The sequence below is a fragment of the Amphiprion ocellaris genome, chromosome 13 (assembly GCF_022539595.1).
Source record: "Amphiprion ocellaris isolate individual 3 ecotype Okinawa chromosome 13, ASM2253959v1, whole genome shotgun sequence".
Classification (NCBI taxonomy): domain Eukaryota; kingdom Metazoa; phylum Chordata; class Actinopteri; family Pomacentridae; genus Amphiprion; species Amphiprion ocellaris.
In genome coordinates, this window is record NC_072778.1 from 30,280,206 (window position 1) to 30,539,994 (window position 259,789).

Below are 259,789 nucleotides of genomic sequence, written 5' to 3' on the forward strand. Positions count from 1 at the left end.
GAAACATGAGAACAGAGAGAATCCAACCAGTAGGTCACAGTTTATCATCCCCCAGTCATCTCCTGAAGTCCATATGGTGAGAGACATCAGTATCTGGTTGTTAATTTACCAGAGGATGCTTATAATCATGCTGATGTGGTCTGTACTCTACAGTATTTTAGTGACTCAATAAATGCCTAAGTTGTTTTTTTTAATGCTTTTCAGTTTTTAATAAACATTTAACAGCCTATATGTAATTAATAAATGGCCTTTGCCTATCTTAAGAAAAACTCACTCAGAACTCTGATATGTTAACAGTACTAAATAAATCAATAAATACATGCATACACACAAAAATAAGTTAATACATTAACTGTGTTAAGATAAGATTTAGATTTTTTTTAAAAAGTTGTTTATGTTTTTGCAGAATCCAGTATTGCTCACTGGTTGGTCATTACATTTTGTTAGTTTGATTTCACTGTTTAAAATGATGCCACCTCTTTTCAGACAGAACCTGTGATAATAAAACAATACAAAATTTTTAGTTCCGTGTTAATAAAGCACTTAAAGCTTTAAGTATGGCTAAATGCTTTTTTCAAAATTAAATATATCACTCCTTAGGTGGTAGTGGCCCCAAGTTCAGTAAAGTTGGAAAGATATTCACAGATTCGGGCTTCCAGCATCAATAACTCATTAGATATAGGTTGTCAAAACATAAACGGTGCCTCTTTCCCATTGTTGCAAGGCAGACAATGTGCTACAAGCCCAGTTTTATCAAAAGTAGCTGTCTTTCAAGCTACAGGAATAACATTGGTGTCTATGGAGTGAACAGGGTCCGTCTGCAATTTGCAAAACCACTGCAACAGTAAAGAGAGACAAATATTCAATAACTTCACTCTTATACATTGTAGTGTCACTAAAATCACTGCAGCCTTCAACTGGCTCCTGTTGACAAAGTGTTTTAACAGAAATGTAAATGCTGTAATTTGATTCTTTTAATGAACCATGTAACTTGAATGGATGTGATGCTGGTGTTGACCACAGTGCACACGTCTGATGTTGCTCACAGTGGTCCAAGGGACGCTCAGGGAGTTTGTGTGTTTGCTCACACTCAGGAAAAATTAGAGGGAACATTGTTTGGGACTCAAGCAGTTCCTTCTTTTACTCACTATCTCCCCAGCCTTAGAAAAAAAAAAAACCTGTTCACACGGCACAGATGAGGCTGAGGTACACAGGAAATGTTTGGCTCCATTGTACAAGTTTGGGTAAACGGTTTTGTGGGTTGTCCAGTAAGCCAGTGGGTCTGCCGTTCTTTCTACAATTGCATTCGCTGTGGCGCTTTGCATTTGCCAGGATCTACTTGCGTCTTCGTCGAATAGGCTCCACAGTTGAACTGAAAAATATTGAAGATCATCATCATCATCACCAGAAATGTCAGTCATTCCCTATTCAGAAGAGAAAAAGAATACCTGTGGAAGGTGCTGCTGGTGGTGGAGGACGAGGCTGCGGTGGTGCTTGTGACGTAGATGACTGCTGCTTGGTATTCTTTATGTTAATTGTTGTGTATTCTGTTATTAAACGTTCTTTCACACTGGCTGCCACTCTGATTGGTGAATCCAAAAGTTTTGAACTGCAGAGCCGCAAGTGTAGCAACAGTCAGTGAACTGTTCTTTTCTTTGGTTTGTAGTCTGTCAGCTAAGCACCTGACAAGGTTCTGTGCCAGGTGTTGTGGCATGGGGGTGGTGAGTTGGGAATATATATATATATATATATATATATATATATATATATATATATATATATATATATATATATATATATATATATATATATATATATATATATATATATATATACATATATATATATATATATATATATATATATATATATATATATATATATATATAATCTATCTATCTATCTATCTATCTATCTATTCTCTACGAAATACGAAATCTGACATACTACTAACTCTCAAAGCAAAAACAACAGCAAAAAAAACAATCTATTCTGCGAAAAACAATTCAAATGAACAACACTAAATAGGGATCTCCTATCCCGGAACACTCGATCCCGCTGAGTGATTCACATAACAAACCGAACCAATCAGGTGATTCGAAGCAGTTGAGTGCTTCAAACGTCACTGAAGTGATTCAAACGTCACGAGTCACGTGACCAAACCACGCCTCGGCACAGTGGCTCGATACGTTTGCTTCATGAGCTACAGCGCATGTGTCGAAGCCTCGGGTATCAGAGGACCATCACTATGTATGCCGTCTGCTGTCCGATAGTTTTTCTCATTGTAGTCTTCAGTAAAGTCTTTTTCCTCATGTCAGGATGTGGTGAGACTCTTTCTCAGTCTCTGCAGACGTCCCTCATTGTGCATCTCCAGAGAAGAAACAGAAAAACTGGTCACTGCTTCAGCATCACAAACGCTCTCCAGCATTGAGAGTGTTTTAGGAATTCATTCATTGTGTTGTGAACTTTGAAGGAGCAGAAACTTTACAGCTGTCAAAGATATGAGCTCCAATTCTGGATGTTTTAGGAAATGAAGTTCATCAAATGAACACTTGATTTTTGCTGATAACGCTCATTAAATTACTGAAGAAATCTAACATAAAAACCTGTAAACTCTCAGGCAGCTTTTGTTAAAGTTTGTCTATAATTCTATCATCATGTTCTGGAACCAGGACTCTGCAGAAGTTCCTTCAATCAGATACTTGTGTGTTTCTATTTAAGGCCTCAGGTTTGAACATACAGCAGAGGATTAGAAAGGAGTGATTTTAATATTTAAATCAGTCCAGTAAATGTTTAGAGTAAAAATAATTAAAATTTTGATTTAGATAGATTTGTGTCAAATAATATTGTAGAGTCTCACTTAAATATATCCAAATGAGTTCAGTGTATTTACATTTTATAGAATATTTGATTTCTTAATTTCAATACTGTAGAGTCTGACCCTAAATATTATAATAATGATGTAAATTTAAATAATAAATAATATTGTAGTGCAGAGTCATAAACTTTAATCAGCTAAACTTACATAATAAATATCACTGTACAATCTTAACCTGAACATTCATATTATTGAGGTAAATTTACATAAATCATGATATTCTAGAGTCTTAACTGGAATATGTCTAACATGAATCTTTTTGTATTGTGCTGATAAACAACAATAACCCGACTTTCAGATAATATTTATTCACTGTGTATTGGGTAGTACAGAAGTATTAGTACAGAATATTATTTCTTGTTTTATATGTAATAATTGGCAGTAAACATTCTAAGAAGTGGAAATTGACAGGGTTGTAATAATGCTATTCTTGCACAATATTTGTCACTTAATTGCCCTCAGGATGCTGTCATTGAGCTACCAGTTTTACAGAACAGGCAGATGTTGCAGCTAATGATGCTGTAAGTCACATAAACAAGGAAACAAGTCCATCATAATTTGAATGTTAACAGTCCAAAAATGAAAAGGTCATATACAGCTTTCCTATTGGGTTAAAGAGCAAAAAAAAAAAAAAAAAACATGAAAAATACGGTAGCAGCTTTCATTTTTTTCTTACAGCCCCCCCAAAATATCTGTTGTACCCCCCTGTGCCCCCCCCCAAAATTAATCTAGATCCGCCCCTGTCTGACATGAAAGCTGGGATCGTTCTGCAGTTACTGTCCTCAACGAGCAGCAGGCGGCGCTGTGAGCTCCTCCCCTTCCAAAGCACAGGGGGTCAGTCTAGTGACCTGCAGCATCCCACTGTCTGATTAGAGGAAGGAGACCCACATCACTCCATGTCCAGACGGCAGATAAATCAAAGTCTCTGCAGATCCCGTCCTGCTTACAGAGCGGGATGGAAATGAAAATGTTTCTTCACTGTCACACTAAAATAAATCACTGCATTTAGCCTCTAGTTCAGAAACATATTTTGGGTATTTTAAACTCACTTTTTGTCTCTCCTACAACGTTGATTACAATTACATGCAAACTGGAAATTATGCAAATTAGGCGATGAGGTCATTTAGCGACTTCTAGCGACTTTTAGGACAGCCAATAGCTACTTTCCTTACTGAGGAGTTGGCAACACTGGTCAAAACATAAACGATGCCTCTTTTCCATCGTTGTAAGGTAGACAATGTGCTACAAGCCCAGTTTTATCAACAGTAGCTGTCTTTCAAGCTGCATGAATAACATTGATGTCTATGGAGTGAACAGGGACCTTCTGCAAATTGCAAAACTGCTGCAACAGCAAAGAGAGACACAAATATTCAATAGCTTCTCTCTGATACACTGTAGTGTCACCAGAATCACTGCAGCCTTCAACTGGCTCCTGTTGACACCAATGTTATTTCTGCAGCTTGAAAGACAGCTACTGTTGATAAAAGTAGGCTTGCAGCACACTGTCTACCTTACAACGATGGAAAAGAGGGATCGTTTATAATGAGTTATTGATGCTGGAATTCTGAATCTGTGAATATCTTTCCGATTTTACTGAACTGTGGCCCCAAGGAGCCGTGGTGGGCGTCCTTTATTTTTATTTCTGAAAGGTGGCAACCCTAGCCTCACCTTCCTACCTGTTTCACATCTGCTCTCTCATGTACGTCGCTTTGGATAAAAGCGTCTGCTAAGTCAAACTGTACTTGTAATCATGTTGTCTGAAGTGATTTCTTGCACGAAAAATGGGGGAGTTGTGGACGTTCAAGTATCAGACTATGTCCTTGACTGACATCCAGCTTCCAACAAGCAGTTCTTGTCTTCTATTGTCATATCTTCTATAGTCACTGGTCAGAGGAATGTCTCTCCTGGTCACACTTTCTGAGTATTGTCCTTTAAAGCCACACTTAACATGACCACAGATTAAATCAAAGGACAATTTATTAAATGTAACACTTTTTTAAGCAGTGCCACAGAAATGGAATCTTTGCGTCAGGAAAGAAAATTATATACACTATACTTATACACTACTGTTCAAAAGTTTGGGGTTGCTTAGAATTTTTTTTCAATGGAGATAACATTAAATGAATCAGAAATCCAGTCTAGACATTGTTAATGTGGTAAATGACTATTGTAGCTGGAAACAGCTGATTTTTAATGGAATATGTCCATAGGGGTACAGAGGAACATTTCCAGCAACCATCACTCCTGTGTTCTAATGCTACTTTGTGTTAGCTAATGGTGTTGAAAGGCTCATTGATGATTAAAAAACCCTTGTGCAGTTATGTTAGCAAATGAATAAAAGTGTGAGTTTTTCTTGAAATCATGAAATTTTCTGGGTGACCCCAAACTTTTGAACGGTAGTGTAAATACCATGAATATTAAAATCCACATTAGCAGATCTTTTCTGGCCACCTACAGGTTGTAGGTTGTAAACACAAGACAGTGTAATGTAATGTAATCACATTATCATGATGGCCAACCTGTTAAAAAAACATTTACATTAATTTAGAGCTGCATTTATATTCACCTGATCAAAACAAGATCGTCTGCTTTGGTCTCCACCAACTCCTGAGGAAAATATCCACCTCTGTAGCAACCGAACGTATCTCTTTATTCACCAGCTGGGGTGATGCAGCGGCTTTATCACAGCTTTCTTATTGATAACAGCTACCTGTTTTAAGGAAGCTGCTATGGTCTTGAGTTGCATCCTGTTTAATTTCTTGTGTCCTTGTGCGCCTCTTGTTGTTTTACTTCCTCCCTTTGTCTGTTTCCCTCCCTTTTTGATCATGAGATAATTAGTCTCACCTGTGTCTTTTCTCCTCATTACTTCCCTGTCCTGCAGTTCTTTTGTCCTGTTTCGTCTCCTTTTCCATTTCTTGTTTGTCAACCTCATGTTCAAACGTTTGGTTCTCCTTGTGTTCCTTGTCTCCATCTGGTTTGTTCATTTTGTTTATTGTACCCAGTTTGCTTTCCACACTTCCACCTCCCTGTTACCTGCCTGGTTCTCATGTTCCTCATCAAATTCTGGTTTGTGAGTCTTATTTTTCTTTTAATCCTCCTGCCAGCCACAGTGGTCATGTTTTTTGGATCAGTGTTTTTTTCTGAAATGTTGTTGTTTTGCCCTGGATCATCAGCTGCTCTTTGTCAGTTCACAGCTGTAAATTGTTCCACAAGTTTTCTTGATTAAAGTTTTGTCTATTGGCTCCAACAAGATGCCTGCTGTTTGTGTGTCCCTTTCTGTTAGTCCTTGACAGAAATGATGGTACTAACATTAGAGAGAGTGGTGAGAGTTGACAAAAATCAAAAGGGTGTGAAAGGACACTAAAATGCTCTCTGGCTTTCTCTACTGCAGAATGAGATGATAATTATCTGCAGTTTTATCACAACAAGCACTTACATGTAATCATGACTAGTTGTTTACCTAAAAATACTGATTTGTGCAGTTTTAATGATCTGCAGAGGAGTTAAAAGACACAAATACTGATTGTTGAAAGTCAGTTTGTTATATAAAGGCCCAACGGTTCCGTCAGACACATCTAATCTCTCTGATTTTTTAAACAAGCTGCAGTGAGCCTGGACTGGGTGAGGTTCTCCATCGGTCATTGTTTTCAGTGACATTATAGCTGACCATCTGATCGCCACTGTGACAAGGCATTTCAATTAACACAACAATGACAACCCTGGCTGGTTTACACTGGCAGGGGAAACTGACCTGTCCTCCATCAGTGAACTCTCTGTTTCCTGTGAGATATTTATGGACTCTGCAATCGATGACGACGTTATCATGTTTACAACAAAGACTAGAGAGATTGAAGATACCAGATTCAGTCTCACTCTTTCTTGTTGTTTTTCCATCTCATTCTATGACAGACTGAACTGCAACAGCTTTCCAGTCACTTGTGGCTGCTTTCTGTTCAAACAGCTTTATATTCACTGGCCAGCCAAAAAAAAAAAAGTCACCACCTAGATTTAACTAAGCAAACAGATAAGAGCCTTCCATTGGATAATTACTGCAGTGATGAATACGTTTCAACTGCAACAACTTATTTAACTCTAGCTGATGCAGTGAGGAGCTTCTCATTTCTTAAACAACCATGTTGGACAACCATGTCTTTAGCATGGGCAGGGCAGGTTTGGGTGGGTTTGTGCAAAATTTATTTATTTACATGTTATTTTATCTAATTATTTTCTTACATATATATCTATATCTATAAATATCTATCTATCTATCTATCTATCTATCTATCTATCTATCTATCTATCTATCTATCTATCTATCTATCTATCTATCTATCTATCTATCTATCTATCTATCTATCTATCTATCTCTCTCTCTCTATATATATATATATATATATATATATGTGTGTGTGTGTTTTGCATAGTCTATTTTATATATATTTTATCTTACCTGTTGTTATCGTTTTATCCCACGAAGGAGAGGCATTCAAAATTTCATTGTACATTTGTCCAATAACAATAAAGGCATTTGATTTGATTTGATTTGATTTGATTTGATTTGATTTGATTTGATTTGATTTGATTTGATTTGATTTGATTTGATTTGATTTGATTTGATTTGATTTGATTTGATTTGATTTGGAAGACATATCCTGTGATCATGGAAAAGATATTAATCTGTCTCAGAAGGGTCAAATTATTGGCCTGTACCAATCAAGGAAACAAGTAAGGAGATTTCTGAAACTACTAAGATCAGGTTAAGAACCGTCCAATGTATTATTAAAACCTTATGGATAGTGATGAACCATCATCTTCTAAGAACAAATGTGGTTCTTCATGTGGTCTGATGAGTCTAGATTTACCCTGTTCCAAAGTGATGGGGGCATCAGGGTAAGAAGAGAGGCAGATGAAGTGATGCACTCATCATGTCTAGTGCCTACAAGCCTGTGGGGGTTTGGGTTATGATCTGGGGTTGGTCAGGTTCAGCAACATTATGTTCCTAAAGAATGAGGTCAGCTGATACCTGAATATACTGAATGACCAGGTCTTTCCATCAGTGGAGTTTTTCTTCTCTGATGACATGGACATGTTCCAAGATGGTGATGCCAGGATTCATGGGGCTCACATTGTGAATGAGTGGATCAGGGAGCATGAGATGGATTGTCCTCCACAGAGTCCAGACCTCAGCCCCACTGAGAATCTTTGAGATGTTCTGGAGAAGACTTTGCACAGCGGTCCGACTGTCCCATCATCAATATAAGATACTGGTGAAAAATGAAAACATCTTTGGACAGAAATAAATCCTATGTCATAGCAGAAGCTTATCGAAACACTGACACAGCAAATGAGAGCAACACTCAAAGCTAAAGGCGGTCCAGCACAATATTAGAGTGTGGAACTTCTTTTTGGCTCGGCAGTGTATATATAGAAATGACAAAGTTATTGACATATTAGTCACAGTGACAGAATTTATGAGATCATGGTGTGTCTTTATGTACAGACATTTGCTTTGTATTTTTTTTCTTTTTTTTTTTGGAAACTGAACACTGGAGTGTGAAAGTTAGTGTTGACACTTAAATTGAAGTAAGACTAATCACTCATTGTGACCATTCAAGAGTTTAGTTTCACTTTCATTTCTCAAATATAAAACAGACACAAATGAAAACCAAATCACACATTTATTAATTAAAATAGATAAATAAAATAAGATAGTGCTTTGGAATATCTACAATAAGATACTATTGTAGATGTACTACTGTAGATATTTACAGTAAGATACTTGTTCAGACATGACTGAAATCTTTGCCTGTGCTTTCTCTTTGCTTCACTTTTGTCAGGTTCTTTTTTTTATAATAGATGAGTTAAATGCTTAACACCATGTGGGGAGAGACAACAGTTTCAAAGGGAGGGACTCAGATGCACCCGCATGCATGGTTCAACCAGATGATGAAATTAGAACACATATAGAATAAGTGTGACTTTATTGTCTGCTAAGGACAGCATTACTCCATTATATCTTTACCTAAGAGATGCTAGTTTGCTGATACTTTAACGCCTTGTTTATGTTCAAAATGCTGCATATTCTACCTTTAAGCATATAACATAGTGAACATATTTTGGGGGCTTACAGGTAGACAGTTCCTTGTGTTGTGTTTGTCAATTGTTAACACTGAATAAATTCCAAGATTTTATATTTTAAAAGGCAATCACATAACTTTTGAAATCTTCATATCTTTGAAGTCAAAGCAGTTTAATTTACAAAAATATATCAATTATTGGGTAAAAAACATTTTGCTACCCACAAACTCGTCAACAATGAGATTTGCATTTAAACATTACTAAGAGTTGTCATGCTAGCTGCTAAGTGGGGTTGTAAATAGCAACCATTTAGAGCTAAGTGTAAACATTTTGCATGCTAACATAACAACACTGGCACAGGTTTAATGTTTGACATCTTAGTTTAGTTTGTTGGCATGCAAGCATTTGCTAACTACAGATGGAACATGGTTTTTAAAGATTTTTTGCTGGAAAAATTGAAATTTTAATGATGCTGAGCTGATGATGAATGTGAATAAAAAAGGAGTAAGGTAAGTGGGATTCATCCTTTGAGGCACAATCATTTCATGATAAATTCTTCCAACAGTCTGAAGTGGACAGTCGGTGCACAGGCTTTTTATTTCCATGCACCGTCTTTATGGAACGCTCTTCCGTCTGAAATTAGGCAAGCTTGATCAGTAGAGGTCTTTTTTGTTTTCTGCTGCATATGAATCATAACTTGTGAGGTACTGTGTCTTCTTAGATATTGTTTTTATCAGTTTTATCGTTGTTATTGTGTCTTCTCGGCCACTGTTTTTATCAGTTATTTTATTATAATTTATCTGTTGTTTGTCCTGTAAAGCAGTTTGACTTGAAAGTGCTATATAAATAAAGTTATTGTCATTATTATTATTCTTTCCATGAAGCTATAACACCAGTGGTTGTATGACTGTTGATACAAGGTCACAGTGGTAGAATGTCATGTACTGGTCAGATTGTAGAGGAAGGACTTCTTGTTCTTCAAAATGATACTAATTCATAATAAAAACTTATTTTCAGCAAATTGTCTCAGTTTTGTTTCTCAGAATAGATTTTACCCCCTGAATGGAGATATGATGCTGGTAATATTCACCGTGCAGTATGGTGGTCTCATTAAAGCCTCTATGCCTCTATATTTAGAGGCACTGGATTGGTATAAGTAGGCCCTTAAACCTTTAAGAGTCCTTATGTGATTGCAGTGAGCTAAATTTGCTAATCTGCAGTGTAATTATACTGAAGAGCAGAATAAAGAGCGAGCTGGGAATGAATGGGACTGATTTTTGTTAATTTTCTCCTCAATTTCTGTTTCTGTTTTAGTTGTTGTTTTCTGTCTCTCTAACTTTCTGACTCTGACTGACTGACCTACATTTGCATTGCTTGCATAAACTATCTGACTTCCTGTCTGTCGAGCTTCCCGCCTCTCTCTCTGTCCTCCAGCTGAACATTAACAGTCTGCCCAACCCTCTGCCTCTATAATTGTATAATGTCTTTCAGTGGCTTACATCCACATGTAGCCTTTCACACATTCTCTCTATCAGTATCATGACCTTGTTTTCGTTCCGTGTCAGTTTTGTTCTCTTCAACAGTCTTTACTTGGCTTCTTGCACTTGTTTATTCTGTCTTGTTTATCACAACAAACACACACAAACCACTTCTTCTTTGGCAAACTACTTAAATTTGTGTCCTTCACTGGCCTGCTGATGTTTCTCCGGAGACATTCGGCCTCAGAGAAATGTTTTTCTGACCTAAATTAACATTATGCGTGTGTTACTGTATCAACTATTCAGATTTGATTCAGTTTATCCTCCACTTACAGCTAAACCTGATTATCTAAAAAGGCAATAAACAGTCGTTGTACTTTGTTGTTGTTAGCAAACTGCTATGTAAACAGGAGCCAACATTCACGCAAGTGCTGAATCAAAGGGATTTGTTGATTTTTTTTCTTTTATAATACTTTAAATTACTATGTGAGGTGTCCTGACATGACTTATTTTGTGAATTGGCGTAATTTAAATGAAATTAAATCAAATTGATTGAATTAAGTCAGTCATGTGCTCCCGTTCAGATGCAGCCCTTGCCCTACTTTTTGAAACTACAATTTACTTTACTTAAGGGCAAAATAACAAAAAAGAAACTGAAGTGAGTGGTTCTAATCAGATAGAAAGAAGTACATAGAAGGAAACTCCCATATTAAACTATAACTGGCCAAGTTATGGTACAGTCGCTTCAAAAAGTATTCAGGCTAAATGCTTCAGGTCAATGTTATGCTGAAACCGTTGCCCCAGATTCATGGCTGGATTCTGGAGCAGGTTTTCTTTATATCTCATCTCTTTAGCTGAGTAGCCCCCCCACAGCATGATGCTGCCACCACCATGTTTCACTGTAGGTAACGTAGGTACTGTAGGTATGGTATTAGCAGGTGATGAGCCACTGCCAGGTCATCGTTATGGGTTATTGATGGTAAAATGCCAGCTTTTTCCATTTATTAAATCTACAACTTACTAAACTGTGCGAACAGTAAAGGGATCTCTGAAGCAACCAGAATGTAGCGTATAACAGAATAAACCTTAAACAATCTGGCTAGTCTGCATTCCTGCAGTGTGCTGGTTGGACCTTTGTAAAAACCAGCTGTTAATTTGCGGATGTCAATATGTTATCACAGCTTTAAAGTAACTATCTGATTTTTTTTCCTAAATATATTTATTTGCTACCTTGCTCAGAGTCAGTTAAGGGGATCATGTCTGCAGGTTAGCAGCAATCTTGGGGGCTGAAAAATGAAGTAAAACCCCATGGACCCCAAGTTTTAAATGTCCAACTTTACAGTACAAATAAACATGTTTACTACCTAGTAAAAAAAAAAATATTGGTCTCTATAGCAAATTTCCCTAATCCTGGCAGTTGTACTGGGAATACAGTTTTATATAACTCACTTCTTTAAAGTGTGGACTTAAACTTATTCATGTTGAGGGTTGTATCTATGCATTCTTCTCATAATTGCTGAGCATGCAGACTATTGTCCTTGTATCATAGTGAATGCTTGTGGACTTTGGGAAATGACAAAGTTAGGTTATGTGGAGCCTCATGTACTCGCCAACACAGAAAGTGAAACACCAGCTTCAGGAATCAGGGATTACCGACACTAGATCCATCACACTGAGTTGTAAAACTGCTGTCTATAAAGCCTATGGGTCTTGTCTATCTCTTTATACAGTCAGTGGTTACTTCCTTCCTGTAGTCTGTATGCTTCTAAGCTAAGCTTTTAATGAGCAGTTAGGTAACAATATTAACTAGGCCAACAGCAAGGTAATCAGTTCTGTCTGCCAGTCCATCAAACGTCTATCAAGCATCTCACCTAATTATCAAGAAACCAGATAAGTGCATTTCCTAAAATTCTGATCTGTTTCTTAAAGGTGTTTGTGTCTCTTTCTGTTGTAATAGTTATGAAAAAAAGTCCTGTTGTTTTGAAACATGTATGAAAACCCCTGAATTTCTAAATGCAATTTAAAATGCAGACTCAATGAAAGCTGCTTCTCTCATCACTTGTGTTTTTGTAATCAGTTGAGATAAAGTGTGTGACTCATCTGGTGAATTACTGAACACAAACTGAGTCACGTAACGAGTAATCTGAGCAGCTACTTTCTAAGAAACACAGCCGACTCTGAAGAACACAAAGGAGACGTCATACAGAGTTCCACTGCATTTATTGTCCACAATCCCAAACAGGATCAGCAACTCAAACCTTTTGGTTTATTCACAAGTTGTAGCTTCGGACTGCATTTCTGCAAATCAATGCATTCTAACGTTTTACTATCAAAAACAGACATGAACAGAAAACATCAGAGAGATGTCAAGACACACATTCATCTTGTGCAAATTCACCTGGACACATCTAGAGGCCATGAGGAGAGTTTAACAACCTTTGACAGAAGCAGGCCATGTAGTAGCTGAAGTCAATACAAATATTTGAAATCTCAGAGCACTTGCTGTTTTCAGATTTCTAGAAGTATTTAGTCAGATAATTTTTAGATGGGGTAACAGACCAAGAAAATGACAAAGGTTCCTGTCCTTGAACACCAGCACTGAGCCCCAGCTGTTCCCTAAATCACATAAACAGAAACCTCACAAGGTCATTGAGTTTGTTTCCAAGAACCTGTTCAGTTTATATTTCACACAGAAACCAGATTTCACAGCTTTGCAGTTGAAGTGACACAATCTCTCATGACCTGACAACTGGTGGGTGCATTTTAAAATGGGCACATTACATTACATTTTAGAGCACTGATGGGACTCTGATGATACACAATGTTTGTTCAGACTCTCAAATTACATGTATGTACACAAATGAAACAACAATGACAGGAAAAGAACAGTATTAGGAAGCATAATTTTTTACCAGAGTTGGGTCTGTGTTTGAATTCTGAAAGGTCAAGATGTCAACGTCATGCTATTGTGATTGCATAGCTGGATGAAAAAATATCAAAAAGATCCAATTCTTCTACATTGCCAGTGTTGTTTTCACAAATTGGAAGAGGTGATGAGGCGGGGTGAAAGAAAACGGTGCTAGTTTGTCAGCAATGATCACAGTAATGAAACTGGAGTGCTACAAAATATTAAACGATACCATTAAAACCATCCCGACCTTTGAGGATTCAATACAAATGCCAGTGTATCTCAATAAGGTCATAGCTTATAACCTGTACTGTTTATTAATTAACAAACTTTTCTTCTGATCTCTGTGACAGTCTATGAAATCTCAACGACAAAAAATATATTCCATTTCTGTATTGATAAAAAAGCACAAAAATTAACTTGACATGCTGTAACTATAGTTATTAATCCGTCAGGTTTTATAGGGAGGTGAAGTTGAGCATTTTGTCTGCTAGCATGTAAAAAAATCCCACAATGTTTTTTAAAAAGCTATAAAATGAAGGTTTAGCTAAGTTAGTATAGCTTTTAGCATATGAGAACAGTTAATTGTAAACATCCTTTATGTGTTCTTGTTCCATGAATTTTTATATACGCAGTCAGTCTAATTAAAGCATATTTTAACATTTTTAGAAGTACATGTGTTTGCTTTCCTGCCTAAAGTTAGGTGTTTGAAAGCTAAATATGAGGCTACAGTCACCAGCAGGTTAGCATCAGTTAGCATAAAGACTGAAAGTGGGAAAACGGCTAGCATGTCCTCAAAAATAATCTGCCTATCATCACCTCCAAAGCTCACTAAATAAATGTTATTTATTGTTTAATTTGTATGTAACACAAAGTTTAAACATTGCAAAGTTCTCATTTTAAGGGGGATGCTAGGATTGTTGTTGGGCTAGCTGGCTGTTCGGTGCTAGCTTTGTAGGTAAGCTAACAGACATAGAAAGCAAATAGATGCCCCAACATGTTTAAAATGTACCCAACAGTAGCTTTTTCTGTGGTAGTTTAGATGTTTTATTAGCTTTTTTTGTTTTACTTTTAACTGTACAACATACATTAAACTGTATTAGATGGTCAAAGTTGCTTTTTAATTTTTCACATTGGGTGAAAAAAATCACATATTGTCAGTTAAAGTGGATGGCATGAATTTAAGTTGAGGTGACACTGCTACTTCATTTATTACGGTAACATCTAATTGGAATAAATGGGATGAACAAATATGATGTTATTGAGAGAAAAACTGGCTACTGGAAGCTAAATTACTGTACTTGCCATTGCTGCTTAGGTGAAAATGGAAGGAGTTCAACTTAAGGCACGAGCACTGCTGTCACAAATCAACAAAAATTCACTGATATCTGTTTCAAACCAAACTCCACATTGGAGGGATGCTTTATCTTTGTTTTTGTGCATGTATGGGAACAGTTTTTTTTTTTTTTTTTTTAAAAACTCTGAATTATTGTGTTGTTTTTACTCATGTTCACATTGTGAAAATAATATAAATAGCAGAACATGATTAAATTTTAGGTAGATTTTCCCTTTACATTGATCAGGAAACACATTTGTCCATTAGTCTGAGATATTTAAGTGATATGCTTTTACACTGCATGTGCGATTATACTTGACTAGCGGCTATTCCCTTTCCATTGCAGTTGACTAATTGTAGCTATTTTGCAGTTACCATCTTCAAACGTTATTTAACACAAAGAATACTTGGGTCTTACACAGTAGATTATCATGTCATACTTGCAGTACATGGTAGAGTATTGCTGTCATATTTCAACCATCTGAATGCAGTGAAAAATATCAATACCATATCAGTGCATTTTTATAACTCCATTACATGGCTTTGGCCCTTTATAAAACAACAAATGTGAATGGTTTGACATGACACTCCCTGTACTATTACACACGAAATATGGAAAAACAAACACGCCACTAAGTGAAGAAAATCATAAAATACAAAGAACCTAATCAACGTAGAAACGTGTAAAATCAAACGCATGTATAAAAGAAAAAAGTTTTTAAAGATAAAGCTCAACAATCTCTTGCATTCTTCAGAGCTTAGCTTCTGCCACATGAAAACAGTCACAGACATCAGCAAGGCCTCAATGTTTTTCTACAGATTTTTATCAAAAACTGGGCTTTCTTTGTTTTATTTCAATTCATGCAATTGTGAAAAAAGGAGACAAAGGAACCTAAAAATGAGCCTATAAATTCACAGATCCAGAAGGCACTGGCCTTAATCATACATACATCAGTCACACTTGAATGGATGGAGATGTTGAATGAATGGAGATGTGACAGGTTGCATCACACTTCAGGTTTATATTTCAAACCACCAGAGGATTTAACTTGATTCTGTGATAATCCAAGTGCTTTAGTGTTCTGACTGCAGCATGCTGACGCCTGCCTGCACTGTTTATTTCCCTTACTCAATGTGGAAGTGCAAAGTAAGTCAGAATAAATACTGAATAAATACACTAAACAGATGATTGGCATCAGAAACCCAAATTCTGGTGGGAATTATTTCACTTCTTGTTGCTGAACGTCCCTCTTTTTGCCGGTACGAGCATCTGAAAGGCTGCTGGGAATCCAAATATGTTTAAATCGATGTAGCTTGGATTGTTAATTGCCAATAAAAATACAAAATTTGGGTCAATGGTGATGTGAAAATAGAAGTTCTGGGAGGGAACCAAGGTTTGAGCTGTGCAGTTTACACTGGCAGCCATGTCAGCTCAATACTATGTCGATTAATTTAGTAAATTATGACCTAACAGGATGTTACTGATAGTTTGGGTCAGATTTCAATCAAAAAAACAATAAAAGCCTTTGGAAAGCGAGCAGCTCAGCATCTCTCTCTCTCTGTGAAATGTAAACAATGTCACTGCATGCATAAATAATGACAAAATAAATAGTGGAAAACAATTTCAAAACATTAAAAAAAGGATGAACAAAATACAAGAACAAGAGCCTTAAAGCAATGCAAAGGTTCAGTCCGTTGTTATTCAGCTGGATGAGATAGAAATGGAAGGAAGCGAGGAAACAAAGATGACGAAGTAGTTGCTGATTATTGCTAGATACAGTAAAGGTGGCAAAAAGATGGGATAAATGCGATTACAATCAGTGGAGGAGTAAAGTTAATATTGAATCCTTCTTGTTTATACTATTTTTCACTCAACTTTATTGAGTGCATTTGCTCAAAAAGGCAGATTTATAGTTTGGTCTCTTGCAGAATTTATATTTACAAATAAAGACGTGATTGGTTGAATTAACGGCAGCCTGATTTGCAGCTTAAAGCTACATTCAGAAAGGAAGTTCAGGTGTTTGATATTTTTTTGAGTAGTAAACTGCCAAGTTTTGGCATTTGTTTTTCCAAATTTCTTACTGCTCAGTTCAGATGAAGTGTTGCAAGAAACGCAAGAGAAAAAGTAGAGAACTACAAATATGGAAGAGAGCCGGAAAGGCAACAGTGGGCAGAAGAGAATATAGACAAAGACATACATTGAGAATGTGCGCATTAGCATTGTTATAGTGAAGTATACTTCTGTTTAAACCCACATCTATTACATATCACAAATTACGACAGTCAGGTTAAGAAGTCAGACTCCTCTCCTGTCTGAATGCAGTTTTAGTCTGCAGGTCTGCTCAGGTGCTAGCTGTGATGAGAATCCCATCCATGGAAGACATCTATTTATTCAGATCTACATTTTTCAGGTTTGCTGTTGATGTGTCGATGAAATTCGCGCTACAACCAGGAAGCAACTTCAGTTCTTTGTGCATCAAAAGGAAGAGCAACAGATCAACTGCTGCTGCTGCTGCTGCTGCAGGGGGGATGTGTGCCGAGCGGACGGTTACGTTATTTTCAACATCACCGGTGTCGACTGTGCGCCATGAAGAGCAGAACCTTACGGATGCCGCTCAGACGGTCTTTTAGAGAGGTGAGGGCCAGAAACGGCAGCTGAGCTCGACCCTCTAGAGGAAGAACAGCGAGTAACCACCAACACCAGGAAGGACCGTTAGGACTGGCCTGCCAGGAAACAAAACAGGGGAACCAGTGAGAGGAGTGTCTTTTTTAAACTTGGTCTTATTCTTCTATCTGCTGCCAGTCTGACATTGGGTCAGGCTGACTTTGCTCTCGTCTCCTCTGGTGTAGAAACTCAGAAATTGTGATTGTGGCATCAGAGAAAGCAGCTGTTTTAAATACTGGTTCTGACTGAGCAGATGACCGAATAGCTGGTTTGGACAGCCAGCAAGTAGTTAGAAGAGATGACTAATTTCTGTGTTTGAAATAATTTGTGTGAAAGCCAACAGAATGCTAATAGATGCTGATTCTCAAGGGTCCAGAATCTCACAGCAACAGCAGAGGTGGTGAAGTTAGCATGACTGTTAGCGACACAGAGATTTAAAATATCAAAATAATTTTACTTTCGACTGACTTTTTCCACGTCCTGATGCGTGCACATTTAACAGCTGTAGCTGATACCATATCACATAAAACACAAATGTTATTATGGTGGTGTTAGTGCATAGAATATCAACAATTTTCCTCAGAGTCTTCTTTTAAACATTACTAGAAACCTTCTTTTAACATTACAGTCTTGCTTAAGGGATTTTTATTGTGGTTATTTTACTTTGCTCTTTATATATTTTACTAGATTTGTCACAATGTATTAATTAAACTTGTTAATTTGCTTTGGGGTTATCTTAGTTTTTTTCATTTCTTTTATGTATTTAGTGTTTTGTCCTCTTGTTTTTTTCCCCCTTGTATTGTGTTGTCTTCTATGTGTAGCTCCTTGAAACTTTGTTTTATAAAATTGCTATGAAAAGAAAATTATTAAAATGAGTAAGCATCAGTAGTTAAACAATAAAGTCATCATCAATCATCATCTGAAAAATATCCAACACTTCCATTGCATGAAAATGCAGCCTACAAAGAATTATTGGACATTTCACAAACAAAAATGCAAAAGAACTGTGCATTATTTAGGGCCATAATATTTTTTATAATGATATTGTTATGATAACTGTAGAAAAAAATTGAATAAAAAGATAACACTATCAGTCAAAATCATTTTTTTCAGTTTTTTCCTTTACTGGCAAATTCAATTCAAAATGAGAAGTAACCTGTAACCATAACTGTACTATGAGTTGTTCCTATGTTGGAGTGTCAAGCAGGCAGTCACTAATGCTGGATTATTTAGTCTTCTATTATATCTACACTACCGTTCAAAAGTGTGGAGTCACTTAGAAATGTCCTTAGTTTTCAAAGAAAAGCAGTTTTGTTCAATGAAGATAACATTAAATGAATCAGAAATACAGTCTAGACATTGTTAATGTGGTAAATGACTATTCTAGCTGGGAACGGCAGATTTTTAATGGAATATCTCCATAGAGGTACAGAGGAACATTTCCAGCAACCATCACTCCTGTGTTCTAATGCTACATTGTGTTAGCTAATGGTGTTGAAAGACTCATTGATGATTAGAAAACCCTTGTGCAGTTATGTTAGCACATGAATAAAAGTGTGAGTTTTCCTTGAAAACATGAAATTGTCTGGGTGACCCCAAACTTTTGAACAGTAGTCACACCCGTAGTGCGCATGTACTACCTGGAGTTCACAGTCTTTCTCAGGCATTGGTCCAAAGTGTCCCTCTATACGTTCCTTCTGCTCAGCCTTCAGAGAATTCACCCAAACCAGAGCCTGGTCGTACACAGTGTCATGCAGAGACTGTAGCTCACGTTCTGCTACACCTTCCACCTGCATACAAACACAAACACCTCTGAGTTTTAACATCTTATTTTATTTCTCTTCTCCATTCCTCTCTGACCAGCTGTCCATGTCGTCCAGCTCGTACCTTAACATCTTCCAGGTATTCTATATCCGCTGTGTTGTATCCGTCCCTCTCACTGTGCTGCATGACTTTAAACCTCCGTCTGCCGATTGTATCCACAACCGAGCGGCCATCAGAGAAGAACTTCACATCACGGATCTCCAACAGGCAGCCGTAATCAACAAACCTGGAGGCAGAAGGAGCACAAGGTCACATTCCCTACATTTATATAAATAGAGACTGAAAGCAGCGCTGCACACACAGCTAGAAGCCCAGCACTGACCCTTTGAGGTTGTCTCCCAGACACATGCCGAAGCTGTTGGTTCCCGTCTCCATGCACCGGCGGATCATCAGTCTGTAGCAGGGCTCGAAGATATGGAGAGGACACGGCACAGTGGGGAAGGCCATGGTGCACACAAAAATAGGCACGTTCTTGTTAAGACTGAGGAAAAACAAGAAGAAAGAAGAACGTGTTCATATTAATGAGCAGAACGAGGATATGTAATATCTTCTTCTATCATTAAGAAACTTTAAGTCCTTCATTTTCATGGATGGAGGATTCCTATTTCCTATTATAACTAACCTTTAGTTATGAAACTAAAAACACACAGGCTGCTGTGAGAGTCAACCAGTTGTGCTCCAGTTTTAGTGCACTTATTTACTGGAGTGACAGGTTTGCGTCAGCCTCCAGGAAAGCTACACTTGACACCTGACATAACGTCCGCTACGAGGTCAGTGTGTCAGGCTTGTGTGCCGTCTACTGTAGGTCAGTGGGTCAAACGGCAGAGGAGGGGTTTCAGTGTTAATGTCAGATATAATCTGTCTAATGAGAGAAAACGGACTGAAATAGAGCATGAAGAACACATAAGAGCTGGCAGGGAGACCGAGCACAGTGCAGCGTAACTTACTTAGAGAGCTCAGCCACCTCCTCCTGGTGGATTTTCTGTCTTTCCATTAGCTCAGAGGGAAGATACTTAGATATCAGGTTCTCCATTAATACCGTCTTACAGTACTGCCTCTGGACCAGGTACTGCAGGGACACAGACACAGTAGCAATGAATATTTATGTAGAACCTTATCATACACAGAGCCTATTCAAAGTGCTTTAAGGAAACAGATAAAATGCAAAATACAGCACAGTAGAGGTTGAATAAAGCTGAATAAAGAGCAAATACATAAAATAGAATAAATGTATCTGCACTGTCGCTAGTTTGTCTGTAGTAAACTGCAAATATATTTAATCAAATAATTCAGGTTGATTGACTAAAATAGTGACAGAAGACCTAATACAAGAACAAAACACACAAAATACATGTAAATGCACTAAAGTCTATTATATAGAAAAAATACTATTAAATAGAAAAAGATGAATTAAAATTAAATAAATTGCTGCATCGTCTTTTCTGATATGCTGCTTTTTGTGATGCTTTTATTTGCCAGGGACTGCTTTAGTCTAAACTGGTGATATTATATGAAGGAAACTCATTGTTGTAGAATAAAAATGATAAAGAAGTTTGTCTACTGATGCTGCTCTTTAGATCAATGGACAGATATTCCATAAACAGAGCGCTGGAATTCTCATTAATTGACCTTTTTTGGGCAGTTTTCGATCTTATCTGAATATGTGGGGAAACTATTGCAACAAAGAAAATGCACAAGTGGTCAGAAAGCACAGGATCCTTTGTTTTGCAGTTAAAGCCTGCTGTATATTTAGTCCAAAATATCGTGTTAAATACACCTGAATGATATCAGCCATGATAGTGACCTCATCAAAGGAGCAAGAATCAGTAATGGCATGAACTGAGCAAAATGAGTTTTTTGGATGACTAAGTATTTTTAATAGAACTTACATTCATTTGGTCAATGTTTCTTTACGATACATTTTTCACTTCAGCGCTTTTTTTTACTCAGAGTATATTTTACACTTTATTGTGCATTTTGTACTTTTGTATATTTTCCCTATTTTTTTTCTACCTTACTGTGTACAGACATTTCCGTTTATTTATTACTCCACCAAGGAACGCGATAGAGTTATGTGACAATCGGTGTTGGTTTGTCCGTCTGTCTGTCTGTCCGTCTGTCTGCAACGTTACTCAAAAACGGTAAACGGATTTGGATGAAATTTTCAGGGAAGGTCAGAAATGACACAAGGACCAAGTGATTAGATTTTGGCAGTGATGCGGCTTATAGTCTGGATCCACGGAATTGTTAAAGATTTCTGTATCATTGTGAGATAGCGGCACTGTAGCTATGACAACAAGTGAACACTACGTCAGCTGAAAATAATCCCAGTGAGTTACACACAATGTGGTATGTTAATTTTAAATGTGGTAAAAAGAAACCACTGATATCAGTTTATCATCTGTACAGAGAGAGGAAAAGTCTCCACTGGATTCAGTTCAGATCACACTGTCTGCTTGTTGATGTTACTTCGGCTTTGTGGAGTATTTCTTTATTTCATGACGTACCTCAGACAGCTCCTCTTTACACAGCGGACACTTGGGGTTGTGATCCAAACATCTCTTCAGACACTGAAGACAGAAAGTGTGACCACACGGTGTCGTCACCGGCTCGTAGAAGAGTCTGGATGGGAAACACACAAACACTGTTAAAAACACGGACGCTAGAGTGGAAACTGCACACTCACTAACACTGATAAAACTCTGGGTTTGTACTAGGGGTGGGAGTCACAGAGTAGCTCACGATACGACACTATCATGATGCATTACTCACGATAATGATGGTGTCATGATACAACAATTGCAAGACAATCATCTATGACACATCTGTGTAACTGAGGAAGGAAAAATACCCCCAAAAATACAAAAAGCAGGAATTATGCATAAAGTCATGATTCTCAAAATGGTCGTGGAAAGTTGTGGAAGTGATCCAATTTGTTACCTTACTGACATATTGTCTCACCCCTGCTTTGTACTGAGATATTTTGTGTGTCTGCATACAGACTGCAGGCCATAACTTGACTTTTTGTCAGCTACTGGAAAATGATTTCATTACTGGCTATATTGCTGCCAACAGCAGTTTATGACATGTTACACAACTGCTAATGGATTTATAGCATCGTGAGCTGCTTTTGAAGCTCCACCTAGACTTTTATTCAGGCTGGAGCAGAGAAAAATCAGTTTTTTCCTTTGAGTCTTTTCGGTTTTAGACAGACATTTTGCAGAGCAGGATTATGTTATGTAAATCTCACCTCATGCACAGAGAACACTCCAGATCTGCTGGATCCAACACGTCACCAACCTCAGAACTCAAAGAATCAGGCGTCTCTGTTGGCTCTGAATGGAGAAACAACCAAATAATAAATAAGATAAGACACTGATAATGTGCAGAGTGTATTTTTGTGCACAGTTGTAACCTCACCAGACTTTGATCTCTTGTGATCGACGCTCTTTTCCCATCGATCCTCTTCCGCCTCCTCTTCTGTGCTCCTTCGCTTCCGTTTGAGGAGGAAACACTGACTGAGCTTCCTGAGCTCCTGCTGACCTTTAACATGACTCCCCTCTGACCTCTCAGGTGCAGGAAGACTGGAGCCTGAAGACGGTGAGCAGGAACTGATGGTCTAAAGGACAGAAAGATGGAAGAAGAGATGATGAAGGCAGTGGCAGAGAAAAATAACCCATGCTGATTTAGATTTCTACCAGAGGTGGAGTCTGTCTTACCTGGAAGGGAGCGCTGATGCTGCTTTTGATGTGCGCTCTGGAAGACAGTATGTTGGAGTAATCTGAGATGTGTTCAGGGACCTGATCTGTGACCGGAGCCAGGAGTTCACTGAGCAGCTGAGAGGAAAAAACAAGCGATGAAACAAGCTAGAAAACACACAAAAGATGACAAATAGCAAACAGGAGCGTCATGTTTACCTTGGGAGCCTCCGTCTTGGCCACTCTACAGTCAGGCTCCATGGACAGACACAGCAGATACTCCCTCAGAGCCTCCTCCGTCCTGCCCAGAGACACCAGGGCCTGAGCTTTACGAACATGACCCTGCAGGGAGAAGGGGAGGTTTACATCAGACTCACAACAAAGCTGATGAAATCACAGTTTGTCTGTTTTGGCTGTGTCTCATACCTTGGACCAGTGAGGCATCAGCCTGCAGGACATCTCAGCGTCTCTCAGGGCGTTTTCATAGTGTTTCAGGCTGGAGTGGATCTGGGAGCGGTTACTGAACAGTATGTGGTCCAGAGGTGCTGAGGAGAAGAACAAGACGGACAGTTAGAATACTGATGCTGCACGTAAGATGATAAACTTTATCCTGACGCTTGCTTTTTGTTTCTATCTGCCTTTTTTCCTTCTCTTCTCTTCTGTCTTTCTACCCATTCGGCATCAAACAGAAGGTTGCTCACAGCTTTTTTCCTGTTAAAAAGGAGTTTATTTCAGCTGTAAGAGGTTCAGACACTAAAAGTACAGGAATAAAATTGATTTAAATTAGTTTATTAGTGAGGAGGTTGTAAAACATTAAGACTGAAAGTTTTTTCTTTCACCAGTAGTGTGTCAAACCATGTTTATCAGTATAAAACATTTTTTAAAATTGTTAAAAAAAAAAAATAATAATAATAAATGGTTTCCCAAAGTCCAAAGCAATGTATGAACAACAGCATTCACTTGACACTGATATATAACAGACAATCATAGCAGTGACACAATCAATGGCTAACCTAAAAATCTCTTCATTAATTAATCGTCAATCATTTTTCTTGCAAACACACTAAATATTCTGTGATTTCAGCCTCTCAAGTGTTAAGACTTGCTACTGTCCTGTTATCTTCAAAAAAAGACATTTTAAGACATCATGTTAGACTTTTAACTCTCTATACTTTTCTTTCTGTCATTTAACACACCAAACAATTAATTCATCAAGAAATTTACAGGTAGAATAATTAATAACTGAAATAAGTTTTGGCTGCAGATCTAAAAAAAAAAGAAAAAGAGTACAATGATTTATAATAGAGCGGCACAGCAGCAGTAATTTAATTGACAGACCATTGATTTAATTTCTATCTATTAATAATTTTTCTTCTAAACACACTAAATATTGTGGGATTTCAGTTTCTTAAATCTAAGGGCTTGTTTCGGTCCTGTTTTGTTTTTGTTTTTTAATCTTTTAGCAAATAGAATTCTCCTGAAAAGGACATTTAAATATCATCTTGGATTTTTAAGGGCTGGATATTTTTTGTTTTTTGCTTTTTCAAACACTAAGCAATCAATTCATCCGTAAACTAACGTGTAGATTAATATATCTGTTAGTTTCAGGTCTAAGAAGAATACAAAAAAATAGAGTAAAACTACAGATATTAAATTTACATTGGAGGTACAACAAAGAAAAGATGAGAATCAGCAAATTTCACGCATTTTTTTCTAATAAATGACTTAAACAGAATATAATATTCTTAAATCTATGAAACAACTCTCTGTCTCTGTTTCAGAACTCCTCCCTTCAGCTAAGACCTTCATATACTCTGTAAGATTCCTGACCTCTTTAATGCAACTGTTTCGCAACCAGCTGCAGAATTTAAAAAAATAAATCCATAACCGCTGCCTGTTTTGTTCTGTCTTAACAAGCTGAATTTACCTTCATATAATGACTCAAGTTGTTTGACAGAAGGGATGTTTAAAATGGATCAGTTTCTACATTATAAAATGTGTTATGAAAAGCTGCTGCCTTACAAAACCATGCAGCACTATCAAGGTCACCCACATTCCAGGTTTCGTAACTATACAAACTTATGCAAATGTCGCACTTGGCCCTATGGGAATCAGAAGGAAACGTTTTTCCTGGCTTCTGTTGAGATACGGGGAGTAAATCACAAAAGAAATCAAAGCAGAAACATCAGTTTAGGAAGAAGCTCTGAGCCAAAAGGATCGTTTTACCTGACAAAATGTTTTACATTGTAGATTTAAATGCACAGCGGCACAAGAAATATTGATTATCTCTGGATTTTCTTCAGGCAACTTGAATGTATGTGCGGAGAAACACACTCCGGCTAATTATAGCTCCGAGGTTTTTGTGCTGCATTAATTCCTTGGAGACGTCCCCAAACTGCTACATGCCACAAACACAACCCTGATCGTAACCTAGAAACAGCTCTGAGACTCCACCCCATAATAACAGGTTAACTCTGATCCCGGGACCAGATTTATGTCTGGAGGTGAGAGCGATGACAGATTTTTGGAAGATGCTGAAGGATGATTGTATAATGCAAACACAGAGTGAAACTAGGACAAACTCAAAGCAAGTTAGCGGATTTTATCTAAGACATAAGACATTTTGGACACACCTTCTCATTCAATGCTTTCCATTTATTTGTATTATTTTCTACATTGTAGATTAATACTGAAGATTAACACTCTTTTGTTTACAACATAATTCCGTATGTATTCTTTCATAGTTTTGATGTCTTCAGTATTGATCTACAATGTATAAAATAATTAAATAAAATCCATAGAGTGACAAGGTGTGTCCAAATGTTTGACTGGTTGCGTATTTCAGTCCAATTATTGTATTTATAACCTTGCAGAACACATTTAATGGTAACCTTTATTTTCACTAATGCCAAGACAGATGCAATAAATGCAAACCAAGCAGCAATAAATGAAGAATACAGGAATAGATTCTACATGTCCACACCTTTTTTGGCTTTGCTGAGATGCACAAATTCTTCACTGAAGCCAGTGTTCAGGAATTTTGTCCAAAATTATGCTGAATGATAATGACACAGTTGCTTGAGTTATCAAGACCTTTGCTAAACATGCTTTTTGAACAATACAGTACTGCAACGCTTAAAATTGAGGAAAAAAAGCCCAGAAGATTCCCAGTTTGTCACTGGTGATGCTCCACTGGTGTGGCCCCAGAGGACACAGATGATGGCTCATTTTGCATATTCAGACTTTCAGCTGTCTAATGAAACTATGGCACAGATCTTGAAGGAGTCCACCACTTTAAACTTACACAAGCAGCAAATAGCAGCAGCGCTGTGAAGGCAAATGAGGTCAGGCCAAGCATCTGACAGAGAAGACATGTGGCTGCAGCAGAGGATGGTCATCCCATTTATTATTAGAATAAAATTCAACAACTGCATCCACCACTAAAATAAATCAACACTAGATATATATGAGTATCAGCATAGAAACTCATACATAAGCAGAAATAAAGTTCAAATGAATAGCTAAGTTTGTGCATGTTGGAGCTGCCTGACTGTCTGAAGGTCACAGTTCATCTGCTTCAGCAGCACATTACATCCACCTGTACTGCACCTCTGCTGCTGCTGCTGCTGGCATCACTGAGCCTAGTGGTGACCTGTAATAATACCCTTGACCTACATTTGCCTGCTTCATTGTCTGACGTTACACAATGAGGAGCTGAGGGAGGCGGGTTACGTGCTTACGCAATGTTTGGTCCAGTAGCTCAGCCTACATAACCCTGTTACCCAACACATGGCCGCAGAGAGGAGCCTGTGCTGCTGCCGCTCACTGAGGATGTGACACACTTATGAAACTACTGTTATGTACAATAAACCTGGCCCTTATTGATGGAGTTTATTGCTGTTTCATATCAACATCTGACATGTTGTTACTGTGAACATAAGTTGCACAAGTGCAGCCCCACATATTGTAATGAAATAAAACACATGAATAAGCAGTATGATGTCCTACCTATCAGTATAGCTTGGTGGTATTTCTCCAGCGCTGCTTCCATCTTCTTCTCGGCGTACAGTCCGTTGCCCTCCCGCCGCAGCCGGCCGGCCTGGTGCAGCGCCGGGAACCACTTGGCCAGCAGGCTGCTGAGCACCACGTTCACCCGGTAGCTCTGCACGTCGGCCACCCTGGAGCTGTCCCTGCACTGCTTGCACATCACCGGCCGCTCCTTCTCCTTCCTCTCCCGCTCCAGACACTTCTTGCAGAAGCAGTGTCCGCAGGGCAGAGTGACCGGCTCGAACAGGAAGCTCAGACAGATCCGGCAGCAGAAGTCTTCATAGCCGCTACCTGTGGCACCTGCGGCCGCCGCCTCCTCCTCCCTCCCCGGGCTGCCTCGCCGGCTCCCCTCGCCGTCCTGCCTCCTGATACTTCCAGACAGGTACTCTGTGAGGTTGGTCAGGTGAGCCGGTCTCAGTCTCTCTATCTCCGAGGCTTGCCTGTACACGTCGAAAGCTTCCGTGAATTTGCCCCCAAAGGCGAGCGCGTCAGCCCGCTTGACCATCAGCTCCAGGCGGCTCCCCGGATCTCCGACCCTCGCTAGCTGGCACTCGTAGATCTCCGCGGCCAGGTCGAAGTTTTTAGACTGGAAAGCCTCCGCTGCCAGATGCAGCATACTCTCACTCTCTGTCCCCATACAGAGCAGGTAGCTGGACGTGTATCCTCGGCTGTGTGTGCAGCATCGCCCGGTCAGGGTCTCGGCTGCTCCGTGCGTTAGTTTCCTCTGCCGGGACGCAGCGACTGAAGCGCTCGGTCATGGTGCAGCCCATCAAGTACACATATTATTCTCAATGGAGCAGACGAGCAGAAAAAAAACTGTTATGTAAAAGCGTGTCATGTGACGGCCGGCAGCTGTTCTCATTGGACGAGTTTAGAAAAAGTGTTACAAAACAATCCGCCTTGTAACAGTTTGAGCGTCGGGGCCGCGGCAAGGAGCCGTCTGACCCGCGTCGGGACCGGGTCACCGGGGGACCGCAGGTGGGGCACCGGCAGAGGTCAGATGGCTGAGCTGGCTGCTGAGTCCACCACAGCAGCAGGACATTAGCATCATCAATAAGTCAATCTAAGTATTAAATATGTAATCATGACTCATGTGGCTGTGAGTTTTCACAGACGGACTGTGGACTGTGACCTCCTTAACTTACATCAGTCTGTATGGCACACTTTATGTGCCAAGTTACATATACAGAAACTGGAAAGCTAAGTAATGCTTATATGAGTGTCAGTTGCATAAATGTGACATATATTAGTCTGAGTTCACATAAAGTGCCATAAACACCTTATTTGTTGCCCTTTTGGCACACTTTGTGACTGCTCTATAAATTAATATTATAATATTAACAGAGGTCAGGCTGTCCAAACTGCACCTGAGACCAACTGTACACTGAAAAAAAACAGCCTGACCTACATTGATTAGAACTGACTCTAGGAGTAATTGTGTCACTGTGTCTTGTCAGTCACATTTTTTATTATTTAAACACTGAAATCCTTTTGAAGGATGAAGTGGCACAATAGTTAAGATAATCTAAATGAACTGTATTTATTTGGGGAAAAGCTATGCGATGAGTTACGGCACACACATGCAGTCTGAATATAATGCAGGATAAGAGGACATTTAACATAGGTTGTCCTATAAGGATCGATTGGGAATAAACTGCACTTACTCAAGAGCATTTTGGCAAATTTTGACAGAAACTCCAGATCTAATCACTGTGACTCTTGGCTTTAGCTGCACTATGAAGATAAAATAACTCTCCAAGCATCTCTGTGAAAAGGTTATTCAAACCATAAGTCAGGGGATGGATACAGGTTTACAATTTCCAAGTTCCTGAAGTTTGTAACTCCTTCAGAGGAGTCATAGGTGTCTTGGTGACTTCCCTCACTGGACACTTTCTTGCTCTGTCACTCAGTTTTTGAGGATGAGGCAGATTTACACATGCCCGGCCTTCCTGGGATCTTTCTGCATGGAGTTTGCATGTTCTCCTTGTGCATGAGTGGGTTTTCTCCAGCTTCCTCCCACAGTCCAAAAACATACTGAGGTTAATTGGTGATTCTAAATTGTCCGCAGGTGCGAATGTGAATGTGATTGTTTGCCTGTATATGTGGCCCTATGATAGACTGGTGACCTGTCCAGGTGTTCTCTGCCTTCACTCTGAGTCAGCTGGGATAGACTCCAGCACCCTGCGACCCTAATGAGGATTAAGCGATGAATAGATAATGGATGGATGGACTTTAAATTGGTTCAACACTTTTACATGTTATATTTTCAGTTAATTGGAACTACTTTGTGAAACACCTGTTTTCACTTTGACATTAATTAATCTTTTTAATAAATTCTCATTCAAAGTAAAACTATGATTCAATGTTTAAACACGATAAAAGAGGAAAGTGACCGAGGAGAGTAAATACATTTTTCAGGCGCTGCTGACCTGCTCAACTTTCACACTGATTTTACACCTGAAAACAAAACATTACTCCATCAGTACCAACATGGAAGGATGTTATTGCTTCTGAGCTCGTCTTTGTGGGCAATATAAAGTCTGGTCAAATGTCAACTTATCAAACTGTGTCACTGTCTGAGAGCAGTTTTATAATTTCAACAGCCAGTTACAGTCACTGTTGCATAAAAGTGTTTGCATAATACCAAAAAATCCTGTTGAGAGACACGTTATTTAACACATCAAGGGTTCTGTCAAGCTGAGATGTGATATGTCACCTATAACGTCAGTTCTGCTGATATTAATTAAAAATTCACGGTACTGATTCACTGTTATTTATGCTAAAATGCTGCTGCGTGTTAAAATGTGTGTGTTATATTTACACTGTGTACATCTGCTGAGTGCATCAGGGGTTCTTGATAAATGCAAGTTCACTGTTAAAGCCGGAATATGTAACTTTAGATGGAGAGACGCTGCAGATTGATGAATGAATGACTGAATGTCAGCTTTGCTTTGCTTTGCTCAGTTCAGTAACACATGGTGGTTAATGTTTGTATATGGATGTTTATTCATCACTGAAAATTACTGAGTCACTTTTCAACCTTGTATCTCTACCATTTATCGTTATCCTGGAACTGCGACGTGGATGGATACAAGAACATTTCCAAGTCAATGAATATCCCCTGGATTGCAGTTTAATCCATAATTTAGAAGTGGAAGGAATATAGCACATGTGTGAATCTGCCATCAGTCATTCTCAAACACTGAGTGAACAAGCAAGAAAGAGTCCAGTGAGGGAGGCCACTAAGACACCTATGATTCCTCTGAAGGAGTTACAAGATTCATTGACTTGAATAATAGAAATCTGCATTCATCCCTCGACTTGTGCTTTTCAGTAACCTTGAAATGTGCTTAGATGGTTGTTATGTCTTCATGGTGTGGTTATTGCCAGGAGTACTGAGTCATTAGTGACTGGACACTCCAGTAAACACCAAAGATCCGATGGGCATCCTGAGCCAACCAGCTGCAGTTCTGCACTAGCAGACCCACCTCCTTCACCTGGGTTCAACAAAACACACTCATTCTGATAGAACCACCATCACAGGAAGACTTTGTTAAATCATCGTAGATGCGTTCTAAGAAGATTTAACGAGTTTATCTTTATTAATGAGCAAAACCTGGAAACCATGTGATACGAAAGTGATCCTTAGGATTTAACTCATAATAAAGATCAAGAAACTAGATCATGTCTAGTTATTCACCTTTTTAAGATTTGTCTGACTGCAAACATTCAAAAATGACAGAAACAAAATTGGCATACAACAAACAACAGAACTGAATGATTGGAAAATGATTTAAACAATATATTTAATAGAAAACAGAACTAAGACAACAATCAAATGTTTAAAATGAGAAACTTCTATTCTTTTAAAATATATATACAGTACCGTTCAAAAGTTTGGGGTCACCCAGAAAACTTCATGTTTTCCATGAAAACTCCCACTTTTATTTATGTTCTAACATAACTGCACAAGGGTTTTATAATCATCAATGAGCCTTTCAACAGCATTAGCTAACACAATGTAGCATTAGAACACAGGAGTGATGGTTGCTGGAAATGTTCCTCTGTACCTCTATGGAGATATTCCATTAAAAATCAGCCGTTTCCAGCTAGAATATTTATTTACCACATTAATAATGTCTAGACTGGATTTATGATTCATTTAATGTTATCTTCATTGACAAAAACTGCTTTTCTTTCAAAAATCAGGACATTTGTAAGTGACCCCAAACTTTTGAACAGTAGTGTATATATATATATATATATATATATATGTATTTATAGGACAACACCTGTGAAATGTCTTCATATCCAACTCTATTTGCAGACGGCACCTGTGTACCATAACTCTTTGTATAACTTTCTCACAGATAAATGTAAAACATTTGGATTACCTTAACTTTTTTGCCATTTCATTCTTGAATTGAAGCCTCATATTAGTTCTTAATCCTTGACCAAGTTGAAAGAAAATTACTGAAAAGACATCCACTACTAAAAAAACTGTTTTGCAGTGACACAGTTACACTTAAAGTCAATTTTAATTAATCTAAGTAGGACATTTTTCTTTTTTTTCCTCATGTGCAATTTGGACAGCCTGACGACTGTTAATATAATATAATAATATTAATCTTTATTTATAGAGTAGTCACAAAGTGCTTCAAAAGGGCAGCCAAAAGGGGGTTTATAGCATTTTATTTGCTATCAGTAAATCTGAAATAGACAAATGTAAGTCACATTTATGCAGCGTATACCCAAATAAGCATTATTTAGCTCTTTCTAACTTCACCTTCTGTATGAATGACTTGGCACATAAATTGTGCCATACTGCACCAATGTAACTTAAGAAGGTCACAGTCCACAGTCAGTCTGTGAAAATTTGTGGTCACATGAGTCACAATTACACATTGTATACCTAGAGAACACTTATAGTTCAAGCTTCAGCAGCTGAGATGAGACAGACTGTGCATACAGCAACTGTTCTTAAAGTGTAGGTCTATTACAGGTATAAAATAAAAATAGTACAAGTATGTAAGCATATAAGCTACACTGACATTACCGAGTCATTTTTAAACCTCGTATTACTTTAGTATTTGGTGTTATCCTGTAAATGACTGAGCAAGAAAAAGAGGCCACCAAGACACCTATGACTCTTCTAAAGGAGTTACAAGATTCAGCGACTGAGATGAGAGAGACGGTGCGTACGGCAACTGCTCTTCACCAGTCAAAGCTATTATAAGTATCACTTAAGAATATAAAAAGTGAACTATAAGTACATAGTATATAAATATAGAAGCTACACTGACGTTGCAGAGTTACTTTTTGACCTTATGTCTCTTTAGCATTTGCTGTTATTCTGTAATTGCAACTTCCGGCCAAAGTGGGCTCGATACAAGAAAATCACCAAGTCACTGAATATCATTTGGATTACAGTTAAATCCATAATTTAGAAATGGAAGGAACATGGCACAGGAGGCCGTCCTCAAAAACTGAGTGACAAAGCAAGAAAAAGATGAGTGAGGGAGGCCACCAAGACACCTATGACTCCCCTGAGGGTCCCTGATAGTACTTGAATATATATATTGATTTGATGTTTTCAAGTTCAAAAGTATGTTATGCATTCTGTAGTAACCACACAAGTCATGGGGAAATGCCAATTTGTCACGTGTAGTTTTCTTTATACAAACACACACACCTGTGTGTGTGTGTGTGTTTGCACAAAAACATCAATTTCAACAAAGGAGTTTTCTTCTTATAATCTTGTGTTAGCAAATGTGTCAGACAGAAAACATCGGTATGTATATACACTGTATATAAGGTATACTGACATCACTGAGTCACTTCACAACACTGTACAACCTCTTATCTCTTTAGCATTTGCTGTTATCCTGTAACTGCCACTTCCGGCCAAAGTGGGTGGCTTCCCAAAGTAGGTTCCTCACTTTTAGGCTAGAATTAGAAGTAGGTTAAGGTTAGAGTTTAATGACTGCGGTTAAAGGATTGTCCTCCAATTGGTTGTAATGTGAGCCCGGTATTATCAGTGTCACCTGAAGCCTATCAGTATTTATTGCAGTCTCCATATAAAACCTGTTTACTAGAGGGAGTCTGGAGTGTGTGAGTGGGGATTACTCAGTTAATCAGCGCTCATCTCAGTAGTAGCGGTTGAGGGTAATATAGGTCGACTGGTCTAGCCTGTGAACTCAATCCTGAACACAGACACTGACTGACATCTACACCACGGCGGATGCAGACAGACTGACACACATGTAGAAACAGACAGACTGACATATATGCAAATGAGGACACTTGCAGAGCATTATGCAAGGACACAATGACCACTCACACATAATAGTAAGAGATCCCGTTACTCCTTTGCACCTTGAAATTGTGTTTTGTTGCGTCTCTAAATAGGCCAACAATGCAGCTCAGGCAGCTGTTCCAGTACAGACAGTCTAGACGTTGTATACCAGGTTGGGACAGTCAGTTGACATGAAAGTCACTTCACCAGACTATTATACAAGTGCTCACTTGGCTTGGTTTGAATGCCAAGACTGTACATGGGTGTTTCTAAAGCAGGTAAGTGATTCAGCTGTGAAAATATGTTTCAGGCCTTCATCTGGGAAAGAATGTGTAAACATACAGGCATGAAGGCATGATAGAAGCACTTGTTACACCTAGAAATATATGTTAAATCAGATTTGAGCTTGAAAATGTGAGTCTGTGGTACTGTGTGTGACTTGAACCACCATGAAAATGGCATTTTTGCCGCTTTGTGGAACAGATTCAGTTTGTTTAATGGTTGTCTGACCAAGCAGAATCAGATTTTTGTTGGTCTGGTTTTTAAGACAGAATCAGGTCTGTTACTTATCAAAATGAAGAGAAGATAGTTTGTTTAAAATGTTTTTCTGTATAGAAAATTCCTTAGATGAGGAGGGAGGCAACATGCATTGTAGTGTGTATGCATTGCACTGTATTTTCATTGTAACTGTTGGGTTGTTATTTTTCTCCCATCCTGGAGTTTTGTTTTATATTTTAGTTTAGTTTATATTTGAAGAGGCAGGTTTTGGTAGCACAGGGTTTTCTAAGGATGATTTTACTAGTTTGCAGTCTGTGCATTCATTGTGGTCTCATTTCCTTTTCTAAAAGAAAGACCCACTTACTATTTAACCTAAAACTTGTAGGATTTAACCCCCAGAGACACTCAGCTTAGGAAATGTATCATATCATCATCAATCAGCAATGTTTTGTAAGTGTAAATAATGCTAAACATTCTCTTTGCTTTAGTAATGCAGGCTCCCAAACTATAGAAAACACAATGTCAGTTAGACTGCTAGGAATGTCACTCTTTTTTCAAATATTATGAATATACAGAATATAAGCTAAAGTTACTGACAGACTGACAATTAGAGCTGAGGATGGAACCATAAGAAAAGGTGTTATAATTGTTTCTGACTTGAACATCAGTGTATGCACCGACTTTTGTATGAAGGTATTCAGTAGTTGGAACTTCAAAGTGCTGCTGAAGGAAGTCATAAAGTCATTAGTGTTCATCACATGACAGCTACTGCTTTCTCTATACTCTATATCAGTATCTGTACATAATTTCCCTGCGATCCGAGCATTATTTGTAAAGATGTTTTACTAAAACTCAAAAGTATGAACTGGCCGATGGCACTGAAGGTGAAAGGAAATCATCAGAGTCAGTAGGATTCTTCCTCTGGGCACCATGAATGTCTAAAGCAGGGGTGGCAAACATGCGGCCCGCGGGTCGAAAGTGGCCCACCAGAGGGTCCAATCCGGCCCCTGGGACGACTTTGTAAAGTGTAAAAATTACAGAGAGGACATTAACTGCAAATTTTAAATTTGTGAAACTATAAATTTAAAATCATTTCTGGACCATGACAAGTTGTTTTGATCATAAAGTAAAATAGCTCTTTTGTTGTTTTGTGTCTTGTTTTTTGTCTTTTTTTGTCTGACTTTTGTTGTTTGTCACATGTTTTTGTTGTTTTGTTTCTCGTTTTTGTCGTTTTGTGTTTCCTTTTTGTCTCACTTGTGTTTTTTGTCTTATTTTTTGTCATTTTGTGTTTTGCTTAATCCGTTGTTTTGTGTATTGTTTTTGTTGCTTTCTGCTTTTTGACTCGCTTGTGTTGTCTATTTTTTTGTCGTTTTGTTTCTCATTTTTTGTCTTGTGTCATTTGTGAAATTTCCTGTCTTGTTTTTGTTGTTTGTCCATTTTTTGTCACTTTATGACTTTTTGTCTTTTTTTTGTTTTGTGTTGTCTCATTTTTTGGCGTCGTTTCTTACTTTTGTCGTTTTGTCTCATTTTTGTAATATTTTATCTTGTTTTTGTTGTTTTTTGTCTGACTTTTGTTGTTTTGATCATAAAGTTAAATACTATATTGTTCAGTTCCAGATATCTGTGACTAAACATTTAGTTCCTTTGTAGAAACTCTGTGATCTGGAAGTTGTAATGTGTAAGTGAAAAACTGAGGTATAATGTTGTTGAAATTTAACTTATTTTTCATAAGAAATTTCAGGTTGAGAACATTTTTAAGTGGTCGTTATTTATAGGTTATTGTGCAGTAATTTTACTGGTCTGGGCCGCTTGAGATCAAACTTGGCTGAATGTGGAACCTGAACTATGATGAGTTTGACACTCCTGCTCTAAAGCAACACATCTAATACTGTCGACGTATTTCAGTTTGTGTTAAAGTGGTGAAATTACATGAAAAAGTATAGATTATGAACTGTTGAAAGCTACCAACACTGCCAATGAGAGAGACACAGGTAACTTAGCCTCTGTTCAGACTTCATCAGGGTGTATTTTCCGATAACTTGAACAACCTTGAACACAATGTTAAGACTGTATTATTGGAGATTGAAGTGGATTTTAAATCACCTTAACCTTGGTATCTGGTGATTGCAGAGCAGCTCTCATCTGGTGTTAAAAGTGTTTTTCCCAAGATAATTGGAGAAATCAAGCCAAGGATTAAAGAGTGGCTACTTCAATCATAGATCTGACCTGCCACAGCTGTACAAGAAACATTTAAGAGTGCTAAGGTAAATTTCTGACTAATTTCTCATCTATTTGAGGGTACAACTGCAGTTCTTTATTTTTATAGTATGTTTGTGTTGCCACTGTAGAAATCATCACACCTCTGAAACAAAAATACAGCAATGGACAGATTTTATTACAGAATTGTGGCTCAAGAGGACAAAGTTTTGATGTTAATATGGAAAACACACATAAAAGCAGCATGTTACCTCACAGATTAAGAGGCTATACCACAAAAGACAAGTAAATGTGTTTCATGTTATTATGGTTTGAATTCTATATACAAAAACATTAGTAAAAAGAACCCATTCATTCAGTCTCAAATGACAGCGCATATGACATGGCACCAGTTTAAACGGCTACAGAAGGACCATTTCCACTGCAGGAATTTTCTCAAAGGGCCAGAAACCTTTGAAAGAAATCATGACTAATCAGAGACTTTTAGGGGAGTTCCCTAAAAGTCTCTGCTCAGGAGAGTCGGACTCAACTGGATTTAATTTGATCCACTATAAGGCGGTTTTGCACTGCAGGAACTCGGGACAGGTTCGATATATTTACAGAAACAGGTGTGTAATCAGCCCACGGCTTCTAACGCAACATCCACCCTGAATTTACCAGAACAACTATAAATAGTAGCTACTGGACACCAGTTCCATGAACACACAACACACACAAAAACAGAGGGTTCTTTAGGTTCGGTCATGTGGTGAATTTTACGTTTAAGCTGGCGATGTTTCAGAGAAAACGCAACAAGGACACTGAGAGGGCTGTTCTTTCTGAATATGAAAAGTAACTTTTTTTCTGACCGCAAAACAGCCCTCAGTGAGGTTCTGCTGGTGGGAAAACATGCAAAGAGTCCTGCAGGGAAAACCACCTCTAGTCATGTAAAAAAAATGACTTTTATTGCTGAATCTTTGTAGGTCTTTAGACAGACAGCAAATGGTCTGAGAGAACCTTGTAGTTCAATAATTTCAAGGAGTCAAAGTTGCGAGCACTTTGAATGGAAATAGGGCTTAAGTGACAGGGTCCAATTGGTCAGTTGTACGCAGCTATATTTTGGCACACTAAAGTTTTCTCAGGAGTCTCAGATCCAACAAACACTGCATTAGAAAATGCAGATATGCACAGTTTACAGTTTAAAAGAGTCTGATTTTGTTTTTAAATGCAGGTTGAGATACATGAAGTTATCTTTTTGCACTCCGTCAACAGTCAGGTACGTTGGATGCCAACACCATCAGAGCATAAGATCATAACAGGCAGGTTATTGTCATCTTTTATATTATCGTATGAGAAAACTGCACAAAACTGTGTCTCAGAAGTGAAACGGTTTACTTCAATAACTAGCTGGTGCGTCAGTCTTGGATCTTGAGAATGCTCCTCTTCTCCAGATCGTTCATTTCTTTGAGAATCAAAGCCACGTTGTAACGAAGGTCCTGGAATTTTGACACGGGCACCTGAACGAGAAAAACCACAACGTAGTATGAAAATAACCACATATAAGGTGGAGCTACAACAATAATAATAATACAGTTGCACACCTGTTTGCTGGGTGTGACTGATATTTAAAAACGTAAATACAGTCACAAAAAGAGTGACTGGAAACCTGTAATTACACACCGACTGTCTCCCTACATGGTGAAAATGGACCACAAGCAAAACAACAGGCTTTTATTTATAGCTCCTCTAATTTGTGTCCCTCACGTCACCGTGTCGAAGGTTCAAACTGAGCGTGAGTCATCAGTGTTTGCAGCTGTATTGGAGAAGACATGTACTAATTAAAACAGAGAGCAGAGAGACGGTGACGCCATCTCTTATGGTGCTTTTATTTACATTCTCTTTAGGTTTGCACAGAGATAAACCCTGATAAACACATACCAGGTGGAGATAAGATGCATCCATCAATAGAATGTGCACATCGGATGTTGCCGCCGCTAATCTTCTAATTCAGCTTTAATCTGATTATGTAACGGCTGCACCAGGTACAACGTCACATCGTCCTCCCCCTCCTGCTTCTGTCCACATTAGTGGCCTTCTTTGAAAGCAGAGGCTGAAGTCTCAAATGCAGCTTTTATTCTGAAATTAAGTGTCAGGTGTGGAGTGTGGCGCCCCCTACTGAGGAAGGTCTCTTCATGTTTTAGTAACTTTACAGAGCTTCTCAGCTGCTATTATTCTCCATGACTGTTGCATGATTACACTGCTGTGTTTTGCTCATTTCTAAACTGTAGAATCCGTATTTTCTGCTCTAGTTTGGTCTAAACTGTGTCACACTGTTTCAGAGGCACTCGGTCAGGGGCAGGTTGTGGTTTAGACCGCACTTAATAGACGTAACTTCAGTTATTCCGCTGTGATCCTATTATGTAACTGAAACAGATCTACATTGGTCCACTGGCCACCGACCAACTTCTTCAACCCGCAGGCTGAAGATAAACTGGGAATACAAGCCACAGTACGCAACTAACACCAGTCATGTGGGCAGAATCTATACAGGTTACTGCAAGCCAAACTTAGATACCTAAATAGTACAATCTGGAATTAATTCAGTCTGCCAAAGTCTGTAAAGCAAATTAAAACTAATGAAATAAAGAGCCTCTGAAATATAAATGCACATCTCTAAGAATGAAGAGGATGATGCCTGTTGTTGTGAAAGACATTTTGATCTTCATTATAAACTTGATTTGATGAATTAATTTAGATTTATTATAACTTTTAGGTATTCCTAGCACCTGTACCTGAGTGAGGTGCAAAGAAGACACCTTCAACAACTCCTAAAATTAATATTTCTGTGGACAAGCTACAAGATCAAGATCATAACCACCAAAAACTGCTTCACTACTGACTCCTTTGGTGATTTAAAGGTTATGAACTGAGGCATATTTCAGCATTAGTATCAAAATGGAAGAATGACACTCACGCATAACTTAAGAATAAAAAAAGACTGTGAAGTAAAATGTAAAACAGCATGCACAATCAGGAACAAGCCGGTACCTCAAAGCGGTGAAAACTCCCATCTGATAGTTTCATCTGCATTAGAACAGAAGGCTGCAGGGCTCTGGCTAAAGAGCTGGAAGAAAAGGACAAAATACAGGCATTATTATGGTGCTGAGTTAGAAAGTTACACTTATTAAAAACTCTACTTTAAAAATTAAGTAACAGTTTGATGTTTTTTTTAATATTGTGGCAGCATCTTTGACACTGAAAGTTTCTCTCTGAGGTGTTTGTCTACCAGTTTCCCCAAAGATCAACCATCAATCACATGGTTTTACTGAGATGTTGTTCCAGGAAAGATTTTTTAGACAACAAATAGGAAAAGTTGATTTAACTGGTTTTTGTTGTGTTATATTTATCAGTCATTGTTATTTAACAAATTTGATATAGTTTTATAATTCTACAATTTCATTTAACAGATGGTTTTATCCAAAGCGTCAGGAGAAAACAACCTGGATAAGAGCCATAAAACAAGTTTGAGTGTGATAGTAGGACTGTGGTGTCTACAGGCAGTAATAGTTTTTTTTTTTCGTTTTTGTTTTTTTTGGTTTGTTTTGCAATCTGTCAAGTGCAAAGGTGTTCAGTGAAGAGCTGGTTTATAGTCTCTTCTTAAAGACTGAAAGAGACTCTGCAGATGGAACAGCGTTTGTTAACTTGTTCCACCACCAGACACCACAGAGGAGAAGAGTCTAGCCATGGACCGGCCCTGTTGTAATGGTTGCATCACGAGCCTTTTGTTGACTGAGCGTAGTGAGCAGGAGGGAGTATAGAGCTGAATGAGAGAGTTCAGGTAGGAGAGAGCTGTTTTCATTCTAGTTTTGATTGCAAGTGTCAGAGTTCTGAATTTTATGCAGGCAGCAACTGGAAGCCAGTGAAACAATCTTAACAGTGAGGTGACATGAGCTGTTTTTGGCTGGTTGAAAACCAGACATGCTGCTGCGTTCTGGATCATCTGCAGAGGTTTGACCGTGAAAGCAGGGAGGCCTGCCAGTAAGGAGTTACAGCAGTCGATGCGTGATATTAGAGAGCCTGGACCAGGAGTAGTGCTTCATGTTCAGACTGGAAGGGTTTGGTCTTCCTGTTGATTGATTACTGTTTTCTTGAAAATGTTGCAGCTATGAGAACAGTTTGGGCTGCACAGTGGCTTGGTGATTAGCACTGTCACCTCATAGGTAGAAGATCCCCGGTTCGTGTCCCGGTCTGGACCTGGCATCTTTCTTTGTGGAGTTTGCATGTTCTCCCTGTACATGTGTGGGTTTTCTCCAGATACTCCAGCTTCCTCCCACAGTCAGAAACATGCTGGAGTTAATTAATGATTCTAAATTGTCCGTAGGTGTGAATGTGAGTGTGTTTGCTTGTCTCTAGTCCTGTGATAGACAAGTGACCTGTCCATAGTGTTCCCTGCCTTCACCCTCAGTCATCTGGGATAGACTGCAGCCCTCTGCAATCCTAATGAGGATTAAGTAGTGTATAGATAATGGATGGATGGATGACACAGTTAGAGCCATCAGTATGTTTCTCAACATATTAAATCACTTTCTTTGTATCTTACCTTGTAGAAATGGCTACATCCACTCTCCATTTAAAATCTGCTACTGTGGGAAGTTGCGGATCTTTCTGGGAAGCAGCTGCTTCTAGAACTGCACGGCTATAAAATAAACACAAAGAGCAAAATAAACACTGTACACAAAACTGTACCTGAATGCAGCACTGTGTGGACATACAAAATCTAGACGTAGGAGAGTCTTTGTTACGGGTTGAGCCTGTAAATCCTGGACTGTATCTGGCTACACGGCAAAAAATTTACAAACATGTAAACTGTCAGGCTCTAAAATCAACTTACCGATTTCCAAAAACCACACTGCAGAAATCTGTGATGAAGTCTTCAGGTATCCTGATCACAGAAACAATGATTCCAGGATTTAGAGAGCTGTGTTTATTATAAGAAGGAGCAGTAATGACAATAATAATAATGAGTGCTTGCCTTAGTTCTCGTAGATCTTCCTTAAAAGCCTAAACAGGGACACAGACAAAATATTAACCAGTTTTACTTGTATTTAATGTATTTATATCGCAAAAATGAGTATTTCGACATCTACAAAGAAAGCAACCAGCATTTTCTGTACTAACACACAAAGTGAAAACACCTGCATGAGTAAACCATAAGCAAGTCAGCCATTTCATCAGTTTTATCAAATTGTTGCTTAGAGGAGTAAAAGTAATCAGTGTTAACAATCAGTTATCACTAGTGGTGGTAACTAACTGCATTTACTCAAGTACCGTTTTTAAGAGCAAAATTGAGTTGCTTATACTTTATTCTGCTACTTTATAATTTAACTGCATTGCAGTTCAGAGGAAAATATTGTTCATTTTACTCCACTACATTCATTTACTTAAATTAATTTCAGTTATTTTGCAGATAGAGTCTTATAATACAAAATATTTTCAGCAAATACATTATGATGTTATTAAGATGCAGCTTTATTGATCCTTGAGGGAAAATTCACAAGCTAGCCAGCAGATAGACTTGATAAAATAGTTACTTTTACCAGCATCATGCATCAATAACTATAATCTAATAATATACATAATTCTGAAACACACCATACTGCAGAACAAGGTACTTTTCCTTGTAGTACTTTAAACATATTTCAATGTTTTAAAGAGTTTTGAAAAACTTTCATGTGAGTAAAAATCTAAATTTGTGACGTTTGCTTGTAACAGAGTAAGTAAAGTACAAGATCTGAATACTTGTTCCAGCTGAAGAACCCCAGAGATCCATGACAGTGTGACTGTGACCCAGCATGAAGAACACTAGGACCCCAAAAACTGAAGCAGCTAAATGGACTTCAGTCATTAAAGGCACATTATATCAGTGTGTTTCAGGATAAGACCTGCAGTGTTTTACCACCAGCTCACCTCCTGTTTCAGTAACGGCGTTGGGATGCGGATGGCCTCAGACAGAACTCTGTGCATCCCAGCTATGATGTGACTGAGCCTCTCCTGAGGGATGACGCTGCTCTCTGCTATCGATTTCATCACCTCTCTGCAGTCCTTCCCCTCCAAAGCACTGACCACAGCTGGATAGAAGACAATCCACAGACACATTAACAGCTTCCACTCAATCTGAGTGTCAGTGGCTGGATCTCATCACAGAATGAACAAACAAGGACGTCACCAGCCTAATCCAAATACCATCATTTGTGCCATTTTCACAAGAAATTCTCTTGAATATAACTATCTGAGCAGCTGTAAGTGTTGAAGTGAGTTTATTTCATCTGCAGTATACAACATAAGTCAGTACATTCCTGTGCAAAATCACCTAAATGTCAAACAACTAAAAACTGCATCACCGTGGAGTAATTACATTACTTCTTAGTCAAACAGTAGAGTATTTGCTCTCATGCAAAATTAAAAACTAACAATTGAGATTTACTATATTAGAAATACAGGCCGCAAAGTCGGAGCTCAGAGCAGCAAAAATCAGTCAACCTTTCACTACTGAGATGCAAATTGTTCCTATGTCCACCTTTGTTTCTGAAGACAGACTCAGCCCTCTTCAGCATTGAGGATACGATAGCGTGGAACACATTTCTGCAGAGATATCCTGCAATTATTCACTGACTATATTTTTGCAGATCCTTCCTCCTCTCTCCTGGAGCCGTTGTGGTTTTCTACTTTTCTCTTTACATTACTCCACAGGACTTGTGGTGGATTCAAGTCAGGTGACACACATGGCCAGGCCTTAGTTTTAGTTTTTCCTTCTTTAGAAACTTGTGGGTGATTTTGGGAGTTTGTTTCAGATCATTACCATAGAAGGCACCTTGTAGCCAGTATTTTTGGGATATCCACAGACATCCACGATGCCATCTATAAGGTTCATCTTTCCAGCACCTTTTGCACTCATGGAGCCTGATATCATCACACTCCCACCTCTGTGCTCCACTGTCAGGGCTATGCATTCACTGTGGCAGTCCATCTGATCGAAGAATGTGCTTTTAATATTTAACCATTTTTTTCCCTCCATTTGCAATGTCCTTCTCTGCCACATTGTGCAGGCCCTGTTGTGTAATTTTAGCAGGGCGACCACTGATTAGTGGTACTATGGTTTGTTCTATGCCGCTGCAACTCTATTTTAACGTCACAATTTTTAGTTGGTCACAGAACTTCCTGTAACATTTTCCATTTTTGTGAAGCCTCTCAATCAGGTTTTTCGGTTCCTCTACTAAATATATAACTTGTGGGACCATGATGCAGACAGATACAGCTCAGATGTCCAAAACTGAGAAAATTCTGGTGTTTTCATCCAGTTGGGATAATTGTAAATCAGTGGAATCAGTTTAATTTCAGTGATCACATGCTCTATAACTTGTGTATTCACTTTTGCTGCATTGGGTTTCTACTTTGGGATTCTATTTTCAATATAGTCTTTCTTAAGTACGCGTCCTTTATAGTACGTTGGGGGAAATATTCTACCTGGCGGCTTAGGAAAAAATGCAATTACTGAGAGGTGAAATATTTTTAGATCATTTAGGAAAAATTGCACAGGGGCGTTCCCATTTCTGTCGTATTTAAACAGATAGACATGCTGCATCATGAGAGATATTACACACGATTTTGGTTGTAATTGTTGTTTTAGAGCGACAGTAATAGCTATATCATCTCGTAGCTAATTTTCTTTACCTTTTAGTATTTTTCTGAAAAGCTCCTGGTCCACATCCTTCAGGTTTTTCGACATCGACTCGATTTCTGGTGGTATCCTTCCTCCCAGGAAGGAAGGGTCCTTCGCGTGGCTCGAAGACATGACTAACAGATTACCAACATGTAGCGTGAACAGACAGCAGAGTTAGAAATATAAGATAACAGCCATTTGTGTTGTCTTTGCTGCCAGCTTTCTGTTGATGCCACAACTTCCGCCTTCATGTCACATGACCTTCGTCTTCTCCCGGGAGTCTCGCGGTGACAGCTCTGCTGACATCATCGACAGAAAAGAAAGGATTCGCAAATGGAGGTGGCAGAAATGATCGCTGTTTGAACAGCTAAAGGTTGGTGTCTTAACATCGATAGCTTCTGAATAACAACTTCACCGGGTTCGTGAACCGTCCAGGTTTGTACATCGTGGCGAAAAGATGACTTACTTGTGGGTTTGTGGTTGGTAAACGCTACGTGTAGGTTTGGAGCGTTAGCATTGCAGCTAACGATGCTAGCTAGTGTTGTGTTGTCCCAGGCTGAATATTCACGTTTTATAAACACGGCACGGTTTACGTAACTTATGCACAGGCTGATGTAGCTACCTTCTTTTGATGTTGGACTTTCACATGCTTTGCCTTGGTATTTTTACTAGTATAATTACTATTACTTAACATTTTTCTAGCCATTTGCAACACTTGAATGCGTAAAGTATGTGCAGTGTCAACAATTAGCAGGAACAGTGCCGTTGACGTACTTAGCTGGTTCAGAGTTTCTGCAGGGCATTAAAAAGCATTAATAGTCGTTAAGTTGATTTTGCGAAATTTAAAGACTTAAATGGCATTAAAATCATTAAATTTGATTCACATTGGCATTAAAAATTCTTTCTGCAGTTTTCAAGAAAATATTTGGCAATAATATATAAGTATAGACTGATTCGTCAGATATGTGCATCTGCGTAAACATGCCGAAGCATTGCGATAATTGTTCTCGCTGGTTGGGTACAATTGCCAAAAACTGGATGTTTTTAAAGTGGCCGGCAGGCTGGACCAGGTGGAGGAGAACTGGGAAATATATTGCAAATTCCAGCAAAAATGGCTAGAAGACGTGGAATTCAGAGAATGACTGCAGCCTGTTGGTGGTCAGGGATGGTTTCCTGATTCAGAAGTAGTGAAATGTAGGGACAGTTGTCATATAAAAATCATCTTTTACAAAAAAAAAGAACAAACGCGTGTAATTTGTTGTTGGCATTACAGTTTTTACAGTCTAGCATTAAAATGGCATTAAAAAGCATTAAATTTGACTGGTTGATATCTGCAGAAACCCTGTGGTAAAAGAACACATCATCTGTTTGTTTATTTAGCCAGTAATATCGTAAATGTTTTCTTACTAGTGAAGGTCTTACTAGCTTTATATCCTTCACAGATTGTACTACTCGGTAATACGTGAACAACAAAAAGTTGTTTCCTATCAGTGACGGTGTGCAGCATATTTGTTTAGATAGATAAGATGACCCTTTATTGTTCCCCACGTCAGGGGAAATTCACATTGTTACAGCAGCAAACATGTTTACATCAGCAAATAAGCATAATAATAGTAATATTTACAATATGTATAAGGATGAAAAAATTAATGAATAAATACAGTATTGACACACTGTAGACAACAGCAATATAAAGTGGTTTGAAAATAAATTTAAAAGTGCAAAGATGCAGCAATGCAATCCTTCTTTATGTGCTATGTTTATACAATATCATACATATTGTTTTATTCTTGTCTTACTTTTTGTTTAGTTTTTTCCTTTTGTGAAGCTCTTTGTAACATTAGTATGATACGTGCAAAATAATTTAGCCTGTTGTTATTATTCTAATAATGTTGTTCGCTTGCAAAACATTAAGATCAGCACATTTGTATTTCTGGATACGAAGTTCACCAAAAATGATAAGCAGCTGAGTTTTGTAGGCAATGTTCACTTCTACCCCATAAACCACATTGTAAAATGTAACAAACAATGCATTATTGTGCACATTTTACTACTGAAAATATCTGCATACCCTTTAGGGCTGTGGTGTGGGATAGTTTTAAAAATTTGACACAATAAAATGTTTAATTTTCATTTTTAAAGACATTTTGAATAACTGGGGAAAACAAGGTTTATTGTGAATGTAAGCAACTAATGTTGAATTTAACCTCTTTACTCCATTTATCAAAGTACATAGGTATTCATTGTAATGTTTACACAACAGGGAAAATACAGACATGTACACGCATTAATTAGGATAAATGAATGATCTCATGTTGATGGACATCAAACAAAGAAAGCCGGTTAAACCCTGAAGTGCATGAAGTCACTGCACCTACTGGGGTTCAGATTCCCAGTTGTGGCTTGGACTGGGTGTTACTGGACTAGCAGGTAGCTGGTTATCATTGATTAAGTGGAGGTGGGCACTGGGTCCTGGGTGTTTTTAGCTTGTGAAGGACATATGCAAGGCTGTTTTTAAGCCAGAGATGGAGCACACTTGTGGTTTGTTTGTGAAGCTGAAGTTTGTGTTTTTATTCTGTACTTTAATGGTAGTATGAATCTAATGTGTTTAAGTGGAAGAAATGAACATTTTATCAAAACACTTCTTCTGTTGCTATTGATGAAGCGTCTATCACTGCTATCTATTGCTATCGCTTTGTTGCCCAGGCCTAGTACCCATCCAAAATAAGCATTTGTAAAAAATAGATGAAATTTAAATCCCTAGTTAAATTGCTAACATTGTCTTTATATTGCCTGAATCTTCCAAACATTTCATTTACAGAAAAAATAAGTATGTATCTACTTTATTACTAGTGTGGAGTTGTTGTATTTATGTTGAAGACAGTAGGGTTTTTTTTTTTATTCTTACATTATCTGATTAACTAAAGAAGCCCAACATAACTTGTCTTCTCTTGTAATTAGCTATCTATCTAGTGTTTGCTAACACAAAAAAATCAAAACCTCAGTTGTGTGTCTGTTGTCTAAACATTGCCACCAACACTTCTGTTTGCAAAAATCTTTGAATTACATAATTATATGGACACAGTAACAAATACTACACACTATGTTTATGAAGCTTTCTTTGAAAGTCAGATGTGTTTACCGTATCAGGTGGTAATTATTGCAGCTGTTGCTGTATTGAAAGGCACCCTGTTATTTTGTCTTATTGTCTCTGTTTCTCTTTGTCAGGTACATCTGACCATGTCTGAATCTCTGTATGAGAAGTTTTTGGCGCCAGAGGAGCCTTTCCCTCTCCTCTCCCAAAGAGCCAACCTCAGCGATGTGGGAACCCTGGACGTCAGTGACTTTGGCTGTCAGCTTTCATCTTGCCACAGAACGGATCCTTTGCACCGTTTCCACAGTAACAGGCAAGTAGAGAGTGTGTGTTGGTGTGTGTTCACACACGTGTCACCAGGCTGTGAGATAAACCGACTCTCAGGAGATAAAGGATCAGCCATTACAACAAGAAATGTTAATGTTCTTGTCAAGTGGCACATTTTATGGTCGGCACTGCCAGTAAATACACCAGTGCTATGGAAGTGCTGTAGTATTGATGATTTCTACATTTTGCTTGTATGTTTCCTCAGGATATGAAACACAAGGCTGTTGTAAGGCACATGTTTTGTCGTTGCTGTTTGAAAAAGACAGCGTTTTCCATCATCATCAGTTTTTGAGTAATGTTGCACACAGATAAACAGACAGACAGACAAACATATGCCAATCGTCACATACATATGAAACAACATTAAAATCATTCCACTTTTAGCTCAAAAGAGTAGAACAACAATAACTAAGCTCAAGTTGTGGTAGGAAAACATACTCATTTCTTCTTTAAAGCCAGTGCCTGATGGTTCAAAAGATCTCTGGTAGTAGCTGCTTTTAGCTAGAGATAAACTTTTTTTTGTTTTTTGGGGGGGCAATATTGATTAGACCAATTATTATTATTTAAGGAGACTTTTAACTGAGAATCCACAGCTTGGAACTGAGACACATTTGTAGTGAAAATGAAAATCTTCATGTCAAATGTAGAATAAGACCAACTCCAATACAAAATTTTGTTAAAATGCTTTTGTCAATAGCATTCATGGGTTTAAATAAAAGGGAACTTTCCAGCATTTATTCTTCGATGGTAATAGACTGTTGCTTGTGACGTGCAGTTAATTAAATAGTGCTTGAAGTGGGACTTTGCTTACGGCTGAAGAGTAGTGACTAAAGGTAAAGAGAGACAAAGTGGTCCATTTTAAAAAAAAAAAATTTAATCAGGTGTCAGATTTTTTAAAATTAGGATATCAATCATTGGAAAAATTTGGAATTTGAATACTGGATAAAATAATTAGTCATGCCGATAATCTGTCGATTTCTAGTTTTAGCCTTCTGGAGTTGTTGAAATTGTGTTCTAATGGATGTGAGTGTACTAGAAAAGTCTTTACACCATTATGTGAGGCTGGACATGTGTGTTATTGGGATTGCCCTCAAGAACCACATTTAACATGTCGCTGTGCATCTTGTGGTCTTTTTTTAGTCTGGTTGGCAAAGTGGAAGGAATCTAACATGTTCCATGAGTAACTGTGTGAATGTTTCCAGATCAAAGCCTGTGCGTAGTAATTCTATTGCTAAAAAGCCTCTGGGACTAAGAATTGCAGCTCTTTGGAAAGTGATAGAGCAGCTTTTTACTCTCCTAATTTGAAGGCTTAGAAAACAAGGTCTAAATGTTATTCTCGCTGGACTGACTCCTGTATCTCTGTTTTTTATTTGTCATATCTCCTTGTTTATAATGTGCTTCTCATAGATTCAGTTATTTGAAAGGCTTAAACTTATCTGTAAGATGAGTACTTGGGTTCTATCATGGCACACATGACTGCAACTCTTGCACAATGCACACTGCATTCAAGGTTTACAATCTCCTTACTCCTGGCTTCTATGTTTTAAGGAGCCTTTTTTAGTAATGTCTTATTTTTGCCAGTCTTGTGAAACAGTCCCTTTGCATTCAGCTGCACACGCTGTATGAGCTTGTGACAAATAAAACTCCTGAATCTTGAATCTATCTGGAGAAACAATCAGCGCTATTTCAGGACATTACTCCTATAATTTTGCATGACGTCGAACTCTTTGTTCTCTCCAGGTGGAACCTCACGTCCTGTGGGACCAGCGTTGCGAGCTCAGAGTGCAGCGAGGAACTCTTCTCCTCGGTGTCTGTGGGAGATCAGGACGACTGTTACTCCCTCCTGGATGACCAAGAACTAACGTCACTGGATTTATTTCCTGAGGGCAGCGTTTGCAGCGATGTCTCCTCCTCCATCAGCACATACTGGGACTGGTCTGACAGTGAATTCGAGTGGCAGGTAGGTTATTATTAGCTGTTCTGTGGGCCAGTTTTACCATTAATTTAACTGTATTATAAGTGCTTGATATATATACTCTGTATTTAATATATGCTGTAAGCTGTTAGAACCTGCATGAATGGATTTTATCTCAGATCAGACCGTAGCTGCGAGTCCTTTCTTCCTCTGTTCATGTCTCCACACTTCACTGTTGATCCGTCTTTGTTGCGCTCCCAGTTGCCAGGAAGTGACATCGCCAGCGGCAGTGATGTCCTCTCTGACATAATCCCGAGTGTGCCGAGCTCACCGTGTTTGTTTTCCAAGAGGAAGCCGAAACCTCACCCTCATCGCAACCTGGATGAACTGCCTTGGAGTGCCATGACCAACGATGAACAGGTAAACAAACCGGTGCACCTTTATGTGCTCAGAATTAGCTGCAGTCAAACCACTATTCTGCATTTTTTTTTGTAGGATTTGGCAAGATTTTTACTGCTACTACATCATGACAGTCAGTCTAGAGGAACAAAACCTTGTGTTTCCCCTTTCAGGTGGAGTACATCGAGTACCTGAGTCGGAAGGTGAGCACAGAGATGGGCCTGAGAGAGCAGCTGGACATCATCAAGATCATCGATCCCTGTGCTCAGATCTCTCCCACCGACAGCGAGTTCATCATCGAGCTCAACTGTCTCACTGATGAGAAACTTAAACAGGTGAGGACTAACTCTGAAACACACAGACAGCATGTCACATAGCCTCATACTTAAATTGATCGAGCAATTAATTGATTTGTTTCTGTAATTGTTTGTCATTGGCAAAGATTTTATGATTTTGTTTGACATAAATGACCAAAAACTAAACACAGCCTCATACTTAGATTGATTGTGTGATTAATTGATTCATTTCTGTAACTGTAGTTTTTTTATAACTTCAATGAATGCATTTCAGCGTTTCCTCTAGGATTTTTTTCAGCAGCAGCGGCAGGCTCTCTGGGAGTTGTGGTGGCATAAACAAATGACATTTGATGGCAGATTTTACTTTTACAACCTACTTATTGAATGGCCAGTTCAAAATATCTTTTCAAAGGCTGACTGTAAAAAAAACACACAAAAAACAAATAGAATAAAATAAAAAACAATATTTGAACAAGCTCATCTGAAAATGCAGTCAACAGTTACATCATGGAGTGCAGATATTAGCTTAATGCTATCATTTAGTTTATTCACGTTAGCGACACTGAGTTGGGACCGGGCCCAATGAACTGAAGCTACCGATATGTTACGTAACGTTAGCTGGCCGTCAATATTTTGCGAATGTCTATTTAACTTGTAAAATGTATTATGAGTTATCTTAAGCTAATAACTTTTCTCCAGGAAGTCACTGCCCTATTTTCCAAGACGATGTTCCTCTGACTCTCTGACCTGGTGCCTGGTGACATGACGTCACTCTTAAGGCTGTGCTCTCGCGAGTAATTAACGTCGTATTAACCCCACGTATCAAAGAGTAGCTACTGAGCAAGATAGTCATCTGTAGTTTACCTTGGTAAACTGCTAGATAGTTATCTGTAACGTGTACCCGACCCAGTGCAAGACTGCAGTGAAGGTGGAGACATGCAGCGGTGGTGTGTTTGTGACAAAAAAAAAATAAAATCAAATTGAAGGAGCCGCGGCTCGGATTTAGGAATGGCCGCCCGCCGCTGTTGAATGAATGTAGAGGAAACACTGCATTTTCTCGATGCTACCATCTCTAATGCTTCTAATGCAAAGATTTTATGATTTTGCTTGTCATAAATTTCAGAAAACTAAATATGTAAAATAGGGATATTGGCATACCCATTTTATCAGCCCGATATTGGCATAAAAATTTATTATTGGTCAATATTGTTATCGGGTTTTTTTGCCCCTCATGAAAACCGATAAAATAATGCCAGGATTTCACCGGCATTTTCCGACACGCAAATGATGACATCATCAAATTGCGCCGTGAAGCGTGTATACGAGTATGGCTGCAGTAACAAGCTTGCTGTGCCTGCCTAACAATATGTCTGTGGTTTGGACATATTTCCATATGTCTCCTTCGGATTTCAAACTTGCAATTTGCAATGACTGCAAAGCGTTGGTTATGCGAGGCGGGACCGAGGCTTCTTTTTGCACAGTGTTTACATTTGGAAATCCTTGTTGCATTTGAGAATGCATCCAATGGGGCATCACAATAAAACTGTGCATGATGTGTTAATTCCACGACAGGAGATATGTGATGTTACCTAAAATTAGTTAAATCGGCCACATATATCGGCATCAGTTGATATTGGAATTGGAAATTGAGAGTTGGACAATATCAGCATGCTGGTTCTTGGCCAAAAGTACAATATCGGACATCCCTAATGTAAAATCAAGGAATTAGAAGAAGTCACCTTTTCGTTATGTTTATTGCTGTTTATTTTTATTGCCAACACTGTTACTTACTTACTTAAAGAAAGGATAAGCATGTTAATGAATAAACATTAGTCAAATGAACTACATTAGTTGGAGCCCTACACCAAGCTTCAGTGATATGTCAAAGGCAAAAGGAAAAAACATTCCAAGTGGACTTGCACACAATAAGCCATCATTATGAAAATACATTTTTATTAGCTGTCATTGTTTCATTACCATAAAAGTCAGATTTTTAAAACTTTCTCATCCATTTCTTACCTTATATGCAGGTGAAGCATAAATATAAATGCATTTCTGATATTTAAGGCCACTATCTGCACAATAGAGATGACATAACGTGTCCATTATCAGCTGAAAAACTGAATTTGCATGTAACCTGTTACTTGCCTTTTTGTTTTTTTCACTCTTTTTCTTTATTTTTCTATACTTAAACAAACCAAGAAAAACAAATGAGCAACAAAACAATTGAACAATGCCTAGGTAGTAACAGAGCATCTACATCATCCTTCAGTCCTATTAATCATAATTTTCCCCTTGTTCTCCTCTAACGTTGCCATTTCGAGTCCCGTATTCTGTCCACTTAGTCCATTTTTTTGTCCATTTGTGCTTCCTGTAGTCTCAGTTTGTGAGTTAGTTTTTCCATTGTGTACATTTCCTCAGTTATTTTCAACCATTGTTCTTTTGTTGGTGGTCCTGTTTTCCCCCAGTTTCTCATTATGGCTTTTTTACATGCCACTAGCAGTATTTTGATTAACTATCTGTCATTTCCCATCACACTCTCCTCAGAGAAATTACAAAGATAAAGCACACTGCAGCTCAAAGGGATCTTATAACCCATTATCTGTTGTAGCTCTTCACATACAGTTTCCCAAAACACAGTTATTTTCTGACATTTCCAAAAAACATGCAAATGATCTACATCAAGTTCTCCACACTCTCTCCAACATTTCTGATGCCGGTTTAACTGTTTATTTTTTTCTTTGGTGTAATAAAGAAACGTGCCAGTTTTTTCCAGGAGAACTTCCTCCATATCCGCCAACTAGTGGATGTGTGATGAATCTTCCACATAATAAGCCAATCATCATCTTTGTTTTAGCTGTCGTGCCAGAATTCTCTTGTATTGACCTGTGTGACGCCATCAGGTGCGTAACTACATCAGAGAGCACAGCCCGAGGCAGCGAGCCAGCAGCACCAGAGAGGGCTGGAAGAGGAGCAGCCACAGCAGCGCCAGCACGGGCGGCGTCAGCGGAGCCAGCAGCAGCAACGCCAGCATGGTCAGCTCGGCCAGCTCCTCCACCGGATCCACAGCCTCCAACTCTGTAGCAGGTAATCAGCTGCATCTGTGACCAGCGGTTCAGTGACTCAGCAGGGGAGTCTGTAGGAAGCTGAATATTTCCAGCTCAGAACATTCACAGCAAGGGACTTTATTTGTTGCAATAATGAGAAGTTGGAATAGAAAAGAGCTTCAGCGGGTTTTTTTTTTTTTTTTGTTCATTTTGTTTTGTTTTACATCTTTTTGGTTGTAACACTGTTTATTCATGTTGTCTTTTTGTCCAGGTGGAACAGCCTCAGCCTGTAGCGGAAGCAGTGTTGCCAACATTAGCCGAGCTCACAGCGACGGCAACCTTTCCAGTGCTGCAGAACGTATACGAGACTCTAAAGTAAGAGCTATGAACGTGTACATGTAAAAATGGGAGACGCTTTGTATTTTTCTAATTGTTAATGTGCTACGCTGAGTTCAGTCTGATACTTTTCCTACTAAAATTGTGTCTGACTTCTGAATCTGACACACCTTATTTTTTACAAGCTGCTTGATCAAAATTAGTGCAGGACCGAGTCCAAAACTAGCTGAAACACTCCAATTATTGATATTTTGATGAAATTCTAAGTGAAAGATTGTAAGTCCTAAGTAGGATTTCCTGAATTTTGACTTCCCATAATTAGAATGAGCTTGATCAGGATATTATTGTTTAATGTGTGCTCTAGAGCTGAAGCAATTCCTCGGGTTTTATTAAATTATTTAATTACTAAAATTCCTCGAGGCAAAATTGTCTGAATCGAGGCTTCGTCTCATCCACTATGCACTACTCCAATACAGACTGGAATCTATATAAGTTAAATTTGAGGAGATGCTTCTATTTAAACCGGCGCAGCGTTTCTTGTGTTTTTAGCTTTTATTGAATCAGAGGTTGAACTATGAAGGCAATTTAACAAAGTCAGGCTTTCTTTGTTTAAGTCGGCTCAACAAAAACTAAATGCTCAGTCAGAGTTAACAGGTAGGAAGGTGGTTTTCAGCTTTCTTTAACTCAGACTTTCTGCTTCAAACTAGTCACACAAACAGCAGCGTTTAACGATCATTTGATTCGTTTTCTGCACAAAATGAACCGATCACCAACAGGTTGTTTAAATGGAGAATAATGAGGTACATAAACATTTATGACGGTAAAAAGCTCTAATTGCAGTGTCTATTGATAGGCAGATGTTCAGCAAATGAGATGTTGAACCTTATTTTAATCAGTACTTTGATGCAAAGATGGGGACATTAGCAGCTACATTACACAACATGGAAGTGAAAGCAGGGCTCTGTTTATTTCTATGTGAAAGTGCAAAAAAAAATTATCGTTGCTCAAAAATAATCATGTTTATTATTTTGGCTATAATCATCAGTGTTTCCTCTAGAATTGTTTTCAGCAGCAGCAGCAGGCTCTCTGGGAGCCGTGGTGGCGTAAACAAATGACACTTGGCTGCATATTTTACTTGTACAACCTGTTTATTGACTGGCCTGTTGAAAACAGCTTTTTAAAGGCTGAATGTAAAAATTTAAAAAATAATAATTTGAACAAGTTCATCTGAAAAGCAGTCAGCAGTTATATCATGGAGTAGATATTAGCTTAATGCTGTCAATTAGTGTACTCACATTAGCGACACTGAGTTAGCACTGGGCCCAATTAACTGAAGCTACCAATATGCTACATAACGTTAGCTGGACATCAATATTTTATGAATGTCTATTTAACTTGGAAAATATATTAAGAGTTATCTTAAACTAGTAACTTTTCTCTGGTAAGTCGCTGCCCTTTTTTCCAAGACGACACTCCTCGGACTCTTCTGAGCTCTAGTAATTAACGTCGTATTAACCCGACATTTCAGAGAGTAGATACTGAGCAAGGTAGTTATCTGTAGTTTACCTTAGTACTCGCAAGTACCTGACACAGTGCAGGACTCTGCTGTGAAGGTGGAGACATGTGGCGGTGGAGTATTTGTGACAATTAAAAAAAGAAAAGGAAATTTGAAGGAGGGGTGGCTGGGATTTAGGATTTAGGAATGGTGGCCCGCCGTTCCTAAATGAATGTAGAGGAAACACTGATCATGCAGCCATTTCTGACGTTGACATGGTTTTATCAACTAGAGAGAAGATCCGTCACTCTGTTGGAGTCAGTGCGACCACAGAAAGTTTTTCTGTTTCAGCAGTGTGACAGAGTGATGCTTCGTTTATCTCATGAACACTCTTTGGCTGTTTACAAACATAAACAGCCAAGCTTTATGTTGGCCTGTCATCAATTCAGGCTTTGAGAAGCTGTTCTCAGAATGTTCTTTTTATCGTTATTTCTCCTCACTCCAAATAATTAATGGAAAGAACATTATTAGGCCACCAGATTCACTAAATCACTTATATATGGTAAGATAAGTGAGGAGATGGACCACCCACAGAGGGCAGGAAAGAAAAACTCGGATTTTGATTGGCTGTGTTTTGGGCTTGATCGGCTGTGTTTGGATTGGCTCACACAGGACCAAACTTTGTGCTTGGCCTGTACTATTTCTCACCATATTGTGCCACATGCATGTCAGTTTTATCATAAATAATACATTCTGTGTATTTTTCTTGTGTTATGTTGCTACAAACTTCCCCTGACTCTCTGTGTCCTCACTAACTCTGTCTCTTCCCTTTTTGTCTTTCAGAAACGTTCGAAGCAGCGTAAGCTCCAGCAGAAAGCTCTCCGGAAGCGTCAGCTCAAAGAGCAGCGACAGGCCCGAAAGGAGCGACTCAGCGGACTGTTTCTGAACGAGGAGGTGCTGTCGCTACGGGTGACGGAGGAGGACGACCATGGTGACGACCTGGATATATTGATGTGACACCAGTGAATCAATCAGTGCTCCCTCTAAACCTGCTCTCCCGCCACCTAGCCACTAGCATAGCGCTTGTAGACCGCGCTGACCCGCATCGCTGCATGCATCGGCTCTGAATAGGCTAAACATACTTAGAACGCATTTTGTACGAGTAACATGCCAGGCAGTATTAGCATCTATAACTTAGCTTAACATATTGTTTGCTTATTCTAGTGCATAGAAATGCTAGCTGCTGCTATTCTTACTAAGCTAGTCACAGTAACGATGCAAAAACAATGCTAATGCTTTGATAAGACTCAGTCTAGCCTGCATTTAGCTCACGGCCGCAGATACAAATGAATCTACACTACTAATGACAGATAGTTCAGCTTAATACAGTTAACAAGAGGATTGCTTGTAGATGCTGCTAAAGCGTATGTAATCACTGCTACTAATCCAACCACCACTGACAGAAGGACAGATCAGGGAAGGGAAGCAGAGTTTGGCAGTTTAGCTTCATGCTGCTCTGGGATAACCAAGTTTTTATGCTCTAAACAGCCACAGCACGGATTTTAGGTATGAGCTGGTGGCAGGACTGTATCTGCACTAGCCCAACTCTGTTCATCTGTGGATTGAGGTTAAATAAACATCTGCAGCAGCAAAGAGTAAATTCCTCTAGTTCTAGTCAATGTGGCGTGAATGTAAAATATCAGCAACATCAGATTTAGCATGGTGGTGGATTTACTCTAAATACGAGCGCTCTTATTGTGACGAGTTCAGGGGAAACACCACAAACATCAAAGCCTCACAACACTTGAAAAGTAATTTCAGGGAAAAATGATTGTTAATGTCCAAAGTAATCCTTGAAAACGTACAAATAATTAAATCTGTGGAGGTCTCTAGGTGTGAAAACGGAAGCGAGCTGGTCTGTCTTTCTATCCGCTGAGTGTCGTGGTCCCATTTCACTTCCAAGGCTTAGAGGGAGCACTGAAACACTGCATGTTTAAATCGTCACCCACACCAGACCCTCGTGTGGTCCACTAACTAACAACTTGCACCATTATTTGCATACACCTGTTAAAATAGCTTCTCTGTGTTGTAAATAAATAAGTAACATCATATTTACTGCTTGCTTTCAAGTTTTCCTTGGTGATAAAGATTTGATTTAGTTTATTTTTTCCTTTTGTGTGTATATATTACGACGACATAGTGAACTAATTGGTCATCGCAGCTTGAATGCTTTAAATCGTGGCTGTTCTTTTGCAGTTTTTTGAGTCTTAATTTGATGGATTTGGTTGTTAATTGACATTTTTGGTTTTTCTTTTTCCTGCTAACACTCCTACCTGAGTAATTTGATCATCATGATGGGGTTTCAAGCATTTGAGCATTGGTGGAGTCTTACCAGAGGTTTTTATGGATCACTTTGTACTGTATCGCTGGATTGGTTTATGCGCTAAAACTTGAGCTGGTTTCTTAAACATCCAACATTAAGCCGTTAACTCATCTTTTAAAGATGTGCACAATTTGCTCTGTTGATTTTTTTTCCAAGCAAGAAACACAACAGAACAGCTGTTTGTGGAGTTGTAGCTACCCTGCTGTTTTCATCTTTGCTAGATTTCATTTCTTTGTGTTCTTTTTTTCTCCTGTTAACTTGTAAACACTTCCCCACAGCTCCTCGGCTGTAACGTGATGAACCACTGCAGTTATTGCTGTCGTTTCTAATACTTTACGTGTACTGAGCTTTGGCTCTTGTCTCTGTCTCGTGTATAAAATTATTACAAAACTACAGCAATTATGTTAAAAAACTGCTTTATGTATTCTGTAGCAATGAATTAGTAAAACTCTATTTTGAAAAATAAGATAATTTTGAAAAAAAAATCTAAACAAGTGTGATGCAACAAAGTTATTTGTACAAATAAGGTACCATGTAACTGCTGAAAATAGTATTAAACATGCTTTAAAAATTCTGTGTAAACAGAACTTTTTGATGAAGAAAATCCTTCTACATCCGTTAAAGTCATTATTAATAATAGATTGCACCAGACAGCTACAATAACAGTTGGTACACGTATTGGTTCCTTACAGAACGTTAGGAACAGTGTTTCCTGCCCTTGTTGCTTGTGTTACTGAGTAGCAGAGAAACTTTATTAGAGCTGAGAGGAGACTAAGAAGTCTGATAAATTGTGAACTTGACAAATAAACATACCTTGTTGCATCCTGAGGTGTTTGTGGTTCTGTTATTTTGACTTCATTGAGCTACAAGTTTTCATAACAGTGAACCAAAAGCTTTTGGAGGAGGCTGTCTGCCCAGTCTGTAATCCAGGCTAGACTCAGAACTGAACATGTTAGATTTGTATTGTATCTGAACTATTTTAATTGCACATTATAATTTGAAAATGATCATTTGTGTCCGTTGGATGAACATTAGCGGGCAAATGAATAATCAGTGTACATTTATTGATCCATCCATTATCTATTGTCATAACCCTGCTCAATGGCCATGACAAAAGAACGGGAGGAGTCCACTTTCCAAAATAACCAAATAATTTATTACAACTGAAAGTAAGTCAAACAAAGAATAACTACGGGTATAGTGTGTGTTTTGTCTGTAGTATCAGTAGTGTGTATGTGGGTGTGTGAAACTGATGTTGTGCGAGGTGTTGAAGGGTGCACTAACAAAGAGAACTAAATAAATTGTGCGTGTGGCTCAGGCGACAGGTCACTTGAAACCAGCATATATAGCAGAAGTGGAGCAGCGGGCCCAGGTGCTCCACTTCTCAATGATTTCGCATAGCCAATCCCGGCACCTCGGAGAGAACAGATATCATTAGATCTTCTATTAGATAAACACAGAGGCCGTCACACTATACACTGCTTAATCCTCATTAGGGTCATGGGGGCTGGAGTCTATCCCAGATGACTAAAGGAGAAGGCAGAGGACACGTGGACAGGTCACCAGTCTATCACAGGGCTACATATAGAGACAAACAATCACACTCACACCTACGGACAATTGAGAATCATTCATTAGCCTAATTAATTAATTGACATCAGCATGTTTTTGAACTGTGGGAGGACACCCACGGTACACTGGGAGAACATGCAAACTTCCTGCAGAAAGATCCCAGGAACGCCGGGATGCGAACCAAGGATCTTCTAGCTGCAAGGAGACAGCACTAACCACCAATCCACCATGCAGCCCCCCTTTTACTGATAATTTGCACCTGAATCACACTTAAAGTGGCTCTTTCACAATGACTTTAAAGAGCGACTTTAGGTCAACTCAAATGTATCTACATTTGTTTTGACCTAAAGTCGTATGTAATAAAGTATATTATATTCCTGGATTATAATTATTTATACATTGACATACATAACTTTAACGTAGCAGCTGTCAAAAGTTCAAATAATCCAAACAGTCTATAGTAAGTAGAGACTGAGGCGGCAGCAGTCCGCCATGATGCAGTGGAACGTAACCCACGAAGAAGAAACACAACCCGGATGTGACGTGCTGGTGTTTACAACGCACAGAGGCGTAGCTAGCCGGTGCAAGCTAACGAAGCTAATTGAGTCAGTTTCTCATTTTAAATGCAAATTCATCGACAGAATTTGGTCGTAGTTTCGATGGGTGGTCACGGGGTTTTAGGGAACGAGCCTGAGTCTATAGATTATTCGGTGCACGAAGCCTGGAATGAGGCCACTAATGTTTACCTGCTGGTGATCCTGGTCAGCTTCGGCCTGCTCATGTACGCCAGAAAGTAAGTAGTGTTTATGTTCAGTCAGCTTCAGAGTTAAACTAGTAAAACTGACACCATAATGATAAAACGTGCAATTAAATTGGTTAAAGCCAGATGATGGTGTATTATAACGTGACATGATTTGCTCTGAGTATCTTTAGGACCCAAGCATCCCTCCATATGCTTATTATTACTTCTAATGATACACTGTATTTAGACTTTTTCAACTACTCTTTTTTTACTGTCAAAACCAGCACAGTTTTTATCTATCTATCTATCTATCTATCTATCTATCTATCTATCTATCTATCTATCTATCTATCTATCTATCTATCTATCTATCTATCTATCTATCTATCTATCTATCTGTGTTGTGCCAAATACTGATTACTGTCTGTGGGTGCAATAGTTCCCATGTCTCTACATGATTTTCTCTTCTCTATTCTTTAAATGACAACTAGTCCAGTTCTTTTTAGTGGCTGAAAACCTTTTATAGCACCACATCAAGACATTTGTTTCCCACTTCCTCCACACTGTGACTGAAATCTTATAAATGCTTCAGAATGACTTGATTTCATTCACAAGGATTACATTTTAAAGATTATAGTCCACAGGATAACAGGAAAAGAGGTGAATTCTCAGACCCGTCTGTAAATCACGTTAATAGTCTAAGCGAGGATATTAGAAATACCAAACCCATGAAGCAAACAAACACTATTGCCTTTAGTCATCTCAGTGTAATGCCTGATGAGGCTATAAACTGCACATTGCACACAGTCATTGTGTGGGAAGACTTGTTAAAGTTCTCAAAAGAACACTTTTTCTGTTACCACAGACATAAAGTTACAAAGTTTACATTTTTTTCATGATATGACTGTTTGAATCTGACTAAAGCAGGTTCAGATGGATATAAAATGGGCAATGGCTTCAACAGGAAGTACGTAATTAGTTTTTGGCAGACGATCACTACAGTGTCTACTAAAAGTGATGCAGATAAAACTGCTGGCTTCTTGTTCTTTTCAGAAACAAAAGGAAGATCATGCGTATCTTCGCTCTGCCTCCCACCGCCGGCAGCAGCCCGGAGCCAAACTTCTATGACAGCCTGCAGAAGGTTCGCCTGAGGCAGCAGCTGGAGATGTACTCTCTGGGTGAGGATGGACAAGAAGTGAAGTTTGGATAAATGATGCTGCTGTATAATAGAGGCTGGTTGAAAACTAGAACTTAATTAATCCTGAAGGAGGTTTTCCAGGTTTTGCTCAGAAAACAAAAACATGAGAGTACAACACATTTCTGAAGATACAAGTAGGTCAGTTTAAATAAGGTTGGAATAGGAAAGTGATATGTGATACTTGCAATGTTTCTGAAGTAGCAAATTAATATCACACATAATGTAATATTGCACATAAAATTGAAATGTTACACATAATAAAGAAACTGTCACTATAAGAGTTAAGAAATCGGACATTTTGGTGTCTTAACTTTGGCAGTTAAAGTTATTGATAGTCTGATCTTTCATTTGAAGGAGACAGTTCACACAAAGGCAAAACATCCTGTTTATTTATGACTTAAGCACTTAAATTCTGTCCATGTGTGATGATAATTTATCAAACTACAGCAACTCATGGTACAATAAAGTATGTTTTCATTGTTCCTGGACTACCCTTTCCTTTATTAGGATGTCCATCTTTTGAATCGCAGTTTTGAAGGCCTAAAAATACTCAAAAAAGCGGCAAAAAGTTTATATTTTGGGGGAATTACATCCAGTTCCAACCAGGAACTATGGCCAGTACCTACAGCTATGAAATTTAGTAGAGATATGCAACTCGGCAAGACGAACAAAAATTTACCTGACAACCGTACCTGAAGTACAACAGGAAGTCGGCAATTTTGAATTATATGTCATATTTTGGACCAATTTCTGCACATTTTCAAAACCTACAAACTCAAACAGGGTAACTCCGACAGAGCTTAAATTTGGCCAGGATGCACACCAGACATGGGTGATCAAAAGTTATCAAAATGGTCCGCAAAAGTCTGAGGGCGTGGAAATGGCGGAATTTCGACAACTCGCCACTACACAGGAAGTGATGTATAACTGACATGTGTAACTACATGCTCCAATCTGCCTCAAACTTCACGTGATCAGACTCCAGCCCTGATGTCATCCATAGTCTGATATAAATTTACAGTGATAGCCCCACCTGGTTGATAATTTTAGTAGTTTGCCATCAACAAGGCCATAGGTAGAAATACACTCTCTGTTGCAGCGCCACCTGATGGACATGCTTGGATTCGCTGACCAGCAAGGATGCGAGGACCCGTCCAAAGCTGCTTGCAGCTTTAATTTTATTTCTTGCATTTATGATTATAGAGGTCGGGTTCTGTAACACTTCATATTAATGTCACTGCTGCAAATATCCCACAGATGTTTCTGATAATGTCAATCATGTACTTGGTCATTTTAGAAGCTTTTTCTGAATTAGTGACATAATTGTAGCTTCACACTTCCATATCAGTCAAGATTTCTAAGATCCAATTTATCCCTTCGTCATTTTTTTGCTTTAGAGAAACAATGATGTAATAACTGCCACTGTAAATCATTTTGTACACATTCTTTTTGGTCAGAACATCAGGCAGAGCACACATGTAAACAGATAATAAGGATCTTATCACACTCAGCAGATGCTGTCAGTCTAATGTTTCCCTCCATCTTCTGTTTTTCCTTCTAGCCAGGAAGTTTGAGCAGCAGCAGCAGCAGAGTCAGACAGAGAGTGTCCAGCTCTCCATGGAATAAGAACAACAGATAAATCACCACAAACACTCCCATCATCTCGACATCCTCTGTACGTACACGGATAAGAAAGGACTTGGTTCACCGTCATGATCAGAGGTTGTGTAGAAGGCGCTGCCCTCATCCATCCTATGTGTCTTCATTCATCTTCTCATCTGTTAGTGGTTGAGCAGCTGGATGGATGAAACCCAGCAGTGAAGTGCTGAACGTGGAGCTGCAGCAGAAGTCGTATGGATACATTTTCATTGTGGCACAAGGACAAAAAATGTCCACTGTGAAGTACTTTATATATAAGGAACAAGATTCTTCAGCTTTAACATAAACGCTAGAGGGTTTTGTTCCGTTTATTTTTAATTATTTGTTAAATATGAGTAGATAAAGTTAGTAAATTAAAATGTGAAAATAAAGGCACATAAACTCAAAGTGAATAAGTCGATCAGTGCATCTTCTGGGTTTGTTTTGTTTGTCTTGGAGTGTTACGATAAACTGTTAGTGACGTGACTTTAAAAAAAAAAAAAGATATTAATGTAATTAAGGAAATATCTAGTTGACACTCCAACGTAGGAGCGATGGTGCTGCATCTAAAAGTTGGTTGCCAAATGGACAAAGGAAGAAGGTGCATTAACTTCCAGCCAACTACAACCAGTTAACTTTTGGCCACATTAATCATGTAGTGCAAAACTGTGGTCTGAAAAAGTTTAGGCGCCCCTTTGAGGCTGCATAATAATTTAATCTGACTTCACAGAAAATGATCACAGTGGCAAACCATTCATTTTCTAATAAAAGCTTAGTACTGGGGTGTTTTCTAGACAAAGGTTTTTAGTGTAGCAATATCAAGTTGTATGAAATTAAATAAGATGTGAAAAGTAGGCTGTGCACCCTTGTCATTTTGTTGATTTGAATACCTGTAACTACTTAGCACTGATTAATTGGAACACAGAATTCGTTTGATGAGCTCATTAAGCCTCGTGTCGTCCTGTGGGTCAAAATTGACCTGTTTTAAAGTTTGAAAATGTGGGGGGAAAAAATTTTCACAGTGAAAACTTTCATGTTTTCAACATTTTGGGGAAATTTTTGAACATTTTTTGGTGTGAAAAAGATGCTAAAAAAATGTTTAAGAACATTTGGAAAAAGTTTTTTGTGAATGTTCTTAAATAAAATATTAGAAGTTTTACTGATGTATATGTAATCACTTTGGATATTTTTAGGATTGTTTTGGAAGATTTTTATTCATTTCTTGAAAATATTTACGTTTTTTAATTTTTAAAATTTTTTTTTCTTGCCAAATTTTTTTTTTTTTAAACAGCACTTAAGGATTTTTTGGAATTTTCTTCCTGAAGATTTTGCAAATTTTTATAAATTTGGGGAATTTTTTGCTGAGTTTTTGGATTTTTTTCAGACAAGGGAACGGCTTTTTTGGGTGCCCGTAATTGAAGACAACAGGAGGGTTAAGCCTTGAACTTCAGACAGGTGCCTCCAGTCATGAGAAAAGGTATTTAAGGTGGCCATTTGCAAGTTGTTCTTCTCTTTGAATCTCCTCTGAATGGTGGCAGTGTGGGGGCCTCAAAATGACTCCCAAATGACCTGAAAACAAAGATTGTTCAACATTATGGTTTAGGGGAAGGCTACAAAAAGCTATCTTAGAGATTTGAACAGTCGGTTTCCACTGTAAGGAAACGGAAGACCACAGGCACAGTTCTTGTTAAGGCCAGAGGTGGCAGGCCAAGAAAAATATTGGAGAGGCAAAGGATGATGAGAATGGTCAAAGAGAACCCACAGACCATCTCCAAAGATCTGCATCTGTCTAATTTTGTTTTGATGCATATTGCACATTTTCTGTTAATCCAATAAACCTCATTTCACGACTGAAATGTTACTGTGTCCATCAGTGATTTGATCGACCAAAATGAAGCTGCTGATGCAAACACCTAATCGTCAACATATCACTGTGGGACTTTTTGTAACATAGCTGACATTTTTGCTGTTTTCAGACCTACAATCAACATGGCCGCCTATAACCAAACACCACATGGTATTTTAGAGAAAGATTCTTCTAAATATTATGCTATATACAGTTGAGTAAAATTGAAACGGAAAGTTATTTATATAGATATTATGGTAAACCTGTTGACACTTGACTCACACACTACTTTATATTAAATAACTCAGAAAGCCTTGGAGTCTTGCCAGTCTTTTCTTCAGGAGGAAATGACATCATGTGGAGCAGGTCATGTGATCTGGAATTAACACACTTCCTTGAGAGCTGTTTTTGTAATGGGGAACTTAGTGGAAAATGATTTCTCAGACACAGATACAATTTGTTATTTTCCATATAAAATTTGATATATTGCCAAAAAAAACCATCTGTCATGATTATCTCAACTTAATAAAGAGAACACACTCAAAACCATTTTTGAATAGGCTCATTTTATTATTTTTTAGCTAATTAGAAGGTGGTTGTTATTAAATTTAGTCGGTTATTTAGTTGACGTTTTAGTAATATCCAGTCATTTTTTTTTATTAATAAGTAATAAGTTTCCATAATAAATAATTGTGGAATTTGTAAAGACATGATCATAACGAACATAAAGACATTATTTTTTTAACTTTTAATAAAATGTATGCAAGATATATCCCATGCACTGTACCCTCTAAGCTGCGTGCGTGCGCAATTGCGCACTGCTGACACGGTCTCCGCGCACAGAAAATCTGTGCTGCGCACAAAAAAAAAAATCCAACCTAAATTGTAAATAAAATAAACACGTAACAATTCATTCGTCAGGCGTCCTTATGTGCAGCCACCGTTGCTCTCATAGATATGAATCAGTAGATAGGACACGCCCCTTTGAGCTGCGTGCTACAGCGAGGCTAAGCTAGTGGGGGCAAAGTTTCAGTGCATTCCGTTGATGTAGACGGCGTGAAAACGGAAACAAGTATGCCGGCTCACTGTGCTGCATACAATTACACACTACGTCGTACGATTGAGACAAGGAAACCTGGAATGACTTTTCATAGGTAAGAATAGTTTTTGGCTCTTTTTTCATTATGAAATTTTGTTGAGAGCTTCCAGTCTATGAGAGCTAACTAGTTAGCCACTAGCAAAACGCTAAGGCGAGCTAGCAGCTTGACAAGCTAATACCAGACGATTAATAGTAGCTATAGTATAGTTGTACAAGCAGTAGTAGTAATACTAAAAGTACAAGCAGCAGTAGTAGTATAAACAGCTGTTAGAGTCGTAGAAGTAGTATCAGCATTTGTAATAATATTACAAGTTGTAGTAGCAGTGCCAGTATCAGCAGCAGTGATGTGTACTACCACTACTACTAGTAGTAGTCACATTGCTATTACTACCACCAATACTACCAATAGTAGTTATAAAGCCTAACTCATATATATCCAGATTACCATCTATGTTCTTCCTCCAAACCCATTTTATGATTGGGATTACAGGCAGTTCTTTAGGACTGCTCTCAAATCATTGAAATGTTACTAAACGAGGTTATACTTATCAAATTAAATAGCTCTGGGCTCCAGTATATTGGCGAATTCAGTTCTTTGTACTTAATTTATTAGCATGATTTCTTTTTAATATGTTGTGTACAGACTTAATTACTTGTCTGTCTACTTTTCTTACTCCATGTAGGTTTCCCAGAGACTATGGGTTGAGGAGGAATTGGAAGTTTGTCGGCTTAGACCTGTGTCATTCCATCAGTGTTAAACTTCCCGGCTCATCTTGGAAGAGTATGTGCCAGAAAGACCACGACCAAGCAGCCTTGAGATCTTAGGCAGCGTCTCCCTCAGGTGGGTGTTGACGGTGTTCATGGTCAGGTCTGTGGTAATCCCGTCAAAAAACAAAACAGAAAAAAAATCTAGATTATAAATCAACATGTAACCAAAGCACTCTGTGTATAACGCCATAGTATAGGATGTAGTTCAGAAAATGTCAAAGTATAGTATGCTTTACTCAAGAATAACATAGTATGGCCTGTAGTTCATAGTACAGCATGTTGGCAAGAAAAAAAACCCCATAGATTATTATGTGGTTCAAAAAGTGCAAAATGATAGGATGTTGCCTAAAATTGTCATGTATGATATGTGGTTCAAAAAATGTCATAGTGCAGTATATTGTCTAAATAGTATGTAATTCAAGAAAACATCAGAGTATAATATGTCATCTAAAAAATGCCATAGAATAATAATTTCATTGCACAAGTAAAAGTATACTAACTTTTAAAACTGTTCGAATTCTTATATGTTGCTAAAAAACAAAAAAAAAAACTAAAACAAAAAAAACATCACAGTAATATGTCAATTAAAAAAGCCTATAGTATAGCGTGTCGCCCAACAAACATCATAGTATAGCATGTTGCTCTAAAAACGTCACAGTATAGCCTTTAGTCCACAGCTGTCAGTAGGTGAGGAGCAACACAAAAACAGTCCAAACATTGGTTTTCAGAGGGTTAGACGAGAATTTATTTGAAAGAGTAAGTTTACAACAACACAACATGTGAGGGGGTTAAAAACAAATGGGTGTTAATAAAATAAAAATAAATAAACAGAACTAAAAGTGAACTTCATGTTGACATTGATGGGCATTCCAACCAGGAACAAAGTAAAAGATAATCAATACGAAAAAAAACTCTTCCTGTTGACCTCTTAAAACCCAAAAACACACCACAGTAGCTCCCTAAACTAAAACTACCAATGAGTTCCCTGTTTTCCTTTGTGAACAATTCAAAGGTCCCTCTCTATCTCCCCACACATCCACCAACCACTGGAACACATCTCCAAAGTTCTGCTGGGCCAGCTCAGCTTCCCCTCAGAAGAAGTGCTGCCACCTGCCAGATGAAGGAGCCTTTTGAGAGGCAGCTGGCATCGTGATTGGACTGTACTTTGGTCTGTTCCAATCCAGCTTCAGCTCCAGAGACGGCAGGCGGGACGAGTCAACGGAGGCCGGGTGGACGAAGGCATGCAGCTGAGTACAATCCAGAAAACAACAGAGGAGGAGTGCAGCGGCCCAGGGCCAGAACAACCAGAGTAGCATCGTATGTCTCTTAGAAAACATCATAGTAGAGCCTTTGGTATGAAAAAACGCCATCATATACATCGTATATTGTACAAATAAGAAGTCAAAGGAAAGAGACATACATTGTAGAATTGTAGTAATTGTGGGCTGAGTGATTTACTGAGTATCAGTATTTTATTTTTTACTGATTTATGGTAATAAATCAATTTAAAAATGGTGCTACTTTGGCTCTGAACCTTAATCTACCTGTGGTCGCTCTGTCTTCTGGAGTGATTTGATTGGTTATACGTCACGAATAAAACTCCTTTAACATCTGTAAACAAAACAAAAACATATCAACAAAGTTTTCTGTTAGAGTTTGTGTTCTTCTAAGTTTAACTCCAAGATTTTAAATACTTTCATTTACTGCAAATGAATATCTACTCCAAATGTCTCACTAATACTCACTAATAATCATTATCAGCCTTAAAAACCCACAAAACACCACTCTATACTCGACCACACTTAGTACACTCCGGTTCCCCCTTCTATAAATCTGCTTGGAATCTTCTACTTCCTGTTTGTCAAAGTGGCCTTCTACCTGGACAGGTTTTGTTGGAGCTCATGCAACAAACATTTTGGGTAACTGCACTTTAATATGGATGGATGACACTGAATTAGAGTCTGTTTTAATGAGACTGAGTTAAGATGTGTAGCTCTGTCATTAAATAGCAAATTATTTCTCAGAATTCACAGAGAAAAGTCTGAAAAGTTTGCTAGGTTAGCGTCCCACACGTTCTTTGGCTTTAGCTAAAGCTAACTCTCTCCAGCTCCTGGATCTCTTGAGTTGCTTGTTAAAATATTTTGCTAGAGGTGCTGAAGCTCAGAAAGTCTGAGATGTTTGTTCAAAATAAGCTCATTCTCAAGTCTTATCTGAACTGTCCTCTTTTCTTTGAACTTTCCCTAAACTTAGGAGTTAATGACAGAGCAGCACATCCAGACTCAGTCTCATTTATGTAGAGATTAAACTTCAGTGTCATTTATTGATGTTAAAGTGCAGTTTTTCAAATGTTTGTTGCACATGCTCCCGACCAAACCAGTCCAGGTGGAAGACGATGTGGAGAAAGCTCCAGAGGATGAATATCACACATTTATGTTGGAAATAAATGTCCTTTAATTAGACATTGTCATGCAAAAGTTGGATTTCCCTTTAATGATGTTCAAATCTTTGTTGAATGTTTTGTTGATGTTGGTTTCTAAATGTTTTTTGACCCTCGGCCCCAAAGATTAAAACCTTGTACGGCTCACAAGCTGCAACAATTCACACATTATCAGCTATCTTTCTGACTAAACTAAGATAAAAAGTGAAAAACTGCCTGATTCCTGCATCATGAATGTAAATCTTTTTGGTTTTTATGACAGTAAACTGAATATATTTGGGTTTGACATTTTATAAACCAAAACAAGAAAGGAATTAGTGGAGAAAATAATCAACAGAGTAATGGACAAAGAAAATGTGTTTTACAACATATATGGCTGAATTACTCCAACATTACAAGATACATACAATTTTAATTCAATTTTATTTATATAACGCCAATTACAGGTCAAATTGTCTCAAGATGCTTTATTTTTATATTTTTTTTGTCATATTTAAAATATGACAGAGTAAGAAATTTAAACCTCTTGACTAATCCAATTTATTATTTGTTTTTTAAGAGACTATTGGACAACTAAAGTAACTTTCTCCACAAAACCTAATAAACCTGAGGTCAAATAGAAGGAACAGTTTTAAATACTGCAGTCCCACGATGACAAGAATAAAGTTTGTCAACAAAAACTAAATTTGCTGGTGGATTCCATTAAAGTCCTAATAAATGATAATAAAGTGTGATACTAAAGGTTTGTGGTGCTAAAAATCTCAAAGATATAAAGTTGAACATCTGGATGGAGGTTGATAAAAGTTGACCTTCTTTCATTTCTCTGGAGCGACTCCATGGATTTTATGGATGGTGGTTAAAGACCTGCTCTTCTAGTGGTCTTCCTTCTAGTTGCTGTAAAAAGTCAGTCCATCCTGGCCGACTTCAACACCTCTTCATGACAACTTGTTTGCCTCCGACCTCGTGGAAACTCAAGACACTCGGGAAAACCTGTTGAGACTCGAGGAACTCCTCGAGACTCGAAGAACTCGTCGGGCGGGGGAAGGTGTGGTGGGTGGTGGGGGGAGGTGGGGGAGTAGAGGGGGGAGGCCGCCACCCACCTCCCCGCCTACTCTCCGCCCTGACTCCACCCAGACTCCGCCTTGGCTCCACCCATGTGGTCACTTCAGGAACTACGATGCCAAAGGGACGACGAAATTATGTCTTTTCATCTGATCTGTAGCTCAGTGAGTTAAGGATTTGCCTGTGGAGCTGCAGGTCGCTGGTTCAAGACCAGACCCTTCTTAAGTTTTATCAAAATCCTGACAAAGACAAAGAAAGAAAAAGGCCAGTGGCTGGTCTTGAACCTGCGACCTTCCACTTGGTAGTCTGTCTTCTTATCCCCTGAGCTATTCGCTCAGATACAAATTATTCTTTTTTTTGCGCATTTATCATCTATTTTTTGTCATTTTCGAGTTTTTTTTTTTTTACTCGAGTCTCGTCGACCGTTTTTCTCAGGAGGTTGGACTTCAGCCTTTGTGCTGGAGGGTTGAACCCTCAGTTCCAAGACTTTCCAAGCCTCCACACCTCCCGAGTCCTCAGGACCTGAGCTTTCACACAGTCTGAGGGCTGAAATTTTCTAAGTCCCACAGTAGTTCTGTTAGATTTAACTTTCAGACAGTCCAAGGACTGATATCTTCTAAGTTCCTGAGTAGTTCTCTGTTAGTTTGAACTTTCAGACAGTCTGAGGACTGAAATCTTAAAAGTTTCTCAGTACTTCTCTGTTCGTTTGAACCTTCAGACAGTCTGAGTGCTGAAGTTTTATAAGTTTCTCAGTACTTCTCTGTTAGTTTGAACCTTCAGACAGTCTGAGGACTGAAGTTTATAAAGTTTCTCAGTACTGCTCTGTTAGTTTGAACTTTCTGGTTAACAGAAGCCTTAAAACTTGTGACCATGAGTCTTGATTTAACATTTAGACCATCTGAGTTCTTCTCAGACCTTCACCTGTGGGTTTTTTAGAAATCCTGAACAAACTTTGATTCTCTTCACTGAACAGTAAAGTTTGTGGAGATCAGAAGGTAACATTAGTTTGATCAATGCCTTCAACCTCTAGTAGACTTTATCTGGAAATCAGTTTTCTGAAATGAGTTCTTAGTAAATCTGTCCACAATCAAACCAAGAACATAGAAAGAGGAAATGTTTGAAGAAACAACTTGATGTTTTCATTTCACATTAGAAAACACTTTAACGCCTTTATCTGTTTTTGCTCTTTTGATCATTTTATTGTTTCTTCTGTTTAATTTGATCTTCTAAAGTCTAACTGGTGCCCTTTCAAAGGTTTTATCTTTAGTTTGATTCTTCTTAAATGTTTAGTTTTGCTCTTTTCTCACCTTTTATTCTGTTCTAATGTCTGATCTGATTTCGAAATGTTTTGTCTTTTTAATGTTTAATTGTTGTTTTTTCAAATGTTTTATCGGCTTGTTTGAAAAATTTCCTTTTCTTTCCCAATGTTTAATTTTTCGATTAAATCTTTGTTAAGGGTTTTACCACCTTTTAATGTTTAATTTTCTTTTTTAATGCTTCATTGTATTTTTTGTTTAATTCCTATTTAAAGTTTTATTGTCTTTAAGATTTAATTTTCTAATTAAACATTAAATTTTTTAATTAACTGTTTTGACTTTTAAAGGTTCAATAATCTAATTAAATGTTTTGTATTTTTCTAAATGTGTAATATTCTTGTTTGTTTTTAAATGTTTAATTATCTAAAATATTTCATCTTTAATGTTTAATATTTTTGTTCAAAAATTATTGTTCAGTTTCATAATTACATGCTTTGTATCTTCTGTTTAATTGTCTAATTAAATATTTTGTCCAATATTATTTAATTGTATTTAATGTTTAATTGTCCTTTTGAAAGTTTTATTATATTAAATGTTTTTTCCTTTGATTTAATTGCTTTTTTACTGTAGTTTATTTCTTTAATCTTTTTTTTCTGTCAAGATTTTAACCCCAACCTTAAAGATGAAACAAACCCTTAAATCACAATGAAAATACTTCTGTTGTCACAATCATGAATTAGTCAATTATTCAGTTTATCAATTCAGCTTTATTTGTTTAGCACCTTTCACACAGATGACAAAACTAAACAAGCAAAGAGAAAAAACTATGCTAAAACTATGATTAAAACTCAAAAACAAACAAAAAAAAGATTTAACATGGTAATAAAATCTGTTGTGTCAAGGGGATGGAGGGAGTTTATTGAAGTCTTCTTGGGCTCACATGGGAAGTCATTTAAAACATAAACTTGATATTCAGTCTAAGGAAACTGCAGAGTGACAGAAGAACCAACAATATCTCCTGTTTTCTCCTTTAATGAGTCGACTCTTCTTGTGCTTTCAGACCAAAGAACTACAGACTCTTCACAACCTGCTCAAACTCTTGGTACAGGACTTCACCACACGGGTCAAGAAGGTTTCCTTCTCATTTCTACTCTGAAGCTCACCTTCTCCTGCTCAAACTGCTGACAAATGTTTCTGCTGCTCTAAAGTCTGGTCTCTCGAACTTCCTAAAAACTCTCAAAGTCTCTTCTGCTGCAGGTTGCTTTGTAGAACTGTTGCAGAAAACCTCACTAAACCACATGGAGGGGCCTCAAGATAGTCGTCCAAATGAAACCATACAAAAACCAAACTAGTACAACCCAAACGCTAAAGTCTCCTGCAGCCTACCAGAGAACCTCTAAGAACAGAGAATCAGGACAGGAATTCTTACCTTCTGGACAACCAACGCTGGTTCTCAAACAAGAATACAAAATGTGTCTGAGCAAAAACCTCTGAAGACTCACTACAGCCAAGATAAAGACACAACTCAGCTGTACCAAATCCACTAATCACTGCACACATTAGCACCATGTGCTAACTGTGGCTAAAGAACCTCATTTACCAAGACAACTATCCAGTACAAAGCCCTAAAACACACCAAGAAACACATTAAAGACAATTTTACTGCTGGAAGCTGCAAGCCAACGCCTAAAGAACAAACTAAAGCAATGGAGCCAAACCCAGTTCACTGGTGAAGAGAAACAGAGGAAATGTTTGTCTGCAGCTAAATAAAGCAGGAAGACACTGAGCTGCTCAGGTGTTCCTGATAACACCAAGCAGCCACCTGGACAGCCAATAGGAACACAGCTTCCTGGAAGTCCAGAGGGCTGGCTTAGTGAAGGAAATTTAATTTAAAGTTGAAGCAGAAAGTTAACAAAGAAAGTTGAAAACCAGCTTCTGATCCCTGAAATCTCTGAGTTTTCACACAAAGAACGCCTGAACATGTCAAACTGGTTCCATAGTAGAACCATCATTGTAAAAACGTCATAGTATGGTGTGTTGCCCAAAAAACATTAGGACCCGGCTGTCAGGAGACAAACATGTAAGAAACATGAGAACAGAGAGAACCCAACCAGTAGGTCACAGTTTATCATCCCCCAGTCATCTCCTGAAGTCCATATGGTGAGAGACATCAGTATCTGGTTGTTCATTTACCAGAGGATGCTTATAATCATGCTGATGTGGTCTGTACTCTACAGTATTTTAGTGACTCAATAAATGCCTAAGTTGTTTTTTTTAATGCTTTTCAGTTTTTAATAAACATTTAACAGCCTATATGTAATCAATAAATGGCCTTTGCCTATCTTAAGAAAAATTCACTCAGAACTCTGATATGCTAACAGTACTAAATAAATCAATAAATACATGCATACACACAAAAATAAGTTAATACATTAACTGTGTTAAGATAAGATTGAGATTTTTAAAAAAAAAAAGTTGTTTATGTTTTTGCAGAATCCAGTATTGCTCACTGGTTGGTCATTACATTTTGTTAGTTTGATTTCACTGTTTAAAATGATGCCACCTCTTTTCAGACAGAACCTGTGATAATAAAACAATACAAAATTTTTAGTTCCGTGTTAATAAAGCACTTAAAGCTTTAAGTATGGCTAAATGCTTTTTTCAGAATTAAATATATCACTCCTTAGGTGGTAGTGGCCCCAAGTTCAGCAAAGTTGGAAAGATATTCACAGATTCGGGCTTCCAGCATCAATAACTCATTAGATATAGGTTGTCAAAACATAAACGGTGCCTCTTTCCCATTGTTGCAAGGCAGACAATGTGCTACAAGCCCAGTTTTATCAAAAGTAGCTGTCTTTCAAGCTACAGGAATAACATTGGTGTCTATGGAGTGAACAGGGTCCGTCTGCAATTTGCAAAACCGCTGCAACAGTAAAGAGAGACAAATATTCAATAACTTCACTCTTATACATTGTAGTGTCACTAAAATCACTGCAGCCTTCAACTGGCTCCTGTTGACAAAGTGTTTTAACAGAAATGTAAATGCTGTAATGTGATTCTTTTAATGAACCATGTAACTTGAATGGATGTGATGCTGGTGTGACCACAGTGCACACGTCTGATGTTGCTCACAGTGGTCCAAGGGACGCTCAGGGAGTTTGTGTGTTTGCTCAGACTCAGGAAAAATTAGAGGGAACATCGATCCCATGGACTTCAAAAGTCCCTCAAATATATATTGACCCCAATGATTTATAAATAAAAACAATCGAAATTGTCACAGGTGCCCAAAGGTTTTCATACCACTGTATGACTACTTTTGTCTTTTGAATTCTTTTTTTGGACTTGTATGTCTGAAATTGTGTTTTAGCATACTACCATGCCAACCTAGCACAACAAACATTATTCTAGATAGACGTTAGCATTTTAGCACTGAAGTGATTCAGTGTTGCTGGAAAAGCCTTAAATTCAGTCTGGTTAAAATATACTTTGAAAGTGTATCAAGTGCCACAAACTAAATCTATTTCCCACTGTAATTGTGTAGCAGTTGAAATTTCTTCTGAAACTCTCTACAGATGTTGATTAAAATGTGCAGATCTGTGAAGTTTCCTCCTCCATTCACTGCAGCTCAAGCACACCAGTAACCAGTTGGAATATTGCAGGATTGGTTCTGTACTTCTGTATTTGTTTTTGGGACCACCAGTGGTATGCTGCAGTTTTAAGGTGGAAATGCTCAGTCATGGTGTTCTAGCATGTAAAAAAAACCTTCACATTAACGGGGCAAAAAAAATATGAGTTTCACTGAAGGGAGTCTTTACAACAAAACCAGGTGACAAAATAAAAATTGGTCATTTTGGTAAACCAAACCAAAATCTTAATAACAAAGTAATTCTTTGACCAACAAATGAATAATATGATAAGGAGCTAGTGAAAATGTTGGAACAAACCTGCTAATCCTGCTACACTGTCAGATTAAAGTATGTTAGGAACTGATTTTAGGACAAACATGACGTGTTTTCATGTCACGGAAGTTAAAGTTTTTTAGAAATATAATCCTCAAAATGGTGCAATCTGCCGCTCCACATAAGAAAAAGAAAGGATCAAACCCATGCTGTTCTTTTTCTGTGCTGTGGCAAAAAACCTGAAGGTGAACAATACCAAAACACTCCAAGTGATTCAGCGCCACTGAACATTACAGGATGTCCTTCCTCCCTTCCCTGGTGTAGAATTAATCTTCCTGTTGCTGCTTTTTCATTTTAAAATCAGAGCAAATGTCAGAAGGAAATTTCCCTCCTGGGATTAAGTAAGTTGTCCTGAGTCATGGAAATATAATTGACAAATAACATTAATGACTCAAGAAGCTCTCAAAGGTCACCAATGGGGGAGAAGATTTTATTGACACTTGATTGTCAGTGATCAAATGAAATGTTCCTCCATCCACCCATAACCAGGAGGACCTTTAGCCCAACAGTGCAACAGTCTGAAAAGCCTCAGCATGTCTGCTGATGACACGAGTAGGATCTCAAACATACAACAGAAAACCCTGGCAATGGACTGATTCAGGAAGTGCTACAGTATCGATCAATACAGGAAAACAGATACAAGACGAGGAAACAACAACAGACAAAGTTCTTCTCTTTCTGTAGTGGAAAGCCTTCAAAGTGGATCCCTGTGAGCCAGCTGTCAGTCAGAAAGGGAAAACTGGAGTATTTACAACAATCTTGTCCTGCTACATTAAATGTTACACACAAACGTTACAGGATGACAGACTGCAATATAACACGGCGCTGGTGTCTGCACCTCTTTGGAAATGTTTGATTTCCTGCAGGAGACTGTTAAAGCTTGGCACCAACACTTTAAGGGCAGATATGCAAAATGCTCCAGGCATAAAAGAAATTGTACAAAGCCTTGCAGCTCAGTTTGTGAGAAAAGAGTCAGAACATCAAAGAGTATAAAAATAACAGGTTTCAAAATCAAATTCAAAAATGCAATTATATACAGAAAAAGGCAGACAGCCGGTGAACAGCAATAAAATAAACTGATCAGTCACAGTGAGCTGATCCCATTTAGATAAGAATAAGTTCAAGTAGCAGGAGAAAGCAAGAAGCCCATCAGCGATGCAAAGCACTTTAATGATCCACAAACCGTCAGTGTGGGCTGAGAGGACAGACGTCCACATCGTCCACAGAAAGCCAGCTGGAGTATGAGGACCTCCAGTCTCTGAGGAACAGATCCTCTGCTTGCCTCTGCAGAGTCTGCTGGCCTTTTTCCACCACAGAGTCCGTCTGGTTCACCACCAAACCCACACCAGCAGTGTTGGTGAAGTAGTTCTCTGACCAGTTGGACGTTCCTGCAAACACAAACACCAGTTTCACCAGTTAGACTGCAGGACAATCATGAGAAACGATGATACCTGTTGGTGAGATTTATGGACATGGTCAGTACGAATATCTACTAGATGTGAAAACACCAGACAGCCTGCCATACTGTCATCTAAATGGAACTACTGCTGTCACTGGATTTTACTGCAGTTGGTTGAGGTGGAACTCAGAACTACTTTATAAACCGTTAAAAATCTCTACCATTAAGTTCAATTTAATTTTGTTTATATAGCGCCAATTACAATTCAAATTGTCTCAAGACACTTTACAGAACCCATATACCTGAACCCCCAGAGCAGCCCTAAGGAGACAGTGGCAAGAAAACACTCCCTTTTAACAGGAAGAAACCTTGAGCAGAACCCGGCTCATTATGTGGGGGAACCCATCTGCTGCTGGCTGAGGGTTGAGAAGGACAGAAGAGGTGAGGGTGATGCAGAGTAGACTGGTGGAAATGTGCAGCTGGAAGCAGTGGGCTGGAGGAAAGACAGCAGCAGCATCCCACAGTGGACATGACGGAGACTAAGAGTCCAAGGAATCTTATCTTGCATTACAGCAAGAACATTCAACCCATTTTAAACTTATGGTTTGCAGTTAATCTGCATTGTTCCTGCTACACTGGCAGGATTTTTTACTGTATAAACTGATTATACGTATTGTATGAAAAATAATCCACAAAAAGCTAAAGGACCAGTAAATACTAAAGTCCATGTTGTGAAGCCAAACTTGACTCCTCCTGATGTTACTTTAAACTTTATAAAACCTAGAACAAATCAGCAGCAGTGACTCTCCAGCTTGACCACCAGTGGTTTCACCCATCTTTGACCAGTAACAGCCTAAATGCATCAGGAGGCTGAGCTGTTCTGAGAATCTGCAGAACAGCTCAGCCTCCTGATTTAAATCTCCTGAGAATGATGAAATGAGGAAGAGGTGGTCTGATTTTGGTGGGTTCATGGATAATCTGGGACTGGTAAATGTGGCTGAAATCTTGTCAAAACCTAAATGCACTAATTAATGTTTTCATCACTGTGCCTTTCAATTTTTTTTTTTTTTATAGTTTTCCGAGTTTATTTGTGTGATAACATCTTTTGTTCTCTTACTTTACAACATGCTAAATGATGCATTCATACCTTAATGTAGTTTAAATAAAAGTTGAATGAATGAATGGAATTGGTTTATTATTGTAGGTAACTTGTGTCAAAAGTGCCAAAAATATATAAACAACCAGTATCTTCAGCACGTTTATGATTTTTACATCGAATTTGTTTGGTTGGGCTAAAACAAACTCTCTTGCCTGATTGATATGTTTCATTTGAGCTGTCAATCAGTCACGTAGCACCTTTAGCAGACCCACCCCCAGCATTTCAGAGCAGAGAATACTGTTTACTTTTTCATAATTGTGTATACTTTGACATTATCATTCAAAACTGGCCAGGTTGTTAATAACAGTTTAGTTAATTAGCACTGCTTTACACTGATCGTAACTGGTAAAAGCAAGAAAGTATGGCAGTAACTAGACTTATTTATTTCACCGGTCACTGTGAATATTATTGTTTAAATGATCAAAGCAGTTGGAATGACGTAGAAAGTGTTTGCAGCGTACCTATATAGACCACTCTGTCTGTCACCATGTACTTGGCATGATTGACTCGTGCAAAAGGGATCTTCATCTGCTCTGCTGTTGAAGGCACCGTGAAGATTTTCTGTGGAGAAACAAACATCGTACATCACATCATCAGTCTTCTAAAGATGCTACATTTTAGCCATTAAGGAAATAAAATCATAAACGTACCACTTCAATGTTGCACTTCAGAGGAGGCCTGCTGAGCACCAGCAGGGACTGCAGGAAGGTGAACATGGCAGCAGGTGAGTGTTTCCAGCAGCTCACCATCAGTTTGACCTCAACTCCTCTGGTGCAGGCTGCAGCTCGGAGGTTTGAGTCAATGGTGGGCCAGAACCTGAGAGCAGGAAACCACAACACACTCAGACTGTTTTCCAGGAAACAGATGGACAGCGTTAATATCAAAATGTCAGTTGTGCTCTCAGCCAGGGAAGAAACAGAGTAAGAAACAAAGACTGTATGTGTGCTATAAAACAACAAAACAATACTTTTTCCTCGTTACATGTCTAAGAAGATGACTAAGGAGTCTAAACCCATCATAGCAGACTTCTTCCAGTCAGGTGAGTGTCCAGTATTTTAATTAAAAAGGGGCCAGTCAGCAGCTGTACTTCATCCTAATTAGACAAGCTGCTGTGTCAGTAGTACTGTCAGTCCAATAAAAGCATTTCTAATGAGTCTGTATTTTTTTCAGTGGTGCAGTAACTTGTATCTCACTCTCATCACGTCATTATTTTCACTGTGCTGCTGTAAATATTACTGTTGGCCTGACTGATTATGAAAGCTGACATTTGGCATTTTTCTGAGTTGTAAGTTATCTTTATTAACCAATGATCAATAAATAAATTGGCCATTTAAGCTCTGGTGCAGCCACCTTTCTCTGTCTGTAGTTACTCTGTGGTCTCAGCAATTTCCCAAACACACACAGCACTATCTGATTAGTGACATGTCATTAATAACACCCAATCAACACTAAAAGCTACCGTAGATACGAGGACAGATAAGTGCTTTTGCAGATCAGAGCTGTGTTTTGAGGACGATGTAGCAGATACCACAATCTTCCACAAGCATCTCCAGTTTCACTGTTATACTGAAAATACCACAATAATTCATTTGTTGGGATCAGTGCAGCTCCAACTTATTTTGCTGACAACACCAGGTCAGACTATCACTGTGAGGCTAACTGTCAGGGCTGTGGCTAATGCTACTGGAACACTGTAAAATCTGTCGAAAGTCAGATTTACTTCAGCAATTAGCTCTGACTGAAAGAAACATCTCTCTAACAGAGACACAACCCAAAAAACTAAACAATAACACAATTTGTCACCACAAATCAGGCACATGGCTGCTTTAGAAGGCAGCCACAGAATACCCTGAAACAGTGTCAACAAAACAACAACAAATAATGCTTTAACATATAGGCTTAGTGGATTCATCATAAAATGGGTAAAAGTGAACAAAACAGACAAGCACAGCAACCACAACATCAGGAGACAAACTGATATTGAACTCTCCGTAAACAGGAGAGTTTCCTCTGACACCATCACTTCTACTGCTACATACTCAGTTATAATAATCTGAATAATGAGGAAGCCTAGTTATGAATGACAGGCCCCCTGCTACTGCACGCTTTTAACATCCATCCATCCATTATCTATACACCGCTTAATCCTCACTAGGGTCGCGGGGGGGCTGGAGCCTATCCCAGCTGACTCGGGCGAAGGCAGGGGACACCCTAGACAGGTCGCCAGTCTGTCGCAGGGCTACATACAAAGACAAACAAGCACTCACACATTCACACCTACGGGCAATTTAGAATAATCAATTAACCTCAGCATATTTTTGGACTGTGGGAGGAAGCCGGAGTACCCGGAGAAAACCCATGCATGCACAGGGAGAACATGCAAACTCCATGCAGAAAGATCCCGGGAAAGCCGGGACGCGAACCAGGGATCTTCTCGCTGCAAGGCGAAAGTGCTAACCACTACGCCACTGTGCAGCCCCGCTTTTAACATATAACATTTAATGTATATCTGTTCCAAATATCAGTTACTGGTCTTTCTTAGTTACCAACAATCAGCATCGGCCCTGAAAAACCCGTATCAGTTGATCCCTGGTAAATATGGGCGGATCTCTGTGAGTGGATCGTACCTGATTGGCTGTGTGAACTGAGACAGAGGAAGGTAGTCCATGACAGAGATGTAAATGAACTTCTGGGCATCACTGATGATGGATAAGATCGTGGAAAGATCATCAGAGCGGCCTCGGGCTGAGATTTGTGGAGGGGCACTCTGCAAAACAGAAACACAACAGAGGCTCACTGGACCATGAGCTGTACTCATCTAGTCTACAATGTCATCAGTGCTCTTACAAATGTTTATCACCTGCTATCTAAGGAAAGTGAACTGAAGAGGGATAACTAAACTCTTTCAAAATGTAATTTTTAAAACCATAATTACAGTTATTCCAACATACTTACTGTCAGGAATGAATGTAACACATCCCTGTAAATCAGGTTGATATTGGGCATTTCAGGATGTAAGGCATTATAATCTGTATCAGCCGACACAGACTTAAAAACTTCATATCAGTGTCGGCCCAAAATGAACATTAAGAGGCATGTAACACCTGTCAGTCTGAATGTTTATAGTTTGACAATGCTACATATGGTGTGTTTTATGTATAATTAAAGCAGCAGAGGTTGAGCCTTTGCTGTAGCTGCTCCAAAGCTTTGGAATAACCTTCTCCTCACAATAATAAACTCCTCCTCCACTGACATATTTAGGAAAAATTTCAGGACGTACATGTTTTCAGTTCTTTTGGTATTTCTTAATTATCCTAATTTTTAGTATTTTATATTTATTTTATTTTACACGTCAATCTTATAACTCCAGCTTCCTCCCACAGTCCAAAAACATGCTGAGGTTAATTGATCATTCTAAATTGTCTGTAGGTGTGAATGTGAGTGTGATTGTTTGTCTCTGTAAGTAGCCCTGTGATAGACTGGTGACCTGTCTAGGGTGTCCCCTGCCTTCACCTGAGTCAGCTGGGATAGACTCCAGCCCCCACCATGACCCTAGTGAGGATTAAGCAGTGCATAGATAATGGATGGATGGATGAACTTTGATCTTTTAAGTTCTTGTTCTGTTTTAATACTTTATACGTCTTTATTCTCTTTTACAAACGGATTACTTTTTATTTTTAAACGTGCTGTATAAATAAACTTGATTGATTACTATGTTTAGTGAATGTGTATATCTGAAAAGCATTGTTGTTTATGACTGTGTATAACAATGTTAATTCCATTACAAGAGATATCTGATATTCTTTAGTGTGTACTGGTGAAAATAAGTAAAAATCCAATCCAAAGTCACATCATATGATGGTCTATATGCTGTTTCATGTCAGTGCAATAAAACAATCTCAGTATTAAAGTCCATTTGAAATCATTCCTCCTAAACGCAGGTCGCTGAGTCATGTTGAACTTACAGACAGGTAGACCTGAGCAGGGACTCCATTGAACTTCAGATGTAAAGGATTTTCAGCACTGGACAGAGCAGTGAGTCGAGCAGGCCAGTACGGTGGTAGAGAACCGTTGTTCAAACCGCCCACACTCCAGTAAACACCAAAGATCCGATGGACATCCTGAGCCAAGCAGCTGCAGTTCTGCACTAGCAGACCCACCTCCTTCACCTGGGTTCAACAAAACACACTCATTCTGATAGAACCACCATCACAGGAAGACTTTGTTTAATCATCGTAGATGCGTTCTAAGAAGATTTAACGAGTCTATCTTTATTAATGAAAAAAACCTGGAAACCATGTGATCTGAAAATGATCCTTAGGATTTAACTCATAATAAAGATCAAGAAACTAGATCATGTCTAGTTATTCACCTTTTTAAGATTTGTCTGACTGCAAACATTCAAAAATGACAGAAACAAAATTGGCATACAACAAACAACAGAACTGAATGATTGGAAAATGATTTAAACAATATATTTAATAGAAAACAGAACTAAGACAACAATCAAATGTTTAAAATGAGAAACTTCTATTCTTTTAAAATATATATACACTACCGTTCAAAAGTTTGGGGTCACCCAGACAACTTCATGTTTTCCATGAAAACTCCCACTTTTATTTATGTTCTAACATAACTGCACAAGGGTTTTATAATCATCAATGAGCCTTTCAACACCATTAGCTAACACAATGTAGCATTAGAACACAGGAGTGATGGTTGCTGGAAATGTTCCTCTGTACCTCTATGGAGATATTCCATTAAGAATCAGCCATTTCCAGCTAGAATATTTATTTACCACATTAATAATGTCTAGACTGGATTTATGATTCATTTAATGTTATCTTCATTGACAAAAACTGCTTTTCTTTCAAAAATCAGGACATTTGTAAGTGACCCCAAACTTTTGAACAGTAGTGTATATATATATATATATATATATATATATATATGTATTTATAGGACAACACCTGTGAAATGTCTTCATATACAACTCTATTTGCAGACGGCACCTGTGTACCATAACTCTTTGTATAACTTTCTCACAGATAAATGTAAAACATTTGGATTACCTTAACTTTTTTGCCATTTCATTCTTGAATTGAAGCCTCATATTAGTTCTTAATCCTTGACCAAGTTGAAAGAAAATTACTGAAAAGACATCCACTACTAAAAAAACTGTTTTGCAGTGACACAGTTACACTTAAAGTCAATTTTAATTAATCTAAGTAGGACATTTTTCTTTTTTTTCCTCATGTGCAATTTGGACAGCCTGACGACTGTTAATATAATATAATAATATTAATCTTTATTTATAGAGTAGTCACAAAGTGCTTCAAAAGGGCAGCCAAAAGGGGGTTTATAGCATTTTATTTGCTATCAGTAAATCTGAAATAGACAAATGTAAGTCACATTTATGCAGCGTATACCCAAATAAGCATTATTTAGCTCTTTCTAACTTCACCTTCTGTATGAATGACTTGGCACATAAATTGTGCCATACTGCACCAATGTAACTTAAGAAGGTCACAGTCCACAGTCAGTCTGTGAAAATTTGTGGTCACATGAGTCACAATTACACATTGTATACCTAGAGAACACTTATAGTTCAAGCTTCAGCAGCTGAGATGAGACAGACTGTGCATACAGCAACTGTTCTTAAAGTGTAGGTCTATTACAGGTATAAAATAAAAATAGTACAAGTATGTAAGCATATAAGCTACACTGACATTACCGAGTCATTTTTAAACCTCGTATTACTTTAGTATTTGGTGTTATCCTGTAAATGACTGAGCAAGAAAAAGAGGCCACCAAGACACCTATGACTCTTCTAAAGGAGTTACAAGATTCAGCGACTGAGATGAGAGAGACGGTGCGTACGGCAACTGCTCTTCACCAGTCAAAGCTATTATAAGTATCACTTAAGAATATAAAAAGTGAACTATAAGTACATAGTATATAAATATAGAAGCTACACTGACGTTGCAGAGTTACTTTTTGACCTTATGTCTCTTTAGCATTTGCTGTTATTCTGTAATTGCAACTTCCGGCCAAAGTGGGCTCGATACAAGAAAATCACCAAGTCACTGAATATCATTTGGATTACAGTTAAATCCATAATTTAGAAATGGAAGGAACATGGCACAGGAGGCCGTCCTCAAAAACTGAGTGACAAAGCAAGAAAAAGATGAGTGAGGGAGGCCACCAAGACACCTATGACTCCCCTGAGGGTCCCTGATAGTACTTGAATATATATATTGATTTGATGTTTTCAAGTTCAAAAGTATGTTATGCATTCTGTAGCGTTACAGGATGACAGACTGCAATATAGATAAGATAAGATAGATAAAGTTCTTTATTTATTTCTCCCCACTCCAGGGGAAATTTACATTGTTACAGCAGCTTTATTTACAATATATACAAGGGTGGCAAAATTTTTTAACAGAAAAAAATAAAACATTCTTGCACTGCACATCTCTGCACTTTTAAACTTTATTTTTATTTTTATTTTTTCTGTTAAAAAATTTTGCCACCCTTGTATATATTGTAAATAAAGCTGCTGTAACAATGTAAATTTCCCCTGGAGTGGGGAGAAATAAAGAACTTTATCTATCTTTATCAATATAACACGGCGCTGGTGTCTGCACCTCTTTGGAAATGTTTGATTTCCTGCAGGAGACTGTTAAAGCTTGGCACCAACACTTTAAGGGCAGATATGCAAAATGCTCCAGGCATAAAAGAAATTGTACAAAGCCTTGCAGCTCAGTTTGTGAGAAAAGAGTCAGAACATCAAAGAGTATAAAAATAACAGGTTTCAAAATCAAATTCAAAAATGCAATTATATACAGAAAAAGGCAGACAGCCGGTGAACAGCAATAAAATAAACTGATCAGTCACAGTGAGCTGATCCCATTTAGATAAGAATAAGTTCAAGTAGCAGGAGAAAGCAAGAAGCCCATCAGCGATGCAAAGCACTTTAATGATCCACAAACCGTCAGTGTGGGCTGAGAGGACAGACGTCCACATCGTCCACAGAAAGCCAGCTGGAGTATGAGGACCTCCAGTCTCTGAGGAACAGATCCTCTGCTTGCCTCTGCAGAGTCTGCTGGCCTTTTTCCACCACAGAGTCCGTCTGGTTCACCACCAAACCCACACCAGCAGTGTTGGTGAAGTAGTTCTCTGACCAGTTGGACGTTCCTGCAAACACAAACACCAGTTTCACCAGTTAGACTGCAGGACAATCATGAGAAACGATGATACCTGTTGGTGAGATTTATGGACATGGTCAGTACGAATATCTACTAGATGTGAAAACACCAGACAGCCTGCCATACTGTCATCTAAATGGAACTACTGCTGTCACTGGATTTTACTGCAGTTGGTTGAGGTGGAACTCAGAACTACTTTATAACCGTTAAAAATCTCTACCATTAAGTTCAATTTAATTTTGTTTATATAGCGCCAATTACAATTCAAATTGTCTCAAGACACTTTACAGAACCCATATACCTGAACCCCCAGAGCAGCCCTAAGGAGACAGTGGCAAGAAAACACTCCCTTTTAACAGGAAGAAACCTTGAGCAGAACCCGGCTCATTATGTGGGGGAACCCATCTGCTGCTGGCTGAGGGTTGAGAAGGACAGAAGAGGTGAGGGTGATGCAGAGTAGACTGGTGGAAATGTGCAGCTGGAAGCAGTGGGCTGGAGGAAAGACAGCAGCAGCATCCCACAGTGGACATGATGGAGACTAAGAGTCCAAGGAATCTTATCTTGCATTACAGCAAGAACATTTCAACCCATTTTAAACTTATGGTTTAAAAAATGTGAAATAGAAATTTGAGAACATTCTGAACAGTTAATGTGCATTGTTCCTGCTACACTGGCAGGATTTTTTACTGTATAAACTGATTATACGTATTGTATGAAAAATAATCCACAAAAAGCTAAAGGACCAGTAAATACTAAAGTCCATGTTGTGAAGCCAAACTTGACTCCTCCTGATGTTACTTTAAACTTTATAAAACCTAAAACAAATCAGCAGCAGTGACTCTCCAGCTTGACCACCAGTGGTTTCACCCATCTTTGACCAGTAATAGCCTAAATGCATCAGGAGGCTGAGCTGTTCTGAGAATCTGCAGAACAGCTCAGCCTCCTGATTTAAATCTCCTGAGAATGATGAAATGAGGAAGAGGTGGTCTGATTTTGGTGGGTTCATGGATAATCTGGGACTGGTAAATGTGGCTGAAATCTTGTCAAAACCTAAATGCACTAATTAATGTTTTCATCACTGTGCCTTTCAATTTTTTTTTTATAGTTTTCCGAGTTTATTTGTGTGATAACATCTTTTGTTCTCTTACTTTACAACATGCTAAATGATGCATTCATACCTTAATGTAGTTTAAATAAAAGTTGAATGAATGAATGGAATTGGGACCCTCACAGTACATTTCCACCAGTGAGTGTAAGCTACCTTCTAAGCTTAGTTTATTATTGTAGGTAACTTGTGTCAAAAGTGCCAAAAATATATAAACAACCAGTATCTTCAGCACGTTTATGATTTTTACATCGAATTTGTTTGGTTGGGCTAAAACAAACTCTCTTGCCTGATTGATATGTTTCATTTGAGCTGTCAATCAGTCACGTAGCACCTTTAGCAGACCCACCCCCAGCATTTCAGAGCAGAGAATACTGTTTACTTTTTCATAATTGTGTATACTTTGACATTATCATTCAAAACTGGCCAGGTTGTTAATAACAGTTTAGTTAATTAGCACTGCTTTACACTGATCGTAACTGGTAAAAGCAAGAAAGTATGACAGTAACTAGACTTATTTATTTCACCGGTCACTGTGAATATTATTGTTTAAATGATCAAAGCAGTTGGAATGACGTAGAAAGTGTTTGCAGCGTACCTATATAGACCACTCTGTCTGTCACCATGTACTTGGCATGATTGACTCGTGCAAAAGGGATCTTCATCTGCTCTGCTGTTGAAGGCACCGTGAAGATTTTCTGTGGAGAAACAAACATCGTACATCACATCATCAGTCTTCTAAAGATGCTACATTTTAGCCATTAAGGAAATAAAATCATAAACGTACCACTTCAATGTTGCACTTCAGAGGAGGCCTGCTGAGCACCAGCAGGGACTGCAGGAAGGTGAACATGGCAGCAGGTGAGTGTTTCCAGCAGCTCACCATCAGTTTGACCTCAACTCCTCTGGTGCAGGCTGCAGCTCGGAGGTTTGAGTCAATGGTGGGCCAGAACCTGAGAGCAGGAAACCACAACACACTCAGACTGTTTTCCAGGAAACAGATGGACAGCGTTAATATCAAAATGTCAGTTGAGCTCTCAGCCAGGGAAGAAACAGAGTAAGAAACAAAGACTGTATGTGTGCTATAAAACAACAAAACAATACTTTTTCCTCGTTACATGTCTAAGAAGATGACTAAGGAGTCTAAACCCATCATAGCAGACTTCTTCCAGTCAGGTGAGTGTCCAGTATTTTAATTAAAAAGGGGCCAGTCAGCAGCTGTACTTCATCCTAATTAGACAAGCTGCTGTGTCAGTAGTAATGTCAGTCCAATAAAAGCATTTCTAATGAGTCCGTATTTTTTTCAGTGGTGCAATAACTTGTATCTCACTCTCATCACGTCATTATTTTCACTGTGCTGCTGTAAATATTACTGTTGGCCTGACTGATTATGAAAGCTGACATCTGGCATTTTTCTGAGTTGTAAGTTATCTTTATTAACCAATGATCAATAAATAAATTGGTCATTTAAGCTCTGATGCAGCCACCTTTCTCTGTCTGTAGTTACTCTGTGGTCTCAGCAATTTCCCAAACACACACAGCACTATCTGATTAGTGACGTGTCATTAATAACACCCAATCAACACTAAAAGCTACCGTAGATACGAGGACAGATAAGTGCTTTTGCAGATCAGAGCTGTGTTTTGAGGACGATGTAGCAGATACCACAATCTTCCACAAGCATCTCCAGTTTCACTGTTACACTGAAAATACCACAATTCATTTGTTGGGATCAGTGCAGCTCCAACTTATTTTGCTGACAACACCAGGTCAGACTATCACTGTGAGGCTAACTGTCAGGGCTGTGGCTAATGCTACTGGAACACTGTAAAATCTGTCGAAAGTCAGATTTACTTCAGCAATTAGCTCTGACTGAAAGAAACATCTCTCTAACAGAGACACAACCCAAAAAACTAAACAATAACACAATTTGTCACCACAAATCAGGCACATGGCTGCTTTAGAAGGCAGCCACAGAATACCCTGAAACAGTGTCAACAAAACAACAACAAATAATGCTTTAACATATAGGCTTAGTGGATTCATCATAAAATGGGTAAAAGTGAACAAAACAGACAAGCACAGCAACCACAACATCAGGAGACAAACTGATATTGAACTCTCCGTAAACAGAAGAGTTTCCTCTGACACCATCACTTCTACTGCTACATACTCAGTTATAATAATCTGAATAATGAGGAAGCCTAGTTATGAATGACAGGCCCCCTGCTACTGCACGCTTTTAACATATAACATTTAATGTATATCTGTTCCAAATATCAGTTATTGGTCTTTCTTAGTTACCAACAATCAGCATCGGCCCTGAAAAACCCGTATCAGTTGATCCCTGGTAAATATGGGTGGATCTCTGTGAGTGGATCGTACCTGATTGGCTGTGTGAACTGAGACAGAGGAAGGTAGTCCATGACAGAGATGTAAATGAACTTCTGGGCATCACTGATGATGGATAAGATCGTGGAAAGATCATCAGAGCGGCCTCGGGCTGAGATTTGTGGAGGGGCACTCTGCAAAACAGAAACACAACAGAGGCTCACTGGACCATGAGCTGTACTCATCTAGTCTACAATGTCATCAGTGCTCTTACAAATGTTTATCACCTGCTATCTAAGGAAAGTGAACTGAAGAGGGATAACTAAACTCTTTCAAAATGTAATTTTTAAAACCATAATTACAGTTATTCCAACATACTTACTGTCAGGAATGAATGTAACACATCCCTGTAAATCAGGTTGATATTGGGCATTTCAGGATGTAAGGCATTATAATCTGTATCAGCCGACACAGACTTAAAAACTTCATATCAGTGTCGGCCCAAAATGAACATTAAGAGGCATGTAACACCTGTCAGTCTGAATGTTTATAGTTTGACAATGCTACATATGGTGTGTTTTATGTATAATTAAAGCAGCAGAGGTTGAGCCTTTGCTGTAGCTGCTCCAAAGCTTTGGAATAACCTTCTCCTCACAATAATAAACTCCTCCTCCACTGACATATTTAGGAAAAACTTCAGGACGTACATGTTTTCAGTTCTTTTGGTATTTCTTAATTATCCTAATTTTTAGTATTTTATATTTATTTTATTTTACACGTCAATCTTATAACTCCAGCTTCCTCCCACAGTCCAAAAACATGCTGAGGTTAATTGATCATTCTAAATTGTCTGTAGGTGTGAATGTGAGTGTGATTGTTTGTCTCTGTAAGTAGCCCTGTGATAGACTGGTGACCTGTCTAGGGTGTCCCCTGCCTTCACCTGAGTCAGCTGGGATAGACTCCAGCCCCCCCCATGACCCTAATGAGGATTAAGCAGTGCATAGATAATGGATGGATGGATGAACTTTGATCTTTTAAGTTCTTGTTCTGTTTTAATACTTTATACGTCTTTATTCTCTTTTACAAACGGATTACTTTTTATTTTTAAACGTGCTGTATAAATAAACTTGATTGATTACTATGTTTAGTGAATGTGTATATCTGAAAAGCATTGTTGTTTATGACTGTGTATAACAATGTTAATTCCATTACAAGAGATATCTGATATTCTTTAGTGTGTACTGGTGAAAATAAGTAAAAATCCAATCCAAAGTCACATCATATAATGGTCTATATGCTGTTTCATGTCAGTGCAATAAAACAATCTCAGTATTAAAGTCCATTTGAAATCATTCCTCCTAAACGCAGGTCGCTGAGTCATGTTGAACTTACAGACAGGTAGACCTGAGCAGGGACTCCATTGAACTTCAGATGTAAAGGATTTTCAGCACTGGACAGAGCAGTGAGTCGAGCAGGCCAGTACGGTGGTAGAGAACCGTTGTTCAAACCGCCCACACTCCAGTAAACACCAAAGATCCGATGGACATCCTGAGCCAAGCAGCTGCAGTTCTGCACTAGCAGACCCACCTCCTTCACCTGGGTTCAACAAAACACACTCATTCTGATAGAACCACAATCACAGGAAGACTTTGTTTAATCATCGTAGATGCGTTCTAAGAAGATTTAACGAGTCTATCTTTATTAATGAAAAAAACCTGGAAACCATGTGATCTGAAAATGATCCTTAGGATTTAACTCATAATAAAGATCAAGAAACTAGATCATGTCTAGTTATTCACCTTTTTAAGATTTGTCTGACTGCAAACATTCAAAAATGACAGAAACAAAATTGGCATACAACAAACAACAGAACTGAATGATTGGAAAATGATTTAAACAATATATTTAATAGAAAACAGAACTAAGACAACAATCAAATGTTTAAAATGAGAAACTTCTATTCTTTTAAAATATATATACACTACCGTTCAAAAGTTTGGGGTCACCCAGAACAACTTCATGTTTTCCATAAAAACTCACACTTTTATTCATGTTCTAACATAACTGCACAAGGGTTTTCTAATCATCAATGAGCCTTTCAACACCATTAACTAACACAATGTAGCATTAGAACACAGGAGTGATGGTTGCTGGAAATGTTCCTCTGTACACCTATGGAGATATTCCATTAAAAATCAGCCATTTCCAGCTAGAATAGTCATTTACCACATTAACAATGTCTAGACTGGATTTCTGATTCATTTAATGTTATCTTCATTGACAAAAACTGCTTTTCTTTCAAAAATAAGAACATTTCTAAATGACCCCAAACTTTTGAATGGTATTGTATATATACTTGTTGGGAGTTTGAAGTTTCATAAAGTCCAGACCAGACCTGTCACACATTGAAAGCATTTGCTGCATTATGAAATAAAAATAAAACAAAGCACATGATGAACATTAGAACTTAAAGTCATATATTAAGTATGAAAGGGAAAACATTTCCCTTTCAAAATTGCAGCACCTGTTGCCCTCATTTACTAACACGTTCAGTTAGTAAAAGATAGGAGATGCAACATAGCCGTAAACACGTACCTGTCCCAAGTTTTCAGTTTCTACATTTGATATGTTGTCTTGGTACCATGTTCAGTTAAATATAGATTGAAATGATTTGTGAATCAGTGCATTTGTTGCTGTTTCTTTGTTTTGTTTTTCTTTCCAAGCCTGATCTTGTCATATCTCAAGAAGAGCTATAATGAATCTATAAAAGAGACAAAATGAATGACTGTTTAATGAGATAAAGGTGCATGTGCTTCAATCATTCCATCATAGAAAATTAAGAGCTGTATGAGTCACTGGAAACTCAAGATTGCCATGATATACATAAATTACTGTGGGCACTAAGAAAATGCAAAGTTTAAGAAATAAATAATAGATAAAAGTTTATTAATCCTGAAGGCAACTCTTGAAAAAAAAAAAGAAATTCTTGAATTCCAGTCTATGCAGTCACAGTTAATCAAGTCTATTATACAATCAACTGTACAGCCCTCCTTAAAAAGAAAAACTGCTGCCTCACCGTACCACTGTCAGTTTCATTTATCTTCAAACTCTTTTTGACTGTAGAAAAGACCTTTTACCAAGGAGTAAAGCTAATGCTATTAACTGAATGACATCAGCTCTGACTTTTACTGGACAATGATGTACTTTGACTAAGAGTGATGCATCTCTTCCTTCCAATTACAAATATGGTGTGACGACTGCTAGACAATATGCCAACTTGGCTAAAAACAGAGACTCGAGGGGGATCATTTTTTCTCCATTGCCATACCTCACTTAGAGAGCGCCAGTCCATGTTGGCACTACCCAGGTAGAAGTGCTTCTGGTCGACCACCCACAGCTTGGTGTGGATGATTCCTCCAGTTACAGCCTTCAGGTCCACCTCTCTGACCTCAGCACCTGCAGAACACAACATGGGAGATTAACCTAGACTAACTAACCTGTTCTTGAAATACAAAACTGTGCAACAGAATGATCTCCTCACCTGTTGCAGCCAGTTCTGCAGTGTCTTGCGTAGAGGTCTGGGGGGCGTTGACAGCAATCTGGAGATTTATACCTTTGGATTCAAGTTCCTTAAGTTTTTCAAAGACTTTTCTTCCCTGCAAAACAAGCAGGAACAAAACCAGACAAATCAGAGGCTGCATTAATAACTCAATGTGCTCCATCATGAGACCTGAGCATGCTGCTGAACTGACCTCAGAGTCGGAGGATTCATCCAACTGCAGATCGCTGTCCCGCAGTGTGAAGTAGAAAGCAGCGATGTGGACTGAGCTGTTGGCCTCGTTCAGCAGATGCAGCCAGCTGTTTGCGATGCTCCATCCTGATAAAGGAGAGGACTCATAGAGGCCGGCAGGAATGCTTTCCACCAGCTGCACTCTGAACAACAGAGAGGAAAAGTCAAGTTGCAACTCAGCAAGTCAGGTTCAGGAATATCTTGCACATTAGATTGTACAGATGGAGTTGATTTTTTGCTGTAAATTATGTCTCCAGAATATTTTTGTTATGAGCCCTGATTATCTGAATATCACAAAATCTTTTTTTTTTTTAATTAGTAATTGCCTCAAAGAACAAAATGAGTGAGAAAGATGGACATTTAGTTGATATTACTTACCGACAGTCAGTGCTACATGGCTCTGGAATTAAACCAAAGCCCTCCAGCCAGTTCAGCTCCAGCTGAGCCATGAGCTGAGCCATAGACATGGGAAGCCCATAGTGCCAAACGTGCTGACCAAATCCTCCAAGAAGCAGCAAGGTGGTGGGCAGGAGGCAGAAGAGGGCAAAACTGGAACATTCTGACCTCTGTTAAACAAGACAGGTGGAATTTTAACTTTATAGACACACATGAACTGCATCATGCTCATAACTCAAAACACAGCAGAGGACAGTGATGCATTCCAAAGTTATTACTGCAGGGTGTGGAGAATTCCTTTAACTATCACTGACTTGGCTGAGGCCACCAAAACAACAATGTGACTAATATCGGTGGAAACTACCAGCCACAAAAAGCAACATAACTCACCTTAGTCGACTTGCTTGATGTCGCTTCAGCAGGCTTGTCTGATGCTCCAGGAGAACTGGATTCATCAGTATCTGCTCTTTTCTCTGCAAGACTTGGAACCTCTGAGTGGATTATCAGTGGTTCTTGATGCTTCTTCACATCACCTGAATCATGACTCTCAGGTTTTTCACCTGCCAAATCCTTATCCACAGATTCAGCATCTGAGGAAGATCCACTGTCCTTTAATGCGGCTGCAGTCATCGGTTCTGTCTCCCACGGTGGTTCTTCATCCATAATAGCATCCACTTCACAGACCTCAGCTGTTTTCTCTGCAGACTCGTCAGAGGCAGGGAGGGTAATCTTGCCTTCATCTTCAACATCAAACTTCTCTGTTTTGTCTTCACGCGGCCTCTGGCTGAGGGAGCCCTCGTGTGGAAGGTGACTTACAGGCTCATCTGGTATTATATCAGCTTCAGTTTGTAAGATTTCGTGCTCCTCTTGCTCTGAGCCTTGCTGTGCTCTGAGGGCAGGCCTGGGGCTTGCTGTTATGAGAGGGTAAGGAACTGACTCAGACAAACTCCAGCTCTTGGGTGCTGTAGGTATGGAACTTGGAGCTGTTGAAGCTGCTTTTTCTGCACTGCTCAACACAGGAGGAGCTTCAAGGCCGATTTTGGGGACACGGACTGACGGCAGAGGAAGAGCTGTTTCTCTGGCCTCGGGCGGTTTGGACTGTGAAGCTTCCACACTTCCAGGTTTCTCAGAAGGTTGAGCAACATGGACGGGAGCATCTTTTTTGGGACCAGGAACCTCCGTGTTTGTGCCGAAGGGTCGTTTATGGAAAGTAGGGATTCTGGAGACACGTTTCTCACCTTTACGGTTCATGTCTTCTTTCTCCTCAAGTTCTTTTCCAACAGACTTGTCGTCAGCCTGGAGACGGTCCAACACAACACTACAATACTTCAGCTCCTGGGGAAGACAAAACATGCACATCAGCTGTGTATAATTAGTCTATACAGCACTACTCTCAGCATTTGCACACCTGATTTAACCAGCGACTCTGAATAGCATCGTAGCAACACACTCATTTGCTCACAAGCTAGCAGTTAAAGCTACAAATTCCCCCAAACTTAATATCTTGAAGTGTTTTTGCTCTTTGTCTCGACACTAGTTAACAACAGAACTGTAATACTGTGTATTACCTTGTGGATTCTGTAGCACAGCAGACTAGAAAAGCCACACCTATTCAAATCAGCTTTACTGACTGACACACCTCAGCACAGACTTGTACAGACATCAACAGTCAATATTGTGGACTGTCAATATTTGTTTACAAACTTGACATGAATGTTACCGTGGTTACAGCATCATATAACTTCACATTCTGAATGGAAGTCTGACCTGAACAAAGTTTCCAGATTAAAAGGTAATTTTCATAAATACACTAGGATTCCGTGACATCTGAGGCTCAGTGTTCCAGCAGGGCGTGGTCAATGACCTAAATGTAAATGCTCATGGTGCAGTAAGTTTTGTTGTACTCCAACAAACAATGAATCTTGTCATGTAACTGCCACAAGAACACCAAGAAAGTGTTTAATTTACTATATACTGTTTGTGATTGAAGGAGTGTGTCTGTCTGCAATTTTAACCTGCAATTCTTTTCCCCTTTTCATCTGGAGGTTTTATTTCCTGCTTGTTTTTATGCTTTAAAATATGCTTGGTTTTCTTCTAGCTAAATTTCAACATTTTTAAAAAAAAAATCCAATCATTAGAGAATAGTCAGTATTGTATTTCTAAAAAATGCACATCAGCAAACTTTTTGGTCATGATCCCTCAAAATTTAGTTTTAAAACCCCTTTCACCCATAAGTGGGTCATTCTGTAACTGCAAAAAAATTAAAATTTAAAAAGGAAATGAAAAACATTTCATGAGCTGCATTGTTATGTCTGTAGGATACATATTTCTATGTCTAACAGCTTTTAAAATCAAGATTTATATGTATATGTTGTAAGAATATGTACTTATTCTTTACAAGAAATGGAGTTAATACAAGTCTGTACTGTTATTTTTTCAATTATCATCTAAATATCGATTACATGTTATATATTATTTAATTTAGTTTTTTTTTTAAAATCTGCATGGAAAGCACTTCTATTAACATCTGTGTATGATGAAGTGCTTTATAAATGAACTGGCTTGCTTGTTATGTCTGCTGTTTTGAAACTGACTTTCAGATTCTTCAATGGATTCTTTGCTTTGTCATGATAAAAACAAATAGTATGTCAAGTCACCATGATTTATACTGCACATCTGAAACAAGAGGCTTTGAGTCAAAATGTTTTCCAAAAGAGAAATAAGATTGACATTACAAATGTACTAGACAAGCTTAAATATTATACATAAGAACCAACATTTTGTTATTATATAAGTTGACCTGCATTATTCAAATATTAGCACTGAGACCGAAAAATATTATCAATAAAAATACAAATTTACCTGACTCAATTAATTATTGTGGTTAAGACCCCACAATGTTATGTAAAATACAGATTTACTTTATTTAAATGAATAGATTAAATCCCCCAATATTATAAATAAAATACAAATTTGCCTCACTCATTTAAATGTTAAAATTTGGACCCTACAATCTAATATATAATAAAAAATTAAATAAAAAGGTTAAATACAAAGGTTAAGACCCTACACAATTTTAAACAAAACACAAATTGACCAAATTAAATCAATTATTAAAATTAGGACTCTACAAATATCCATCCATCCATCCATTCATTATCTATACACCATTTAATCCTCTGTTGGGTCACGGAGGAACAGAGATTTAGAATCACCAATTAACCCCAGCATGTTTTTGGACTGTGGAAGGAATATTATATAACCTAAATATAAAAGTTCAGACCCTACAACAGGGCTGCACAGTGATGTAGTGGTTAGCACTTTCGCCTTGCAGCGAGAAGATCGCTGGTTCGCATCCCGGCTTTCCCGGGATCTTTCTGCATGGAGTTTGCATGTTCTCCTGTGCATGCGTGGGTTTTCTCTGGGTACTCCGGCTTCCTCCCACAGTCCAAAAATATGCTGAGGTTAATTGATCATTCTAAATTGCCCGTAGGTGTGAATGTGAGAGTGCTTGTTTGTCTATATATGTAGCCCTGCGACAGACTGGCGACCTGTCCAGGGTGTCCCCTGCCTTCACCTGAGTCAGCTGGGATAGATTCCAGCCCCCCCCCCGCGACCCTAATGAGGATTAAGCGATGTATAGATAATGGATGGATGGATGGACCCTACAACACTATATATAAAATACAATCTACCTGACTAAAATAAATAGCAACATTGAGACCTTATAATGTGATATATAATATAAATTTACCTAATCTAAATGCAAGGCTAAGACCTTACAATATTACATATAAAGCACAAATTTATCTAAATAAGGCAAGGCAAGGCAGCTGTATTTGTATAGCACATTTCATACACAAAGGCAACTCAATGTGCTTTACATTAAAACATTAAAAACATTGGAAAAATTCAGACAAGCAGAAAAAGCACAATTAAAATGCTAAATATAATGAAACATAGAAAAAAATAGGAAAATTAGAAATATACGCAAAAATAAAATTAAACTTTGAATTTAAAACAATTTAAAATAAGCTATAATAGGAAAGCAGTGGCAAACAGAAAAGTCTTGAGCTGTTTTTAAAAGAAGTGAGAGTTGGAGCAAACCTACAACCTTCAGGGAGTTTGCTCCAGATATGTGAAGCATAATAAGCAAACGCTGCTTCACCATGTTTAATTCTAACTCTAGGGACTGAAAGCAGATCAGTACCTGATGACCTCAGAGGTCGAGACGGTTCATAAAGTGACAGCAGATCAGCTATCTATTTTGGGCCTAAACCATTTAGTGCTTTATAAAACATCAGCAGGATTTTAAAATCTATTCTCTGGAAGCCAGTGTAGAGATCTAACAACTGGAGTGATGTGATCTACTTTTTTGGTCCTTGCTAGGACTCGAGCAGCAGCATTCTGTCTGAGCTGCAGTTGTCTGAAGGGCTTTTTAGGGAGTCCTCTAAAGACACCGCTACAGTAGTCTAGTCTGCTAAAGATAAATGCATGGGCCAGTTTTTCTTAATCCTGCTGAGACATTAGTCCTTTAATCCTTGATATATTCTTAAGGTGATATTTGGCCAATTTTGTGATTGTCTTGATGTGGCTGCTGAAATTGAGGTCTGAGTCAATGACTACACCAAGGTTTCTGGCTTGGTTTGTACATTTCATTGTAAGAGACTGGAGCTGAGCAGTAACCTTTATCCTTTCTTTCTTGGCTCCAAAAACAAGTATTTCAGTTTTTTCTTTGTTTAACTGAAGACAATTTTGGCACATCCACTCACTGACTTGTTCGATGCATCTACTCAGTGTTTGTATGGGACTATAATCCCCTGGTGTTATGGCGATGTAAATTTGTGTGTTATCTGCATAGCTATGGTAATTTATTTGGTTATTTTCTATTATCTGACCCAAGGGGAACATGTAGATGTTGAATAGCAGAGGCCCCAGAATGGATCCCTGAGGTACTCCACATACCATTTTCATCCGCTCAGATGTGTAATTACCTATAGACACAAAATAGTCCCAGTTATTTAAAAAGGACTTAAGCCAATTTAGAACTGCACCAGAGAGTCCCACCCAGTTTTCACGTTTGTCCAGTAGTATCCTGTGGTCAACCATGTCAAATGCAGCACTGAGATCAAGTAGCACCAAAACTGAAGTTTTGCCACTGTCTGTGTTTAAATGAATGTCACTGAGGACCTTGACAAGAGTGGTCTCTGTGCTGTGATGTGATCAGAATCCTGACTGGAAGACATCAAAGCAGTCATTTATCTTTAGACAGTTGTTCAATTATTGAAAAACAACTCCTTCAATAATTTTACTTAAAAAAGAGAGGTTTGATATCAGCCTATAGTTGTTCATTTCTGATGTATCGAAATTGTTCTTCTTCAGGAGTGGTTTAATTACTGCTGTTTTCATGGCCTGGAGGAAGACACCTGAGAGAAGAGACATGTTGACAATTTGAAGCAGATCTGAGGTCATGCAGTCTGAAACCTTTTTGAAAAACAAAAAGTTTTGATCTAAATAATTTAAATATTAAGAATAAAAGCTTACAACAATATTCAAAAAACTTAATTGAAATATAAAGTTTATGGCATACAATATTATATTATATATAAATTATAAGTTCACTTGACTAACATGAATATTATGTATAAAATACACATGTACCTGAATTTATTCAATATTAAGAATAAGAGTAAACAACATTATCTATGATTCAAACTTTAACTTTATGTAAATATAAAAGTTAATTCCCTATATGATTATTGTATACAAAATACAAATTTAGTTTATTAATTTTGAAAAAACATGGTTAAGAGAAAATTAGATATTAATACACTGAACCCACAAATATTGATTTTGACTTTGTTCTCAGATAGAATTAGTATTGTTTGGGCTCACAGGTTTAATATTTGAATCACCCTGAGTCTCTGTAAACAAAGTAAAAGACATTAAGACACTTCCGCAGTAGCCTGCCAATATTTCCTGATGATGGTTGCATGCTGCTGCTGCTGCACAGTCGCAGTGCCTTATTTCTCTCAACACAAGGCTGCACCACACCCAAGCCTCCTGGTAGATCTCCTTTTCCTGCCTCTCCAGGACAAACCAGGACACCTACAGGAGTATTTACTGGATAACTGGAAGGTGACTTTACCGTTAGATGTGCCTCATCAGCAGCCTCCTCCTCCATCTCTGCGGTGGGACTTTCAAGTGTCTCCATCACCTCTTCGCTGTGGACAGACTCAGAGTCTGACTCATCTGTCTCCTGTCAGGAAGCACAACATTTACAGCTCAGTTACTAACAACGAAACTGCATATTTGTAAAGCATCAGGTTACTATATGCATCACATAAAGACTGGCCTATACACCTTTGTATGGGTTGTTACTTAGTACTGGCAATGACAGAACCGAAATAAAACAAAAGTGTGTATAAAAAGTTATATATATAAAATATACACACACACACACACACACACACACATATATATATATAAAAGCTGCATCAGAAAGTAATAAAACTCACCATGATGCCCTGCGTTGCTCGGTACGGTTAATTAGCTTTGTGTTGGACTAGGTGTTCACGCTCACCGTGCAGTTTTTTTGGCTAGCTCCTAACAGTTAATATATGTTAAATGGTTAACTTAAGCAAACACTGAGTAAGTTGAAAAGGTTGCGACAGTAAATATGAGGCAGTTGGAGGCAGTATAGTCCCTTTTATGTCCCTCCTGGAGTCTATTTCTCGGGGGTTAGCCTGCTAATGTCGCTACGAGCGAGCTACGTGGCTGCTATGAAGTTGTGAGCAGCGGAGGAAGAGGAGGCGGAAAGACTGAGTAATAAAAATACCCACCTCGTACGTAAGTCTCGGTTGCAGGAGGGTCGACCTTCTTGCCGTGTCCGGCTCCGGTAACTCTATCTCCGGGGCCTGAGTCATGCGGATGGTCCTCCGTGACCGCAGTATCATCGGCATCTTTAATTATGCGGCAATTTCGTGGCACGAGGCTTTAGCGGACGGAGCAGAGCGTAAACAGCAGTTTGTGTGCGGTTCTAACGTGAGCCCGCTGTGTCGGTAATCGCCTAACACTGAGCTATACTGGCTTTAAACAGCTACCGGAGGAATTGAAAGGCCGCTCTCGGTGCCTGTAAACAACCTGCGCGTTTAATCTGATTTGAATGCGCCAAACAACACAAACAACAAATTGAAGAAACCGCGATTTCCCGTCGGTCCTGATTGGCCCGTTGGAGTACGAACGTTGGCTCCGCCCACCAGACGTTACGCACTGACACAACGCGGAAGTGAGGGATTTGTATTATCGTCGGCTGCAGATTCAGGAGGTTCATCGTCTCGTCAAATAAGGTCTGTAATTGTCCTTTAATTACCACTGACAACTTAAATTCTTAATTAATTTTATGAGAAAGTAAAGTACAACTGACAGGCGAGTGCAGAAGTACTGAATATTGTCGTTCGTTTACAACGCTAGCTTAGCTGTAGTTAAACTCAACCGGTTGTTTATATTCCAAAGTAACCTAAAGATCTGCGATGTACTGAGCTTCAAAGGTCACTGAAATATACTCAGGAGCATACGCGCCTTTACAGTATCATAAAGTCAAACATATATCAAATTATCGAAGCTTTAAATATGTATGTTATGTATGTATTTGATCAACTGAAAGAGGATACGTGTGCTTAATGCTTTTATATCCAGTCTTGTGATTAGCATTCAACCTACAATCAGTTCAATCATACATACAGTAGTGAAGTGGAGGATCTTGTCAAAACTCTCTTTTCATCATGGACAATGTCTCCCACCCTCTACAGAGAATTACAATAACAAAAGGCTGCTCTGAACATCACAGAAAGCTGTAGCTGTCTGGCTGATTGACTCATCTTTGTGCTAAATGTTATGTTTAACTAGACTAAGTAGGACAGCCTCCACAATCACTGAAACTGCATCAAGAAAAATCTCTTTGGTGAATACTGAAGCTTCTTCTCACTAAAAACAGTCCTGTTAGAGCTTTAGCATAATAGATTTTCCAGCTAATCCTCATGGGTTATTAAATGTTTTACTTAAGTAGATAAATGATGAAGTTGCCAGTTAAGTTTGTGCTTAAGTACAGTACTGGAAAAAATGTATTTAGGAACATTTTGACACTGCTGGTTACTGGTAATTTAACAATATTTGTGTGAAAATTATGAATAATATGGATAAGTTATGTGAATGAATAGATAAGTCCATAGATTTGACTGGTACTGCACATGATTCACATTAGCACATCTGACAATTTAAGGTATCATATTGATGCAAAATTTGGACAAACAAAAGTATTACGTAGTCTCAGAATATATCATCTGATCATATGAGTGTTATAAAGACAAAATGTCTGTTCTGTTATCATCTGTTCATGACCTGCTGACCTCTTGTGAATCTGTTTCCGCCCTCAGGTCTCCTCTGTAAACGCCCCACGTGGAGAGAATAAGGTTCAGCAGTTCCTCTGTAATGATGACATTTAGTTAAACCTGTCAGTACGCCAATGGAAGCTCCGGTCACGGCTCCCAACTCCTCCACTCTGCCTCCACCGATCCCCCTGCGTCCGGCCGTTGCCCCATCGGTGCAGCTCGGCTTCACTATCCTCTACACCACTCTGTACGCAGGCCTCTTCCTGGTGGTTTACGGCCAGCTGTGGCTTCTCTACCTCTACAGACACAAGCGATGGAGCTACCAGAGTGTCTTTCTCTTTCTCTGCCTGCTGTGGGCTGGCCTTCGCACCACACTCTTCTCTTTTTACTTCCATAACGCTCTGGAAGCCAACCACCTTCCTGTTGCAGTCTTCTGGCTGCTCTACTGCTTCCCTGTGTGTCTGCAGTTTTTTACTCTCAGCCTTATTAACTTGTATTTTACTCAGGTAAGGCTGGGCAAGATGGGAAAGGGGGCACTCTCTAAAAGCTAAGATACACCAGCTGTAATGAATGACTTATTTCTGTCTTGTTCCGCAGGTATTACTCAAAGCAAGAGAAGCGTACAGCTCAGAACTGAATAAACGACAGTAAGTTTCGCACTCCAGTGAAAACCTCTCATATTTCATATACTACTACTACTAATCCATTCATCACTTGCTCTGTGTCCTGTTCAGGTGGATCGCACGGTTTATGTACGGTGCTTTTAGCGCCATCTTCCTCACCGTCAACATTGTGTGTGCAGCTCTCGGGGACCGAGGCAGCAGAGGAGAGGCAGGAGACCGAACCTGGAATCTAGTCCTGGTTCGAGTGCTAGTCAATGACTTGCTCTTCATCCTGGATGCCGTGCTGCTGGCTGTCGTGCTGCTGCTCCTGACACGACACTCACACTCCACCAGTGCCTACCTGGTCAGCAAGGTGTGCAGCAAAGTGTTGTGGCAAAATAATGAAAATCTAGCTGTACCACAAGTTAAAGGAGTTAATTAGTCCTTACAGTACAGCCTGTAAAAACAGGTGTGTCGTGTCTTCTGTGGCTCTGTAGGAGCTTTGTCAGGTCTGTGACACTATCAAGGTTATCTCAGAGTGTAAAGTTTGACAGACTTGAATGGGTCTAATACAAGTTAATTTTGAGTTGCATTATGGGAACTGCAGGATTCAGCAAAGTTGTGATACGTCGGTTTGCTGCTGCTGTATTTCTTTAGGTACTTCTTTTACTACTGCATGTCTTGTGAGTAACCCTGTATAATTGAAGGTCAATACAAATCACTGGAGTATCCCTGTAAGCACTACTGTATTTGTGATTGGACTCTAGGCTTACAGTGTCGTTTTTAACTTACCAGGGGACCACAGTGTGTCGTACAGCAGCGCTGGGAGCAGCAGTGATCTTATTATTTGCCAGTCGAGTCTGCTACAACCTGACAGTCCTCTTTCTGTCCGAGAGCCATCGGGTGGAGTCCTTCAACTTTGACTGGTACAACGTCTCCGACCAGGTAATCATTCAGTGTCGAAGCCAGCCTTAATCCTTGATCATACTCCCATGTGGACACAATGTACACATAGTTGTCTAAACATGCTGTCTAGTCTGCTTGGACAACTATGTCAACTATGTCCAAGCAGACCAGACTCCTACTGCATCTAGCGGCTGAACTACTGCTTTCATGGACTAGAAAATACTATGTAATATAACAACGACTACATGTTCAGAGGTGTCCACAGCTGGTGCTGTACACAAAATAAATATAATAATGAAGAGACATTCTTCAGGAAAACCTAACTTAATCATCATCCAGAATGTTGGGGTACAGACATCAAAAATGGTAAAGAAATGGCTGAATCAGGTTAGAATTAGGGTTTTGGACTGGTCTTCCCAAAGTCTGACTTAAACCCCATCAGGAACCTGTGGACTATGATGAAAAAGACAAGTCTGTGACAGAAAGCAAACAAATTTAGTTGAAACAGTTCTGTCAAAAATACAACCAGAAGCTTGTGGAAGAGCTTCCAAAAGCACTTAACTGAGCAGAAAATAACCAAGGGACTTTTAACCAGATATGAGCACTGCTGTATGTAGATTGTGACCCAGCAGATTTTGTCATACTTTAAGAAGACCCATGATAATCTATGAAGGAACCAAAATGCATTTTTGGTGCCAAAGACGCATTTCATCATAGACTTTGCAAGTGTATACATGCTCACAACTGTAGATGCTGATCTACTGTGGATGTATGGAATGGAGTCCTTTATTTGACTAGAAAGTAGTTTAATAATCATAACTACATATCCGTGATGCCTGCAGCTGGAGTATATCAAGGCTTTAGGAAATGTAGCTCAGTGTTAGCGCTTGGTCAAACTGCCAGGGATGGCTACTTGTAGCTTCAGCTCTCAAAACATGCAGGTCCTGATGCTTGATCACGATAAAGAGAAAAAAGACCTGCATTACAAATATTAACCCTACCTGTGTTTGTTTTGTTTGCTTACTTTTAGGCTGATTTACACAATGAACTAGGCGACAGAGGCTACCTGGTCTTTGGAGCCATCCTCTTCATCTGGGAGCTGCTCCCAACCAGCCTGCTCATCCTCATCTTCAGAGTCCGCCGGCCTGCTCAGGAGGTAATTAGAGCATCTGAGCAGCGAAGGTGTTTTCTAACCAAGCAGCAAACATCATGCTAACTGGTGCCGTGTCTCATTCTCACAGAGCAGCAGCTTGGCCATCAACAACAGGGTCCTACCGCGTCCGTATTTCTTTGATGATCCTCAAGCCAGCGATGAGGACGCACCTGTTCCATGGGCTCGCAACTCAAATCCACACTCAAGGTACCACCTTTACAAATAGCTGCCAGGTAGAGATGAGTTGACCAGTCACTTCAGAAAACCCAAAGAGTTCAGATTCACAGTTCATAGGCTTTTACGTTTACAGCGGCTGCGTTTTGTTCTGTTGTCGTGCAGAGGGTGGTACTATGAAGCCAGATTAGTGGGTTAGCAGCTATGTTGAATCCAAAGTCAGAGTTTTCAGTATCATAAAGGTGGCTCTCTTTTAACCTGCTAGATCACCATGGTAATTGATGCTGTTTAGCTAACCTCATCCGCAGGGGGTTGTGCTCAGAGTTTAGGATTTAAATCGGTTCTAAGAAGATTCTCCCATTAACCAAAACGTTTCTTAATGATTCTGTATGAGTGATACAGATTCTCAGCTGTGATAATGTGTTTTATCAGTAAACCTGTTGAGCTGTATGTTACTAAAACCACTAAATGAAGCCATGCAGTTAAAGTATTTTACACTGTGTGCATTGTGTTGCCATGAGAACCCGACAAGTATTCAGGCGCTGTGATTTTGATTTCACAGCTGTCAGTTAGAGTTCAGCAGCTGCATTGATCGGTACAGTAAATATATTAACATACGATTAACAGTTTACAGCCATCATTCCTGTCCTGCGTCATTTGCAGTAGCAGAACTTTTTACCGTCATAAATTTTTACATTCCTTGTAGGTCTACAATAAAACAACCCGTTGACTCAAGAGTCACATGATGTGGTGAACATCCTCTATCAGTCTGTAGCAGTAAACCTGAGTTAACAGAGGAAGCTGAGTCACTGCTGTGACACCTGTTATCTCAGGTTTTAAGTTGTGTCGAGCTTTGAGGTTCAGCCCTCTGAACTATAGCTCAGCTCAGCAGGCTCATCGATCATCTCTTCTTCTTTCCAGCTGGTATGGATCAGAGACGGCTCCCCTCCTGTTCTCCTAGCAACCCTCCAGACCAGAATCATCAGCATCACTCTTTCTACTCCACCCCTCAGAACTGACCACTGTCCAGCCAGCAGTACCTCCCTCTGTGAGCAGATTTGCACTGAAAACCTCAGGAAATCACCTCCCCACAGCGACTGTGCACCTTGTCGTTTTACAGAGAATATATTTGAAACTTGTTGTTGTTTTTATGTAAAAAGGGATCAAACTTGGTGGGCAAAAACCCTTCCAGACTTTAACGGGCAAACGTTGTTCTCAGCGACTTCCTTATAAGTGTTAAGCTGAGATTTAGACACACAGTTGGCTTGTTTTATGTCAGTAATTATCCCACTGTGGGTTTACAAGTCTTACAGTTCCTAAATATGGCACATTTAGCTTCGTCTGCATTCCTTAATGCGTGTGATGTAATGTAGTTTGTCGGAAATAGACTCAAATACAAATGAACTTTTGGTATTTGTTGCACAGTATATTTTTCCAAGACCAGTAATGTAAGTAATAATTTCATTAACACCAGCAGACTGTATATTTCCTAATGTCAGTCCTCCACATTGATGCAGGTTTACTGTACTTTTTCCTCTAGGGCCTGTGTCTGATATTCCTCCGGTTTGTTTGTCATGTTTGTACAAAGTTCTATTATTTTAAAAAGCTGATTTTGATTCCTTTCCCGTATAATTATATTTTGATGAAAGTTTAACTTATTTTATAATTACAGTTCTACCTTTATTTGTAGCTAAAACCTCATTTTGCTCTACTTATGGCTGTTTTTGGTAAGAAGTTGCTTCATAGTGAGTCACCATATGACTGACGTTAACTATGTGAACTTCAAACCAATAAAAAACATCCAAACAAACATGCTGGGAATGTTGCTAGCCATATATGGTTTTCACAAGTCACAGGTGGATATCAATTGTACTTTTACTTTTGCTTCATGTTTCTGTTGAAGATACTTAGGTACTTTTTGAAAAAAAATGTACTAGTTCCACTTTATTTTCTGTATGATTTCTGTTTAATTGTGTGGCACTAATTATTTAGAAAATTAGTGAATAGTCAGCCGAACACTAAAAATAATTTTGAAAACTGTAGAAAAAGACATCTAATTCAAGTTTAAAGAGCGTTTTCGTCAACAAACGTCAGATTTTCCCATGTAATTAATAGCAAACCCACCTCTCTATCTAGGAATACCGTCTGTGCAATAAAGATTTACTCAACACTATTTTGACATTGACAGAAGCAGACTTTATATTAGCGGGACTGAGCTGGAATTGTTTCATGTCTTTACAAAATGATGTGTGAATCCAAGAGAGTAAACTCGACAAACTCCCAGTTGCTTGAGCCAACTAAATACCGAGATGAATCCATTTGAAAATCTCTGATGTGTTAAATTAATCTGACATAGTGGTGCATTTCAGTATGAAACTGTGGCTCAGCTGTCTTCGTTGTCTCCTATAGACACAGTTTTTCTATGGCCTTACAAGCTGACAACAAGGTCTGTATGATAGCTCATCTGGAGCTTTCACTCAAAACACATGAGCTTCTTTAGGAGATGAAGCTGCCCAGCTGTTACTGAAGACTCCCTCCAGTGAAAATCTAGTTGTTTACCCTGTTAACATGTCCATGTGGGGTTTCTTATTTGTTGGAACACAGACCATAAGCGAAGTAAACAGTCAACACCATGGCTGAGAATTTCCACCTCAAAATTGCAGTGTACCGATGACACTCTCAAAAACGGATTCAAACATCCAGGGCTTCATATGTCACAAACCCAAGGAACCAATCCTGTCATCTTGTAGTGTGGGATTTCCTGTATCCATGTCCACCTACACTACAGTATGATTGAATCACTCCAATTCCATAGCATAGAGTAGTTTTACAGTGTCTGAGTCATAGGTGAGCTGGTGTGCTCGAGCTGCAGTGAATAGGGAGCAGTGGGTGGACAGGAAGACAGACTTGTAGATCTACACATTCTAGAGGAGGCAACAGTGTAGAGTTATATTTAAGCCATTTTAAGGCAGAAAGGGATTATTTTCAGAGTACAAACAACTAAACATTCAAGTCAGATACAACATGAGTTTTTAGGAGTTAAATCAGTGACCAGAAAGAAATAACATCATTTTGAAATGAGTGATGTCCTGAAAGGCTTAATTATATTTTAGATTATCAGTGAGTTTCAATTATATAACCCTAATCTCTAATTTAAAGCGCCGTAACAGAAAACCTGAATGAAAGTTCTCAGTTCATAAGCTTCACCCGAACACACTTCACCTCAGCTTGCAAACATTCAAAACATACTTGCTGTGCCGCTGCCATTTGAGACAGTTTATTCTGCATTATGTACAGATCATCCTATTAAAACTCTTTATACAGTATGTACACATTCAAATAAATCAGTATGTTACAATGTCTGCAGTGGCAACATGTTGAGAATCTGGAAACAACAGAGATGCATGTTAAAGAAAAAAATGCAGAAGTAACTGATTTGTTTTGATTTGAATTCACTGGATCTGGTATCGATCCATCTGCTTTGTAACATTTTTATATGGTGAGTGGGACCACCTTTATACTTAAGACAGCTGAATTAAACAAAAAGTGCAGGCAAAGACGTCACCAACAGTAAAACTAGCAAACACAAATCCCAACACTGCCTCTGTCACATCGATCAACCAGGACTGGGTCTGACATCCTTCTCCTGTCTGATTAAACTTACAAACACCTGCAGTACGACTATTGCAGCAGTCCTCCTTTAGGGGGGAAAAAGGCGGTGAAATCAAAATGAAAAAAAAAGAGGTGCTATTGCTTTCTGACACCAAAACAGTCCAGAAGAGTCTTCCGACAGCCCAACTCGACACAGTCAGAAACCTGAGGCTGTGGAGGGCGAAGAGCCACGAGGAGGAGAGGCAATGAAAGAACCAAAGCAACCGTATGTCAGCTCAGAGTTCCTGTTGGTCCACAGCGATATGTCTGAGTCAGGACATGCGGATCAGTTGTCTGGAGGCGGGGGTGACGACGCCGTCTCCAGCTTACGAAGGCGGCGGCGCCTCAGCTCAGCGGCGTTCGGTTCTCCACCCTCGTCCTCCACCACTCCGTCGTCCATGTTTTCTTTTCTTTCCGTGTCTGAGGAGGTGGAGGTGGAGTCAGCGGGCTGAGAAGAGACTGTAGCTCCATTCACTTGATCGGCTAGAAAAAGAAGTTTGCCAGATTAGAAAAGATCTTCAATTCTCAGAGGTCACTGTTGTTCCACTAGTGACCTACATAAACCACCCCTGACAGCATGCAAAACAGCCAAAACCTGCCTTGTCAGAGGGCTGATGGGACTCAGTTACTTACAGATGGATGAATCCTTCTCCGTGCTCAGACTCTCTGTGGTACTGGAGGCTGTAGCAGTCGCTGGCGTTTGGTTTGTCCCGCTGGCTTCTCCAGCGCTGCCCTCAGTCCGAGGAGGACTGTGGAGACAACAACAAAGTACGCAACTGAAAATCATATTACATGGAGAAACTAGCAGACAGGAGCAGTGTGGGTGCTTTACAGCAGCGGTCCCCAAACACCGGGTCACACAGAGTGAATAGAAATGCTTTACTTTATATTTTATTTCTGGCGGAGTCAGCAGAGTGTTTTATTTTGAGAAATGAGTAGATCGTCTTTCTGTCGCTTTAGTCTGTGCTTGTTGCCCGCACTTGATGTTAAATGAAGCCGTCAATCTGCCAAAATTAATAAAAAACAAACGTCTCTGGACAACTTCTTTTAAAGGAGGGAGAGACTTGATGCTGACAGAAGAAGTAAGTAAATATTTAGCAATAAGAGGTGATTTTGTTTGTTTCGGATCATTACTATTGCGACAAGGAATGCGGCGGAGTTCTGTGACGGCCATCGTTGGTTTGTCTGTTTGTCTGTTCGCAACATTACTCAAAAGCAGACCAACGAATTTGGATGAAATTTTCAGGGAAGGTTAGAAATGACACAAGGACCAAGTGATTAGATTTAGACAGTGATGCGGCTTATAGTCTGATCCACAGATCCACAGTCTGATCAAAACAATTGATTAAACTGTGGGAGTGTTTCCGAGTCCCATCAATTCCTGCCGCCCGTGACATAATTAGGTCACATGATTCAGTATCCGTATATAACATACACATGCATAATACACGTCTATGCTCAATGCAAGATCATTTTTTATTAAAGATTTCATCCATAGGAAATGATATGACTGAGCAGCCTTGGCAGAGTAGTGCTTTTCTTGTTTGTTATGTGCGTGATGACCAGTTCGTAGAAAACTGTCTTGCTTGAATCCGGTCCATGGTGTTAAAAAGGTTGGAGACCGCTGCTTTAGAAGACATTATTAGATTTGACACATTCTCTATTATAAGACCTGAACTGAGAATAATCCTTGACAAATTTAAGCTTAATTTCCCAAAGGTTGACTTACGAGAGAGTGGCGACGGTGCTGAGGTAGTGGTGGATGTTCAGCATGGCAGCATCCAGCAGGGTGTGGATGTTTTGCAGACACTGGAGTCTGGCCTCAAGGCCTCGTCGGCCTTCTGCCTCCAACTCTCTCAGCTCCTCCTCTGACAGCCGGGAGAGAGACGGAGGAGGAGGAGGCATCGATGACACTGGAGGAGATAAGAGTATAAAATAAAACTGACATGTTTACTAAACAAATGGACTAAAAGCTTGCCAAGCCACAGAACACTTGGGTCGACCAAGAAAATGTATAAATACCAGATATGACGTCCAGAATAAGAGTGAAGGTTATACTGTATCTGCAGCAGTCTATCAAGTACAGGGAGTTGAGTGGAGAATCTGGCTTATGTAAACTATCTGAGAGGTAGTTGTTGCTTTGAAGTGGTCGGTGCAGTTTATTAAACTAGATACGTTTTACCCTTTAATTTGAAATCTAAGTGCTCAAAGTAAGTTCAACAAAACCAGGTTAGACTCAGCTTTACTCTTAGTTCATTCTCTGAAACTGATTGGTCTGGCTACACCTCATTCATTTCATTATAGGGGAAAAACACTCTGGATTTTTTTGCATTTCTTTAAACCAAATCACAGTCATTATGGATAAAGCTAAGTGAATGATGCTGCTTCAGCGTTTCCTTAAAATAGTGATGGGAAATTTATTTGGTCAAACATTTGCATGCAGGGAGGTGACAACTGTCATTAAAATAGATCATTTATTAAAGAAAACCTAGCAGGGTTGCCGTACTATACGATCTAAGCCTTTGAAAAAACCCTAAATTTTCCGTGTGTAGTTGCTGCTTGAAGGTTGTTGCCGTTTGTGGCAGTGGAGGGGATTCTGCAAACAGTAACATGCAGATAACGGAGGAAGAGGAGAAAGCTGGCTGGCCTTAGTGGTGGAATTATTTATTCAAGGCAGGGTGTTTGATTCTAGCTAAGAGCACGTTCACGTAAAGGTGCTGTGTTGGCACCAGAGTGTAATAAGGGACAGGTCAAGAGCTGCATATTTCTCACAAGAAGAACAAACTTTATTCCTAAACCAATATGAGGAGTGTAAAAATATAATAGGCTGAGAAAAAAACAGTTGCAGCAGCCAAAGTTGTAAAGGAAGCTGGGAAAAAATGTTGTAAGTGAACAGGATTATCAATACATCGCTACATCATTACAGCACAAGGAGGTCCAACCGTAATTAGAATTGTGTATTAAATTAGGCTGTAGTGCTTTAACAGTCTCTGTTTTAGGATTAAAATGCATTATGTACAACTACAGAATGATGAAATAGCTGTAAAAACTCTTCAGAGACCTCACCGTCTGTGCACTGAGCTCCATGAGATCTTATATGCGAGCTGACTGGTCAGTAGGCGGTGCTTTAATACACTTTCATCTGTTATCCCAAACTAAACTTACTCCAGAACAGCTTAGGCGTAAGTCATGTGGTCCTGCACAGCTGGAAGAAACACACCGCTGTCTTAAAACCTCAAAGTTAAACCTAAAGTTACATTTCAAATTTGAAATGCTGCTACACAGTACAGGCTTTTAAAGCCACTGATATGTTAGTGTGTCCAGTCAATGAGCCACTTTGACTCAATGACCATTAAAAATCATCTTAAGTTACCTCATTTCAAAGGTTTTAAGATTTATTCAGCATTGATTGTCACTTCTAATAACACTGAACAGAAATTAAGCATTTTGACAGAAAAATAATGTGTTGTACATGCAGACTGGCACATAATATGGCCAGTTATCACCTACATGCAGCATTGTCAACTCTTCAGTAAGGAAAGTAGCTATTGGCTGTTCCAAAAGTTGATGAATGACATCATCGCTTAATTTGCATAATTTGTCCATTTGCATGTAATTGTAATGGACATTGTAAGAGACACAAAGTGAGTAAAAAATACCCTAAATATGTCTAGAACTAGAGGCTGTCTGAGTCAAATGCAGTGATTTATTTTAGAGTGACAGTGAAGAAACATTTACGTTTTCATCTTGCTATAAAATCAGGACGAGATCAGCAGCGGCTTTGCGCGATTCATTTGCCGTGTGGACACAGAGGGGTGTGAGTCTCCTCTACTCAGACTGCAGCTGGGACTGCTGCAAGGTTGCTGTGACCGTTGGTGAGAGCTTTGGGACGGGGGCTCACTGCAGCACCTGCAACTCGTTGAGGACAGTAACGATCACACCCATCCTGGCCTCCCTCCACTGGCTCCCTGTTCGTTTTAGAATTGATTTTAAGATTTTACTGATCACTTTTAAAGCTCGCCAAGGTCTCGCCCCAAGCTACATTTATGATCTGTTGACCCCTTATGAGTCTGCTCGCAGCCTTAGATCCTCAGGTGGATCCCTTCTGGTCGTTCCAAAGTCAAAGCTTAAATCTAAAGGTGAGTGAGTCTCCATCAGGACCTCGACTTTGGAACGACCTGCCTGAGGAGAGAAGACCTGCAGAGTCACTAACTTCTTTTAAAACACTTCTGAAAACCCACTTTTACAGATTTGCTTTTATGTGAAGTATACTTCTAGCATTAATTAGTTTTAGTATTTAATCCTGTATTATGTTCTGTTTATTTTAGATGTTCTCTCTTGTTCTATTTTACTTGTAGCTGCCTGGTTCTTATTGTGATGTCATCCTGCTAATTCTCTAATTCTTTAATTCTCTAATTTCTTGATTTTTAACTTAACCCTCCATCTTATTCTAAATTTTTAAACTGCCTAGTCCTTTGTTTGATATGAGTGCTAATCTAGCTAATTATTCATTTAATTTATTAGCATTTTTACTATTTATTTTAATTGACTGATCTGATTTGTCTCCTATATCTTACTTGATCGTCTGTCTTATATGTTTTGACTGTCAAAGCACTTTGTGAACACTGTTCTTAAAGGTGCTAAATAAATGAAGTTATTATTATTACTATTATTACAAGTGCAGAAGTATACATGCTTTCATGTTAGAATCTCCGAAACACCAAAAAAGTCACTTCATTTGTCGCTGGTCACTGTTGACAAAAAAAAAAGTCACCAGGAGAATTTGGAAAGTCGCTAGATTTAACAAGAAAGTTGACAAGTTTTCAACACTGCCTATATGACTTTCCCACTTGTATATATAATTCTGTATTGTGCCAGAAGCTGCTCTGTGTAAAAGGCTGATGTGATCTTTTCAGTCTTCGTACCTGTTGTTGCTAACATCTAAATGCAACAAGTCATCTTTTGTTCATCGACAATGCATAAAAACAGCTTAGTGCAAAACAAGCTGCAATACAGTATTAGAGATCTACTGAAACTTACCAAAGGGAGGAGGTGGTGGCATCGGCAGCCATGGTGCAGCGGGGAAGGGAGGAGGGGGGAAAGAGAAGGGGAAGCCTGGGAGTGTTGATCCAGGGGCAGCTGCTGCTGATGTAGCAGCGTCTGCAGTAGATGATGTGGGCTGGGTGGAGCCTTAAAGAAACCAATGCAACACAAACTGAGTACCTGAGCAAATGAATGAAAAGCCCTCAGAGTAGAGAATGAATCAGCACAAGCAATCCGCTGTTCTACTTTACATTTAGGAAATGTGTATGATGTCAACAGTCATTACTGTGCACACTTAAAGGTATATACGAGGTGTCCTTACCAGCCGTCTGTGTCGCCTCGGTGCTGCTCTGTGGAGCATCAGTAGCACCAGGAGCTGGAGCTGCTGCAGCAGGAGGAGGCACTGCAGGGAAGGGACCCCAGAAGGGGAAGATGCCCGGAGGAAAACCAGGTAACATGCCTGGAGCCACTGGAGAAAAGACAGAAGAAATGAAATCCTCAACAACCCTGGTTCAGGTTACATCCACACTATACATAATGAAAATGACAAGCAGGGAAGGGGGTAGTGCCTACTAAGAGGAAATACCAGCAGAAAATAAAGATAAACAAGTACTGTTGATACAGTAGAGATTGTTCTGTATATGGAAACTGTTTTAGCAGAGTTTCTGAAACAATCTTCCTCCATACGAACACGCCTGAAAACACATTTCACATGACCAGTTGCACACTGGGCATGAAACAGAGGCTGCTCTGTTACAGAAAATAATATGGAGGAAGAACAGCAATGATGAAAAGTAAGAGCAGAAATGTCTTTGCTTGGACTAAAGACGAGGTGGAACTATTACTGAAAGTGACACAGAAGTCCAAGTCAGTGAAAAATATACATGGACTCGTAACAAGGAAATTATGGTGACATTTTGGAGCATAGTGATTGATGAACCCAATCAGGAGGTGAATGTGGTGTCATTTTAATGTGGATGAAAAGGCAAAATGCTATCTTAAGATTTGCTAAAGGTGTAAAACGCATCCTCTGAGTTTCAAAACTGAAACAGGGTCAGTAGAGTTTCATCCGAAAACACCAGAATAATGTGGATACAGGACATAAATGCAGTGGAAAACAAAAGCGTATTAATGTGGACGTAGCATAGTGACCATATAGAACCAAGTCTTCTGGATTAATTACTGAAAACTAAAGCCACCACCTGAAGTCAAACATGCAGCATAATAATCCTGCAGTTTTATGCAGAAAGAAAGCAACTTTTTTCATTTTTCTATGAACAAAGACTGTCTGAATAATTTTAAAAATATTGGAGCCACTAGAAATACTACACACAACTGGTTCAATCACAAGAATGAAATAGTTTTGTCCTGATAACAGTGGGTGGAAAGGCACATTTCAGCAAAACTAAATTCACCCACTTAAAATACAGTTTTATTCTCTGGGATGTCGCATGTTTCCGCTGTAGTTCAGTCTTGTACAAAAGCTGCTTTAAATCTGAGAGCGCCCACATCAACAATGTCCTGCACTGTTAGTAATCTGGTCGGAACATGGAGGTTGTAAATTCCCGTGTTCTGGTTTGACTCTCACCGTTAGGAGGCGGGGCTGCGGGGGCGTTGGCGGGTGCCGCTGGGGCAGGGGGCGGAGCCTGAGCTGGAGCCGGAGTCTGGTTGTTATTTGAAGCCCGGAGGACGTCCATGCGACAGGTAGGACAGGTCTGCTGCCTCTGGAACCAGGAGCGCAGGCAGCTGTGGGGACAAAAACACGGTGACAACAAGAGCAAACGACCTTTTAACACAACGCATTACCAAAGGTTCCCGTTTCAAGTCCTGTTTAATTTGGCACGCTGGCCGCTTTTCTGTTTGACCACGTCTGACATCTAATTATTTGTTTTCCCTTGCAGCCTCCAGACTTTCCTGCTGAGTCACACGGTGTAACCACGGGACTTACCTGGAGTGGAAAATGTGATTACAAGGTAGCTTCTTAGCCCCAGTGACCATTTCCTCTCGACAGATGATGCAGACGTTGTCGGAGGCCTGCAGATCTTCAGGAGTAGCATCAGGGTATCTGGAAAAAAGGACGAGATTAGCGAACAGTACCTATTTATTTCAACTTGTAAAGTCTGTCTACATGCATTGCTTAAAAACATCACTGGCTGTATGTAGCGGAGTAAATGATTCCACTTGTCATTACATATTATGTATTTATTTCCCACGAGGACCGGATATAACATAAGCATCCTCTTCCAGGCCCCTGTAGACTTGAGGTGTGCACCCCCCATTACATTCCCAGTCTACTGTATCCTGTCTCTGTGGTCAGTCAATCAGTATTAACTCTGCTGAAAATGCTCATTAAGTTTGTTTTAGTGGCTAAGTTTTTGGCTTTTTTAGTTGTAAAATATATGCCAAATGCTTTTATGTGAGTATCAGCTTGTTTACACAATAAAGTACACCACGCTGTCAGCAAGTTTACTAACTTGAATGTAACTTTATCAGTAACCTCCGTGGTGTCAGTGCTAACTGTTAGCTGAATAATTTCTGTTGTGTTTTTAGTAATATCTGGAGTTTTACCACAAGTGCGACTGTGCGAGAATAACATCAGTGTGTTTTACCAGTACTCTGCTCCTGCAAATTTGCTGCTAAAGAGTGAATACTCCAAGTTTGATTATTCACACAATGCAAGGGAGAGAGAGAGTTCACAACCGCTATATATATTGTGGTCCCTCGTCTATTGCAGGGGTTACGTTCCAGATACCCCCGAAAATTCGCAAAGTAGCGACCATATTTATTTTATTATTTACATATATTTTAAGGCCTTATAAACCACCCCACACACACTGCAGAGCAACACTATGCGCAGCGATCAGACATCTATGTGAAATGGACAAGTTGAGATGTTGAATGGCGCTATACATGTGAGATGGAGGAGACTGATGCTACAGTTGCTGAGCCAATCAGAGCCCAGTGCTGCAAGCTACACATTTTATTTCAATTAAATATTCTTATATGTTTTAATTATTATTTTTTACATAATTTTTAGGTTAGAAAATGCTGATTTTACCGCAGAAATAATTAAAATAATGTAACGATCGCAGAGCCAGCCGCTATGACTGAACTGCTGTGCTGCAATGCACCATGGGAGTTCGGGGTGTTGGGGGATTTAAATGTCATTATTGTGGTTTATGTTAATGTTTCAGTGTTACTAGTGTTTGTGTTTTATTGTGTTTTGTGGTTTAGTCAGCCTTGGTTAAGTGTTACGTTGTCAGAACCGGGAGTGTGACGTGTGTTTGATGACTTCCTGCCTCATTTTCAATAATGCTGCTTTCTGAGTGTGTCAAAATAAAAGCATCTGCCAGTTGCTGAGTGCATAATAGGCATCTCTCCTTTGTCCAGCGTCATTCTTCAACGCAGCTTGCCACAATAACAAATATATAGAACGATATAGAGCTAAATAGCAAAAAATCCAGGACACCAAATGCAATTTAAAAATCTGCGATACAGTGAGACTGCGAAAAGTGAACCGCGATATGTTGAGGTAAGTTAGATAAAACCCATGTTTACACAAGACTCTCCAGTGAATACAGTATATTGATGTATGCCTGCTCAAGTTACTGTGTAACAGCATGTAGTGTGTTTTCCTAGGACATTTTTGAAACATTAACAGTAATTCCCAACAACACTGACATTAGGTAAATCAAAACTGTAGCCCTTTATGGGTTTTATCACATTTGTCAAAGCAAATCAGGCAGATACTGATAAATAAAAGGGAAAGTCTACTGAGAGAAAACAAAGGGTACAAACACATAAAAAGCAGAAGTTTACTCACAGTGTATTCATGTTGCGAATAGCTCTTCTGGACATAATAGCATCTGTTACAGCTTTCTTGAACTGCCTGGGAGGACGCAGAAGCAAATAAAACGTATTTTAAATTTACATTAAAAAAAACATTTTAAAAAAAATCTGGCTTTGTCCAACATTGTAAAGTACTGGAATATGGCTTATAATATCAAACAAAATATTAATACTTCTTGGTTTCTTCTACTGATTAATTGGTTTAGCTCAAGAACTATAGACATGACAAACACCCAGAATGGGACTGACTTGTCTATAATTATAAGTGTTATACCGACAACAAATAGTATCCTCACAGAAAATACCCTAAAAATACTACATATACTTGAAATCACTTAAATTAGAACACATGATCTGCAGTAATACTTTCCATAGTGGTCAAATAATTAAATAATTAAGAATGAGATATAAAAGTTTCTTTTTGTTAATGTTTTTGGGACTTATAAGTGGCATTTTTTCCCTCAAAATGTGTCATCTTCAAGAAAACACTCAGAAATGTGTGAACAACCCAGACACAAAAGAAGTAACAAAAACATTACGAAGCTTTTGACATTCACACAAACACTGAAGCAATAAACCTGCTCACCTCATGGCCAGATACATGGGCCGGATGGCAAACAGGGGGAAGGTGTGGACTTTTATCATAATGGTCATGAAGGCAATGTACAAGAGCACTTTAATGAAACCTGTTAACACATGGGTTAATATGTCAGTATAGCTGCCACCATTCTGTCTCTAACTATATAGAAAAAAGCAGAAAAATAATGAAGACAGCACCTGTGAAGAGCTCAGTGTAGAGCATGTAGACGGCCTTGTTGTCCCAGGGATTCTCACTCTGCAGGTCAACAGTGTGCAGAACATACTTGATGAAGGTTGTCAACACCATGGTCAGCAGGATGGCATACTGTGAGAGATGAAGAATACATGAAAATATATGCATGTATCAGACATCATTTCTATCATGTGCAGGCACAGGAATAAAGTATGAGCAGGAATCAGGCTGTGGCTCAGCGTGAAGCAATGTGGGGGAATAAAATATTGAAATCAGTAGGTGCAGCTGCTCTCCTGTCTATGACATCAATAGACTTGCAAAGTGACTCACTGCAGTACAGATACAGTACAGGGGTTGACCTGCTATTGCATCGACCTTGAAAATAAATATATTGTCTTAAATGTTTGCTATCAGAATGATTTTTTTCATTTTGTCAGGCTGTTCACTAAAGGATAGTCAGCATTTTAGCAAATATAAGTATATTTAAAAAAAACAAAAAAAACAACGGTACTCTGTGGTATGAACAATGTCCCGCCCACAGCACTATCTGATTGGCTACACGCCTTAAGTCAACACTGACATCACTACGTAGGTTTATCAACAAGGAAGGATAAATGTTGAAAAGTTCTCTTTTAATTGAAAATACATGAACCATAACAAACAAAGAAGCTTTGTTTTGGGCATGTTCTCTAACTCTGAATTTTGACATTTAGATTTAAAATTTGACTGTAAATGTACACTACCAGTCAAAGATTTGGACACACCTCCTCAATTCAGTGGTGTTTATTTAATTATTTTCTACATTGTAGATTAATACTGAAGACATAAAAACTATAAAAGAACACACTGGAATTATGTTGTAAACAAAACAGTGTTAATCTTCAGTATTAATCTACAATGTAGAAAATAATACAAATTAATAAAAAGCATTGAATGAGAAGGTGTGTTCAAACTTTGACTGGTAGTGTATGTTGCCTCCAAATATTAGTTAACGGCCTCCTTGATACCTATAACCAGTATAGTCCCTGAAAAGTTGATCCCTACTTCATTATACCTGTAGTCGACCCAGTAAACACTGTGACCACAAACAAGTGCAAATGATGAGGATTCTCATAAAAAGCTAAGGGAAAGTGAAACTTTGAAAACTTATTTGCAGAACAGAAAAACAAAAGAAAACTTTGGATTTTCTTGGGTTTTCTGTATAATTTTTCACTTCCTATGTGATGAAATATGAAATGCCATATGTTGTGAATTTGTGCTATATAAATAAAACTAAACTGAATTCAGTAACATGTTGAATGGGGCTGTTTGTGCTTTCACTTAACTCTGAATTAAAATGAATGCAGGGGGTTAAAAATTAATCTGCATGCTGAACTAGACCTGATTGCTGAGTCATAATGAACACACACTCAGCTGAGCTGCAGGTAAACTCTGTCTGAAACGACCGACACAGGAGTGTAAGAACAGCTCAACATAAACTGGGAGGACTTCATGTGTCTGACAGATTTCCAGCATTAATTGACGCAATAAATATCATTGTTGTCACTTTATCTGTGGCATTACTGTGATTCACAGATCTGCAGTGTATCCTCACTTTTCATATTTCAATATTGCTTCACAATTAGTCAATATAAGTGAATGATTACACAGCAAGTGATGATTATTATCAACATCCGAGAAATCTGAGGACTAAATGCAACATTGATCACGATTTACTTTCAGCAATGATTCAACTTGCTTTTAGTTTCATTTTCACTAAATGAAAACCTAATTTTGACGGAACAAGAGTACTGTACTCCAATCACATCTTATAATAAACATTTGATATGTAGCATCCTTTCAAACTACTAAAGTATAAACCTTTCGAATATAGAGTATTAGATTATAGTAAAACTACGGTGGGAACTCATTTGACAGCACATTTATGATTAATGGTTTCTGTGACTTGGCAACTGGAAAATTAATAAATACTGAAGAGATCTGAGCTGGTTAAACCTGTCCTTATACTTGACTTATGAACATAAACCTCAGTTACATTAGTGGTTTAAGTGAAACCACAGAAAAACTTCCGCCTATTTGAGCTCAGTGAGTTTCTACAGAACATAGCAGATAAGATGAGAATACGACACAGGTGCAATTTAAACTGTAACACAATAATGGGTTTTAAGTAAATCATGTGATTCTGACCCAGAAAATACAAGTTTAAATCCAAAGTCAGAGTGGGGGAAAAAAAAAAGCAAGAAAAACCTCAATCAGTCTGATTCAAATGACCAAAGATGAGCCATTTGTTTACTATTAAAAACACAGAGCTCAAATACAACTGTATGACAAACCTCAAATCCAAAAACAAGCTGGACTGAAGCTCCTCTGGTAATAATGCTATGGCAGGCATGGTTAACAAACAGGAAGTCCATGGCAGCCAGCAGTCCCATGAGAGCTGCAGAAAATAAAGAATTACATATCAGTCTTTTCCTATTGGATGGATTACACTTCTCCAGTGAGGGTTTGCATGCAGACATTTTGTAAAAAGTAAGAAAAACGACAGCTTATAACTTCTGTAAATCATACTTGGAAATATCCAGACCACCTTGACAGAGCAACCAGCCATCCAGTATTTAATGACAGTAGTTTGCATTGAACTGAACAGGTCTGACAAGGTAAATGAAACAGAACATATTTTGTATGTATTATCCATTCTGACGTTCTGGGGTTACGTTAAGCTGCACCTGGCCTCATGTGAAAACAGAAATATTTGCATACAGTTTCATTTAACTTAAGACTTGCTTAATTCAAGAGAAGTGAAGTGAAAAAGAAAAGTGAGAAATGCAAGCACAGCATCACGGGAAAAATGCTATCTGACAGGTCTGATAATGTGTACTTACATAATACTCTCAAGTGAAAAATCCATGATATGTTCGGACTCCGTTCCATCTGAGCAGAAAAGTAGGAAAAACCAACATTAAACTACGTAAAGCCACATTTTTCTTTTCAATAGCTCAATGCTGGAATTCTGAATGATGACTGTATGAATGACTGCCACGTCTCGGAGCCCAGAAACCTGTGTTATGTTGCATTCTGCTTGATATTTGGATCATAACAGCTGCACAGTAAAAGCAGTTTGGTAAAGCTTTCAGTGCTTACAAGGCCCACTTCAGCCAAGAAATATTTCTCACAAATGGTTTTAGCAGTTTTATGAGTGGGAATCCCAAGGTAACTTACAATGACATCTACAATATATTACTATATCTGTGTATCTATAGAAGGAAAAATGTCCCTAAAAAGACAAAAGGCAGAAATTCCGTATTTATTCCCTGCATTGTGGTGTCAGAACGTGCATGTATTTTCACCATTATTTAACTTTAATCATGAGTTAGTTCAATTAATTAGTTATTTCCCCGTTGTGAGGTTCTATTTTACTGCAAATTAGTAAACTTCCACTAACATTTACCCTGATTAATTTAATAAACGTCACCACAAGTAGTTGTGATGTGGTGACTCTGGTAGGTCAATTTAGAGTCGTTTAGAGCGCCCAAATGTTTTAATAAAAATAACAGTACAAAATCCAAGTTTAGCATAATTTACCATGTGAGGAAATGATAGAATGATAGATATGTTGCCATAAAAATATCTTATCCAATCACTCATTCACAGCACAGTGAAGGCCTTTTACATTCAATTTGTGACTTAATTAAAACTCTACTTAACTTTGATATACACCATTAACCACACACCTTCCTGTCTACCCAAGCAACGTGCTGAATAAGGACCCAGTGCAGTCAGTGTAACGTGTACTGTGTCGGATGAGGAAGCATTTTCTCCCTCATTACTCACAAAGTCCACCCGGTCCTCAGCCAGCCAGTGGAAGCACTTAAGGAAGAGCAAGAGGGTGAAGAGGGCAACAAAACGAGGGGAGAAATCATCCCTGAACACAGTGAAAGCCAGGCACGTCTCGGTCACCGCATACCAGGAGCGTTCGATGAGATGCTGATGGAAATGAGAAAAGGCACATGAATGCACAAGAACGAAAAGGCTGATCTTTTCATGCAAAGTACAACTACGCATTAAATATTAAATCTAATATGTTATGATATATTAAGTGGGTAATGATAGAAAGAACTCTACCTCCATTTCTGCAGCCCTTAGCTGCCCAAAAAAGACCTTCCTCATGAACTTTCCCAGCAGAAACACCAACACAAATGCCTGAATGTACAACACCTGATACCAGAAACAAAACACAAACCAAAAGCTGATTTAATGTCACTATTACTGTTACAGTTAATTGCAAGTGAAATGTTCAAACAATATAAACCAAACAATCAAGGTATGACTTGAATTTTTTCCCTGCTCTTACCGCCATGCTGGGGCTGCTCTTGGTGAGGTAGACCACTGTCGGGTAGAACTGGTGTTTGAGGAAGTAAGCGTGCGCCACCACAGCTCCAGTCAATGCCAGACTGGTGGCAGTCACCAAAGCTGCTCGCACCATTTTGGAATCAGCTACAGATACTGTGACGGGGAAACAGACAACAGAGGAAATGAGAAATACGTGAAAGCAACATGCAAATACAGGAGAGCGTTTTTACTCTACCAAGGAACGCAGCAGAGTTATGTGATGACCGGCATACGTTTGTCTGTCTGTTAGCAACATTACTCAAAATCAGACAAATGAATTTGGATGAAATTTTCAGGAACGGTCAGAAATGACACAAGGACCAAGTGATTAGATTTTGGCAGTGATGCGGCTTATGGTCCGGATCCACGGATGTGTTAAAGATTTCTGCATCATTGTAAGATAGCGACATGGTGTCACTGTAACTATGACAACAGATGAACACTACGTCAGCTGCCTGCTGACGATCACATGATTGCGATCCTACTACATATCCACCGCTGTGGACTTATCAGGACTTATCCATTGGAAATCATACAATGACTGAGCAGCCTTGGTGGAGTACTACGCTCTTGTTCTGGAAAGTGATCACTGTGGTCAGATACTTCAATGCAATGTTTAGTTTAATACATTTTTAAAATTAATTTTAATTCTGTATACTCTGTGGACACTATATGGTCAAAAAGTTTGGTAGTCTGTCAGTGATTCATAATGAAATACCTGCTCAGTAAACTATGTGATCACTGAAAATATTTAAAAAATGGTAAAAGAAACATCTTTCTGTGCGACCTCCAGACTAACCCCAGCAAGCTGAACCCTTTTGGAAGTTAAACCAAAATAATCAAACGTATGTTATTATATGAGAAATTTATGGAGCATTATCATTCAGTCAAACTGATAATTTATGCCAGTGCTTCCGTATATATTTTAACTGTTTGTTGTAGGGTTGATACTGCCATTATCTCCCTCACTCAAGAGCCGCAAACTGCAGAACGGCAAACGTTTAACACACTGAAAAAAACATTTCATGGTTATCAGTTGTTTCTTACTCAGCTGCAGCACAGTGACAAAAAATCTATTTTGCATTACTGATGGATATTCACCATGCATCCTAAATGATGAAACGGATAACTGCAAACAGCAATTATCACTAATAAATTAAAATAAAAAGCAGGTAAATAACAAACTGCTACACTCTCTACATGAGTGTCGCCACATCCTTAGTGCTGTTGTCTCAGAATTTGCCAAAATAAAGCACTGTGTGTATACATACAGTACAGATGCCAATTACTATTATTTAATTTTGTAATCAAGGCAGTCTCCATCTACTTCTTATTGTGATGTGTAACAGAATCTCACATAGTACCAGCTGGATTAAACAGTACCTGTGGAAACTATACACATCACAGTCACAATTGTTGGAAATGTGATTGACCAACCAAAGCCCAAACATACACTGCATAAAGCATAAAATCATATGTCCATTTATCAGACAACATTGATGCTATTTGGACTGAGTAAGTGGAAATTTCACTAAAGCAAAGCAGAATTTTCAAGACTCAAATGATTTGCCCCAGTGGAGGAAATCCAGGTACAGCTGCTAGCGGTCAACTGTGAGAGAGGCAGCATCCTGTTTAGTCTTGCCTTGTGTTTTAAATACATGGCAGTTTAAGGATTTCCTCCAGGTTGTTACAGAAACCACACTAGCTCTCAAGGACATGTGGTTGGTTTCAGTGAGATCTGATGGTAAAACAGACGTGTCAGCGTGCCAGGTGAACGATAGTATTGACTTTGAAATGGAATCCCAAATATCAATCCTGACAAAGGACCCTTTTAAAATTAAAATTCTGATTATCAATTTTTTAAGAACCATTCAGTGGTGGGATGAAGCTACAAGTTTGATATGCAAAATTTGTTACCACATTTGCATCAGTAACTGATGCATTCAGGACTACAACCAGTTCCAATAACTCTCCAACATCTACAATATAGAGTGAAACACGTTAGCATTAAGTACTGAGAAAGAAAACTCAATGCACTGATTTATACAATAATACAGTCTAAGTGTTCAAAAGTAATTTATATCATTTCATCTCCTCTGGCAGAGTTGCTAAGTTGTAAAGTGAAGTAGGTTAGCATTGTGTGCACTAGCCAACTTACCGCTTTACTCCGTCTTTTGCTACGTTTCTCAGATTAAAAGCAGATACACTAGATAATGTCTCATTTCTGTGTATGCTAAGGAACAGATTTCCAAGTAACCGTTTTCCTTCTTGGTGAAGAGGCTACTCTTTCAGCTTTTTGCTCTTGTAGCTAACTTATTAGCTTAACCCCTCTAGAGCTAATATTTTTGAAATTAAGTCTCAAATATCCAACACCCTTGTGAGAGCATTCCGGGAAACTGTAAAGCTTAACATTACAAATATAAGCTAATTACATACGGCTCAAACAGATGACTGTGAATTCGTCAATATCAGTAACGTTAATAAGTCTACAGACTACCTGTCAAACAGATAATTGGGTTAGTTAGCTGGAGTTAGCTAGCGTTAGCTTAGCTAGCAGGTACGGTTCCAGCTGTCACTACTCTGCGGGACTCACCGTCTCGACGTCTGCAAAAGACTTGCTCCTCGGCTCGTTTGACGGATGCCTCCTTGCCTGCTAAAATCTGTACGTTCTCCCCAGCTACTCCATTTCTTTCATTTCACGGCAGCTTCTCTGTAAAATTTATTATCTTCGCCCTGTTCGTCTGTCGACGTGTTTATCTTTGGCTTGCTCCCTGGGAGCCACCTCACATCCGGTTGTTACGGTAGTTCGGCGCAAGAGAACTTTATGCATCGCCGACATGCTGCCGGTTTTATGTCAGACAGTTGGAGTTAAACGCAGCTAAACAGAATCTTAGGATGAAACACTTAGCTATAAGTTAATATCAGAGTCTAGTCCCTGATAAATAAAAGTAGTTCCTTGTGTGTTTTTTTTACAGTCTGTGGTTCCACTGTATTAAGTGACGCGCCTTTTATGAAGTTTACGGTAAATAGTAACGTGGACCAATAGGAAGTTCTGTGGCTGCTTGAGCCATCACTTTCTTCTGTGATTAGCTGTTAGGTTGTATTAGTAACTTTAGTTCCCATATTGTGCCCTATTTTTTTTAGCGCATTGATGAAAGTTGCAAATCATCATGTCATCAAAGTCTGTCTTTCATTTTCTCAGCTTAAAATACTGGAAAGTTGGTTGATTTTACCTCGACCTGTAACTTTAAAGTCAGCTGCTTCAGGAAAAAAACTGTTTCACTTTGCATACTTTGTATTTTTAGTTTAAGCAGCTACTACAGCTGCTGTTACAAATTACAAACTCTTGCAGTGTGCATACAACTGGGACATAATTCATTATAACTGTATGCCTTAAACGTTCACTGTCCAGTCTGCAGTGTGAAATGAGCTGTCATCTGTCTGGGTCAAGTTGGTTCAAGTTTGTTTATTTTTGTCCAAGACACTATTGGTATGTGATCTAACTGTGCAGAGGATTGTGGGTCAAAAGGGCCAGAAAAGCATGCTGGCTTGCATACTGCAAAATCCAACCAGATATAGTAATAAATTCCGTACATTTGACATAATATTTACTGGGACATAGCAAATCTTTTTCAGGCATGTTATAGAGTGTGGTTGTATGGATATTAAAGCACACTCTCAGTGCATCTGTGATTGACAGTGTGGTGCAAAACAGTTAACCACATATTTAAACTGTTGTTTTTAACTCACACATTTGTTTAGTTTGCAGTTAGAAAATAGGATGACGTGCATTAACATGTAGTCTTCAGTTACTATTTCATACTCATTTTGCTGTCTGACAACAGGATCAGAAAAATATGTAAATGACAACAGCTTTACTGGGAACTTAGCTGCATTAAAATGCATAGGGAGTGTTTATATCTGTTAGGAGACAAGCTAAGAGATGTAAAGACTGACTAGGTTAAGGTTGCACAACAAGAAACAGACGACGTGAAAACACATCAAGCCACCCAGTCTTTGTTTACTGCTTTTAGATCAGTCTGAAAGTTTCCACCATGTCTGAATGTCCCTCAGTGTTAAGTTTCCGCAGTCCCACAGAGTTACCACAACTACCTACGAAAGGATTATTTAAGATTAAGTAGGAATTTTACTGTTGTGGTGGTGGCATTACCATCAGTAATAATAGTAATCCTCTTGATGTCTACTTCATCCGATGCTGAAAGTGCACTAAGACTCTTCTGTTCACTCTTGCAGTCAACAGCAGAACATTTGGTTTGTTTTGCTTGTGCTGAAGTCATTTTAGAGTTAACAGAAGTAGATCTAGAAAGTCAATAGAACTAGTGGACTCATTCTACATGATTTGTCTGGAAGCAGCGAGGGGGCAGGATTATAGAAAGTTGGACTACCACTGGTTTGTGGTGGTACGTAGCACTTAGGTCAAACTCTTACTGGCCTAAAGCTGGCAGTTTAATCTGGTTGTGGTGGGGCTTCATCAATGGCAGAAGTATCTTGACAGCTTTTACTTTACACCTCCAAGTTTATAAAAACCATTAAACAATAAAAATTGATTTTCACCATGTGGGGCCATAAAAACTATAATTTATCAAGGAGATAAATTACTCTTATATTAACCCCTAAATGTTTCTTTTAGTCTGCTGTGCTGAGTTAAAAGCCAGATTTCTTCACACGGGACTGTTTATAGCAAGAAACTCAACCTTACACCTGAACAACAGCCACAAAGTTGTTGCCTAACAATGTAGCAACCAATCACAGCAGAGCATTCCTCCCTGGAGGTTTAAAACAATTCATTTAAATGTGCTCAACACACAGAACACTCATGCAATGAAAACACAATATTAAACAGTTTGACATCAACACAGCAATAGGCAATAAGCATTTGTTAAAATAACAATAAAATGCCTGATGCAAGATTAACTGAAGGATAACACACTAGAACTAAAAATGTATTTTACCACATGATTTTGTCACCTGTAGGGCTGTAATGTTTTGCAATCTGGTCTCCCCAAGATTAAAATATCTCAACGACAACTGCTTCAAAACTCAGCTGCAAGTGTGTTGACTTAGGTCAATAGGAAACCACACATCACACCAAATTAAAAGTCTCTGAACTACCTACTTGTCTACTTTAAAACTGATTAACATCCATCATCAGTGGATAAAACTCCAAATGTTCTCGGTCTTAGACATTTATCCTGCAGGTCTTCAGCTTCTTAATTAAACCGAAAGTCAGGATAAAAATCCATTGTGGTGTATCTTTATGTTGATATGAACTCTGGGAAAACCTTCCAGTAGATCTGAGTGAAGCAGTGTTAATTTTAAAAGCAAACTGTAATTTTATTTATTATACTTTATTTCCTGCTTGCCTTTCTTTATAATGTTTTGTCTGTTTTTTACTACTGTATTGTATCATTTATTGGCAGTATTACAGCTACCGTATCTGTACCAGAAAATGCTAAATTATGGTTCCATGCAGTCTTAATCTAATACACTTAACACTCTCTCTTTACTGAATTCTTTTGAGCAGCTGTTTCCTGACCTGAAGCAGTGCTAACAAGCTGTCATCTGACTGTTTTGCCTGTCATGCGTTTCAGTTGCAACCAACAAATGTATTTGATTAAATATTTATTCCAATGCCATTAATGTCCACTACAGTAGATTTGTGGACACACTAAAACCTGCACGGCAAACATAAATAAGCTGCGGGCTTTAAGTACTCAACATTAACTACAATTCACTATTGTTGTCTTAGTTTGCTGTGTGTGGGGGGGGTTTCCATGGAAACACACTTTCTAAATGTAGCATCACATCTGTTACCAGCTATTCAAACAGGTGGAGGTGTTCCATGGAGGAAACTGAGTGTTGATGTGTCCATCATCAGGTTTTCATAAACAGAATATACCACTGTGTTTACATCCGTATAAACTCGTTATTATTGTTACAATACGTCCATCTGTTCACCGTCTTTCTGCTTGTTTTGCCAAAATTTGAAGTCGGCCTGAGGCACAGAAAAATCCGCAATCATTGTTATCAAATAACCTGTTTATTTCATTGAGCTAATGAAGTCAATTACCTATCAACATAATGCCTTGGTACCCACGCCAAAATTTAATATGCCTCCACAAAAATCCATGAGTGCACAATATTGTTAATACAGTGAGTATGGAAAAAACTGTCACTCTTACTTGAACTTGAGAGTACAAACAAGAATCAATAATGATGGTGTCCGTTGTCTGATTATATCATAAATGACTACTTCTATTGCAATAGATGTGACATTTACAATGTTGTTAGCTTATGGCATGTTAACCTTGTTCAGTGATTGATCTCCCATATCAAAAACTATCAGGTTGGCATACATAACTTTCTTAAAAGGCAGTAGCTCAGTGTTCATTTCTAGCAGTAAAGACTATAAAAAGAAAGCATTTGTTATATCTGAGTCTAATGGTAAACATAATTGTGTCTATATCTTAATTGTAAATATCTGACATTGAGACAACAATGTAAGAAAAGTGTTCCGTAAAATTCCAATTGTCTGTCGGACATAAGGCAGTAGTGAAACAAGTTCTGCTTCATTAAAAACTACACATATAGAGAAATAAAATCATTTGTCAAAAACAATAAAACTTGATGCAAAAAAAATTAACATTTGACAGATTCAAGCTTGACAATGGAGCCCTCGACTCTTGCAGGTATAGTAGCATTGTCAAGCAGTAGTGTGTCCATGTTGTTACTGCTACTTGGGCGTTCCTCATCGCTCTCTTACTCCAGGTGTTGACGCTGTTTCAACAGCTGGATTCTGGCTGTGGCTGCTGTTGAATTTCCAGCCAGAGCTCGACATCCCTTCCCAAAAAGTGTAAACAGTTCAGCCGTAAAGACCGCTTTAAATTATAAATCATTGAGGGGGAGAAACGGGAGTGTAAAAAAAAAAAAAAAAAAAAAAAAAAACAAACTTAAAGTAAAAAGGGTCTCCAAGCTCCCGTAAGTCCATTATTAGGACACAGAGGAGATCGGGTTGAGCGGTGAACCCATCTGTGTCAGCACCTTGTCCAGCCATTGCAGGGGCCCGTGCAGGTGCACCTCGATCCAGCAGGGGGTGCTGGTGACATCCTGACGGTGATACTCAGCTCCCCAACCCTGAGAAGAGGTGGAACAAAATGCACAATTACAAATGATGCAATTATTAAAATACATGCTTGAAAGAAACAAAAATCCATGTCACCCTCTGCTGTATCTGTTCAGCTCACCTTGACGAAGCTCATCCTAATGGTACACATCTTAGTAAGCTCATAGACGGCCTCGAAGCCGTGGTTAACTGACTGGGCCAGAAGCTGAGCAAACTCCTGGTTGTTGAAAATCTTGAGGCTACATCCACTGGGGATCTTGCAAACAGTCGTGGGGTGGAAGCCATGGTGGTAATTACAGTTACGACTCTGGACAAAAATGCTGGTGTCACTGAGGCACTCTGCATACACCTCCCCTCCAACGTAGTACAGGTGCACTCCTGGTAAACAGAATATTAAAATCAGTTGCTTGCAAGAACAAACTGCACCGTGTCATTCTCACGCTGTTTGTGACCATCAGTCGTACCTTTGCCAATATGTCGACGTGTGTTCTCAATTGTGGAGTTGCGGTTGACGTTGGACAGCAGCCCGAGGCAGAAGCGGTTTTTGTTGTTTGAAGGGTCAGTGAAGCCGTCCACAAGCACACTGGTTGACGAGGCATGGTAAGCCTCTCCTACACGATTGTTCAGCTCATAGTAGACAATAGAGCACCAGTGGCTTGGCTCCTCGTACTCCACCGGCTGCACATCTGGAAACAGCAGGTAGGATTAAGACAGTTGAGCTTTAACTAATAACATCTTCACACACAAAACTCTTATGACACCAAGACATAGACTGGGGCAGATCTTACACAACAGAATGGATGCAGACAGAATCAATTCAGACAGCGTGACACAGAAAGCAGAACAAATAGAAAACACCGGATTCATTAGGGCATTAACTGGTACCAGTTCTCACTGAACTGTTCAATAAAGTAAATAAAGTATATTTATAAGTAAGTATATCAATTTATGTCATCTACATAAACAAGTTATCAGGGAGCAGGCTACCCTGCTGCCCAGACAGAAGCCCTAATAGTTTACATTACGGAAGTCTATCTTGTCATCTTTTTAGTTTTTAGCACTCAGAAAATCATGTTCCTGTGGATAATTCAATAGATTGAATCTGATTTGAAATATATATATTTTCCCCCCATTCTAATCCTGTTGTTATTCAGTTCGATCATGGGAACTGCACGGTGCACCACAGTTTTTGATATTCTGCAGATACTACGAAAGTACAAAATATTATAAAACTCCATTCAAAGAAAGGAATGATGCTGCCAGGTTGTACTATTTTCAATGCAGAACTCAGCTGTCAAACACATTTAAATGGTTTTGCAACCATGGTTTTAGTGTGTATTTAATTTGAATGTACTATGCACCTGTATATTGCAGTAAAAAAATGCAGACTAAAAATGCAATATATATTGGATTAGATATGTCAAATATTCCACATTAAAGGTCATGGATTAGGAGAATAGATTTCATAAAGGGTTTAAAAAGCTTTTAAACGAGGAAATAACTAAATGTTCACCTCAACATATAGACCAAATTACTGCAAAACATGTTTATCTAATTTATTTTGCTGTTGCAGAGGACTGCAGCACAAGAGTAACAAATAGGGCATTCAAACAACAATTCCGGCCCAGCCAGCAATGTGGTGCTAATGCAGACAATTAATTGTGAAGCATTCAAACTTTTTACAATTTTATTCTATCACCAATGGGTACTTTTTTTTAGTGTAGTGCTGCTGTTGGTCTAACTGTGAGCTCTCCTCACCTCCTCTGGCCACATTCTGTGGCACCAGGCTGCTGCTTGTTTCCATGGACTGGCTCTCCTGGCCCAGCTGCTCATCAGGGGGCATGTAGGCCGGGGGTGGGGTGTCAGCTGAGACATTAAGAGGGCAGTTAGCGAGGATGGGACCAGTTGCTGCTGCTGGCAAATGGTCTAACACACATACATACACATACATACACACACGACTCCCTCGACTCCAACAATCATCACAGGATCTGTACCCCGGAAATGGTGTCAGATTACACATATCCCTCTCTTGCTAAGCCACATGCTAACCCATTCCCGACAGAGATGCAACATGAGCCTTTGGAGCCCTTGTTGAGGCATACAGGAAAAAACAATGCACATAACTTCCTCCTGCAAGGACGAAATTTCAGTGATTGTGATTCTTGAAAGTGCAGACAATGACTAAATGTTGCAGGGCAAATAAGCTCAAATCCCTAAATCCTAAATTGCCATTAAAAACCTTGTCTGCCTGACTGCCAGCAGCCACCGGATGTGTCAGCAGATCTGGACTGGAGCAGAGTAAAGCACTATTCAGCCACACACATACAGAGCAACAGTAATATCCAGACACTGACTAACCAATCATAAGTATTTCTACAATATACAACGACAGCTACAATAGGAAACCCTCAGTTACGTGATAATTCGCCATGTTTAACGTATCTGTTTTTGTGCCCGGTCAGTAACAATGAGGCAGAAAAGCTGCTTGGCTGACTGAGTTAGTGTTTGACAGCAGCCAGCAGCCCCGGCTCTGGTGGACACTGCTTAGCTGACATTTTCTTTGTTCTCATTTAGGGGTGTAGCTTGATGAATATAATAACTTGGCTTGGTTAGAGTACTGTTAAGAAGCTTGAAACTAATTTTCATTGTGTACTGATGACAAAATTTATTGTGCATGGGCTTAAAACTATGATACTTTTGTAAACAATTAACCATGTCTCTCGACTGGGAGTGCTGGTAGTGACACAAACACGAAACTAGACTCACGAGGATGGTGTCTTTTTCCTTACATTACACAACACTAATAGCAGAAATTATCAAAGATCTGTGTTTATTAAAAGCTTTTTTTGTCAGCTACATGACAGCAACACCTCCCAGCTTGGTATCTTGCCCTGGGTGAGGTGCATCTGGATAATTTTACCTGGGAGCTGGAATGGACTGGAGGGACCCGAGCTGGCAGGAGAGTTTGGATAAGTACCACTGCTGGCTGGAGAAGGAGGATATGGAGAGTTGGGAGAAATGGGGAAAGAGCCGCCGCCGCCCCCGCCACCTCCAGTGCTGCTGCTGCCGCCCCCGCTGTGTGGCTGCTGGAAGGACTCAGGAAAGGTGGCGTTCAGGGGCATGTGTGGCTCGTTGTGGGTGAGGTTGCGGAATTGCACCAGCAAGCTGTGCTGAGGGTTGAACTCGCTGTGCCTCGGTACCAGGACTGGAGGGAGCACTGGATGGAGGAACAAAGCAGGGAGGGTGGAAAATTAATTGCAAAATGAATGAAACACACATAAAAAGGAAAGAAACGTATTTTCTGATGCTAAAAACTAACGGATCACTGTATTTAAAGAGCCCATTTCCACCACATCTGACAACAAGTACAACTTTCTTTTGCTTAAATGAGTTTCCTCCTTAATAATGTATCCTTTCCATTAACAAGGAAATGCAGGAAATGTTGGAACAAGAAGCTCTTGATGGGTATGCTCTTGGAAAAGTGGCTGTGTACACATTAGATGTAGAACTACAAGACTGAAACTTCCCACTGAATTCCCTTAATCAATAATGTCACCTATACAACGTATGAATATAATGAACATGCTCAAAACCTATCTGAAAACAGAATGGCAGACATTATTGTTTCAATTCTAAACAACTAGCTGTCAATGACTGAATATTTCAGCTCTAATACACATAAACACTTAACTCATCATAGGGCCATACCATCATATATTTTAGGTTAATTAATTACACATTACTGTAGCCTTTTTATATGATGGTGTTCCTGACATGATTTTTTTAAACCAAAAAATAATGCAACTCTATCAACCAATTGTGAATGAATTAATAGAATGCCAACATATACCTTGAAACAGTGTAATAATAAATAAATACCATTTCACAACACTTAAGTCATGCACTCCTGAAAAGATATTTCAGACCTTGGTAAAGATGCAGCCACAAAAGCTATTCAGATTTATTTTTATATTTGTCAAAAAGATTGTAGTGATTCCCCAGCCTTTTCATCTACTGAGTTCCAAGGCTAGCCCTCAAAACTACGCAGCCAGATTTTCTTTAAATGATGACATGCAGTCCCTCTGACCGACATGTGAGCCGCATCCTTGAAACGGTCAATACAGAGTTGGCAATCCCAAACGAACCCGGTGTCAGAAAGGCTGACCCCCTCAGGGTCATCCATGAGTGTATGTGATGGGATGTGGGAGTGACAGAAAGATTTAGAGAGGGAGTAGTGATGAGAAAGCGCTGGGAGTTTAGTCTGAGTGGTTTATGCATTTAGTAAGCCACTCTCTGATGCCACACCCCATCTGGAGTGCCTGAGGCATATAATCTAATAAGACTTCTAGAGCTAGTGATATTGATTTTCTGTGAAATGGAGGGGCGGGTAGAACAGGCCCATGTGATGAGAGACTCCTGACCTTTGTGGATTTGTTTACCAGCTCTTCAGTTTACTGAGCTCTAAAGGATGTGCACAGTTCCACATTGGTTTGATCTGCATTGTATTTACAATAATTTTAAAAATGAAATTAAAATTAAATTAAATAAAAACACTGATGCTGCTTTCCTAGTTGCATATGCTACATGCATTATAGCTTTGGTCCCAATTGTACCACACAGAACATTTAAAAGGTAGTGTATTTAAAGCTACTGTGAATGGGAAGAGGTACACCATTAAAATGACACATCTACTTAAATTCATACATGGTGTTAATTTGAATAAAATTTGTGTAAAAGAAGAGAGTATGTGTCACACCTTCTAGTGTAAGAATGCAACATACAGTCAAGTCAATATTCACTGACTACCTCACTTGGAGACAGCATTAAGTACCTACCAGGGCTCTCCACTCGCTTGTAGTGATATGGGTTGATGCAGACCTCCTTCTGTTTGGAGCCAAACGGGTACTCGCACACCTCCAGGGGCTTGAGCTCATGGTGGGACTGGAGGTCAGGCCAGCGCCATACCCTGCAGTAGATAACATGAGGAAGACCTTTCCTGTGGGAAACCTGCAGCCGGCCGTCCAGTGATCTTGGAATGGTAACACACTTGCTGGGCTGTCCCGGGCAGCTCAGGGCTTTCTCGAGGTCCTCCATGGCACCTTTCTTTTTCTTCAGCTTTTTTACGAGGGCATCCACTGCCTTTTCTGCCCATTTTTCCTCCTCATCTCCCTGCTTCCAGCCGAGCAGACGTTTGACTGCCGGGCTTGTGAAGGAGAAGAGACTGGACATGGAGGTCATTCTTCAAGCTGTAGTGTCGGAAAAAGGGAGGAAATTTTTTCTGGACGGTCACTTCGGGTCTGTCCAAAGGGTTTACAAGACTCTTGCTGATGATCTCCGAAGAGCAATAGAAGCCTAAAAATGTCGGTGAGCGAGTGTGAATATAAGTGTCTGAGTACAAGGGGTGAGGGGAGAGGAGGCTTTAGCCTTGTCTGACCAAGGACAGGAAGCAGGGGAGGGACGAGAGTCAGCAAGCAGGACGCAGCTGCTGCTGCTCAGGAAGGGCCCTCCAGCAAGCTGTCCGGAGTTGGGTCACCACCACTGATGGAGGGAGGGGGCTGCAGGAGCTGAGATCAGGACCTGTGTTGAACTGAAATGCTGCAGCAGGTCTCACTGGTGAGAGTGTGATACCCGTCTCAGAAAGACTTGATCATTTCGCAGTAACTCCCAGCTCCTCTTCAGAATGACTTCTCCAACCAGTCAGTGTTTCACTCTGCCACAATTCTGCAAAACAGAAAGAAAAAGCAGCCAATTATGTCGAGATCAAGCACTACCGATTTCTAGATCAACAAGCAAGCATTTCATTACATTTGTAAACAAGATCACAACTAGAATATATTTTTAAAAAGAGAATTATTTTAAATATCAGGACAGCATGTGACAAGCACTATTCTCAGTCAGCAGGATGATCAAAAAGCTCTTTGTGCCTTTTTGATCTGACACATCATTTCCATAAAAGAGCCTCAGTCTTGATGAAACTCGGATGACTCAATGATCGGACAGGTGTTGTATGCAGAACTTGCAGGCATTTATGCATATGAATAGCATGTGGGGACACACTCTTACAGCCAACCAAATCGCTTAAACAAAGCGTGAAAGTGACAAGTTTGTCAACCAAAGGTCATCTAAAGTGATAGTAAAGCAAAATAAGAAAACAAATGCCACTTTAAAACTGTCAGTTTAACTGTGACTGGGACAAACTATTTTTCCTCCAGCTACCAGAGATGGTAAAAGATGTATTCATCAATACATCAACAGTTTGATATATTTGGATATTTATGGTACATATTTTAACTATGACCCCAATTGATAAAATGATGGTTAAGCGGGAACTTAGACAGCATACCGACATCCTGTCTGAGCACGTGCACAGGAACAGAAAGCAACAAATGAAAAGCGAGGATGCCAGCAGAGACGTGAGCAGCACATGGTCCATTAAAAATCCAGGTCTGGTTCTATAAATTAGATATATCATGTTTCTGTACAATCACAAGTCACCAGAAAAATCATATTAACACCTTGATTATCCATGTTAATGTAGTATTGCATCAGGATGTCTTTGATGATTGCTCTAACAAACTACTAGAGAGATAGTGAGCATTTGAGAGAGCCTTCCTGATGTACTGAAACTCTCACAAAACAAATTATGCTGCGATATATGACACTTCATTCCATACTATGCAGGCCAGCAGGCAGTGGGTCAACACGTAGCTGTAGCAGCAACAGCAGCTGTTTGGGGGCTTGTGAAACTGGCCTGGACAAAAAGGATGTAACCACAAAGAGCTGTTTCCTCCGTCATCCCATCTCTGGCTGATTCCTCCCTTCCAGCACACAGCTGTCCAACAGCACTGCACCCACTCCCACTGCTCATTGTTCTACATGCACATGAAAGTGAAGGGAAACCTCCAAAAGTAGGACATGAAGGCATACACAAAAATCATCAGTCTGCAAATGTTGATACTTTCTCTGGCTATGTTGCGGGAGTTGCTTCAACAGAGGCTGATCAGACTGACTAGACCAGCAGTGATTCTTCAGCTCATTGTTGAATTAGCAATGACAAGTAACACATTTGCAATGTAAGGAGAAGTCCAATTTGTCAGAAACAAGCTGGAGCATATTGTAGGATGAACACTGTAGCTAGAACCTGCCTGAAAGGACAATAAAAAGGATTTGTATCTCAGTGATGATCTTTCAGATAAAGTTCATCCTTACAAATTGCAAACCGCTCACTCAGACAGCTCATTGTGTTCTCAGCATCAAAGGCAGGAAATCAAATCAGTCTTGACTGCATTTACAATGTCTCATTTTGAAAAGCGGGAGGGAGGAGAACCACAGATTTACCAATCAGTGCTTGCATCTGTAACCATTGTTAAAGGTGTGAATTCCTGAGCATGTGGGTGACATAAATTTATTACAAAAACTATGACCTACATATTTTATATGTTGAAAAATCAGTCCTGGAACTCTTCTTATTAATAGATTGCACCATCAAAACCTTGATGCGTTTATTTGACGATTGTCCAATAGGAGAGGCATTTAATTTCATGTATCATTGACATTTTTTGTCTATATTGACAGGAACTGAGTAGTAAGAAGACAACTTGTCAAGAAACCATGAGTTCTATTTTATAAAAGGAATCAGTACAACTCAGGCGGTCTCTCCAATGCGCCAAACACTCTGCTAGAGATGTTAATCAATAAAAATCATCCTTAAATTATAAACAGATTAGTCCACATTAGTATGTGTTCATCGCAGTTTGGTCTCTTCTAGGTAATTCCGTCACACTAGCTTAAACAAGACAACGCTTAAAACTGAAAAAAAAATAAGAGTACTACTTCACTTACTGTGTATCCTATTCTGAAATGCTTGACAAGTATGAAGAACAAGGAACAGACAATATGGAAGAACGATTCGGTGAGAAGCAGGCACCCCCCACCTACACCACCCAGAGAAAGAGAGAAAAGGGATTCGTAAAGACGCATCTAATGTTACACAAATCCCCAAACAGCAGTAAAAATAGCTTTTAGCGCTGCTCCAACCCAGCGAAAATACAGTCATAAAACAACATTATTTCAGCGGCGTTAGCCAACTCTGGTATGTAGCAGGCTAATGTAAGTAACCATCTCGAGTTTGCTAACTAGCTTAGCAAACTTTAACAGAACTTGTTTAGCGTAAAGTTAGTTAGACGACTCATAACGGGGATAAATATCTACTTTGCGAGTTATGCTTACGTTATCTAAATACATAATTACACGAGGCACAGTTTTGTACCTCTTCACGGCTAGTCTCAGCTACCTTCCTCCTCTTCCTCCATTCCACAAACTTTTTTTGAACTTCTCGCTAACTGAAGCTAAGCTACGCTAGCAGTTAGCCCTCCGAGAAGAAGTGCCGAGCCTCTGTGGCCAGCGTACCCTGCTGATGTAGCCCGCTGGACTTCAATTACACCCTTTCAACTCAACTGTTAGACTGCCGTTTATCCCCATACCTCTCAGGAACGCACAAAAGCCATAGCCGTACTTCTTTTCGCGGTGGTTTACGCCGTAACTCCCGCTTTCTTAAAAACGTCTCCAGTTTTCCAGCGTTTCTTCCCTCCGTCTCTCCGTGCCATGTCCTCCAGATCCTGGAGACAAGTAGACTGGGAAGGCGGAGTGCGTATCCCTCCGCCGTGCTGACAAACTAGTGCTCGCTTTGATTTAACAGCTGCGGATGCTTCTTTTTAAAATAACCCTTAAAAGACTCTTTTTTTAAGATTCGCTGTAGTAGCTGTTTTAAATATTTTCCCAAATCCTGACGTTAAATTATTTCCTAAAAGACATTTTCTTGCGCATTGGTCGGAGTGTTCCGTGTGAACAAACTTTTTTCAGCATTTTTGACAGTTACAGTAGAATATCACGAAGCTGACGACAAATAACACATCACCAGCCGAGCCTGTGGCAGAATTAAATAAAAAATTCAGTCGCTTTGTTTTTAACCACCTCGGTGTTAGAAGTGTGAAGTCTTACGGTGGTCGTGCTGCGGCTCTGGAACGTCTCACAAGTTGCTGGCTCCACTGAGTCTGGAGCGCTGCGGTTTGTTGTGTATTGTTGTCCTTTGTAGTCACTTGTTCGACACTTTAGCGGTCCCCGCGTTGTTAAGCCCTTTAGCTTTAATTAATCTGACCAAATAGTCGCTATTCCTCACCCATTTCTCTAGACGGGCCGCCGCTCTCTGACAGGAAAAATCCTGGATTCTTCATTCAGTCTCTGGATTCCTCATGAAATGCAGTGATCGAGTCGAGCCACCAGCGGGCAACACGCAGCCTGATACCGGCTGTGATTTACAGGCAGAGGCGGAGATTTTAGGACGGTTGCAGGGGATATCAGACCACCTCAGTGTTTAGAACATGCTGCATGAAAACATGAAAAAGCAAAATGACTGTAAGTCTTCTTGCTAGACCATGTATATGATGGCAGGAAATTAGACATTTTCTTCATACAACTTACAAACCTTTCATGACTTGCAGTGGTGGGAAGTATTTCCTCAAGTACTGTTCTTCAGCACAATTTTGAGTTACTTGTTTTTTACTTCAGCATTTCCACTTTCTGCTACTTTATATTTACACTTCGTCACAATGATGTAGAATTTTTATTCCACTACACAAACTTGATGACATGGGTACTTTGCAAATATGGCTTAAGAATATAAAATATAGTCAATAAACAAATCAGGATGAAATATTCTCACTCAAATAAAACTGATCCCCGAGGGAAGATTCACATGCTACCCAGCAGATAAACTATATAATTACCCATACCAGCTTTTTTGATATTTTAACTATATTTTGATACTAATACTTACGTACTCTTATTTAACTTTAAATACAAGAATATCTACCTTGTGGTACTGTGCAAGAGTACTTCTAGGGCACTTGAGTACCATATCTGGTGTCTTGGAACTTTTAAAACTTTCCATGGTTTCTAAACCTGTGTGTGAAATATCCATGGTACAGAATATGATGCATGTTGTTTTTTAAAAGGTAGAGGAGACTTTTCTGTCAATATAATAAGATTAAAGATTCCTTCACAAACTGAGGTAGGTTCACTGCTTACTGCATGTCAGGCTGAGCTTTGACACAAATACACCAGAACACTGAGCATCAGAAATACATGGATGACACAGTCTGAAGTCATCAGACTGTGTGTCACATCCATGATGTGAAGTGTTGCAGGGAAAAACTTACACAACATACTTTAGGTGCCAGTTTATTTTGAAGCTGGATTCACTGCAGTTGAACAAAACCCAAAATGTTGCACGCCACTGTAAATAAAAGTCAAAATACTGCCTCAAGAAAAACAGGAATTCATTGATGTCTATGCTTATTACAATGCTAACTTCCCCAATTAAAGAAACCTCAGACAGTAACGATGCGTTCAAATGCAACCAGTGGAGGTGGGATATTTTTATAGGATAACATAGGAGGTTGTGACAGCTCCAATGCTGGTCGAAGGGTTGCCGCAATGCAGCGAAGACTTTGCATCAGTCTAATTCAATATTCACAGTGAACAGTGAGCTTCAGCTGAGTCAGAAAATTGCCCTCAAGCTTCAAAATGCAAAACACTTGAACCATTTATGTAAAAAAACAACAACGTGTTTTTGTGTTGGATAAATATGCTGTGACAATTGAAACATCCAACTTGCCCAACCAGCAAATGAAGCACACATATAAAGACTATTTGGCTTCTTAATACCTCAGTAGAAAATCCACCTTTAAATTCAGTTACACGTTATTCAGGTGCATAGTTTAGTGTAATTTTGTGACAAACTCTATTCTACAGCTTATCAACAAGAAACAACAAAGAGATCAAACACATATGGAACCTTTTTTACTGTCTTATCATAAAAGAAAGCTTGTGTCACGAGTGCCAAATGTCTTGCTGTAATGTGATAAAGAACATTTACTGCAAATGTAAAAATAAACTACAATTTTGCTGGTCATAGTTGCTCATGAAGGAAATGACTTTCTGTATCCAGTTAGTGCAGTCGATTAACTGCAGTGATCACATTCACCCTTTCCCTGAATTACTACAGTCAGTATAAATACACACTTTATGAGATAATAAGCACTTTGGTAGGTTTGACTGCACTCCACTCAGTATTATTTGCAGCTAAGCCATCATCATCGTGGTATTTACTCAGTGCACATCAGCTGTCAGTCCAACCGGTTTGATCCACACACAGTGTTCAGGTAGGCTGGATTTGTGAAATGTCTGTCAGTGATGAGAGAGATGTTTTAAATAAAAAGTATTCAGTGTTGACATAGTTGAATTGTTATGTGTCACACTGTTTGTTTAGTGTCAGCTATTGTGTCTTAACGGCACAAGTCTTCTTTTACATGCTTCAAAAGAATTAAATATACAAAGCATCACTTCTGGTTCGCAGAAGTTTTTTTTCCAGCGAAGCTACAGCAGACACATAATGTTCAGAACAGCCGGTGAGTAACACTTTCATGAACTGGCAGGAAGTTGAATCACTGCTGTATTTTAAACACAGAGCAGTAAATATGACATTTAGCCTTGAGAAATGTCACCGATTCTTTTATTTTTTTATTATTTCTTTGGCAGCCTATTCCTACACGATGAAGGAAATGGAGAAATCAACCTTTCCAAATGTGAGTCACATGCAGGACGATTGCAGATGACTTACAGCATGCTCCACTTATTAGGACTATTAAAGGATTAATAGGTTTGCGTCAAAGCTCAGCTTGACATGCAGTGAACGGTGAACCTATCTCAGTTTGTGAAGGAATCTTTTTATTATTGACAGAACAGTGTTCATCTACCTTTAAATAATAGCATGCATCATATCTGCGCCAACATTTCACTCACAGGTTGCTCCATGAATTGTATTCTGTACTATATACTGTAAAGTTGCACTTACTTTTCAGGTAGTTATTTGCATTTCGTCTTTGCATTTGGTTTACTTTAAAGCAAGAAATAGCACACTTTCCCACCCAAAGCTAAAAATTTAATTGAGCAGTATGTCTTTAAGGAGACAGATAACAAATTAAAGGAGAAACACAACATGTCCCAGTTAAACAGTCAACACTCGATTGTACTCTGTGGCATGTATGAAATCCTCAGTAGGTCTAGCTGATTCTGATTTTATATAAAAATGGTAAGAAGAAAAGATATGAGACTTTGAAAGAGGGTTCATTTTTGGGGCACAGATGGCAGGAGCTTCAGTCACAAAGATCACTTAACTCCTTAGTGTTTCCATAGGAATGGTGACTAAAATGACATCTGCATTTAGATCTATGACAAGCAATCAATAAAAAGATTACTGTGCATTAATGTGATATGCACGGGAAGCTTTTTATTACATATCGCGCTGGTTGACGAGCAAACTTAACCTACTGTTCCTCAGGATAATGTCACCGCAGGGCGCGATGAAGGTACCTTAACAATCAAGCGATTTCAACCCAAATGAACACATATGGGAGATTTCTGGACCATTGTCACTGACTGTGCTCTCTACCCCCATCATCAAAACACGAACTGAGGGAATATCTTTTGGAAGAATGGTGTCCAGCAGACTTCCAGAGACTTGAAGAATAAATAGTCAATATTTGAGATTTCTAGGTTGTTTGTCCTTAGCTGAGTCATGCAACTTTGTGAAATAGTGGATCAGTTACCAACTTTTATTAGAAAAAAAAAGATTGCTATACAGTTAACAGGCTTTAGTGGAAGAGTTCCAGTTGTAAGTACACTGATCAGGCATAACATTATGACCACCTGCCTAATATTGTTAGGCCCCCTTATGCCATCAAAAATGGTCTGAACCACTGGGCATGGACAAGAGGGCCTCTCAGAATGTCCTATGGGGTCTGGACCAGAGCACCTCCCAGGATGTCCTATAGGGTCTGGACCAGAGGACCTCTCAGGTTGTCCTATGGGGTCTGGACCAGGATGTTGGCAGTGGATCCTTTAGGTACTCTGGGTTGTACTGTGGGACGTCTGGGAAACAAACTTGTTCCATTGTATCCATCTGATGCTTGATCGAATGGGGTCCAGGAAGTTTGGAGGTCAAATCAACATCTTGGGCGACTGTCATGTTCCTTATGATGTTCCTGATTGTTAGATGTTTTTGCGATGTGGTGGAGTGCATTTTCATGCAGGGGTAGCCCAGTGACATTGGGATTGTTATTTGCACGAAGGAGTGCGCTTGTTCTGGGACAGCATGTATTTGGTTGTCTAAGTCTCGTCAACACAGATGCCATAATCCAAGGTTTTCCAGCAGAACACCACATAGTACCAATATTATCAATGTTTTTCATTTCACCCGTCAGTGGTCATAATGTTGTGGCTGATCAGTGTAGAATCTCCTCGTAAAAGCACTCATTAGTGGCGGTCAATAGTCAATAGTGACACAACCCAAGAAAAACACAAAGAGCGATGTAAAAGAGAGAGGTAATGTAATTTCTTCTCTTACAATATCTCCATATGGCACCTGTAGTTGAAGTTAAAGCCAGAACATTGATTTTTTTTTTTTCACAGTTGAAAAGTCAAAAAGAGCTGTAAAATGTAGAGCGATGCAAGTATGAATATAAATGGGCTTCTATTGGTTTCTACTACTTTGGTTTGTCAATGTTGGGTCTTGTACTTTAGGTGCGTTCAATAGATAAATTCCAACACTCAAAATCCCTTTCAAATTAGTTATACTGATGATGGTGCTAGTAAATAATGCCACTTAAAATGTACCAAATCAAGGGATTTTTTTCTGCACAGTGGAATTTTTGTGGTGGTAAGAACTGAGGATTTTAAAAAACTAACTCTTAAGCAAATTTGTTAATACTGGTTTCATTCCCCTACTCAAAGATATTAGACAATATTTGGGAAAAAATGGTTAAAAAAAAAAAAAAAAGATTTATCAATTACAGTGACAGATTCATTGCTTTTACTGCATAGATGTTGATCTTAACATTGTATATAGTTACGCCCCAAGAGCTCATTCTGACTCAGGAAAAACCCTGAAAGCCAAGATGTGTTTATTTCACTACAGTAAAGGTAGGAGATTTTTTTTTCTATTTTTTTATTTTTTTTTCTCATAAGCTCAGTGTGACAAGGAATGTGAAATAGTTTTTACAGAAATTTACAGTGATTAATCAAAGATCATATATTCACAGCAAAACATAATATTGACATGTTAAAAAAAACAAACTGCTATGTATTCAATTATTAAGTAAAATCTCTGCAAATCAACCAGTGCCTCGTCTACACACTTGGACAATAGTGCACATCTTTTTCCTCTTCACACCAGTGAATCATTTCAGTTTTCTAAGAGCTGATAAACAAAAATGAATTGAACATCCACACAGTGCAGTGAACCAGTAAACTACTTTTGATTTAAATTATTTAAATGATCAGTATGAAAAACGATCAGGATATAAAAATGATGTGTACAGTGGATTCCTTGATAGAGCAGCATCGGATAAATCATAGTTTACATTAGAGTCGTGTTTGCTTGTTTGGCTATCCTGATCTTCTCAATCCAGACACTCCAAAAATATTGCTTTCATTATGTGCAGTTTACAGTTGCAGATATATGAATGTTTTCAGCTCAGATCAACTGGTTTGGATTTAATAGCAGATAAAATGCATATTTAATATACTCAGAAATGATTTGTCTCCCGAACAAATGCCGAAAAAACTGGCAATGTCTCATTTTGTAGCTGAGTAACTTCTGTTTAGATGAAGGCTATCTCCTGTTTTGTATTTTCTGCAATGATTTCACTGTATTTTAGAGAAAATATTCACATTAACAACCTAGTATTTTTCTAAAGCTCAGTTTTTCTTGGATCTCTCACATAATATTAGATAAGTCACCGCAAAAGCTTTCATGCTCCAGCTGCTTGCTTTTGATTTTCCAGGCTGTTACTGTACTGACTGGTTGACACATTAAATCAAAGCTGGATTTCTCATACTTGTTGATCAATTAAAATATAAGAAAACACCAGTTTGAGTGATATGTATTTTTCATTTGATGGGCCCTGTGTTGGCAATATTACACTGCACCATATGACGCCTCCACATACAAGAAAACAGATTTATGACTGAGGCCTGAGGTCACTGCAGTGAGCACAGCTTTCTCATCAGAGTACATGCACTGATGACATATTGTAAAACGCATGCCTCTGTTTGCTGCTGGCTGACGTGCAGTTTATCAGCGCTCACTGCCAAACAAGCAGCAAAACTGACATACAAGTATGACAGAGATGGTATTTTGTAACTTGTAACAACAATCCACAACCTCAAACAAGTCAGGAAACGGTCTTGGGTCCTGTCTTTGCACCGAATGTAAAACCAGAGGCTGTAACCTTCATCAACATGTCTGGAAATAGAAATCAGTTCCTCTTTTGTCATCATTCATCAAACTAAAATCAAAGGGCAACAAAAGTGAGAAATGTAGGGCAAAGAATCTGCAGTTTTGTGCTTTTTTGGGTTTTTCTAGAGCCTGAATGATACCTGATTTTAAGGGCCGATGCTGATACCAATTTTAGGAAATAATGTTCTGGTAATGATGTATCGGCTGATATTCTTTAAATATATGTTAGGGTTATAGCAAGGGCTGGGAGGGACTTTAACGTGTTAATTATAATTAACTAATTACAAAAAACATAATGTGCTAAAAAAAATAACACATTTAATCGCACCTTTCTCAGTTTCCTCATTTCTGGCACACAGGTAACGCTGATGAACACTCCAGCCCTGTAGGTGGCGGTAATGAACCTAAAGTCTGTTTGGGGGCAGGACACACTGAGTGAATCGGCGCAGAAACGTCAGACCAACGTGGCAAACTTTCTCTTCACGAAAACCGTTTAGCAAAAAGTATTTCTGAAAGCATTTGAGGCGAGAAATAAGCTGCTGAATCTGTCCTCGTTTTAGTTCAATGACGGCTAGTTTAGATGTTTAACAAAACTTTCATGATGCGTTGGACCTCCACTCCCCGTGCTGCATTTGCATAAATGAAACTACTTTATGCAAATGAGCTCCGGGGGCGACGCACCATACCTTAGCTACGACAGTCCTGGTACCGGCAAACAGTGTAGCTATCCCACAATAGACCAGTTTTCAAGACATTAAAAGTGCTTAGAAAAAGTTTTAAGAGTTGAATATAATCGATATAATTCCACTTTGAATTTGCAGTAATCTGTGAATGTAGTAGACAGATGAAAAATGTAGATAAATATAAATGAAACATAAACATTTTTGTTGTTTAAGTTCACTTATTTCATCGTTTCAGTCGGCAACCAAAATTATTTGAACTGAAAAACTTTACTTAATGTGTCAAATATTGCTATTTGACAAAAATGCGATTAATGCAATGAATCAATTACAAAGCTTCTAATTAATACATTTTTTTATCACGTCCCACCACTAGTTATAACAAATTAATATGATAGTTCATTTTCCAGCAAACAATCTAGCAGTTTCCCATAAAAACACTTCTTCACTCCGCACTACCGTCAGTTCAGCTCTGCTACATGTGCTACACAAAGTGCTGAGAGGATTGTAAACAATGGAGGCGGAGCGCACTCTGCTGGACAAACTGTGAATAACTATTCCACCATTTTCTGCACTTTGTACCGCAAAGAAAAGTTTCAAACAACGCAACACACAGATAGTGATATACCTGTGATAGGCCAGTATCGAGATATCGGTCAAGCTCTAGTTAGTCGTCTAGCCCTGCAAAAAGACATGCAAGGAAAACTCCAACCCTGTCTCAGGGCTGCATTTGGTCCCCAGGTACTGCTTTGTCTGTTGCTGCTAAATAGTTAAAAAACTAACAAACAAAGAAATATTCCTCCTGGGATTTTAAAGCACACCTTGACCAGTTTCACGATAACAGTGACTGTCTAATTCCATCAGTGAGTAAAATAAACATCATCCATCTTTAACTTCAGATCAACTTGGCAACGTATTGGTTCCATCACCTGGACACTGTGCATTGAAAATAAGCACTTACTGAACAATGTGTAAAATGTATGTAATTAATCAGTTACAATGCACAAGATGGTCGGCTAATTTAGCAAATGAAGGCACTGAAAAAAATGAGTGTTTGATAAAAATCTCACTACACTAGTAGTGAAGAGAAACACGACACATTCCCGCAGCATCACAGTCTCATTACAGAAAATGAAGAGCATCTAAGTACATTTCCGTTTCATGAGGCAAAAAGCTGGTGAGCTTTAAACACGACGAGGGTGCCACAAACGTCTGCTTTGGTGCTGGACACTATCTGTCCTGGTTGTCCGATCTGAGTCCACAGTCCGAGGCGTCCTCGGAGGGAGTGTCTAGGACGGGATTGACAAACCCTTCAAACTCAGCGTCTGCATTGTCCTCTGGGTGGGTACTCACAAAATCGTTCTCCCACTCCAGCGCGTTGGAGTCCTCGGAGGCCGAGGTCGGCCCGCTGTTCATCTGCTTGCCGCCGGGCCTCAGGGCTGCACGCAAGATGTCCTCCTCCGTCCGAGACCTCTCCCAGACTGGAAGTGCACGATTGATTCCTGCAACGCAAGGACACGAGTGTTCATTCTGACAGCAGAAGTGATAACAAAGTCAGAGGAGTCAGAAACTGCTGCAGGCACTAATCTGGTGGCTCATGGGGCCACAGCTCTGAAGCCTGCTCTGACACATGACTCTGAACAGGTTTCAATACTCAAAGTACCACATTTTACTGCATGTGTGTGTGTCAGAGCACCAAACTTTAATATTAGATGAACAGGATCATTTATACTCATGAAGATACACAGTATATATATCAGTCTTGGATTATGGTGACATCTTATGCATCCATCAGCAGCTATTCTCAAGCCCTTAGATGCAGTTCATCATTCTGCACTAGGATTTATTACTGGTGATAATTCTAATATTCATTACTGTGAACTGTATAATAAAGTTGGATGACCCTCAGTCCCTGTAAGATGTGACAGACATTGAGTTTTATTTATTTATGAGGCTTTTACTGTTTTTATTGTCACCTCATATTACCTCAATGCTAACTTTTAATGTGGGCTCTTACAATACACACTGAAATGACTGGATTGCATGGCGAGTAGTATTTTTATTGAGTTTAGAAAATCCTATTTTTGTGCACCTGCAACATGGAATAACTTGCAGTACAATGTAAATCTTGACTCATGTTTAAACCTTTGAGCAGTTCAGATTTTTAATTCCATCCTATTTAACTTTCTGTTGTCTGTCTGTTAGCAACATTACTCAAAAACAGACTAACAGATTTGGATGAAATTTTCAGGGAAGGTCAGAAATGACACAAGGACCAACTGATTAGATTTTGACAGTGATGCAGCTTATAGTCTGGATCCATGGATTTGTTAAAGATTTCTGTATCATTGCAAGATAGCGGCACAGCGTCACTGTAACTATGACAAGTCAGTACTACATCAGCTGCCTGTTGATGATCACATGATTGCGATCCTACGACAAATCCACTGCTGCGAATTTAATTCCATTCAATTCAACTCAATTTCATTTATATAGTGCCAATTACAGGTCACATTGTCTCAAGACACTTTACAGAACCCACATACCTGAACCCCCAGAGCAGCCCTAAAGAGACAGTGGCAAGAAAAACACCCTTTTAACAGGGAAGAAACCTTGAGCAGAACCCAGCTCTTTATGTGGGGGAACCCATCTGCCTGCTGGCCGGTGGGTTGAGAAGGACAGAAGAGGTAGAGAGACAGAGAGGTAGAGGGGTGGAGAAGGGGAGGGATGGGAGAAGAGGGAGGTGGGGAACAAGGAACATATAACACACAGTTGGATACATGTATGATAAGCTAGATGATACGTACAAAGTACAAGCTAATGTTGAAAAAAAAATTACAGAACCTAAAAATAACGTCTGTAGGAATTTATCGGGACTTATCTGTCTGAAATCATACAAGGAACAATTGATTAAATTGTGGGGGTGTTTCTGAGTCTCATCAATTCCTGCCACCCACTACATATTTAGGTCACGCGATTTGGTATCCATACACAATGTACACATGCATAACACTTGCATGTAGTCACCGCAAGGTAGTTTTTTGTTAAAGATTTCATCCGTCGGAAATGATACGACTGAACAGTACTGGAGGAGTACTGCGCTCTCTGAATGCTTTTCTTGTTATCTAAGTTTATTTGAGTGCCGACATTTTGTATCCTCTAACTCGGCTACATTGTAAATGAGGCTTTCATACCTTAATACAATCAGAGTATAAATAAAGGTTGAATGAATAAATGGCTGCATATAAATACAATGCAGCTTCTCTTTAAGTAGTACTTTGTATATTCTGTAATCAAATAAATATGCTTATATTTTGAACTAATAAAAAAAATTGCACTCAACTCTGAGCTGAACTCCATCTATTGGGTAATTTTGAGAAATGCTAAAAGGTGGGCTGAGAAGAGGGGTGGATGTGGATATATGAGGTGGAAGTAGTAAAATATAAAGCGTGAAGCCAGAATTCATGGAGCTGAGGCAACGCAGGCGCAAGAGAGGATGGAGACAGTTTCTGAGCTGAAACGTAACATTACTTAGAAAAAGGTTAGAATGAGAGTCTGAAGGTATAAAATGTAGTCTGTTGGTGCTTCTATAGGCGGTCAGAGAAGCACTAGTCCGAACAGCTGCACCAAAACTGAAAAACATGAAGTCGAGGATTAGCAAAAAAAGAGTGTAACCTCCTGAATGATGACTCACAATCAGGACATATTTCAAAAAGATTTTTGATGATTTAAAACAGTGATTGAACATTACGCCATTTTAACCCATGAAATGCAGATTTATTGATATGTTTTTACAAATGTTAACACCAGCACTGATGTGTTTAATCATCAAAAATATGCTTACTTGTGCAGCGCCTCTTTAATTAAAAAAAAAAATTTCATTATCAATTAAATATTTCTTAAGCAACCATGTAAAGATTCCAGCATGAGACTGATGTTTTCTGAACATCTTTGGTTGGGACTGTTGGATATTTTTACTCATGTTTTATATATCAAATGTCAAATGAATAAACTGGATAAATAAAATTGAACTGCAGCTTCTGAACAAATGCAAATATACAGGTTGTGATGTGTACAAGTAGCTTGCATGCTCTGTGTTCTCTCCAGATGCAATGTCACTTGTAATTGAATTAGTCTCCCCTGCAGAATAACCCCACCCCTGGAGCTGAAGCAGAGGAAGCACCGCCTCCATGCGGTCAAGCTTGTAAAGCTCAGACAGTGTTCCATTGATTTTTGATGATCAGTAATTGGTGACTGATCAAACATTATCTCGGCTTTTGTACTGCTTCACAGGAAAATCCGCAGCTTAGTCAGAGCAAGCTCTTCATTCTTAGTTAAGGAGTAAACTCTTACCTTCCTCATCCTCCCACTCCAGATCCAGCGATGTCCCGTCATCATTGGTGGAGCGAGTCTTGGTGGTGAAATCCCAGCTGCACTCCGTGTTGGGAGTCACCACGTTTGTGTCTGAGGGAAGTCCTGGAAACAAAAACACAATCATTACCACAGGAAATCTTTAAAAAGCCATTTGCTTTTACCACCATGAAGAGTAGTTGAACAGTTTTTAAGGTTTCTAAAGAGGCATATAAGTAGAAGATTTGAGGCAAACATGAGTTAAAATATGAGATGTACAGACATGTAGCAGGTAGGAGTTAATAAGTTAAACTTCATCCTACAGACGTTATTTTTAGGTTCTGTATTTTGTTTGTTTATTACTCATTTGTGTGTTTTATTTTCTTGTTTTTTGCCTTTATGATATTATGGCATGTCTGACATTTTTTTTAAAAGCAACTCTTCTTCTTCTCTTGTAAATTCCCACTTTAAAAACGTCAATATTGGCACAAATGTTGAGTAGATAATATGAGTGGTGATATAATTAAGCCCAGAAGATTCACTCACTGTTGCTCCTGAACGCCTCGGACTGCGCTTTAACATTCTGGAGGTAGACGTCAAAATCCTCCCCGGAGGTTTGTCTGAAACAAGGCATGATAAGAATGTTAACACATGGCAACAGATATATTGAAAAACAAACTACAAACTTTGTCTATTTGTGGCCACCATGGACTCTTACAATGTAACATCATTCACAGGGTACAACGGACCAAGGCAAGATTATCTAAAGTGTATGAAGAGGTGGAACCTAACTGTATAAGATGTAACCAGTCTTCTGATGTTTCCCATCACTCGTGGACTATTGGACAAATATTTCCGACACAGTATCAGGAACAGCTGGCACACGGATTGAACCTCGCTCTCTAACTGCACTGTTTGGGATCTCCCCTCCCACATTGCAATTGACTAAAACAAAAAAAGATGTAATTGCCTTTACCACTCTGCTGGCTAGACGTTTAATGTTGCTACGATGGAAGTCCTCTGCACCCCCCTCCAATGCGCTCTGGATACAGGCCATTTTAAGTTGTATAAAATTGGAAAAGGCTCGACATACATTTCTTGTAATGTGGGCTCCATTCTTCTCTTGCATCAAACGACTCCATTTCCCTGCAGTTCCAGAGTGACATTAGGCTTTCACATGTCTGGTTTTCTAAATTTGTGTGTATTCTTTTGTATATATGCACTTATGGTGAGTGATTTGATCTATAGGACCACTGCTATACAGCTGGATGGTGTACTGTAAGGGACAATATTGTTGATCTGGTTGATATGGAAACTACCCTTCTTTCTCTTTCGACTTGTTTTTATATTTTTGTTGCATATGTACAGTCAAACACAAAATTATTCATACCCCTAGCAAATTTTGACTTAGTTACTTGTAAATGTAAATAAAAGCTGAGAAATAATTTTTTCCACAATGATGCCTCTTGTACATCATCTTATTATCTTTTGAGAAACAACTGTGCCATTTCCAATCAAAGAAAAAAGTTGCTGGATGAATAAAAGTAACTTTAAGTCAAAATTTGCTAGGTGTATGAATAATTTCAGGCTTGACTGTATGTAGGTTTAGGAATGCACAGACACTGAACGGATATAGGTGTGAGTCCCTCTGTCTGTATTATTTTCATTAATGTTTCTGCCAAATAACTTGCTCGTGCAATAATTTTGTAACTGCTGGCTTATCTGAAAACCCAATAAACAAAGTGTTAAAAAAAAAGAAAAAAAACTACTAAAATCTTGCTAAATAAAACCTGACTTTTACTTCAGCTTGTTTCAGAGACGTGAAAGCTGATACTGCGCTCGGCTCTGCAGGCTCCTTTTATTATCAGTGCAAATTCGTTAAGCATTGAATTGAGAGACTGGATACCTTGTAGTGCTTTAATATGTGTTCTGCAGCCTACACACTGCAGCAACAAACTGAGTGCTCACATCATTAAATCAATACCTCCGCTGAGAGCTTAAAAAACGACTTTGAGACTCTTTTCCAGCCACATCACACATCTGATTCACACAAATGACTAAACAGCTGATTTGCCCGTTACTGGAATTTCTGATGCATCACTCCTATCTACTTTATTCTACCTACTAAAACCTACGCAGAACCTCATGACCTCGGCTCAACAACCGTCCTGTTGTCCGCTGAACTCGAATAACTCACTTTTTTTGCTGGCTTTCACCGCCGGAGCCATCTGCTCTCCCCCGTGTCCTCTGGGCAGGCAGCTGCTGACAAAAACACCGCAGACCAACGTAAAATACCACCGAAATATCTTCTTGGAAGACACCCCCCCCCCCCCCCCCCCCCCATTTCAACTATTTTTGGGGCTACTGAGGAAACATGTGAGCAGATATTTCTAACACAAAACAGAAGCAGTGGAATGTGGCATGAGAAGTGACGTAGAAATCTCAGTCCCGGCAGTCGGACATGTTTTTCCGCTCGTGTCTCATTTTTATCAAATCAGAGGCCTTTACTCAAAACAGTCAGAAAATATGAAAACTCACTAAAATTGATGACTGTGGGGACTGATGTGACTGTAAAAGTCAGGCTTGAACAGGCTTTTTTCCTCATTTCACTGCTTGTACTTAGGAATAAGGCCCTCCTAACCATAAAGCTACAAAAATATTGCTACTTAGCATTAATAAATAGCAGCAACAATGCTACCAAGCACTCTGTCAGGTCACTAAAGCACTGAGAGATAGTATAATTCCCTGACTGGACAACAAAGACAAGTTAATGAGGACAAAAATAAGGCTGAACATAGAAAAACATCACTCTGTTTACAACACAGAAGGCCGAGGACTGGAACTGCTGGGAAGCCTCTGCACACGGCTGCGAGGTTAGAGGAGAAGCAGTAAAAGGTAAACTGGGAGAAGGGAGCGCTCAGTGCCGCCTCACCTCCTTCAGTTTTCGCTCACGTGCCAGCCTGGCGGCCTCACGCTGGGCGGCATTTCTAGCCTCCTCTTCTAGCCTTAACTTCTCCTCTTGTGCCTCTAACTGAGCAGAAATAACCAAAATGAAACAAACACAAAACACAGAACAGAAAAAATTACAAAAACAGAAAAAACAATGCAAATGCAAATTAAAAAATAAGCCAGAAAACAGAGTCTAAACAACAGAAAATGAAATAATGAGGGGCTGTTAATCTAACAAAGACAGATGCTTTACTGAACTTGTCTTACCTCGGCTTGTAGCTTTTGGTCTATGAGGATCTGTTTGTCTGAGATGGCAGCGTAGCGATGTTCTCTGAGGTGCTTGATCTCATCTTCACTGATGGGCCTAATGGAATAAACATATTTTAAGGCGAGCTGTTCTTTAGAGTATACTCCTGATTATTATTATTATTATTTCCTCAATTGGGCCTCTTACCTCGGGCAGGGCTGTGGGCTCTCAGCCTGCAATGCAACAAACACCAGACAGTATTGAATTCCAGCGTGAAATGCATCTACCCTGCCGCGCTGTTTGACTCAAGCACTACTACTCTGGGACGATGCGGAAAATAATCGAGTTAGTCTCTGGAAAGAAAAATGGAGGACTGCCGCATCACAGTAATAGCTGCTTTGTAGGTTCAGCCCATCCTTTGAGGACGACTATCAGGGGAAAGTCTGATTGCAGTCAGACAGTAAAAACTATCCCAGGAGTACCAGCTTAATCCAGCGTTTAATTAGACTCCAGTAAAAAGAAAACACATCTGACAATAAACACACACGAGTCTCATCTTCTTTAAGTACAACAATACAAATAACACTTACCTCATCACTTTCTACCAGATTTTCAAACTGCAAAAATAAAAGATACAATCAGACATGCAGCATTATACTGAAGAGTCACCATTAAAGACAGGAAATGAATAATGCACGACTCTTACCTCGATGGTGTAATGCTCCCCTGTGGTGCTGCTGCGGAAGTACTTAGACCTGCAAAAATAAATAAGGTAATGTGAATATATAATAATCAGTAATCTATCACGGTGCTTTATATTTCAGACTCACAGCTGAAAACATAAATGAAAAGGACTTAAATATGGATTTTTAAATGCTGTGTTTGACAAGAGGGAGTTGTACAATGTTTACGTTATACATTACTTACAATAAAGAGGAGCTTACGACAAGAGGAGAATATTTAGATGAAGAAGATAATTGGTTGTTTTCTCTATAAAATGTCAAAGAATGGTGAAAAATATCAATCAGTGTTTGTCCACAAACCAAAGATATTTAGTTTACTGTCATACAGGAGGAAAGAAACCAGTAAATACCCAAGTTAAGAAGAGGAAATCAGAGAATTCTTACTATTTTTCTGTGTAAAACTAGTGTCCACAGTAAGAGTGCCTGTAACACCCTTAGCTAACATTATGTTGATTGATTTGTTGATTGATATTTTAAACTTCTACATGAAATCAATGAGGGCAAATCACGGTGCAGTGCTTGATTAAGTTTCTCATGCTAACAGTTAGAATTATACAACCTAAAACATTGGTGTCAAACATGTGGCAAGGGTCCAATCCGGCCCATGGGACGACTTTGTAAAGTGTAAAAATTACATAGAAGACATTAACTGCAAATTTTAAATTTGTAAAACTGTAAATTTAAAATAATTTCTAGACCATGACAAGTTGTTTTGATCATAAAATACTAGATTGTTCAGTGTTGTTTTGTGCCTCGTTTTTGTAATATTTCATCTCGTTTTTGTTGTTTTCTGTCTTATTTTTTGTCTGACTTTTGTCGTTTTGTGTTTCCTTTTTGGCTCGACTGTGTTTTTTGTCTTATTTTGGCCATTTTGTGTTTCTCTTTATTTGCTGTGTTTTGTCTCGTTTTTCTCGTTGTGCCTTTTTTGTCTCACTTGTGTCATTTGTCCATTTTTTTGTCACTTTGTCTCGTTTTTGTAAAATTTAGTCTTGTTTTTGTAGTTTTTTTGTCCTTTTTTTGTTTGACTTTTGTTGTTATATTTTGTTGTTGATCATAAATTAAAATATTATATCATTCAGTTCCAGATACCTGTGAATAAATGTTGTGTTCCTTTGTAGACATTCTGTGATCTGGAAATTTTAATGTGTAAATGATAAACTGAGGCATCATGTTTTTGAAATTGAACATATTTTTCTTAAGAAAATTCAGGTTGTAAAAAGATAATTCCTTAAATGTGAACATTTTCAGAATTGTACTTTTTGCACTAAAACAAAGGAAAAAATTGGAGTTGTTTATAGGTTATCATGCTCTAATTTTACTTGCGCGGCCCAACTGAGATCAAATTGGGCTGAATGTGGCACCAGAATTAAAATGAATTTGACACCCCTGACCTAGAGCAACTTATTTAAAGTTAATAAGTAACGGAGACTTTCTGTCAGTTATGTTCAGATTAGTGTGAAGGTTATTACTCATGAGGAGCGCTTAACAACACTAATTTAAAACTAACAGAAGCAGATATATGATCCTCCCTCGGTTTAAACACAATGGAAACATTGAATAAAATAACACTGTATTTGTTTGTTTAGATAACGATGATGACTGATGGAAAGATGTGAGGATTTCACCACAGAGAAAGTGTAATTCATCAACCCTTACTGCTGACATATAAACTTTATTTTCAGGATAAATACACGCAATAAAGACATAGCAAAAGACTGCCTGAAATGCAGTCTACAAGAAAAGCATTTTATTTACAGGCGACATGTGTTCACACTCAGCAGTCACCAAGGTTAAATGCAATGATGACGAAGGAGAGAAGAGCGAGACAAAGATCAAGAGACGTTTTTGTTGAGCTTCGACGAAAATATTGCTAACAGAGCAGCAGTGAAAATTTTATTTTTTAATCTTTACATTGCTTTATTTAAAACAATGCCTTGTTCAGTTAATTGGGTATTAAAGTGGAGTTTCTTTAAAGCAGTGTACATATTAAACTAGAGAGACACAAGAAGTGAGTGCGCAGTCAAAACTAATTATTGCACAACACAGATTTCTGTAATATCATTCAGGTCTATGGTCTAAACAAAAAAGGTTGGTTTAAGCTGTTCGCCCACAAACGCCCACTCCATCTTCCTAATGCATTATGCTGACCAGAGACACTCCCAAAGTTTACACAACATAAAATACACTAAGTCAGTAATCTGGAAATGTAGTAACACATTGTGCCTGTAATATCATAACTAAACAGTTAATTGAGCAATACACCATAGTTAAGACACACTTCATCTTTAGACTTGTGACTAGAGCTACAAGTTATCAATTAGTCATCAAATACTAAATTAATCACCAACTATTTTCAGAATTTATTAATTAATTTGGGTACTATGTACACGACCGTTCAAAAGTTTGGGGTCACCCAGACAATTTCATGTTTTCCATGAAAACTCACACTTTTATTCATGTTCTAACATAACAGCACAAGGGTTTTCTAATCATCAATGAGCCTTTCAACACCTTTAGCTAACACAATGTAGCATTAGAACACAGGAGTGATGGTTGCTGGAAATGTTCCTCTGTACCCCTACGGAGATATTCCATTAAAAATCAGCTGTTTCCATCTAGAATAGTCATTTACCATATTAACAATGTCTACAATGGATTTCTGATGAATTTAATGTTATCTTCATTGAAAAAAATGTCTTTCTTTCAAAAACAAGGACATTTCTAAGTGACCCTAAAATTTTGAGCAGTAGTGTAAATGAAAAAAAGTCTTTAATTTCTTAAATTTGAATATTTCCTGGTTTCTTTCCTCCTCTGTGACTGTAAACTGAATATCTCTGGGCTGTGGACGTAAGGAAAAGACATTTCAAAACGTCATCTGATGCTTTGGGAAACAAAGATCAACCTGATTTTCATCATTTTTTTTAACAACTAATCAATCAGTCAAGTAAATAATTGAGCAGATTCTTCAACAATGAAAATATACCTTAGTAACAACCCTGCTTGCAAGATGGAAGGAAAGCTCAGGTGTAACTAACAGTAATACTGTAATGGCTCTGTTCCATTTAAGTGGCCCATTAAGTGATGCCAACAGGAGGACCCTGGAACAGGATGCCTTTAATCAAATGAGGCCACAATTAACATTATTGATCGGAGCAGTGATGTTCCTGCTGTGATGTGTCAAATGTCTTATTGGGCTTTTTGCTCGTTAAGTTCTGGATTAACATTGATTCAGGATGTTTGAACCAATGCTCATGCCAACTAACTCAAATCTAATCCACATTTTATTACTCCAGGCAAAGAGGACACTTTAGCAATGAGGTTTCCCTGAGTAATCCATTATAATAAGCACTACCGCAGCAGTATTATAATGAAGTATTGTTGTCAGCTCCAATATGGAGACACATGGCAGTAGGTGAATGAACAGAAGCCTTGTCTTAACAAGGCACAAGATAAAAACATCAATTATTAATACTGAATTTGGTGACAAAAGAAGCTGAAACTAAGGCAAGAAATAGACTATTTATACCCATAAATAGATTTAATTGTCAGAATGTAATGACTGTTTTTAAAGCTGTAGCTCAGAGGGTCTTGTTGCTATAATTTAATAAGCTAAACTCCATGTCCAGGCTGTTGATAATAGGGGTGGGGTCTTGGTTCTTACACTGACTGACTCTAGGTTAGCCCCCCGTACAGGACACACTAACAGGGGCTAACCTGTCCTCCTGTGTCCCCCTGGTATCACAGCACCACCAGTAAAACACAGACGTCCTCACTGCGGTGTCAGATACCGGCTACGCGAACAGTTAGCAGTAATCGGATACGTTGCTTTAGGTGACGCTAGCTACCAGCGGCTAATGCTACATCTCACTTACCCGCCGCCTCTCTGGATCCTGCTGGCTTCTCTCCTGAAGAGACCCACACAGAAAGCCCAGCAGTTACCCATCGCATTGTCAAATACCGCTGTTAGCTGTCTAGCCGGTAAACTCCTGCCAGCTGCTGGTGCTCCAGTGGAGGAAGCTACATCTTCCAGTCAGTCAGTCATGGTCCCGACACTTCCTCATCCTGCTGCTTCTTCCTCTGTGACCACAGCAGAGCAGACAGTAGAGAAAATGGAAACACCGCCACCTGCTGTCCACTTCCTCACCCAACATATACAGTAGTGAACTGAAGTTTGCATACAGTTGTAAAGACCATGTATATCATGGCAGCCTTCAGAGGAAATATAATTAGCTTCACAGCATAATACTGCCACCACCATGCTTGATGATGGTTCCCAATGCAGTCATGACAAAAGTTTACATACACCTGTAAAGACCATGTATACGATGGCAGTCTTGAGAGGAAATGTAATTAGCTCCACAGCATAATACCACCACCACGCTTGATGATGGTTCCCAATGCAGTTAGGACAAAACTTTACATACAGCTGTAAAGACCCTGTATATCATGGAAGCCTTGAGAGGAAATATAATTAGCTCGACAGCGTAATACCGCCACCACGCTTGATGATGGTTCCCAATACAGTCATGACAAAAGTTACATACACTTGTACCAGACCGTGTGTATCGTGGCATTCTTGAATTTCCAGTGGCTTCTATAATGTTTCATTTCAATGGAATATTTGAAACACCAGGGTCTTTGTCACAAAATAACATTTGGATTCTTTCATAGATTTTTTGCAGGTCTTCTGCCACTTTCACCTCAACTATGCGCCTTTGGTTGCCATCCCCAAGCTTCTGGTTGTATCTTTGACCCTCCTCTAGCACAGACGTGTTTCTTCATCACAATCCACAGGTTCTTGATGAGTTTTAAGCTGGGACTTTAGGGTGGTCAGTCTAAAACCTTAATTTTAGCTAGATTTAGCCAATTCATTACCACTTTTGGCAGGTTCTAATTCATTGCAGATCTGCTTTTTGGTGATTCTTAGTTGACTCGACCATTCTGACCAACTGTCTCTTAGGAGTAGGTGACTGCTTGCATTTTCCTCCTGACTGTGGCAGTGATGCAACTGTGCAATACATTTTATATTTTTAAAAACAAGAACCAACATTCAAATAGGCATCTGATGACAATGTTTTTATAAAATGTTCTTTTAATATTATATACAAAATCTGAATTTTTAAGGAATTGTTTTTGGTAATAAAATTCAATAACTTCACTCTTATGCACTGTAGTGTCACCAAATTCACTGGAGCCATCAGTTGGCTCCCGATTGTCATACTACAATGCTTGGTTTGATATTAAATAAAAAATCTGAATTTTAAGGAATTTTTTTCTTATTTTCTTAGTAATAAAATTCAAAAACTTCCCTCTTATGTATTGCAGAATGATTACACTCTTATCAGTTGGCTCCTGCTGATCACACTACAACTCTTGGTTTGATATTTAACTATTTTTCATGATTTCAAGGATTTTCTTTTTTTAGTATTGAAATTATTGTTATATAGATCAAATATTTTTTGTTGTAACAGATAAAAGTGCTCATCCATTTGTTTGGTAGATTGTGGAACATTAATAACCAAAAGTACCAGAATTTTCTTTGGGTTGTTTATTGCCATGTGAACTTGTGCACACAATTTAGTGTGCATGCTTGTGTGTGAAGTTTAAGGATTATGAGTATATATAAATATATATATATATACCAAACTAAACAGTTTCGACTGTCTTCTCAAGTACTGACGATTGGGAAGAAAGACAATAAGATGCCTTCTTACAAGGCTGCAGCATTAACTGATTCATTTAAACCATAATATTAAACAGCGAATAATATTTTCCAAGTTAAGGACTGTACAGACAAAACTTGGAAGAAAAAACCTGAAAGTATGATTAGTAAGACCCTTTTGATGGTTGGATTGAGTTTATTTTTTCTGCAGTGTTTAAGAGTAAAGTGATTGAATTTTTTTTACTACAAAAATTCATTAAAATTCTGATTTCTTATTTAATATCAAACCAAGCATTGTAGTATGACAATCAGGAGCCAACTGATGGCTCCAGTGAATTTGATGACACTACAGTACATAAGAGTGAAGTTATTTAATTGTATTACTAATAAAATAATAAAATTTATTAAAATTATGGAAAAATGTTTTTATATCAAACCAAGAGTTGTAGTATGACCAGTAGGAGTCAATTGATGGCTCCAGTGATTTTGGTGACAGTACAATGTAAAAGAGGGAAGTTATTGAATTTTACTACCAATAAAAATTCCTAAAAATTCAGATTTTGTATTTAATATCAAACCAAGGGTTGTACTGTGACAGCAGGAGACAACTGAAGGCATCAGCGAGTTTTGTGACACTACAGTGTATAAGAATGAAGTTATTGAATTTTATGACTGATAAAATAATAAAATTTCCTGAAAATTCAGATTTTTTATTTAATGTCAAGCTAAGAGTTGTAGTATGACCAGCAGAAGCCAATTGATGGCTCCATTGATTTTGATGACACTACAGTAATCAAGAGTGAAGTTAGTGAATTTTATGACTAATAAAATAATCAACAAAACATCGACCTGGACTCAGAAACTGGCAGATGGAGCGACCTGAAAAAAGAGACTGGGAACAGCAGAGACCGGGACTCAGAGACTGGGAACAGCAGACACCTGGACTCAGACACTGAGAACAGCAGACACCTGGACTCAGAGACTGGGAACAGGAGAGACCTGGACTCAGAGACTGGGAACTGGATCAACCTGGACTCAGAGACTGGTAGGTGGAGCGACCTGGACTCAGAGACGTAGAGATGGAGCGACATGAAAAAAGAGACTGGGAACAGGAACGACCTGGACACAAAGACTGGGAAAAGGAGCGATCTGGACTTAGAGACTGGGAAATGGAGCGATCTGGATTCAGAGGCGTAGAGATGGAGCGACCTGGACTCAGAGACTTGGAACAGCAGAGACCTGGACTCAGAGACTGGGAACTGCAACAACCTGGACTCAGCGACTGGGAACAGCAGACACCTGGACTCAGAGATGTAGAGATGGAGTGACCTGGAATAAAAGACTGGGAAGTTGAGCGACTTGGACGCAAAGACGGGGAACAGGAACGACCGGGACTCAGAGACCTGGACTCAGAGACTGGGAACAGCAGACACCTGGACTCAGAGATTGGGAACTGCAGCAACCTGGACTCAGAGACTGGGAACAGCAGAGACCTGGACTCAGAGACTGGGAGATGGAGCGACTTGGACTCAGAGACGTAGAGATGGAGCGACCTGAAAAAAAGAGACTGGGGAAAGGAGCGACCGGGACACATAGACTGGGAACAGGAACGACCTGGACTCAGAGACTGGGAACTGGAGCGAGCTGGACTCAGGCACTGGGAACTGGAGCGACCGGGACTCCGAGACCTGGACTCAGAGACTGAGAACTGGAGTGACCTGGACTCAGAGACTGGGAGATGGAGCGACTTGGACGCTGAGACGTAGAGATGGAGCGACCTGGACTCAGAGATTGGGAAAAGCAGAGACCTGGACTCAGAGATTGGGAACTGCAGCAACCTGGACTCAGAGACTGGGAACAGCAGAGACCTGGACTCAGAGACTGGGAACTGGATCAACCTGGACTCAGAGACTGGGAGATGGAGCGACCTGGACTCAGAGACGTAGAGATGGAGCGACCTGAAAAAAGAGACGGGGAAAAGGAGCGACCGGGGCAAAGAGACTGGGAACAGGAACGACCCGGACACAGAGACTGGGAAATGGAGCGATCTGGACTTAGAGACTGGGAAATGGAGCGATCTGGACACAGAGACTGGGAAATAGAGCGATCTGGATTCAGAGAGGTAGAGATGGAGCGACCTGGACTCAGAGACTGGGAACAGCAGACACCTGGACTCAGAGACTGGGAACTGGATCGAGCTGGACTCAGAGACTGGGAACAGCAGACACCTGGACTCAGAGACTGGGAACTGCAGACACCTGGACTCAGAGACGTAGAGATGGAGTGACCTGGAACAAAAGACTGGGAAGCTAAGTGACGTGGACGCAAAGACTGGGAACAGGAACGACCGGGACTCAGAGGCTGGGAACTGGAGCGACCTGGACTATGAGACTGGGAACTGGATCGACCTGGACTCAGAGACTGGGAGATGGAGCGACCTGGACTCATGGACGTAGAGATGGAGCGACCTGAAAAAAGAGACTGGGAACAGGAGCGACCGGGGCAAAGAGACTGGGAACAGGAACGACCTGAACACAGAAACTGGGAACAGGAACGACCCGGACACAGAGACTGGGAAATGGAGCGATCTGGACTTAGAGACTGGGAAATGGAGCGATCTGGACACAGAGACTGGGAAATGGAGCGATCTGGATTCAGAGACGTAGAGATGGAGCAACCTGGACTCAGAGACTTGGAACAGCAGAGACCTGGACTCAGAGACTGGGAACTGGATCGAGCTGGACACAGAGACTGGGAAATGGAGCGATCTGGATTCAGAGACGTAGAGATGGAGCGACCTGGACTCAGAGACTGGGAACAGCAGACACCTGGACTCAAAGACTGGGAACTGGATCGACGTGGACTTAGAGACTGGGAGATGGAGCAACCTGGAGTCAGAGAGGTAGAGATGGAGAGACCTGAAAAAAGAGACGGGGAAAAGGAGCGACCGGGGAAAAGAGACTGGGAACAGGAACGACCTGGACACAGAGACTGGGAAATGGCGCGATCTGGACTTAGAGACTGGGAAATGGAGCGATCTGGACACAGAGACTGGGAAATGGAGCGATCTGGATTCAGAGACGTAGAGATGGAGCGACCTGGACTCAGAGACTTGGAACAGTATAGACCTGGACTCAGAGACTGGGAACAGCAGACACCTGGACTTAGAGACTGGGAACTGGATCGAGCTGGACTCAGAGACTGGGAACAGCAGACACCTGGACTCAGAGACTGGGAACTGGATCGACGTGGACTTAGAGACTGGGAGATGGAGCAACCCGGAGTCAGAGACGTAGAGATGGAGCGACCTGAAAAAAGAGACTGGGAACAGGAGCGACCGGGGAACAGAGATGGGGTACAGGAACGACCTGGACTCAGAGACTTAGAGATGGAGCGACCTGAAAAAAGAGACTGGGAACAGGAGCGACCGGGGCACAGAGACTGGGAACAGGAACGACCTGGACTCAGAGACGTAGAGATGGAGCGACCTGGACTCAGAGACTGGGAACTGCAGCAACCTGGACTCAGAGACTGGGAACAGCAGACACCTGGACTCAGAGACGTAGAGATGGAGTGACCTGGAATAAAAGACTGGGAAGTTTAGCGACTTGGACGCAAAGACGGGGAAAAGGAACGACCGGCACTCAGAGACTGGGAACTGCAGCAACCTGGACTGGGAACAGCAGACACCTGGACTCAGAGACGTAGAGATGGAGTGACCTGGAATAAAAGACTGGGAAATCGAGCAACGTGGACGATAAGACTGGGAACAGGAACGACCGGGACTCAGAGACCTGGACTCAGAGATTGGGAATAGCAGAGACCTGGACTCAGAGACTGGGAACAGCAGACACCTGGACTCAGAGACTGGGAACAGCAGACACCTGGACTCAGAGACTAGGAACAGCAGAGACATGGACTCAGAGACTGGGAACTGGATCGAGCTGGACTTAGAGACTGGGAGATGGAGCAACCTGGAGTCAGAGACGTAGAGATGGAGCGACCTTGACTCAGACACTTGAAACAGCAGAGATCTGGACTCAGAGACTGGGAACAGCAGACACCTGGACTCAGAGACTGGGAACAGCAGACACCTGGACTCAGAGACTGGGAACTGGATCGACGTGGACTGAGAGACTGGGAGATGGAGCAACCTGGAGTCAGAGACGTAGAGATGGAGCGACCTGAAAAAAGAGACTGGGAACAGGAGCGACCGGGGCACAGAGATTGGGAACAGGAACGACCTGGATACAGAGACTGGGAACAGCAACGACCTGGACATAGAGACTGGGAAATGGAGCGATCTGGACTCAGAGACTGGGAAATGGAGTGATCTGGATTCAGAGACGTCGAGATAGAGCGACCTTGACTCAGACACTTGAAACAGCAGAGATCTGGACTCAGAGACTGGGAACAGCAGACACCTGGACTCAGAGACTGGGAACTGGATCGAGCTGGACTCAGAGACTGGGAACAGCAGACACCTGGACTCAGAGACTGGGAACTGCAGACACCTGGACTCAGAGACGTAGAGATGGAGTGACCTGGAACAAAAGACTGGGAAGCTAAGCGACGTGGACGCAAAGACTGGGAACAGGAATGACCGGGACTCAGAGGCTGGGAACTGGAGCGACCTGGACTATGAGACTGGGAACTGGATCGACCTGGACTCAGAGATTGGGAACTGCAGCAACCTGGACTCAGAGACTGGGAACAGCAGAGACCTGGACTCAGAGACTGGGAACTGGATCAACCTGGACTCAGAGACTGGGAGATGGAGCGACCTGGACTCAGGGACGTAGAGATGGAGCGACCTGAAAAAAGAGACGGGGTAAAGGAGCGACCGGGGCAAAGAGACTGTGAACAGGAACGACCTGAACACAGAGACTGGGAACAGGAACGACCCGAACACAGAGACTGGGAAATGGAGCGATCTGGACTTAGAGACTGGGAAATGGAGCGATCTGGACACAGAGACTGGGAAATGGAGCGATCTGGATTCAGAGACGTAGAGATGGAGCGACCTGGACTCAGAGACTTGGAACAGCAGAGACCTGGACTCAGAGACTGGGAACTGGATCGAGCTGGACTCAGAGACTGGGAACAGCAGACACCTGGACTCAGAGACTGGGAACAGCAGACACCTGGACTCAGAGACTGGGAACTGGATCGACGTGGACTTAGAGACTGGGAGATGGAGCAACCTGGAGTCAGAGATGTAAAGATGGAGCGACCTGAAAAAAAGAGACTGGGAACAGGAGCGACCGGGGCACAGAGACGGGGAACAGGAACGACCTGGACTCAGAGACGTAGAGATGGAGCGACCTGAAAAAAGAGACTGGGAACAGGAGCGACCGGGGCACAGAGACTGGGAAATGGAACGACCTGGACTCAGAGACGTAGAGATGGAGCAACCTGGACTCAGAGACTTGGAACAGCAGAGACCTGGACTCAGAGACTGGGAACAGCAGACACCTGGACTCAGAGACGTAGAGATGGAGTGACCTGGAATAAAAGACTGGGAAGTTGAGCGACTTGGACGCAAAGACGGGGAACAGGAACGACCGGGACTCAGAGACCTGGACTCAGAGATTGGGAACAGCAGAGACCTGGACTCAGAGACTGGGAACAGCAGAGACCTGGACTGAGAGACTGGGAACAGCAGACACCTGGACTCAGAGATTGGGAACTGCAGCAACCTGGACTCAGAGACTGGGAACAGCAGAGACCTGGACTCAGAGACTGGGAACTGGATCAACCTGGACTCAGAGACTGGGAGATGGAGCGACCTGGACTCAGAGACGTAGAGATGGAGCGACCTGAAAAAAGAGACGGGGAAAAGGAGCGACCGGGGCAAAGAGACTGGGAACAGGAACGACCCGGACACAGAGACTTGGAAATGGAGCGATCTGGACTTAGAGACTGGGAAATGGAGCGATCTGGACACAGAGACTGGGAAATAGAGCGATCTGGATTCAGAGACGTAGAGATGGAGCGACCTGGACTCAGAGACATGGAACAGCAGAGACCTGGACTCAGAGACTGGGAACAGCAGACACCTGGACTCAGAGACTGGGAACTGGATCGAGCTGGACTCAGAGACTGGGAACAGCAGACACCTGGACTCAGAGACTGGGAACTGGATCGACGTGGACTTAGAGACTGGGAGATGGAGCAACCTGGAGTCAGAGACGTAGAGATGGAGCGACCTGAAAAAAAGAGACTGGGAACAGGAGCGACCGGGGCACAGAGATTGGGAACAGGAACGACCTGGATACAGAGACTGGGAACAGGAACGACCTGGACACAGAGACTGGGAAATGGAGGGATCTGGATTCAGAGACGTCGAGATGGAGCGACCTGGACTCAGAGACTTGAAACAGCAAAGATCTGGACTCAGAGACTGGGAACAGCAGACACCTGGACTCAGAGACTGGGAACTGGATCGAGCTGGACTCAGAGACTGGGAACAGCAGACACCTGGGCTCAGAGACTGGGAACTGCAGACACCTGGACTCAGAGACGTAGAGATGGAGTGACCTGGAACAAAAGACTGGGAAGCTAAGCGACGTGGACGCAAAGACTGGGAACAGGAACGACCGGGACTCACAGGCTGGGAACTGGAGCGACCTGGACTATGAGACTGGGAACTGGATCGACCTGGACTCAGAGATTGGGAACTGCAGCAACCTGGACTCAGAGACTGGGAACAGCAGACACCTGGACTCAGAGACTGGGAACTGGATCAACCTGGACTCAGAGACTGGGAGATGGAGCGACCTGGACTCAGAGACGTAGAGATGGAGCGACCTGAAAAAAGAGACGGGGAAAAGGAGCGACCGGGGCAAAGAGACTGTGAACAGGAACGACCTGAACACAGAGACTGGGAACAGGAACGACCCGGACACAGAGACGGGGAAATGGAGCGATCTGGACTTAGAGACTGGGAAATGGAGCGATCTGGATTCAGAGACGTAGAGATGGAGCGACCTGGACTCAGAGACTTGGAACAGCAGAGACCTGGACTCAGAGACTGGGAACTGGATCGAGCTGGACACAGAGACTGGGAAATGGAGCGATCTGGATTCAGAGACGTAGAGATGGAGCGACCTGGACTCAGAGACTGGGAACAGCAGAGACCTGGACTCAGAGACTGGGAACTGGATCGACGTGGACTTAGAGACTGGGAGATGGAGCAACCTGGAGTCAGAGACGTAGAGATGGAGAGACCTGAAAAAAGAGACGGGGAAAAGGAGCGACCGGGGAAAAGAGACTGGGAACAGGAACGACCTGGACACAGAGACTGGGAAATGGCGCGATCTGGACTTAGAGACTGGGAAATGGAGCGATCTGGACACAGAGACTGGGAAATGGAGCGATCTGGATTCAGAGACGTAGAGATGGAGCGACCTGGACTCAGAGACTTGGAACAGCAGAGACCTGGACTCAGAGACTGGGAACAGCAGACACCTGGACTCAGAGACTGGGAACAGCAGACACCTGGACTCAGAGACTGGGAACAGCAGACACCTGGACTCAGAGACTGGGAACTGGATCGAGCTGGACTCAGAGACTGGGAACAGCAGACACCTGGACTCAGAGACTGGGAACTGGATCGACGTGGACTTAGAGACTGGGAGATGGAGCAACCTGGAGTCAGAGACGTAGAGATGGAGCGACCTGAAAAAAGAGACTGGGAACAGGAGCGACCGGGGCACAGAGACTGGGAAATGGAACGACCTGGACTCAGAGACATAGAGATGGAGCGACCTGGACTGAGAGACTTGGAACAGCAGAGACCTGGACTCAGAGACTGGGAACAGCAGACACCTGGACTCAGAGACGTAGAGCTGGAGTGACCTGGAATAAAAGACTGGGAAGTTGAGCGACTTGGACGCAAAGACGGGGAAAAGGAACGACCGGGACTCAGAGACCTGGACTCAGAGATTGGGAACAGCAGAGACCTGGAGTAAGAGATTGGGAACAGAAGAGACCTGGACTATGAGACTGGGAACAGCAGACACCTGGACTCAGAGATTGGGAACTGCAGCAACCTGGACTCAGAGACTGGGAACAGCAGAGACCTGGACTCAGAGACTGGGAACTGGATCAACCTGGACTCAGAGACTGGGAGATGGAGCGACCTGAAAAAAGAGACGGGGAAAAGGAGAGACCGGGGCAAAGAGACTGGGAACAGGAACGACCCGGACACAGAGACTGGGAAATGGAGCGATCTGGACTTAGAGACTGGGAAATGGAGCGATCTGGACACAGAGACTGGGAAATGGAGCGATCTGGATTCAGAGACGTAGAGATGGAGCGACCTGGACTCAGAGACTTGGAACAGCAGAGACCTGGACTCAGAGACTGGGAACAGCAGACACCTGGACTCAGAGACTGGGAACTGGATCGAGCTGGACTCAGAGACTGGGAACAGCAGACACCTGGACTCAGAGACTGGGAACTGGATCGACGTGGACTGAGAGACTGGGAGATGGAGCAACCTGGAGTCAGAGACGTAGAGATGGAGCGACCTGAAAAAAGAGACTGGGAACAGGAGCGACCGGGGCACAGAGACGGGGAAAAGGAACGACCTGGACACAGAGACTGGGAAATGGAGCGATCTGGACTTAGAGACTGGGAAATGGAGCGATCTGGACACAGAGACTGGGAAATGGAGCGATCTCGATTCAGAGACGTAGAGATGGAGCGACCTGGACTCAGAGACTTGGAACAGCAGAGACCTTGACTCAGAGACTGGGAACAGCAGACACCTGGACTCAGAGACTGGGAACTGGATCGAGCTGGACTCAGAGACTGGGAACAGAAGATACCTGGACTCAGAGACTGGGAACTGGATCGAGCTGGACTCAGAGACTGGGAACAGCAGACACCTGGACTCAGAGACTGGGAACTGGATCGACGTGGACTTAGAGACTGGGAGATGGAGCAACCTGGAGTCAGAGACGTAGAGATGGAGCGACCTGAAAAAAGAGACTGGGAACAGGAGCGACCGGGGCACAGAGACGGGGAAAAGGCACGACCTGGATACAGAGACTGGGAACAGGAACGACCTGGACACAGAGACTGGGAAATGGAGCGATCTGGACACAGAGACTGGGAAATGGAGCGATCTGGATTCAGAGACGTAGAGATGGAGCGACCTGGACTCAGAGACTTGGAACAGCAGAGACCTGGACTCAGAGACTGGGAACAGCAGACACCTGGACTCAGAGACTGGGAACTGGATCGAGCTGGACTCAGAGACTGGGAACAGCAGACACCTGGACTCAGAGACTGGGAACTGGATCGACGTGGACTTAGAGACTGGGAGATGGAGCAACCTGGAGTCAGAGACGTAGAGATGGAGCGACCTGAAAAAAGACACTGGGAACAGGAGCGACCGGGGCACAGAGACGGGGAACAGGAACGACCTGGACTCAGAGACTTAGGGATGGAGCGACCTGAAAAAAGAGACTGGGAACAGGAGCGACCGGGGCACAGAGACGGGGAACAGGAACGACCTGGACTCAGAGACGTAGAGATGGAGCGACCTGAAAAAAGAGACTGGGAACAGGAGCGACCGGGGCACAGAGACTTGGAACAGCAGAGACCTGGACTCAGAGACTGGGACCAGCAGACACCTGGATTCAGAGACGTAGAGATGGAGTGACCTGGAATAAAAGACTGGGAAGTTGAGCGACTTGGACGCAAAGACGGGGAAAAGGAACGACCGGGACTCAGAGACCTGGACTCAGAGATTGGGAACAGCAGAGACCTGGAGTCAGAGACTGGGAACAGCAGAGACCTGGACTATGAGACTGGGAACAGCAGCAACCTGGACTCAGAGACTGGGAACAGCAGAGACCTGGACTCAGAGACTGGGAACTGGATCAACCTGGACTCAGAGACTGGGAGATGGAGCGACCTGGACTCAGAGACGTAGAGATGGAGCGACCTGAAAAAAGAGACTGGGAACAGGAACGACCTGAACACAGAGACTGGGAACAGGAACGACCCGGACTGAGAGACTGGGAAATGGAGCGATCTGGACTGAGAGACTGGGAAATGGAGCGATCTGGATTCAGAGACGTAGAGATGGAGCGACCTGGACTCAGAGACCTGGACTCAGAGACTGGGAACAGCAGACACCTGGACTCAGAGACTGGGAACTGGATCGAGCTGGACTCAGAGACTGGGAACAGCAGACACCTGGACTCAGAGACTGGGAACTGGATCGACGTGGACTTAGAGACTGGGAGATGGAGCAACCTGGAGTCAGAGACGTAGAGATGGAGCGACCTGAAAAAGGACACTGGGAACAGGAGCGACCGGGGCACAGAGACGGGGAACAGGAACGACCTGGACTCAGAGACTTAGAGATGGAGCGACCTGAAAAAAGAGACTGGGAACAGGAGCGACCGGGGCACAGAGACAGGGAACAGGAACGACCTGGACTCAGAGACGTAGAGATGGAGCGACCTGAAAAAAGAGACTGGGAACAGGAGCGACCGGGGCACAGAGACTGGGAAATGGAACGACCTGGACTCAGAGACGTAGAGATGGAGCGACCTGGATTCAGAGACTTGGAACAGCAGAGACCTGGACTCAGAGACTGGGAACAGCAGACACCTGGACTCAGAGACGTAGAGATGGAGTGACCTGGAATAAAAGACTGGGAAGTTGAGCGACTTGGACGCAAAGACGGGGAAAAGGAACGACCGGGACTCAGAGACCTGGACTCAGAGATTGGGAACAGCAGAGACCTGGAGTCAGAGACTGGGAACAGCAGAGACCTGGACTATGAGACTGGGAACAGCAGACACCTGGACTCAGAGATTGGGAACTGCAGCAACCTGGACTCAGAGACTGGGAACAGCAGAGACCTGGACTCAGAGACTGGGGACTGGATCAACCTGGACTCAGAGACTGGGAGATGGAGCGACCTGGACTCAGAGACGTAGAGATGGAGCGACCTGAAAAAAGAGACGGGGAAAAGGAGCGACCGGGGCAAAGAGACTGGGAACAGGAACGACCTGAACACAGAGACTGGGAACAGGAACGACCCGGACACAGAGACTGGGAAATGGAGCGATCTGGACTGAGAGACTGGGAAATGGAGCGATCTGGACACAGAGACTGGGAAATGGAGCGATCTGGATTCAGAGACGTAGAGATGGAGCGACCTGGACTCAGAGACTTGGAACAGCAGAGACCTGGACTCAGAGACTGGGAACTGGATCGAGCTGGACTCAGAGACTGGGAACAGCAGACACCTGGACTCAGAGACTGGGAACTGGATCGAGCTGGACTCAGAGACTGGGAACAGCAGATACCTGGACTCAGAGACTGGGAACTGGATCGACGTGGACTTAGAGACTGGGAGATGGAGCAACCTGGAATCAGAGACGTAGAGATGGAGCGACCTGGACTCAGAGACTTGGAACAGCAGAGACCTGGACTCAGAGACTGGGAACTGGATCGAGCTGGACACAGAGACTGGGAGATGGAGCAACCTGGAATCAGAGACGTAGAGATGGAGCGACCTGGACTCAGAGACTGGGAACAGCAGACACCTGGACTCAGAGACTGGGAACTGGATCGACGTGGACTTAGAGACTGGGAGATGGAGCAACCTGGAGTCAGAGACTTAGAGATGGAGTGACCTGGACTCAGAGACTGGGAACAGGAGCGACCGGGGAAAAGAGACTGGGAACAGGAACGACCTGAAAAAAGAGACTGGGAACAGGAGCGACCGGGGCACAGAGACTGGGAACAGGAACGACCTGGACTCAGAGACGTAGAGATGGAGCGACCTGGACTCAGAGACTGGGAACTGCAGCAACCTGGACTCAGAGACTGGGAACAGTAGACACCTGGACTCAGAGACGTAGAGATGGAGTGACCTGGAATAAAAGACTGGGAAGTTGAGCGACTTGGACGCAAAGACGGGGAAAAGGAACGACCGGCACTCAGAGACTGGGAACTGCAGCAACCTGGACTGGGAACAGCAGACACCTGGACTCAGAGACTGGGAACTGGATCGAGCTGGACTCAGAGACTGGGAACAGCAGACACCTGGACTCAGAGACTGGGAACTGGATCGACGTGGACTGAGAGACTGGGAGATGGAGCAACCTGGAGTCAGAGACGTAGAGATGGAGCGACCTGAAAAAAGAGACTGGGAACAGGAGCGACCGGGGCACAGAGACGGGGAAAAGGAACGACCTGGACACAGAGACTGGGAAATGGAGCGATCTGGACTTAGAGACTGGGAAATGGAGCGATCTGGACACAGAGACTGGGAAATGGAGCGATCTGGATTCAGAGACGTAGAGATGGAGCGACCTGGACTCAGAGACTTGGAACAGCAGAGACCTGGACTCAGAGACTGGGAACAGCAGACACCTGGACTCAGAGACTGGGAACTGGATCGAGCTGGAATTAGAGACTGGGAGATGGAGCGATCTGGATTCAGAGACGTAGAGATGGAGCGACCTGGACTCAGAGACTGGGAAAGGCAGACACCTGGACTCAGAGACTGGGAACTGCAGAGACCTGGACTCAGAGACTGGGAACAGCAGACACCTGGACTCAGAGACTGGGAACTGCAGCAACCTGGACTCAGAGACTGGGAACAGCAGACACCTGGACTCAGAGACTGGGAACAGCAGACACCTGGACTCAGAGACTGGGAACTGGATCGAGCTGGACTCAGAGACTGGGAACAGCAGACACCTGGACTCAGAGACTGGGAACTGGATCGAGCTGGACTTAGAGACTGGGAGATGGAGCGATCTGGATTCAGAGACGTAGAGATGGAGCGACCTGGACTCAGAGACTTGGAACAGCAGAGACCTGGACTCAGAGACTGGGAACAGCAGACACCTGGACTCAGAGACTGGGAACTGCAGAGACCTTGATTCAGAGACTGGGAACAGCAGACACCTGGACTCAAGAGACTGGGAAAAGCAGAGACGTGGACTCACAGATTGAGAACTGCAGCAACCTGGACTCAGAGACTGGGAACAGCAGACACCTGGACTCAGAGACTGGGAACAGCAGACACCTGGACTCAGAGACTGGGAACTGGATCGAGCTGGACTCAGAGACTGGGAACAGCAGACACCTGGACTCAGAGACTGGGAACTGGATCGACGTGGACTTAGAGACTGGGAGATGGAGCAACCTGGAGTCAGAGACGTGGAGATGGAGCGACCTGAAAAAAGAGACTGGGAACAGGAGCGACCGGGGCACAGAGACGGGGAACAGGAACGACCTGGACTCAGAGACGTAGAGATGGAGCGACCTGAAAAAAGAGACTGGGAACAGGAGCGACCGGGGCACAGAGACTGGGAAATGGAACGACCTGGACTCAGAGACGTAGAGATGGAGGGACCTGGACTCAGAGACTTGGAACAGCAGAGACCTGGACTCAGAGACTGGGAACAGCAGACACCTGGACTCAGAGACGTAGAGATGGAGTGACCTGGAATAAAAGACTGGGAAGTTGAGCGACTTGGACGCAAAGACGGGGAACAGGAACGACCGGGACTCAGAGACCTGGACTCAGAGATTGGGAACAGCAGAGACCTGGACTCAGAGACTGGGAAAAGCAGAGACCTGGACTATGAGACTGGGAACAGCAGGCACCTGGACTCAGAGATTGGGAACTGCAGCAACCTGGACTCAGAGACTGGGAACAGCAGAGACCTGGACTAAGAGACTGGGAACTGGATCAACATGGACTCAGAGACTGGGAGATGGAGCGACCTGGACTCAGAGACGTAGAGATGGAGCGACCTGAAAAAAGAGACGGGGAAAAGGAGCGACCGGGGCAAAGAGACTGGGAACAGGAACGACCTGAAAACAGAGACTGGGAACAGGAACGACCCGGACACAGAGACTGGGAAATGGAGCGATCTGGACTTAGAGACTGGGAAATGGAGCGATCTGGACGCAGAGACTGGGAAATGGAGCGATCTGGATTCAGAGACGTAGAGATGGAGCGACCTGGACTCAGAGACTTGGAACAGCAGAGACCTGGACTCAGAGACTGGGAACAGCAGACACCTGGACTCAGAGACTGGGAACTGGATCGAGCTGGACTCAGAGACTGGGAACAGCAGACACCTGGACTCAGAGACTGGGAACTGGATCGACGTGGACTTAGAGACTGGGAGATGGAGCGATCTGGACACAGAGACTGGGAAATGGAGCGATCTGGATTCAGAGACGTAGAGATGGAGCGACCTGGACTCAGAGACTTGGAACAGCAGAGACCTGGACTCAGAGACTGGGAACTGGATCGAGCTGGACTCAGAGACTGGGAACAGCAGACACCTGGACTCAGAGACTGGGAACTGGATCGACGTGGACTTAGAGAATGGGAGATGGAGCAACCTGGAGTCAGAGACGTAGAGATGGAGCGACCTGAAAAAAGAGACTGGGAACAGGAGCGACCGGGGCACAGAGACGGGGAAAAGGAACGACCTGGACACAGAGACTGGGAAATGGAGCGATCTTGACTTAGAGACAGGGAAATGGAGCGATCTGGACACAGAGACTGGGAAATGGAGCGATCTGGATTCAGAGACGGAGAGATGGAGCGACCTGGACTCAGAGACTTGGAACAGCAGAGACCTTGACTCAGAGACTGGGAACAGCAGACACCTGGACTCAGAGACTGGGAACTGGATCGAGCTGGACTGAGAGACTGGGAACAGCAGACACCTGGACTCAGAGACTGGGAACTGGATCGACGTGGACTTAGAGACTGGGAGATGGAGCAACCTGGAGTCAGAGACGTAGAGATGGAGCGACCTGAAAAAAGAGACTGGGAACAGGAGCGACCGGGGCACAGAAACTGGGAAATGGAACGACCTGGACTCAGAGACGTAGAGATGGAGCGACCTGGACTCAGAGACTTGGAACAGCAGAGACCTGGACTCAGAGACTGGGAACAGCAGACACCTGGACTCAGAGACGTAGAGATGGAGTGACCTGGAATAAAAGACTGGGAAGTTGAGCGACTTGGACGCAAAGACGGGGAACAGGAACGACCGGGACTCAGAGACCTGGACTCAGAGATTGGGAACAGCAGAGACCTGGACTCAGAGATTGGGAACAGCAGAGACTTGGACTCAGAGACTGGGAACAGCAGAGACCTGGACTCAGAGACTGGGAACAGCAGACACCTGGACTCAGAGATTGGGAACTGCAGCAACCTGGACTCAGAGACTGGGAACAGCAGAGACCTGGACTCAGAGACTTGGATCTGGATCAACCTGGACTCAGAGACTGGGAGATGGAGCGACCTGGACTCAGAGACGTAGAGATGGAGCGACCTGAAAAAAGAGACGGGGAAAAGGAGCGACCGGGGCAAAGAGACTGTGAACAGGAACGACCCGGACACAGAGACTGGGAAATGGAGCGATCTGGACTTAGAGACTGGGAAAAGGGTGCGATCTGGACACAGAGACTGGGAAATGGAGCGATCTGGATTCAGAGACGTAGAGATGGAGCGACCTGGACTCAGAGACTGGGAACAGCAGACACCTGGACTCAGAGACTGGGAACTGGATCGAGCTGGACTCAGAGACTGGGAACAGCAGACACCTGGACTCAGAGACTGGGAACTGGATCGACGTGGACTTAGAGACTGGGAGATGGAGCAACCTGGAGTCAGAGACGTAGAGATGGAGCGACCTGAAAAAAGAGACTGGGAACAGGAGCGACCGGGGCACAGAGACGGGGAACAGGAAAAACCTGGACTCAGAGACGTAGAGATGGAGCGACCTGAAAAAAGAGACTGGGAACAGGAGCGACCGGGGCACAGAGACTGGGAACAGGAACGACCTGGACTCAGACACGTAGAGATGGAGCGACGTGGACTCAGAGACTGGGAACTGCAGCAACCTGGACTCAGAGACTGGGAACTGCAGACACCTGGACTCAGAGACGTAGAGATGGAGTGACCTGGAATAAAAGACTGGGAAATCGAGCAACGTGGACGCAAAGACTGGGAACAGGAACGACCGGGACTCAGAGACCTGGACTCAGAGATTGGGAATAGCAGAGACCTGGACTCAGAGACTGGGAACAGCAGAGACCTTGATTCAGAGACTGGGAACAGCAGACACCTGGACTCAGAGACTGGGAAAAGCAGAGACGTGGACTCACAGATTGGGAACTGCAGTAACCTGGACTCAGAGACTGGGAACAGCAGACACCTGGACTCAGAGACTGGGAACAGAAGACACCTGGACTCAGAGACTGGGAACTGGATCGAGCTGGACTTAGAGACTGGGAGATGGAGCGATCTGGATTCAGAGACGTAGAGATGGAGCGACCTGGACTCAGAGACTTGGAACAGCAGAGACCTGGACTCAGAGACTGGGAACAGCAGACACCTGGACTCAGAGACTGGGAACTGCAGAGACCTTGATTCAGAGACTGGGAACAGCAGACACCTGGACTCAAGAGACTGGGAAAAGCAGAGACGTGGACTCACAGATTGGGAACTGCAGCAACCTGGACTCAGAGACTGGGAACAGCAGACACCTGGACTCAGAGACTGGGAACAGCAGACACCTGGACTCAGAGACTGGGAACTGGATCGAGCTGGACTCAGAGACTGGGAACAGCAGACACCTGGACTCAGAGACTGGGAACTGGATCGACGTGGACTTAGAGACTGGGAGATGGAGCAACCTGGAGTCAGAGACGTGGAGATGGAGCGACCTGAAAAAAGAGACTGGGAACAGGAGCGACCGGGGCACAGAGACGGGGAACAGGAACGACCTGGACTCAGAGACGTAGAGATGGAGCGACCTGAAAAAAGAGACTGGGAACAGGAGCGACCGGGGCACAGAGACTGGGAAATGGAACGACCTGGACTCAGAGACGTAGAGATGGAGCGACCTGGACTCAGAGACTTGGAACAGCAGAGACCTGGACTCAGAGACTGGGAACAGCAGATACCTGGACTCAGAGACGTAGAGATGGAGTGACCTGGAATAAAAGACTGGGAAGTTGAGCGACTTGGACGCAAAGACGGGGAACAGGAACGACCGGGACTCAGAGACCTGGACTCAGAGATTGGGAACAGCAGAGACCTGGACTCAGAGACTGGGAAAAGCAGAGACCTGGACTATGAGACTGGGAACAGCAGGCACCTGGATTCAGAGATTGGGAACTGCAGCAACCTGGACTCAGAGACTGGGAACAGCAGAGACCTGGACTCAGAGACTGGGAACTGGATCAACATGGACTCAGAGACTGGGAGATGGAGCCACCTGGACTCAGAGACGTAGAGATGGAGCGACCTGAAAAAAGAGACGGGGAAAAGGAGCGACCGGGGCAAAGAGACTGGGAACAGGAACGACCTGAACACAGAGACTGGGAACAGGAACGACCCGGACACAGAGACTGGGAAATGGAGCGATCTGGACTTAGAGACTGGGAAATGGAGCGATCTGGACACAGAGACTGGGAAATGGAGCGATCTGGATTCAGAGACGTAGAGATGGAGCGACCTGGACTCAGAGACTTGGAACAGCAGAGATCTGGACTCAGAGACTGGGAACAGCAGACACCTGGACTCAGAGACTGGGAACAGCAGAGACCTGGACTCAGAGACTGGGAACTGGATCAACATGGACTCAGAGACTGGGAGATGGAGCGACCTGGACTCAGAGACGTAGAGATGGAGCGACCTGAAAAAAGAGACGGGGAAAAGGAGCGACCGGGGAAAAGAGACTGGGAACAGGAACGACCTGAACACAGAGACTGGGAACAGGAACGACCCGGACACAGAGACTGGGAAATGGAGCGATCTGGACTTAGAGACTGGGAAATGGAGCGATCTGGACACAGAGACTGGGAAATGGAGCGATCTGGATTCAGAGACGTAGAGATGGAGCGACCTGGACTCAGAGACTTGGAACAGCAGAGACCTGGACTCAGAGACTGGGAACAGCAGACACCTGGACTCAGAGACTGGGAACTGGATCGAGCTGGACTCAGAGACTTGGAACAGCAGAGACCTGGACTCAGAGACTGGGAACTGGATCGAGCTGGACTCAGAGACTGGGAACAGCAGACACCTGGACTCAGAGACTGGGAACTGGATCGACGTGGACTTAGAGACTGGGAGATGGAGCAACCTGGAGTCAGAGACGTAGAGATGGAGCGACCTGAAAAAAGAGACTGGGAACAGGAGCGACCGGGGCACAGAGACGGGGAAAAGGAACGACCTGGACACAGAGACTGGGAAATGGAGCGATCTTGACTTAGAGACAGGGAAATGGAGCGATCTGGACACAGAGACTGGGAAATGGAGCGATCTGGATTCAGAGACGGAGAGATGGAGCGACCTGGACTCAGAGACTTGGAACAGCAGAGACCTTGACTCAGAGACTGGGAACAGCAGACACCTGGACTCAGAGACTGGGAACTGGATCGAGCTGGACTCAGAGACTGGGAACAGCAGACACCTGGACTCAGAGACTGGGAACTGGATCGACGTGGACTTAGAGACTGGGAGATGGAGCAACCTGGAGTCAGAGACGTAGAGATGGAGCGACCTGAAAAAAGAGACTGGGAACAGGAGCGACCGGGGCACAGAGACTGGGAAATGGAACGACCTGGACTCAGAGACGCAGAGATGGAGCGACCTGGACTCAGAGACTTGGAACAGCAGAGACCTGGACTCAGAGACTGGGAACAGCAGACACCTGGACTCAGAGACGTAGAGATGGAGTGACCTGGAATAAAAGACTGGGAAGTTGAGCGACTTGGACGCAAAGACGGGGAACAGGAACGACCGGGACTCAGAGACCTGGACTCAGAGATTGGGAACAGCAGAGACCTGGACTCAGAGATTGGGAACAGCAGAGACCTGGACTCAGAGACTGGGAACAGCAGAGACCTGGACTCAGAGACTGGGAACTGGATCAACCTGGACTCAGAGACTGGGAGATGGAGCGACCTGGACTCAGAGACGTAGAGATGGAGCGACCTGAAAAAAGAGACGGGGAAAAGGAGCGACCGGGGAAAGGAGACTGGGAACAGGAACGACCCGGACACAGAGACATGGAAATGGAGCGATCTGGACTTAGAGACTGGGAAATGGAGCGATCTGGACACAGAGACTGGGAAATAGAGCGATCTGGATTCAGAGACGTAGAGATGGAGCGACCTGGACTCAGAGACTTGGAACAGCAGAGACCTGGACTCAGAGACTGGGAACAGCAGACACCTGGACTCAGAGACTGGGAACTGGATCGAGCTGGACTCAGAGACTGGGAGATGGAGCAACCTGGAGTCAGAGACGTAGAGATGGAGCGACCTGAAAAAAGAGACTGGGAACAGGAGCGACCGGGGCACAGAGACGGGGAAAAGGAACGACCTGGATACAGAGACTGGGAACAGGAACGACCTGGACACAGAGACTGGGAAATGGAGCGATCTGGACACAGAGACTGGGAAATGGAGCGATCTGGATTCAGAGACGTAGAGATGGAGCGACCTGGACTCAGAGACTTGGAACAGCAGAGACCTGGACTCAGAGACTGGGAACAGCAGACACCTGGACTCAGAGACTGGGAACTGGATCGAGCTGGACTCAGAGACTGGGAACAGCAGACACCTGGACTCAGAGACTGGGAACTGGATCGACGTGGACTTAGAGACTGGGAGATGGAGCAACCTGGAGTCAGAGACGTAGAGATGGAGCGACCTGAAAAAAGAGACTGGGAACAGGAGCGACCGGGGCACAGAGACGGGGAACAGGAACGACCTGGACTCAGAGACGTAGAGATGGAGCGACCTGAAAAAAAGAGACTGGGAACAGGAGCGACCGGGGCACAGAGACTGGGAAATGGAACGACCTGGACTCAGAGACGTAGAGATGGAGCGACCTGGACTCAGAGTCTTGGAACAGCAGAGACCTGGACTCAGAGACTGGGAACAGCAGACACCTGGACTCAGAGACGTAGAGATGGAGTGACCTGGAATAAAAGACTGGGAAATTGAGCGACTTGGACGCAAAGACGGGGAACAGGAACGACCGGGACTCAGAGACCTGGACTCAGAGATTGGGAACAGCAGAGACCTGGACTCAGAGACTGGGAACAGCAGAGACCTGGACTCAGAGACTGGAAACAGCAGACACCTGGACTCAGAGATTGGGAACTGCAGCAACCTGGACTCAGAGACTGGGAACAGCAGAGACCTGGACTCAGAGACTGGGAACTGGATCAACCTGGACTCAGAGACTGGGAGATGGAGTGACCTGGACTCAGAGACGTAGAGATGGAGCGACCTGAAAAAAGAGACGGGGAAAAGGAGCGACCGGGGCAAAGAGACTGGGACCAGGGACGACCCGGACACAGAGACTTGGAAATGGAGTGATCTGGACTTAGAGACTGGGAAATGGAGCGATCTGGACACAGAGACTGGGAAATAGAGCGATCTGGATTCAGAGACGTAGAGATGGAGCGACCTGGACTCAGAGACTTGGAACAGCAGAGACCTGGACTCAGAGACTGGGAACAGCAGACACCTGGACTCAGAGACTGGGAACTGGATCGAGCTGGACTCAGAGACTGGGAACAGCAGACACCTGGACTCAGAGACTGGGAACTGGATCGACGTGGACTTAGAGACTGGGAGATGGAGCAACCTGGAGTCAGAGACGTAGAGATGGAGCGACCTGAAAAAAGAGACTGGGAACAGGAGCGACCGGGGCACAGAGATTGGGAACAGGAACGACCTGGATACAGAGACTGGGAACAGGAACGACCTGGACACAGAGACTGGGAAATGGAGCGATCTGGACTTAGAGACTGGGAAATGGAGCGATCTGGATTCAGAGACGTCGAGATGGAGCGACCTGGACTCAGAGACTTGAAACAGCAGAGATCTGGACTCAGAGACTGGGAACAGCAGACACCTGGACTCAGAGACTGGGAACTGGATCGAGCTGGACTCAGAGACTGGGAACAGCAGACACCTGGGCTCAGAGACTGGGAACTGCAGACACCTGGACTCAGAGACGTAGAGATGGAGCGACCTGGACTCAGAGACTTGGAACAGCAGAGACCTGGACTCAGAGACTGGGAACTGGATCGAGCTGGACTTAGAGACTGGGAGATGGAGCAACCTGGAGTCAGAGACGTAGAGATGGAGAGACCTGAAAAAAGAGACGGGGAAAAGGAGCGACCGGGGAAAAGAGACTGGGAACAGGAGCGACCGGGGCACAGAGACGGGGAACAGGAACGACCTGGACTCAGAGACTTAGAGATGGAGCGACCTGAAAAAAGAGACTGGGAACAGGAGCGACTGGGGCACAGAGACGGGGAACAGGAACGACCTGGACTCAGAGACTTAGAGATGGAGCGACCTGAAAAAAGAGACTGGGAACAGGAGCGACCGGGGCACAGAGACTGGGAACAGGAACGACCTGGACTCAGAGACGAAGAGATGGAGCGACCTGGACTCAGAGACTGGGAACTGCAGCAACCTGGACTCAGAGACTGGGAACAGCAGACACCTGGACTCAGAGACGTAGAGATGGAGTGACCTGGAATAAAAGACTGGGAAGTCGAGCAACGTGGACGCAAAGACTGGGAACAGGAACGACCGGGACTCAGAGACCTGGACTCAGAGACTGGGAACAGCAGAGACCTGGACTCAGAGACTGGGAGATGGAGCGACTTGGACTCAGAGACGTAGAGATGGAGCGACCTGAAAAAAAGAGACTGGGGAAAGGAGCGACCGGGACACAGAGACTGGGAACAGGAACGACCTGGACTCAGAAACTGGGAAATGGAGCGACCTGGACTCAGGCACTGGGAACTGGAGCGACCGGGACTCCGAGATGGGAACTGCAGCTACCTGGACTCAGAGACTGGGAACTGCAGCAACCTGGACTCAGACGCTCCCATTCCCCACCCGCCGCGGCCCGCCGCCTTCCCCTCGCCTGCGGACACAGGAAAGCAGCCCGGCTGCGATGGGCGGGGAACGGGAGCGCAGGAGGTAACCGGAGCTCCCGACCCGCCGGTTGTTTTGGCTCCGGGAGGAAACTCGGGGCACGGGGGGTCCTCGGGGCGGCCTGGCCGCCGGACTGCTGACTTCGGAACCGACAGTTACCGCGCGTGCGGCGGACAGTCCCATCTTGGCAACCTCATTGCGCACAGCGGCCACAATATTAGGGACACTTCGAGTAAACAATCTGTCATAACTGATCATATAATTCTCTGTGTGTGTGTGTGCGTGCGTGTGTGTGTGCGCGCAGTGATGCCGATTAGACAGGAGCGCGCGCACAGGCCACAGAGCCACTCTCTCTCCACTCAGCGCAGCTCACGCTTCTTGCATTGCACCTCTCGCGAGGCTTTTCTACGGATAATCGTGGTTGTGAAAAATGTGACGAATCTCTATTTATAATCGTGGTTATTGTAAAACCGGTTAACCTTGACAACCCTACTGGACACAGAGAGTTTTCAGACAATTTCAAGTCAGTTTGTAAAAATTTTATCTCATTAGGAGAAATTGTTGAGTAATATTGCACCAGGTTTCATCTTTTTTGTCATTTTCAGACAGTTTACAGTTTAACAAAATGTCAAAATATTTGTCAAGAACATTCACAATACAATTAACTAAAATCCAGCGAATTTCGCTGACTTTTTTCTGAATGTTCTTAAATAAAATATTAGAAGTTTTACTGATATATATGTAATCACTTTAAATATTTTAAGGATTTTTTGGAAGATCTTTTTTGAAAATATTTACAAGACTTTTCTTGCCCATTTTGGGAAATTTTTAAAAAATAAAAGTTTTAAGGCAAACTTTTAAGGAATTATTGGAATTTTCTTCCTGAAGGTTTTGCAAATTTTCAGAAATTTGAGGAATTTCTTTTGCTGATTTTTTGGATTTTTTTCAGACAAGGTAACAATATTTTTTGGTGCCCATAAATGAGGACAACAGGAGGGCTAAGTTAGCTCAATTTGAATTCAGTTTTCTATCAGCTTCTTCATAAATTCCAGTGTAAATTCCACGTGATGTGAAGTGATGCTACGTTATGATGTTGACCCAGTTTGGTTGACAGAAATAAGCGATAAATTTCCTCTCAGTGTGCATAAATAAAGTGAACTGTTGGTCTGTGGAAACTGTGACCTGTTAAATGTGGCGGCTTCCCGTCCTTATTTTCTGCCTCGCTACATAAATGGCACAGCATCATGTGACTCTGAGCGTTACTAACAGTTTATACCCGTTACCTGTAATCTGCCCATTACCACGGCATTACAGTAGTCTGTTCAGGGTGAAGCTTCCAGGAAGGATTTAGAAGTTCAGTCTGTTCAGAGCTGGATTTCCTCACATCAGTGGGCTGGAGGGTGAGGAGAGGTGGAGGTTTTCAAATGTCAGGTCCAGAGAGATTAACAGACTCCCTCCAACATCCTCCAGTCTCACATTCTGGAGTCGTTCTTTTCTCTCTGCAGATGAAGTTTTAACGCTGGAGAAGAGAGGAAAGTCTGAGTTAGACCTCTGAATGTTACAATACGCTCTGAAAAGTCACCAAAAGTCTGAATTTATGTTAAAATACAAACAGAAAAGCCATCAAAAGTCAGAGTTTTTGTTTAAATACGAACAGAAAAGTAATCAAAAGTCTGAGTTTATGTTAAAATACAAACAGAAAAGTCATCAAAAGTCTGAGTTTATGTTAAAACACGAACAGAAGAGTCACCAAAAGTCTCTCTGTTCATGGATTTAACACTGAATCTAACATTAGATTTGAAGCCGGGTTAAATCAGACACCAATACTTCAAATTAAATTTGTGGGGGTTCTTTGTTTCCCAAGTTATTTACATATAATAGAATTTATACAATGAAATGTGTTTCAGAAAAACCTATGGCTCAACACATTAGTAAATATATAAGAAACAGTACCAGAAATAGTACTAAAAACAGAAACATAAGGCTGTGGCACCTAGCTGGCAAATAAAACCCACAGTTACCACACTGCCCTGTATAAGCCTCTGTTCTAAACACATACTGCAGTAACAAAAAAGCAGTTACAAATATCTCATCATTAACCAACACAAAAATACAATGCATATAATAATACAATGAACTAAGAACATAAGACGATACACTGGAAGTCTCGTACCACGCACACGGACCATTAGCACCGGCAGTACATGTGCAGTGTTTTCATTCTCTAACCATCGGTACTAAAAAGTGGATTTTTCATGTAAATAAACAATTTACCACCCTGTCACTATATTTCATAATTCAGTCTTTCATAGCATGGTATTATTTACATCTTGTTACTGTCCTGATCCGCGACCATCTCTGTTACCACAACTTTATTATTTTATTATTATTTTATTAGTCATAAAATTCAATAACTTCACTCTAATGGACTGTAGTGTCACCAAAATCATTGGAGCCTTCAATTGTCTCCTGCTGGTCATACTCCAACTCTTGGTTTGATACTAAATACAAAATCTGAATTTTAAGGAATTTTTATTATTTTATTATTATTTTATTAGTCATAAAATTCAATAACTTCACTCTTGTTTACTGTAGTATCACAAAAATCACTGGAGCCATCAGTTGTCTCCTGATTGTCATACTACAACTCTTGGTTGGATATTAAGTAAAAAAAAAAACAGAATTTTAAGGATTTTTTGTAGTAAATAAAATTCAATCACTTTACTCAAACACTGCAGAAAAAATAAACTCCATCCAACCATCAAAAGGGTCTTACTAATCATACTTTCAGGTTTTTTCTTCCAAGTATTGTCTGTACAGTCCTTAACTTGGAAAATATTATTAGCTGTTTAATATTATGGTTTAAATGAATCAGTTAATGCTGCAGCCTTGTAAGAAGGCATCTTATTGTCTTTCTTCTCAATCGTCAGTACTTGAGGAGACAGTCTAAACAGTTTAGTTTGGTATATTGGTGTTATCTGATCCTCTCTTTGATGAGGAGTCCAAGTTCCATTACTATTCAGTATCATGTATTTGGACAAACAGGTGCACTGTGGATCTAAAAATATAGCACCATATACATCAAGAAAAGAGCCTTCAAAGCTAATTTACTCATAATCCTTAAACTTCACACAAGCATGCACACTAAATTGTGTGCACAAGTTCACATGGCAATAAACAACCCAAATAAAATAAAATTCAGGTACTTTTGGTTATTAATGTTCCACAATCTACCAAAAAATGGATGAGCACTTTTATCTGTTACAACAAAAAATATTTGATATATATAACAATAATTTCAATACTAAAAAAAATCCTTAAAATCATGAAAAATAGTTAAATATCAAACCAAGAGTTGTAGAGTGATCAGCAGGATCCAACTGATAGACAGAGTATAATCTTTCTGCAATACATAAGAGAAAAGTTATGGAATTTTATTACTAATAAAGTAAGAAAATAAGAAAAAAATCCTTAAAATTCAGATTTTGTATTTAATATCAAACCAAGGGTTGTACTATGACAGTCAGGAGACAACTGATGGGATCAGCGAGTTTGGTGACACCACAGTACATAAGAGTGAAGTTGATGAATTTTATTACGAATAAAAATTATTTAAAATTCAAATTTGTACTTAATATTAAACCAAGTGTTGTAGTATGACCAGCAGAAGCCAATTGATGGCTCCAGTGATTTTGGTGACACTACAATGTATAAGAGTGAAGTTATTGAATTTTATTACTAATAAAAATTCCTTAAAATTCATTTTTTTAAAATTTAATGTCAAACCAAGTGTTGTAGTATGATCAACAGGAGACAACTGATGGCTCCAATGATTTTGATGACACTACAGTACATAAGAGTGAAGTTATTGAATTTTATGACTAATAAAATAATAATTAAAAAATCCTTAAAATTCAGATTTTTAAATTTAGTATCAAACCAAGAGTTGTAGTATGACCAGCAGGAGACAACTGATGGCTCCAGTGATTTTCGTGATACTACAGTGCATAAGAGTGAAGTTACTGAATTTTATGACTAATGAAATAATAATACAATAACAAAATTCCTTAAAATTCAGAATTTTAATTTAGTATAAAAACCAAGAATTGTAGTATGACCAGTAGGAGCCAATCGAAGGCTCCAATGATTTTGATGACACTACAGTACATAAGAGTGAAGTTATTGAATTTTATGACTAATAAAATAATAATAAAATAATTTTAAAAACCCTTAAAATTCAGATTTTTAAATTTAGTATCAAACCAAGAGTTTTAGTATGACCAGCAGGAGACAACTGATGGCTGCAGTAAATTTGGTGACACTACAGTGTATAAAAGTAAATTTTTTTTGTGTGTGTGTATAAAAGTAATTGAATATTTGTGTAGTGCCTCTCTTCGCTGTTGCAGCGGTTTTGTTTTTTTTAATTTAACCTTTATTTAACCAGTAGAGATCCCATTGAGATTAAGAATCTCTTTTTCAAGGGAGTCCTGGCCAAGATAGGCAGCAACAAATACAAAACAGTTATGAAATTACACAGTTAAGACATGATTAAAATTGCTATTTGCAGACGGTGCCTGTTCACTCGTTGCACAGCCAGCTGCGCATAGACATCAATGTTACTTCTGCAGCTTGAAAGACAGCGACTTTTGATAAAACTGGCCTTGTAGCACATTGTCTAGCTTACAACAATGGGAAAGAGGCATTGTTTATGTTATTACAACATATATCTCATGAGTTATTGATGCTGGAAGTCTGTGAATATCTTGCCAACTTTACCTAACTAGCAAAAGTAGAAAAAAAAAATAGAAAAGCCACACACAATTCAGACAGTGCTGCAACCTGACAAGAATGTTAATCCACCCGGCAGCTGTGGTAACGGGAGAGGGGGCTCGAGTGTGATAGCGCGAGCAAGAGAATGAACAGAGCGCGCGCGCGGCGGTAGATACACAGCAGCGCGTGAATGCAAGAAATTAACGGTATTTCAGCTTGTTTCATTAGGATACGCCGTACAAACACAAAAGCCTCCCCTCAAACACTCGGACCATCGAAAAATACGTTCACTATATGCAGTAAATATAAGCGTCCAAGTCTTATTTTAGACTTCATTAACATGTTATTTCATAAGTTAAAACTTACGTGCGGAAGGATACAGGGCGAGCACTGTCTGGAGGAGAGGGAGAGGGGGAGGGGAGGGGGGAGTTTCGCGGGCATACCAGAAAAAACCAGACCTACTTTGACTTGAAGCTAGCTAGTTAACAAACGGGTAACATTAGCCACCAGTTGCTTGCAGGCAAAAGTTTTTTTTATTTATTGCTCCTGTCACGTCGGAAGCATTTCTAACTTAAATGAACGCCCGTCGACTAAAACGTCCCCCATGGACACCGGCTGTGTAATTTACTAATGCGTCATTTCAAACTTAGAGTGACGGGATGGATTAGCAAAAAGAAAAACACGGTAATGTAGTCATATTCGCGAAGCTCTGTCAATGTCCTGTTTTTATACCATTTTATCACAGAAGAAACTGACGTTTTTATTAAATTTTATCGACAAAAACTCAAAAGAACCTTCCAGAAGATAACTTACCTCCTCGCCGTGGCCGTTCTCCGAGCAGAATGACGTATCCCTCCGCCCTGGTCAGTTGCACTCAGCCTACGTCACTGCGTCAGATTGCAGCTAGCTTGGAATGTGTGTCCCTCCGCCGCTGGAAGTAGTCCACTGCTGTTTTCTCCATTGTTCCGTCAAGAATTAAGTTATGGTTGAAATACTATGGTTTGTCTAGTTTGGAGAACTGGTGAGCACGATAATTCTTAGACATCATAGCTTTACAGTTTAATTTTTGACTAATCCCAAAATTGTGGTATTTCTTCAACAGCACCCCCTCTCCCTCCACCCAGCACCCCGTTTCTTTTTTCAAGGTATAACAAAGAAATAAGTCAAATCAACACTGGCAGTAGTGATAAAACTTACAAATAGTCAAGACAACTAATTACTTTAAGTTTAATTTTCTAAAACTTATAAACTTGAGTTCAGTATTCAAAACTTACCATGACAATTTGAGTTAAAGAAAACAAACAAGTTCACATATGTGACATACTAACAGAGGTTATTGTTACATGATAACAAAGGAAGGACGTTCTCAATGTCACGTTCAAAATGGTTTAAAGAACTTTGTGTTTAAGTAGAATGTTCTGGAAACTAAAGTAAAATTTCTCACTGAAAATACTACTACTGGTGTGCGGAACTTTCTCTAAAAAAAAAACCCAAAAAATCTAGCTGAGTTTTCCATTAACATTTCAGCTGATTTACTGATTTTGTCACATCAGTGTGGTAATTATCAGTTGCATCATAACAACAAATGTTCACTAATCAAACAAGAGGTAAAGGAATGCATAGTAATAATAATAATAATAGTATCTATAATTTTTGTCTACTTTTCATTACTCTGTGTCCTCTGTGCCAAAGAGGTATTCATGGAGCTCGTCTTCTGCAGGGATGTTGTCCTCGTTGCTCACTTTGACTTTCTGAGCGACTGGCATGTATCTGGGCATGAGCTTTCTCCCAGTCTGAAAGAAAATAGTGAAAAGGTGCACAATTGAAGCTGTTACTGATCTAAGTCATTAAAAGTAAAACGTATTTTTAAAAAAAAAAATATATATAAAAGGAATGTGTCAGGTTTTTTTTTTAGATTAGCTGCAATATTATGCCTTTATTTATACAGCACATTCAAGTGCTTTCCAATAGAGAAGTTAGATTGGCATTATGAATTTACAAGATTAAATATTAATGTAAAATGCTACAGTATTATTTATTATCTGAATTTACCTGAGTAACTGTAATATAATATGGCAACTTATAGACAACGTATAGAACTCAAATTTACCAGACTGAATGAAAAATTTCAGTTAAGACCCCACAAAATTATAGAGAAAACACAGCAATTTCCCCTTTAAGCAGCATTTTAGAAACAAAAGACTCCCTTTTAATGGAGGATAGCATCCAAAACATTGCTGTAGTAACTTACTGATAATAAATTCAGAGGTGTTTACTAGAGGTAAAACAAAATTCATGGAATAATATAAAAGGGAAGTGACCTACTATTTTCTTGGAGTCAGCCAGGGATCTCTCCAAATACCTCCTCATCCTCTCTTGTTGTTTCTCTCGCTGCTCTCTCAGCTTTTCTTCACGCTGCCTGCAACACGATGAAGAGATTTTTACATGAGATTACACTGCATTGCTGTTCTGTGGCATGTTTGCATGTTCTCCCGGTGAATATTTTCTCCCACAGACCAAACACATGCATAGTACCTTAATTAGGGATTGTAAATTCACAGATATGAGTGTCAGTGTGCATGGTTGTGTGTCTCTTTGTGTGTTATCCCTGCGATGGACTGTCGAGTTCTGGGATACATTCCAGCCCCTTATCACCCTCTATAGATACAGATGAATGGATGTATTCTACTGTATTTTTTTATTAAGACTAAAAATAACATATTGAAGGAGAGAAGTCTCCTGCTGTGCATTCCAGGAGGTACGGTACATCATTGCTGATACCCTGAGAACAGGCTCAGTTTGCTACTTGATTCATTCTTTCTTCCACCACGTGTGTCACTGAGATGTACCTGGTCCTCTTCTCGCTGTCCTTGATCTTCTTCATCAGCTCCAGTTTTTCTTCAGGGATGCTCTCAAGGCCCTGCAGCAGCAAAGACATGTGGTACTCAATGTTGGCCAGCTTCTCCAAGGTGCTGAGGTTGGTCATCCTGTCATCCACGCAGCTGCGGTGCACCTCTGCGACCCTCTCACCGAGAGCGTCCATCATCATGTCCTGGAAGCAAGAGACACATATTCAGATAGTTAGCATTAGTTTGTTGTCTACAGTCTATCAGTTAGATCCATTTTAAGATGCCATAAGCAGCTTTAACATTCACAAAGAGGTGATCCCAAGTAAAAATGTGGTCAATCACAGTTCATTCTGTTTCCTTACTTGGTCCTCTGTGTTCAGTGACACATGGAGTTGAACCTTCTGTTTGAGTTTGGCACCTCTTGCCTTCTCTTTGTCAATTCTCTGGTTCATGTCATTTATCTGCAGTGCTATCTGCTCTTCATCCTTTTCACTTAAGACAGAGAATCAAAACTGAATGGATGCGATGAAGCTGGGGGGATGAATAGTAAATGCTAAATGCACAAAAAGCTTTAGTAGCTGGGGAAAATTGACCTGGTGAACAAATAAAACACCAAGTATTTTTTTTTACATTTTCCTCCTGGTTGTCTCCATGAACTGTTTCAACTCCTCCAGTTTCTCCTCCACCCGTGCAGAGTTCTGAATCAGGGACAAATTCTGCTCTGTCAGCTCCGTCATCAGATCCAGTAGCTGCTGGGGATCAGTGAAGTACAGCTCTGGTTCATCCTGAAAGAGGTGACGCAGCAAGGAGGGTACGACCCTGTGAGCACTGCAGATACATACTGAAGATCAAAAGGATGTGTGATATGTGGTTTTCAGTAAAGGAAAACTGACCTCATACTCCAAGCCGTCACTGTCCAGTTTAGAATTTGTGACTCTGAAAGACAAAGTTTTAGGTTCATGAGTGACGTTTTGCAGCAGCATATATTAGTAACTCTGGATGTGTCTATTACCAACAACAGCAGGATGTTTGAGAATTGTACTAGCATGCTGTGTGCTGCAACAGAGAGAAAGTGCACCACAAATGTATGTTCAAATTACAATACTGGTGTGTCAATATGTAGTCCTATTTGTTGCAGATGTGGTTATATAAACACGGATTAAAGTCACCGTCTAGACTTTGTCACAGCCAGCATGCCAATTTCTTTGTAATAACCGTACACAGTCCAACTTTGTGAACAGGATTAATAAGTCCACTCATCATTCAGCTTGCAGAAACCTTTTTGTTGATGACAGAATGACGTTACACCACTTTATTCATCCATTCGCTTAAATGTCCGATTTACTTTATCTTGGCCAAGCAAAACACATTCTAAAAACGAGCATTTTCAAAAATCCATGTGGTATTTTAATCGTGATAAGAAGACTCCTGCAGCCGGACATTTCACTGCTTATAATCATCAAGCTTTATGACCTTTGCATTATGAGCTATGAGGGAGTTCCAGCTTCAGAGATTTCTCTTTGTGCTGCTTTTTGTAATATGACTTTTGTCAAGTTAGGTTTGTTTTGTTGTTGCACGCTCCTTCTTGGTACCGTAGGCATCTAAAATACAAGTCCTCCTGTTGGCTGCATTGTTGAGCTTGGTTATGCTCATTTAGGTCTATAGTATCTTGTTAAATTCAGTATATTTTGACTACTTGGTCACCTTAAAACCTATCTAGGGACGAGTGTTGCAAATTAGCTCTTGGACAGCTGCTTCAGTTTATGTAAGTATACTGTATCGGTATCTATATATAAAAAAAGCATAAATTAATAAATGATAGTGTAGCGGGCTGCACAGTGGCGTAGTGGTTAGCACTTTCACCTTGCAGCAAGAAGATCTCTGGTTTGCGTCCCGGCTTTCCTGGGATCTTTCTGCATGGAGTTTGCATGTTCTCCCTGTGCATGCGTGGGTTTTCTCCGGGTTCTCTGGCTTCCTCCCACAGTCCAAAAATATGCTGAGGTTAATTGATCATTCTAAATTGCACCGTAGGTGTGAATGTGAGAGTGATTGTTTGTCTATATATGTAGCCCTGTGACAGACTGGTGACCTGTCTAGGGTGTCCCCTGCCTTCACCTGAGTCAGCTGGGATAGACTGTGTTCTAATGCTACATTGTGTTAGCTAATGGTGTTGAAAGGCTCATTGATGATTAGAAAACCCTTGTGCAGTTATGTTAGCACATGAATAAAAGTGTGAGTTTTCATGGAAAACATGAAATTGTCTGGGTGACTCCAAACTTTTGAACAGTAGTGTATGTTAGTAGCTTATGCTGAACATCTAATGGAAAACATGGATCATGTTTACTATAGCTACAGATTGTATGAATCTACAAAACCCTTGATGTGCAGCTAAACAAGCACATGTTGTGGGTGAAGTCCGTGTGCTGTTGCTCATACAGAGTGCCGCTGTGGGCTGAAGATGGTCCAGTCTCTGTGGTGGAGGGCAACTCTCTGCCAGGACCGGACACTTTGAGCTCCAAATCTGTGTGCATGTTTTAAATTGATTAAAACAATATCAGGACATTAACTATGGAGCCACCATGCTAGTGTTTGTGTTGTATTTCATGTGGATCTACTTGGGCTTAACTTGCTGTTTTCATCAGCCATCTCTTCAGGCTCCAGGTTCTGGTTATGCTGGGCGTCTTTGCCAGACAGGACTTTAGTTTTCTTGGTCTTCTGGGCCTCCTGCCACTCTGGAGGAGACAGCTTGAATAGAAGCTCCTTGTATCGCTTGTAATCTATCAGGATTTCTTCAAACTTGGCGATTTCACTACAAAAAGGATAGATTTAAATCCACATGGCATAACATTGCGCCTTCAAATGTGTTCATTTTTACTTGTAGTTTCTCTCTGTTCATCTTTTGGGTGAACACTGTATGCACTAAAATACAGGAAAATGCACTCATATGTTTGATTTTTTCATGATTTTTGGAATGCTACCTTTTTATTGTTCCCATTTCAGCAGTTAGCTTCTTGATCTCAGTATTCCTCTCCTGTTTCAACTTGGCTTCCTTTTCAAATCTGACAACAGAGACAACAGAACTATTTGTTATGCAGCTTTTAAACATCATGAAACTTTTATCAAAAGACCATTTCAACAACAGCAATCTGATTTGTAGTGACAATACCAAGCCACTGTTTTACATCTAGACAGTTCTTACAGCGTTCTGGCCTCCACAGACTTCTTCTCGTTCTCCCTGAGGAATTCTTCAAAGTTGAGGTTGTCTCGCTCAATGGTCTTTTCAAGCTGCTTCAGCTGTCGCTCTTCTTTTGCAATGGCCTTGTCCATCCTCAAAATCTCAGACCTCTTTGTTATCAGAGATAACTGAAGAGAGGAAGATGAGGGTAAATGAAGCAATGAAGGTAAATTTAAGAAGACGTGTTATTTCTATCCTTCTTCCATTTGCCTTCTTAATTTCATGTCTTTTTTTCAATCTGCTGCTGATTTGTTTTCCAACGTCTTATTCTTTACCCCAGATGTCATAAATCCTATCTACTTACTAAACATTTTAGTTTATTTAACAGAAAACATAAATGGATCATTACTTTTAACAGTTTTTATCTGCCGATTCTAATGTATGGACAACATTCAGGAGCAAGTCATACAGATGTGGACATTTACCAGGCAAGGAAGGTGGAGTGAATCAGGTGAATTTCATTGTAGAATCTGGTGGTTTTGGAGCTTTAAAAATATAAAGGACTAAATGCTAGAATATTTTAACCTCTTCTGCATCAATTCTTTAATTCATCTCAGCTTTACGGATATTTCAGACATCACAGGAAAGGAAGGAGTCAAGATCTGTTTCAGTCAGCAATGCTTGATTACAGGAAGATTAGAAATAATGGAAAAATTATCAAATATCACAAGTTCTGAATCAGATTAGTGCAAATAGCCACCATTTCAAATCAAGAAGTATTTTAGATCAACAGCTGAGTTCAGCTGATGGTTGTGGTTCAGTCAATCGTCTAAACAACTCCTGAAAGCATTTACCTCCAACACGGCTTTCTGTCGTTCCATGGAGATTAAGTCATACTTGCTGCCTTTTGCAATGTTTTCTGGGGAACAGTGAGTGTAGACATTAGCTAAACCACACAAAAGGGGTTTTTTAAAAGCTAAAAGTAGTACCTTTTATATACTTATCTACTCTACTTACCTCGTTTTATCTTCAGCTCATGCCTGCCTGCTGTTTGTTTAGGGAGAACTGTCTTACTCCTGATTTGTTTTAGATCCTTCATCTGCTCATTTCCCTCCTCCTCTTCCTCCTCCTCCAATTCTCCCACCAGCTCATTCTTCAGCTTGGCCATCATTCTCACAGCGTGGGTTGTCTTCTCATCAATTGGCAGAGCCAAAAATTTACGTCTCTCCTGAGCATCGAGGCAAACAGCAGCATGACTTTTACACAGCAAAGATCCATTTTTCACATTCTGCAAATGATTATAATTCAACGAACAGAAAAGCTTTGTGCTCAAATGCAAACACCGACCTCTTTTTGGTCCCCTCTTTCATTTACACTCAGTAGAAAAATGCTGTTACTGTCTGGCACTTTGAACGGGCTCAGTTGTGTCCTTTTCTTCCTCATCCCTACACACATTGGAATGAAGACAAAAACTGTGCATAAAGTTTTCTATAGGTTTCATTATTTCCATTTTATATTCTTCAGATCTGCTATTTTGTCTGCTTTACCTGCTTTTTGCAGTTTGGCAGAATTATCAGTCTCTGACATAGCAAGGATGCCAGAAAACATCTCTTTTCCTTCTGTTGAAAACATCTTGTCATTAATAGAACAAATGAATTATCAACCATTAACTGCACTAATGTGGCGTGTGAAGCGTGGCGTCATAACAGAAACTTACTTGGCTGTGGTGTCGACATCTCTTAGGTACTTCTGACATCTGGAGCTGCACTAGTTCAGCATGCAGGTTGGAAAAAGAGAACAAAGCCGTTCACATTTTTGAACATTTAACGCCTTTAAAGTCAGACTGATGTCCTCAGTTACAGGTGTCCTGGCTGTTCCCACCAACAAGCCAGAGAATACAAGTGACTGAATCACTGATGTGAAGACTCCTGTAATGTATTTATTGTCATTATGAACACACAGATATGTGTTTTTATACTGTTGGGTGAAAATGTGCAATCATTTCTGTGAGATTCAGTATACTAAAATGAAGAATAAAGGTAACTGGGTCATCCAAATCAAGCATATGTAAAAACACCTGTGGGTGGAAGCTAGGTGTATTTATGTGATATTGAATAATTTTATTTTATATTCTGTCTGTATTGTGTAGCATTGTTTGCATGCAAAGCTGTTTACATCTTGCAACCTTAGTTATTGTGTACACACATTACAATCCTGGGTTGTAAAATTGAGAAAAACTCACGATAAGCCCTACTATTTTTAAACTTTGCATAGTTAAATTCATTACATAAGTAAATATTTATATACTTGTATATATTTTATACATATACAGGGTGTCCCAAAAAATTTGACATCATTTGGGCAGGCTAATAATTTTGGCAATTCTTGTTGAAATAACTTCAATTTTTCACAGAATGTATAGAAACAGATCAAGATTTTATACTTAATGTTTTATTTTTGTTCTGTTTTCAGGTTGAGCAATGCCGTCTTGGAATTTGCTCGCACACAGTCACCCAAGACTGTGCAGCGTGCCTTCAATGCAAAATTTGGAAAAACTTCACCAACTGGCAAACAAATTTGGACTTGGTACCAAAAATTTATAGAGGAAGGTAAACTTCTGATGTTCAACACCTAAACTGTTCAATTTAATTGAGCTAGACTTAGTAGTTTTCAAGATAATTGCTTTTAAAATGATGTCAAATTTTTTGGGACACCCTTTATTCATATGTGTAAGATTTGAGGATCTTATTTACAACTCACTTGGCTGAGGGTAACTTTGGTTCCTACTTGCTGTTGTTTCTGCTGGGACAGATGTGAGTGAAACATGAAGGCAAGGTAATGTGTTCTGTCTATTTTTTCTTCTGGAGTAAAGTTCGTCGTTTAGCTAATTCTATATTCGGAGTAGTTAAAAATATTTCTGTTTTGGACGAATACTTTTTAAAATTTTACTGTTTCTGATAAAACATGCCTTAAACCGAAACTAGTGCTAGCTAGTTGCCCTCACAGGAAGTTTAACTGTTAGCTTGCCAAGCTAGTAGCAACAAGTTAGCCTGAGTTTGTGTCTGTTATCACACACGCGGGTTGTAGCTGCTGTAAATGTTAGCATGAGCACAATATTCTTCAGTGTGGTGTCCATAATGAGTTAAACCTGTCGTCTGAAAATGCTGCTCGAACACACAGCAACCAGAGGAAAACTACAAACCTGCTTCGTTCTTCGAGCTACTGAGCAGCTGCGTTTGTGTACCGTTGTCATGGTAGCTGCTGCCTTCAGGGTCACCTTGTAATTGTCAGACGTTTATGATGGACTTGCTTAGCCCGTATTTGCTTTGTGCTGTCTTTGTACCGTGGGTTATCTATCCTAACTTTATTTATTCTTTCATTTTAAAAAATATTTTACATAAACATGTACTGCAGCTTTTGCATCTTGTATTTATATACTGAACTTACATGTTTACGTACAGCTGCACTTTGTATGGAGTTTTTGCACTATTTCAAGCCATAATTCTCTTACATGTTCAGTAATGTGCAGCATCCAGAAGTGCAGCATCAATTATGCTGCCGTTTTTTAGTTCTTAATACACCAAATAAGCTGTTCTTACAATGCCATCAATCTCTTCAATTCTATTAAATCAATAAAAGTATTGTAAAATAACAATCCCTTGTTGTTATGTATAGTAAACTGGCATTTACAGAATGGGGTCTTCAAACTTGCTGCCCAGTTCTGTGGGTCACATTTATTCTCCACTAGATGGCATAATTTGATCACATAATCTGTCAAAAGCAAAATAAATCCATTGTCCTTACTGTAGTGAATTCTTGAGAAAAACACAGATTTCAAGATTTAATGCAAAATGTCTGCAGAAGGACATGTTTGTATTATTAAGTTGGAACCTGTGTCAGCGATCATTTCCTCCTAAGTTAACCAGACTTGATTTGCCAGCACTTCTTTTAGTTCACTGTGGCTTCTAGTGAATATACTTAGAACCTGATACTGTACGTTCCCTCCCACGTATCCACACATGACCCCACACATCTCCGCTCAGTGAAACAGCCCACACACTACACTCGCTTGTAGGAAATCCCAGTGTCAGATTGTCGGGTTAAAGTAATGCAAACACATGGGGGAGTGTTGGCTCGCACAACAGAAAAAAAGGACACGTTGTGTAAGAAAAGGAGGAACAGTGTTTTATTCAGATTTGAAGGAACAGCTTCATGAGCAGAGATGGAGAGGAAACCTGAAGAAAGCACAGCAATAAAGACTTTCTTCACATTTACTCTCCAGTTGGATTCAAACTATGTCCTCAAACACTGTCCTTTAGTGCAGTTTCCCAGAAAAGTTGTTTTTTTATACATGGATGCTGCTTTGCATTGTTAGATAGCACTGATGAAGATGCTAGGAATGCAGCTGATTTCTTATATAGCCTTGCATCAGTTGTTTGAGCATTACAGAGTGCTTCTACCTCCTCCGCTTCTGCAGCCCAAAGATGGTGGATATTTGAAATTATATAAGAGGTGAACATTCAGCCCTCAGCCCTGTGCATGATCAGAGCTTTTCTTTAAACATTTATGTGCCACCTTCAATTAACCCCCCAAAAAACATGTTTGAGAAAGTAACATCTAGATAAATGAATGCAAAGAGAAAAGAAATGCACTACTTGAGCCACATCTTAATGCCTAAGAATAAACAAAGTGGACGGGCCCTTAAAAGCTCTCCCTCGGGTTTTGAAGTAAGTTGAGTGAAAAAACCAGCGCTGCCGTCCTGTCATGAAACTAACATCAGAGCTGAGTTGGAGCTGCCTCACTGTCAGGCAGCTGCTCGGAGATGCAGACTGAGCTCAGGTCCATATGACTGTTCTGCTTCAAACTCAGCCAGAACTTTATGAAGAGTGGCTGTTTCACTTCCCTGCCAAAGCTTAATCTCATATCAAATCTCAGAGACTGTCATTTTGTTCCTCGCAGAATCAGTAAGCAATATTTACAGCACTTTGCAAACCTTTTGGTCACACTGAGCACAAATGATGAATCAAAAGCACCTGAAATAATTAATCCCAGATAAACACTGATAGTTTTTTGATAAGGATTTAGCATTAAATGACTATTAAGCGGCTCAACTGAAAGGTGTATTATGACTTTTGCACTCAACATTTTCAGGATAAAGATTCATTCTTGTTCTCAGGAATAAACTGTGTATCTGTGGTAAATTATTTTAAGCTTATTTTACTTTGGTCACAGGATAATACATGATGGACCATCTTCTAACATGTAAATTACCAACCAAATATGTGTAATTATGACTGAAGGTCTCGACTCACCTGTTTTGTAAAATTGTGTATCTTGTTTGTAGTAAGTGAAGTCTGACTAAAAATCTGGGCAAAGATGATTCTACTGGAAGAAGTATTTAGATCATTTACTTAAGTAGAAGTATATACAGCAAAGTAAAAATATTCAGTTGCAAGTAAAACTCCAGCATGAAAAAGTGAAGCATCAACAGCAATTTAGTTAAAATGTACATTACCGGCCAAAACTTTTTAGAACACCCCAGTTTTTCCAGTTTTTCATTGGAAATTATGCATGCTATTGTCTTATTGTACTGAAAGCACACAACAAATAAACAAGTAGTCATCTCTGACAGATAACAGCTGAACACACTGGTGGCATTCTTTCCACAATGGAAATCAAATACTGTTCAGAAAGTTCTTCCCAACTCTGCAGCAGAAGTTCCCATAAATGTGTGGCACTTGTAGGTTGCTTTGCTTTCACTCTTCTGTCCAGTTCATCCAAACCAGCTCCATGGGGTTTACGTCTGGAGACTGTGCTGCCACTCCATGTTTTCAAGCTTCCCATCTTGTTCTTTTTTCCTGAGGTAGTTCTGGCATAGCTTGGATGTTTTGGGTTATTATCTTGCTGCAGGATGAACCCCTAACCAACTAGGAACATACCAGAAGGTACTGCATGGTGCTGCAGAATGCTGTGGTAGCTGTTTAGGTTCAGGGTTCCTCTCACTCTGTACAAGTCACCAACCCTGGATCCAGTAAAAGCCCCAGACCATCACACTTCCTCCTCCATGTTTGACAGTTGATGTCACACAATGAGGAACCATCCTTTCTCCTACTGGACGGCATACAAAAATCCTGATGAACCAAAAATTTTAAATTTTGATTCATTAGTCCATAACATCTTCTTTCAATCTTCAGTAGTCCATTGGTGGTGTTTCATGGCCCAGGGAAGCCTCTTTTTCTTATTCGGACATCTTATCAATGGCTTCCTTGCTGCAACTCAACCTGTCAAACCTGCAACTCCAAGTCTTCTCTTCACTGTTGAAACTGAGGCTTCTTACTATGACCACTATTAAGCTGTGATTGAAGCTGCTGACTCTCAGAAACTTGTCTTCTGATTCTGTTGTGACTTTGGGTCTTCCAGACCTCTTCCTGTCAGAAGATTTTCTTCATAATTTCTCTACAGTGTACACTACATTTTAAGTGTTTTGATGGTCTGTCTCTCTTCTATTGTTAATTGCCTATTTTACTACTTTCTGCAGTACAATACCATTCAAATAATGCTCTATGGATGTGGTGCCATGGTGTGTTCCAACACTGCTTTAGTGCAGACAGAGGGGGTTGTAAGTAGTCAAGAAACATTGGGACATCTGTAGGATTTGGTAGCACCAACTTTCAAGGATTGATCAACCTCCATTGCTGCAGAACAGCTTTAAGATGTTAACCCATTTCTTGTTCCCTGAAGAAGACCTTTTTGTATAATGTGCATTATTTTTCAGTTGTGAGTAACCCTACCTTTTTATTCATCTCTGGCAGTTCACCACTGACCTTTGTACCATTTCAGGCTATTCACTGGACTTGAACTACTTAAATTTCAATAAAAAACTGGAAAAACTGGGGCTTTCTGAAACTTTTGACCAGTAGTGTAATTAAAGTATTACAGTCAAAGTACATGTTTGGTCATTCTGATTGATATTTTATTATGTATTAAATTGTTTGATTATTAATAGTGAAGTATCAGTGTCATCAATATGTTACTGTTGTAGCTGCTGTAGGCTTGAACTACTTTATATCCAGGTTTATAAACAGAGACAGCAGATAAATCTGAAGGTCCATACAAGATTAATGTGAGAACAACAAAGGTCTGAACCACAAATCTGTTTTCAATTTTTCTGTAATTTTCTTTGTTTCTTTATTTTTTGCTGATATTTTTGTATCACTGGAACATGAAGTTTAAGCTGAGAAGGAAAAATCTGTATTCGGTGGAGCGAAACATGTCAGATTAAAAAACAGTAATCTTTAATAATGTGTCATATTTTAGAGGCCTGTTGTATTATCTATTGTGTAAAACATTCATCCTAAAAGTAAATAAAGCTGTCAGATAAATGTAGTGGAGCAGAAAATACAATATTTCCCTCATAGTGCTTGAGCAAATGTACTTTTCACCACAGCTGCGCATAAAAGACAATATTATACAATAAACTCTAACTTATGCAAGCTTGTAAAGGTTACATACACTATATGAATAACCCAACAGTCTGTAAGTTCACAAAAAACTCCTTCCTTTTTACAGTATTGAAAGTATCAGAGGTTCGTGCCTTTTGTCATGTGATTTTTTCATTTATTTTTTTGCCTTTTTTTCACTGGCGTCAGAACAGTTTTTAAGTGAACTTTGATGTTGTGATCTTTGCCAAACTGTACACGGAGGAAAACTGACAGCTAGAAGTGAGTTATTGCGTGTTGACTTCTATTATGTCAGTGCCACTTGATTTTAATGAGTTTCCATTTCGACTGAGCACACTTGAGCAAAAGCTGCAGGCAGGCATGTTTTTTTTTTCATTTCAAGGCTTCACTGAGCCTCCACCAGGTCATTCTGTTGTGCTTGGTAGTTTTTTTTTGCAGCAGCAGCTAAGGAAATTTTCTCTGAGTCGGTGAGGAGAAAAGGTCTGTTTGGACTCAGTGTGGCTTATTTTTAAAGGTGGAGTATGCAGTTCTAATCCAAGAAATGTTTCATCAGTTTCAGTAAATATCTCTTCACAGTTCACTAGTTGCTTGTTTTGTGTGTGTACTGAAAGAAAATCCAGCGTTGGTAAGCAGCTCTGGCTCTCTAAATGTGACTAGACAGATCTACATGATGCTATGTCCGTGCATCATGTGCGCATTCTAACTAAATATGGTAGCAAGGAAAATATAAGCACTCTTTCTTTAGACTCTCCTTTTAAATGTTAAGCTAAGCTGCTTTAATTTACATTAAAGGTCAAAGTCAAGCAGCAACCTGTCGTGGTCATGAGTTTTGTTCAGCCATTTCCTGTTTTATTTTGTAAAGACTAACATCTTTGTGTGTCTTATGTTTTTCTTCCTCCCTTTATCAGTTTTTCCCTCCTTTTTTGATTGATGTGATTAGCCTCACTTGTGTCTTGTCTCCCCATTGGGTCCTTGTATATATATATTGTCCAGGTTCTTCCTTTGTTTTCTACCAGTTTGTCCTGTTTTATTCTGTTTTGTTGTGTTTTCCACCTGTTGACCTCCTGTTTGCCTGCTTCATGTTCACCTACTTCATGTGTTCCAGCCTGACTTCTTCCTTGTGCTCCAAGTGCTTCTTGTCATCATCAGGTTTCTGCTTTTTTTGTTTTGGATTTTTGTGTTTTCTCTGGTTTAGTAACTTCAGTTATATCTTGGACTTTAAGACTGGACTTTTGCTGGACATTCAGCTTTTATCCGTTTGCCTTTGGTAACTAAGTTATGATTCACAATTTGTTTTGTTGCTTTTATTTCCCTGCCCTTAACTAAACAACAAAAAAGTGAAACCAAAATGGAAGTGCCAACAACTGCAGTTCCTCAAATGTCCACTTGAGGCTGACTCCAAAATTGATTCCATCCCCATAGACCCCTAAGTTAAAATGTCCAACTTTACAGCAGAAATAAACACGTTTACAGCCTTTTACAAACATTAGTTTTGGTCTCTGTAGCTGATCTACCTGTTCATGACAACTGTAGAGGAGTTAATTTCTAAGTAACTCACTTTTTAAACTTGTATTAAGGTTTAAAGTTGTGCATAATCAAAGGGAGTGTCTCAGCTCCGATCATACTCCACCTCTTTGTTCATTTATAGATAAGCTGAAAGTTAGGAGGAGTTAGGTACTACTGAGCCACCACACTGAGCTTTTTGTGTGTTACATGTCAGATAGTTTTACCATCTTTATATGCATTCCAGAATGCAGGTTAAATCTTCCATTTATAACCTGAAAATCATGTGAAGAGGGCCAATAAAATCTAAATATAAATGAGTGTCTTGCCGTCACTGAGCTGTTGTGAATACTAGCACATCACTAACGGGATCCTTTGTTCCTAAAGCCCCTGTTGTGAGACTTATAATAACCTGTCATTTATTCATATAGCCTGCAGATGCATGTTTGCTTCACAGCTCTCATTTGATTTTATTCTCAAAGCCAGAACAACAGCAGGTAGCATTCACTTGCAATACAGCACCAACCTGCTCTCCCTGTTGTCCTCAGCTGGTTTTATCACTGAAAGCAGGTTTCTGAACTCTGTGCAATAACTTCTTGGCTCATACTTGCAAGTATTTGAAATAATAATCATGTCAGCTGTAAATATTTAATAAAAAACTGGAGAGGCGGGATTGGCAAAGCCTCAAAATTTAATGAATTTGCTCAATTGATTATATTTGGCATAATGATTATCCCTGCTTGTACTGTCAAACAATCTGCTTAATTGAATGAATTATTGTGGTGTGAATTGGGAATTTGAAAAGACATTTTCTAAATATAGGACACTCAGAAGCATGTCTAATGCTAGTTTACACAGAATAATTATTAACTGGGGAAATGAGTAAAGCTTGGGCTTGACATAAAGCACAGAGATTGAGACATTATTCGAATCCTTCAAATGTCTGTCTATCAGCAGAGGAAGCTCAGTTCATACTTGTCTTTCATGCAAGGAAGGTCTGGTTAAAGGTAACAGTACTAACAATTTAATTTTGTTGTATTTGTAAAAAAAAGTTTAAATGATTAATTTTTACACCTTTGTCAATGCATTAAACCTGGATGGAAAACTAATTGAGCAACACCTGTGGCAATATTATTACTACGCTGTAAAAGTGCTCTGTTCCAAATAAAAGTACTAATACCACACTATTAAACTACTCTGGCACAAGAAAAAGTACTAATACCAGACCTTAAAGTACTAATACTACACTGTAAAAGTACTCTGCTCAAAGTAAAACTACCAATATCACACTATAAAAGTCCTCTATTTCACGTAAAAGTGGTAATACTTCACTGTAAATATAGTTACAATGAAAAGGACTAATATTACGCTGTAAAAGTACTCTGTTACAAGAAGAAGTACTAATACTGCACTGTAAAAAAAATTCCATTCAGAGTAAAAGTACTAATATTAAAATGTAAAAGAACCCTGTTCCAAGTAAAAATACCAATATCACACTGTAAAAGTATTGGGTTCCAAGTAAAAGTACCAATATCACACTGTAAAAGTATCAAAACTACAGTGTAAATTAACAGTTTAACATAAAAGTCTCGATTCAGAATGTTGCTAAAGTAAACAACTTTCTTCATTTGTTGTCTTCTTTGTATTATTATGAAAATGATGAAAGTTTCCCAAGCTTCACGCATTGGTGCCTGGATATTTCCACTTACTTCTGCAAATGATGTATGTATCTGATGATGAATGACTATATAAGGCAGGAACATGTTAAGGTTGTGTGTCTGTATCTCTGGATTCCTGCTCTCTTGTGCCTACAGAAAATCAATGAGTGGAACTTTGAATAAGAAACTAAAAGTCAAACAGCTGCTTTGTGCTTTAAGGACAAAGTGATCAAACATTACAGATTATCTCATTAACATGCAACTCAACAGAAATGACGCACAAATAGAACCCCTTCACCCATATTTCTGTCCGATGAATTAATACTTTCTTGTTTACTTTTCCATTTGCAAATGTAAGAACTTGTGAATGATGTGTACTTCTGTCAGGGGGAATGTACAGCGGAATATTTGGGGGATCCGTCCATGCCTGTCGGCTTTGATCCCAGCAGAATTAATCCTCATATAATTAAAAACTCGTTAGCAGACAGACGCCTGGTCTTGTCTGGAGAAAATGCTGTCTGTGTTTGGATATCCGGGTGACAATTTGGCAGCGAAAGGACATCTTAAAGGGAAACGATTAACTGGTGAAACGAAGCGGACATGAAAGTTTTTGTAATTTGTATTGTGGGGACAACTTTGGAAGCACATGTAACTATTTTATTCTGTGACTTACAGCTACTCTCTGCAGTGTCGTCTCTGCCTGATGAACAATGCACTATTAGCGTCTTGAGTTTAAAATACGAGGAAGCAGTTTAATTGTATTGTTGTCTCTGTATTCTGGCTTTTACCCCAGGAAAGTTAATTGCCATTGAGACTGTGGAGAATTATTGGATCCACCACTTGGACTAAACCTCTAATGACGAAGGATAATGAGATCTTTCACCTTGGCCCACAAATTTACTTCATTTAAAACCAGTAATCATTCCCAATCTGAAATAATTTGCTCTGGGAGGATAATAATAGTCTTTAATGCTTTTTAACCGGCGCTGGTATTTGTTTTTTCCTCCAGTGGGATTAAAGAGATAATGTGATTGACTTTGATAATGTGTCGTAAGTAGCGGTCGTCTGGACAATTGGCTTCATTTACCACCCACTGTCTCCATTGCTCATGTGTCCATTGTGGACAGTGTAAAGCAGAAAAACTTCTCCTGTGACTGACGTTTGGAGTTTGGGGGAGTTTAGCGGCCTTCTTTCAAGGATGCCGTTACATTCCAGTTAATTTCATTTATATAGCACCAATTTACAACATGTGTCATCTCAAAGAACTTTACATATAAACATTGAAGACCTTACAAAAATACATATATAGATAAAACCATCAAATACTTGAAACAATGAAATGTTTAAAATGAGCTGGAAAAGAGAAGAAACATTACTTAGAAAGAAAAACTGGTATGTTGGAATGGAAAGAAATGACAGGAAGCAATATGGTTATGATGCTTTGAAAGCCGGCAGATGAGCCCAAAGTGATAAAGACTTCATACGCAGAAGGAACAGTTTCACGTTTGCAGTTAGGTTGACTTGAGCTTTGTCTCAGCATCTGTGACAGCAGTGGTGGTATATAACTATAATTAGAGTAGAGTAGTGGACGGGATCTCAAGTCACAGTCAGCGTGAGGAGGGTGGCCGGTTTGAAAACCTCAAAGTCACGTATTTGCTGTTTGGTAAGGAACTGGCACGTGAATCAGCACCTCCAAAGCCGAAGGAATGGTTCTCTGCCAGAAACTGGTGCATTGCTACCTCTGCATTGGAGCTGAGCTGCTGCCTCAAGCGAGGGAGTTTAAGTATGTTGCTGCTGAAAATGGAGCATGAGATGCACAGATGGATTGGTGCAGTGTCAGCAGTATTGTGGGCATTGTATTGGACTGTCATTGTGAAGATGGGGCTAAGTTGGAAGGTGAAGCTCTTGATTTGCTAGCTGATCTACATTCCAGCCCTCAGTTATGGTCATGAGATTTGGGAAGTGACCAAAATAATGAAGCACCCAAAATGACTTTCCTCCATAATGCGGCTGGGCTCAGCATTAGAGAAAGGATAAGGAGCTCGAACATCTGGAAGGATCTCAGAGAAGGGTTGCTGCTCCTTCACATCAAAAGAAGTAAGTTGAGCTGGTTTGGGTATCTGATCATGACGGGTTCTGGATGATGTCCTTTGGGGTTTTCCAGATACGTCCAACTGGCAGGAGAGCCCAAGGTAGAACGAGAACTCTGTGGAGGAGTTGCATATCTCATCTGACCTGGGAACACCTCTTGAACACCCAGGATGAAGTGGAAAACGTTGCTGAGGAGAAGGTTTTCTGGAATGACCTGTGTAGCCTGTTGCATTCGTGACCTAATCCCTTAATGAGAGGAAATGATGGATGGATGGATGGATGGATGGATGGATGGATGTAGAGGAGAGGTGCTCATCAGTGCATCATGGGGAATACCCCAGCGGTCTTAGCCTATAGTAGCAATGACTAATGGATGATTTAGGGTCATCTGAGCCAACCCCTGTGGAGCTGGGCATCAAACCTCTAGCCCCAGTATTCATAACCAACACACTTCAACACCCTAGATTTCAGCATCAAAGAACCTACTAACCTCCAGTTTTGAGCTGCTGCTTGGTTTCACATCTCAGGTGGTATTAGGCGTTGTGCTAATGGCTGCTATCAGTCAGCTATATGGACCAGTGCTGGAAACCCTCAGGTTAAAGGAGGACTTATAGGAAACACTGTCTCATCATTGAGAAGTAAAAATAGATTAGGATTTAATCAGAAGACAATTGCATGCAAATCATGTTCCCTTGAAGTGCTATGCCACTCAAGGGAGAGAAAATGAAGGAAATTTGGGTTATATTCCTTTCGGCAGCCATTTTATTCCTCTGAGATTTTCCTGCTTTTCTTCATACTTTCTCTCCCTCACTCTCTGTCTGCCAGCTTAACACTATAACCACTCCATTCAAAGCTGAAAATGACCCCGTTCATTGTTAAAAACGGGTTTATTACCTGGTAAATGCAGCGTAAAGGCAGTGCTAAAAAAATTCTGGGGTCATGTTGCTGAAACTATTCTTACAGCAGAAGCTGATGGGCCTCCACCAGTATCAAGGCTTTGGATGGTGCACCTGGAGTGTGGGCTGTGCTGGTGCAGCAGAGTAAATCAGTCTGACATGATGAAATGTTGTGGCAAACGTGGTCAATGCTGTTCTTGCCTCTTGGACAAGTGTTGGAAAGCATTTTTTCCAACACCTGTAGGGCCCTTATTGAGAAATACCGAAAACATGACCTGTTTTAATTTTTACCTCATTCAAAGTCCTTCAGCTTTTTTCATTCAGCAGAGAAGAACGGGGTTAATCCAAAAATAATTTTACTGGGTAAATTCTTTAGAACGCACTAAATTTCTTCTATTGAACCCTCACAGATATCTGACCTGACTACTTGCCCTAACCCTAACCCTACTCTCAGCTCTACATGTCGTAGCATTCTAGTTTTTCAGCCTGTAACTTTAGATTTATTGTTGTTTATTCCCACTGCTTTAATCAGCATTGTACTTTAAGCATTGATAAATGCTCTGATAAACTTACTGTATGTTAATCTTGCAGCACCAAACCAGTAACCTTTGTCAGAAGGTTGAGGAGACCAAAATAGAGGGAAAAAAGGAAAAACTGACACTGAAGCTTTATCTAGTGACCAGAAACATGACTGTATTGTGTTAATTACCAGCCAGTCACCTTCTGCGTTGTCATGGTCCCTTGGTGTCATATTACAACATACTGGGTGTGCTTTAGAATCATTTTTTAATGTCCAAAGGAGTGTGATCGACCTATAAAAATCAGCAGAAACTGATATAAGCCAGTTATCAGCCACATGCTCTCTGTGCTCCTTTCCAGACAATGACAATTTTGTTTTGTAACATGTGGTTAATGTTGTAAAAGGTTGTATTTTAACCACCCAAACCATGATCTCTCCAAAACTGTCCTAAATTTAACTTAGTTGAGCGAAAAAGAAAATAATCAGCAAATGAATGAAAATGAGACTTAAGCCACAAAATCAAACAAGAAGAAGACTCAGAGAGCACAGTACAAGGCTATTCATTCCCCCATATGGCATTGTCAGAAATGCAGCACAGATTTGGAGAGAAAGTCCCACCCTGCAAATTGACAGGATTGGTTCTTTAGATTTATTATGTATGAAACCCTAAAAGTCTGAATCTGTGTTTTTATGATTTTTTTTTTTCAGTTTCAAGATGTTAAATGCTCAGTCATGGCGTTGATTAGTTGCTTCGCTCTTGATGTGTCTTCCAGCATATAGAAAAATCCATACAGACATGTTATCAAGGTAAAAAAACTACTTGAATTTCACCAGAGGAGGTTTTAAGTGATGAGATGTTCAATAGAAATGAATCAAATCATTTTTTGGAGCTAGTTTTTCCTCAAATCCATCATTCAGATTGAATCCGTTGTCTCAGATGAGGGATAAGTGAAGCTTCCCAGGCAGTCTGTTAAAACCTTCAAAAATATGCAGAAAGTAAAAATTTTCACAAGTTATACCCAGGAGCAGCACAGTCATCAAATACACTGTATGACAGATATGGGAAGATGCTGTGGGATCATCATTCATTAGCTGCTTGTAAATAACATGGAAGTCTTTGGGGGAAAACATGTCTGTTCATGCACAACGTAATTGCGACATTATTCATAACAGGGATTGGGAGGAACAAATAAACAGACCTGCACAGTGTTGAAGACAACAGCTATGCACGTCATGACGCACAGTAAATGAGGCATAGACGAGCAAATGGATAGTAAATGAATAAATGTTTTGGCTGCAGGAGGAAAAAAGTCTTTTCTGAAACAACTTCATTGCATGAAATGAATTAAAGTTTCCTGTATAAGAGACATGCTGAGTCCAAAGATTTGAAACTTCTGCTTACAGCTGCTTCTTAAAGGGATTCCACAAAACATCATTACAATCCAGATGTCTGTAATGTTCTGGCCTATATCTCAGCGTTGGAAATCTGGCCATTGGTCCAGGCCCTCTCCTGAGAGGCTCCTCTGAGAGTGGAGGTCTATTTCCAGTGTGCCTATTTATACAGCGCCTGTCTCAATAGAGGCGAAATGAAGCAAGAGCTTCCCAGCAATCAGGCCAGGAAAGGGAGGGCTTCGCTAGAAAAACATCCCATTTTCACTGAGAACTTACTGAACAGTTTCCAGAATCAATTTAATTGATGCATTCCATCGCTTCACTGTGTAGCGATTAAAATCCAGACTCAGCACCAGGTTACACGTGGTTTCATTAATAAAGATGCTGTGAAGGTGCACAGTGAGAATGTTCAGATTATTTTATGATATAAAGGGATATTTCTAATGTTGCATCCTAAATAAACCAGCAAGAATATTTTTGTTCCATTCTGAGAAAGTTCTGCAAAGTTCTACAAATGTAGGAGGCTTTCTTTTAGTTCACAGAATGTTGTTCTTCAAGTCTAAATACAGCAGGTCCTCAGTTTACGATGTCCTCCATCTACGGTGTTGCATGATTACCTTTCTGTCTCCCATAAATTTATTAAGGAAGTCTTGTTCCATCATTCCGATGTAGGCTGTTTGCGACAATAAAACAAATTCTAGTTGGCGAGCGGCGCGGACGAATACGTCGTCACGCAGCGCTATACGAGGTAGATGGCTTTGTTTACATTTGCCAGTTGTACGCCACATTGGATTGTGCTACATTTGCCTTCTTTCATTTGTGTTGTTTTTTTGGAAGCTTTTTTCCCTTCATTCCCAAGCGTAATTCAGACCTTTCTGAAGGCAGTTCTTCAAAGAAAAGGGAAGCCATCTCCATTGAAGTGAAAGTAGATATAATAAAACATTCGTAAAAAAGGGCGAAACACCAACGAAGTTCGAACTTACAGTGAAAATGGCGTTACATTGCGCCGTAGGAACGGCATTCACAAGTCAAAACCCCCCTGTATGTTCTAAAAATGTTTGCTGATAACATTGTTAGACCATTGTGTTCCAACATTCTCAAAATTGATTGCTGCACTTCCTTTGCTATCACGTAACATTGTGAGAACGTTTAATTGATTCAATGTGTTCCCTCAACAATGTTCCCAAAACATCCTCAAACATTTCAGGGCAAAATGTTCCACCTTTGTTAACACATCGCAGTGCAGGAACATCTTATAAAGGTTGATCTGTCCTCTGAAGCACCTGGAAGATGTTTTTTGAATGTTCCATTGAGAGCGTTCCTTCTTCGCTCTCATTGTGGAAACACCTTGTAGAGGAACGTTCTATAACGTGTTCCCTCAACAAAAGTGTAAAATGTTCTACTATTAATGTATCCTATTACGGAACCGTCTGCATCTCAGGCATCAATAACATCTGGAAAACCTTTCTTGAATGTTGCTTTAAAAACATTCCTCCTTTGTTTTCATGAAACAAAATCTGTGTTCCTGCCAACATCCTCCAAACACTTTGAATTTTTAATTAATTCATTTTTAAAAATCCTGATTGCCCTTAAAACATTCTTTAAAAATGTAATTAAAACTTCTAAAAACGATTAGCACTTGTAATGTTAGTTAATGTTGTGGGAACGTTCTGTGCTAGCTGGGGATTCTGAATGTTTACTAAGTATTTAAGGGAACAGCAGAGTGCTCAGACCTTCACAGGGAAAAGATGAATGTGACAAACGAACACTTTGGGCCTCAGTGGAGGAACAAATCTGTCCCTCTGGTGTGAAGTCCAGATGTCACCTCTGAGCCGACTGCTGCTCCACTTGCAACTGTCACTAAGTACAATATTTCATTAAGGATCTATTTTATCGGTGTTTCTAAAAATAAAATGAAAAGAAGTTAGAAATGTTCCTTGTAGTCTTAGCTAATCAGAATCCACTACAGTAAAGGATCTGTTGTAAGAAATGAAACCATAATTGATGTATTAGCGTTCAATAACAGCTCTGTCTCCCAGAAATAGCATTCCTATACTATCTCACGTTTATAGATAATAATTATTAATGGTATAATTTTTTCGTTCTGTTTAGAAGAAGACATATTTTCCCTGGTTAATGTCATGAACTGAGGTTTTGGTTTGTAGTTTTGTTTTTGTGTCTCTGTAGGTTTCATGTCCTTTTTTTTAACTTCCTGTTTCATTTTGAAATTGCCTTTGCTCATACATCGCTGTGATTTTTACTTATGTTCTTTGTCCCTCTTTTCCCTCCTTTTGAATTACCTGATTAGTTTCACCTGTGTCTTGTCTCCACCATCAGTTCTGAGAATTCACATAGTTTCGTCTCTGCATCTGTTCTGTTTGCTCCCATCAAGTTTGACTGCTGGTTTCTTCTTCCTGCTGCTATGGTTTGTGCGTCATGTTTTTCAGATTTTTATGGATTTTTGGATTTACTTTTCTCAGCTTCCCTTCTTTTTTTTGGATGTATTTATTCCCTGGATTACCAGCCGCCTTCCCTTTGGTCAACCCAGTAAGTTTCTTTACTTGAATTTGTTCTATACCACAACTTGCCTGCCTTTTGCTGACAAACCCCTACAGGTGAATAAATATTTCCACTGTCAATGAGCCACAAATTCTGCAATTCTGCAGGAGGTTGAAGGTGTGGTGGTATCATTAGGACGCCACAGAATCTTCACCCAGGACAGGTTTCATGCCCATTAATTTTCATTTTAACTGACTGTTCGCTTGGTTTAGGCACCATAACTACTTGGTTAGGTTTTGTAAAATAGCACAAATACAACCCTTGCACAACAGGTTTGAAGCTTCTCCTCCATTTTCTGAGTTACCAGGATGATAAACAGCATTTATGAGATATGATTGGTTGAAACGCAAAAGTGCCAAACATATATTAATTTAAATTGTGCTTATGATTTATCACAAACAGCTATGAAGTATTTTATAGTTCCACACTGCATACAGTATGCTGTCATCATTGTAACTGTTTGTCACCTATTCAACACATTCAACCACTCTCTCTTCTTATGTCTGCTTTGTTTTTTTTTTTGTCCGAAAATATCTACATTGTTCTGCACTTTCCTGCTATTGTTGCAATCACGTCTTTACAAAGAAGACTGACAGGTTGACTGCTGATGTTTAACCCACGACAACATTTTTTTTTTCATATGTTGAAAGCAAACAGTTTTTGACATGAACCTATTATCATCTTTTAAGATGATAAAACAGGGTTGGCTGCACTGTCTTGCAGATATGAAGAAAAGCTACATTTATTGGTACAGCAAGGCCGCTCTTCTTTTACCGTCTCCGGACACATTAACCGGTTCTGTAGATGATGATTCATTAGTGTAGCTTTAAATAGAATGATTTTCATTGTTTCGGACTTTTCAAAAACGGTTATAAAGGGCTTTACATTTTTATATCTAGTTAAAACAATTCAACATATTAAAATAAATACAAAGTAAATACACGGAAGGCAGCTAAACATAAAATAATTTTTGAAATCACCTACAATATCTATACAAATGGAGCCAACTCCACTGTACAGAATTTTTTGCTTCAATACAAATATCATAACATACATGGTGTATTTTTCACTATTGGAATAGAGCCACAAAACAGCTTCTTCTGTCTATACAAATAAGCATCACGTGTATTTATTTATATCTCTAACCTTTAGAATGAAGTACATAAGTGCATTTATATCGCCATCAATCCATAAGGAATCTGTTGCATTTGAAATCTCTTGTTCAGAACAGTTTTTAGACTGTCAGTTACATAATGTAGAGTTTGTACCTCCAAAATAAGGAAAACTTTGGAGAAGCAGGTGTTAGCCTACAAGCTGAAGTTTGCACATTAGCGGAGGGAACATTTCAAAGCAGCTGAATTAATTAGTGTAATTATCTGGGTTGGGAGCACAACACATCTCAACTGAAGTTTCCAAAACTAGTGGTGTGTGATTTGGTATCGATCTGATACCAAGTAAATACAGGGCCAGTATCACCGATATCAATACCGATACTGATACTCCAGAGTAATTTTTTCAGTAGTAGAGCTTTAAGCTATTTTTTTTTTTTTTTGTAGTTACTTATGTAATGTTATATATGATCTTTTAATCCCCCTCTGGTTATTGTCAGTTCTTCGCACCCACCTGGTCCCACCTGGTTACAGGTGAAACACCTCACGAGCTGAACATTTGCTTATTGACAGACATTTACCGATGTTCCCTGAACGCCTCACAGCGCAGACTGTGGTAGATGCTGCTCAGTGGATGGGTGATCAGACAGGTGTGAGAGCAAAATTTACTTTGAAGAGAATGAGATAAAGAGTCCTCATTTCAGATTAGTCCAAGATAAAGCGATTGATTTTATCCACGTGTTGTTTTCTATGAGTGGAGAAAACAGCACACATAAGTGCGCTACATCTTTTAAGAGCGCAGCGCATTTTTACATTTTAAAGGCTGCAGTCAAAATTGTTTTCTTATAGTGGTGAGAAGCTAAAAATCATGATTGTGATGAATGGTTATTTAATTTTGTAGCCCTGCTACAGCACTAGTCTTTGTAACTGTCTCTGGTTCAGGATCTTCCTGCCTGCAGTCTGATCATCAGATCTCAGTCGGACTTCTCCCTCTCTGCCTCCTCTTTCCTTAGTGTTGGTTGAGGAACGTACAACATCTAAACAGCTCATTTTACAAATCAGGCAGGAACAGACTGATACAGCCACGGAAGAACTTAAAGTTATAGCCTACTTTGCACCACTATGATGTATGATGTAGCTGAGCCTGCTTGCTTGTTTGTCTGGCGCCGCTGAGTCACATGACGGTACAACATCCAATCACAAGAGGAGGATTAGCTGCTGCTTCTCAGATGGAGGACCTCTGACAGCCAATCAGGTCGCCTGTTTATTGAAGCCGCATCAGTGCAGACATACATGATAGAAACTGAAACTAAAGTACCAATATCATTAACTGGTATCATTCAATATCAATACCAACGCTAGTATCGCTATTTGGATCGATCCACCCATCTCTATCCAAAACCTAAAATTTCAGCGTACTAGAATAGTAAGGTTTATGATTTATCTTTGACAACACAAGATTGGCCATTAGAAATGACCTTTTAAAGGGACGTTCTGCAAGGGGAAGGGAAATAACAACAGCAACAACAATTTTTGACCAAAAAAATTAAAATATATATATATATGTACACAAACACACTACTTGCACATGTTACACTGTGTACAAGACATTTTAATTTCTCTATATATTTTACTATAGTATATGTATGCATTTGACACTGTATGGTGCATTTTTTACTCTAGTATTTTTTCACTCATAGTATATTTTACCCTTTATTGTGCATTTTGTACGTCAGTATATTCTTTTATATTTTGTACCTTACTTAGCTTGCTATTTCAGCTTATTTATTTGTATTGAGATTGTCACTTTACTTTCACTGCTTGCTACTATAAAAACAAGCTATGCAAAAATATAGTAAAATCATAACAAGACGACAGAAACTTCAAAAATAAACATAAATAAAATGGAACCAAAAAATTCCATAAAAACAAAGAAAGAACCAAAATGGGACAACGTCACATGAAAACAAGTCTATAAAAATAGGTCTTAAAAGTGACTTAAAAATCTTCCAGAGTTCAATAATACTACTGAATGCATTCATTTGTGATTGCGCTTCTTGCCAGCATCATGTGTTTACTGTATTTTTAGAATACAGTGTATGAAAAGGCCCGTAATGTGGCCATCAAGCTAATGAAACACGTGCCAAAACTGGCATCCAAACCCACTCCCATGACTAGATGCTGCCTGCAGAGATTAAAAGGATGACACGGTTGCCATAGTGACACGTTAAGTTTGTCCTTGTGTGTGTGCGTGTTGCGTGTCAGTGATACCAAGGTCATGTGGTGTCACCCTGTTTCTGTCGCAGTTGTCATGGCTCAGCAAAATGCCTCCGTAAAGTGTTGTGGCTACATCTGCTGCTGCCGGTGGGAGGTCCGGGCTGCTGTGGAGAAGACCGAGGAGGCGAAGCAGCAGCAGCAAACTGAGATCATGTTTTCCATCATGTTTTCCACCAGGAAACGCTGTGAGACTCATCCAGAGCTCAGATTTGTTCTTTTTTGGATGCACAGAGTTTAAGTTGTCATTAGAAGGATTTGGTTTTCAGCAAAAATCAACAAAAAACCAGTTTATTCACTAACAGACAGATGCACTTAAGTCTCGGGTGATCATCACATGGTTTCTACTTCTAATTCTACTGCAGAATTATTTTACTCTATTTTTACCATTACCTTAATTGGCATATTGGTGATTATTATCATTGTTACTGTGGTTATGTAATTTTCTCCACATGTGGCTCTTTACTACCTTTTACTTCAATATGTTTGCGTTAAAAACTTTATGCAAATGCTGTCTTCTTTGCTGCACATGTAATATATTCATGAAAACCACACTTGCATATGCACATGTGCACCGACTCACACGTGCACTCGCACATGAATGTTTGCTGCCGGGCAAACAATTCTCCCACCAACATTTACGCCTCTTCTCGCATCTCCCACCGGCCACGTCCCCTGCAGACAGATTCGAAATCACCAGAAATGATCTATAAATGTGTGATCGCCTCATTTCCGCCTGCGTTTGTATGGGAAAAAAAAGGAAAAAAGCCACTGCCTACAACAGATGTGCTCCTCTGCATGGTGGATACTGTATGCTCAAGTGTCTGTTCTGGTGCTGAGAATAATTAAATCAACATTTTAGAAAATTATTTCCGAAAAAAAAAGCTTGTTTAGGTTCGTTGCATGCTTTAAAAATATGTATTTTAATGAGTGCATTAACTCATATGCACAAGATTAAAAAAAAAAAAAAACATCCTTTAAGGTCTAAATGAAGGATCTCTCTGAACAGCTGAGTCATATGGGATGCAGTCCTTTGTTCTAAAATATAACTGGGCAGAAAATATTTAAACTAAAGGTACTGTGAGAGCTGAGGGGGAAGGGAAGAAGGCTAAGGAGCTGAGACATGCTTAGATTAGAAGAGGAACACAACATTATTCATCGTATAATGACTGTTATTCGTGATGTGTTATGTCATCATGAACTGCTGGGTTCTGATTCAAAGGCTGCCAGATGAATTCATTCTTTGAGTTTAGAAGAAAAGCTGCACACTTGGCTACTGCAACCATCTTCTCTATGGACTATGGACCATCATCCAAAGAAAGGGAAACAACTAGCCTGGTTCTGTTTAGGGTGGAAAAAAAATGTCTTGTTGCATCTTCAAAATGAATTAACAGTTTTGCATCTTGTTTAATTTCTAACAGAAATGATATAAAAATAACAATTTGTGGTTTAAGGAGAATTACCTGCAGTTATACTAGTCGCGACTAAGGATCAGCATGTGATGCCGCCACCACACACGGACATTAGACTTTTATTAAAGTGCTTCCATATGCCTGTAGTAATAATAATAATAGTAAGGCATTTTATTTGTAAGCACCTTTCTGGACACCCAAGGACACAGCAATGAGATTCTTCCCGTTACATTGCTTCAGTGTCCTTTTCCCTCTTGTCTCTGTACATGTATGAAAGTTCTCGGGTACTTTCTGGGTCCAGTGAAAACATTAGGAATTTGACCAGATGTGTCTGGTTGCGTCAGTCCATTGACATTTGATGTAGTAAAACGTTTGTGTAGATCCTCAGTGATCCAGGTCATGGAAATCCTAGGAGCTTCAGTAGAAATCAGCTGGACTTCTCCACAACAGCTTCTCAACTCAGGCGTTTCTTTTTGAAGTTTTGTCATGGGAAAAAAAAACACAGCATCATTGTCCTTAAACAAGAAGACAATCACACAGCTGGGTTGTTGGTAAATGTAATATTGTATACAATATGGATAATAAAAGCACATCATTGCAATGGGGAAAACAAAGACCTCATATCTCTCCTCTCTGCCACAAAGAAGAGTAAGAATAACAGTTTATTTATAACATGAAAGTGAACACCAACTCTTTTCCTATTGGCTCATAATCAGTTTTTATAAAATGTAAAATTCAATGTCCTGTAGTCTTTAGACACAACAGTTCCTACAGATCAGACTTCTCAGAGGGACCTGCAGCCTGGGTTATATTTCATAAGTTGACCAACAAGGCACCTGACATCTCTATTTTTAATTCTTGTTTCACAACAAATGCACCTCACATTGTTATAATGATCACATAAGAATTTAGTTTCTCTGAAATCAACTAAACATATAATCCACAGACTGTGAAACGAAGACTAACAGATGGTTGGCATGAATAAATGATAACCTGAAATCAATGCATGTGTTTTCTCCAGGTGTTTCCACTCATTTAAAGACATTCCTGGTCAGTATTTTCTAATTCAGTGCTTCAGTGGTAGATCTGTGATAAACTGGCCTGGTGGAACCAGCTCCAGCCCCTGTGACCCTCTGCAGGATAAAGTTTGTAAAGCTGATGAATGTTCTCAAGACTCACCTATAAAAACCACATTTAAAACTCCTGTATATTACAAAATACTAAGAGATTTACATCGTGCTGACGGACTTAATCAGTATTCTGTAAACTCGTCTGGTAAAAACCTTAAGTTAATGTTACTTTGTATGTAAAGTTTAGCTTTGAGAAAGAAATTAAATTATATTAAACATCCTACTTACATATAACCTATTAAGAAAAAGTCAACAGAGTAAGAATTAAACCTTTAGGATGGAGAAGGTGTATTCATGTACGTCTGGTAACAGAGCTGAGAAAGGCAGAACTTCATCACACCTTCAGTCAGAAACATTAAAAAAAAAAAAAAAAAGCCTCAACTCCAGGTGAGTGGAAAAACAGCACAATCTACCCAAAACTAAACTATCCCTTTAAATTGGGACAGATGTCTATACCTAGAAGCTGGGACGTCAGACAAAACAAGGTTGTGGGACATTAGGTTAATCGTGTGGACACCACTTCCTGCACTGTGGTCACTTTGTTTTTATTTGAGGGCAGAAGGCAACATAACATGAAATACAGCAGTTTTGAGTTAAACCTAAAGACGGACTCGGTGCCCACCTCTCATTTGCTCATCATCCCAGATCTAAACTTTCCATGTAAGTGTGTCGGAGCAGAGCATCGTCTAGAAAGAGGGAAATTTGCCATCTGTACATCACAGGCCACTCAAGTGTTGTCAAGCACTTCCGTGTAATGGGTGGGCAGGCCTGCTGAAGCAGAGGAGAGGGCGCCGGGCCACTGCGGAGCATAAATGACTCCCAATCACTCAGATTCACAAGTGGATAATGGTTCAGGATGATGCTTCTTTTGCATGTGGATGGGGCGACTTCATTTTCCACGACTGCGGACGGCAGGGAAGAAAAAGCACTTCATAAGACATAAAATATCAAGCCGCTGTTTTCTAAACGCTTCTCTGAAAATACCTCGTTCTTGGAGGACTCTTCAGAGCCTCGGGTTCGCACTTTAATTCTCTCAGCAAAAGGAGCAGACAATAGACGACTTTGGGATAGAAGCTCCAGAGTCACTTTTTTGTTTAAGCCCCATGTTTCCCCCTTTTATGTGCAGCTTCCTTGTTCATTTAACACAGGTAGGAAGTGCCCAACAGCGATGTGGGCTGTGAGGTGATAAGTAGAACCCCAAAGGAAAGGATTTAAGTCAATATTTCTTCCTTCTGAGCATAGATGAGTGGAAATTGTAGTTATTTTTACTGGCTTCTGTGTCAGTGAAGGTGTTTATTTTATGCTGTTTGAACCCTGAGGGGAGACTCTGTTTTTGGCTCCACCTCCACCTCTACTGAAGGTCAGAGGTCACGGTCAGATACCAAACAGCATCCCGGGCTTCCAGATGAAGGGCGAGCTTGTTTTCTCATGTTTCTTTGAGCACAAACAACATCAAACTGGGAATTCTGAGTGCCGAGTGGATCACGGAGGCGCAGTCTCAGTGGATAAATGCACCTTGAAGACTGTGAGCTGAAGTTTGACATGAGGCAGACGGATTAATAAGAAGTTTGGAGGTTCAGTTTGACGAATGTATCTCAGAAGAAGAGCAGCTCTGGAGGCAATAGTGATGATACCGGTTGAGTAAAACTCCAACTGACAGAACTAAAAATTTGCTGAAATTGCATGTAATTCTCTAAAATGGCATCTAAATTATCCAACAGACTGTCAGTGTGCAATGCAGTTTTGAGTTGAATTTTGCATGAACAGTTGGGTCATTCCTTCTCAAATCATCAGCATCCTTCTGCTTAACCATCTTTGATTTGTTGTAAACTTTTTTTTTGCATAAATTCTGGGTATTTAAAATGGTGTCTGTGAAATTTAAGCTTCATATATCAAATACTGTTCAAGATCATTTCTTTTAAAAAAAACCACCAGTCGACCCATTTTGAGCATTTTTTTTTTTTTTTTTAAATTTTAAAGTTTTATTTGAATAACAATGTCTCAGGAGCTATTAAAGATAAGAACTTTACATTTTCACTGTTATTTGTCATCATGTCATTAATTCAGAATCTGCATTATTGGACGAGAAGATCAATTAGTCTCTAATTATCTATGAGCTGAAAAATGACAAAAAATTAAGCCTTCATAAAAAGTCCTATCTGCAAGTCAGCTGGTGCTATTTAGTGTAGCTGCATGTCACAATAGTACAAAACAACACATATAGAATACTTGTCAATATGAAATACTTGACGCAAAAATTTGAAATGGGTATTTTTGCTGAACTGGCTGAGCAGGTATGGCGAGATGTGCCAGAAAAACAAAAGCATTCATAGATTCAAGTAGAGCAGAGTTCTGGAGTTTTAACATGCTTCTCCAAATGTAACTGAGATTTTTTTTTTTTTTTTTTGATGTGGACATATTCTTTTTCAGACCCCACTTTGTAGGCTGGATTAACAGTGTACTGTTCACTAATGTATTTACTGAATTTCTGTACGTAATGGAGGAGATGCTGGATGGTGAACTCTTGAACAGTTCCTATAAATATACATCGACTCACACGTGAACTTTAACAGCTTGTGACATTGGTCTTAAAGGTCAGGTTTATTCCAAGTGGAACACAAAGCAAAAATCTATAAACTAAGGAATTGATAGCTACGACTTCACAAACATCTTCATAAATATCCATATTTTATGCTATAAATACTTCAGGAAAATCAGAGATGGCTGAGTACAAGTTGTTCTAAAAAACTGGATAATTTCAGATGGAATGACCCAGTAGCTGTGTTTGCACAACCTCATCCAACATGAGGAGATTTTCCTAGTTGAGCTATCTTCTTAAAAAGATGTGATCCTTGGTGCTGGAGAGTTGCCAGATCTTTAAGTTCTACCTTCTAAAAGGTTAGAAATACCTTTGCAATAGAGAGGAGGGATGGATGGCGCTCACTGAGATTCATCCACTAGACACCTGCTACACTACTTAACCTCCAGCTCGTCACCAAACACCTCACCAGACCTGGTGGTATTGTCAGCTAAGATTCCCCCAGTGGTATCTCCTTCTTCCTGTTAGTTCCTCAGTCTAACTTGTAAGTCAAGCTTCTGCCTGCAACTCACCATGTTCAACATGGTTCCCACAATTCGAGCCACAGAGTCACCATCCTTCATGCATCTTAAGATTCCTGTGGCGGTCATTCATATACAACAGATTGTTCATCTCCAGGTTGCCTTCCTTGTTTCCTTCTTCTTTACAAAGACTGTTTTACATTAAACCTTTTAAAACTATACAACCAACTGCATACCCCATGTTAGCCTGCTTGTACTCTTAGCTAGCCTACAACCGATTAGCTTATGAAAGACTAACCTACTGAAAAAACTGCAGGGCAGGTGGGAACCTGAACCAGCAGAAGGATAATTTGGCTTCACTGTTGTACAGTAGGAGGAAGAGGACATACAGTACCATTCAAAAGTTTGGGGTCACCCAGACAATTTCATGTTTTCCATGAAAACTAGCACTTTTATCCACGTGTTAACATAATTGCACAAGGGTTTTCTAATCATCAATTAGCCTTTCAATACTATTAACTAACACAATGTAGCATTAGAACACAGAAGTGATGGTTGCTGGAAATGTTCCTCTGTACCCCTATGGAGATATTCCATTAAAAATCAGCCGTTTCCAGCTACAATAGTCATTTAACACATTAACAATGTCTAGACTGTGTTTCTGATTAATGTTATCTTCACTGAAAAAAAATGCTTTTCTTTAAAAAATAAGGACATTTCTAAGTGACCCCAAATTTTTGAACAGTAGTGTAGATGTTGGTTTAGTTGAAAAATGGTTCTGTAAAACTGTAATCCTCAACTTGGTTGTGAATTTCACAAAATTGAAACTGAAATACAGGAACTGATTTTGAATTTTACAAACTGAATATGGAAGGAAGTATGCAGAGAGTTGAATTTTCAGTGAGGGTCAAATGTAGTTAAATTCAATTTCAAACTATGGGATTCAAGTTTTTGCTACAACTATTCAAGTTGAACAATTCAGGTATAAATGACTCGGTTTCAGTCTCTAGTGGTTTCTACTGTAGTTTCTTCTGTGCATAAGAAAACCAAAACAGGTTCATACATTCCTGGACATCAAGCTCTCCCAGTTTGAGTCGTCCATCGTGCACAAATCACCTTGGAATAATAATGAAATAATGTTATGCAAATTATATCATACAATGGAAGAAACCTGTGTTAAAACTACATTCATTAATCCTGTCTTTTAACAGCTAACAGTATTTGTTCAGTGAAAGGTTCTGCTCACGATCATACTGACAAACCTACGAAGAGCTTTCACCAAACTCAGCAGCTTCCAGAACTCTTCTGAGTTTCTGTTTGTTTTGCATTTTTTAAAATCTACTTGGGTTGGTTTTACAACCCACGACTTTACTCGTTAATTCAGAGTCTCATTAGCTTAGTTTTCAGCTGCTGCAGGCAGGTGTTCGCAGTAAAAAAGAAAAGAGAAAATAACGTGTGCTACCTGTCCACCATAAAACAGCAGACGGGTAAGGCTTGCAATTAGCAAGTGAAAGAATATAAATGATTATCTAAGCACCCATGTCTGCCTGATGTTTAAACAGACAAATGTTTGCTAAGACATTCACCACAAACTTAACATGGTGTTTACAGCTTGTTTTGCTACTAAGTATTAATTAACACAATTTGAAATTTGGAGCTTCCGCAGATATCATCAGCTTTAAGTGTTCATCTTTTACCAATCAGGTGTTAACTCCTGGTGTTATGTATGTATTTCTGTTTGTCACATGTTTATGAGGTGACACTGACATGCAGCTCATTTGGAGCTTGTGCATGGTTAAGCTGAAATGCATGTTCAAGAAATGAATTACTGTTGAAGTCAAGCAGCGACATAAGCTCCCCTCTCTGGTGTCTCATTTTCAGACCGTCTGTGTCTCCGACAGCATTTGTTTGGAGTTGAAGATGTCACATTGAGCTTTTTTGAGGCTGGGGTGGTGGTGGTGTGATTTCCCAACAGCTTGACTCGTGGTTCTGACTCATTAGCTTCCTGCACTGCCACAATGAGCCTCATCAATCGTAACCCCGAGCGCAAAAAGAGCTGTTTCTCCCTACCTGGCCATTAATGGTTCTTTTTGCTCAGTAACACGACCGAGGAACAGTGTGACTTTGCTTGTTGCAGCGACATAAATGACACAGACAGTTTTATGATAAAGGCTTTCAGAAGTGAGAGTATTTTTGACTGATTCACTCACGCATCCCATTCAAGCTGGTTTAAACAATGCGGCTTTACAATATTCAACACATGAAGACAGGAGATGCAGTGATCAGAGGCTGCTATTGTGATGCTGAACAACCAGGGAATTGAACTTAATCCACTTTTTACTTCACTGTACTAAGTGGAAACACTGTGGATGTAGCGCTGTTGTCCTTCTTTTATGTTGCATCAGATTTTGCAGAGTTGAGAATTTTTACATCAGTGTCAGTGGTCCTAATTAAGCAAAGTAAAAATGTCAGTTTTAGCTGGAATTCCTCAGATCTCACTGACCTGATGATAAGAACAGGGAGACTTGTTGGATTTCAAAATGATGTTAAATGTCTCATCCATAGCACCCCAAGTTGTTCACTCCCAAGTTGTTTACAGTTGAAGTGCTGTGACTGAGTGAGTTTGGATATTTTTACAATATTTTACAACATATTTTAAAACCAATACCATATAGTCAAGTGCTCAAGAAGTTAGATTACCGTAACCATAACCCTTAACCCCTAACCCATACAGGTCTGTGACAAACTTGACTTGATTTGACTTAACTTGCCTGAACTTGACTGAATTTAACTTAGCTGAACCTAATTAACTTAGCTTGACTTAACATGACTTGACTTGATCGACTTAACTTGACTGAACTTGACTTGACTGACAAAACAAAATTTCACTTAGCTTAGCACAACCTAACTCAACTAAGCTTGACTTGATTGACCTAACTGAACTTAGTTTACCTTAGCTTAGCTTAAGTTTATTTAACCTACTTTATCTTAATTTGACTTGACTTGATGACTTCATGTGATGAACTGAACTTGATTAATTAGACTTTAAGTTCATTTAGCTTAACCTAACTTAACCCCTTGACGCCTATAGTCGTGAATTCGCATCATACCACTTTCATTCAGACTGCAGTCCAGATAGCGTATCCATTCCCCCAATGCCGGTTTGTTTATATTCAATACGTACCTCAGAACCTTTTGCAAGCACTGGTTTCTCATAGGACCTGTTGGAGTGGGCCCTAATTATTATATATCTGTTATTATTATTATATATCTGTTACGGGGCTGCACAGTGGCGTAGTGGTTAGCACTTTCGCCTTGCAGCAAGAAGGTCCCTGGTTCACGTCCCGGCTTTCCCGGGATCTTTCTGCATGGAGTTTGCATGTTCTCCCTGTGCATGCGTGGGTTTTCTCCGGGTACTCCGGCTTCCTCCAACAGTCCAAAAATATGCTGAGGTTAATTGATCATTCTAAATTGCCCGTAGGTGTGAATGTGTGAGTGATTGTTTGTCTATATATGTAGCCCTGTGACAGACTGGTGACCTGTCTAGGGTGTCCCCTGCCTTCACCTGAGTCAGCTGGGATAGACTCCAGCCCCCCCGCGACCCTAGTGAGGATCAAGCGGTGTATAGATAATGGATGGATATATCTGTTATGTGTGTAATAGACAAATTAACAATCTCCACTTAATTTAGCATCAGCTGGAAAACAAAAACACACATAACTGTTTTTTTAATGTCACTGTAAATAAATTCAGGCGTCAAGGGGTTAGCTTAACTTAGCTTGACTTGATTTGACTGACTTGACTTAACCTTGATTTAACTTAAATTTTAGACCTCTATATATGCTGCTAGCTAGTTCAGGGAAACTAATCATATCTTATATTATGCAATATGTCTGTATACATGCAAAATTTTGGGTAAAGTGACTAATAATTACAATGAATAGTTACCGGATGATTGTGGAGTAAGAAGGGATACTTCTTGAGGCTTTAGGTGTTGTTGTTTTATTAAAATTAAATGCTGAGTAAGTAAAACTCTTTCTGTTTCCTGTAAGAGAAAAGAGTAATAAAGGGGCTTATTAGACTGAAATCAAAATATGCTAAATTAATGAGATCTCGCTGTTGTTGCCACACTGTAATGACAGCAGTCTTTCATGTGTGCTGAGCTCAGACTAACAAGCTCTGCTGCAGCAGCTGCAGGTGAGTTTGTCCTCGGTTTGGGACTCTCAGCAGAACCTGCATGACTCCATACTGGAAGTAAAGCAGTGGTCCTCATACACCGGCCTTCACTGAGCCACATCTCACCTCCTCTACCTGCCTCCGTCACACTCACATGCGCTCACACTGATAAAAAACTGGGTTATCATCACGGTTAGTTTTGCTGCAGGGCATAAAGCTTCCAAAGCACAAGAACCTGTTCAAGGAATCTCAGGACAAACTGTGTCAGACACAAACACACAATAAAAGCCTCAGAAGAGTGCAATAAGAGAAATTATATTAGCGATTCTTTGGTGCTCCCTGAGCGTTGAGTGTGTGTCTTCAGGCCACAAATGTTAACACTATGATGCATGATGTAATTTAAACAGTGGCCAGACTTACAGGAAAAGGTCAACTTGGCATAATAATAAGGCCAGCGCTTCCTAAAACTGTACATCTGACATTTCCAGGCATTTCAATGAACAGTATTGCAAGCTTTTTTTTGTATACAGTAAAGAGCGTCCATTAAAAGCGCTAAACTGTAATCAAAAAAAGACAAGAAACCAAAAACTCGGACTAACGCCGGCCCCCACATGGAGCATTACTCATCCCCCACAGAGCCGCCTTGCTCCAGTGTATTGTGGGTGGACCAGGGTGGGCGGCCGTGCAGGGGATCGGCAGCTTCAGCTTACATGTATCGCATCTACATAATGTTTCCTCAGCTTCCCTGCACACTAAGTGGCTTCAGTGGTTTCAGCACAGTGTGTGCATGTGTGTGTGTGTATGTGTGTGCAGAGTGTGTGTGTTAGTGTGTGTGTGCTGCTTCAAAACTAATCAGGAAAGCCAGTGTGGTGGAACCCAGACATCTTGTTTATCCTGAGATTTACCCGCACTTCACCTTCAGAGCCACACTCACACACTCTCTGTACACACACACACACACACACACACACACACACACACACACACACACACACACACACACACACACACACACACACACACACACACACACACACACACACTTTGTGCCTATACACACTGCACTAACACACACACACAAATGAAGGTCTTGTGCTTGTCCCAGGTGCAGAGAAATCTGTGAAGCAGCATGTGGCTTGTCCCAGTTCCTCTACAGTACCTGTGTGCCTTTGTGTGTGTGTGTGTGTGTGTGTGTGTGTCTGTGTGTGTGTGATTGCGTATTGCGACAAGACTGACCCATTTGAATCTCAATACAGGCTTCTCACCAACGCATCCCTGAAACTAGTTCAACATGTAGCAGCTGGAGGTCAAAGGCCGCACATCTGGATTCCTGATGTGCTTTCGGAGGCAAGAAATAACACATTTAAAGCTAAAAAGAAGTTGCCAAAATAATTTAAAGCGCACTGGATGAGTGTGAAAGGCAGGTGGGGTCATGCTGTCAGGGTTGTGGAGGAGATGAGTCAAATCTTCCTCCTTTCCCCCAGTTTTGACAGCAGGGTGAAGTCAGAGATTTGACTCAGTTTAAGTCATTTCAAAGCAGTGCACGTCTAACCAAAGCAGGTGTTAGAGAGGCAGGGAGAGAGCGAGGGAAGGAGAAAGCAAACAAGAGAGGAGAGAGGGAGGGAGAGAAAGAGTGTGAGACAGGGAAGCCAACAGAGAGTGGAGAGGAGAGAGGGAGGATTGGTGCGTTCTCTGGACGCAGGCAGCAGCAGCAGCAGCAGCAGCAGCTCGGATCCGGACAGGAGGTGACCGGGGCTGGATGGTGAAGGTGTCTCTTGGTGGAGGACTGCAGGAGGACAGAGGCGCACAACTTCCCTCCTCTTTCCCTCTGCGCTCCTTTCCGCTCCCTGTTGCCCGGGACGCAGGCAGGCAGCTGGCGCGGTGAGATGTGAAGAGAGAGGCTTGAAGTATGGCATGCAAGGATGGTTTCTGCCAACGAGAAGGAGATGGTGACAGCGACGCGCCCCGCTTTTATTCGGACCCTCTTCTACTTTTTCTGTTTGGCCACTTGGTGAGTGTCTCCGAAAGCCGAGCTCCCGGAGCGGATCACTTTCGTTGAGCTGTGAGTGTTTCCTCAATGTGTTTCCTCAATGTTTTCTTCTTCTGTAGTGTGAAGAAAATCTGTGCACAAACAAAGAAGGATGAAAGGATCTATCCGGAGAATTTTACGCGCATTTTGGACCGACTTCTGGACGGTTATGACAACAGGCTGCGACCTGGATTTGGAGGTATTTAAGGGAAAAACGCGATTTTTACGCACTGTGTACTGAACATTTTCCACAAGAAAAGCACCCCACAGCAACGCCTCAGATCGTCAAATTAACACACTCCATATTTTAAATTCTTATGCCATATGAATGAATATGTACAAAAAAACAACAACAAAAAACACAGCATTAAGTACAATAATGCAGCTCTAAACACACCATTGAGCGCAAAATGCAACCTAAAAGTCAGGTCAGTTGTATATATTTTTTTCATCTTTAGCAGCAATATCGCATCTCTAAAACAAAATCAAGAGTAGCTTTGTCTTCTACTTGATTGTTTGTTCAATTGGAAATTAAATAAGTGTTAAATGATAGAGATAAACACAAATCTGGAGAGTTTCACCCACATTTTCACTCTCAAATGAATAAAAGGGGGGAATAAAAACCTTGCCCCAGGAGGTTTAAAACAGGCCTTAAAGTGCAATAAGACAACTGTAAGTCAAGTCACTTGTATTTGAATGCACTAAAACAGCAAACATCATCATCACATGTGCAAAAACCCAGTGATCTGCCTTTAAGAACACGCAAAACATGTCGTGCGTAATGGGAACAGTGGTGCAACATTGCAGGGTTTGTCTTCACTTGTCCGTGTGCTTCATATGTAACATGTTGCTTCGTGGGTTTAAAAAACACACGCGATGCTGCTGCAGACTTGATCCTGAAAGCCTGGTTAGTTTTGCCTCTGAAGATGGGCCGCTAAGCTGGAGCCAGCGCGGTTATATAATCGTATGTATGTTGCGGGACACACGCTTTAATGCACAGTTCAAGTGCTAAAAGTGCGGATTTGGGTTAATTTTTTTTTCTTCGTACATCATGTCTGCAGCAGCACTATTCCAAGAGAGAGACGCCTCGATGCTGCTTTACAGCCCGTCAGCAGACAAGTCCATATGCAGCCTTTACAGTCTGGCCCGACAGTCATTCACTAAGAAAAAAATCAAACAGGATTATTATTTTCTTTTTCTTTTTTTTTCTTTTTTTTTAAATACATCTTTTAAGCTTTTTTTCACTTCTGTTATACAGAGGCTCTGGAAGGGATCAGCTATTGCATGTCTTCTGCATTTCATCCTGATGGGCTGTAAAGAATTTAACACAAGTGTGAATAAGACTGGTGTTTCTCTGAGGCAAGGAGGAGGTCATTAAATGTGACACTTGTGTGTTTTATCAATCTGATAGGTCCTGTGACTGAGGTCAAGACTGATATTTATGTGACAAGCTTTGGGCCCGTCTCAGATGTTGAAATGGTAAGTTTGGTCACTGCAGGAGATATAGAAACACACAAAGAAGATATACGAGGACACTGCAAAAAGTTCTCAGCCTCGCCATGAAACGTCACAGGAAAAAGATTGTTCTTGCATTATATTCCAGCATCGTCTCCTTGGTCCACCGAAGCCCCGCTATTCCTTTGATGCAGAAGGTCACATCTTGAGCCTCCTTAACAGCATGCATGACCTTTTCATCACTTTGAAAATGGCGACCACAAACGTGGGATTTCAGTTTGAGAAATAGATAAAAGTCAGGCCCATTGTCCTGGAGCAACAGCAGGCAGCTCCAAGCTTTCCTCTCATTTTTTTCTTTGATTGCTTCAAACATTTGAGGTTTTGTGGACCATGATAGCAGGTTTTATAGTATACAGTTGTGCCCAAAAATGAGAGTTACACCCTTATTTCTGGGCGAGGCTGACAACTTTTTGAAGTACCCGCAAACCATCCTGCATCTTTATGTAACAAGATGTTTGACTCGACAAACTCTCCTCAAGATAAAAGCAGAACATTACTGACCTATCTTATGTGTTTTTCCACTTTTTGTCAACTTCCAAATTTCAGGAATACACAATGGACGTATTCTTCCGGCAGACGTGGGTGGACCGGAGGTTGATGTACGAAGGTCCCATAGAGATTTTGAGGCTGAACAACCTGATGGTGACCAAAGTTTGGACGCCGGACACCTTCTTCAGGAACGGCAAGAAGTCCGTCGCTCACAACATGACGGCCCCTAACAAGCTCTTCCGCATCATGAAGAACGGCACCATCCTCTACACCATGAGGTGACGTTAAACACCTTATGAGCCCTCTTCAAAGCTAAAACTGCAGCCTGACCTCAAGCAAATGTTTGCATCTAGCTCCTGCCATCTTTAGAATCTAATTTGCATTTAGGATAATTACACTTCACATGCTTTTTATTCCCATTTTAGTGTTTTTTTTTTTTTTGCTCATTAAAGTGCAGAGAGATGACAGTCTTTGTTTGGTGAGCAGCAATAAAGGAGATTTTGTGTGAAATCAAACCCAGGCTCACAGTGCAAACAGGAGAAATCTGTGTGGAGGCAGCGCAGATGCCAAACTTTCAATACAGCTCAACATGATAGCAGTCGAGTAATTGAACCATGAGCTTTTTAGTAGCAATTACCAGGAGTGAAATTCTTAAAAAGCAAATCAGTGGGATTTTACTGCGTCACTGATTGAATGTGTGTGTGAATATCACCAGCATGGTAACATTTAGCCACAAATTACAAGTGTTGTAGTGTACAACATCTTGGTTTGGTCCTAAATGGAAGAATTCTTCTTGGTTCTACAACAGGTTGACTATCAGCGCTGAGTGTCCCATGAAGCTGGTGGATTTCCCCATGGACGGACACGCTTGTCCCCTCAAATTTGGGAGCTGTAAGTTCTGTGGATGCACATATTCACAATTAGAAAACTTTGTTTAGTCCCACTGGGAGACTGCTTTGTTGCAAGTGCTCAGTAGGCAGCTCGAAAAAGAAGAAATGTCAGTAAAAACAGAGAATGAAATGCAATAATGCTCTTATAATAGAGTGGAAAGTGCACAAAAGCAAATGAAAAAAGATTTCCGGTTGTAGTAAATTAAGCATCATTTGCAAAAGTTAGCTGGACAAAAAGTCCAATGTCAGTCGACTGTAAATGTGGAGTACTGATAGAGATGTGTAGATAATAATTTACATGTAAAATAACAGTATTGAGCAGGAGTCATACCCAATCATGGCAGAAATGACCTTTAGTGAATCTTGTGAAGAAGGTTAAGAAGGTTGCTGAATTACTCTGACAAGACAATGTAAGCCAGCTGTGTAAATGCAGTTATCTGGTGGCAAATACGTCTTTGTTATCCTCTAATGCTGTTGCTGTGCCTCTAAACAAGCCAGTATTGCTCCAGAACACACCATTTTCATCAGAGCCTGAACTCTGTTTCACTGCAGAATCACATAAGTTTAGCGATCAGGTTTGTCTGTAGGTGTAACAGATGCTGTTTATTGGGTGTAAAATGTTAATCTTGTGGAGGGCGATTTCTCAAAGGACACATTTTATTTTTATTTATGAGCCATTATCACGGTGAAGGTTCGTACCTGAGTCATTCCTAAAGCTGCAAACAAATAAGCCCACTGCTAAGCAGACTGGCAGCCTCCACTGGCCTCCTCGCTGCATTTTAGATTTCGTGCCTCCCAGTGTCGCTTCACAGGAGACCTGCTGGAGCACTTTACATTACAAAACAGGTGGCAGAGTAATTAGCATGGAGCACACAACAAGTGAGCCGGGTTTAGCTTTTGGAGGGAGTTCTGACTTTGGGTTAGCTTAGCAGGAGTCGTAATGTGCTGTAAATCGGCTTTCATCCATTCTGGTGCAAATGAGGTGAGAGTGAGCGATGGCAAGGAGGAGGATTCTTAAAGGAAGACTTCACTGTTTTGGAAAACATGGTTATTTGTGAGAGTTAATGAGAGGATTACACCATTCTCGTGTCTGTAAATCTCATTTTAGCTTCTACTTGATTTCAATCTTTCCGCTAATCAAAACGCCACTCTTCTATCGAACTCTCAGCAAGACAGCGGATATAAGAGAATTTCCCCAAGTTTTTTTTTTTTTAAAAGTTCTTTTTTTTGGCCTTTTTGTCAGCTTTGTTAGATAGGCGCAGTGAGAGAGAGAGACAGGGGAGAAGAGTCGGGGGAAGACATGCAGCAAAGGGCCGCGAGTGGGAATCGAACCCGGGCCGCTGCGTCGGGGACCAGCCCCTGTACATGGGTCGCCTGCTCAACGCGTTGAGCTATACGGGCAATCATGTGATCATCAGCAGGCAGCTGGTAGTGTTCATTTGTAGTCATAGTTAGTGACGCCGTGCTGCTATCTTGCAATGATACAGAAATCTTGAACAAATCCATGGATCCAGACTATAAGCCACATCACTGCCAAAATCTAATCACTTGGTCCTTGTGTCGTTTCTGACCTTCACTGAAAATTTCATCCAAATCCGTTTGTCCGTTTTTGACTAATATTGCGTACAGACAGACAGACAGACAGACAGACAGAGACAAACGTATGCCAATCATTACATAATTCCGCCGTTCCTTGGCGGAGTAGCAAACACGTTTTCAGAAACTAGAAGATGTAACCTTTCAAATTAATTTATTTTGCATGAATTTTGGGCTTACAGTTCTGCTGTTTTAAGCTTTTTCTATTTGGATACACCTACAGTGAAAGTTTTACAAAAAGCAGTGGATGTAAAGAGGATATTTAAAAAGTTGGAGGCCTGTTTTAAATCAAACCTTTGTCTTGACTTAGTGTGAAAAGTCAAAAAAAGAGACACAAAAGCTCGATCACGACTTTCCTCCTCTTGGTGGCACTGAAATGGATTCTGAGCTGAAAAGAATTGCTGAAGAGCTGAGCACAAAGCGACTGAATGCTAACACTAAATAAGGAAATATTTCATTCTTCGTCGCAAACAATGGAGCTCTAGCTCAGCACCGGTGTTCATACTGGGCCTACTGGTCAGCAGAAAAGACTTATCTCCAGCAAAGGAGTTTCTCAGAAAGGAGCAGCTCCGTCTTATCAGGGGGAAGAGCAGCGATTTGAAGATTACATCTACAAGAGAAAGAGAAAGGAAAAGACAACGAGTTTGCCTGTACACTCGCCCGATCCGCCGTCAATTACCCAGTGTGGTGACATTGCAGAGGACAAATTCACATTTCTCAGTTATTGTCATCCTTCTCCCCCCTCCTCGTCCTCCTCCTTTCACCATCCTGCTCTGCTGCTGCTCGCCTCCAGTCAGGAGGAAGCGACCATGGATCTGATGTGGCCTGAAGCAAAGGAAAGGTCAGAATCCCTTCCTCTGCCTCCGGATAGCACAGACCTATGCAGCTATTTTCCATAGCTGCTGCTGTGTGTGTGTGTCGAGTGTGTTCGTGCTAATTTTCTCGCTGTCTGCCCTGCCTTCATTTTTTTTCCTCCATCACTCTTTCCCTCTCCCTCTCTCTGCGACTCCTTTTCTGTTTCTCCATCTGGACTTGTGTGCACAGGCATTGCGTTCCACTCCATGACACACCAGAGTCATTTCATTTTGGCAGCACAGTTGGTATCCTGCCGATGTGGAGTCCCATAGGGAGTGGCAGGCAGAGACAACTGGCATTTTGTAGTGCATCCACAAACTGGCCGCCAGTATGCATAAAGCAAAACACTCCGAAGAAGCAACAGGGGAAAGCAAAAGAATGTTTAAAGGCTCCATAAGGAGGATTTATTTGGAAGCTGCAACTTCTGTGTAGATGACGACAGGAAAATATGACAACCTAAAACTCTATGGATCTGGAGTGGATGCGATGTTTTCATGCATTTTTATCAGTAAATATCAAATAGCTCCAATGAAGTGCTAATCATTTAGACCAAATGGTCCCTCAAAATTGCATCTGAATCTTTTTTTCTTGCAGAATAGTAAATTAATTACATTTGAGGAGAGGTGAGGGGTCGATCTGCTGGTAGCTGGAGAAAAATCTAATTAGTCAGTGGAGAGTTTTAGAGTCCTGTGATGCTGCTTCAGAGGCTGTTAGCCAAGAATGCACTATGCAGGGAAACAATTAAGGCTAGATTGAATCAGCCAGAGGGATGAACTCTGCTGTGATTGGTCGGTTAGGGTGAGGGCATGTTGGATCGGACGGCAGGGCTGACCAAAGAACAATTAATGCACAGTAATGGTTTTCACTTAAAGCCCTCAAATGTAAGAATATTTACGTATGTGACCTAATTAAGCTCAAAACTGCTCAGCTGATATGAACAGCTGACTGAAAGTGAAAAGTGACACTCATTGGGTGTCAAATTATCACTTGATTCTGGGGTTTCATTCATGATTTTACCGTCTTTCAGATCATTGTTTTGGTTTCACTGCTTCCGGCTAATGTTTTGCTTCACTCTCACCAGTCTCGTTAACCTCCATCCCAGCTGCAACACACAGCTATTTTTCAGCTTATGAAAGAAAAATGCTTTGATAGTCAACTGCCCAGCAGCCAAATGACAGACTGATAAAGTTAGTGACAAGCTGGTGAACACAGTGCAGCTCAAACACGACTCTAACTGAATGCTGATGTTGCTCTGAATCTGATGTACAAACAGGCAACTATTTGTATTTGCCACAACATCTTCATAAGTTTATTAAATGTCAGCTTTACAGCTTGTTGCACTGCCCCAAGCAGCCGAAAGAAACAATGAATGCAGAGTTAGTTGAAAAGGTAAATGTCTAGAAGCTGGACTGACATTAAACAAAATGACAAAAGTCTATTTCAGTCCTTGTGGTTTCTGGTTTGTTGCACTTATGTGGAGACGTTTTCACTTAGAGAGGCAGAGCCCAGGAAACTCATGTTTACTTATTTAGTTCCACACAAATAGAGAAATGCCAGCTTTACTTATTAGGCTATCAAAGAATCAATCAATAAATACAAGCAGACAACCCTGCTGACTAAAATAATTTTTGTTTACAGCAAAACCGAAGTCTCAGTTACATTTTGAAAGAGGTATTTTAAGGTAACAGTATGATGTAGCAGGAAACATTTCCACCTTCAAAGAGCCACAAAGTCCTTGTAAGTCCAATGCAGATTTTCACCCCAGAGACTGGGGCCCATGTTCCGTGTGGAACCATTATTTTTAGACATCAGTTTCATTTTTACTCATTGCTGTGTTGAGTTCAGGCACCAAAACTATCAATTCAATTCAATTTTATTATCAGGCTTTGTGTTAAAATACGACCCTTCCTTTAAATGTTTGAAGTTTCAGCTCCATTATCTAAGTCATCAGAGTGACGAGTCCCACCCTATCTAATAAACACATGCTGTCAGTGAAAATATGTTTTCCCTCAAAACATAACAGACAATGCAGTTCAGTTGTACAGGCATGTCATTTTTTAGGAAACAGGGCGCACATATACTATCGTTCAAAAGTTTGGGGTCACCCACACAATTCCATGTTTTCCATGAAAACTCCCACTTTTATCCATATACTAACATAACTGCACAAGGGTTTTCTAATCATCAATTAGCCTTTCAACACCATTAGCTAACACAATGTAGCATTAGAACACAGGAGTGATGGTTGCTGGAAATGTTCCTCTGTACCCCTATGGAGATATTCCATTAAAAATCAGCCATTTCCATCTAGAATAGTCATTTACCACATTAAAAATGTCTAGACTGGATTTCTGATTAATTTAATGTTATCTTCATTGAAAAAAAAAACAGTTTTTCTTTCAAAAATAAGAACATTTCTAAGTGACCCCAAACGGTCGTGTACATGAAGATGTCTCAATGGCTTCATGTGTTGACTTCGCCTCCATAACATATATAAAAGTATATATATAAGGTATATATATAAAAGTACAAATTCAATCCTACTTCTTGTGAAAAATAACAGACACAAATGCTTAATGAGAACCTGTGTGTAGACTGGAACAAATCCGTGCTCAACAAAGTTTGTTCCACTCCAGTTAAAGCTGTGGTAGGCAGTATTTTTCCCCATCACTGGGCATGATTTCCATGCGAAGCATACTTTAACATAGGAGATTGAAGTGGTCTGGTAATAGGGACAAGGCACTGTCCACAAACTCAAGTAGTTAGATGGAATTACAGATTTATAATCATGGTGCACATATATGGATACGCAAACATGCACCTGGTGGTCGCTATGGGCTGTGGTGGGCTTCGTCCACCTACACATGTATCTTTCCCACGCAATGGGGAAAAAAAGGTTTTGCCAATAGAAAAATAGCAGAGAAAATGTTTGACTGGTTCTAACTCATGATTGGAAGGCCAAAGTGTGATTGAATGGTTTTGTATATTTGGGCAAACTGGGCCTGACTTTCTGCCAACAGATTAATATTCCCATTACTCTGGATACTAATGCCAAGATCCCTATTTTTGTAACATCTACAGTATTGTCTATTATTCTTCTCATGTTTGGGTTTTTTTTAATAAATGAAAGTTCAACATAGAAGCCCAAACCACACAAAATGATTTCTTAAAGAACCTTTCTTGGGTGGGGGTCCAAAAATATCCTCTGCTACAGGGGTTTTCAAGGAAGCATATTGAAGTCAAAAGGTTTTTCTACAGTGGCAATGGTCAGAAACCTCTGAAGCTTCCTTGCAGTTCTTCTACCTCTGAGTGTATTTTCAAGTTCTGGTGGTTTTTTGTTTCAGTTTTTTGCTTGCCTCCTGCAACTGTAAGTTTTCATTTATCACACTTATTTATGTCAGGGATCATTCAAAAACACTGCTCTTAGAGGTGGAGATGTGAGTATTTGGCCTCAAACTGGCAAACTTCTGATTACTAACCCACTTCTCTGACCTCTGGGTTACTTACCACCATCTATCAGCCCACTGTAGTACAGCAGGCCAGAACCAGCCCTGGGAGGCATGAGTACAAATGATAAAGACAGCTTACAATACATCAAGAATTTTTCCCACAGTATGCTGCACATGTTATTTTTCTTTACACTGCACTGTTCACAACGTACAGTACGTGACTCACGTCCATGTGGCTCTGCTGTCTGCCCACAGATGCCTATCCAAAAACAGAGATGATCTATACTTGGACCAAAGGGCCGCAGCATTCGGTGGAGGTCCCTCCTGAGTCCTCCAGCCTCGTTCAGTATGATCTCATCGGCCAGACGGTCTCCAGTGAAACGATTAAATCCATCACAGGTGAGACATACTGGTTCTTTCACCATTTTGTAAATAAATCATGCTTCCAAGCAAAATGGCTCCAGAAATGATGGGATGAGCTCAGTTGTTCATTTATTAATTTTATAGGCATGTCATTTCTTGATGGGAAGCTGTCTGTGTGTGTTAAATAAAGTTGTGAACAAAAGTTTACACACATACTTGTAAAGACCATGTAAATCATGGCAATCCTGAGTTTCCCATGACTCCTGTAAATCTCAGGTTTCTATGATAGAGTCACTGAATCCCATGTGTCACCAAAAACAATCATGCATTTTGATTCTTTCATGGATTTATTATAAATCTGTTGGGTCAAAAATATACATACAGCAACTAACTAGGGTCGCCAGTTTTGGTGGTGTAGGAAGCCGTATTAATCAACTTCCCTTGGTGGCATGACCTGTTAACTTCTCATAAGTAAACATGATTGATCACAACTGCTGGCTCCTCTGAGCCAGTTTGAATTGGGCTTATTTGATGCACTCATCAGACTCTGCAGCAAACACTACAGTTGGAAAGCCTGGGGCTCCTTGCAAGATCTGAAAAAGCAAATCATTGACTTGAGTCAGGAAAGTTACTTGGAGTCATTTTAAAGCAGCTGCAAATCCCAGAATAGTCTGTGCAAACAAGTGTTTGTCGGTATAAAGTGCATGAGTCACTGCCACGAAAACACAAGTTATTACCGACTGCTGAGAGACAGTTGGTCAGGATGGTCAGGAGTCAACCAAGAATCACCACAAAGCAGATCTGCAGTGAATTAGAACCTGCTGGAACACAGCTGTCAGTGTCCACAGTGTTTTACATCAACATAAGCTGAGAGGCTTCAGTAAAGATGGAGGACCTTCTTCAAGTAGCAGCACCTTAAGGCTTGACTCAAATTTTCTGATGATCACAGTTGCAAAGAAAAAGTGTTATGGAGGAAAGTTCTGTGATCAGATGAAACAAAAATTGAGCTATTTGGCCACATTGTCCAGAAATATGTTGGAAGGAGAGAAGATGAGGCCTTGAACCCCAAGAACACCAAACCATACTGGTGGCAGTATTATGCTCTGGGACTGTTTTGCTGCCCATGGAACTGGTGCTTTACACAAAGTAAATGGAATAATGAAGGAGGATGATTACCTCCACATTCTTCTAAAATCATCAGCCAGTAGGTTGGGTCTAGGATACAATTGGGTGTTCCAACAAGACAATGATCCCAAAGTGGTAAAGAAATGGCTAAATCAGGCAACAATTAAGATTTTATACGAATCTCCCCTAACGTCCTGACTTAAACCCTGTTAAAAACCTCTGGACTGTGAAGAAGAAACAAGGCTGTGTCAGAAAGACAACAAATTCAGTTGAATTACATCTATTCTGTCAAGATGCATGGTCAAAGATACAACCTTTGCTTACGGATGGCTGCCATAAAGTGACAATGGCCAAGGGACATTTAACCAAATAATAATATTGTTGTATATACATGACCGTTTAAAGCTGGGGTCATTTAGAAATGTTTGTCTTTTGAAAGAAAACCATTTTTTCAATGAAGATAACAGTAAATTAATCAGAAATGCAGTCTAGACATTGTTAATGTGGTAAATGACTATTGTAGCTGGAAACAGCTGATTTTTAATGGAATATCTCCATAGAGGTACAGAGGAACATTTCCAGCAACCATCACTCCTGTGTTCTAATGCTACATTGTGTTAGCTAATGGTGCTGAAAGGCTAATTGATGATTAGAAAACCCTTGTGCAGTTATGTTAGCACATGAATAAAAGTGGGAGTTTTCATTGAAAACATGAAATTGTGTGGGTGACCCCAAAATTTTGAACGATAGTGTATATATATTTGACCAAGCACATTTTGTCATGTACCCAGAAAACTTACAATACATGTATAAAAGGAAAAAAAATGCATGATAGTTTTTTTGTGACAAAGATGCATGTTTTAATTATTCTGTCACAGATAATCAAGAGTTTAAGGACTCATTGAAAACTCAAGACAGACCTGCCATGATGTACTTTGTACAAGTGTAGGTAGACTTTTGTTCATAGCTGTATTGTCGAACTGGGTGGATTTGCCAGGTCTGCACTGTATTTTCCACACGAGTGACAGGGCAAATATAGCAGAAATGTGGCTTCAGTGGTAGATATTGGAAGGATTTGGAGCACTGACACTTGCACAGACATGACAGTCAGTCTATTGGACCGTGACGAGCGCACAGAACCAGCCTCGTGAAATGAAACTCGTTGAGACATTTCAGAGGGGCCAGTTGGTTCACGTAAATACTAAGGATCTAAAAAGAAGAAAAAAAAAGGGTTTTAGCAGCAGAGAGCTGGAACGGATGACGTGTCCATTTGGGTGAAAATGGACAGAGCTCCTAAAATGTAGAAGGGTGTGAATAAATGATCTAATGTGACATCTGTCTCGAGCTGTATTAACTGAAATCTGTCAGCCTGAAACTTTAAACTCTTTGTTCATCAAACTAATTCACTGCTGTTGATCCTCCAGGTGAATATGTGGTGATGACGGTCTACTTCCACTTGAAACGTAAAATGGGCTACTTCATGATTCAGACGTATATCCCCTGCATAATGACAGTAATCCTCTCCCAAGTGTCCTTCTGGATAAATAAAGAATCGGTCCCGGCACGCACAGTTTTTGGTATGTAGACTCCACACATCCCTCTTCCTGCACAGCCTTTCTGCTCCTCGCTGTCTGTTTATTTGATGTTTGCATGCCAACACAGCAATCAGAGCTGCCACGTCTCTCCACTCGCTGCAACAAGGCGATGCTCAAGTGTGCAGTGATTCTTTCTGAAAGTATAAAGTGCTGCTGTTTTTTATTATAAGATTAAAGGATTTATTATAAGATTTCAAAGTGAAGTCCCATTCATTTTCATTTTGATCCATCTTTAAAGCCATTCTATAGATAGTTTTGCCTTAAATAGAAGCTGAAGCCGATGAACACGTTTCTGTAAATGAGCTGAAATAAACAGTCTTGATATAAATGTAGAGTAAAATGGAAAGATGTTGCTATGGACACGATACCTTAAGAGGCCATTTTGATTAGATAAATGTACTTTTTATATAAATACCACTAAATAATCAAAGTCATGTTTTCAAATTGTTTTATCACTTACAAATATGAGGTGATTAAATGTTTCATTAAATAGATCGATATGACTTTAATGAGATTCAACAGATTTAGGCCTCAAAAAATAATTAAATATTACACAGATCTAGGACTAATCTTAATTTTTTTTCTTTAATCTGAAAATTACTTGAGAAGACACATTCCTTTGTAGCACACTACTATTTAGAGGAATGTAAGATAAGATAATCCTTTATTGCTCCCCACGCCAGGGGAAATTTACAACAGGAACAAACATATGTGTAATAATATTAATAATAAGATGTACAATATGTACAAGGATGAAAATGAAAATGAATAAATGCAGTATTAACACACTGTAGACAAACAGCAATATAAAGTGGCTTGTAAAATAAATGTAAAAGTGATTACTTTTCAATAACAAGGAGCTGAAGGAATTTCAACTTCAATTCAGTAATGAAATGACATGTAGTAATCCCAGTTAGCTTGTTAGCCATTTTACCAGGAGTTAGCGAATGAAGGTTTTCACCTTTTTAATGTGCCCCTGTGATGTATTTATATACTGGAAGACACATTAGCAAAACTAGAAAAGCACTCAGAGAGCGTAGTACTCCTCCAAAACTGTTCATTCCCCCACATGGCATTGTCACAAATGCAGCAGTACGTTACGTACGGATACTGGATCACATGACCTAAATATGTAGCGGGCAGTGGGAATTGATGGAACTCAGAAACACCCCCACACTTTAATCAATTGTTCCTTGTATCATTTCCAACTGATAAGTCCCAGTGAGTCCGCAGCGGTGGATTTACAGTAGGATCGCAATCATGTGATCGTCAGCAGGCAGCTGACGTAGTGTTCACTTGTTGTCATAGTTACAGTGACGCCACAAAGTGATCATAAGTTACTTATTTCAGTCTTCTCAAGGCAACACATTGCAACTTAAAACCAGTGTAGAAAAATGACATCAAGAGCTCCAAAACAAATGCTGGTACAGTGATGTTCAAAAAAAGTGCATCACCCTATAAATTTGTATTTTTTTTATCTGAATAATCAAAGTAAATCACAGCATTCCTTACAGACTGCATCAGATAAGATTAACGGGTGTAGATGATGATGTAATGTTGCATCAGCTGTTGTTTGTAAATGCACTCTGCAGAAGTTGCAGTCATTTCTAGCATACATGTCAGGAAGCCTCCTAGTGAAGTTTTCAGTTTGCTTTCCTTTGAAAACTGAAGCAACTTGAAGACTTGTGGTAATTTTGCAGCAATAAATATTGAGCTTCCTCAAATTGTTGTACAAATGTACTGCAGATGCTCATTTTGGAATATTTTGAGAGGACTTGTCAAATATTAGTTAACTTTGCCCTAACTATTGATACATTTCATTTGTGCATATTCTTATTTGGTTCGCTAGTCATTAAAGCAACATACCATTGCAAAAAACAGGGTTAGAATCATGAAATAGTGCTGTGATGCTCTCTTTAAGCAGCGTGAGGTGGAACAATAGGCTGCATGTAGGCTTCTTGTAGACATCTTACAAGCTGCTGTCAGTTTTGGCCTGTGACCCGGTTCCATTCTCTCTGGCTCCCCTGGTACCATGTTTGGTTCTGTCCTAGAATAGACTGATTGTGTCAGAAACCAGAAACCATCGTGGCCGGGATTTACGCTCCGACGTTCCTCCACTTCTGTTGATGGAAAGTCATTCAGAATTCATGACAGATACTTCCCAGCTGGATTTCTTATGTTCTTAAAATGTTCTGAGAAAGTTCTGCATAGTTCTAGTAAAGTTTTCAGTGGGAAGTTTATCTAATAGCAAAAGGATGAATGTTCTTGGAGTTTTTAAAATGTCTGTAGAGTGTCTTTGAAGAACTTTACTCTGCCTGTAAGAACAACATTCTGAGAACTAAAAGAAAACCTTACACTGAAAACATCACCAGAACTTTGCAGAACTTTCTCAGCTCGTTTTTAGAACAAAATAATTCTAGCTGGATGTCTGGAAAACATTTTTAAATGTTGTTTTGTGAACATTCTCCTGTTGTTATCATGCCACATAATCTGACAACATCTTTAATTAATTTTTAACCTCATAGGAATATTATTTGAAATGATAAATATCCTTAAAAGGTTCTTCAAACATTAGATTAAATGTTTTCTTTAAAACATTATTACAACCTGTAGGTAAAGTTAGCCAATGTTGTGGGAACGCTCTATGCTAGCTGGGAATGTGTTTTCCTGTGATTTGAACTTTGCCTGCAATATTCTGAAGATGTTCTGGGGATGTTGCTCTTCTTTTTATAAAATGTTCCAACAATGTTACCTAGTAACAAAGGAGGAATGTTCACGAATCATCCGGTAAATGTTTTAGGACCATTTTTTAGCACCTTTAGAGAACTTTTTCTTGCCTTTGAGAGCAATATTCTGGGAAATAAAAGAAAACTTTACATTCAAAACATTACAAGAACTTTCTAAGAACGTCTATAGAAAAAAAAATTCTCTAGCTGTATTTTGTCTTCTTAGGCCTGGATGACATCCAGGAACATCCTCATTTTCTCATCATGTTACATAATCTGACATCATCCTTCAAACATCCTGTGAATGTTAAAACATTCTGTTTTAGTTAATTTATAACCTCATAGGAACATTATTTGAAATGATACATGTCTTTAAAAGGTTCTTCAAACATTAGAGTAAATGTTTTCTTTAAAACATTATTAGAACTTGCAGGTAATGTTAGCCAATGTTGCTGGAACGTTTCCCTGCTTGCTGAGTTGTGCCATTAAAAAGTGATACATTCTGATGTAATGCTTTGCTTTCAAGAGGTGATTTTCAACCATCAGCACGAGTAATAAAGAGAAAGAAAAATGTACCAGTGTCAGTCTTTGCTGACTGTTAATTATGCTTCACACAAGTTTGCACAAAAGCCTTTATTCAACTATTTCCAACATTTTTAACCTATTCAGCAGCGCTTCTTAAAAACTTTCAACACAATTATGGACACACTTTCCCTTTAATTACAATAGCAGGCATGTTGTTGGCTGGCAGCAGCATTTAGTCAAACTGTCACAACAGACTGAGTCCCTCATGGTAACCAAACAACCGGCCTCCTCCTGACACACTCATGCTGCAGCACCACCTCTATCAATTCTGTGTGCGTTTGTGTGGCCTTGCTGTCCACTGTGTAGTTTGAGTCTGTTTGCTGAGTGACAACCAGTGTGTGTTCCTCAGTAAAGATGTCACACAGCGTAATAAAGCAGCAGAGGATCAGTGCTGCTCTCCTACAGCTGCAGACGTATCTGACAGTCCGGCAGCAAACCGTCCGGCACGACAGCAGCACAGCTATTGCTGCATCAGTGGAGCCTCTGAGGCAGCGGATTTCTGTTATCCGCTGAATGTGTGGCTGTTTGGGAGGAGGGTGGTCAGCGTTTGGATTCCTCCACTTCCTCCATGCAGCCACGCTCTGCGATGACTTGCAGCCTCAGTGACTCAACCGCAGTGACCTGTTTTGAACGTGGAGGAAGCATTTTGTCAGGGAGACAACCAATAGAGAGAGCAGAGAGGATTACAGTCAGAGCTGCCCGGCTTCACATAGATGGGTCAAAATGAAAAAGTGCATTTTTAACAAGCTCCTTCAAAGCATCAAGTGATAGGTTACTTGGATTTTGGCATGCAACAGATTCGATGCAGTGTTTGCCTGAAATAAGAATGTGCAGGTGCAGCCATTCATAGCAGAGGGAGACAAATGGGGTCATCTGGGGTCCCTGATTCATGCAAAGTACAGTATCTGGCTAGTTTAACCCTCGTGTCGTCCTGTGGGTCAAAATTAACCCGTTTTAAAGTTTGAAAATGTGGGAAAAAATATATTTTCACAGTGAAACTTCTGATGTCCACATTTTCAACATTTTTGGGAAATCTTTGAATATTTTTTGGTGGAAAAAAGAAATGTTAATAATGTTTCTTAAGAACATTCACAAAAAAATCAACCAAAAACCAGCAAATTTTGCTGGATTTTGGTTGCATTTTTTGTGATGTTGTTAAAGAAAATATTAGAAGTTTTACTGGTATATATGGTATATATGGAATCACTTTGGATATTTTTAGGCTTTTTTTGGAAGATTTTGCTCATTTTTTGAAAATATTTACAAGAATTTTCTTGCCAAATCTGGGGGATTTTGTTTTTTAAATAAAACTTTTAAGGGAAACTTTTAAGGGATTATTGGAATTTTCTTCCTGAAGGTTTTTTCAAATTTTCAGAAATTTGGGGATTCTTTTTTTTTAATTTTTTAATTTTTTTTCAGACAAGGAAACAATATTTTTTGGTGCCCGTAAATGAAGACAACAGGAGGATTAATAATTTAATTTGTGGTAATGTAAAATCAGCAGTTAGCGGTTTGGGTGAGAGTTGATGATCCATTCTGGTGAACTAATGCAGAAAACGCTGATATCCAGAGAAGCAGTACGTGGAGGAATGAGCGGTTGTTCTGAGGTGCTGCTGCTTTCAGTGTTTATGCTAAGCAAAGCTAAGCTAATCTAATCGCCTCATGTCTCCATATACATTAAGTGCAGGACTGAGAGTTGTAGAGATTATCTCATGCATTTCTTGGTAGCCAAATCTGGATTGAAAACCTCTCGACATCCACTGGGTTACTGGCACTCAGTTCAAGACAGAGTTAGCATTGCACATAAAGATATAAATGTTTTGTTAGATCCCCTACGGTTCATCCTACATTAACCATGAGCACCAAAGTGTAATTCATTCAGATTTAGTGGAAGATGTTCAAAAGGATCTACTGATCAATAGAATCTAAGGGTTTTTCATAAACTTTGCAGTAAGTATTGTCAGGTAAAGTCCATTTCTGACTGTATGCAAACTTTGTAAAAAAACAAAACAAAACAAAGACATGAACACTGTTTTCCCTTCTTCTTGTACACTATTGTTGGGTGTTTTTATTAGTTTGCTGCCAACAAAAGTGTCTCCACCATTTTCTGTTTAGTTTTCACCCTAGGCCAGTAGTAGTGCAGCGAGTGCTCCCAGTTTGTCATATATCTGAGCTGCTGTTGGCTGTCAGCAAGTCATTCGTGCTTTTCAACAGTGGTCTGAACGTGCAGTTTGGTTGCATTTTGAGCTAAACTATGTCACTGTGTACAGAGTTCCTTATTTTATGTGACTGAACACATGCAGGGTAATTGGAGGAAAAAAGAATATTTGAATGATGGTAAAAGGTTCTGTGTTGGTGAAAATGTCTTCTAGTGTCACAGAAGTGACAAGCGTGGCGAAGTAAAAGCAATTTGCACAGAAGCAAGAGCACGAGATGCAGAAGGTTTATGGTGTGCTGACATGTCTTGGTTATTGTTATTCAAATATGACTTATTATAGATGATGAACTTTTTTGATTCATGTTTGAATTCATGTGTTGCTAAACAACCACATTTCCAAAAACTATACAATTTAAACTTCCACATGAAGTCACTAACATGCATTTTGGCCTCACAGCTCTTCTATGTAGGTACAAATTCAGGTGTTATTTACAATAACAAGATGACGTCTGGATAATTTCTCTGATTCCACTCATGCATACATTACATTGCCCTGCTTTCAGTATTAGTTTCAAATTCGCTGCTTTTATTTTGACAGCTGGGAACCGTCTCAGTTTTTTGCTTATATTGCGCACAGCTTTGTATTAGAGGTTAATATCCTCCGTCTGTGGCCTTGAGCTGCAGTTCACCTATCAATGTCACGCCGTTGCTTTTGATTGACAGGTAATTATATGGCGGTCACGTCCGGGCAGGGGGGAGTGAATTTCTGTTGGGCAAGGACTCTGCAGCACAGATTGTTCTAGATCTTCGACGTGAAGGGGATTTTCTCCAAATCACATTATCGCTATTGGTTAATAATACCAAGGACGAGCGACGAGCTACAGGCTTATATTCTGCGACCTTCTGTGGCTGCAGGAGCCGTGTGCGACCTTGCGTGATGGCCAGATTGGTGTCTTGTTTATTTCGACGGGGCCTCTCTTGGTAGTGCAGCGATGAGTAAATGAGAAAATATGACATTCAGTCCTGACAACGCATCCTCCAGCTTTGTGATGTACAACCTCCTACATCGTGTCCACATTTGTTTCCACATTTCCAGTGTTGCTGCTGTTGAATAGGAGTTAAACTGTACTTTAGGCAACTGTAAGCTCCTGGTGGCTTAATGTTTTCTGATACACATGAGACTTTCGGTTGAACACACAGTATTTACAGGAAGAGCAAATAATCCTGAGTGTGGATGCAGCATTTCCCCCTCAGTAACAGGGCTGCAAATCACACAGAAACTCACAAGACTGTTACGATTCAGTGATTCTGCAATACAATGATATTTGTGTAACTGAAGAAGGAAAAACACCCCAAAAGCAGGAATCATGTATTTATTGATGGTATTTTGGTATCTTTTTCATTCAGTTTAAATAACATGCCAATAATTCTGAATTTCAGTTCCCCTGCTGTATGTTAGTTTCCTACTTCTTCACTGCAGGTTAAGCAACTTCTCCATACTGGCATTGTTTTGAAAAGTGCTGCCACAAGTAGCTGTGAAGTAGCACCACTGGTTGGGCATATTGGAAATCTGTTTAGTGTGCCTGCAGGTTTTAATAAAAATATAGATATCTGGCACCAGGGTATCGATGAGGACCGCCTCCTTATGCTGCAGTATCGATATTTTATCCAGCATCTTGTCATGAGGCCTGAAACTGACGGAGAAGATCTCAGAACTTGTACAGGAGCACCCACAAATCAGGAAGCATTTTTCAGTGATAAAGGGAGTTATTAGTCCACCAAGGAATGGTGGACTTATGGGACGATTGGCGTACGTTTGTCTGTCTGTCTGTCTGTTAGCAACATTACTCAAAAACAGAATAACGGATTTGGATGAAATTTTCAGGGAAGGTCAGAAATGAGACAAGGACCACCTGATTAGATTTTGGCAGAGATGCAGCTTATAGTCTGGATCCATGGATTTGTTAAAGATTTCTCTATAATTGCAAGATAGCAGCATGACGGCACTGTAACTACGACAACAAGTGAACACATCAGCTGCCTGCTGATGATCACATGATTGTGATCCTACTACAAATCCACCGCTGTGGACTTATCAGGACTTATCCGTCGGAAATGATACAAGGAATAGTTAATTAAATTGTGGGGGTGTTTCTGAGTCCCATTAATTCCCGCCGCCCGCTACATATTTAGGTGACGTGATTCAGTATCCGTACATAACATACACATGCATAACACACACCTGTGCTCAGTGCTAGGTCATTTTATTTGTGGGTACATCTATATTAAATGGACACATTCTACAGTGCCATGATTTCTGCCCAAATTTTTTAAAGATTTCATCCATTGGAAATCATATGACTGAGCAGCCTTGGCGGAGTACTGCGATCTCTGTGTGCTTGTCTTGTTTAAAGCTGCGATAATCAATGTTTTATACTAGCAATGAATTAAATTATCTGTCATGATGATCAGTGTGTTTTGAGCTTAAGATTTTAACCCCCCGACACCGAGGCTAGCTTACAACTAATACCTATGTTTCCATGGTAACACTGTTGTCAAGGCTTAGATTTTGTGGTTTGCTAATAACATTGTGGAGCAATGAGAAGGAAAAGAGCTTCTCAGACTACAATAACTCATTGGAAACTGACTATGGTAACTATTTAAAACATTTTTGAACCAAATGTTTTATTTTTCTAGAGTAAAATATCATTTTTACTCTTAACTGTCTTCAGGGAGATGGGACTTTACTGCTGTAATGAAGGGAGCAGTTGTTTGACTAAATTACAGTTTACCCACAATTCATAGCAAGTTAGGATGGCTTAAAGTAGTCAAGACTTAAACAGATTTGTGCAACAGATATTTTATAAATCTAGCTTTAGAGGGAACTTGCTTTTTTCACCTTTGGGACTTCTGTCAGAAACGACAGATACCACATTTAAAAAGCACTTGATTTAGCTTTTATTTATCATTAATACTATTAATGAGGATATGAATAATAAGAAAACTGAATTAAAAAGGCTGTGGCTGCCTATTGTGCTTCTTTCCACACCATAGTGATGTAGAGTTAAGTTTGTTATCGCTTTTGTTTTGCTTTAGAGTGGTTTGAACTGACAAAGTTGTTTTTCCCTGATATTCGAGATAAAAATGAGTTTATGATATTGCATGGCCATGCTTTGATGGTGATGGCAAGAACATGCAAGCTGATATCTTTATTAAAGTGAATTGCTGATGAATCACCCTCATGCATGAATCATACATCAATAATAGACAAATTTTACACATAGTCCATTAAGATGAAGCTACAGACAACTACAAATGCATGACTAAAACAGCATATTGTCAGTATTTCACAGCTCATGTTCAGCTCCCCACGGCTGCCCTGTACTGTTGCGCCCTCGTCTAACTAAAACCTGACTCGCTCAGAGCATTTTGGCATCATTTAGCACTTTTATTGTTGTTCTTTGGTTCCCTCTCACCTGCTGTGATTCACACCAAAGTAGTTCTCAGCAGTAAATATTGGACTTTTACTCACCAGGTAGCAAGAGACACAACTTTAGATGAATGTTAATGTTGCTCGGTGCCTGCTGGATGTGTAAATATGCAACTGTTTGCTGACATGTTAGCTTCCCCCAAGTGGCCAAACGATATTTTAATGCAGCTATAAGCACTGCATATGCATGTCTGCTATTATAGAGAGCAAAAAATGTGTCTGGATCATTATCCTTCTGCATTCAGTTAATGAAATATGCTGATGAGAGCAGCATCATAGATACGGGTTATTGAACACTGCTTGTGTCCCATTCAGTTAAGTGCTGTTGAAATTCATGTGAGGGGAAGGCAGATATTTACACGACTGATCTACTTGCTTTCAATCAGCTGTGTTGATTTCTTGACAAAAATCCAAAATATTTCGCTCCTTCTTCTCATCTCAGGCATCACCACCGTCCTGACCATGACGACACTCAGCATCAGTGCTCGACACTCCCTCCCTAAGGTCTCCTACGCCACCGCCATGGACTGGTTCATCGCCGTCTGCTTCGCCTTTGTCTTCTCTGCCCTCATTGAGTTTGCCGCTGTCAACTACTTCACCAATGCACAGATTGAGCGGGCCAAAAAGAAGCCTGCCAAATGTCCGCCGGTGCCCCAAACCACGCCTGTCAAGGTCAAAGACACGGAGGAAGTGCTGCAGGTGATTTCTGTTTCCCTTTAAAGTGGCTCAATAATCTGATCGCACTTTACTTCAAGGAGCACTTACACAGCATGTCCCTCATTATGTGCTAACTGTATTTGGCCTTTAGCCTGGACTTTTTGAACGGCCAGAAGTGGGGCTGCCTCAGGATTGTCAGCTGTGCGATCTTAGATAGAGATGAGAAATCTGATTTAGGGTATTTATAGACTTCTGTTTACCACCAGAACCTGCTTGTTTTTGACATGTTTGGAGGTAGAGGATGTTTTTAGCAACCAGAAATGTTTCCTGACACAAAAACAAATGGTGCTTTTGGACTTTAATTAATTTAAGATCAGCCACAATGTTTCTGCTTTGCCCCTGTAAGAGTTCAAACAAGAACCTTTTGACTTAATAGCACTAATAATTACTCTGTCAACCAAAGTTTGACAAATAAAAGCAACTGCTTATTAAATGTGCTAAATGAAGTGGAAAATAAAATTAGACACCTAACATCTCCCATGCCTGCTTCTCCCAGATGAGTCTGGACAAATGTTGCTCAGGTTTAAATTTAGAAGCTAACTGGTTGACTCTGGTTTAGAGACGGCAGGAGAAAAAAAAAAAGGGAAAGTGATAAAAAGGAGAATCTAAAAACAGCTTCACAGCTCAGATGTTTGTGGCTAATCACAGTGTCTCTTGATTTGCCCTTATTTTGAAATTCCACATGAATAAATTGACACAATCTCTTATTCCTGTGTCACAAAGTTGAAACCAATTTGTTTACACCACGGAAGCTGACATATGGATTGAACCAGAATTCATGAATATACCATGAAGCTATTTTAGAGCTCTTAGTCAGAAATGATGAATGCGTTGCAAATCATTGCTCATGTAAATGTAGCAGAACGTTTACAGTGATATATAAACACGGCATTACAGCTGGGTGACTGTGAGAAGAAGTGCACATTCCTCTGACTGTATATTTAAATTAAAGTCACAGGTCTACTGTTAACTGATCGCTGAAGCCGGCGTGACCCAGCGATGCATATGTCAGTTTTTTACACTAACTGCTTTAAGTTGCCCCCTCCAGTCCAAATCCCAGCGTGGCGTAATCATGCCTGAATGCAGTATAGTGACAACGGGACTTCAGTGGATTAGTAGGTTGCCACGGCAACGCAGCCCGAGTACATCTGTATAGGTTTCAGAGAGGCTCTGGCGCTGGGGGGAAAAATTAATACTCTCTTCCTCGAGAGCAAGGCCCTGCTAACCAAAGGGCTTGGAACACGGGTCAGTCCTCAGCCTTTTACCTCCTTCGTGATAAAAAAAAAAACCTCACCATCCACACACTCAAAAACACCTCCTCTGCTGCACATGGGACACAATAACACTGGATCCTTTCAATTTTCGGGGTTGGGGGGGTGGCGGTGGATTATTTCTGCAAATGCCTCAGTACCAGCATCACACTCTCCCTGCTTGAAAACATCAACTCTCAAAGGATAAGCTCCTTTGATGCTACACTGCATTACTGTCCCGATGAAGTGCTACCTACTTTCTGTCTTAAGCTTGTGTGAAATGAGTGAAATCCTCGGTAAGTGACATCTGTATTGCATATAGTCTATCGTCTGCTTCCAGATGAAGGCCATCTGTGTCAGGCTGACTGTAATCAGATCAATATGATGAGGTTTTATGCTGCTCGCCACACTTTTTCATAAAGGAAACCCAAGTGAACTTTACTTTGCCTTCAAACAAAAAGCACAGAGAAGAAAAGACAACATTATTCACACTAATAATCCTTTAAATTCTTATATTGTTTTCTCTCAGCTGTGGGTCCAAATGTGAGCTTTTCTTCTTTCTAACTCACTCAGACCAGAGTTTAATATTGTCATTAGGAAAGCATAGTAGGTATCAGCTTTTATTTTTGGACAGATGTTGAAGGAACATTCTTTGTTTTTATTATTATTTTACTTCAACAGGATAGAAGATAGAAGACACTCCATTCTTAGGACCATGTAACTCATAAATTCCCCACTTTACATTTATTTAATTCTAGAGCTTTTGGAGCATGATACCTACATTTGCATTTGAAATCTAATAAACATAGATTAACTTTTTAAACATGAACCTATAAATACATACTTAAGATAAGGATTCTTCACATTTGGTTTTTAAAGACCTGTGGAAGGGTGAATACAAATTTGTAACTAATCATGTAACAAATTATTTCAAACATGTCTTTGTAATGTTTTTAACACATTTAGCTAATGCTGCTTTTCAGTTTACAATGATGGTGTCAAACTTACCACTACCCACTAACATTAACATTAGCACACTGGTAGAATTCTGAACTAGTTTTTTATTCCAGAAAGTCTAGCTGACTGATCATCTACTATCTCTTAGCCTTAAGAAGTAATGCAGGGTTAATCTTCTAGTTTAGTTAACAAACTAGGTTGCAGGCCATACTAAAGATTTTGGATAAAAAAATTGTTTCACCCATTGCTTATGCTTTTTCTCTTGTGTTTTTGGTTCCGTAAAGTTAAAGGGACCAAATGAACCAAATTTTTTACTGCCTATTTAACTAGAGCCCCAAAAGCATCTTCGACAACATGTGCAGAAATCCAAAACTACAGCTATAAGCTATAACACCCTTGATCCTTATGAAAAAGTATCTAATAAAGCTGATAGTTTACTAAACCTAACCACATATTTTTACCAGAAAGCAAGTGAAAACAAAGTCAACAACGACAAAAAACGAATGTTAATTCGTGAGACTGATGGTCTCTCATCAATTGCAAACCTTGGTCATCTTCACTGTTTCAAAACTGTCCGTCTTTCCTACAACTTCACATGGCGCAAAATTACGTTTATTTCAAAACAAAATTATGTTCCCTCTAAAACATATTTGAGAATGGAGTTTAGTTGCATTTTGTTGTGTTGTTGTAGTGACTGAAAGGACAAGTTTGTGGATACAAGTGGAGGAAATGAGCTTCCTCTACAGGGTGGCTGGGCTCAGCCTTAGAGATAGGGTGAGAAGCTCAGACATCTGGAGGGAGCTTGGAGTAGAGCCGCTGCTCCTTCGCATCGAAAGGAGCTGGTTTAGGTTGTTTAGACATCTGATTTGGTGAGACTTGCTTTGGAGGTTTTCCATGCACGTCCGCCTGGGAAGAGACCCCGGGACTAGACCCAGAACCCGCTGGAGCAATTATAGATCTCATCTGGCCTGGAAACGCTTTGGGATCCCCCAGGAAGAGCTGGAAAGTTTAGTGGCATACAAATGTAATTTTGTGGAAAAATGCAACAACAGAATCCAAATTTGATGGTACTTCTTAAAGCACAAGGAAGTCAGAAGAAATTACAGTAAAATTCCACACTAGCGACACTAAAGTATTGTTTGTTCTTCTCTTTGACAGCAAAATCCTGACACCAACGGCAACCTGAGGAAACGGATGAACTACATCTCCCACCTAGAGCCGAGCAGTCAGCTGAGAGCTCAGTCCACCACCAACATTTCAGGAATAGGAAGAGGAAGACCGCTGCGACCTTTAGCCAGCGGAGCTAACGGCAGCTCCTCCACCTTGTCGCGTTCCAGCCCCAAGTCTGAGAGTCTGCTGAGCGTGGCCTCGTCCTCCACCCAGCTGGTGAAGAATGCGCCTCAGGCTGCAGCTTCCACGCCAGACGTCATGGCCGGGACGCCGTGCAAACAGAACACCAGCTCCTCATCCCTGCAGCATCTGCTGGGGCCCAAGCTGGAGCGCATCCAGATGATGGGGAACAAACTGGAGCCAAAGCAGACGCCGTGTTCTCAGCCCACCACTGCTGGGATGGGAGGAACCAGTAAAATTGACAAGTATGCACGGATCCTGTTCCCAGTGTCCTTTGGTGCATTTAACATGGTCTACTGGGTGGTTTACTTATCCAAGGACACGATGGTGGCTAAAGGTGGCTAGACTTTGTTCTGGCATCAGGAGCGATGATGGTTTCTTTCAACACATGGGGAGCAAATAAGGATTATGGGAATTTGCAGAAACTGTTGCCAAACAGATAAACTAAATGTGCTCATCAAGCACTTCCATGTCCCGGAGAATGCTCTCAGAATACATTTATTTTTTTCTTCCTAAGGTCCTGGAACAGCAAGCATGGGAACAAATCAGCCAAATTAGAAATATCTGACTCAGCATAGGAACGAGCACCTGCACACTGGAGTATGCGACTGTCCTCTTTGTATCACATCGTGCTTCATCTGACTGTGAAGGTCTTCATCGGCTTCAACTGCCTCGTGATCCCTTTCGGCTTGCAGTCAAGATAAAGCATGGGAATTTTTCATTTTCCTATTTTTGTACCCTGCACCTGGTAAGATGTTTGGATGTGTGTTGCACCGTCCTGAACTGAACTCCACCAACTTTGTAAATATATACATTTATTAGGGCAAACAGATTTATATTTAATGAATACAGTCTACTTCCATTTCAATATTAAGACTTGTTGCTTTGGTGCCAGACAGTTAGGGGAGTTAACTATCTGAGAGTACAAAGGGGCTGTGGTCGTGGTCCGTGGACTTTAGACTGATAAACTTTAATTCTTGAATGCTGGCCAAATAAGTTTGAAACTAAAATAAAATAGATTTGTTCAGATGGAAAATCCTTGAACCAGGCTGAGTGGAGCTTTGGCCGGGACCTGATCAACCACGAAAAGCTTCTTTTGTACAGTACCTACTTGCAAAGCATCTTTCTTATACAAGATGGATTAACTAATCTAAAATACTGAAGATGAAATACGGGGATAAAATCGGGCAGGAAGTAGTAAATTCAAGTTATTAATTCATGTAACAGTAGGGTTTAAGCTTCTTTCCTGACAAACAGGTTTCCGAATAGCAGACAAAGATTGTGTAAGTGATTAAAAAAAAGAGTCATAGCTTGAACAAATAAAGGGAGCAGAAGGTGAAGCCATTTGGTCGTAGATCACTGTGGCAGTGAAATAGTGAGTGTTAATGTGACTGAATGAATTGCAGCTCAGAGGGTGAAGAAACATAAGACTGTTGCCATCCTCATTCTTAAAGACGTTTCTATATGCTTTCATTGTGAACACACATTCCATTGTTTCACCGCACATTGATGGGGAATCATCTTTCAGGTACGACTGGATGAAACGGAGTATAAAGCTGCAGTGGAGCGTCAAAACACACATTTTGAAGGTTGTGTGAAGGAAGATTCTGTTAGGTAACCCCAGTGTGAGCTGATGTGCAGCTGTCGATCACTCAGTCAGCATTTTGCCAACTAGGGTTAGAGTAATGGGATTTACTGTAGCCGCACTGTAATACCAGCCAGAAAAATTCCTAATAAAAGTCTGAGCGCAGCACTGCATCTGGCCCTGCTTCATTCTGTTTGACTGTTTTTAAGAACAGACAGAAATACATTCATTTAGACTCTTGCTGAGATGAGAAGATCCATAGCACTGTGAAAATGCTATCCTAAAAAAAAAATAACGCAGCAGTCAGCAGTTGTTTAGCTTAGCTTAAAGACAGTGTTTTAATCTTTGCTGCTGGCAGCTCACAATCAAAACACTAACAAAAGACGTAGTGTGATGATGTTGTGACGTAACGGGGGATCATGGGAGTTGTTGTCTTTGTTGTGCCCATATAACGGAGAATAGCGATGGAGGAAGAGTAAAGGAACCAGAACACTGCCTGTCCGTTCACTCGTCTGTACTGAGATTATCATTTCGTCACAACGCACAGAAAAACTACACCAATGTCACAAACGAGTGCATTCTGTCTCTATCTTAGCGTTTTAACCAGCTTTTATCCGGAAACACGTCACCTAACACATTCAATTAAGTTTAACTGGGTGATAAATAATAATTAGGACATGCAACTGTGACTGGAAATGACAGTCAGACTCTGCAGTGGCACCAGGAGGTGTTTAGCTGCTAGCTTAAACACCGACCGAGCTAGCTGTAGAGTCTTCATTTGACACCGAAGAACAAAACTTTCCTCCAAACTAAACAACTGAGACACAGAAAATATTACAAGCATGTCTTTACTCAGAAATTGTCTTTAAAAAAGGGAACAGCAAAGGGAGAAGAGTGAAGAAACCAGCACATTGCTTGTCATCTATACTTGTATCACTAGTGGCCATCTTCTAAGACATTATCAGTGGATCACAGCTCAATCAAACTACAACTACTGCAGCTAATGTTATCTGGAGAATTCAGTCATGGGGTGGTCCAGTAGTGTTTCTTGTGGTCAAAACCATCATACTAAAGTAATCGTGTTAGCAATACAAATAAGAAAGAACCCAGAGAGCGCAGTACTCCGCCAAGGCTGTTCATTCCCCATATGGCATTGTCAGAAATGCAGCATATTTTTAGTAGTTACTGATCAGAAATCACGGCAACATAGAATGTGGCCATTTAATATCGATGTACCCACCAACGAAATGACCTTGCGCTGAGCACAGGCGTGTGTTATGCATGTGTACATTATGTACGGATACCAAATCGTGTGACCTAAATATGTAGTGGGCGGCGAGAATTGATGGGACTTAGAAACACCCCCACAATTTAATCAGTTGTTTCTTGTATCATTTCCGACAGATAAATCCACAGCGGTGTATTTGTAGTAGGATCACAATCATGTGATCGTCACCAGCTGATGTCACGTTCATTTGTTGTCATAATTATAGTGACGCCGTGCCGCTATCTCACAATGATACAGAAATCTTTAACAAATCCATGGATCCAGACTATAAGCTGCATCACTGCCAAAATCTAATCAGGTGGTCCACGTGTCATTTCTGACCTTCCCTGAAAATTTCATCCACATCCGTTGGTCCATTTTTGAGTAATGTTGTGCACAAATAAACAGACAAACATACACCAATCGCCAGATAACTCTGCCAAGGAACGCATAATAATAATAATTTTTAAAAGCTGGCTAGCCACACTATATGGAAACATTTGGGATAATTTAAGTAGCCGACACAAAGTCTAACGTTGGTCCACCTCGGTCCACATTTTAATATTGTGTTACCTATTGAACCTTTAAAGTGGCATTAAATTACTTTTTTACTGTACTCAGTTATCATGAAGTACATCATTATGCAATTCTGCCTGCTACCTGCTACATACTTGGTACCAAACCATGAACCAAGGCATTGTGACTGCAGCACTAGATCCACACTCAAGGTTGGAGGTGGCAGTTTTTGTCAACTTTTAGCAACTTCTACATAAAGCTCACTTTGTAGTAACTTTATAATGCTTTATAGTAGAGCCTTTGAGCCTCCATATAAACACTAAAAGTTAACTTTCTTCAGATGACCAGGCATCACACCTCTTCTCTGTTTTGGTTGTTTTTACAGATTTCATACTTGCTCACTTATGATACAAATGTTTTTATGATTTACATTCAAATACAACTGACATCTCTCTGAGAACCAACGTTTTAGCATCTAAACTAACCTATTTTTAATTAAAATGCTCAGAAGTTTGTGCATGAACGAGACCCGGACCAGTTCTTTGTTACTCGAAAAGCCCTACCAGTGACCTAAAAACAAATTCTGCTGCTGTATTTGGAATGCTTTTGAATCAAAGTGTACATCATTTTAACTTACCAGTGTCAAAGCAACAATAGCAACAGCAGCAGTAGCAATAATCTGAGTGCGTAGAAACCAAAACTGTACTTTCTCACCTTTTCCATAAAGGGACAAACTTGTTAAATCAGCGTGTGCTGTACTGAGTCCAATAAATGAAATATTTACAAGCTTTCAGTCTGTTTCCAGTAAAAAGGGTGCTACCATTAAGACTCCGCCCACCAAGATTTAAAGCTTATTAATTAACTCCACTAATTAGACTCCAGACGAGACTAGCTTCTTCCTTCTGGTTTTTGATCTTTGTGTGAGGCTGATCAACTGCTGGCTGTAGCTTTATGTTTAGTTTACAGATATGACAGTGATATACATTTTCTCATCTAAGTTTTTGGCAAGAAATGCAAGTTTCCCTAGTGTGAAATTTACCCAGACACGTTTCTGCTGTTTGAAATGTCACACTAATGCATGAATAGTGAAGAAAGTGTTAAAAAATGAAGAGACGCATACTTCCAATGTGACCAGGACCTTGTGCAGCTTCAAACTGTGGCGACCCTCACACGTAATGAATCTGCTGATAATTGAATCCTTGAACAGGTAAAGGACACCATTATCCAGATAACACACAATGTGACGACAGAAAATTGCCCTCGCTTCTGTCTGTTCTGTAACTATCTGGTGGAGGTGAAGTAGGGGATGTGTTGTCATTGAGTCCTTTGTCTGGACAAAGTGACGTTCTGTGAGCTGAGGGGACTTCTGTCTGGAGATCATCGCAAAATTACAGTTTGGGGCGATAATTGGCACTTTAACAGATGAGTTTGACTTGTTTAGGTTATAGCTTCAGAATAGAAAGGAACAGAGTTGACTCACCTTTAAGTATCTGTTAGAATTTTTATGAATTTATCTCATATTTTATCTAAAGGAATGACAAAAATGATGCCTGATTGGTGAAATATGTTTCCTCACGGCCTCATTCTTTGCTTTTCCTTGGAAGAAATGAAAGGTTAAATAGTCGGTATATCAGCTCGTACACCTCTACAGACAGATGTGCAATGGAAATTACATGTATGGGTATTAATTGGCACTTCAACAGATGAATTTTACATGTAAATCTTGTTTAGGTTGCAGCTCCACAATGGAATTGAGCAGAGGTGACTCCTTTTCGTATATCTATTAGAATTATCCCATGTTTTATGTAAAAGAATCACAAAAATCATGCTTGATTCTGTTTCCTGGTGGCCTCATTCTTTGCTCCGCGTTGGGAGAAGCTGAAGGTTACACAGTTGGTGGATGAGCTCGTACGCCTCTGCAGACAGAGAAGTCATATGGATCATCTAGAGAATGTCACAAAATCCCGGTTTTGTGTGATAATTGACACTTTGCGTATAAATTTTGTTTAGGTTGCAGCTCCAGAATAGAATTGAGCAGAGGTGACTCCTTTAAGACTTTATCTCCTATTTTATATTAAGGAATGACAACAATGATGCTTGACTGGCAAAATATGTTTCCTTGTAGCCTCATTCTTTGCTCCTCGTTGGAAGAAACAAAAGGTTAAACAGTTGGTGGATGAGCTTGTGCACCTCCAGAGACAGAGATGTCGTATGGGTTGTCTCCAGAACGTCACAAAAATGACAGTTTTGGGTTAATAATTGGAAATTTATCAGATGCATTTTAAATAGAAATCTTGTTTAGGTTGCAGCTATATCTATTAGAATGATCTCATGTTTTATCTAAAGGAATCACACCAAATCATGCTTGATTGATAGAATGCGTTTCCTCGTGGCCTCGTTCTTTTCTCCTCGTTGAAGAAACTAAAGGTTAAATAGTCGGTGTATCAGCTCGTACACCTCTACAGACAGATGTCCCATGGAAATTACATTTTTGGGTATTAACTGGCACTTTAACAGATGAATTTTACATCTAAATCTTGTTTAGGTTGCAGTTGCAGAAGAGAAAGGAACAGAGGTGACTCCTCTTCAGATATCTGTTTCCAAGACATTAAGCCATTTTAAAGTAAAAGACAAAAATCACGCTGGATAATTAGGGTCTGTTTCCCTGTGGCCTCATTCTCTGCTCTTTGGAAGAAGCTGAAGGTTAAACAGTTGTTGGATGAGCTGCAGACAGAGATGTCATATGGATATGGGGTGTGCAGGGCTTCGTGATGCAGTAGGTGCCTCGTTTCTTGCTCTAATAGCCGTATCATCCATGTAGTCATGGTTGTTGGCCCTGCTTGATCGGTTAGTCTAACAGGAGTTATGATGCTGCCACAGCCACGAGAAACACGCCGGCTGATGGACAGATCAAGATGCCCGACGCCACTCACCTCTCCTGAACGCAGTCATGTGTGAAATTGATTTTGCCGTTATTACCTCCCTGTTGGTCGCTGCTCTCCAAACTCTCTCCATCTCTCTCTGTCTGTCATAACAGGCCACAAAACATATCTCATCATAAAACACACAACATTCATGTCCTAATGAGGACCCTGTCAGCAGCAGATTGATGTTTGGCGTTTATGTGCTGTGATTCTGCTGCTGCTCTAAATGTGTGTGTGATTGATGGAGCTGCCAACGACAGGTTGTGGGTTTTTTTGTTGCTGTTTTTTTTTTTCCATAAACATGCTGTCCTAGATGACAGACAGATAGTTAAAGATGTTCGCTTGGCCATTTTGCAAGCTGCCTCAGTGCAGATTTGTGGAAAGTAGGAGCCAATCCTGAGATCAAGCTCTCAATTAATCATCCTCAGGAGCATCAAAATAGCTTTTTAAAGAGGAGACAGCACAGAGAGCTGGAGGAAATGGCACATTCAGTGTAGTTTTGGACCACTTTGCCAGTAAAACGCGGTGTAAGGCTCCCTCTAGTGGCACAGCTGAAACATTTTAATTTGAACATGAACTCATTTCCGGATGTGCTTCTCCATTTATTTTGAAGAAGCAGGAACTGATTGGTTACCAGAGCATCAGGAATATGAACACATACACAATGTAAACTTCAACACACTGACCTCATTTATTTCATATGAACCAAACTGACTCCAAAGTTTCTGTCTGAATCCTGAGAGAACAATATTGGAGGTTCAAAGCTGGTTCATCTTTAAAGTAGTTTTAATCACTGGTAGAGCAGTTATCTAGATCATATATCTAAGTACAAGTACCAATATACTGTAAAAATTAACACTGCAAATAATTATGCATTAGTTAAAATACAAACAGTGTCAGAAAATTGTAAGAAGTCTTAGAAGTGGAAAATGGTTATGTAGAAAGAGAAACCGTGACTGATATATGATTAAATATGTCTTTATTAGGTTGTTAAAGCAGAAAAACAACAAAAAACCTACACACAGTGACAAAATCTGAAATACTAACATACCAACTTGGATATTAATACACAGAAGTATCAAGGAAATGGATAATATGGATCAAAGTGTCTAAACATGCAATTTAGGAAAAATATGTATGAAGAACATGGTCATTAATGCACTCATGTTTTTAAAAAATGTCATATCAAAGTACAAAAAAATATCAATGACATGGATATTAACACAGTGGAGTGTTGAACACCTGGATTTTCATGCACTTAAGTGTAGAAAACATTGATGTTCATGCACAAAAGTATCAGTTGCATGGATATTAATATTGCAAAATATAAAAAACCTGAATATGTAAGAAAAATACCTACTAATTAATACACTGCAGCATCAAAAACCTGGATTTTATGAAACAATCTGGATATTAAAGCACAAAAATAACAATAATCTGGATATTAACATGTGCAGCAATGTTTAACAACCTTAACATTAAAGCACAGAACTATAATCTGCCTGGATATTAATGTGCTATGGTGCAAAAAAAAAATGGATATAAATGCACAAAATGATCAAAAACCTAGACGTTAACACACCAAAGTCTTCTAAACCTGGTTGCTAAAACCGATGCATCAGTTAAAGAGGGGCTGGATAGTGTAGCTGGTTTTAGCTGGAACTAGTTTAACTGGTTCATATACAGTGTTTAGCTTCTCTCTAATCTTGTGAAATATTTTGTAGTCTTTTCTCTTTGGGCTTCAAGCAGTTATTTAAAATAAATGGACTCTTGGTGGAGCTGCTTGTCATAAACTTATAACAGTGTTCCCCAATTTGAAAAGGGCCAGAAACCAAAACTCCCTGCTTTAATGTTTAATAACAATCTTTGACATGTTTCATCTTACATGATTATTTATAAAATCTTAGTAACTATATCTCTCCAGCAAATGTAATGGAGGTAAAAAAAAATTAAATAAACAATAATAATAAAAAACAAACGTATCACAAAATGGCAATACTCAAATATTCAAAATTATACCATGAATTTTATTTTTTTTAAATTCTTTTTTCTGCTGAAAAAGCAAAACCTCCATAATATTATCAACATATGGGACTCTGGGACTCAATGCAAAAAATATAATTCACATTGTTTTATGAAATATTCAATAACCTTATATTTTAACCTTATATTTTATTTTTAGATACAACTGCAGGACAGCATTTGATCATCCTATACTCCAGTACTGTGTGACATGAAGATGATAATATATGCTTTAAAGCCTAATAACAACCAGAAAAAATACATTTAACTCAGTGAAAAAAGTAAGAATTAAACTTTTTAAAAATGTTTTGCAGAACCAAAGAAGTGCATTGTGGTCATATGTGTGCTACAATAGAAGATCAACATGAAATCTAACTGTTCAAAAGATCAAAATGAACTCGCTGCTGCAGAATGTAAAACTTTCAGGCTAATTTGAAGAAGTTTAAGGGTGATTTTGTCTTTACACGTACTACCAGAGAGCAGGATGTTCATTCTTGTTTTATCCCACTAGAGGGAGCCTTATGCTGCGATTTTCTTCTCTTTAGACTTCAGCTGATCAGACCAGACACCAGTACAACAACACCGTGATTTATCTTCACTACAGTGTCTCATTTCTGTGATTCTAATGTAAAAGATCCACTGATAGCAATTTATTATATTCCAGAGATATCTCAGAGTAGCTTAATTTCACAAATCTCATAAGTCTTTTCAATCCTTGAGCAATTCTCCAGAGATTAGTTCAGTCACGATGTAGGTCCATGATCCATATTATTATTCTTATCACCCAGAGATGAGAATCATTCAAGTCTTGCCAACTAGAGGAGTCAGTGAGTTAGGTTGAACCTCAAAAAACTCACAAGCCGAGTCAATATTGTCCCTAAAATTGGATTTATCTTCATGCATACTCTAATATTGTGTTCTGGAGGAGCAAAGAGACACTGAACCCAGAACTGTTGATGCTAGTTTCTCATGACATCCACTCCAGCTTTGAACAGACCTGCTGAGGTTTGCTTTAATTATCCATTTTGCTTACAGATGGTCCACTGAAAGATTAATTCCACAGTTTTTTCAATGTGCATTTCTTTGTCTGATGCTGTATTTGTCACATGTGAAATGATTTAAATTCACCACGATCTTTTCTAATATTCCTTTGGGAGCACTTCTCACGCAGCTTGTGTATCTGAGTGGTTTCATGTGTAATAAGACCTCACTTAACCCACTTTTCTGGGATGCCACAGGCCAAGATAATTAACATGTAGGCCCTTGGTAGTTAATAGGATAATACAGTCTAATTTGTATTATACTTTCTAGCTCACGTGTGAGTCATTCGGGGAGTTGTTAATCTTCCCGCTGGAGAAGGAAGGTGCTAGTCCGACTATTTGTGGTGTCAGAAAATGAAAAGCCTCAAAATCCTCCTCTTGTCTGCTGGTGTGTGTTTGCACCGATAGGCCCAGTGATGTGGGATCATAATTTCTGGAGTCAAGATGACCATAAAACCCTCAATTATGATAATGATAATACTCAACAGTAGGAGCACCAAATACAGCAATATTTAGAACAGTAGATAAGCCACAAACAGACAGCAATAATGTAAACAAAAGCCTAGAACATGATGTACAGGACCTGAAACAGCTTCCTAACACACTGCACCAAAGGACTCATCGCAAAGCTTTTCCATTATGTAAGAAGTTAAGATTAACACTTTAATTAATCAAATTCATAATCAAAAACTAACAAACCCTCGAGTTATATTTTAACAAAAGTGCAACATTATCAGTTGCACTGTTTTGCAGGTGGATTTATGAAGTTTGTGTTGTGTAGTTAGTATTGATGCCACATTGAATTTATCTAGAAGGTGACTTGGTACTGTACGCTACTGTATTCCAACTTGATCTGTTTGTCATCCTGTCAAGTTGTTACAGCCGATATGCTGATATGAGGTATTTTTCGAACTAATGTTTTATTTATTAGTCCTTATCCAATGCACTGTTTTGAAGAAACACAATTAAACATGTTAGACAAATCTTTACTCCATGTTGTAAGTTCATTTGGGAAAATGAAATGTTTAATGCCGGCGACGCAAACAAACTGTAAAAGTCACTCCTGTTATTGAAACGATGGTGGTTATTCAAGAATATAAATAAAGTGATGGACTTTTACAGGGAACTCCGCAAAACTATTCACTCATCTTTTTTTCATTTTTTTGTTTTTTGGCCACTTGGGGGCAGCAAAGCAAACTGTTAGTACAACACTGACACACCAATCAGCTGATATCCTGATATCATGAAATAATATATAACAAACTATGTGTATGTTTTTTTTCCCCTTTACCTTGACCATAGCCCTGTTCATAACTATTTTGG

At 40.2% G+C, this 259,789-nt stretch overlaps 12 protein-coding genes and 1 long non-coding RNA gene across 26 annotated transcripts; 5 read left to right on the forward strand and 8 right to left on the reverse strand.

Moving 5' to 3' along the window:
* Nucleotides 1-12,637: 12,637 nt before the first annotated feature.
* Nucleotides 12,638-27,695, reverse strand: LOC111565188 (LON peptidase N-terminal domain and RING finger protein 3-like). The gene is made up of 12 exons (XM_023265212.3): nucleotides 26,874-27,695; nucleotides 23,292-23,410; nucleotides 23,085-23,207; nucleotides 22,887-23,003; nucleotides 22,588-22,786; nucleotides 22,418-22,502; nucleotides 21,675-21,789; nucleotides 20,115-20,236; nucleotides 19,490-19,648; nucleotides 19,231-19,393; nucleotides 18,984-19,133; nucleotides 12,638-17,402 (listed from the first exon to the last, which is right to left on the reverse strand). The coding sequence occupies exons 1-12, from the start codon at nucleotides 27,547-27,549 to the stop codon at nucleotides 17,244-17,246; spliced, it is 2,187 nt and encodes a 728-aa protein (XP_023120980.1). The 5' UTR covers nucleotides 27,550-27,695; the 3' UTR covers nucleotides 12,638-17,243.
* Nucleotides 27,696-36,079: 8,384 nt separating this feature from the next.
* commd5 (COMM domain containing 5) lies at nucleotides 36,080-43,885 on the reverse strand. Its single transcript, XM_023265229.3, has 7 exons — nucleotides 43,633-43,885; nucleotides 41,869-42,029; nucleotides 40,934-40,962; nucleotides 40,793-40,843; nucleotides 40,502-40,597; nucleotides 38,950-39,025; nucleotides 36,080-37,418 (listed from the first exon to the last, which is right to left on the reverse strand). Exons 1-7 carry the CDS (start codon nucleotides 43,751-43,753, stop codon nucleotides 37,317-37,319), a joined length of 636 nt encoding a protein of 211 aa, XP_023120997.1. The 5' UTR covers nucleotides 43,754-43,885; the 3' UTR covers nucleotides 36,080-37,316.
* fam199x (family with sequence similarity 199, X-linked) lies at nucleotides 43,857-57,741 on the forward strand. 2 transcript variants are annotated; one of them, XM_023265227.3, is made up of 8 exons: nucleotides 43,857-43,994; nucleotides 46,850-47,028; nucleotides 48,783-49,002; nucleotides 49,219-49,377; nucleotides 49,530-49,691; nucleotides 52,556-52,739; nucleotides 52,971-53,074; nucleotides 55,374-57,741. In XM_023265227.3, the coding sequence occupies exons 2-8, from the start codon at nucleotides 46,862-46,864 to the stop codon at nucleotides 55,545-55,547; spliced, it is 1,170 nt and encodes a 389-aa protein (XP_023120995.1). In that variant the 5' UTR covers nucleotides 43,857-43,994; nucleotides 46,850-46,861; the 3' UTR covers nucleotides 55,548-57,741. The 2 variants fall into 2 exon arrangements, with proteins under 2 accessions (XP_023120995.1, XP_023120992.1); XM_023265224.2 differs by having other exon boundaries at nucleotides 43,928-44,056.
* Nucleotides 57,742-59,016: 1,275 nt separating this feature from the next.
* Nucleotides 59,017-63,919, forward strand: smim19 (small integral membrane protein 19). The gene is made up of 3 exons (XM_023265230.3): nucleotides 59,017-59,278; nucleotides 60,281-60,405; nucleotides 61,987-63,919. Exons 1-3 carry the CDS (start codon nucleotides 59,109-59,111, stop codon nucleotides 62,049-62,051), a joined length of 360 nt encoding a protein of 119 aa, XP_023120998.1. The 5' UTR covers nucleotides 59,017-59,108; the 3' UTR covers nucleotides 62,052-63,919.
* Nucleotides 63,920-64,836: 917 nt separating this feature from the next.
* Nucleotides 64,837-67,296, forward strand: LOC129350420 (uncharacterized). Its single transcript, XR_008603812.1, has 3 exons — nucleotides 64,837-65,063; nucleotides 65,692-65,849; nucleotides 66,789-67,296. It is a non-coding gene; the product is annotated as an uncharacterized LOC129350420 (long non-coding RNA).
* A 7,603-nt stretch (nucleotides 67,297-74,899) lies between these two features.
* LOC129350419 (5'-3' exonuclease PLD3) lies at nucleotides 74,900-81,313 on the reverse strand. The gene is made up of 5 exons (XM_055016906.1): nucleotides 81,014-81,313; nucleotides 79,676-79,815; nucleotides 77,699-77,864; nucleotides 77,510-77,609; nucleotides 74,900-75,878 (listed from the first exon to the last, which is right to left on the reverse strand). Exons 2-5 carry the CDS (start codon nucleotides 79,714-79,716, stop codon nucleotides 75,676-75,678), a joined length of 510 nt encoding a protein of 169 aa, XP_054872881.1. The 5' UTR covers nucleotides 79,717-79,815; nucleotides 81,014-81,313; the 3' UTR covers nucleotides 74,900-75,675.
* Nucleotides 81,314-83,612: 2,299 nt separating this feature from the next.
* pld7 (phospholipase D family, member 7) lies at nucleotides 83,613-99,022 on the reverse strand. Of its 2 annotated transcripts, none has more exons than XM_023265221.3 (12): nucleotides 98,721-99,022; nucleotides 98,027-98,137; nucleotides 92,269-93,213; nucleotides 91,861-92,048; nucleotides 91,445-91,625; nucleotides 91,234-91,348; nucleotides 91,021-91,148; nucleotides 89,085-89,288; nucleotides 87,747-87,886; nucleotides 86,149-86,314; nucleotides 85,960-86,059; nucleotides 83,613-84,245 (listed from the first exon to the last, which is right to left on the reverse strand). In XM_023265221.3, the coding sequence occupies exons 1-12, from the start codon at nucleotides 98,838-98,840 to the stop codon at nucleotides 84,043-84,045; spliced, it is 2,601 nt and encodes an 866-aa protein (XP_023120989.2). In that variant the 5' UTR covers nucleotides 98,841-99,022; the 3' UTR covers nucleotides 83,613-84,042. The 2 variants fall into 2 exon arrangements, with proteins under 2 accessions (XP_023120989.2, XP_023120990.2); XM_023265222.3 differs by lacking the exon at nucleotides 98,721-99,022 and adding an exon at nucleotides 98,397-98,679.
* A 60-nt stretch (nucleotides 99,023-99,082) lies between these two features.
* Nucleotides 99,083-104,913, forward strand: gpr137 (G protein-coupled receptor 137). The gene is given in 9 exon segments (XM_023265228.3): nucleotides 99,083-99,227; nucleotides 100,314-100,774; nucleotides 100,866-100,915; nucleotides 101,003-101,243; nucleotides 101,666-101,815; nucleotides 102,807-102,932; nucleotides 103,018-103,136; nucleotides 104,025-104,058; nucleotides 104,060-104,913. Coding segments are annotated over 8 exon segments (1,155 nt in total). The 5' UTR covers nucleotides 99,083-99,227; nucleotides 100,314-100,402; the 3' UTR covers nucleotides 104,123-104,913.
* A 1,451-nt stretch (nucleotides 104,914-106,364) lies between these two features.
* On the reverse strand, nucleotides 106,365-123,589 carry syvn1 (synovial apoptosis inhibitor 1, synoviolin). Its single transcript, XM_023265211.3, has 16 exons — nucleotides 123,401-123,589; nucleotides 120,770-120,921; nucleotides 120,541-120,633; nucleotides 120,250-120,402; nucleotides 119,301-119,349; nucleotides 118,752-118,855; nucleotides 116,424-116,550; nucleotides 116,233-116,332; nucleotides 115,621-115,686; nucleotides 113,746-113,862; nucleotides 113,386-113,543; nucleotides 112,120-112,266; nucleotides 111,795-111,944; nucleotides 108,484-108,667; nucleotides 107,388-107,503; nucleotides 106,365-107,237 (listed from the first exon to the last, which is right to left on the reverse strand). The coding sequence occupies exons 2-16, from the start codon at nucleotides 120,899-120,901 to the stop codon at nucleotides 107,041-107,043; spliced, it is 1,893 nt and encodes a 630-aa protein (XP_023120979.2). The 5' UTR covers nucleotides 120,902-120,921; nucleotides 123,401-123,589; the 3' UTR covers nucleotides 106,365-107,040.
* Nucleotides 123,590-126,849: 3,260 nt separating this feature from the next.
* On the reverse strand, nucleotides 126,850-137,275 carry smad5 (SMAD family member 5). 6 transcript variants are annotated; one of them, XM_035945929.2, is made up of 8 exons: nucleotides 136,438-136,577; nucleotides 135,797-135,888; nucleotides 132,790-133,675; nucleotides 130,875-131,171; nucleotides 129,710-129,817; nucleotides 128,416-128,637; nucleotides 128,073-128,329; nucleotides 126,850-127,962 (listed from the first exon to the last, which is right to left on the reverse strand). In XM_035945929.2, the coding sequence occupies exons 3-8, from the start codon at nucleotides 133,190-133,192 to the stop codon at nucleotides 127,819-127,821; spliced, it is 1,431 nt and encodes a 476-aa protein (XP_035801822.1). In that variant the 5' UTR covers nucleotides 133,193-133,675; nucleotides 135,797-135,888; nucleotides 136,438-136,577; the 3' UTR covers nucleotides 126,850-127,818. The 6 variants fall into 6 exon arrangements, with proteins under 6 accessions (XP_035801822.1, XP_023120988.1, XP_023120982.1 ...); XM_023265220.3 differs by lacking the exons at nucleotides 135,797-135,888; nucleotides 136,438-136,577 and adding an exon at nucleotides 137,133-137,275; XM_023265214.3 differs by lacking the exons at nucleotides 135,797-135,888; nucleotides 136,438-136,577 and adding an exon at nucleotides 136,955-137,126.
* A 2,667-nt stretch (nucleotides 137,276-139,942) lies between these two features.
* On the reverse strand, nucleotides 139,943-156,351 carry ap1ar (adaptor related protein complex 1 associated regulatory protein). Of its 4 annotated transcripts, none has more exons than XM_023265234.3 (10): nucleotides 156,154-156,351; nucleotides 152,245-152,293; nucleotides 152,129-152,155; nucleotides 151,746-151,771; nucleotides 151,559-151,655; nucleotides 151,275-151,373; nucleotides 150,540-150,601; nucleotides 148,889-148,962; nucleotides 148,346-148,468; nucleotides 139,943-145,494 (listed from the first exon to the last, which is right to left on the reverse strand). In XM_023265234.3, the coding sequence occupies exons 1-10, from the start codon at nucleotides 156,222-156,224 to the stop codon at nucleotides 145,223-145,225; spliced, it is 900 nt and encodes a 299-aa protein (XP_023121002.1). In that variant the 5' UTR covers nucleotides 156,225-156,351; the 3' UTR covers nucleotides 139,943-145,222. The 4 variants fall into 4 exon arrangements, with proteins under 4 accessions (XP_023121002.1, XP_023121001.1, XP_023121003.1 ...); XM_023265233.3 differs by having other exon boundaries at nucleotides 150,540-150,604; XM_023265235.3 differs by lacking the exon at nucleotides 151,275-151,373.
* Nucleotides 156,352-185,912: 29,561 nt separating this feature from the next.
* cfap100 (cilia and flagella associated protein 100) lies at nucleotides 185,913-193,978 on the reverse strand. Of its 4 annotated transcripts, none has more exons than XM_055016339.1 (17): nucleotides 193,936-193,978; nucleotides 192,451-192,500; nucleotides 192,281-192,352; nucleotides 192,081-192,178; nucleotides 191,751-191,961; nucleotides 191,588-191,652; nucleotides 190,758-190,921; nucleotides 190,537-190,617; nucleotides 190,174-190,367; nucleotides 189,995-190,079; nucleotides 189,422-189,529; nucleotides 188,452-188,494; nucleotides 188,189-188,343; nucleotides 187,921-188,050; nucleotides 187,559-187,761; nucleotides 187,035-187,128; nucleotides 185,913-186,502 (listed from the first exon to the last, which is right to left on the reverse strand). In XM_055016339.1, exons 2-17 carry the CDS (start codon nucleotides 192,467-192,469, stop codon nucleotides 186,377-186,379), a joined length of 1,848 nt encoding a protein of 615 aa, XP_054872314.1. In that variant the 5' UTR covers nucleotides 192,470-192,500; nucleotides 193,936-193,978; the 3' UTR covers nucleotides 185,913-186,376. The 4 variants fall into 4 exon arrangements, with proteins under 4 accessions (XP_054872314.1, XP_054872315.1, XP_054872316.1 ...); XM_055016340.1 differs by lacking the exon at nucleotides 193,936-193,978 and adding an exon at nucleotides 193,494-193,511; XM_055016341.1 differs by lacking the exon at nucleotides 189,422-189,529.
* Nucleotides 193,979-223,449: 29,471 nt separating this feature from the next.
* gabra4 (gamma-aminobutyric acid type A receptor subunit alpha4) lies at nucleotides 223,450-250,862 on the forward strand. Its single transcript, XM_023277014.3, has 9 exons — nucleotides 223,450-223,984; nucleotides 224,083-224,201; nucleotides 225,414-225,481; nucleotides 226,064-226,284; nucleotides 226,815-226,897; nucleotides 233,052-233,195; nucleotides 235,709-235,861; nucleotides 245,281-245,537; nucleotides 248,921-250,862. Exons 1-9 carry the CDS (start codon nucleotides 223,896-223,898, stop codon nucleotides 249,455-249,457), a joined length of 1,671 nt encoding a protein of 556 aa, XP_023132782.1. The 5' UTR covers nucleotides 223,450-223,895; the 3' UTR covers nucleotides 249,458-250,862.
* Nucleotides 250,863-259,789: the final 8,927 nt, after the last annotated feature.

Excerpts from the sequence above, each read along its gene's own strand:
- LOC111565188 (XM_023265212.3), bottom strand. The coding sequence starts at position 27,549 with ATGGGGACAGAGAGTGAGAGTATGCTGCATCTGGCAGCGGAGGCTTTC. Across the intron at positions 22,787-22,886 it reads GCATCAGCGCTCCCTTCCAG|ACCATCAGTTCCTGCTCACC; the intron begins GTAAGACAGACT and ends TCTGTCCTTTAG. Across the intron at positions 21,790-22,417 it reads GAGTGTTCTCTGTGCATGAG|ACTCTTCTACGAGCCGGTGA; the intron begins GTGAGATTTACA and ends TTTCCCATCCAG.
- commd5 (XM_023265229.3), bottom strand. The coding sequence starts at position 43,753 with ATGTCTTCGAGCCACGCGAAGGACCCTTCCTTCCTGGGAGGAAGGATA. Across the intron at positions 40,963-41,868 it reads CGCCGTTACTGAAACAGGAG|GCTTTTAAGGAAGATCTACG; the intron begins GTGAGCTGGTGG and ends GTCCCTGTTTAG. Across the intron at positions 39,026-40,501 it reads GATGTAGCCATTTCTACAAG|CTCTTTAGCCAGAGCCCTGC; the intron begins GTAAGATACAAA and ends CTTTTCTTCCAG.
- fam199x (XM_023265227.3), top strand. The coding sequence starts at position 46,862 with ATGTCTGAATCTCTGTATGAGAAGTTTTTGGCGCCAGAGGAGCCTTTC. Across the intron at positions 47,029-48,782 it reads CACCGTTTCCACAGTAACAG|GTGGAACCTCACGTCCTGTG; the intron begins GCAAGTAGAGAG and ends TGTTCTCTCCAG. Across the intron at positions 49,378-49,529 it reads CCATGACCAACGATGAACAG|GTGGAGTACATCGAGTACCT; the intron begins GTAAACAAACCG and ends TTCCCCTTTCAG.
- smim19 (XM_023265230.3), top strand. The coding sequence starts at position 59,109 with ATGCAAATTCATCGACAGAATTTGGTCGTAGTTTCGATGGGTGGTCAC. Across the intron at positions 59,279-60,280 it reads CTGCTCATGTACGCCAGAAA|AAACAAAAGGAAGATCATGC; the intron begins GTAAGTAGTGTT and ends TGTTCTTTTCAG. Across the intron at positions 60,406-61,986 it reads GCTGGAGATGTACTCTCTGG|CCAGGAAGTTTGAGCAGCAG; the intron begins GTGAGGATGGAC and ends TTTTCCTTCTAG.
- LOC129350419 (XM_055016906.1), bottom strand. The coding sequence starts at position 79,716 with ATGGACTACCTTCCTCTGTCTCAGTTCACACAGCCAATCAG. Across the intron at positions 77,610-77,698 it reads TGAAGTGCAACATTGAAGTG|AAAATCTTCACGGTGCCTTC; the intron begins GTACGTTTATGA and ends GTTTCTCCACAG. Across the intron at positions 75,879-77,509 it reads AGACAGAGTGGTCTATATAG|GAACGTCCAACTGGTCAGAG; the intron begins GTACGCTGCAAA and ends TTGTGTTTGCAG.
- pld7 (XM_023265221.3), bottom strand. The coding sequence starts at position 98,840 with ATGCCGATGATACTGCGGTCACGGAGGACCATCCGCATGACTCAGGCC. Across the intron at positions 92,049-92,268 it reads CATCAAGCAAGTCGACTAAG|AGGTCAGAATGTTCCAGTTT; the intron begins GTGAGTTATGTT and ends CTTGTTTAACAG. Across the intron at positions 87,887-89,084 it reads CTGCTCAGGTCTACCTGTCT|AGTGCCCCTCCACAAATCTC; the intron begins GTAAGTTCAACA and ends TCTGTTTTGCAG.
- syvn1 (XM_023265211.3), bottom strand. The coding sequence starts at position 120,901 with ATGGTGCGAGCAGCTTTGGTGACTGCCACCAGTCTGGCATTGACTGGA. Across the intron at positions 120,403-120,540 it reads TAAGGGCTGCAGAAATGGAG|CATCTCATCGAACGCTCCTG; the intron begins GTAGAGTTCTTT and ends CATTTCCATCAG. Across the intron at positions 116,551-118,751 it reads AGCTTGTTTTTGGATTTGAG|TATGCCATCCTGCTGACCAT; the intron begins GTTTGTCATACA and ends CATCTCTCACAG.
- smad5 (XM_023265220.3), bottom strand. The coding sequence starts at position 133,192 with ATGACCTCCATGTCCAGTCTCTTCTCCTTCACAAGCCCGGCAGTCAAA. Across the intron at positions 128,638-129,709 it reads ACAGAATGTGGCCAGAGGAG|ATGTGCAGCCGGTGGAGTAC; the intron begins GTGAGGAGAGCT and ends TGCTGTTTCCAG. Across the intron at positions 128,330-128,415 it reads ACGTCGACATATTGGCAAAG|GAGTGCACCTGTACTACGTT; the intron begins GTACGACTGATG and ends TCTGTTTACCAG.
- ap1ar (XM_023265233.3), bottom strand. The coding sequence starts at position 156,224 with ATGGGTAACTGCTGGGCTTTCTGTGTGGGTCTCTTCAGGAGAGAAGCC. Across the intron at positions 152,156-152,244 it reads GGGAGCATTACACCATCGAG|TTTGAAAATCTGGTAGAAAG; the intron begins GTAAGAGTCGTG and ends TTATTTTTGCAG. Across the intron at positions 148,963-150,539 it reads GGTGAAAGCCAGCAAAAAAA|ACAAACCTCCGGGGAGGATT; the intron begins GTGAGTTATTCG and ends GCCTTGTTTCAG.
- cfap100 (XM_055016339.1), bottom strand. Across the intron at positions 191,653-191,750 it reads TGAGCTGAAGATAAAACGAG|AAAACATTGCAAAAGGCAGC; the intron begins GTAAGTAGAGTA and ends ACTGTTCCCCAG. Across the intron at positions 190,080-190,173 it reads AAACAGCAAGTTAAGCCCAA|ATTTGGAGCTCAAAGTGTCC; the intron begins GTAGATCCACAT and ends ACATGCACACAG.
- gabra4 (XM_023277014.3), top strand. The coding sequence starts at position 223,896 with ATGGTTTCTGCCAACGAGAAGGAGATGGTGACAGCGACGCGCCCCGCT. Across the intron at positions 223,985-224,082 it reads TTTTTCTGTTTGGCCACTTG|TGTGAAGAAAATCTGTGCAC; the intron begins GTGAGTGTCTCC and ends CTTCTTCTGTAG. Across the intron at positions 226,898-233,051 it reads TCCCCTCAAATTTGGGAGCT|ATGCCTATCCAAAAACAGAG; the intron begins GTAAGTTCTGTG and ends GTCTGCCCACAG.